At 37.8% G+C, this 288,358-nt stretch overlaps 2 protein-coding genes, 3 non-coding genes and 2 pseudogenes across 7 annotated transcripts; 3 read left to right on the top strand and 4 right to left on the bottom strand.

The window, feature by feature from the left end:
* Window positions 1-31,341: 31,341 nt before the first annotated feature.
* LOC126002948 (uncharacterized) lies at window positions 31,342-31,424 on the top strand (annotated as a pseudogene).
* Window positions 31,425-46,186: 14,762 nt separating this feature from the next.
* On the top strand, window positions 46,187-47,653 carry INSM2 (INSM transcriptional repressor 2). The gene has a single exon (XM_049766606.1). The coding sequence runs from the start codon at window positions 46,187-46,189 to the stop codon at window positions 47,651-47,653; it is 1,467 nt and encodes a 488-aa protein (XP_049622563.1).
* A 1,941-nt stretch (window positions 47,654-49,594) lies between these two features.
* Window positions 49,595-274,850, bottom strand: RALGAPA1 (Ral GTPase activating protein catalytic subunit alpha 1). Of its 3 annotated transcripts, none has more exons than XM_049766570.1 (41): window positions 274,745-274,850; window positions 248,386-248,496; window positions 246,945-246,994; window positions 237,094-237,151; window positions 228,743-228,786; window positions 228,171-228,348; window positions 226,539-226,654; window positions 217,807-217,945; window positions 216,143-216,351; window positions 215,090-215,329; window positions 209,072-209,263; window positions 206,750-206,887; window positions 205,001-205,149; window positions 201,124-201,253; window positions 199,214-199,451; window positions 195,321-195,482; window positions 187,061-187,201; window positions 177,482-179,035; window positions 175,643-175,767; window positions 173,647-173,863; window positions 172,424-172,600; window positions 167,551-167,703; window positions 162,394-162,587; window positions 161,807-161,905; window positions 161,086-161,241; window positions 156,286-156,414; window positions 153,225-153,350; window positions 149,239-149,297; window positions 144,952-145,060; window positions 144,404-144,514; window positions 143,711-143,779; window positions 132,123-132,257; window positions 131,014-131,197; window positions 122,381-123,242; window positions 119,900-119,971; window positions 108,382-108,505; window positions 106,575-106,730; window positions 84,280-84,438; window positions 82,534-82,661; window positions 61,942-62,066; window positions 49,595-50,900 (listed from the first exon to the last, which is right to left on the bottom strand). In XM_049766570.1, the coding sequence occupies exons 1-41, from the start codon at window positions 274,848-274,850 to the stop codon at window positions 50,752-50,754; spliced, it is 7,773 nt and encodes a 2,590-aa protein (XP_049622527.1). In that variant the 3' UTR covers window positions 49,595-50,751. The 3 variants fall into 3 exon arrangements, with proteins under 3 accessions (XP_049622527.1, XP_049622528.1, XP_049622529.1); XM_049766571.1 differs by having other exon boundaries at window positions 178,868-179,035; XM_049766572.1 differs by lacking the exon at window positions 187,061-187,201 and having other exon boundaries at window positions 178,868-179,035.
* Window positions 150,508-150,641, bottom strand: LOC126002589 (small nucleolar RNA SNORA51). Its single transcript, XR_007493274.1, has one exon. It is a non-coding gene; the product is annotated as a small nucleolar RNA SNORA51 (small nucleolar RNA).
* Window positions 155,920-156,044, bottom strand: LOC126002439 (uncharacterized; annotated as a pseudogene).
* On the bottom strand, window positions 192,411-192,517 carry LOC126003052 (U6 spliceosomal RNA). The gene has a single exon (XR_007493596.1). It is a non-coding gene; the product is annotated as a U6 spliceosomal RNA (small nuclear RNA).
* On the top strand, window positions 197,131-197,263 carry LOC126002518 (small nucleolar RNA SNORA51). The gene has a single exon (XR_007493208.1). It is a non-coding gene; the product is annotated as a small nucleolar RNA SNORA51 (small nucleolar RNA).
* Window positions 274,851-288,358: the final 13,508 nt, after the last annotated feature.

The raw sequence follows: 288,358 nt of genomic DNA, 5'->3' as shown, positions 1-288,358 counted from the left end.
GCTCAATATATATCTTCATCAAAAGAATTTAATTTTTATGCATTTTAATATGGCACTGCTTTACTGTGATTATAGTTAATATAATATGGTTTCAAAACATTTATTTGTTTCTGGCTTCTGGGCCACTCCCAGTGGTGCTCAGTGACTAATCCTGGTTTTTGTGCTCAGGGATCACTGCAGGCCAGGTTCAGGGGACCACAGAATCCAATTGAGATTGGCCATAACAAAGGAAGTACTGTAACCTCAGGACTATCTTTTTGGCCAAACTTAAATATTTTACAGGTTTGTACTTTATTTTTTGTTTGTTTTTTTGGGCCACACCCAGTGGCACTCAGGGGTTACTCCTGGTTATGTGCTCAGAAATTGCTCCTGGCTCGGGGGACCATCTGGGATGCTGGGAATCAAATCCAGTCTGTCCTGGGTCAGCCTTGTGCAAGGCAAATGCCCTACCACTGTGCTATTGCTCTGACCCCACAGGTTTGTACTTTAAGGTCTACATTTGATCAAGGCCAATATGAAAACTAGTAATCATTTTGCTTTACAAAATTTTCTGTCCTCCAAAATGTTGCTGAACAAAATATGGTCAAAGTAGATTGTTTATTCACATCCAGGTTTTGAATTCTGTTGGCATCATTTTATTAGTTTGAAATGAGACTAGTCATGTAATCCTGAAAGAGGCCATCTCCCTGTTACTATCATTTCACCAACTCATAATTAAACTACTAAGTTTATGATGAACACTTTTTTAAAAAATCCTAGTAAGTAGAAAGTATTAATAAAGAAGTTAACTTAAGCAAAACGTAAAATTTCAAAATCCAGGGGCTGAATATTAGTACGGGGTGGGGGAGGCACTTACTTTGTATGCACCTGATTCCTGGTTCAATCCCCAGGACTGTACATGGTTCCCTGAGCTCCACTAGGAGTGATCTCTGAGCACAAAGCCAGAGCACTGTAGTCCTGAGCACTGCCTGGAGTAGCCACTAAAATTCAAAGTCCAGAGTTTGGGGAGATAATATGAGGCTAGGGTTCACACTTTGCATTGTATCATCTGATGTGACCCTGGAGGCTCCCAAGTCCTGCCAAATTGGGCCTGATGGTTCTCTGTTGCTCAGGGACTGAACAGTACCATATCCTCAATAGGCTGAAATCCCAGGATTCCTAATCACTATTTGGTCACATGTCAAAGTTCAATTATTTTATTTTATTTTTATTTATTTTTACTTTTTGGTTTTTGGGTCACACCTGGCAGCGCTCAGGGATTACTCCTGGCTCTACACTCAGAAATTGCTTCTGGCAGGCTTGGGGGACCATATGGGATGCCGGGATTTGAACCATTATCTTTCTGTATGCAAGGAAAATGCCCTACCTCCACGCTATCTCTCCAGTCCCCAGTTCAATTATTTTAAACACACACACACACACACACACACACACGACAGCATGTATCTTTTATTATGAAAATTACTTTTTAGCCTTTCTAAGATTACACAATTAGTATAAAGAAAGGATAAAAGCCAAATTGTCTTAAAATTCAAACATATCTTTATGGTGGATATAATAGTTATGGAGTAATTATTTTATAAAGTTATAGGTGAAGAATTTTCAGCTTTTATTGTGAATGCATATGTGGATTATTCTAAAAGAGGCACAACACATTTTTTGTGGAGTTTAAATTTAAGATAAATATTTGTGGTAGAGAATATCATTCCTTTTATCACCAATAATATCTTCTAATACTGGCTTAATATGAAACTTACCTTTTTTTTCAATTATTAGTTTCAATCCCACATGATTGGTAGGTAGCATTTATTAAATGGTAAATGACTAGGTAGGTTGATCTCAGATTATCCAAGGGAGCTGCTCAAGATTAAAGTGAAAACAAAACAGCAATTCCAAAGAATAATATAAGCCAACCAGCAAGAACAGCATTGGTCATTAGAAATCCACAAGTTTAAAAATATCTAGACAATCAAGCCATTTTAACTAAAATAAGTCTCTTGTCATTTTATTTATTAATTAATTTTATTTATTTATTTTTTGTCACACTTGGAGGTGCTTGGGATTATTCTTGGTGGTGCTTGAGGAACCTTTTTTTTTTCTTTTTTTGTTTTTGTTTTGTTTTGTTTTGTTTTGATTTTGGGTCACACCCGGCAGTGCTCAGGGGTTACTTCTGGCTCTCTGCTCAGAAATCGCTCCTGGCAGGCTTGGGGGACCATATGGTATGCCTGGATTCGAACCACCAACCTTCTGCATGCAAGGCAAAGGCTTTACCTCCATGCTATCTCTCCGGCACCTTGAGGAACCATTTTTAGTGTGGGGATTGAATTACATTCAAGGCAAGTGCCTTATCTTTTATATTATTTCTCTAGCTTCTCTATTGTCATTTTAATATTTTTATTTCTGTTGTGATCCAAGACATGGTTTAAGGTCTATTTCAAACAGGTGTCTGTGTATTTTTTTTTTTTTGCTTTGGATTTATATAAACTTAAATCGAGCTGTTTTGTCAATCAACATCAGCTAAATCCTGGACTGACATAATATCAGTAAATGTGGTTCTTTTTAACTCTCTATTTACAGTCATAGGAGAGATAAACATATGAAATAAATGCATCTCAATGCATAGCTGTGTAGAAGTACAGATGTTTTATTAATGAAAATGAATCTAGCTTTTTGTAAGTCATGGCAGCAATATAACATTTCATTGTTTGGTTCTGTGCTAGACAGTCCCTGCTGTTTCTACATAGAAATTCCTGTAATGCTTAATGGACATCTGGAAGAATTCAGCCAATTAATCGAATTCACGTAGGAGCTAGGCTAATGGCTGTCTGAAAGGCAGATTACATTAAATCAAACTTGCAATATGAATGAAAGCACTTAATCATACATGCAACATTCATTAGATGCGACACAGCAAGTGTTTTGATTACTTTAATGAAAGATCAGGTAAAGTGCATCAGCTGAGCAGATTGAAAAGACAGCATGCTTACAAATGTTTGATTATGCTGAATATCAACAGAAACAGTGCCAGTAATTTATAGCAAAACATATTTGTAGGTGTCTAAAGCTGGTGAAATTTGGGGCTTTTGCTTAAAACAATAATTAATATATCATAAAACTTTAATCGGATATCAGAAAAAAATTGCTAGAGGCTTAATGATTTATAGCCACTGGGTTTCTTCCTATTTTGAGTGACTTGAAGTTTTTTCAAATCTCAGATTCATTTAATTCAAGGGACACTCTTCTTTTTCATCCCAGTTTTAAAGAGGTATAATTGACAAAACATAGTGTAGGCTTAAAGGGTACAAAACCATGCAAAAATAATTTATCTATGTTTACATTGTGAATGATACCACAAGAAGATTCACTAACATATCTTTCATTCTTCATTTTATGTAACTACAGAACAGAGTTTAAGGCACTTGTCCTGGATGCAGTTGATCCAGGTTTGAGTCCCTGGAACCAGGAGCAAGCCCTGAGCACTGCTGCATGTGGCTACAATCAATCAACAAAACAAGGGGTAATTTGTATTAAATGAGACACTAAGGGTGGGGAGAGATGGCTTAAAAGGCTGGAGCTACCAGGGTAGGTTTATAAGACATCCTAACGATGAGGAAACAGCAACAACTTGTTCTAAGGGAAGGTCACTCTACCTCACCATCTAATGGTGAGATGAAATCAGAAGATGCTCTGTTTTAGGATCTGTGCAAAAACCAAGACCACTACAGAAGACTGACTACAATAATCATGACTGAGAAGAACTTTTCCTAGAACCATAAAGAAAGACTTTATCCTAGGCTTTGTCCTAGGATCTGTGCAAAAACCAAGATTTCTAATTACGGAAGACTGATTTTGACAGCTGCAACTGAGCAGAACTTTTTCTGGCACCTTGGAGTTTGACAACCATCATGCCTGTAGTCAGTCTTATGACAATATGCTTCAAGAGTAGAGATACCCTGTATCTCTTAGGCCAAAGGAATTTCCTTTCTAATTTCCCCAATGTTTATTGCACTTATGCAAAAAAAAAAAAAAAAAGCCACATCTGTTCCCCTTTCTTCTTCTTTTTTTCTTTACCGTATTTGCCGGCGTATAAGACAACTGAGCATATAAGACGATTCCCTAATTTTGCAGTTAAAACATAGGTTTAGGCCTATATTTGCTGTATCAGACAGAACGTTCCTGTACTGCATGTGCTGCATGTGTTCCTGTGCTCATGTACCACAGTGAGCCAATCACAACAAGCAAAGGTTCAAAGATTATACTGTAATAAACGTCCTCTCTGACTCTGGCCAATCTGAGCAGGCTTTTTACAGTGTAGATTCGGGTACAGAACACTGTATAATTTGCATGCATAAAAAGCCTGCTTGGATTGGCTGAGTTAAAGAGGTGGTTCGAGCAGTCTTGCAGTGATTGGTGCAGGATCAAGTTGGAAAATTCGTTTTGTGGTAATATTCAGACAATTTTTGTTTAGCAGCATATTTAAACATTTTTCGAGATATACTCGGCATATAAGATGACCCCCGATTTTCGGTTGACTTTTTTTTGTTTCAAAAGTCATCTTATACACCGGAAAATACAGTATATCTTTAAATATAATTTAATTCTATTATTGCTTTACTTTTAATTTTATTTATAGATAGGGGCTTCTGCCTTTTTTTTTTACAGAACCATAGAACATGAATCATCTTGTTTTATCTCATATTTTTATGTCCTCCTACAAATTGAGAAAAGAAAAAAAATGTGGATGAGACCCAAGGCCAAGCAATCCTAGGAGCATTGAGTGGAAATAAAAAATGTTCAGATCTAAATACCCATGCCAAAGTCAAAGAAAATAGAATCAAGAAACCCAAACAACAACAAGCTAAACACAAAATGGACCTGTTACACTAGTAGTCCAGAGGGCTAAGAGTGAAGGTATGGGATGCATGCTGAGAACTATGGTGAAAGAAGGTCAACACTGGTGATGTGTATGGCCCTAATTCACTGTCACTTTGTGCCTGAAATACAACTTTGAAAGACTTATAATTCACATTGGTTTCAATACAAATATTTACCAAAAAATGAATTAAAAAGGCTGCAGCTCGTACAAAGTATGCTAGAGTCCTGGGTTTGGTCCCTGACACTGAGTGGTCCCTTACCACCCTTCTGAAAGCAACCCCTTACCCAAGCTCTGCTGGGTGTAGCAAATCCCCCCCCCCCCGCCTAAAATAAAATAAATAAAAGAGGAATTGACCTCATATATTGGACTATAAAATCTCATGCTATATAAACTAAAATGCTATTTTTTGTATGTCCTTCTCTTTCTCTATTGTTGTTGCCACAACAACAATGATGACACAGGTTGAGGTGTGTGTATACTCGCCTGTTCTCACTGAGGCTGCCCCTCAGGTCACTGACTTATCCACTTACCATAGAACTCACCAAGAGTTGCACTTCATTGGTTGTGGCACTTGCACTTGTGCTCACCCAGGGCCACAATTTCTGGCCATGGTGCTCACACATGATTAGTTGCCAAGGGTGGTATCCTGTCAGTAGTGGGGCTCACAAATACCTACCTGCAGCATAGCTCAAAATCACCAATAGTGTTTAGATCACAGACCCTGAGCCACTGTCTCTGACGGCTCACAAATACCTACCTGCAGCATAGCTCAAAATCACCAATAGTGTTTAGATCACAGACCCTGAGTCACTGTCTCTGACAGCCAGCTTGTGTTTGGTGTATGTGCAGGCAGTGGAAATCAAACTTGCGATGTTACACTCATACAGGGGTCCTCAAACTATTTAAACAGGGGGCCAGTTCACTGTCCCTCAGACCATTGGAGGGTCTGACTATAGTAAAAACAAAACTTATGAACGAATTCTTATGCACACTGCATATATCTTATTTTGCAATGAAGAAACAAAACAGATACAAATACAATATGTGGCCCACGGGCCATAGTTTGAGGACCACTGATAGGTGCTCTAAGCCACTGTGCTCTTGCCCAGGCCCCTAAAATACTCTTTTTTTTCTGTTCTGAGAATCAAGCATAGGGCCTCCACACATGCAAATTTTGTATAAAATGCTGATCTTATTATCTTGGGGGTCTCACTTGGCCATATTTAGGGGCTACTCCTGGTATAATGCTCTGGGCAGTACTGAAGAGGGCTGCTGTATGCCGTACATATGATCCTGTTCTTTGAATAGCCTTCTGGATCTAAAATGCTGTCCCGGGCCCGGAGAGATAGCACAGCGGCGTTTGCCTTGCAAGCAGCCGATCCAGGACCAAAGGTGGTTGGTTCGAATCCCGGTGTCCCATATGGTCCCCCGTGCCTCCCAGGAGCTATTTCTGAGCAGCCAGCCAGGAGTAACCCCTGAGCATCGCCAGGTGTGGCCCAAAAACAAAACAAAACAAAAAAAATGTTGTCCCTTATGTGTTTGTGTATCTGTGTATCTGTGTGTGTTTTTGTGATTTTTGGGTCACCCAGGCGCCCAAGGCTTACTCCTGTCTTCGAACTCAGAGATCACTGCTGGCAGACTCGGGGGACCATAAGGAATTCTGGGGATTGAACCTGGGTCAATTGCATACAGGACACACAGTATCTACTGTACTATCATTCTGGCCCTATACTGCTACTTTTAATATTTCTTTTTTTCTTTACATTTTTTTAAAAATAAAAACCACCATGAAATACAGAGTTTAAAAGTTGTTGATAGTCGAGTTTCAGTCATGCATGGTTCCAACACACATCCCACCACCAGTGTTCATTACCTGCCACCAATTTCCCTCGTCACCTCTTAATCTCCCATGCCACCCTTAGTCTGCCTCAATGGCAGACACCTCTTTCTTTTTCCTTCTTCCCCCTCTCCCCCTTTTCCCTTTTAAGCACCATGGTTTTCAATCCTGTTACTGAAGGAATATCATGCATATCACTTTACTTCCTTTTAGTTCCCGGTTCTTGTCCAGAGTGACCATTTCTAACTATTACTGTTTCTGTTTTCTAGACTCATGAATACTTTTCCTCTTCTCACTAATTAGTTCATTGATATTTTCCTTGATAATTTACAGACAGAAACCTTAGAAATCATATTTCCTATGCACTAATAATGCTGTAAATGTCATTTGCAGCTTTGGGAATTGAACAAAGAATTTTCTTTGTACTCTTCCTTCTTTCCTCCTCTATTTGTCTCTCCTTCACTTCATCTCTTTCTTCCTCTACATATATATTTTTTTCTTTCGAACTTCTATTTTTGTTTTGTGGGCCAAACCTGTTGACTGACACTCAGTGCTTACTCCTAGATTTGCACTCAGGGATCACGTTAAGTGGTGCTTTGGGGACTGCGCGAGGTGCCAGGGATCAAATCCCGGTTAGACATGTGTAAAGCAAGTGCCTTCTCTGTTGTAATATATATCTCACTTCTTTTAGTACTTTTAAGGTTAGATGCCTCTGGAGATACTAAAAACTACCTTTTCGGGGTTTTCCCCACCCCCAGGCCGGGCCGGGACACTGGCCTAGGGTGGGGCGCAAATCCCTGAACTTCGGGCTTGGGATGGTCTCTCTCCCTTCCCGGAGCAGGATTTTTAGCCGGCATGGACAGGCAGCTGGCAGGCCCCCCCATGTGCCAGCGGCCTCGTGGTCCGGCCTAGGGTAGGGGGGCTCGGATCTGGGTCACCCGACCCCCCTCTCCCCCATTCCTCCAGATCTCCAGGTGGGTTCCTGGGAGGAGTTGACGGGGCACTCTGGGTTTTCCCCACTCCCAGGCCGGGCCGGGACACTGACCTAGGGTGGGGCACAAATCCCTGAACTTCGGGCTTGGGAGGGTCTCTCTCCCTTCCCGGAGCAGGATTTTTAGCCAGCATGGACAGGCAGCTGGCAGGCCCCCCCATGTGCCAGTGGCCTCGTGGTCCGGCCTAGGGTAGGAGGGCTCGGATCTGGGTCACCCGACCCCCCTCTCCCCCATTCCTCCGGATCTCCAGGTGGGTTCCTGGGAGGAGTTGACGGGGCACTCTGGGTTTTCCCCACTCCCAGGCCGGCCGGGACACTGGCCTAGGGTGGGGCTTAGGGGGTGGAGTTTGATCTGGTGGGTGGCAGATAGCTGCTTAGCTATACTCAGTCTGTCACTGGTAATTTCATACCTGTCTACATTTTGCAAACCGCGCGGGGGCACTAGCCCCCGCGCGAACATTTGCTCCTTCCAATCATCAGTATCCCAGATTTACCCTTCTTAACTTCAGTAACACATAGTTCTAATCTCTGACCTAAGACATACAGTATATCTAACAAATCCCAGAACTATTTAGAAGGACACAAATTGAACACATATATCTTTTGAATATTTTATGGGTATTTTCTTTAACTGATGTAACTCTATATATATTCTTCTACCATGATGTTTCTATTCACTTTTCATCTTGTCTTTTCTTTGTAAGCTGTTCAGTAAGGATTGTTGGTGGAACTGTCCCTCAGTTTGATGCCTATGATTGAACTATGTCATGGAAATTGCTGGTCTTGTTCCTATTGCCTCCAGATGCACCAATACGCCCCATGGCATTGATTCTTGTTTGCATAGACACATTAAAATGGGAAAACACCATACATACAGATAAGTTCTTATCTAATAAATCTCAGTACAATGTACCTTACACCCTGAACAGTGATATAATGACCTGGCACAGGCCTCAGAAGAATGGGTATCCTCCATTCACGCCGGAACCAGGCAAGCTATCTACGAAACATCCAAGGTCTTTTACAGCAACAGCTGGAAGCAGTCCTCTACCAGGAAAGACACTACCAAGGGTCTGACATTGACCTCTTAAAAAGAGACTTCCGTTTACACTGAGAAGACTTGACAGCAACAATGACCTGCTCTACAGGACATGGTTCTCTCTAGTGCCCCTTAAGTGTGAGATGAAACGAGAGGATGCTCTGCACCATCCTGACTGCAATATGGGATATGCAGACTCCAGGATCTTTAATACAGAAGCATGATACCAACAACAGAGACTATGTGAGGAATGGAGGTGTATTGCCACTACAGACGATGACTTGAATTGGACAAACTAATTTGCCTGGAGCCTAGAGTCAGTCCTGTGCCAGGAAACTTCAGGGGTAAGGTCTCCTTGTATTTAGACCATAATTTGTCTTTCCATGTCCCTTATGTTTTGGTGGGCCTATGCAAACAAATGCCACTTTAATACCATTTTTTACTATGTTCCCTTGACTCCAATCCTTAAGATAAACAAGCCACTAAAACTTTTGAGGTTAACTTAAACTAGTTAGCATGTGCATGGAACTAGAGAAATGTACTTTGCCCTCAATGTTTAAGGAGTTACATAAGTCTGATGTCTTTAGATTATATTGTGTGCTGCTAAGAAATAGTATGTACTACAACTGGGGATTTGAGGGACAAAGTAATTGTATTGTACAGGGGTTCAGTTTTGTTTCTATTAATGTTCTTTGGCTGAAAGTTCAAGGCTGGGATATCATCGATGGGACTACCGAGAATTCTGTTTATGGGTGATTGGGCTTCCACTGTAACTTTACCCTGTCCTCTTTCTTTGCATCTTTGTTGTCATAATTAAAATAAAAAAAAATTAAAAAAAAAACAACTACCTTTTCCTCAAGCTTTAACGAAAGACCTAATTTTATCTCTCTAGATTGAGAAAAGGACACAGGATCCTTTAAAGTCCCTTTTTAGTCATTTTATTCATTCAAGTTAATGAATATGTAGTAAGTACTCAACACTTCTAGGTACTATGGATGATAATAAGATATGGATTTTCTAGGATAAGGAGTTTCTAATAGTCTATTAGGCAGAACACACAAAAAATTAAAGCAAGAGAACAATAAAATTCACAATTTATTTAACTGGCATATGGTAAAGTCTAGATTCATAACTTTTGTAGAAAATCAGAGAATACAGGCAGGGAAGTTGATTAAAGGGTTAACCTGAATGCTTTGCATGTGGAGCCCTGGGATCCAGTGGTGTGTCCTCTCCACAAAGAAAATCAGGGATAGGAAAGAAAACTCAATAGGCTGGAGCACATTGCTTCAAGCAGGAGACCCAGTTCAATGTCTGTACTGATTGATGGTCCCTAAGCTCTGCCTAGAGAGAACTCCAGATAACAAACTGGGAGTAACCATTGAGCCCCATGGATGTCAAATGTAGCTCTAAGAGAAAAAGAAAAGAGAGTAAAAAAGTGAAGAACTAATATAACAGAGAAGTTTTGTATCTGACTTGCATGAGTCACTTGATAACTCTAGATTAAAAATTAGTTTCATTATTTTAGAACTAAACATTACAAAAATTATGAATACAGTTTTGATTTTTCACAAGGATTGAAAAAATGGTCTATCTCCAAGTGTTTTTTGTTTGTTTGTTTAGGGGTTACACCAGACAGCGCTCAGGGGTTCCTCCTGGTTCTTCAGCCAGAAGTCGCTCCTGGCAGGCTTGGGGGACCATGTGGAGGTCGGGATTCAAACCGAGGTCTGTCTGGGGCCAGCCATGTACAAGGCAGGCGCCCTACCCATTAACCCATAGTCACTCTTCCAAGTGCTTTTCAAATATCAAATTGCAACAACTAGTTAGGCTAAATGAGTTGATATTTTTTTTTACAACAGGCTAGAAATTCAATTTATTAATTCCCCTCTAACACACACAAAAGGAAAGGAAAAATAAGCTAGCCCAGAGTATGATCTTTATTTATAATTTGACCATCAAATAGCTCAGTTCCTAGTTCTGACCTCTTAAGCCCTCACAATAAGCCACAAGCGAAGTTTCAGGCCATGCTACTGACTTAGGATCTTCTCAAACATGTAGCTCTGTCACAGTGGCATCAAAATGTCTCTATTGTCACGTAGTCTGCAGGTACTAAGAGTAGCACTACAGTGTTGACTTAAATTTTGCTCTATCCCATTTGTATTTGTCCAGTCTTTTGTTATAAAGAGTTATATGATCATAGACTTCAAAATTGTCAATGCTTCTGTATGAAAAAAGTAATAATTATCATATTGCCTCAGGTTGACGTGGCAAACCAAAAGATATTATTTCTCTCCACTGGCAAATAGGTGATAACCTATTTGTGGATTGATCAGGAATTCAAATATATATTTTAAATCCTGTCTGCAACATTAATTTTGATGCCCTTTTTCGAGGACTCCTCCTATGATGGGATGTACTAATAATTTCTATATATCAACCTATACTACCTACCTATCCAGCTATTTATCTGTATTGCAAATTCTTCTAAAGACACTTTCTCTTATCAATTAGTTTTTGAGACAGATAAGAGGGAAAATGCAGCTACTCTATCTTTATTGTGATTTGTGGTATTTTATAGAAGTTGTGATCAGATGTCCCTCAGATGCCTCAAAAACTATTGGCATCTTGACTATTTTTGCTATTCTTTTTCTTATTTATTCTTATTTATTTTGGGAATGCATTCAGTGGTGTTCAGGGGTTCCTTTTCTTATTTTCAGATAAAAGTTGGGGAGACAGATTTGCTATGCATTTATATCTGTTTCTGAGAAACAACACTTTTTGAGAATTTTGGAAAAAAATAAATGTCCAGTACTTAATACTAATTACTACATAGAGTTTAAGGGTATAATATGTGGGAATTTTTAATTATAACACATTTGTCTTATTACACTTTTTTCCTGTTTTATTGAAGATGGCTAGGTAATCGATGGATGGCTACTTCTGGTAATAAATTGCTACTTCCTAGGGGAATATTCTTTGAGTATTTGTTTAAATTCGGTGGTTTTATGTTAGCAATTGGTTATTCTTATTTGTTTGGGAATGCTAGACCACACTTAACTGTTCTAAGGGCTTTATCCTGGCTCTGTGCTCAGGGATTACACTTGGTGAGGAATCAGATGAGAGGCCGAGATGAAACCTGAGATAATCACAGCCATGTATTGTCTTTCTAGCCTGACTGTAATTCTTCTACCAAAGGCTTTATTCTCTAAAATTCAGTGAAAGTAGAACAAAAGAAAAAGTTGTGATTTTGTGCCTTATCAGTAAAACAACTGTTTTAGGACTCATAGGTCTTTTTTGTTTTTGTTTTCGTTTATTTTGGGTCACACCCGGCAGCACTCAGGAGTTACTCCTGGCTCCATGCTCAGAAATCACCCCTGGCAGGCATAGGGGACCATATGGGATGCCGAGATTCGAACCACTGTTCTGCATGAAAGGCAAGCGCCCTTTTTAGTACTATTTTCAGTAGTTAAGCTTTCATTTATTTTGATTAAGTTTCATTTTCTCATTTTCATATTTCCATACTCATAATTTCCAATGCTGTGTTTTCTAATAATGATAATGCAGTTTATCCATGCTCTATATTAGATCAGACACTCATAATTTATAGTAAAACTATCTTCATAACTCTTCCAGAAAATTATAATTTTAAGAATGAAGGAATAGGGGGCCGGTGAGGTGGCGCTAGAGGTAAGGTGTCTGCCTTGCAAGCGCTAGCCAAGGAAGGACCGCGGTTCGATCCCCCGGCATCCCATATGGTCCCCCCAAGCCAGAGGCAATTTCTGAGTGCTTAGCCAGGAGTAACCTCTGAGCATCAAACGGGTGTGGCCTGAAAAACCAAAACAACAACAACAACAACAACAAAAAGAATAAAGGAATAGGAGTTCAGAGAGGTGAAATCAGTCATTCAATGTAACAAAGATGCATACTCAGGAAACAAAACAAAACAAATGAAAATAAAATTAAGCTTTGCACTGCAGAAAAAATGATGTCCAGAATAAAAGACACCAACAGACTGGGAGAATATATTTTTCCATTGTTCATCTTACAAAAGCTCAGATATACAAGATAGACAAAGCACTAGTAAAACTTAAGAAAAAAATTCATGAAAAAAATGGTAAGAAGATTGCAGGAGAGTGGTAAAGAACTTGCTTTGCATGAAGCCAAGCTGGGATTAATCCCCAGCACTGTAGGTGGTCTCCCAAGCACCTCCAGTAGTAACTCCTGAACCCTTCCTTACCCAGAGTAAGCCCTAAGTAGTCAGATTGAGCCCCACTCAAATGTGGAGAAAAGATGAACAAAAACTTCCTCAAAGAAGATATAAATACATGAAAATAATGTTCTGCATCACATACAAGTAAAACAACCCTAAGAAATACATGACAAAATGTTTAGCATCACATCATCAGGGAAATACAAATCAAACAACCATACCAGCGAGACTGACACACATCACAAGAACAAAAACAACTGAAATTGGCATGACCAAGGAAAAAAGAATCCTTGTCTACTGCTAGTGGGAATGTTGAGTCACTAAACCTTTTGGGAAAACAACATGAAATATCTTTTGAATATTTACCCTAAAAGCCAAAAGTCTATTCAGAAAACACATCTTCACTCCTATATTCATTGCAGTACCGTTCATACTAACCCAAATCTGGAAAAAGCATGACAAAATAAAAAATATATAGTATATATGTTATACATAATACAATGCTAGTTGGTTATATGACAAAGTTACGCAACTTGCCCATTTGTGGATGGAACTGGTAGGTGTCATGCTGAGGGAAATCAATCAGAAGAAGATGGAGAGATACAGGATGATCTCTCTCATACATGGGATACAAAGAAGCATAGTAAGGAAATAACAACTGGCAAAAGACAACAGAACCTGAGGATTGGTCTATAGAACTGAGTTATTATGGCAGGAATATTATTAGGGAAGGGGAACCCTGAGACAATGGTAGAGGGAATTAATCTGGTGAGGAGGTATTGAAATGTTATATGTATCAATGATGTTATTGTTAATCACAGTGACTCAAATTAATGACAAAAATTGCTCAGCTAGGATAACAACTTGTGTCTATCAAAAATTCAAGACTTTCTAGGTAGTTAACTTACTCCAATCTCCTTTACTTCTTTTTTTTTTTTGGTTTTTGGGCCACACCCGTTTGACACTCAGGGTCTACTCCTGAGCTATGCGTTCAGAAATCGCTCCTGGCTTGGGGGGAACCATATGGGATGCTGAGGGATCGAACCGCAGTCCATCCTATGCTAGTGCTTGCAAGGCAGACACCTTACCTCTAGCGCCACCTTCCCGGCCCCTCCTTTGTTTACTTCTAATATCAAACTGTTCACTTTTCATTATGAAACTTCATCACTTACTTTAATGCATTCCAAAGTATATTTCTGAAGAAATGTTTGTATACAGATAGGAAAGGGGCTCTAGAGTTGATTCATGTCTCTAGTAATTCCAAAGAGAATATTCAGTCAGTGCTGGACTTGAAATCACAAAAAATCATTAAGATTGATTCTAGAGTCTTGTCAAGCAATTCTCAATATCTCAATTACCTTGAATTTAGAAACAATTGACAGCAGCATCTCTAGACTCAGATTTGAATCCAAATATTTATGAGGTACAGCTACTTCAGGAAACAAAATTAATTTTTTACTTAATTACTTAAAGTAATTTATTATGTAATTATGTAGCTAGAACACTGTGCTAGAAATTCTGTAGATAGACTATCTACAAAATTTATATTTCACTTCCTGATAATTCACTATAAGATACTCTTTTCATGTAATACAAACTAAGTACTATATTACAAGACCATATAGAGACTATGATTATCAGTCATAAAGCAGTATGCAATGAAAATAGTGCCCAGCAATGTATCTTGAAAGATGAAGTTATACTTTGTCATTTGTGAGAATTCCTGGTTGTAGGATTATGCTTTAGTGATGAATCAGATCATTTTGAATTAGCTCTGCATGGGTTTTTGAAAGTAAACTATGATTTTATAGCAGTGAACCCATAAACCATATAGGGTCACAAAGAAAAATAAGTGGAAAGATGTTTCTATAGTATCTTTATTTAAGCACTATGATCGCAAACATATTTGTAGTTGGATTTCAGATATAAAAAAGAACACCCCTCTTCACCAGTGCAATCTCACCACTAATGCCCCCTATCTCCCTCCTCCCCAACCCCCTGACTGTATTCGAGATAGGCATTTTATTTTTCTCACTCACTACCATTGTTACGATAGTTGTTAGTGTAGTTATTTCTCTAGCTGCACTACCACTCTAAGTGAAAAGGAATTGAAGGAAGTAAAATTAATTAAGCTTCAATATTCAATGACAAAAACAATATGTCTTCTTAAAATACAAACAAAAATTAAACAAAAAAGAAAATGGCCAATTTAAGAGGAAATGGGACAGATGACAGTATTGTTTTTTACTTCCATTAGCCCTATATTTAAAGTTTTTAAAGTGCTATAAAAATATTATGTCTCACACTGTCTTTGAGAGGCAAGTGTTATTATCTCCATAAAAAAGGTGGGGAAAAGAAGGCACAGAGATCTGCTTCTTTTATACAAAGGGATGCCAAATATTGTGTGGAGTATGTGAAGTGAAATTTGAAAATAGATAAGTGAGGAAAGAAAAGGCTATAAGAATTCGTAATTGAGGGACATAATTTCACACCACCTAAGTGTCCAGAACATTAATGTAGTGAATCTTCATTTCCAGTGAAGTGGAATGAAAGCCTTGAATTGCTTCAAGGTACCATATCGTGCAAATAGCAATTTCCGTGTCAGAAAACCTTCTACTTGTACAGTTGTTCAGAAAGAATAAGATAAGGTTTTCACACATAATCATCCAAAGTATGTTCACAGTTGTACTATATTATCTGTATCTATGACTAGATCTGTGCACACTTTGCTTGGAATATTAAATATTCCTGTGCATTGTATAGACTCTAAAAAAATTCTAGTATGTTTTGACTCTGTGTTATTCATTTCTTTTTCTCTCTTTTTCTTTTTCTTTTGCTATGTCAGTGATTGAACCTAGAGCCTCACACATTCAAGGCATTTGTTCCCCGCACTGAGTCACATCTCTGACCCTATTCACATAGTTCTGATCCTTTCTCAACTTGCCTTTTTATATCTGACAACATTTTTTGTGTTCCTTATACTCTGAAAATATCTTGAAGATGCTCTGACTAGGGAAGATGGATGTAACTGCTTGATAAAAATTTTGCAAAGAAACCCCAAAAATGTTTAGTTTTCTTTATGTAATGACTGTCTCAATGTTCCCACGAGAAGGTGATGATTTCCTGTTAATATTTTCATTTTTTTCAATGATATTTATTTAAGTCATGGTGAAATTATAAAGTTATTCATGACTGCATTTTAGACATACAATGTTTCAACACCAATTCCTTCACCAGTGTCCATTTCCTTCCACCAATGTGCACCCCATCCCATTTGCCCACCCCCACCAGTCTGCTTCTATAAGAGATACAGTATTTTTTTTCTTTTTGGGCCACACCCAGTGACGCTCAGGAGTTACTCCAGGCTATGCACTCAGAAATTGCTCCTGGCTTGGGGGACCATATGGAATGCTGGGGGATCGAACCGCAGTCCGTCCTAGGTTAGTGCATGCAAGGCAAACGTCCTACTGTTTGCGCCACCGCTCCAGCCCCAAGTGGTACTTTTTAAAAATATATATAAGCTTTTGCACTATAGTTTACAATATTATTGCTGATAGGGTTTTATTCATAACACTTTACCACCTTTCAGCACCACCTCTTCCTCCTGGTCCAGTGCTTCCCTCTACCATACACATTGCCTCTTTTCTGACCTATTCCCCAGGCCTCTCGAATGGTGTTGCTTTTTACTGATGTTCTTTTTTTTTTTGGTTTTTGGGCCACACCCGTTTGACACTCAGGGGTTACTCCTGGCTATGTGCTCAGAAATCACCCCTGGCTTGGGGGAACCATATGGGACACCGGGGGAATCGAACCGCGGTCCATCTGCTTGCAAGGCAGACACCTAACCTGTAGCGCTACCTTCCCGGCCCCTTTTACTGATGTTCTAATGTTGTCTTTGGGTATTCATTATTCCACCATTATATTTCTTTCTTTCTTTTTTTTTTGGCCACACCCATTTGATGCTCAGGAGTTAGTCTGGCTATGCATTCAGAAATCGCTCCTGACTTGGTGGGGACCATATGGAACCTCGGGGGGTCGAACCATGGTCTGTCCTAGGCTAGCACTTGCAAGATGCCTTTTCTCTAGTGCCACTGCTCTGGCCCTGCCATCATGTTTCCTAATATCTCTCATATGAGAGCAAACATTCTGTGTTGCTCTCTCTTCTTCTGACTAACTTCACTCAGCATGATATTCTGTATGTTATTCTATGTAGCAGAAAATTGCATGACTATCTTTTATTCTGGTTGAGTAGTTCAATGGAATATTTAAAATTAGAAACATTGAGAAAGTTAGGTTGTCTGTTAATAAGTTTTCTCTCTTTTTTGGGAGGGGGCACTCAGCAATACTCAGAACGTACTCCTTTGTAAGAACTTACAGACTCTCAGGCTTTTCATTCAGAGATCATTCTTATTATACTCAGAGACCCAGTAGGTTTCTGAGGATCAAACCTGGATTGACCACATGCAAGGTAAGCACCTTACCCACTGCACTCTCTCTGGACTCTGCTAATAAGTTTTCCACTAAGCTAAGGATAAAACCTAGTGATCTGAATACCTTGCTGGAATTTTGCAAACAGTGCTCTTGTTTTAATTAACTAGCATCCAATTCCTTGTTCCATAATATATTTGCGGTAATAAGGTTGCTTTCATAGTTAAACTAATTTCAATGAATTTAGTAATAACCCATTTGGGGAACAAATCAATCTTTTTGTTCTTTATAGATTTATTAATTTTTTGGGGGGCCACACTGGGTGACACTCAGGGGTTACTCCTGGCTATGAGCTCAGAAATCTCTCTTGGCTTGGGGGACCACATGGGACACTGGGGGATCGAACCACAGTCGGTCCTAGGTTAGCCGCATGCAAGGCAAACACCCTACCACTGCGCCACTGCTCCGGCTCCTTCTTTATAGATTTAAATGATTAAAGTTGCCCAGATTTAATTAGGATTTATTTTAAAGTTACTATGTAAAAAATGTTACTATGTATATAAGTTACTATATATGTATACACACATATATATTTATATGTTTTGGGTCACACCCAGTGATGCTCAGGAGTTACTCCTGGTTCTGACTCAGGAACCAGATCTGGCGGTACTAGGGGGGGGGTGTTATATAATCCCATAGATACTGGGGACTGAACCTAATTAGCCGTGAGCAAGGCAAGTGTTTTCTTCAACTTATTTAGAAAGAGAATTAAGTTCTAAAGCCTTTAAGGCAGTAATTATATGTGACAAATGAAAATTTTCCCCGTGTATATAGAATAGCATTAACTATGTTCCCATTTTTAGGAGCACTGAGAAAATAGTCAAATAATTTTCTATGTACTATAGTCCAAATAAGGATTTTTGATAGAGAATCTAAAACTTCTCTTGGCTTAGTCTATTTTGCATTTTCTTCCTTTCTTAACAACATCCTCTAAGCAGAAAATATTATAAGTAAACCTCTAGATGAACACTACCTTATTGAAAAACATAACACTCCTTATAGATTAGTACTGTAGTTACAAGGGAAAGACAGGTAAAGGTTTTTATTAATGACAGGTAACTCTATTTGACAATAGCAACCAGACCAACAGTTTAATTATCTCTATGTAAGGTCCCTGGGGAAATATAAAGGGGGAAAAATATATGTATTCAACACTGAGACAATGTATCCTGTTTTTTTACAATAATGCTGTCTTCATTTGCCTTGCACATGTCTGATCCAGGACGGACTGCGGTTTGATCCCCATTGCCCCATATAGTCCTCCAAGCCCATAGTCCCCTAAGCCAGGAGCTATTTCTGAGCTCATAGCCAGGTGTAACCCCTGAGCATCATCAGGTGTGGTCCCCCAAAACAAAACAAAACAAATAATAATAATCACCCCCCACAAGATATATCATGTTCTACACAAAATACACATGGTTGATTATTTTGTTTTTGTTTTTGGGCCACACACGGTGACACTCAGGGATTACTCCTGGCTATGCACTCAAAAATGGCTCCTGACTGGGGGGACCATATTTGAAGACAGGGGATTGAACCACGGTCCTTCCTGAGTCAGCTGCATGCAAGTCAAAAATCCTACCACTGCACCACTGCTTCGGCCCCACATGGTTGATTATTTAAGCAACCTAAAGTAAAATTATGAGAAGGATGTTACAATAATCTCACAATCTAGAGATTAAAAAAATGAACTAATAAGAACATTGAAGATTATATATTACAATAATTTTATTTTATACATATTTACTCATTACTAATGTTTCTTCATGGGTTTGATTGATTCCTCAATGAACAGGGAAACCAAAATATTCTATTAGTAAAGTAGATACTTTCAATGAGTAAACAAGGCAATTTTCTATCCTATCTATTTTGTATGCTCCCTGTGTCTTCTTTCAAATAACTAACTATTTGATGCAACAAATGCTAACTGAAATGACTCCCAAACAAAAAACTATAAAAAAACCTTCTTCCAGTGGGAGATTTATTCCTGAAAATTATGGCTGAATGTAGGAATGTGAATTCATTTATTCAATAAACAATAGGGAACCTGTGCAGGTTAGTTAAAGCTGAGTCTTCTAGAAATTCAAATATAGGAATACCAAAGGGAAATGGAAGGTTGTAAGGTTGTTTCTTTTTCCTTCTGGACATGAACATTTGCAAATTCATTAAATAAGTTATTTAGCTTAGTTCCTCTATTGATGGTTCCAAATAATAAGAGTTTAGGTGACTATCACCTAAATGAAGGTGAACCACAGATTTCAGAGTATCATATAAAAGCTAGAGGACTAGCTTTAACAAATTTAAAATTTTTATGTAACCATTGGTAGGTCATTAAGTATAAAGTTTACAAATTTGAAATGTTTGAAACCGTAAAATGTTGTTGACTTACCATTTTGCCTTAGTGTATTACAGGAAATAACAGGTTTTCCAATGAAATAATCTCAAATCCAGTATATCTCAGTATTAACTTCTGATAGAAACCTCAATTTCAACTAACTCTAATTATGTAGCAAGAAATATAGTATGTACTATAAATGCATATGAAAGGAAGACATCCTTTATTTTGTCTATATTTCCTATGAATATAACACAAACTATTATGACACCTCACATAATGATTTAGGTGATAATGTCACCAGTTAAAGCTATGACATGGCTATAATACATAGCTTCAGTTAGCCTATCAGGCACAAATATTGAGGAAACTAGGCTTTATTGGTTCAGAAACTTGCCTGCTTGCTTTACAGAACACTTTGTTAGTGAGAGGAAGAATAATGTCTCCAATTGAAAAACAAAGCGAGTTTGGGGCTGGCAGAATGCAATTGCCCAAGTTAGAGTGAACAAAATTGATCTAAAATCATTTAGATAACAATGTGATGGGCAGCGGACAGCATTTGTTTATGAAGACAGAGTATGCCAGGCAAATTTGATTTATTTGGTCTTATAAAATTACTCAACAAGTTTGTGGATAAAGAAAACTCCACAGACAAACAATATATCTAAATGTTTGTAAAAGCTTTTGATGTGGGTCTGCATGAGATTAAGATAATTGAAATGCTGGGAAGATGTTGCTTCGATAAAAATGCAATGGTGTGGTTATCAAATTTAAAATAGAGTAATCATAAAAAATAGATCATTATATCTAATTGATATATCTGACAGAAGACTATAAAAGAGCAAGTAGGCATAATAGATCAATATTGTAAGCAAGTATGAAAATAATTTAGTTTTAGCAGAAATTAGTTTGTTCTTCAGTAGATAACATAGCATAAGTAAAAATTAACTTAAATACTTTACTATTTGTCCAATTTACTATTTTTTACATTTACAGATATTTATTTACAGATACAAATACTTATTTGTATTACATAATACATTTTGAAAGTATCAACATTTGGGGTATGTGGTCTCAGTTAAAGGAACTGAACTATTTAATGCTTGATAGATTTCCAAAGCAATGAAAATATTTGGAGGCACATGTGTGTATATATATATATATGTACATACATACATACATACATACAGTGGTGCTCAGATGCTACTCCTGGTTTAGTGTGTAGGGAAATATGTGGTGGCAGGGATTGAATCCAGGTGTCCTGAATGCACTTTGGCCCACTGAGGTTTTTCTCTGTCCCTCCAATGAAAATCTTGTGTAGGCTTGTGTAAAATATCTGTTGTAGACTTTTAAAAGCTGATAAATCATTTACAAAGAGCTAGTTATAGTACTGATAGTAAAATTAAGAGAAATAACAATTAATTATAAATATACATTTAAGAAGCAGATGTGGAAAGGAAAAGGAATACAGTATAATCTATTTTTTACTTTATTTAAAGAAAATGTTTCACATAGTTCATCATAATAATTTGTTTCCAGATAAGTGGAAGCAAAGTTATTAAAAAATAGAAAGAAAAATAAAAGAAAAAAGAAGAAATGGAAGTGTAAAAAAAGAAAGAAAAAAGCATAGTCAGTAGCAAGCATATTTGTGAAAATTATTATATCTCCAATGAAGTCATTAATACAATGGAAAAGGTTTAGTAAGCTCTTGTTAACTGTCCACTCTGTTAAATTGGTGTATTCCTATAGAGATGACAGCCTCAAACAAATAAAGTTGTCCAAAATTCAAAGTACTATTACTGATATTATGACTCTTAGGGGCATATACTCAGCTGCCAGGCCTCCTAGAAAAAGGAAAAAATGAAGGGAGGGTGTTGGTATTTGCTCTTTTTGCCCTCGTGATAACTACCCACAAACCTTCAGACCCAAATTTTGGTCAGATTGGTGTCCCTAGAGGGAATTTTAGAGGGGTGATGAGGTAGGGCTATCTGGAGAACAGTAAATCTGGGTGATGGAAGCAACAGGCATGACTTCAGCAGGGCTAGGATTTAGTCCACTGTCCTGAGATGGCTAGCTTTCTGCAGTGTGGGCCGGTATACCCATGATCTTTCACAGCTTGGTTTACATCTCGTTTGAGAAAAGAGTGAATCTATGGAGATGACTCCATGCAAACATAGCAATTGCATTTGTGGGCATGGTTATGGTTGCCAGGCTTCTCAGAAGAAGGAAGAAAAAATTCCAAAAATCCCTGATAATATCTTGTTTGAGAAGAGTCTATGGATCTGGCCTGATTCAAACTTGGCTTAATGTAATCTATTTTTTAAAATTTATTCAAAGAAAATACATTGCATAGTTGACACAATTGATCATAATACATTTGTTTCTGGAAGAACAAAGGCAAAATTATTTTAAAAAAATAGAAAAACTAAAGAGATGGAAGATAAAGAAAAAGTTCAGTAGCAAGTATATTTTTGAAAATATTGAATCACCAAATAACTCATTAAAGGCCTTCAGGGGTCTCAAACTCAATTTACCTGGGGGCTGCAGGAGGCCAAGTCAGGGTGATCCTTGAGTGCAAAGTCAGTAGTAAGCCTTGAACATTGGGGGGTGGTGGTGACCCAAACAACTAAAACAAAACAAATCAAAAAAAAGATTCCTCTAGGGCATGGCCACAAAATGTTGTACGGAGGGCCGCAAACGGCCCGCGGGCCGCGAGTTTGAGACCCCTGGTAGCAGAAGGCTTAGTAAACTTTTCTTTGCCTCCTCCTCCTCCTCCTCTTCCTCCTCCTCCTCCTTCTTCTCCTCCTCCTTCTTCTTCCTTCTTTTCTTCTTCTTTCTTCTTCCTTCTTCTTCATCTTCTCCTCCTCCTCCTCCTTCTCTTTCTTCTCCTTCTCCTTCCTTCTTTTCTTCTTTCTTCTTCCTTCTTCTTCATCTTCTCCTCCTTCTTCTCTTTCTTCTCCTTCTTCTCCTTCTCCTCCTCCTCCTCCTCCTCCTCCTCCTCCTTCTTCTTCTTCTTCTTCTTCTTCTTCTTCTCCTTCTTCTTCTTCTCCTCCTCCTCCTCCTCCTCCTCCTCCTCCTCCTCCTCCTCCTCCTTCTTCTTCTTCTTCTTCTTCTTCTTCTTCTTCTTCTTCTTCTTCTTCTTCTTCTTCTCCTTCTTCTCCTTCTTCTCCTCCTCCTCCTCCTCTCTTTCTCTCGCTCGCTCTTTTAAAGGATAAGAGTTAAAGAAATACAGTAAAAACAGTCTTAGAATGGTAATTGTAGTTTGCATAGGCCCAGCAAAATATGGGGGGGGGGGCATGGAAAGTAAAAACCTTGGCCTAAATACAAGGAGACCTTACCCCTAAAGTTTTCTGGCATAAGACCAACTCTGAAATCCAGGCATACTAGGTTGTCCAACCCAAGTCATTATCTGTGTTGCCAATAAACTTTTTTCGCACAGTTGCTGTTGTTGGTGTCAGGTTTCTGTAGTTAAAGATCCTGGATTCTATTCATATCCTACATAGAAGTCAGGATGATGTGGATCGTCCTCTAGTTTCACCTCACAATTAGAAGGCAATGCAGAGAGCCCTTCCCTGAAAGCAGGTTGTTGTTGTTGTCGTTGTTGTTGTTGTTGTTGTTAAGTCTTCTGGGTGATAAGGGAACCCACTTTGGATTAGGTCAATTTCAGGGCATCTGTACGGTCTTCCCTGGTAGATTGTTCCAGGTGATTCCAGGTGAAACAACTGAGATTGTTTCGTAGATGGTATCTCTGGTTCAGGGGTGAATGGGCAATGCCCGTTCTCTGAGGCCTGAGCCAGCTCATTATGACAATGTTCAGGGTGTAAGGTCCCACTGCATTACAAGATTTGTGTGTTCCTATCTCTATTAGATAAGAATTTGTTTGTATGTATAGTATTTTCCCATTTTAATGTGCCTATGCAAAAGAGGATCAATGCCATATGGTTTTATTGGTGCAAATGGGGGTCACTGGAACAAGTCCAACAATCCCCATAACTTGGTCCTAACATAAACTCTAAGCCGAGGGACTCTTCTACCAGAATTTCTTATTGAACAGATGTGATCTATTTTTAACTTTTATTGTCAAATGGGAAAATGTTTTAAACTTAGAGGCACATAGGTGATACTAATATATTTAACAATATTATGAAATGGCTACTAAGCAATCAGAAGTAACACTGACCATTTTATTGGAATAAAACCTTAAAGAGTCCTTGGCCTGTTGGACATCAACTCTGATGCATATTGAAATGAGAAGTGGTTGTGTTTATAAGTTGCTTAAGTAACTGGGGGACAGGGGAGTTAAGGGAGAGTATTTGGAAGGTGATGGTTATCTGAAAATTAATAGTTTAAAACCTGATACTGTTTTTTTTGGTGGGTGCTATCCTTTATCAAATGATCCAAAAATAATACAAAATTTTACTAGACCAAGTTAATAAAGTTAAAATACAATTAATATAAACATATTACTAGAGTCAGAGAGATAAAGAGGTAAGCTGCTTGTATTACAAGTGGCTAAGCCTAATTTGACCACAGGTACCACATATGGTCCTCTGAGAAATGCCAGGTGTCTTCCGGAGCACAGATTCAGGAGTGGCTTCCTTGAGCACTTGAGAACTGTGAGGTGTGGCCATAACACCCTCTCCTTAAACCAAAACAGGTTACTAATACATTTTGTTCATAATTAAAATACAAATATATTTGAAAAAATATAGCTTTCACTTATATACCAGGGAAATATTATAAATAACAGAACACAGTCAAGTTGAGGCAAAGTAGAATTTTTTTTTTTTTTTTTTGGTTTTTGGGCCACACCTGGTGATGCTCAGGGATTACTCCTGGCTATGAGCTCAGATATTGTTCCTGGCTTGGGGGACCATCTGGGATGCCGGGGGATCGAACTGTGGTCCTTCCTAGGTAGCACACACAAGGCAGATGCCTTACTGTTTGCACCACTGCTCCAGCCCCCAAAGTAGCATTTTTGTAAGTGTGAAGACAAAAGTATGAATAGTTAGTTTTTAAACAAGTTTCAACTTCTTATAAAAATGTTTAGAATATAACTGACTTAATGGTCCAGGTAGTATTTGATTAATTTAGATCTATCCTCCAGTGAAAATATCTAAAAGATTAGGATTTAAGGCAGGTGGTTTCCAAGCAGTCCTCTGGGGTTCAGGGGGCTACTGTGAGCAATTCCTGACCAACTGAGCTGATGGTCCCAGGGTGGAACCAAATAATGCTGCAGTTCTGCTTGGACTGTGAGGTCCAGGGCCACTGAGCCACCCCAATTGTGCTCAGGGGCCTGCAGGATTATATTCTGGGAGAAAGAGATCAGATTGTTCTGCAGACAGAACATGAGCCAGTCATGTATTATCATATAAAAAGATAGTATAAAACTGTCATACTAGGGGAAATTTGTTGATATAGGAATCCAAACCTGAAAGATGTTCTTCTCTGTGTGAATTTTCTTTTTGTTGTTGCTAATGGTGTTTTGGTTTGTTTTACTATTTTATACCAAATTTTAAAACTATACTGCAGGGGCCAAAGTGATAGTATGGTGGTTAGGCATTTGCCTTGCACACGGCTGACCCAGGACAAACCTGAGTTCGGTCCCCAGAGTCCCATATGGTCCTCCAAGCCAGGAGTAATTTCTGAGTGCATAGATAGGAGTAACCCTTGAGTGTTATCGGGTGTGGCCCAAAAAACAAACAAACAAAAACAAAACAAAAAACTGTACTGCAGATATCTGAAGAAACATATATTTAATTTGGAGAATAAGTTTATGATTTTAAAAAGATATCTAGGGGCCAGAGTGCTGGCGTAAGTGGTAGGGCATTTATTTGCCTTGCACACGACAGACCGTGGTTTGGTCCCATATGGTCCTCCAAGCCAGGAGCAATTTCTGAGCACATAGCCAGGAGTAACCCCTGAGCATCACTGGGTGTGGCCCAAAAACCAAAACCAAAACAAAACAAAAAGATAGCTAAAATGTCATCATTTGTGTAATAGAAGCTAAATAATGAAAAAGGGTGAATTAAAGTTATAAATACATAGAAAAATTTTTTTTTGTTTTTGGGTCATACCTGGCTGTGCTCAGGAGTTGCTCATGGCTCTGTGCTCAGAGTCGCTCTTGGCAGACTCAGGAGACCAAACGGGATGCTGGGATTCGAGCTAGGTCTGTCCTGTATTGGGATCTGTCTTGTGTTGGCTGCATGCAAGGCAAATGCTATCGCTCTGGCCCCAGAAAATTATTTAATTTTTTTAATGAATTGTGTATTGATTCTTAAGACAATGTCCAGAAGATTACTTGCTTCTTTCAACAGACTCAACAGATATTGAAAGCCAACTGAGCTGGAGAAATAGTATAGATGGTAAGGCACTTGCCTTGCATGTGGCAGGCTCTAACTCAATCCCAGGCACCACCTATGGTCCTTTAAAATCAAGAGGAATGATCCCTGAGTGCAGAGTCAGAATTAAATCCTACACACAAATAAATTATAAACAAATAAAATATTTTCCCAAATAAACAAAAAAATCAATTGAGAGGAGAATATAGATGTAGCTCATTGAGAACTTGCCTTGCAAGTCCCTAGGTTTGGCCTTAATACTGCGATTTTTTTTATCTTATTAGTCATCATTTTATATGAGTGAAACCAGTTTAATATTTGTCTAATGTTACAGAATGGATCTGTTTTTGATAAAAATTAAAATAAAATCTTCATTTGGAAAAACCTTACAGTCAATGGGAGATAGATAGTAATCTCAGTTCTTGTACCTGGCAGGAAGTCTAACAAGAGCTCCTCTTATGCCACAAGCTGCTGAGACTCCTAAGCCAGGTAGTATATATGGCTTATATGCAAACTACCAGAATCAGTGACTCTTGAGATATGAATGTGTCAGAATAATTCTGGATTGTTAGTGTTTCTAGGTGCTTGACAGAAAACAAATAACATACTCTCTTCATCATAGGCCTAAATAATTTCTATAAATAATTTTTTGCAAAACATTTTTCAGCACATTCTATAAGATAAGTAGGTCTGCAATGTACTTTTCTCAAAGATAAGCAGGTTTACAACATAGAAAATAGCAACAAAATCAGACTCATGAAGACTTTAAATACTTGAGGCATGAGGTAAACTATAAAACAAAACCAAACAATATGATGATTATAATTAAAGACAAAAGCAGTTTTGTAATACCTACAGAGAAAAGGATCATATAAAGTCTGAATGTACAAAAATTACTAGAAAGAATTATATTATGGTTTTAAATATTGTAATTTGTATTGTTATTTTAAATAAAATTTATAAGTGACATTTATTTTGCAAATAAAAACAGTGTATAAGTAAAATTGATAAGTAAACTATAAAATCCAGCAATAATATATATAATGTAAATTTAGCCAAAGTTCCAGAAAGAAAAGAAAGAGGGAATGAGATAAATAATTATCTGAAGAGTTTCCAACTAATTTTTCTGTTTCTAGTTTCCAAACTGGAATTTTCAAAATGACAAAAGACTTCAAGGTGATGATTTTTTTAATTATAATATAATTTTATTTTGATCATAGTGACTTACATATTGCTGACAATAATATTTTAGGTATATATTCACATAAAATCAGGAGGGATTCCCATCCATCACCAAATTGTTCTCCCTACCCGTCAGTTTTTGTCTTCCCTCCCATTTCTTCTTCCCTCACCCCCAGGGCGGCTAGAATATGTGGTCCCCTCTGTATCCAACCTATTACTTAGTACTCTTGCACCTGTTTGGTCTTGAGGCCTCCCTTATTTCCCCCTCTAACTGGAGGCAAGACCAGCTATTTCAAGTTACGTGGTTTTGCCTGAAAAAGAAAAAAGTAATAAATTGGGGTAAGAGTCTAATACCCCGAAAATGGGCGGAATCCTTCTAGTGGCTCTCATCATCGATTTGGGAGGTGAAAAGAAAGAGAAGGTGAAACACTCCACCAGTACCAAAAGAAGTGTTAAATATCCATTGAGGACTCCAGCTATATTGATAAGCACCACAAAAAACAAACAAAAAAACAAAAAAAACACAAACAAAAAACCAACAAAAACAAGCACACAAACAAAAAAACACACCTTGGTCTTGAAATAAGAAACATGGCATAGCACATAACGAAAGAAAAGAGAGGAAGAGAAAAAATAAGTATAACTGGGGACAACAATTTCAATAATCACACCCAAAGAGAGAAATCGACCAAAATAGATAGGTAAATGAAAATAATAATAATAATAAATGAAGGTAAAAAATATATATATATATAAATAACCAAGGTTTTGTGCTTTTTGTATTTTTGTTTTTTCCCTCCTGCCCTGGCACAGTAAATATTGGGGTCATTTGAAAAGAAATTCACTTGGCCTAAAAAATATGGGGTTTCTCCGTCCTTGGAGTATACTGTCATGGGGATCAACTCTAGACTTTGCTCAGGATCATTTACTCTCCCGGTGGCGTTTTTGTGGTTGGTAGACTTCTGCTCTGTCCAGGGTGATACAATCAGAGCTCTGTGTTTAGAGGTCTCAGTATCTGCACAGATCCTGAGATGGGATTTATGATGAAGTCAGTCTTCGTGATTCTAGAGGTTCTGTTACCTCAGTGTCATTTTAATCCATCTTCTGTGGTTGGTGATCTTGGGCTTTGCACTGAGCCTAGGATGGCACCTAGGTTAGCATCTTTCTTTGTGCTTCCAGAAGCTCCATTCCGTTACAATTGTCTCTGCAGGACCTTTGGGGCTGGGGATCATGCTTATTGTGCAGGTCATAGTTCAAACCCTAAACTAGGGCTTTTTTATTGGTCCCAAGATGTGTACAGTCTGGTCGTGGTTCTATCAGCCAGTCATCTGTAAATCGCAATCTTGGCTTTTGGACCTACCAAAGGGTGCCAAGTCTTCTGGTTTTGTCTTGTCGTTAGCTGGTAAGGTAGGCTAATCTGCTCTAAGGTCAAGTTGTTCACATTTTCCTCGTTGTCAGGATATCATGTTAGAGCTGGCCCTTGTTGTTGACCCCGCAGTATTAAGGCTGCCCTGGATGGGATTTGTTTCCTGCAGCTGATGTGAAGAGCTGTGCCGTTTCTATGTCTGGGATCCAGGGTTCAAGGCTGGATGAATGGTATCTAATCACCTGAGGTCTAAGTTGATTCCACATGACATATTTTCCAGGTAGGAGATATCCCTGTATTATTAACAACTGTGAGTTCCTATCTCTATTAGATAAGAGCTCTTTTCTATAAGTAAGATTTCCCCTTTATTTAGTGTGCCTTTGCAGGGAGAAATGGTGCTACATTATATTGTCGGTGTATTTGGGGGTGGACAGAGGGGATAACAGAAACAGGTCACATCCCCAAAAACGATAAAAAATTAAAAAAATAAAAAATGAAATGAAATAAAATAAAATAAAATAAAAATAAAATAAATAAAAAAAGAAAGAGAATGACAATGTATATGCTCACAAATGTATATGTAGGACAGGCATTTGAAAAAATAAATTAAAAAAATAAATAAATAAAAGAAAAAGAAATAAAATGAGTTAGCGAAGCTTTTAAAGGACCGAAGTGGTGCAAAAAACTACCTTACATTTTGGGGAAAGCCGGTAAAGATGTGGTGTATTACAGGTCTTATGCCTATGTTGGAAGTACAGTTTTTCCCATTGCCTTTTGGGTTTTTCTTGTGGTGTGTGGGTTCCCAGGCATCTTTCTATCCCACCCCCTGGCCTTCTTCAGTTTGGTAAAAATTTGTGGTAGGGAGGTCTTGGAAGAATTCTTGTATTGGGGATACTTTTGGACCTAGGCCCGGTTTCAAGAAACAGTCCACGTTAGGGGGAGTTGGTAGGGAGGGCCACGCAGCATGAGTCCGCAGGGGAGTTGGCTGTCTTTTCTTGCAGGAGACTAGGTGTGGGTTTGACTGGGTGTCCCCTCGCCTGGGTGCTGGGTACTGGTTCGTTGGGTAGGAGGTCGATCTTGATGCCTAATAGATTAAGGACTGAGGATGAAGAGTTTTAATATGGTGGGAGATCTGGATGGGATTGAGGGTGAAGGGATAGTTAGATTTCCGGAGGGAGAAAGGGGAAGGTATATGAGAGGGGTATGAAGGGAGAGAAAAAAAAAATACCTTATAAAGAAAGGGAGAAGAGAAAGGGGAAAAAAATAAAGAGAAGAATAGAAAAGAGAGAAATGAAGAAAGAAAAAAAAGAAAAGAAAAAAGAAGAAAGTAGTGAGAAGAGAGGAGAGAATAGCAAGGGAATGCTGGATTGGTTGATTGTGTTCGATGAATAGAGCCTGTATCAAGGTGATGATTTAAAAAACATTTCATGAACTAAAAATTATAAATAAAAAGAAAACCATAACTAAGCACATGAAAGTAAAACTTCTTAAATATAAGGAATAAAATTAGTACTAAGAACAACCAGAGAAAATTACTTTTTAATGATTATAATTTTGCAGTGCTATATTTCAATCAGACTTCACACAGGCAAATCAAGTATTCAACTGCTGAGCTACTTCTCACCCCAACTCTAACACCACCCCTACTACAGCAACAATGTATTGAGAGACAGTTGAGTTTTCACTAGTAAAAAAAGGGAAACAAGAGACAGCAAAATGCTGTCTAAAATTATCTGAAAGAAAATTATGGCCAACTTATAATGTTACAGGTAGATTCAATAAAGATATTTCAAACACAATAAAGCTAAGAGAAAGGTCATCTCCAGCAAATCTTCATTGAAGGCAATTTTCAAGCATGAATTTTAGGCAGGATGAAAATGATTTCACAGGAAACTTTAAGATATGAGAAAGAATTAAGAGCAAAATAAAGTAGAAAACACGAGTAATCTAATGACTATTAACTGTGGGAAGATAATGTCTTGTAAATTTTATAAATTAAAATACGTTGTATTTTACAAAATAAAAAAACTGAATATATGTCAGTAAAGAGTAGTGCAATAAAAGTGTTCTAATCAGTTATAAAAATGACAAAAATTAGTCAATAAAAGAACACAAAGGATATACTTTTTTTGTTTGTTTCTTTGTTGTGGGGCCACATCTGGTGATACTTAGGGGTTACTCCTGTCTCTGCACTCAGGAATTACTTCTGATTGAGCTAGGGGTACCAAACATTTAAACTGGTGAGGAAGAAAAAAATTTATCCAAGGACAATCTTTAGTTTTGTTTTGTTTTGGGGCTACACCCAATAATGCTCAGAATTTGGCTGTGATCGGCTCTACACTGTGTTCACTCCTGGTGGCACTCAGGTGAACCATATGTGGTGCTGGGATTCAAACCAGAGTGGCTGCCTGCAAAGAAATCCCTTGACCCCTGGATAATCTCTCCAGGTTCAAAGGGGGACAATTTTGTGTGTTTGGGAATGGAGGAAGGATGAAAACATGGACAAGAATCAAATCCAGTGACTCACAAATGCAAATCAAGTGCTCTATTGTCAACGCACCTCCAGGCTAAGGAGGACTTTATACATAAAATATGAATAAATATAAAACAAAATTTAAAAGAAATGTAACATATTAGACTGAAGAAAATTTAAAGAACACAGATATAATTCCAAGTACAATTGCTTCTCAGCCTTTTGGCTAAGATCAAGTGTAGTACCAAGTATAGCAGCAATTATACAAATATAAAAGGACTTAACTTCAGTTAAAAGTTAAGAATTGTGAGCTGGAGTGATAGCACAGTGGTAAGGCATTTGTCTTGCCTGCCGCCGATCTGGGACAATCCTGGGTTCACGCCGGCATCCCATATGGTCCCTCAAACCTTCTAGGAGCCATTTCTGAGTGCAGAGCCAGGAGTGGTTAAATAACTAAACTGTTTTAGGTATGTATCTTTTGAAATAACTTTTATTTCTTTCAAAAGCACTGGCTTGATCAACATGACATAATTAATCAAAGATCCAACATAAGAGACTGGCTGTGGCTCAGTGGCAGAGCTCATGACTTGCATGAAGGAGACTCTGGATTTCATCCCACCTTGCACATTCACACACAAACACACACACATGTATATGTAACTGTAAAAAATCTTCTAACATATATTTAATATTTATATCATACATATATTCATATCAAATATTCAATGCCAAAATATGAATAGTAGGTCTAAGTACCTTTAATAGGACACATATTTTAAACATAATAATACAGAATGAAATTCAGAAATATATTTCTTGCAAATATCAACCAAAAGATAGCTGATGTGGGGACTGCAGAGAGTATAGTAGGTAAGGCACTTTCCTTTTTTTAAAAAAATAATACATTTTTATTTAGCATCATGGTTTCAAACATGTTTGTAGTTGAGTTTCAGTCATAAAATGTACATCCTCCTTCACCAGTGCAATTTCCACCACCAATGCACCCCATTTCCCTCCTCTCTCACCCCTGCCTGTCTTCAAGACAAGGATTCAATTTCTTTCACTCACCACTATTGTCATGATAATTATTGGAGTAGTTATTTCTCTAACTGCACTCACCAATCATTGTGGTAAGCTTCATAGCATGGGCTGGTCCTTCCAGCCCTCATCTTTATTGTCTATGAGTATTATAGTGTTTTTTATTTTTCTTAAATCCCACAGATGAATCAGACTATTCTGTATCTCTCTCCCTCTGATTCATTTCACTCAGCATAATTGTTTCCATATCCATCCATATATTTGGTGACTTCATTTTTTTCTAACAGTATTCTAACAGCATAGTATTCCATTGTATAGATATACCAGTTTTTTTAGCCACTCATCTGTTGCTGGGTGTCTGGGTTGTTTCCAGATTCTGGCTATTGTAAGTAGAGTTGCAATGAACATAGGCAAGGCATTTTCTTTGATTTGGCCAATCTCAGTTGGTTCAATTCCTGTCTCTACATCTGATCCTCGAATCTACCAGAAGTGATCTCTGAGCACAGCACCAGGAGTATCCCCTGAGCACTTCTGAGTGTGGTCCACTCCCACAGAAACAAAATGAAGATAACTGTTGTGTTTGGAGAAGAATTACTAGTCAAAGCCTTGATGATGGTTTAGTAGTAGAAAGAATACTTTGCAGTGAGACTGTGTATTCAATTCCCAACACTCCCCACATGCTCAGTGGATCTGCTTTTGGGAACTCTGGCACCACTATAGCAATGTGTGTGATTCACAGAAACACAGCAGCTAAGTGTGTGACCTTGGATGTATGGGCACTGCAACCACAGTGTATGCCAGCAGCATGACTAAAGTGGGCAACCTGGTTATTTCAGAGACTCAACAAAGGGAGGGAAAGTGGTCAGAATACATGTGAAAACAGAAGTATTAGAACTTAAATCGGTATTTTGTATTAGTAAGCTGTTCAAATAACCAAATAGGTAATGCTTTTAATTTATACATACTTATGACAGTCTCAAAACAAATAGGGCAAAAAAGGATAAATGACAGAAAAATAATTTACCAGATACCTTGGGGAAATTTTTTTATATATAGGTGTAATATATACATTCCTTCCAAGCATATGAATAAAATTTACTTATCAAATCTAAAAAGATAAAGTTTGATATATCTTTTCCCTTCCATGGAACACATATGAGTATGATTCTGAGTAATTAAATGATGGTTAGAAAGTTAATCTGTAACCTTTGGATTTTATAAGCAATCCTAAGGACAGAGACACAGATAATTGAATGCAAATATGAACTAGCACTAGAGAGGATATTAGCTTCTTCTTCAGTTTATTTCTCACTCTATGATGGCAGATACTGTGATGCTCAATTTAGAGATTAAATAATTGAACCTCAGAGATTAAGAATATTTCTAAGATCATCTCTTTAGTGTTAGAATTCAAATCTAATATTTTTTGAGCACTGAACCAGTTCCAGAAAATGCGTAATCCTTTGAAACTGAAAGTGAGAAGGTAAGTATTCTTACAGAAGAATCTCTGTAAAATTATAACGATGTCTTTGTGCAGCACTGAGAAAGGTTTAAGTGTCTGCTGCATAGGAGAGTTATATATTGAGGCAAAGAAGTGGCTGAAATGGTTTGAGAAGAGAGTGCTATTCTAGAAGTCCAAAGATAGTGCTAGTGATTTGGAATGTGACAGAAATTAAAATGCCTCTCCATTATGGCTTCCTATGTGATTGAGAATCCTTTTCTTGCAGCTCAAGTTCACTTTTTTCCCAATTACTTATGGTTTCTGAAGTGAATCCCAATTTCAGAAGGCAGTCTCTCATGGCCAAGTGAAAGTAAGCTGTAAATTTCCAGTACTTTCAAGTTTCTAGAATGTCTAAGTTATCTATTTTACTGCTTAATACAAAGAGAAAAACACTCTAGAAATAGTAAAATGATCTAGTTTTCAACACAATTCAATATTTTAACAACTAGATTCACTCAACTATTAGCTATGCTAATCTTCCCTAGTTGAAGTCCCTCCATCAAGTTTCAGCACAGTGATCTCACCCCTGACCTTTTCCAATCCCAGAACTAAAAGTTTCAACCCCAGAATCTATAACTGTTACACTAACACAGACCTTAGAGTTATCTTTTCAAACAAACATTTGATTGTATCATCTAAATACTTAGGGAATAAAAAGTACTGCTACCTGAATAAGATCCATGTTCAATTCCACAATATATGTAATGTTGTTTGTAACTGGCCATATTATCTGCCCAGCATTAACCCCTTCATTTCTTTTTTTTTGGGGGGGGGGAGGGAGTGTCACACCCGCTGGCGTGCAGAGGTTACTCTTGGCTCTGTGCTCAGAAATCGCTCCTGGCAAGCTCGGGGAACAATATGGGATGCTGGGATTCAAACCAGATCCATTTTGTATGTTGGCTGCATGCAAGACAAAGGCCCTACCGCTGTGCTATTGCCCCAGCCCCAACTCCTTTATTTCTAATTCTATTTCCTACTCCAATAAATAACAAACTGGAGACTGGAGAATAACGTGTTGTTTGCCAGTATGTAAGAAACTAAGGTTAGAAAGGTTAAGTGTCCAGGTTAAGTCCTAAAACAAGTAAATGTCAGAGTCGGGATTCAAATTTAGGTCTCCAAATTATTAATTTTGTAAAAATGTCTTTTGTCTCATATGTTTGGGGAATATTTTTAATCATGTATGATAAAATAATTATCATACTAAATATCATGCATAATCAATGATGTCTTGCAGTAGATAAAATAATACCCAGTCCTGAAATAATTAATTCTATCTGTAAATTCTGTAAAAAAAATTGTGCTATTGTCATTGGTTTTCTATCACTTTCAGCTACTTTAGTGATAATAATAATAACGTCAGACATTGGGGCCGAAGCACTGGTGCAATTGGTAGGGCGTTTGCCTTGTGCATGCTGACTTAGGATGAACTGCAGTTCCATCTCCCAGCATCCTATTTGGACTCCCATGCCAGGAGTGATTTCTGAGCACAAAGCCAGGAGTAACCCCTGAGTGTCACCGGGTGTGACCTCCCCCCCAAAAAAAGTCTGACATTCATTTAGGGCTTGGGATGTGCTAAGCAGTTTATAGGCATGACAATATTTGACAATCAAAGCACATTTAGAGATCATTGCTGCTGTTTTTATTTTGTAATGAGAAAACTGAAGCTACCAAAGTAAATTGCTTAAGATCAAACTATCATTGGCCAAAGCAATACTGTAGCAAATCAGGTGCTTGCCTTGCATATAGCCAACTCAGTTTCATCCCTGGCACCCCATAAGGTCCCCTGAACACTGCTAGCAATGACTCCCAAGTGCAGAGCCAGGAGTAAGCCCTGAACACTGCTAGGTATAGCCCCAAAACACACAAAACAAACAAATTGATCATCAGCTGGTGGAGAGATGAACTCATTTTCGTCTCGATTCACAGCTGCTGATTATAGGTGTGGTCTTCCCTGGTATCTCTAGTCTGAAATTCTCAATAAAATGTATCCTACCCCTCAAACCATATGCCTGAAATTCCTTATTTTCTTCACATGAAAACACCTCTTGCTAGTTTTGCCTTGCCATCTAAATATCAGACTAGCCTCTTTCTGCTCCCATTTTCCTGGTTTTCTGGGTGCTGAACTGCTTGAGAGAGTTGGGAATGAGCTGGGTTTATGTTTATGTTCCCTATTAGGGAATGGCTTCAGAAAAGGGAATGGGTGAGAGTGACCTCTCAGTGGAAAGGGTTTCCAGGGATACAGAACACAGAATAGTCTTATCTGTGGCTCTTATTTTTCTGCATCATTGTTTCCAAACCTTTAGTCTAGCGATCCTTGACACAGACTTCTCTTTTCTGTGCTAAGAGTAGGATCTACATGTGTAGGCTGTAGAAATAAAAGACAGATTTTTTTACTCTGGTAGATCATTATTTGAGTCACTAACCTTTGTGCTAGGTATTGTTCTACATCAGGGCTATATATCTGTCCTTGTGCACCTTCAAGTTTTCTAGGGCATAACAATGAAAAATATGCAATATAATGATAGGTGTGATTTAGAAGAGGAGACCTGAAACAGATAACAAGGATAAAGGATAAAGGGCAGGGGGCAGGGCTGCTGATTTTAGTTAGAGAAAAGTCAAGAAAGGCCTTCTTATTGGTATTCTGTTTGGTTTTGGTTTTTGGGCCACACTTGATGGTGCTTAGACTTACTGCCAGTGGCATGAGGGGGACTATGCATGGTGCCATGGATTAAACTCTGGTTGTCATTGCAAGGCAAATGCCTAACTCACTAAACTATTTACTCCTAGAGATGATATTTTCTGAGTAAATACAAGGATAAAGTAAGGAAACAAAGTCCTGCATATGTAAATAAAGAACATTATGGTTGACTCTCCAAGCAAGTGAAAGCAGAGAAATATATTAAGCTGAGAAGCTTCTGCACCTCAAAGGAAATAGTGCCCAGGATACAAGAGCTCCCCACTGAGTGGGAGAAACTATTCACCCAATACCCATCAGATAAGGGGCTAATCTCCAAGGCACTGACAGAACTTTACAAGAAAAAAACATCTAATCCCATCAAAAAATGGGGAGAAGAAATGGATAGACACTTTGACAAAGAAGAAATACAAATGGCCAAAAGACATGAAAAAATGCTCTGCATCACTAGTCATCAAGGAGATGTAAATCAAAACAACTATGAGGTACCACCTCACACCACAGAGATTGGCACACATCACAAAGAATGAGAACAAACACTGTTGGCGGGGATGTGGAGAGAAAGGAACTCTTTTTCACTGCTGGTGGGAATGCCGTCTAGTTCAACCTTTATGGAAAGTGATATGGAGATTCCTCCAAAAACTGGAAATCGAACTCCCATATGACCCAGCTATACCACTCCTAGGAATATACCCTAGGAACACAAAAATACAATACAAAAATCCCTTCCTTACACCTATATTCATTGCAGCACTATTTACCATAGCAAAACTCTGGAAACAACCAAGATGCCCTTCAACAGATGAATGGCTAAAGAAACTGTGGTACATATACACAATGGAATATTATGCAGCTGTCAGGAGAGATGAAGTCATGAAATTTTCCTATACATGGATGTACATGGAGTCTATTATGCTGAGTGAAATAAGTCAGAGAGAGAGAGACAGAGAGAGAGAAATGCAGAATGGTCTCACACATCTATGGGTTTTAAGAAAAATGAAAGACATTCTTGCAATAATAATTTTCAGAGACAAAAGAGTTAAGGGCTGGAAGTTACAGCTCACCTCATGAAGCTCACCACAAAAAGGGATGAGTTTAGTTAGAGAAATAACTTCATTTTGAACTATCCTAATAATGAGAACATATGAGGTATAGAAAGCCTGTCTAGAGTACAGGCGGGGGTGGGGTAGGGAGGAGGGAGATTTGGAACATTGGTGATGGGAATGTTGCACTGGTGATGGGTGGTGTTCTTTACATGATTGAAACCCAAATACAATCATGTATGCAATCAAGGTGTTTAAATAAAATATATATATAAAAAGAAATAAACAAAAAAAGAACATTATGGTTGAATAAATAGGATGTCATGCTTGAGGAAAAAAGGAGATCTACATATATGAAACAGTCTTGAGGGAGAGTGTGGAAAGGAAATGTCATTAGCCACCATTTAAGCAATACACATAGAAAGATGGACAAAAATATAAAAAGTTCACCAAGAATCCAAAGTTCTGCAGCTGAGGCAATAGCACAGCAGTAGGGCATTTGCCTTGAATGCAGCTGACACAGGACGAACCTGGGTTTGATCTCTAGTGTCCTATATGGTCCCTAAGCCAGGAGCGATTTCTGAGTGCATAGCCAGGTGTAATCCCTGAGTGTCACCGGGTGTGGCCCAAAAACCATTAAAAAAAAGGAATCCAAAGTTCTTTTCAATAATGCCTTAGCAGCATACTCTTACCCAGGTAGGGGCAGTTTGGGAGAAACTCTACTATAAATCGAACTATGAGGAAATTGTTTTCCACTCTGGAGATTGGCGCCATTTTTTCAATGTGATGTGTGCTCTCTTTACTTTCCCCTTTCCTCCCCTAAAAGTTCAAGTTCTCTTTTTGCACACCCCTTTCATCTCTTCACATTTCTCTAAGTAAATTTCTTTAAGTAAAACTATTTTACTTTAATAATAAAGAGTATCAGGATTTGGGGCTAAAGTACAGGGTTACCAACTTTTTTTTGTGTGTGTGGTTTTTGGGTCACACCCGGCAGTGCTCAGGGGTTACTCCTGGCTTCATGCTCAGAAATTGCTCCTGGCAGGCACGGGGGACCATATGGGATGCCGGGATTCGAACCGATGACCTTCTGCATGAAAGGCAAATGCCTTACCTCCATGCTATCTCTCTGGCCCCAGGGTTACCAACTTTAAACTGTATTACAAAGCTATAGTCATTAAAACAGCATGGTATTGGAATAGACAGACCCTCAGATCAGTGGAATAGACTTGAGTATTCAGAGAATGTTTCCCAGACAGAAAACCAACTAATCTTTGATAAAGAGGCAATGAATGCAAAAATGGAACAAGGAAAGCCTCTCAACAAGTGCTGGTGGGACAACTGTTCAACCACTTGCAAAAAAATGAACTCAGATCTCCATCTAACATCATGCACAAAGGTCAAATGCAAATGAATTAAAGACCTTAATATCAGACCCGAAACCATAAGATATATAGAACAACACATAGGTAAAACACTCTAAGACAGTGAGTCTAAAGGAATCTTCAAGGAGGAAACAGCACTCTACAAACAAGTGAAATCAGAGATTAACAGATGAAATTATATTAAGCTGAGAAGCTTCTGCACCTCAAAAGAAATAATGCCTAGATACAAAAGCCACCAACAGAATGGGAGAAGCTATTCACCTAATACCCATCAGATAAAGGACTAATATCTAAGATACAATGTACTGACAGAACTTAAGGAAAAAAAATCTAACCCCATCAAAAAATGGGGAGAAGAAATGGACAGAAAATTTCTCAAAGAAGAAATACAAAGAGCCGGAACAGTGGTGCCTTACTTGCGCCTGACCCCCTGTTCGACCCCCTGGTGTCCCACTGGTCCCCCAAGTAAGGAGCGATTTCTGAGCACATAGCCAGGAGTAACCCCTAAGCGGCACCGGATGTGGTCCAAAATTAAAAGAAAAAAAAAAAGAAATACAAATGGCCAAAAGACATTTTCTCCACATCACTAATCATCAGGGAGATGCAAATCAAAACAACTATGAGCTACCATCTCATGCCACAGAGTCTGGCACACATCACAAAGAACAAGATGTGGGATGTGGGGAGAAAGGAACTCTCATTCACTGCTGGTGGGAATGCTGTCTAGTCCAGCCCTTGTGGAAAACAATATGGAGATTCCTCAAAAACTGGAAATTGAGCTCCCATATGATCCAGCTATACCATTCCTAAGGATATTCCCTAGGAACTCAAAAATGCAATACAAAAATGCCTTCCTCACACCTATATTCATTGCAGCACTATTTACAATAGCCAGACTCTGGAAACAACCAAGATGCCCTTCAACAGATGAATGGCTAAAGACACTGTGCTTCACTCCAGTATTCTTTTTTTTTTTACCTTTTAAGTTTATAACTCTGTGTGTATATACATGTGCATATATGTCAATACTACTCACATCAGAAAGTATTTAAGGCATTTTGGATATTTGTTTTCATGATGAGTACAGTGATAATATGCTCATTGGGAGAAATTTAAATTCAAAGGTTAATTTAAAGAATACCTAAAGGTTAAATTTTCTAACACTTGTGATGGATCTGGTGTTAGAATAATGTTCATTAGAAATCATCATTAACATAATCTCAGTCAATTTTAAAAAGTCTGAATTTCAATAACCTTTTGATGTATTTCCTTTTAGTGTTGAATTTATTTATTATTAGCACAGTGTTTTACAAAGTTATTCATAATTGAGTTTTAGACTTATATTCCAGCACCAATCCCACATCCAGTGTCAACCTCCCTCTATCAATATTCTCAAGTGTCTTCCTAGCCTGTCATCTTGATAGACAAAATGAGTTCATTTTGTTTTATCATAACTGAACTTGCTACTGTACATGCTCTCTGCATCCAACTATTTGTGCTTAATGTTATGGCACGTGTATATTTTTGTGTTGCTGCTTTTTGTTGTTGTGTCAGGCACAAAACCCAGGGTCTTACATAGTGTTACATAACCATTTAAACTGGAGGTTTACAAACTGATTTGGCCTATTGCTTCCTTTTCAGAAAAACAAACACTCCGTGACCTACTGGAAATCTACTTTTTTAAAAGAAAACAAATAGAAAGTGCTTCCCAAGTGCACCCAAGGACATTACTCCCTCCCACCATCATTATAGCACCCCAGGGGGAGGTACCACCCACTTTGGAAAACACTCATCCAATGCACCATAACTTACACTCAACGTGGTTTGATTAGTTATGAATAAGATAGGACAGATAGCCTTTGATTTAGGAATTCATGAACCTCTTTTGGATGATTTGCAAAAATAATTTTGGTGAATTAAAACAGATACTTTTTTTGTTTTGTCTTGTTTTTGTTTTCTGGGCCACTCGATGACGCTCAGGGATTACTCCTGGTTATATGCTCAGAAATCGCTCCTGGCTTGGGGACCGACCGTATGGTATGCCCGGGGATTGAACCACAGTCTGTCGTAGGTTTGTGCACGCAAGGCAAACATACTACTGCTTGCACCACTGCTTCAGCCCCTGAATACATATTTTTTAAAGGCTCTTACTATTGGGCTCAGAGAGATAGCACAGCGGTGTTTGCCTTGCAAGCAGCTGATCCAAGGTTGGTTTGAATCCCAGTGTCCCATATGGTCCCCCGTGCCTGCCAGGAGCTATTTCTGAGCAGACAGCCAGGAGTAACCTCTGAGCACCGCCGGGTGTGACCCAAAAACAAACAAAAAAACAAAACAAAACAAAACAAAAAAAGCTCTTACTATCAATCACTACCCTGGTTTCTAAAACATTTGTTCTTCAATCACACCAGGGGAAAAGTCAAAAAAAGAAATGTTGAAACCAATGGTTCTCTTAAAATGTTTTTTGTATAGAAATTCCTCTTACAACATTATACTGCTTTTTATATAGAATACTTACAGAAGACATAGTGGTATCATAGTACTAATTCATTATTAGATAAGTATCAATTTATTGAGATGGCTACTACAAAACCTACAAAGTATGGAGCTGACAGCGTAGCTATGTAGAGCATCTTGGGAAAATCTTTCTCTGATACATGATGTTCTCATCAAGGGATGAGGGAGATGGATGGCAAGGGGAGAACAGGGAAGGCATTTCCAAGAGATGGGAAGAAAATGCAGCTCTGAGGAATGGGAGCTTCACAGGACAGTACCCTGATGTTCTGTGTGTCTTGCATAGGAGGGTTGAAGAGTGAGTTTAAAGGTAGGACAGAAACAAACATTCTCGCAGTTGGGGTGTTGCCTTTGAACTAACCAGAGATTTTAGGGTAAATTTCTGTAAAATTATAAGAAGTAAAAATAGCTCCACTTGGGCCAGAGAGATAGTACAGTGTTGAGGGCACTTACCTTGCAACTGGTTGACCCAGCTTTAAGCCCTAGCACCCTATATGGTTCACTAAACCCCACCAAGAGTGATTCCTAAGCACAGAGTAAGGAGCAGGACCCTGAGCACAATTGGGTGTGATCTTCACATGAACTAATCCCTTTTCTACACAAAATAGATGTACTGAAACTAATATAGGGTAAATATTCTCTGCATAATTTTTCTAAACTGAAAATTGTTTGAAAAGTGACCAATTACATGTGTGATTGGAAGGCAGGGATAGCTGGCATTATGGTTTAATAAGTTAAAGGGTGGGCCCGGAGAGATAGCACATCGGCTTTTGCCTTGCAAGCAGCCGATCCAGGACCAAAGGTGGTTGGTTCGAATCCCGGTGTCCCATATGGTCCCCCGTGCCTGCCAGGAGCTCTTTCTGAGCAGACAGCCAGGAGTAACCCCTGAGCACCGCTGGGTGTGGCTCAAAAGCCAAAAAAAAAAAAAGTTAAAGGGTAAATTATTACCATATATTAATCACAATATTTATTAAAGTATGCATTAAATATAAGCTGTCAAATCAGTTTATTAAGTATTCCTACATTACAACTATTATCCTGAAATTTTTAGGCTTCTAAAGACTCAGAGGAAGGTCCCAAGAGACCTGTATTCTTTTTGCTATTTCCAGTATAAAGTTTACCCACTGAATGTTTTATTTCATGTTATATCAAAAGAAATGTCATTCCTTCATTCTAAAATTTAGAATGGCAGTGTATGTCCTATGTAGTAATGTCTTAATGACATGATCTGGCTTCTTACAACCTTTTCATAATGTGATAGTCTAGGATTTTGCTCCCACTTGTTTGAGGGTAAAATTTTAAAACCATGAATAAAATATATATGAATAAAAATCTCCATTTTTAAACATAAATGTACAATTCCATATTCACAATGCATAATCACTTTCATGATGTTATCTATTTACTTCACTGTTCAAAAGCCACTTTCACCCCTCTAAAAAGAAATTCTGTAACTATTAAGCTCTAAGTTCCTATTTCTCTAAACCAACAAACAATAATATACCTTATATCTGCATATGAAATTACTTTTTTTAGATGATGGATATAAATGAAACTTAAACAGTATTTGTTTTTCTGGGGGCTGGAGTGATAGTATATTGGGTAGGCTTCTTGCATGGATCACACTCAATCTAGGTTCCATTCCTGGCATCCCAAATGATTCCCTTAATCCTGTCAGGAGTGATCCCTGAATGCAGAGCCAGGGGTAAGCCCTGAACATCATTGGATGTGGCTGTTCCCCACCCCCAATTAAATTTTTTTCTCAGCTTATTTCACTAAGCATAGTATTTTAGAATTTAAACCATGTTGAGTATGCATTATTGTTAAATATTTTGCACTGTATGTACCACATTGTGATATACATTTATTGATTGATGGTCACGAGATTGGTTCCATCTTCCCTACATAATAAATAATAATGCTTCAATGGACATTGCTTTATAAGAATATATTTTACTTTGTGTTTTTAGTCCTTTGAAAACATGATTGATGACAATTCCTATACAGTACCACCTACTTGTGAAAAAGTCCCTCTGAAAAAAGGACAACTTAAGTATTAAAGTGTACACATCAGATTTTTTTTTTACATAAAACAATATATGTGGTTCGTTAGAGAAAAGACAACATAGGAAGAAGTTGAGCTAGAAGTCATGTGTATACTGATTTCAGAAATGATCAATTTGGGAAAATATATTTGCTAATAATTTTTTTTAAGGACTCAAATATATATTTGGTTTTTGGGCCACACTCGGCGGTGCTCAGGAGTTACTCATGGCTGTCTGCTCAGAAATAGCTCCTGGCAGGCACGGGGAACCATATGGGACACCGGGATTCAAACCAACTACCTTAGGTCCTGGATCGGCTGCTTGCAAGGCAAACGCCGCTGTGCTATCTCTCCGGGCCCAGGACTCAAATATTTTAAGTAGTGATTCAAGTAATTAATTTTTATTAAAAGCTGTCTGAGTTTTTATATTTTAATTTTATCTGATAAAATAAAATAGTATTTAATACTATAATAGTGTTGTTTTCAAGCTGTAGTTCCAAATTGATTATTAAGTTATGAAATAAAACCTGTTACCAGTATATTATATATATACTTATATTAGTTTTGGGTCTGCATTTGGCAGTACATTGGGAAGTACTCTTGGATCTGTGCTAAGGGATCATTGGCTGGAGGTGCCCTGGGGGGACCATGTGGGGTACTACTGGGTAATCAAACTGGCTAGGCAGAAGGCAAGTGCCATGTCTGTAGGTACTATCTATCTTATGGTCTCCTGTTATTAGCCGAGTAAGAAAATTAGAAAAATGCATTTCACTTACGGGCAATATTAGTTTGTGAAACTTTTGTTTCAACTATACTTGGTAACTTTAAAATCTATTTTTTTTTTTTTTTTGGCCACACCAGGTGACGCTCAGGGGGTTACACCTGGCTATGCGCTCAGAAATCGCCCATGTCTTGGGGGACCATATGGGACGCTGGGAGATTGAACCACAAGCCTTCCTAGGCATAGCGCTGACAAGGAAGACGCTTTACTGCTCCAGGCCACGGGTCTAGCCCCAGTAAAATCTATTTCTTATTGAGGGATGTGGTCAGAAAGAATAGGCTGGAGCCACTGTGTAGTCGAGAGGGTGTACTTTGAATTAATCATAATTTGATTTAAATCTGTTCATTGAATGACGTTTGTCATTTGCAACTTGTCTATGGTTTAATACTCTCACCCACAAAGAAGAATAATGTTTCTTTGTGTTGCGTTGCGTGTGCATACTCGCGCAAAGAAAAATTGACTTAACTAGGTATGCCTAAACAATCTATATAATTACTTCCCAACTCTGCTTTTTCTTGTAGAAGAAAGTATGTCATATGTATCACTGTTTGATGACTAAATCTGTTATCATCTACTTTAAAACTCAGCTCACACCTCGGTTTCCTCTAATTTGAGTATGGAGATTCGACAGACTTCCTTCCTCTTTCCTTCTTTTCAGAATGTACTTAATATATGATATGACATAACATAATAATATGTGTATAATCATATAATATCTATGAGCACTAGATCATGGGCTTTTAAAGATTGATGCCATAGATTTTTCTATTTCCTAACTCAGCCGAAGCGATTAACTTCCAAATCTCCTTTTAGGGTTTATGTCAGGACCCGGCTCAACTTTTGCAAGCAGAGTGCTGCTTGAAAAAGCTACTGAGCTCGATCTAGAGCCCCACAATTTTTTTTTTTTTTTTTTTTTTTTTTGCAAAGTATCACTTGAGTAAGGGCAGCAGCTGTAATCTTGATTCCACCAGTATTTCTCAACCAAATCTATTCGTTGCTAAACAGGTCCGTTGGGCACTAAGTCATGCCTGGGGAAGGACAAGTGGAAGGTTGTGAAAACCGAGCAGCCACTTAATCTGAGGACGGTTGGAAATGAGATCCTACCTCTGCCTGCCCACTCCTCTTCCCATCGGAGAGGGGCCACACAGAGCCCTGGAGGACCAAAGACCCCAGAGCCTGGAGAGTGGGGGGCGGCGTCCGGGCTCAAGAGGCGTGCGGGCACGCACCATCTCGAGCCCTGAGAGCCCTTCTTGGCAGATGAATCGGAGCGCCGCCGCCGCGCAGCCTCGATCGATACTGGATGGCAGACGTGCTCGCCCAGCGAGTGGAGGCAGCGCGCGGGGAATGGGCCGCCCGCCGCTCCGCTCGCAGCAGCTTCTCAGCTCCTCAGGGTCGGGACGTGTGTGTGTGTGTGTGTGTGTGTGTGTGTGTGTGTGTGTGTGTGTGTGTGTGTGTGTGGTGTGACAGGGATCTTACTGCTTGCAATGATTAAAAGTGAGACTCTGGGGGTTGCAGTGTGTGTGTGTTGTGTGTGTTGTGTGTGTGCGTGTGCGTGCGTGCAATCTCGCGCCTCCTCCCGCAAACACTCACCTCTTGTCCCCTCACCCCGTCGCTCCTCCCGGGCCGGCCAAACCCTGCAGTCGCCGCTCGGGGCCCCGGGGGACTCTTTGCCCCTCCAAACCCGAAGCTTCGGGGTCTGGCCTCGAGGGGGTGGCGGATCCTTGGCGTGGACGCCTGACCCACCGGAGGGAGAGAGGGCGCCAGGGTGGGACTTCCCCACGCAGCACCTTCCCTTCTCGCGCCTCTGCCGGGTGACCCGGCTACAGGAGTTGGGGGGCCCTGAGGCCGTGTGGCGGCGGGGCAGGGTCCCCGGGAGCTCCGGGGCCGGCTCCAGCCGCGCCCCCCGCGCCCGCTGCCACTCCTGATTGGCCGAGCCGGCCCGCGCGCCGCCGCACGTCGCAGCTATAAGAGCCGCGGCCGCATGAGCGCGAGGCGAAGCTGTCCACGGCACGGGCCCTCCAGCCCCCGCGCGCCCCGGCCGCTCCCCCGCGCCACCATGCCCAGGGGCTTCCTGGTGAAGCGCATCAAGCGGACCGGCGGCTCCTACCGAGCGCGCCACGCCGAGCGCCTCTTCCCGCTGCCGCGGCCCTTCCCCGAGGAGACTTCCGGGGGGGCGCCCCGGCCCCCGGCGGAGCAGGAGGCGCCCCCCGCCGCCCGAGAGGAGCCCGGGAAAGGGGCCGAGGATGCAGTGGCAGCGGCCCGCGAATGGCCAGGCTCGCCCTGTCGGGCGGCGGGGGCGAGCCCCGGGCCCGGCGCGGAGTGGAGGGGCGACGGCTCTGAGGGGGCGCCCAGCCACCACAGCCCGGCGAAGCCGGCGGGCGCCGAGCCGCGCCGCGCCTTCCTGGAGCGCTGCCTCAGCTCGCCCGTCTCCGCCGAGTCCTTCCCCGGGGGCGGCCCGGCGCTCGCCCCCTTCTCCGGCTCGGGCTCGGCGGCCCCGACCTCCGCCGGGGAGCCCTTCCCGCCGCCGCCCCCGCGCCCCGAGCCCGTCCCCGCCCTGCCCGGCCTGCCGCCGCGGGCCCCCGGCGGCGTCAAGAGACCCAAGGCCGCGCGGAGGCTGAGCTTCGCCGACGAGGTGACCACGTCGCCCGTCCTGGGCCTGCGGATCAAGGCGGAGGAGCCCGGCGCGGCTGCCGCGGCGGCGGCGGCGGCGTTGGGGTCCCGGGCCCGAGGGTGCAGCCGGGCGCCGCTGGGCGCCTTCATCTGCCAGCTGTGCAAGGAGCAGTACGCCGACCCCCTGGCGCTGGCGCAGCACCGCTGCTCCCGCATCGTGCGCGTCGAGTACCGCTGCCCCGAGTGCGACAAGGTCTTCAGCTGCCCCGCCAACCTCGCCTCGCACCGCCGCTGGCACAAGCCGCGGCCCCCGCCGCCCGCCGCCCCGCCGCGCCCCGCCGACGGCAAGGAGAACGGGCGCCTGGAGCACGCCGCCGATCAGCACCCGCGGCCCAGGGACAGCTCCGCCGCCGCCGCCGCCGCCGCCGCGCGCCCCGGCCCCGGCCTCCAGCTGCCGTCGCTCCCCGAGCCTCCGCGGCCGCGGGCCCCCTACCCCGACGGGGTGCTGGGGCGCCCGGCCGGGCCCGCCGAGATCTTCGTGTGCCCCTACTGCCGCAAGAGCTTCCGCCGCCAGGCCTACCTGCGCAAGCACCTGGGCACGCACGAGCCCGGCGCGCCCCGCGCGCTGCCCCCCGGCCTGGCCCGGCCGCCGTGCGGGACGCACCTGCCGTCGGCGGACGGCACGGATCCGCACCGGCTGTGGCTGGCGGTCCGCGACGAGCTGCTCCTGCCCGCCAGGCCGCCGAGCCCCGCGGCGGCCCCCGACGGGGCGGTCCCGCAGACCTTCTGCTGCAAGCACTGCCCGTCCACCTTCTTCAGCTCGCCCGGGCTCACCCGCCACATCAACAAGTGCCACCCCTCCGAGAGCCGGCAGGTGCTGCTCCTGCAGCTGCCCCTGCGGCCCGGCTGCTGAGAGGCCGGCCAGACTGGCCCCAGGGAAAACGCACCCTGGAAATCTGGGGGCCTCCTTTCAGCGGCGGGCTGATCTCGTTCCGACTCGTATATAGTTTCTCCTAAGACTTCCCTTGGAGTCTTAACCCCACTGTAGAGCAGGTATGTATTCGTTGCGAGCGTCTGTGCTCCAGGGCTCTCCTCTCCCGCCCCCAGGAAAATAGGATTGCCCCTGCAAGATTTGGAGACCCTAACGAATCCTATCCGACTCGTAATTCCTATGGAAAAGTCCCAGTGAATGCGTGCATGTCTCCGTGTCTACGAAGGATTCCAGCTGCCCAAAGTGGCAGTCATCGACGTCCCCTTTCCTCTCTTTCGCATCGCAGGCACCTAAGTCGTTTCTGTCTCCCAAGGGTCAGATATCTCGCATTGTATATTCTGTGAATTAAAAGTTTATGTGATTGGTGCCAAACTTAAAAGGGTGGGGGGAGGGATTCAAGATCCGCGTCTGTGGACAGGAAATGTTAAGAGGATGGATGCTTGTACTTTGGGGAGATACGGGAATCTCCCTTTCTTAGAGTATTAACCCATTCTTTAGTGTTTGGAGGTAAGGACGGTGCTGCTTCACCGGCGGTTGAGACACCCTCAACTTCTCATCTTTAGCTATTTTGTGTGAGGCATTCGGGAAGCGCTATTTTAAAGGCTTTATTAAATAGCTTTTTGAAAATACAGGACTCATGTTCTGAAGTTTTAGTTTCACCAAAATTGTTTAAGCTTGTTTTAAACATGCCATGTATTATATACAAAACTGTTTAAAGATGTTAATTTATAATCCATTATATCCAAGTGGTGATTCACCTATACTTTCCATTTTGTAAACAATATCTAGCGTATTTCTGTACCCCTGCCCTGACAGTTGGGGATTTGGATACTGGCTGAATATTGCTCAGCAGATAGCCCATATTTGTAAGATGCTTACCACCAAATAAATGTACATAGCTTGTACTGTGTGATGTTTTGCTTGTCTTAAAGAATCTTGTTGAATACAGTATTTTTTTTTCAGTCATTTATCTACCCAAAGCCAGTATCTACTTTAGAATCTTAGTTACCCTACTGAGGCAGCATACAAATGAGAAATTATATTTTGAAAATAAATATAATGGTGCAGAATGCAATGGAATAATCTACTTTGAAATATGACTGTAGAGACTGAGCTCCAATGACAACTCTTCCAAAAATCTAAACAAGTCCCTTTGCCAACAAAAATGTCAACCGAAAAGATTTTGAAAATTTATTTAAAAAGAGAAAAAGTGAATAGAATTATGTGAAGTCATGTTAACTGTGCTGATTCATTACTTCAAGTTGGTATTTTCACTTCATTTTGTTACATATAATTTAACCCATTAAAATTATTAAAGTACTTTAGAAATGTGCAAGTGTTGTTTTGAGTTCCCTATTAGTAACCTTTACCTTGGTCTTGTCTATACTGATTGATTTTGTTCCAAGGAACTCATCTTTAAACATTTATTCTTTTCCATGAAAACTTTCATAAGAATTTTATTTTCTACAGTTTTAGAGAAAATCTTTTTTGCTTATATAAAATTAATATATAAGTGTATAGGAACTGTATGATGTTTGTTCCTAAAAGTAAATTATAAAATGAAGCAAAATTTAAGAAACCAAAGAAGGGGTTAGGATAAGTTGAAGTTTTAACCAAATGCTTGAGAGTGGTTTCTGATCAGTCATTATGAAAGTGTAAAATTTCTTGTGTTTTTCATAACTGAGCAAGGGTCCCTGAAAAATAATCTGGGGAAAAAAGTATAATCTGAGAAAGGAATCCAAATTTGAATCTTTTCTGATTAGTTAAAATAACTTGGATTTGTTATTTATTTATTTCTCCACTAATAATATATTCCTGCTTAAGTTTGAAAATATGTAATATATCAGTCAATACTCATGGCAATAAAGTGATAAAGAATATTTTTATTGTATTTTTAAATACCATATCATTTTCCACTGTAACAAATTTGTAGGTACTACATGAACGATGATACATAATTTATAGTTTATGGTTTGCTGGTATCATATATTTACACATGCAGTCAGTACTGATGTCATGCTACATTTCCGTAGATGTCCATTCCAAACAAGTGGTGTGCAAAACATGAACAGCTTATCTACCACAGGAAAATACTTCTGGAAGGTGGAATGTATACCAACCTGCACTTGCAAGCTCAGTATTAACCATATTTAGATTTGATTTATACTCCCGGGTCCTGCTTCCTTTAATTAAAAAAATAATACACATAATTTAAACAATGAATTTATATCAGAAAAGTTTTCTCTTTTCTCCCCTCCATTTCTTTCTTTTTGGTACTTTATAAAGAAAACAGATGCACCAGGATCCAACAGCCAATAATAGGGCTGTAGTCTCAGAACAGAGAAGGCATTTAACAGTGATACCACATTTACAAAGCAAAACCTTAGAAAAATATCTGGGAGTGAAACATAAATCAGCACAGTGATTTTTTCTGGTCATTAAGTATGTCATGGCATCACCTGTAAAAGCAAGAAATGAGACAATGCTTTGGGAAGAAAAAGTGACCACTAAAATCATATCGGTTGTAATTTGAAGTGCTACAAGACCACTTATTTAGTTTTATTCTCATAAGCAATCCAGATACATCCTTTCTAGTAACAGATTTGCAATTTTTGTTATACCTTTACAGATGCTTAAATAAAAATTTCACTTGTAAAAAATTAAATATTGTCATAAAGTCGCAGTGTTGTACAATAAATAAGATTATTTGTCCAATTAATTTTGGTTCAGAGTTAATTGTGAAATTAAAAGTTAGACATAATTTTCTAGGAGGAGAAAGAAATATAATAAGGTCCACCCCTTCTCAAATAATGTGGCAGCTTAAGAGTGTGAAGAAATAAACCTAACTGAAAAACAGCCCAAATCTAAACTTAAAGTTATAAATTATTTAAATCCAGTGTCTTTTAAAATAAAAGTTTGGGAAAGAACATGCATGCTGGGCTAACATGAAGCCTGAAAGAGTTAACGTTATGTTCATGCTAAGGTGGGGAGTGCTGATGGCAAATGGACTGCTTGTCTCCTTAGGATTTATTGGCTGAGCCAGAGGAACGACGCAGCTTCATGGACATGCGACTTTTGCTAGTTCGAGGAGACATTGGAGAGGCTAGGTCAGCCCCATCTACCTGCGCTGCTGTGGGAGTTTCACTGGGTAGAATCTCTGGATAGGAGCCTGTTGGGAAATAGCAAGAGCATTAGTGCAAGTCATCTGGCCTCTCATTGCCTTAAAAAAAAAAAAGAAGAAACCTTTTTGCCACCAACTAACTGGTAGCAAGGGGCAATCGTTAATGAGGTCCTCTAGAGAGAAAAAAGCAAACCCCAAATTTGCTTTTATGATGGCCTACTACTATTTTGTTTAAAGACCAGTGATCTGATGACATTTTATTAGCAAGAAACTGCCAATCACCATTTCTAGAGTCAGAATCAACCAGAATAGTTCTTGAAAAAAGCAATAGAAGCGAAATATATTTGGAAGGGTAGAAATTCAAAGCATCATGAGCATGCAGGGAAGGATGTAGGAAGCAGGTGAGAAGAACCAATTCCTATCACTAGATTAACAGGGAATAACCAAGAAAAAGGCCTTCACTGATTAGACTTGAAAAATGACAGCACCAAAGGGTGCAAAGGGTTCACATAGCACTGTAAATCCAAGCTATGCAGCTTGCTTTTAAGGAGCAAACTAAATTCCTGAGGGAAGAAGGAAGATAAGAATTCTTATTCAGAAATAGCTGAAAATAAGATAAACTAATCCTCTTAAAAGTTTCAATCTGTAAGAAAGAAGCAAGATTTCCTACTTCCAAGTTTTGCAGTTTCATTATCCAGTCAAGCAAACAGGAAATCAAGGAAATTTGCACATACAAAATTTCAAAAGAAGCAAAACAATTCAAATAGAAAAATTCCTTGATCATTTATAATAGATCTTTACCTCTGTACTTTTTCCTATGAATTGTTTTCCTAATATGTAGTAATACATCTCCCACAGGAGATGGCACACTGAAGGTTCTCAAGTATTTTCTGAAAAATTACATTAAGAACCTCCTAAAATTAAAGAAAATTGCAGGCATGACAGAACCAAATTTAAAAAATCTGTATATTTTAAGGTATTTTAATCCATTTTTTTTCTCTTTGGTGTATATAAATTTTCTAAGTGTGACAGACACATACAAACACATAAATACAATCACACAGGTTGCAGGATTCCATTTATACACCTCCTTACTCCATAGGAAGACTTCAGGCATATTTGTTAGTCAATACAACAGAACCTTACTGAAACAACTATGCTCGCACTTCCAGGTAATGAAAAATGCCTGAATTGATCTTCTGAATATTTTTTGTTTGTTTGTTTGTTTGTTTGTTTTGGGTCATACCCAGCAGCGCTCAGGGGTTACTCCTGGCTCTACACTCAGAAATCCCTCCTGGCAGGCTCCGAGGACCATATGGGATGCCGGGATTCGAACCACTGTCCTTCTGCATGCAAGGTAAATACCTTACTTCCATGCTATCTCTCCGGCCCCGATGTTCTGAATATTTGTAAGAAAATACAAAACTGTTCAGTAAGGGGTGTAGAATCTACTGAAACGTCTTACAAGTTAAGAATCTGTGTCAGTAGAATACTTGAAGGTATCTTAAAGGCCAAATATTGGGATTAGATTTAAGAAGCAACATACAATGCCGAAGAAAAATTTTTTATCACTACTCATAATCCAGATTATCTGCTCTCCTTTTCAAATTCTCTTAACTTGTCCCACATCCTTTCTTTGCTAACTGAAAAATGAGGTTGGCCTTCACAAATACAAGGAAATAGATTTCTGTTCACCTTTACTCTTCAAATCTGAAGTGGTTCAAACCGGACCCACACTGGAAAGCCTAGAGAAGACTATAAAACCATGGCCCCTTCTAGGGGAATACTGCAGATGAATGGCAGAAGGAAGGTGAAGAGAAGGAGCTCATGCTTTTCTGGCAATGCATTTTATTCCCGACCAATCAGAAGAGGCCTGCCCAGGGCTGTTTACCTTGAGATGGCCAATGCTTTCTAGCGGAGGTTTTGGGAGGAAGAGAACTATCACTGCATTGCTTTCTTTGTTGTGAATGAAGAAATGGAGTAGCGAGCAGAAGTGAGAAAACAAAAGAGAAGATAGATAACAGATATGAGAGACACAGTGCAGAATTTTATAAGTGTTAACCAAGGAGCAGAAAAACAGTAATCAGGTTTTTTTAATTATGAAATACATTTGGACATGCAATGCATTTAGAATGATGATGTTTCAAATGAACAATGCTTTGTAGATTCAAATGTTATACTTACCGACTAACAAAACAAGTTCAAATAGGAAAAAAGAAGAAAAAAAAAAAGTCTATGAGAGATTTGAAAATATCTACTGTTAAAGGTGTTTGTTGCATCTGTTAATATGTTATTCTAATCATTTGGTATGAAACACCAGAAGCTATACTGTCCAACATACTAACTACAGATGCATTGAAATTAAATTAAAAACTGGTTCCTTGATACATTAGCCATATTTCAAATAGCCAGAATATTCCAAACTGCCAGTTAGTGGCAATATACTGGACAGTGCAAATATAGACCATGTCCATCATCATGAGGCATTTTAATGGGGAACATTGTGTGTGTGGTTTTTGGGGTGTGTGTGTGTGTGTGTGTGTGTGTGTGTGTGTGTGTGGTTTTTTGGGTCACACCCGGCAGTGCTCAGGGGTTATTCCATGCTCAGAAATTGCTCCTGGCAGGCACAGGGGACCATATGGGATGCCGGGATTCAAATCGATGACCTCCTGCATGAAAGGCAAATGCCTTACCTCCATACTCTCTCTCCAGCCCCAGAACATTATATTTTAAGAGGATGCCAAATTTAAGAAACATCTTCCTCAAAAATCAAAATAAAATTCCTTCATGTCTTCCTTATTGCCTGATTTTAGGCAAAATCCCCTTGCAGTTATTTAGTTGGGAGACAAATCATACTTTTCGATGTGTATGACATATAGCTATCAGTAATGATATTAGAGGTACATATTCCACAAATAATGGACAAATAAAAAAAATTTTTTTTGGTGCTTGGGATCAAACTGAAGTCTGCATGCAAGGCTTTTACCCCAAGGTACATCCCTTGACTCACAAACTCAATTTTAGATATAAAAATTCTATTACAATTCTAATATTTGATACCTCCTATTTTCTGCTTGCTAATAGGTGGGATTATGTTAAAAACTTCTAAGATTACTGGGTTAATTCAGTCTAAAAATATTGTAAATTTTGTTTTATTTTGGGGCCACACCCAGCGACACTCAGAGGTTACTCGGGGCTTTGCATTCAGAAATACTGTCAGACTTGGGGCACCATATAGGATGGCAGGGATTGAACCCAGGTTAGTTGTGTACAAGGCAAATGCCCTACCCATATCTATTGCTCTGGTCCTGATAATACTGTAAATTTGATAGCAATTCTAATACATACTAAGCTAAGAGACAATGTGATATGCTAGAAAGATCACGGCATGGATTAGACAAAGCTAGTGTAAAATGCCACGTCTGTCATGTTACTAGTAGTGGCATCTCAGGCAAAGTGATCTGAGTTTTCTTATTTGTAAATTAGTAATTCTGCAAATTTACAAGTAGGGATGGACACAACTACATAAGTGTCCTGGGACACAGTAAATGCAGAGTCAGTGTACAAAGCTCCTAATTAATTAGTGAAGAGTTTAATGGACTTTGAATTAGGACACAGGATTGGATTATGAAATGTAACTGTTGAAATTTAAAGAATACATAAAATACTAGTATTTAAAAGAAAATGTAGCCACGGACCGGAGCGGTGGCACAAGTGATAGGGCATCTGACTTGCACATGCTAGACTAGGACGAACTACAGTTTAATCACCCGGAATCCCACATGGTCCCCCTAGACAGGAGCAATTTCTGAGTACATAGTCAGGAGTAGCCCCTGAGCATCTCTGGGTGTGTTCCCCAAAAATGTATCCACTTTTATGATGATACATATACATGTTTTTGTGGTCACATACGGCATGTTCATAGAACCATGTAGTGCTGAGGATCAAACCTGGGATACTGTTGGCAAAACATGTGTTCTAATCCTTTGAGCCATCTATCTAGCTTCTCTTATGCAGACTGCCTTATAAAATAGAGTAACTGTACATTAATGGTATAATGCCCAAATAACCTGATTTCTTTAATATTGTTAATGGAGTGTCAGGTGATTAAGATTAGTGTAGCTGCCTCACTAAATGAAATAGAATTTAAAATAATTTAAAATAAAACAGTACAGAAATATAGGCAAACATATAGTATCATTTTCAGATTTTTAAGAACTAACATCATTGCAGACTTATATCAATCAAAATTCATCCTATTTCCTTAAGATGGGAAAATGAATTTTAGGATAGATAAAGTTCATGTAAATAATGGCACAGTTACAACTTATTCTAGATGATCTTTTATGGATTCGATACTTTTCTTAAGATAACCTTAAAATGATTAAAAAAATGATTTAAAAATCTTTTTCAGGACCAGGGAAATAGCTTAAGGGGCTGGGCCATAGCATATGCTTTGCATGCAGAAGGTTCAGATTCAATCCCTAGCACCAGATGGTCCCGAAAACACCACCATGAATGACCCCTGAGCATGGAGTGGGGAGCAGACCTGGAGCTATGAGCACTGCTAAGTTTGGCCCCCACACAAAAGACTTCTCAATAGAAAAGAACCCCATAGAAACACAAATGTTTAACATTTCCAATGTAAAAATATGGCAGGTGACTGCAATTTTTCTATTTCTTCTCTTCAAGAGCAAGGAGTTGAATTTACTAGCTAGACCGCTAGACAATTATAAGGGTTTTTGTTATCATGGGCACTAACATGGGCATTGAAGTGAAAATAATAGCTTAATCAACTATAAAGGAACTTCTTTGGGTAAACTATTTTTTCTTCTTGGTTTTTGAGGGCACACCTAGTGACACTCAGGGGGGAGTTATAGCAGCACACCAATTAATTGCACAATTATTACTTTCAATACAAATTAATATCTCGATGTAAAGTCGTATGTGGAACTATAATCTAATAATTATCACTAAGGTCAAAGACTTTATTTAAAAGTGACAATATTTACCTCTTTTTCAAAAACAAACAAATAAGTCAAACTGAAAAGAGAAATATTTGGTGGCTAACAATTTCAGGTTAACCTAGTAATAATATATAGAATTAAAATATATATAGTTTGGAAATAGCTCAAAGGGTTGAAGTGCATACTTGGCCAAGTACTAGTAGGCCTTTCAATCCCTCACACTGACACTCCAACCCCCACAACATAGGGTATGGGCTGAGGGCTCCCAAGGATAGCATTGCCTGACATGGCCCCATGTCCCAATGAACAATACTCAAATGGGAGCCCCTTCCCCCACTAAAATTTATAGCTTATATATCTTAGAAAACTGATTTCCCTAACAAATCTTATAGTGAAGAATATATATGTAAAATAGCTGCTGTGGAGCTAATTTTTTCAAATAACTTCAATGCTGGGGGAAAGGGAGAGAACTTTAAAATAGCTTATTTTAAAGGAGGGAAGCTAAAATTACTGTGCTAAAGTTAAGAGAAAATTTTGATGATTTTTCCTATTCAAAGATTCTAAGAGATGGATCTGACCATATAATGACCATTATATGACTCATCTACATATGATGATACCAATTTTGCAAATAGCAAAATGGGAGGTTAGAATGAATAATAAGACTCTAAGTCTTGGGCCCAAATGTTAGTAGAGTAGCCATGACAGCCAACCTGGGTTTGATGCCCAATATCTAATATGGACCACCTAGCACTGCCACAGTAATTCTTGAGTACACAATCAGGGATAATTCCACAGCATTGCCAAGTGTGGAAAAGATAAAAACAAAGGAAAGAATCTAAGTCTATATAATTATTCTAGTCTCTTACTTTTTGGCACAAAAATATTTGAATCCTATTAGTTATTAAATAAGAATTTGTTTTCTAAAGATAGCATAAAACCTATGTATGTATAGATAAACGTAAGTGTATGTATATATGCACAGAGCCAAACACTGATTAACTTTTTAATTTTAATTTTTTATTTTGGGGCCACACCCAGGAATGCTCAGGGGTCAGTTCTGGCTTTGCACTCAAAAATTACGCCTGGCAGGGGCCAAAGAGAAGCACAGTGGTAAGGCTTTTGTCTTGCATGTGACTGACCTGGGACGGACTTGGGTTCGATTCCTGGCAACCCATATGGTCACCAAAGCCTGCCAGAAGTGATTTTTGAGCGCAGAGCCAGGAGTAAGCCCTGAGCACTGTTGGGTGTAGCACAAAACAAAACGAAACAAAAAAAATAAAAGAAGAAAAAAAAAGAAATTACTCCTGGCAGTGCTTGGGGGACCAAAGGAGATAGGAGATTGAACCTGGGTCAGCCACATGCAAGGCAAATAAATGCCCTACCCCTGTGCTGTTTTACTGGCCCACAGTTTTTTAATTTTTAAAACACTAAATTCTAACTTTGTAGAAAAACAACCAAAAGGGAGATATCCAGTAACTCAATTAAAACAAGTGCATGAGTTAATTCTATAGACATGAATGCATGACGTAATAGATACTAAAAAAATTTATGGTTGATGGGATAATACAGGGGTTAAAGCTTTTGCTTTGCATACAGTCATCTCAGTTCAATCCCCAACACTGCATATGGCTGCCTGTGAACCTGAAGCACAGAATCAGGAGTAAGCCCTGAGTTCAGCTGGGTGTGGCCCAATAAACAAACAAACAAAAAATATTTATGACTGCTAACAGTAAAAAGACAATTCTGGGAAAATTATGGGCACACAGTTTGAATGCTGAAATCTAGAACAATAATTTAATATATATTTTCAGCAAAACAGGGTATTATTTTTGATTGCTGGCATTCTAGAGTTTTTTTTTTTTTTAACAAAAAATACTTTTTTCCCCACCCCCCAAAAATAGACTTTCTTGATTTGAAAAGGCAATTTAATGATAGGGGAAAATATCCAGATTTTGAACTACTAATAAATCTGGCTAAAAAGTTATTTTATTTTAAAGTTTATAGTGTTAAAGAAGTGTTCGGAAATATGAAAAAAGTTAAAAAAGAAAATGACTGTAAAACTTTTGATGTTTTCCACACATATGCCTGACAAAGATAAAGGGATATTTTTTCCTGTAATTTTTTTTAAAAATAAAGGACAAGAAAAATCTAATAATGTTTTAATATAGTTATGGCAGATCAACTAAGTGTGACATCACAATATCTCCCTCAATGACCTCAGGGATAAAATTAATTTCCCTTAAGTATCAATCTGCTGTCAGAGACAGAATCCATTTTGAGAAAATACAGTTATGAAATTCAGGATCATTTCTGATACATAAAAAGTGTTTTTTTTTCTATTTAAGTACTAGTAAAACTATATGGAAGTTGTTTTTTTTTAAATTTCAAGATCATCACAATAGACAGATTAATGTTAATAATGAAGTTAAACATTAAAATTTTTATTATTTTTCCTAAATTGAAAGAGTAGATAATATTCTCATATGATTAATAGTATTTTATTTACATATTTATAGTTATTCACATATTCTAATGTATAATAAATTTTATTTATCTGTATTACCATGTATAAAACAAAACTGAGATTTATATTCCTATTTTCCCCCCCCTTTTTGGGCCACACCCTGTGACACTTAGGGGTTACTCCTGGCTATGTGCTCAGAAATTGCTCCTGGGTCGGGGGACCATATGAGACCCTGGAGATCGAACCAAGGTCTATGCTGGATCGTATGTCCTACCACTATGCTATCTCGCTCTGGTCCCAGATTTATATTCCTATTACCTGGCTTATTTTATGTCTTCTCTCTCTCCCCTTAACTTTGAATTTTATTATTTTTTATGTTTGAACTTCATTATTTTGGGGGGAGGGGCCACACTTGGCGATGCTCAGGGCTTACTCTTGGCTCTAAACTTAGGAATTACTTCTGGTAATACTCAGGAACCATAAGGGATTCCAGGGATCAAACCCGAGTTGGGTTGCAAACTTGACTTTCTTTCCAGTCTTGCATTATCTCTAGCCCATAACTTTGAACTTTAAGTAGAGTTCTATATAGATGAGATGGCTTATGATATTAAATAAAATTTGTAATGGTTGGAAGAAACAATACATAATTCTATAGATACCAAAATGTTTTTGTTACTATACGCATAGTCAATATTTCATTTTATTGTTCAACTGACAACTATTCTGATAAAGTATCTCACTTGAACTTTTTTTTTTTTTTTTTTTTTGTTTTTTGTTTTTTGGGTCACACCCAGCGGTGCTCAGGGGTTACTCCTGGCTGTCTGCTCAGAAATAGCTCCTGGCAGGCACAGGGGACCATATGGGACACTGGGATTTGAACCAACCACCTTACGTCCTGGATCGGCTGCTTGCAAGGCAAACGCCACTGTGCTATCTCTCCAGGCCCCCACTTGAACTTTTAAGTTTGCAGAAACACATCAGATGTATCTAGTAATACTAGATTATATGTTTTTTACAGGTGAATTTTTTTTCTTTTTTCTTTTGGCTTTTGGGTCACACCCAGCAGCGCTTAGGGGTTATTCCTGGCTATATGCTCAGAAACCACTACTGGCAGGCTCAGGGGACCATAATGGATGCCGGAATTTGAACCACCATCCTTCTGCATGCAAGACAAACACCTTACCTCCACGCTATCTCTCTAACCCAGGTGAAATTTTTTTTGAAATTCTTGTGCTTATGGCTTGTGTAGGATGGTAGGTAACTCACATGGTAGAGCACCTGTATCAAGAACAAGGTATTCCACCCCTGGCACTGTAGAGCTATCCAGCTAGAACTGTGTGTAGTCCTATTAAAATAATCCGAGTGTATATTTCTAATGTTTCTAACAGTAAAAACAATTTAGAAAATAAACTGAAATTAGCCTATGGCACAGTATTATGTATATGTAAAATTCATTTTTTCAAAAAATCATTTAGGTAACCACTGACTTTGTTAGAGTTACAGAAAAAAAACTTATAAAAATGAAACCAACAGAGCTTTGACTTGGTTGATATTACAACCTTGATTTAGGATCTTTTTTTTTTTTTTGATTTAGGGACTTAACGGTGAGAAAACTTCTTATTCCTCATATTATACATCTAGTTAAATGGCAGGAAAATGCCAAATGTGAAGACATTAAAGGAGGAAATGAAGGATTCCAACTGGTAAACAATGAAATGTGAGAGTTGACAAAATTGATAACTTTAAGGGAAAAGGTTAGACCTATTATGATCGTATTGTCAGTACTTTTTAGTTGTGAAATTTATGGTTAATTATGTCATACAAAGTGTCATTTATATCTGATAGCTGATATTCTGTCAGCATTCTCTACTGAAATTAAATTTCCAGTTATACTTAATTAGTTTTAAATTTTTTCATTAGTTTTCAATCTTAATTTTAAACTTCTGTTTCCTTACCAAACTGAGTAATTTTAGGCAGTGCTAGTACACTAAAATGCATCTAAGACTTATAAGCCTCACTTTTAAAGATACAACTTAGTATTTAAAGTTAGTAGAATTAACTCTTAAACTCTTTTGTTTTAATTAAGCCAGTAGATCTCTCCCTTTTGGTTTATTGTTTTTCTACAAAGTTAAAATTTAGAATTTAATAGTATTGCCTTTTTGCTATGTCTTTTACATTACTTGAAAGATTCTAAGTTTTTAAAATAAAGTTGTCTTTTATAATAGTTAACTAAATAGTAGGTCTAATAAAATTAATTGGGTGTTTTAATTTCATTGACCAAACCTTGATGAGCATATTTTTTCAAACAGCACAGAAAAGAGTATGTGCTTTAAAAACTTCACTTTAACATAAAGAAAACATTTAATAGAAAGAGCATCTGAAGACTTATTAAGATGAACTTCAAGTGTTTTTTTTTTTTTCAGCTTTCCTTGGACAATATCACAACAATCATCTTTGTATCTCAGGTGCCTAGTACAGCGCAAGGTATAAAACAAAACAACCATTTAATAAACTAAGATACCAAATACTAATGCAACATATCACAAAATACAAATACACAAAAATTTAGTTCAGTAGTAAGACTTTTCATGCCAGGAAACTAAAAAGCCCAGGGCAAAAGGGCATAACTAGTTTCAACCAAGGGTTCTAAATTAGTTATTTTTATTCCATAACCAATGTTAGTGTTTCATGCAGACCTGGGTTAGTAAGTATAATTCTGGAAATTTAGTGACAATATCTGAAATGTTTAGTATGAACCAGGGCAGTGTTAAGTTTGTTGTGTTTGAGTTACAAGCTTAGTGCTTGCTAAATTTTAAAAAGAAAATAGAGGAAGAACAAAGGGTGTTTTGGTTGACACTTGTCTTACCTTCAGATAAACAGAACTGATATTTAATGATCTAAAGAGGGAAAATAAAATAAATGAAACAATCATAAGGAGTGCAAAGTAGTACAGAAAAGGAAGGCCATGAGTCATTTACTTTCTGATTTCTTCAAAATTAGTCATAAAAATGCAGTACCCTCTCAAAGCATTTAAAATATCATAATCTACTAAGTTTCCTGTATTTCTAGACCAGTTACTGTAGCTTTATTAGTAAAATTAGAGATGATAAAGGTGATAATCTGGCTGTATAACAGGATCCCGTAAAGTTGAGGAGTAGCAGCTTTTTCTTTTGCAAATACTTCAATAATGAAGCCATGAAACAAAGTCGCTACCTATCAGTTCAGATAAAATGTGGCAAATATACTTTTAAAAGATGCTGATTTTTAAAGGAATGATTTTCGGTAACAGTATAAATAAATTTATAGATAGGCTAAGCTCAAATAAGAAAATGATAAAAAATTATATTTCAATGACTTAAATTTTATTCAAGCAAGTTTTCTTTTAATATAAAGTGATTTCAGAAGAAAAGGGTATTGCATTTCAAGTTTCAAGAATGACAAGTATCTGATACCTGCTTTTAATATTTTTTCTTTTTTGTTTTTTGGGCCACACCTGGCAGTGGTCAGGGGTTACTCCTGGCTCTGCACTCAGGAATTACTCCTGGCGGTGCTCAGGGGACAATATGGAATGTTGGGGATTGAACCCGGCGGCCGTGTGCAAAGCAAACGCTCTCTCTGCTGGACTATCACTCTGGCCCCCTGCTTTTAATCTTACCAGCATCAGATGGTAGATGGTGGTAGGGCGCTGGAGAAAAAACCTGTGTTGCAAAATCTTCAAACGTCGTTGGTTCTAAATGGTGCTGGACGATTGTTTGCAAGTATCGTGCTCTTTCCTCATAGCTTGATTTCCTTCAGTTAAGGACTAACTTAAATGCAAATGCAGGTTACATTAGAAAAGAAAAGATCTCATAAAAAGACTATTCTGCACAACATAAAAAAGTATTTTATAAAAGTAAAGAATAAAAAGTTTTTAAAGCTAGTATAATTAATATAGCTAATATAAGTTGACTCTGCAGAAGTCATTATAACCAACAGCCTTGACAATAGAGATACTAGGAAATACTACTATTACTAAACTGTTAAAGTTAAGTCATTTTTCTGAGAAAGGTGGTCAGCATAGGCTCTTATCTTGTTAATCAGTTCAACCAGCAGATTTACTTTGAAAAGCAATAACAGTACCATAAAACTACTTAAAATACTGTCTGAGATTTTTCACTTGTAAAGGCCTATTGTGAAAAATTCCTGTATGTCTTTTTCTTGTCCGTAAAAATCCCTCTATTTCCATGACAAATTGTTCTCATTTTGAATGGAAGAGTACTGCCACTGTAATCCCGAACAATTCCATGCAGTTAAGATAAATACATAGTTGAATCTGCATGTCAGGAAAAAAAATTTCATCAATTGCAACACTGAAACAAGCAGGAATATTTGCAAAGTCCACAGGACTCCTAAATAGTGACTAACAAAGCATCTACAGGGCACTGACACTGACAGAAAAATACTGTACTTCCCTTTCACCACATTTTCTTCTTTGATATTATTGACAAGCAACCAGTACCTGACGTGTTGTTGCTTTTGAACAACCCACTCCAGGCTTCCTGTTTCAGCAGGCCTGATTGTGCTGTTAGCACAGAGAGGGCGAGAAAGGAAGAGAATATTTCTGTTGTTCACGAAAACAACTATGGAAATGGCTGTCAAAATGTAGAGCAGCAGGCAGCAACATACAATTATCAGGAAAACCTCACATGCTGACTTCATGTCGTATAGTTCCCGAACTGAGAAATCAGTTAACCTTTCCTCTACAACTTTTCAAAGTTTTCCCACTGTACTCAGTGTGCCATGTTGCTAGGCTTTAGGTAAGACATTTAAATAATCATAAAAGATAATAAAATATGGCCTTTTGGATCAACTTTACTAATTATTTTCTAAAATCCATTTATATATCTTCACCTCCAAAGTCTGTATTGTGCTTTCTAAAACTGAAGTCCAATGACTGTTGCACTGCAATTCTAGAAACCACAGACTGAGTCTATAATCTATAAAAAAAAAATGAGGAATATAATGTAAAATAATTCAGAAGCAGAGATCATAGCCAGTTACATTCATAAAAGGCTACTGATTATGAAAAGAAAGGAATCCTAAAAGTTAAAGGTTAAGATTATATCCATTAGCTACTTGACTTTGAATGCTAAGTCTTTTGCTCTCTCAATGGCTTAAGTATCCTTCCTTGTATTACAATTTATTTCATAAATCAAATATTGGTAATATTCTGAATTCCAATTCCTTGCAATCCTTTACTTTCAATTCTGGGGTTGAACTTTAAAAGAATTCTACTTCTGAAATGGGTAGCAACAGGACAATATGCTTTATTAAAATGATTAATGGTAAGGGTTTTTATAAGAATATTTTAGACATTTTTAGTATTAACATAGGAAAGTAATATGACACACTTTTAAAAGAGATACGGTTATAAACGGAAGAGGATGAAACTGATGGTTCAATCTAAATAATAGCACATATCTCACAACTAGTTGGAAAGTACTTTTTTTCACTGGGGGAGATTCACAGCTGCCGAATTTTCTGCAGTTAATAGAGTCCTTTGATTCACAGCAGTGCCCCTTGTACAAAAAATACTGGCCTTTGTGTATTACCAGAAACTAATTTTCTATTTGGCTGAAAAGGGAAAAATGGGGTTATTGCTTCTCCCTCCTACAGAGCTTTTCATTATGCCTGATGCACTCAACTTCTAAGCTCTTCTGAGAAAAAAAATAACTGAAGAGGCAAGAGGTAGAAAAATGAGCTTGTTAGCACATTAGAAGTGAAGTATCTTGGTGGGCCCTAGAAATTCCCAGTGGTGTGTTAACTTATCACTCTATGCATGCTGGCACTGATAGTCTCCCAATTGATCACTCTCTTTTCGCACCAAAGGTGCTGCCAGGAAGCAAAGGCTGAAGGCCCACAGGAGAACAGTCTGCTATCAAAACAAGCTGTTTTTAAAAGTCTGCTTGAATGGGTAAAAATGCTTCATGAAAAGTAGGGTGGAGACACCTACCTGCTTTTAAAATGCTCTACTTTCAGAGAGCCTATAAATGAAATATTTTACTTTATCTTATTATACTTAAGAGTTTACATGGAAAGAAAGCAAATGTTAATATTTTTAAAGTAGAGAGTATTTCCAACGTAATACAATTTATTAAATAAAATGAATATGTAGATAAAAATACATTGAGTGTGATTTCATTCTACTATACAAAAATGATAAAACTTGAAGTATCCCTACTATAAATTTATATAAAACAAAAATTATCCAGATGTTACACATGTTTTTTCATAAAAACACATATATACTTAATAAAATTATTTTTAAAATCTCCATGACTGAAAATCATGCTTTAAAAAAATGAAACAGAAATATTCAAGTCTAGATAGAAGCAGGGAGGAAAATCAAATCAAAGTTAATTTTGAATAAAAAATGCAATACATTATATTTTAAGGAAAGTTAACATCTAAAGTTTCTTTTGGAGTTTTTATAAATTAATTAGATAATTAAAATCTAAAGTAATTCAACTTACAAAATGACATACTCTGATTTTTCAAGTCTAAGGTAGCCAAATAAAAAAAAGGAAACCATCCTAATCTACAGTACTCACATCTCCCTCCCCTTTATTTACCTTGGAAAACATATATTAAAGATATAATGAACTCTTAAGTGCTTAACACATAGATAGTCCTGAGTCACGAACAAGGTGAACTTGTGATTGAGATGATTATAAAGTTTCCAACAGGGTTTTAGAATCTGGAATGGTAACCATAAACTAGAGCAGTTAATTCCTATATCCCTATTATAGGTCAGACATTTATTCCTTAAAAAGGCAGCTCTCTAGGGAAGAGTTATTAGTAACTATAAATTGAGTGGCATACACAAACATGATGACTAGCAACAAGACAGCTCAAGCCATATTCCTACTGTGAGTGCATACAGCTATTGAAATAAAAAAAAAACCCACATTGAAATAGGTGATTAAAGAAAACTAAACAAAATTCAGAAGAGAATTTAAAGTCTAAATTGAATTAACTGAATTAAGGAGACTTATGTTGTAAATTTAAAACAACCCAAACCAAAACCGACTAGTAAAAAACATTTGGTATGAGAGACTTTTAGCTGGTAGTAATCTTTAATACACAGCTAGCCAATCAAAAGAAATAACACACAGGTGCTGTAATCACAGCAATATAATTACCCACTAATCCTCCCCCCTACTTTCTGCAATAGCAGAAAAAGGAGTTGACTATTCAAAAAATAATAGAGAACTAAACATTTTCTATAGTTTATAAAAATAGTTTGTACCTACCTAATTTATGTTTCAAGAATACCAAGTTTAACATTATTTATTTTACAGTTGATTTTAAGCTTACACAATTAGTGATGGCACTTTGGGTCAAAATCAGCTGTCAAAATGGACTTCAATTTTAGCTTGATACTAGAAAAATATAGATGCAATTTCTGTGCAATAATTATCTATATGGGAAATGTGGACACATATCTCTATTTGCTATATGGATATTGAGATAAAGAAGATAAATATAAGGTAACCAAAAAATCTTACATCTCTACTGGCAATAAAGACTGTCTTTATAAGACAAATTTTGATGTTAGCTTGAAGAATATATTTATAGTCAAAGGCAAATACTTCTGATGGCATTTCTTAGGTACATATGTATGTACGGATTAACTTCTGACTTACTCTAATGCAAGAAAACTTGATTTCTCATGGGAGAAAAAAAGACATAATATGAAGATACTGTAGAAGGTTTATTAGTATCTAGGTTTTCAGTGTCACAAAGAAAAAAAGTCTATGATTTTAAAGAATAACCCCTTATTCACAATAATTTTCTTAATAAAATATAATGTTGAACTGCTTTTATGATCACAAAAGGCAAAGCTTGCAGTCTTGTGATCAGATTCCCTGGCATACAAGTAGGGTGGGTAAAAATCAACTATCTGTGAATATCTCAAAGAAATGAAAATGTACACTATATGTAGCAAGAATAAGTATAAAATATATCTTTCCAAAAGGGGAGTTATGATTATTGCACACAAACACCACATACTACATTGCTTAATTTCAGCTAAAATTCAGGATTGCTGTTACATTTTCTAAACAAACAAAAAAATCTGTTGGGTTTCTTAAGACAAAGTATGCAATGAGTATATCTATGTTGAGTATCGTTCAGGATGTATGGTCCATTCAGAATTTCTGATTTAATAAATATCTGCCAGTACTCATATTCCTGTACATTTTTGAAATTTTAGCACTTAATAATTTCATCTCTAGTCTCTTTATTGATGGTTCCAAAAACAATAGGAGGGAAAGTCCTAGCTGATTTAAACTTTCTTTGGGGGGGGGGGCACACCTGGTGATGCTCAGAGGCACCTCTTGGCTATGCACTCTCAGAAATCACTCTTGCCTCTGGGGACCATATGGGATGCCAGGAAAGAATCCATGTCTGGCCTGGGTCAGTCACGTGCAATGCAAATGCCCTACCACTGTACTATTGCTCTGGCCCCAAACTTTTCCTTTTAAAAAAAAATATTGGGGAGAGTCACATCCGCAGTGCTCAAGGTTTACTCTGGCTCTGCACTCAGGAATAACTACTGGCAAGCTTGGGGGAATCATATGGGATGCTGGGGATTGAACCTGGATCAACCATGCCCCAGATAAGCACCCTACCTACTGTAATCTCACTCTGGACCAGATTTAGACTTTTCTTTAGTACTAAAAACACTGATAAGAGCAGTGTGAAAGTGTAGTATGTAGAGTGGCTACATTGTACATGGATTATCAGATTAATCTCCAACACTGCATATAGTCCTCTGGGTCCTGCCAGGAGTGAGCCATGAGCACAGAATCAGGAGCAACCCCTAAGAAGTACTGTGTGTGCCCCCAAAACAAGCATACAAATCAAAAGCAACCTTTCCAAAACAATAAACCCCTCACTCCAATGACAGTGCTGCAATTTGTGTGTGCAATTCGTTCATCTCCAGGTGTGAGCCATCAGTAGTATTTGACATATCAAAGTGTTAAACTATGCAGATTACAGTTGTTCACACAATAGTTAATAATTTTATAGATATTTTATAGTAAGAGTCACAAAGTTTGTGAGAGCTAATAATTGTAGTAATTGAGTACAGTGGGAGTTCTCACATCATACAACTACCAACTGTCAGAAACTGGCTACCCCTTGCTTTCAGACAGCCAGTCATTACACACCAGTTGTGCCTTTTTCCTGTTTGTTCTCCTGATAAACTAACGTTCATAAAATCATGAAATAAAATCATGGAAGAGACTACTGCCAGCATCTAACACAGGGAACAGTGTACTCAATGACTGCTGATCATAATTGAAAGATCAACAAAGTTGGTGTGATTAGGAAACTAGATACAGACAGTCCCCATCCTCTCAGTCCTAACTAGACTCTGAAGACGTAGAGTTAGGGCTTTTACAAGGTGGAATTTCGAGTTTGGTTCAAACCCCTACCATTGACTTAATTTGCCTTCTTCGAAGAAAAAGTGAAATAAAGCATCGTGTAGACATCTTTATTAATACATAGCAAGGTATTAGAAGAATAGAAATTTTTGTCTAAAAAATTATATTACCTTCTAAAAGAAGTTCTAGAGTGAGCATATGGATAGTTCCAGGTTTGTGCTTGGTCTGGTTCCATCCCTGGCATTAGCAATCCTGAATCCTTGGGTCCTAGCACTAAACTGCTAACCTGTTGGCTCAGTACTGACAGGAATATTCTCACAACTGTTCTGTTCAAATTAAGAATAAAGATAATAAAGGACTAAATAGAGTCCAGGCCTTGTGTATGAAAGGACTTGAATTTCATCCTCAGCGCTGTACCATACTGCAGATCCAGAACTACCAGAAGCACTCTCCTCAGTCCTCCACTCTCAACTCCCACACATTGCTGGATGAGGTATCTATTCTACTAGAGCACAAACTCCTGAAAATCTAAACATTTAGGCTTAAAAACTTTTATCTGGGGGCAGCATGCAGTATTGATGTGGTGTTAAGGCTTGACCCAGGGAGCTAACAAGTGAGGTGAGTACTGCTGAGATACATCCTTATCCCTATTCTATTTTATTTATTTATTTTTGGAGCGGGTACACCTAGCCATGCTCCGGGGGTTTTCCTGGCTCTGTGCTCAGGAATTACTCCTAACAAATGTAGGTGACCATAGGAGATATTGGGGATAGAACTCAGGTCAGCAGCAGACAAGGCAAATGCCCTTCCCACTGTGCTATCACTCTGGCCCCAGTATTTTAGGTTTTTTTTAAAAGCACTTTCCTCAAGGCAACATTTACTAAGAATATATATATATATTTTTTTTTTTTTTGGTTTTTGGGCCACACCCGGTAACGCTCAGGGGTTACTCCTGGCTATGCGCTCAGAAGTCGCTCCTGGCTTGGGGGACCATATGGGACGCCGGGGGATCGAACCGCGGTCCGTCTCCTAGGCTAGCGCAGGTAAGGCAGGCACCTTACCTCCAGCGCCACCGCCCGGCCCCTACTAAGAATATTTTTGAACTAGAACAAGTTTGAACTAGAAAAAGGATGTATCTACCAATATCATTTTCAGCATACTGAGAAAATCAGTAAAATGTTACTCAGCAATAAGCCTTGCCTTGATGAAGACTATAGACAGCTATTTTCTGGGAAAAACAAAGGTGAAGATAGGTTTAGTTAGGACCAGAATCATGGTCATTTACCAGAACAGGGCTAGGAAAGATCTGCTCCTTCTAAAACTAGTCAGTCTTACTAATCTGTGTTTTGTATGGAACAAAAGAGAAGGTTTAAAGAGTTTCTTAGTTTAAGTATGGTCAATATAACGAATACGAGTTTAAATTCTAAGACCAATAATTTTTCAAAATGTATTTCAGAGTCTCCAATTCAGTTAGACTCCTTGGCATGCTCTAAAATGAGAAAATAAGCCACATTTGGCTAGTTTGTTCCCAAGGCCTTCAGACATTGAGGTGATCTGATCACATTGAATCAGGGTGAAAAGCAGATTTTTATTGAGATATGTAGGATTTAGGGAGATAGATTTTTTCCCAGAACATCTCATTATCCTGGAATATAAAGGAATCGTGCATTTTCCTGGAATATAAAAGATAACGGTCATGGCTCATTTATAAGATAAAACTAAAAACGATTCTTACCTGGTAAGAATAAGACTTGGTAAATGAATACAGTACTTATTATAGTAGCCATTCAAGAAATGTGCAGTCTAGCTCTTATGCAGAAAAAATTATCCTATATATTAGAATCTTGGTATTAACATTATTTGATTATATTAATAGAAATTCTTGTGAGTGTGCAACAGGTTATGAAAAACAATTTTCTATTACTTTTATGATGCTGTATATTAATGAAATTCTTTAGTAGTTGATACTATCTACATCACGAAAGAAAAGCTGTGATTTGTCAGAGTAGACAAAGCTGGGCTTTAATCCATCCTTTTAACCATACTGCCAAGTCTATATTGTTTTCACTGCGTCTCAATTAGGAGACAGGCAGGACACCTGGTACTTCTTTATCTAAGTCCCATGGGCTGCCAGATGACTCAAAATCCATAACAGGTGCTAAGGCAGTGTGAGGATAGTCTTATTATCGAAAGATGAAGTTGAATAAATTTGGACCCTATATAATTGTTCATAAATCAGTCAATTACAAAATAAAAACATTAAAAAGTTAATAAGACCAATTCTACCTAAGCTCATAAAGATGCAGTTAAAAAGATTAACTGTATGTCAAAAGGATTAAACATTTAAACCTACATATAGATTCTGAAAATCCTTGATTTAATAATAGGATAATTAGAGTAGGTTCCGAAAATCACTAAGATGATTGCCAAAAGAAAGAATATATATAAATATATATATACATATGATGTATACACACAAATGTATAATTATTTTCATTTGAGAAAAATGTGAAGCAAAACACCTAAACTACATTATCTGGACTTAAGACTTAATAAAAGTAAAATTAAAATTTCATATTGCTGCTATTGAAAATAGAATCATTAATATTATAAGAAGATAAAAAAATACCAAGGAAGGCTAGAAACAATCACCTTGTATTCTTTTTGGGGAACAAAAATTTCAATGCATTAATAGTGAGGACCTGAATTTGTACTTGAACTAAATTCTAAACTTAGACCTTGTCAGAATGATTTTAAAAAGAAAAAAAACTAAATAAGTAAAATTTTACAGTGCACAATTACTTAAGTTTTATCTCTACCTAAATGTGCACTAACTTAATTAAAATTTTGTTTAAATGCTGTAATTATTAGGAGTACAAAAAAGTGATTTTATTATCATGGTTGGGAGTAACAAAGTACAGCAAACTGTCATTTAAGACAGTGTCATAGAATCTATGATAAGCCATATATTCGCTTAAACTAATGCACTATATGCCCCTAGGGAAAGATAGACTTAGAGACTGGACTTTAACATCAAAATCTGCCCATTAATCTTGACTTAAATATAATCTATTCTGCAGTAAAAAACATTCAATGAATTACTGTTTTTGAAATACTGCACTGGTGCCCATTATACTAAAATCATTTAAAGGAACAAGAGGAGATACAATACTAGTAAATTTTACAGGCTTACTAATTTTGTATAATTACGTTTTTCTGCAATTAGGCAAGAGTGTTCCATTAAAAAATGTATAGATTAAAATGTTTCTTAAAATATTTCTTCTTACTCTCTATAAAGGACATGCTGAATAATTTACAATATGGCATTATTATTTAGGCAATTTAAGTACAATGAAAAAAAGATCACCTACAGGAATAGTCTTTGGATCAGGATCCTGGTGACTTATGATAAACTTTCATTTTAATTTTTAGGATTATAGATGATAGTTTATTTACACTAGAATGACCAACTACTTGATTTAGAATCAGGGGTCTCAAACTCAATTTACCTGGGGCCGCAGGAGGCAAAGTCGCGGTGATCCTTGAGTGCAAAGTCAGTAGTAAGCCTTGAACATTGGGGAGTGTGACCCAAACAACTAAACCAAAACAAAACAAGATTCCTCTGGGGCAGGGCCACAAAATGTTGTACAGAGGGCCGCAAACGGCCGGCAGGCCGCGAGTTTGAGACCCCTGATTTAGATGGACTAGAAGTAAAATGGAAAGGCCCAGAGCAGTGTTGATATAAATATCATGGTATATAATAATTCATGAAAAGAAATCCTCATATTTTAAAAGATAGCCAAACTATAAGTCTGCAAGAGAGGTAACATGAAATTATATCTACCAGTTACTCATTTAAATGAGAAAGCTGGTATATATTCTTAGGACATTCTAGTTTATCTCTAATGAAACATTTGCAAATGCTACATCTAAAATCAACTCATATTTCTATATTAATTAACTGTATATGAAATTTGGGGATTCTAACAAGAACAATATAAAGGGAATTAACCTTATCTGACTTAAGAAATTGGCAGTTTATCTTAATTTCCTTTACACTGGACTTGTTAGAATCCCCAAATTTCATCTGAATAGATACAGGCTATATTAATATAGAAATGTAAGTTGATTTTAGATGTGACAATTACAAGTGATCCATGAAAGATAAATCAGAATATTCTAAGATTATACACCAGCTTGAATCTACTTTTTAATATGTGACTTTTTTTAAATGAAGTCGAAAAATACAAATACAAAATATCATAAAGCCAAACCGACTTTTGCTCTGCTGTAATTTGGTGGTCTGAAAAACCAATAATGGTACGCTAACAAGAATCACTACAGGTGGCTACATAAATATATTTATTTGCTTTCTTTTTGATAGTAGGTATGTGCTAAATAGAAAGTCAACACTCCTATCAAGAGAGTAAGTAAATGTAGAAACATCAGTTCTACAACAGCTATTTTTGCTCCTTCTCTTTTCTGAACAGCAATTAATAAAGCCACCCTTCCCCTCCTCCCCAGTGCTGTCAAGCTGTTCAGAGCAGTTTGCAACTCGACAATGGTACCATTGTGAATGCTCTCTGGGCTTCCTTCCCACAGAGAGTTAAATGGGCAGTTCCTGCTGCCCATGATTGGTGTCCAGTGAAATAATACTCAAGAGCCAGGTTTTATCAGCTTCACGCCAAAGAAGTGAAGCCAGGGAACCCAAGCCTTCATATCATACTGGACCATATGCCAACCCTGATGGCCCCAAAGGTTTATCACTAAGAATCAGGATCCATCATCTCCCTTGTGAAATTTCACTTCACATACCTTATGTGAAATGCAAAGCTTCACTAAAAACCAAACCTTCTTTACAATTGGCATGAACAGATGGACAGTAACAGTGGTTTGGCAAGCAAAAGTTAAGATTTCAATAGGCTGCATTCTAGTGTTTAAGAGGAAAAACAGAAGAATATGAGGGAGATTTGTGACCCGGGGTTTAATTTTAATTTCATGATCGAGTTATTAAAACTCAATAGTAAAACCCCTTATATTCAGAGTAAAGGAAAAGAACAGATTAAAAGTACTTTAATTCTGATATCAAACAAGCTTAAAGAACAAATTTAGCTTTACATCATTCTTCGCTGTCTAAAATCCCCATAGAATCTGAATCCCTGTCTGATTCTACAGTTGTATTTGTACTTAAGCAGAAATAACTTGCATATTATGTGATAAATGCAGTGCACAAAAAAGTACCATACCAATATATCCTAATTACAAAGAACAACATATGGTTTTAGTAAGAGATATAAAAAAAAGAAACTATTATAGCCCAGTTGAGAAGTTAAAACAGATAAAATAGAAATATTCCAAGTTTTGTGATTCTATTTTTCCTTTTAAGGGAACAGTTCATCCAACTTGAACAGAGTTCTCTATCTTCCTTCTGGTGTAACTATAATATGACCCAACTGTTGGGATTGGCATATGGACCATATTACCTGTCACACTAGATTTGACAAAACAGATAAGAGGGTGGAAGTGTTTTCTTCTATTTTTCTATCTTCGACATGAAGCTAATGTACAAGTACTTTATCAATAGCAATATGAAGTACAAAAATGTATACAGTATGATTAGTTACAGCACCAAGAAGGAGTGTTAAAAACAACAAATATATTAAACAAGAATTATGAATATTTCAAATGCCTTTCCACATCATATCCAGTAAGTAGTATTGAACTCCTTGTACTTCTTGGTTATGTCAAACTTTCTACTCATTTCCTACCCCCCAGAAAAGTTCTCTCTTTTTTGGGGGGGGGTCATAACTGGTGGCACTGAGGGGTTACTCCTGGCTCTGCAATCAGGAGTTACAATTCGAAGACTCAGAGGACCATATAGGATGCTGGGAACTGAACCGGGTTGCATGCAAGGCAAACACCCTACCTGCTGTACTATCACTGGGTCCAGAAAAGTTCTTTCTTTTTTTCTTTTTCTTTTTCTTTTTGGTTTTTGGGCCACACCCAGCGGTGCTCAGGGGTTACTCTGGCTGTCTGCTCAAAAATAGCTCCTGGCAGGCACGGGGGACCATATGGGACACCGGGATTCGAACCAACCACCTTTGGTCCTGAATCGGCTGCTTGCAAGGCAAATGCAGCTGTGCTATCTCTCCGGGCCCGAAAAGTTCTTTCTTGACCTTGAGTGCCCACCAAAGTCCCGTGTCTTTTAAGTAAGAAGAATCAGCTTTCCCCAGTAAAGCCATCACCAGTATTTCCCTCTCCCCTTACCTTTTCTCATTTTAAGTAACCATCACAGTCACTCTTTTTTTAGTTGTCATGATTGCTGAACTCTAACAGACTGCATGTTCTCCTTTCCTCCTGTCTTCACCTCCTCCCTCCAAGAGTCCTCCCTCTCCTGCACAAGAGGAAGCTCTTTGAAATCACAGACTCCCATTTCAACTCCAAGCTTTTCTCTCATAATGCCTCCATCCCATAGAGCAGGTTGTCAACAAACAGATGGTAAATAGGGTTAGAGATAATTCAAAGGTTAAATAGGGAATGGCCTAGCATTTGTGTGGTGTGGATTCAATACTGGTTCAAGTCCTGAAACAGTAAATGCTCCATAGAACATGTAACATGGAAAGACAAAACAGGTAAATATGAAAACAAACCAAAACAACGATTTTAATATTAACAAAAGGCTTATATTTTTGGAAGTAAAGGTTGCCATTTCTATTATTTAAACTTGCCATTAGTCCATTAAGTTTTTGGCTGTAAGAGTAAAAATGTTACATACAGAATCAGTAAAATTTTAACATAAGGAGTTGGTCATATGCTGGAGTCATTTTTATGAGTTCTCAGAGTTCAAATATGGTAAAAGTCATTATTATTTGACCATATATGAGAAAAACCTAAAGAAGACTGTGTCTCTAGAGAACACTGACAGTACTGTTTCAGACATACCAACTCAGTTCCAAAGAATAACTTTTGAGGTCCTAAAAACAAAAACAAAAACAAAAACAAAAACACCTTATGTTGCCTGGGTGCCTGAGCATATGCTTCCTGCATCTCCTCTCCACTTTAGAGAAGTTCATTTCTAAAGTACTTTTCTTTTTATTTCTTTCTTTTGTTTCTCTGCCTCTCTCTCTTCTTTCCTCCCTTTATTTTCCCTCTCCCTTCCTCAGAACTTCCAAATAAAATGTTTTTACTTAATAATTATATATGAATGAAATTTATTGTTTTTATATATTTCTAAAAGAACACAGGCAGATCCTATAGACCAAAAGTAACTTCTTTGAAATTTGCAAAAATATTTCACATTAGAGAAATTCTCAAAATACCAGTAACATGATCAATAAGTAGAGATTGCTATTCCCCCAAAAGAATTGTTGAACAAATTAAAACTGATGTGATAAAGAATAAATTGTTATAAGAGAATCAGACATATCCAAGGTCCTTGCTTGTGTATTTACTGTGCTGTATAAACTGACCATAGTGTTTGGCAGCAAAATCTAGGCCAAGGTGGTATTTAATTATATGCTTTTTAGCAAAAACTTTATCAGTAGCAATGCTTGTATCTTTATTATAGTAGCTGTGAATATTCCTAACAGAGAGATTATTAGGCAAAAATATTTTGGAGAGGTCCTACTGGATGAACTGATAATAGAAGGCACAAAGGTGGTAAACAGTTCAAAGGCTAGAAAACCTGTCTCATTGGTGAGATAATTATTTTATGTAGAAGCACAGATCGCCATAACTATAGATTTGCAACTAACAAATGAGGTTTAAGATCTTCATTTAGAAAGTAGAAAGGACAAATGGCATTTAATGGCTAGGAATGGCATAACAATTGCAGGAAGTACAAAGATTCAAACAGTAAAACTAAGGATCTTAGGTCCAGCTGTCCCTTACTGTCTTCTTTGGTGGCTATCAGATTTCTTGCCACAAATAAGAAATGTAAGCTTTTGAGCAGTTCCTTAGTCAGGTGGAACTCCCAATTCTCTCCCTATCATGGAAATGGAAGGAAAGAAAAAAACCCTGCTGATCTCTGACAATTATCTTCATTAAAACTATAATACTCCAAAATAAAATATACCAATTAATCAGTAAAAATTAAAAAACTAGTTTATGTGCTATTATGTATCAGAGGCAATTTTTACTGCTCTTAGGTTTCTTTCTTCCTGCCTAGACATCACGCTCTTACGGTTGCAATGCAGTGTAGTACAAAATCACAAACTACAACAAAACCAATTGATTCTTAAAAATGTGTAATAAGAGGCCGGTGAAGTGACGCTAGAGGTAAGGTGTCTGCCTTGCAAGCGCTAGCCAAGGAAGGACCGCAGTTCGATCCCCCGGCATCCCATACGGTCCCCCCAAGCCAGGGCGATTTCTGAGCGCTTAGCCAGGAGTAACCCCTGAGCATCAAACGGGTGTGGCTGAAAAAATGTGTAATAAACTTAAATAAATATGCAAGCAAATAAAATAGCTACTGTCCTTTTAAGAGAAAAAGTGGTTAGGAATCCATCCATGCATGAATTCTTTCATACAAGAAGTCACTTGCCATGTATCACTGTGTTGGAGTCTAGTAAATAAAAGGATATGTAATGTGCATACAGAAAGTAATCTTATGGTGAAATGAACAATTGTTTTCAAAATTATTTTATTTGAGTCATAAAGAATAAATGTATTAGGTAAGAAAAGTAGCGCGTTTTTGACAGATAAAAAAAGCAATAGGGTCAGAAAGTTAAGGTGCTTGCCTTGCATTCAGCTGACATGGGTCTGATCTCCTGCGATTACTGCTTATCCTGCATATCCAGGAGTGATTGCTGAGTGCAGACCCAGGAGTAACTCATGCATATCCAGGAGCAACCCCTAAGCATTACCAGGTGTGGTCCAAAAACAAAACAAACAAAAAAAAGAATATATAGATTTCTGTCTTAGAAGAAGACTGTTTCTAGTATCAATGTGGAGAACTGTGATAATGACAACATCATCAATTACCAAGTGACAATCATTTTCTGAGCTCTTGTTACATGACAGACTGGAGCTTCATGTAGATAATCTCATATAATCCTGAGAACAATTCTGTGTTTGGTTGTCTTTTTAAAGCTAAAGAAGTTCTGGCTTTTTTAGTTTATAGTTCTGACTGTGAGACCCCTAATGATTTTCAAAGAATCAGCTTCCATTTTTGAAATGTAGTTAAGGAATAAATTAAGTGTAGTTCTTCTTTACCAATATTACCTTTTAAAGACATTATGTACAAAAGATAGTCTTTACATAAAATTATGTAGTTTCTCAATAAACTCACTGTCTTCAAGCACGATATGGTAGCAATATTGACGAGTCTCCCTGAGAGGTTTTATAATGTTCTACCATAATGAAAGGCAAACTGCATTAGTGGAGTCAATCAATTGCATTTCATTTTGTTTTGGCTCTCATACTTTTGTAATAGATTCTTTACATCTGAGTAGTAGAACTGCAGGGATTACAAACTGTGACTAATTGAAGAATGATCATTGACTTGTGGTAATTTGTCTGATAAAGTTAAACAGAAACCCGATTCTGGCATTTAAGAAAAAGTCAAATCTAAACAGATTAGAAGAAATCAAATAATATTGGTTTGGTAGGAAAGAATATTAAACTAAGCAACAAAGTATTTTTAAAAAGATGCCACTTAATTTTATAAGAAGCTCCATGATAATATTTCAGAATGATTTACATACACATGAAGCCCCAAAACATTTATGAATTATATATTGCAGTCCACTTATTCATAAGTAACTTCTTTGAAGCTCAGATATCCTATATATTCTGATTTTCAGACTCCAGAACACCTTTGTCCCTAGAACTCATTATTTTATCTTTAATTTTTAATTTTGTCTTTAATCTAAGTCATTTTATCATTTTAATACACTAAAATATTAATTTCAATATTACACTAATCTCATAACGTTATAAGGGTACTGTGGTACTAAAAACATCTGAGTTCTTGCATTTCTTAAAGTTTTTACCACTACCAGGTGAGTGATCAGTAATCAGTCTGATTAAAAAAATAGTACAGTTCTCAACCCAGCAGATTTTAAATGCTACTATTCACTTTAGAAACATATTTAGATTTGGGGGCCGGGCGGTGGCGCTGGAGGTAAGGTGCCTGCCTTGCCTGCGCTAGCCTAGGACGGACCGCGGTTCGATCCCCTGGCGTCCCATATGGTCCCCCAAGAAGCCAGGAGCAACTTCTGAGCGCATAGCCAGGAGTAACCCCTGAGCGTCACAGGGTGTGGCCCAAAAAAAAAAAAAAGAAATATATTTAGATTTATATAGCTATTCTCAATTATTTTATAAGGATAAAAGAAAAAAATAAGAAAAATAGGACATGTGAGATGTCATGAATTAATGACGCTTTGTTTGGCCATGGTACTCAATTTCTGATCAAACTGTAGTCTTTTTTGGGAGGTGAGAGTACACCTACCTGACTGTGTTCAGGACTTTCTCCTGGCTCTGTACTCAGGGATCATTTCTGGTATTCAGGGGGTCATATGTGATTCTGGGAATCAAACTTGAGTTGGATGCATGCCAGACATACTTGCAATGCATGCTGTTCTAGATCTCTGGTCTCTTAAATGTTAATTATTTAAATACTTAAATGTTAAATAAATATTATTTGCTATTCACATTAGAAGACTTTTTTTGTTTGTTTTTGTTTTTGCTTTTGCTTTGAACCACAGCTGGAGATACTCAGGGATTACTCCTGGCTATGTGCTCAGAAGTCACTCATGGCTTGGGGGATCATATGGGACGCCGGGGGATCGAACCACAGTCCATCCTAGGCTAGCGCCGGCTCCCACATTAGAAGATTTAAATAAGGGCCCGGAGAGATAGCACAGTGGCGTTTGCCTTGCAAGCAGCCGATCCAGGACCAAAGGTGGTTGGTTCGAATCCCGGTGTCCCATATGGTCCCCCGTGCCTGCCAGGAGCTATTTCTGAGCAGACAGCCAGAAGTGACCCCTGAGCACCGCCGGGTGTGGCCCAAAAACCAAAAAAAAAAAAAAAAAAAAAAAAAAAGAAGATTTAAATAAAACAAATTACCCTCTAAAACGTGGTGGGACTCATCTAAGCAATGAAGCTTCCAAAGACTGAAAGAAGAAATGCTACCTCCAGTACCTTTAAACTTATATTTCAACATAAAATATACCACGATTCTCCTGCAAATTTCAGACGTACCAGTTCCCACAATTATCTCCACAATTCCTTAAAATCAATCTTTATGAATATATATACACATAACCTATTACCACTAGTACATTATTATACTGTAAATTCTGAAAATTTCTAGGTATAGATCTCATACACACACACACACACACATACACAAGTACATAAATGACAACATACTTTTCTTACAGTCAAAATGTCCTCAGGATCAGAGAAGAGAATTGTTTAAAATACTTTATTTAAGGGCAGGAGCATTTGCCTTACACGGTGGACCCAGGTTCAGTCCCTGGCAACCTGTTTGGTCCTCCGAGTCTGCCAGGAGTGATTTCTGAGTGCAAAGCCAGGATAACTCCTGACTGCCAACCAGGTGTGGCCCAAAAACAAACAAAGAAAAAACAAACAAAAACATTTATTTGAAGAATAGAGTCACAATAGCTATGATTAAGTTTAATTTACCCATCCCTCCTTATTTTTGGTGATGCCAGTGATTGAAGTCAAGGCTTCACACAGTATGACTAGTTCTTTAGAATTAAACTACATCCTTGGTCCCAGGAATTCATGTTTTAAAATTATATTACATTATTCTCTTTTGCAAAAAAAGAAAAAGAATCAGAGTAATAGCACAGAAGATAGGGCCTTGCATGCTGCTGATCTGGGTTTGACCCCCAGCATCCCATGTGATTGCCTGAGCTTGCCAGGAGTGATTACTGAGCACAGAACCAGGAGTAACCCCTGAGCGACTCTGGGTGTAGCCCCCAAACAAACAAAAAACAAACAAAAAAAGCTCCTCAAAACCAAGGACAAAACAAAACTAAAACAACAAAAACTTAAAATATCACAAAAGCCCAAATCAAAAAGCCCCCATCAAACTCAAAAGCCTCAAGCTAAGAACAAAAGCAATTCTCCCCAACATAGTCTTTTCAACAGGTACTAATAATATAGCTAATACAAAACTGAAAGACTTCTCAGGTCCAACTGCTTACTTAGAATCTGTGTAGTTTTACTAGTGTTGTATTTTAAATGTAATTGTGTGATCAAACCAGCAAACTGAAAGTGCGACAAGAAAAAGTAGCTAGTTGACAAAATCAGAGGCTGCAAGAAAATGCTTTTCAAGTACAAGTAATGCAAGAAATGACAAGTGAAGTGAGGGAGAGGTTTCAAAGCTTGAAAGACAGTCATCAATACTGACAGATTACTGTAATTCTGGCTGCCAGCATGATCGATTTGGGCGGCATATGACAATCAATATTGTCCTCATTTAGTGAACAACATTAGATTCATAGTTACAGAAAATGTTCCAAGGATAAAATTTAAACTGTATTTAATGATCATAAATAGCACAATTTATGCTGTGGAATCTTAGTGGGTACTTTTACTGGTCAAAAAATAACTGACACAGCAGTACAATTATCCAAATACAATTGAGTTTATTACATATTCTTTTACCTCTCATTTCTTTTATAAGGATTAAAGTGTTAGCTGTGGAGGTTTTTAAAGACCACTTCTATTTCAATTTCTTTGTAATTTTGGTTAAGTTTAATTGATCTGCTGTTAAATGCATGCTTTTTTCCTTAATGGGAACTTTTCTAGATTGGTCAAAACCATACATTTCAAGACTTAAGATTTTTTGAAATATATATGCTATTTATAATTAAAAGATACACCTAATTTCAGTAGATCAAAATCAAGCAATCTGCCTGTATGAAGTAATTTTTCCCAACACTTGAAATATAAAACTTTGTAACTCTTTCCTAATGATATGTTTCTAATAAGCAGAGCATAGAAATATCTTTTATTTGAATAGTATGGGAAAATAATCTATACACACTACTTCAAGCTTCCACATCAAGAAAAATTGGTCTATCTGATTTAAAAATTTTATTTTGAGTTTTCAAAGTAAATTTATAGACAGAAATTGCTCATATTTGTGAGGAAAGGGGAAAAAGGGTGAAATAGATTAGATTGTACCTATAAACTTCCAACCATGAAGGAAGTGTATTGGTGACATAATGCATAGCATAGGAAATACAATCAATAATATGTATCTCATTTAAGATTGTGTTGATGGGGATAGAACGATAGCACATAGTGCTTCTGAGCAGTGCTAAGGAGCCACCAGTGCTACACCTGATGGTGCTAAGGGGTCAAGTCGTGCTGAGATCATATTCTAGGCCTAATGAATCCAAGTCTAGACTTCACCGCTTTAAAACTATCTTCCTGGCCCAAGGTTGAAAATATTTCTACAAGATATTAAGGATATAAAAATCTAAATTCCTGGGGCCGAAGTGATAGCACAGTGGTAGAGAGTTTGCCTTGCATGCAACCGACCCGGGACCAACCCAGGTTTGATCCCTGGCATCCCATATGGTCCCCCAAAGCCTGCTAGGAGCGATTTCTGAGTGCATTGCCAGGAGTAACCCCTGTGCACTGTTGGGTGTGGCCCAAAACAAAACAAAAATCTGAATTCCTTACATTTTACAACCACTTAAAATATCTGATGGGCTTCCTTCATTGCCTCTCCTGACTCCTCTCCCTGGCCTCCTATACTAGAGAGCAAATATAAGGTCTCTGATGTATGAGCTCTACTACTGAGCTATGTTCTGACCCTCAAATATGAAGGCAATGTCCTTTGAGGGGGGGCACACTTAGCAAATATTTAAGGAACTATGAGGTGATAGGAATCTAGCATGTAAAACAAGTTCTCCAAATTCTCCAGCCCTTTGAGCCCTCCAGGGCCCAATGAATCCAAGTAAAGTGAAGATATAAATGCTAAAAATAATGCTTCATTGGCTGGAGAGCTAGCAGACTTTGCACATGTTAACTTCTGAGTTTTGTTTCTTGCAATTAAATGGTTCTATCAGCAATGCCAAGTATAGCTTTGGTATCCTTATCAGCAACCAGAGTACTGACTGTCAGGCCTGCACAGCTAGGGTGTGTATTTTGAGGAGTGGTCCCACTTCAGTTTAGGCAAGATGGTTCTAGAGTCATGCTCTGAAACTTTTTTTTTCCTTTTCTGATTTTCTTTTGGTGGTGGTAGATGGGGGAGAAGCCACACCCAGTGGTGCTCAGTGTTTACTCCTGGCTGACCACTCTGGTATAACTCAGTGGAACCACATATAGTGCCAAGGACTGAACCCAGGTTAGCACATGCAAGGAATGTGTCACTTATGGCTCTAGTGCCACTTGCAATGCTTTTTTTGGATGTCATCCGCCTAATTCTATTGTATTAACCTTTAAGACTGATTCAGTCCTCACATTTCTCAGAACTATTTTCTGATACTATGAGCTAAATGAGGGACCCTTCTTATTAAATGAGGGACCCTTCTTATTATACTTACCTCTGTGCATAACCTTATTATGGAACAGCCACTGATACCAGTATGCTTCCTCAGCTAACAGAGTATTACAATAAGTATTTCCAGAGTTACATACTGCCTAGAACATACATTGGTTTCTAACCATACATAATGGTTAAAAGTTTATGAGAAAAGATATCATTTAAGTATTATAAATTGCTCAAATACTAAAGATAAACTATCAATGAACAAATCAATAAACAATAAAATCTTCACATGCAAAAAAAACATTTACCAATGAAAGTAGACCTTGTGCACATTTAAAAAGGATACAAGTTTTGATATAATGGAATCAGTGATTTCAGAGCACGGCTTGCATTTATAGCAGTTGCTCGAACCATAATGGGTAGGACCTTTCCATTCACAATAGCACCATCAAAAAGTGGACCAAAGAAGGGAACCTGCCAGAAAAATGAAAATATAATTTTATACTAACATTGGAGAATGGGTATAAATAAGAATAGTCAAGATACTGTTTGCAAATGTAGGTATTTACACTTCCTTTTTAGCTCTTCTTTCAGTAGTGATACTATTTCTTTTCTTTGATGGGTCATTCATATTACGATAATGAACAAAAGGACCAAAGGTGATGTCCATTCAAAAGAGCCATGTGATTTATGTAACTTATGCCTTGCCAATTAAAACACCCACTAGTGCTCAGGGATTACTTCCAGTGGGGAAAGGGGAAGATGAGGGGCCTAGAAGAGAAGGGGTGGGACAGATACTGCTCCTAGAAGTGCTAGGGAGACACAGACCAACATCTTGATAACTGCGTCCTCTGGCACCTAAGTTCTGAGTTTTCTGTTGATCCAATTAAATATAGATACCAGTACTAGAAATAATTTATTTTCTTTCATTCACTGAGGAATATTTACATATTTTAAAGGCAAGAAGTTAGGTAGTTTTTAAAAATTATGATTTTAGTTTGATAAAAACTTTATGATAAAATTTGATGAATATACAAAAAAAGAATACCTGTTTAGAAACTGTCATTTTAACTAGTTTCCAAGTTTGGCTATCTGACTAAGGTTGGCATAAATGGCAACTGAAAGCAAAGACATAGTGTGTGGCCAGAACAGAATTATAAAGTTAGGCCCTAACTTCACTAGAAAAAATCCAATATATCTATATCTATATCTATATATATTTTTTTTTTAGCTTATAAGCTGAACAAAATATGAAGTGGGCAACAGTTTGCTGACCTCTAGCTTAGAGACCCTTAAAAACTCTGGCCATAAGCTCAAATTCAACATATGGGAAACAATCCATTAAGGAAATTCTAGAGATTCATGATCAACCATCAAAAATGAAAAGTAGTGACAAACAAAAGACACAAAAAAGTTACCAATTTATTATTTTGAAAGAAACTACTTCAACAGTGTTTCGACCCAAGACATCCAATGAAAAACTATTTAGTTTTTATTTTAAACATAGGCTTTTATTACATGACCTGACTAAATAATCATGCAATCTTAATAAGACATAGCAAATAAAAATATAGGAATCATAGGGTCTGATGAATGATTACTTCTTATCATGCTTTAGGAAATTGTAAACCTCTTAATAAAGAGGTAAGCACTTTTAAAACTTATGCATAAGAAGCGTCTACTCCTGGAGAGATAGCACAGCAGCGTTTGCCTTGCAAGTAGCCGATCCAGGACCAAAGGTGGTTGGTTCGAATCCCGGTGTCCCATATGGTCCCCCATGCCTGCCAGGAGCTATTTCTGAGCACTGCCGGGTGTGGCAAAAAAAAAAAAAAAAAAAAAAAAGAAGCATCTACTGTGGCACACTCCCTGGCCTTCTACCACTTGAACATCATTTCTTCTTATTTTCCAGTTTCAGCAATACTTGAACAGGCTCCTTAGATAATTATGTAGTTACCATAACTGTACATTAAATTCAATTCCCTCCCCTATTTTATTCTTTTACACAACTTGATAATTTGATCTTTCTAAATGAAGAAACTCAAAACCCTATATATAACTCAAAATATATCAATAAAATATAAATAGTTCTTACCTCTGGCTTTTTCATTATCTGGATACTGAACATATGATTTTTCATTGGATAGATTACAATAAGAACATCACCAAATTCTGTAGGGATAATTCCTCTTCTGTAGTCTCTAGTATGCTCTGACCAAACAATGTGTACTTCGTCATTTCCTAAATGTCTCAACTAGAAGAAAACCAAGAAAAAAAGTTCATAGTAATTTAGAAACAGGCATGCATGATTCAATAAATAAAAATCCAGACTTACATCTTAATTGATTATAGTACTCCAAGTATGAAACTTAAAAACACTAGAAGAGCCAGTGAGATGCTCAATGAGCTGCAAAGTATGTCTTTTGCACAGAGGCGACTGGTTTTGTCCCTGGCACCACAGGGTTCACCCAACCCACCTCCCCAGTCAGCACTGGGAGTTTCCAGACTTAGTGTGGCCCCCAAACTAAAAACAACAACATAAATTAGGAGACAGGATAGACCAGCTCATATTTCAACTGAGAAGTCAATTGGAAACAGAACTTAGATAAAAAGAGGTTCATATACAAGTAAATGCTCTTCTTCCTAGCAACTACACTGAATATTCATGCCTTGAAACCATTTAAAGATTCTATGAGTATTTTTTAAAAAGTTGACCAAGTTAAGTCTTTTTTCCTCCTTTTGATTATTACCCTCTGAATCAACCTAAAGGAAACAAAACAGACAATTCATAGAAATTGGTAATCCCTAATGGTACAAGAAAGTTCAGTATACTTGTTTTAACTTTATTTTTGGATTCTTTCCATTATAAACTTAAAAGAAATACTTCCAAATAAACTTGAGACTTGTTATAGTCTTTTGTTATTTAAATACTTATATTATTTATCACATAGGTGTTGCTGACAATTAACACTGATGGTTAGAATAATTTTTTCAAAAGTATCCAGAATTGAATTATAATAATTAGAAAAATGAGCAAAATAGCCACTAGTTTTCAATTTTTTAAATGTGCTAAGATAAATTTTCTGTAAAAATACATGTTCCTATGATTCTATTATGGCAAATATTTGAATCTAACGTTGTCATATAGTTAGGGGTTTTATTACTTGCAAAAAATCATATGTGGAGGGGAAGATTTAAAGAGAAAACTAGCAGTGCATCATTATTTTCAATATGAGAACATATATAGTTAACTTTTGTTGAAATATGCATCTGACTTTTGCTTAAAGATCAAAGATAGGGAAAAGATTTAATGCATATTTAAATTTAAAAAGGAGCTAAATCTAATTAAAGGTTTTATTCTTTTACCTGTTAATGTGGAATTCTTAAGCTGGGTTCATTGGAGGTTCTTTGTGAAAACTTACCTGTGTATTTTTCTGAGAAGACAGTCTATCAAGTAGGAATATGAATGCAGTTGTGTATGTATGTAGGGGAAGCTAAGATATGGTGCTCTAATTGCTCTCAAGGACCCCAATACCATTTTATCAAGAAAACCTTAATCACTAGGAATGTCATTAGGTATTTGAGAATACAAAATAATTCTCAAATTTTAAAAATTGTGATTCCTATACAAGAAATGCCCTCCTAGGTACCTGGACAGAATATGAAATATACTAATGAAGTGTAAAGTACTACTAAAATAGTGACCAGGTACATCAATAGACCAGAATCTCTTATTTTTAAATATATAGTATAAAGGTTTATCTTTTTTTTTTGTTTTGTTTTGTTTATTTGTTTTTAGGTCATACCCGGCAGCGCTCAGGGGTTACTCTTGGCTCTATGCTCAGAAATAGCCCCTGGCAGGCTTTAGGGACCAAACGGGATTCGAACCACTGTCCTTGTGCATGCAAGGCAAACATGCTACCTCCATGCTATCTCTCCGGCCTCAGGTTTATCATTTTTAAAAGAATTATCATACATGTGCTTACTGCTTTAAATGATGATGGGTTTCAAACATACAACCATATTTTAAATTGTAACTCTCATTATTTAAATTCTCTACCTGCAACATATACACATCCATTTAAGGACACAAATACAGGGTTGAGTTTTGTGACATTTTTAAAAACCAAAAATGATTACACAACTCAGAAAAGCCATGGCTCTATAATTTCATTTTTTAATCAAAATACTTTAAAAATATCCTTCCTATACAGCCATCCCCATGTGTCAGCTTCCCTAATAGGCTTATGTTAACTGAATACAAAAGAAATGTGAAATAAATTTAACCAGGAGGGATGATCCAATCTAATTTTGATACATTAATGTCATATGCTGTACATGTTACAATAGCAGCCAGATCTAATACTAAGCTCCAGGCTATACTGAGATTTCCAAATGGCAGATTGTACTAAGTGATATCAAGTATAATTGAAGTAATAAACGATAGTAAAAGCTGAGCACACTGTCAGGAAGAATTTAAGTATTTACTTTTTAAAATTAAATGAGTTAAGTTAGGAAAGACAAGACAACTGAAATAATGCAGGTCTCAATTTACAGAAAATTCCTTTTATTTATCTGCTACATTAACCCTTGAACTCTTGCCAAAGCTATCTATAATTTCTAGTGCCCACTTATCTAAAGAAAGAAGAGGAGTAACTAGTTTTATCCAAAAACCAAAGTATGTCAGGGGCCAGAGCAACAGTATAGTGGGTTGTGCATTTGTCTTGCATTTGGCTGAGCAGGGTTTGATCACCAGTATTCCATATGGTCCCATAAGGTAAGCAATGCTAGGAGTAATTACTGAGTACAGAGCAGGACTAATCCCTGAGTATTTTCCAGGTGTGGCCCCAAAGCAAACAAATAAATAAACAAAAATAATCTTAACTTTGAGCATCTACCACAAAGTATTAAAAATCATTCATATACATTCGATGAAAATTAACCAAAATGCTGTGATGAACATAATTTGTGACCCAGAACCATGCATTTCACAAAATCATTCTAAGTACATTAAAGTATTCTAAAGGAAAAGCCTAAATTTATTGTTATCACTTATATTAAATTTGTTATTAAAGAAGAAAAGAGTGCTGTTATTTATACTTTCATGATGAGACATATTCTTATATAATTTATATTTAAAACTTACTATGAAATAATTAAATAAAAATTGATAAACTGCTAACCATTCCAAACATGGAACATGGAAAGTATGTGTGTGTTTGTATGTGCAAGCGCTTACATGTGTGTATTTGGTATTTTTGACCACACCTTGCTTTGCTCATGGCTTCTTTGCTCTGCACTCAGGGATCACTCCTGGCAGGACTGAAGGGGATGAGATGTGGTGTAGGGCATTGAATTATAGTTCAATCTTGCAAAGTGCAAGGAAGGAAGTTAACCCCTGCACTATCTCTCTAATCCCCTTTACTTTTCTTTTACATGTTTTCTATAGGATGGCTCTTCTTCTCTTTAAACATTCTACTCCCTCCAAACATAACCTTTCCTCTGTGCTTTTAAATTCTTTCTCAGCATTTAATCTGTCACTCTTCTCTCTCTCTCTCTCTCTCTCTCTCTCTCTCTCTCTCTCTCTCTCTCTCTCTCTCTCTCTCTCTCTCACACACACACACACACACACACACACAATGAACTTTGCTTTTTTAGGTTAAAACATAGTTTTCTTCTCTAACAGTTTTCCCCAACTTTTCATAATCTTCATGAAAGTTTGCAATGGGAAAATGGGGGAAAGCTGGGCACTTTCTATTTAGAGGTCATTTTATATTTGAATCTTCTGTTCTGTTGTAACACTGATCTCTACAGCCCAGTGTTTGGAAGAATAAATTTTGAGCAAATCTAAAGGTTAATATAAATTGCTGGAGTGTTGACATTTATTCAAATAAATCCTTTATATGCTATTTTATTTATTTTATGTATTCTCTATTTCCTGTGGACTTGTAAACTTTTGGTCTTTATATATTCGTAGCAGGGATTTCTACCATCTGAGCACTCTCAAAGAAGATTCTACTTGCTTTTATGCCAAGATACTAGTTAACTCTGAAATACAGTGCAAGATTTCCTTTTTTATTTTTTTTAAACCATACCTGCTAATGCTCAAGGTTTATGCTCTGCTCTGAACTCACATACTACTTCTGGTGGTGCTTAGGGTACCATATGAGTTGCCAGATATGGAACCAAGGTCAGCTGTGTGTAAGGCAAATGCCCTATCCGCTGTACTATTACTTGGGCCCCAGTGCAAGATTTCTGTATGTTGGGAACATCTGTTAAAATGATTAGCAACCAAGAGACCAATCGCTAACTAGCTTTCCCTCAGCATCCACCTGGGAGCTCGCTCACTGTGCAGGTAAGCATGACCCCGCCCAGAGGGAGGGAAAAAACAACAGCTAACCACTTTCCTCATAACATCTGACTGGGACACTGCTCACCATACAGGTGAGTGTTGCCAAACCCAGAGGGAGAGAGGAACAGCTAACAAAACCAGCAAGCCTCTGCTCCACTCCACTTACCGGCACTTCTCTTAGCCAATGAGCCCCAGCACATAGAAGCTACCACACTGAAAGTGTGATAATGGAAAAACAACATCTACCTCCACTATGCTAAGAGAATGAAGATGGAACTGCAGGCCTGACAATTACCAACTACCTATATAGCCTCCCAGAGAAGGACTTTAGAGAATATGGAAAATACTCAACAAACTCAAAGAAACAATGGTATGAGCAGAACAAACCTCAACTGAGAATCAAGAAGATATGAAAATAGAAATGAGAAAACTTCAAGCTGAAATAACAGGTCTAAAAACCTGGTAGGCAAAATAAACCTCACTGGAAAGCCTCAACAGCAGAGTAACAGTGGCTAAGGACAGAATCAGTAAGCTGGAAGATGAGCTGCATAACAACATCAATAATAGAAGTTGAAAAAGAGCCTTAAAATAAATGACCAGATGATAGAAAATATCTTCAAAGAATGTGAACAGATTAAAATAGATGTCTGGGATAAATTCAATAAAAACAACATAAGAACCACTGGAGTCTCAAAGGCAGAGAGAAAGCCCCCATGAAAAATCAACAGTCAAGGATATCATTGCAGGGAAGTTCCCAGAACTAGAGTGTATGCAACCACATACCAGCTAAAGTGATCCAAAGAAAAACATCCTAAGGCACATCTTAGTCACAATGATGAATACTACAGATAAGGGCAGAATACTCAAAGCAGCAAGATCAAAATAAGAAATTATATACAAAGAGGCATCCTTAAGAATTACAGAGGATTAAAAAAAAATAAAACAGGGGCCGGAGAGATAGCATGGAGGTAAGGCGTTTGCCTTTCATGCAGGAGGTCATCGGTTCGAATCCCGGCGCCCCATATGGTCCCCCGTGCCTGCCAGGAGCAATTTCTGAGCCTGGAGCCAGGAATAACCCCTGAGCACTGCCAGGTGTGACCCAAAAAAAACCAAAAAAAAAAAAAATAATAAAAAAAAATAAAATAAAACAAAGAAAAAGAATTACAGAGGATTTATCATAAGAAATCCTCAAGGTGTGAGACAGTGGTGGGATATAGTGACAGAACTCAATGAAATGAATGCTTCGCCAGTATTTATAAATTCATAAAAGGATATTTTACTCAGCCAAATTTACATTCAGATTTGAAGAAAGAATGCAGAACTTCACAGATAAGATAACATCTAATCCCATGACAATAATCTCTCTCAATATCAATGGACTAAATGCACCAGATAAGAGACACAGATTGGCAAAATGGATCAAAAACTTGAATTCAACATTTTGCTGCCTGCAAGAAACACATGTGAATAGTTAAAACAACATAAATTCAAAGTCAAAGGCTGGAAAACAATCATTTAAGCAAACAACTCCATTAAAAGGCTGATACTCATATCAGATGACACAGACTTTAGGCTTAAAAAGATTAGAGAAGGCAGTTTTTACTAATCAAGAGATGTGAACATTAAGAAGAAATCACACTTCTAAACATTTATGCACACAATGATGGGCCAGCAAAATACTTAAAACAACTTCTGAAAAACTTGAAGACATCAATAGCAACACAATAATAGTGGGAGACTTCAACACTGCCTAATCACTCCTTTATAGGTCAACCTGGCTAAAACTTAACAAAGACATGCTGGCTCTGCAGGAAGAAATAGAAGAGAGTGGCTTAGTATATAAATATAGAGCTCATCATCTACAAAAATCTAAATACACTTTCATCTTCAATGCACCTGGGACATTCTCTAGGACAGACCACATGCTGGGCCAAAAAACAAACCCCCATAAAATCAAGAGGATAAAAATTGTTCCAGCTACCTTCTCAGACCATAATGCACTGAAATAGAGGTGAATTACAAGCCAACAAGGAGAAATTACTTTAAAACCTGAAAATTAAACACTCACTATTGAACAACCAGTGAGTCAGAGACGGAATCAAAGAATAAATCAAATGATTCCTGGAAACAAATGAGAATGAAGACACAGATTATCAGAATCTGTGGGACACAGCAAAAAGCGTTATTTTATTGGAGGGGGGTATACCCAGTGACACTCAGGGGTTACTCGTGGCTATGTGCTCAGAAATTGCTCCTGGCTTGAAGGACATATGGGACAGTGGGGGATCAAACCGCGGTCTGTGCAAGGTAAACACCCTATCACTGCTCCGGCCCCAAAAGTGGCATTAAGAGGGTAATGTATAGCTATAAAAGAATTCATCTGCATGAAAGAAAAAGCCTACATAAATAACTTAATGGTACAGCTTAAGAAAGTAGAGAAAGAACAACAAAGAGAGCTGAAAGTAAGCAGATGGAAGAAAACAATATAATTTAAGACCAAAAATTATTGAACGGGACACCCCTCCCCAATAAAAACAATCCAAAAGGTCAATGAAAGCAAGAGTTGCTTCCTAGAAAAAATAAACAAGATTGATAACCATGAGCAAGACTCATAGAACAAGGGAGAGACACACTTAATTAGCAAAATCAGAAATAAAAAAGAGGGTGTCACTACAGATACTACAAAAATTCAAAGGGTAATCAGAAATTACTTTAAGAATAACAAGAGAACCTGAAAGAAATAGATCAATTTTTGGACTCCTAAAGTCTCCCAAGGTTGAGCCAAGATAATCAGGAATACCTGAACAAATATATGACTATTGAGGAAATTGTTGAGTAATCAAAAGGCATTCCCACAAAGCCCATGATGGATTCAACAGTAAATTCTTTCAAACCTTTAAAGAGAATATATTGTTAATCCTCTTCAAACTCTTCCAGGAAATTGAAACATTCCCAAATAGTTTCTATAAAACTAACATCACCCTGATATCAAAAGCAGACAAAGATACCACAGAAAAGGTGAATTAGGGGTCAGAGTGGTGATGCGAGTGGTGAGGCGTTTGTCTTGTGCGAGCTAGCCTAGGACGGACCACAGTTCGATTCTCCGGCGTCCCATATGGTCCCCCAAGCCAGGAGCGATTTCTGAGCACATAGCCAGGAGTAACCCCTGAGCGTCACTGGGTGTGGCCAAAAAACAAACAAACAAACAAAAAAGGTGAATTATAGGCCCATATACTTGATGAACATGAATGCAAAGATCCTCAACAAAATATTAGAAAGTAGCATCCAATAACTCATCAAGAAGATTATAAACCATGACCAAGTAGAATTTATTCCAGGGATGCAAGGATGATTTAACATACACAAGTCAATCAATATAATGCACAATATCAAAAAAGAAAAAAACAAAAAGTATATGATCATATAAATAGATGCCGAGAAAGCGACTGACAAGGTCCAACACCCATTCACAATAAAAATTCTCAACAAGATGGGAACTGAAGGAACTATCCTCAGTATTGTCAAATCCGTTTATCACAAACCCATTGCAAAGATCATACTCAATGGGGAAAAACTAAACGCCTTCCTTTAAGATATGGCACAAGGCATATCTTGCCACTTCTATTCAATATAGTACTGGAAGTACTTGCATTAGCAATTAGCCAAGAAAAAGACATCAAGGGCATCCACATTGGAAAGGAAGAAGCAAAGCACTCAGTGAAGTGCTCATTGTTCAGAGGTGATATGATACTGTATCTAGAATATCATAAAGACTTTACAAAAAGCTTCAGGAAACAGTAGACTTGTATAGGAAAGTGGTAGCATACAAAGTTAGTAATCAAAAATCCATGGCTTTTCTATTCACACATAATGAAAGAGGAAAAAGAATATTAAAGAACAATCCCTTCACAATTATGCCTCAGAAAATCAAGTCCTTGGGGTCAAGTTAACTAAAGAGATGAACCTATACAATGAAAATCAACAAATACTGCTTCAAGAAGTAAAAGAGAACACAGGAAATACCCTGCTCATAGATTGGGAGAATTAACATCATTAAATGGCAATACTCCTGAAAGCACTGTACAAATTGAATGCAATCCCTCTAAGGATACCCATCACATATTTCAAAGAAGTGAATCAAAAACTCCTGAAATCCATATAAAGAAACAATCATCCATATATTGCTAAAGCAATCCTTGAGGGAAAATATGGGCGGAATAACTTTCCCCAACTTTAGACTGTACTATAAAGCAATAGTCATTAAAACAGCATGGTATTAGAACAAAGACAGACCATTAGATCAATGGAATAGGTTTGAATAACCTGAAATGGACCCATAGGTTTATGAACAATTAATTTTTGATAAAGGAACAAGAAATACAAAGTGGAGCTAGAAAAGCCTCTTCAACAAATGGTGTGAAAACTGGTCAACAACATACAAAAGCTATACACTCTTAACACTAGGCACAAAAGTCAGATAAAATGAATTAAAAACCTTGATATCAGACCTGAAAACTTAAGGTACATAGAGAAAAACGTAGGCAGAACACTCCATGACATTGAAGCTAAAGGAATTTTCAAGGATAATCACTACTGGCCAAGCAAGTGGAAGCAAAGCTTCAGCACTTCAAAAGAAATAGTGACTAGGATGCTAAGACCACGCATGGAATGGGAGAAATTATTCACCAAATAACCATTAGACAAGGGGTAATAAGATATACAAGGAACTGATTAAACTTTACAATAAAAAATCTAACCCCATCTGAAAATGGGGAGAAGAATTGAACACACTTTTACTCAAAGAAGAAATACAAATGGCCAAAAGGCTCATGAAATATTCTCCTCCATATCACTAATCATCAGGGAGATGCAAATCAAAACAATAATGAGATAACATCTCATCACAGAGAATGGCACATCATAAAAACAAAAACAACCAGTTCTGACATGGATATGGGGATAAAGGGACTCTCCTTTTCACTGCTAGTGAGAATCGAGCCTTTCAGAAAATAACATGGTCATTCCTCAAAAAGCTAGATACTGAGCTCCCATATGATCCTATACCCCAGGGACACAAAAGCATAATACAAAAATGCCCTCTGCACTTCTATGTTTAGCACAGCACTATTTACAATTACCAGAATCTGAAAACAACCCAGACTGCCCAACACAGATGAGTGGCTAAAGAAACAATGGCACATCTACACAATAGAATACTATGCAGCAGACAGGAAAAATGAAGTCATGAAATCTGATTATAAATGAATGAACCTGGAGACTATTATGCTGAGTTAAATTAGTAGAGGGAAAAAATAGACGTAGAATAATCTCACTCATTTGTGGGATAAAAGAAATATAAAAGACAATATGGTAACAATATCCAGAGACAATAAAATTAAGGGTCAGGAAGTCCATCCCAATGTAGGAAGCTCACCACAAAAAACACTGACCGTTAGAGAAGGGTCTACTAAGACAATGATAGCTGGAACTGATTGCTCTGGACAAAATCTTGGTGCGGAAAGGGGAAAAAGTGAAATGCAGGTACCCCTCCATTGACAATAGTGCAGACCACTGTGCCAAAAAAAGAAGAGATAATAGGTAGAGAGACAGACAGAGAAGTAAATTGCCTGCTACAGAGACAAGCAAGGGAAGGTGGAAGGGAAACAGGGACATTGGTGGTAGAAAGGGTGCACTCATGAAGAATGGTGTACATTGTATGACTGAAACCCAACTATAAACAATTTTGTAACCACAGTGTTTAAATAAAGCAATTAAAAAGGAAAAAATAAAGTACTTGAAATAAATGATAAATGAAATAAAATGATTAGCAAATTACTATTCTAGATTTATGTAAACTGCTGCTGAAGTCACTTTGCAAATATAACATAGCTAGAGACTGTCCTCATTAGTTTATGAAAATAAAGCAGTTAGATGAGATTCAACATATGTACACTTGAAGTCCCCTTACAGAACTTAAACATTAGCACTAGAAAACATCTTAAAGATCTACTTTGTCACCCAATACAGGATCTCCCATGTAATTAACATTTTTGACAAGTAGTTCTGCCTCTGCTTGAATATTTTCAAGTTGGGAATTGAAAACCTAAAATAGTTTGTTCAAGAAAGCAACAATTCCTAATATTTTTGTTTGGTTTTGGTTTTTGAGCCACACCCAATGATGCTCGCTCAGAGGTTACTCTTGGCTATAACCTCAGAAATCACTCCTGGCTTGGGAAACCATATTGGACACCAGGGATCAAACCCATATCCGTCCTGGTCAACCGCATGCAAGACAAAGGCTCTACCACTGTGTTATTTATTGCTCTGGCCCCAAGTCCTGAGGGTTTTTTCTTTGTTTTTGGGCCACACCCGATGACACTGGAGTTACTCCTAGCTTTTTTTTGTTTGTTTGTTTTTGAGTCACACCCAGCAGTGCTCAGGGATTACTCCTGGCTCTACACTCAGAAATCGCTCCTGGCAAGCTCGAGGGACCATATGGGCTGCCGGATTCGAACCAACATCCTTCCACATGCAAGGCAAATGCCTTACCTCCATGCTATCTCTCCGGCCCATACTCCTAAAATTTTTTTATGCTAAACAAAACTTGCTTTCCTGAAGCTAGTCCTTCCAAATTAAGATTTACTAATATATAGTCTAAATATTATCTTTTTAGATGTTTGAAGATTAGTGCAATATATATATTCTTCATCCATCCATTAGTACTTCTACAAATTTGTCCATTATCCTAGTCAGAGATCTCAAACTCCGCAGACCACAAATGGCCCTCAGTATATCATTTTGTGGCCCTGCCCTAGAGGAATCTTTTTTTGTTTCGTTTTGTTTTAGTTGTTGGGTCACACACCCCCAATGTTCAAGGCTTACAACTGACTTTGCACTCAAGGATCACTCTGACTTTGCTTCCTGCGGCCCACAGGTAAATTGAGTTTGAGACCCCTGTGATTAAGTCAGTTTACTGATGTTTCTATTAAATTGTGTTTATAAAACAATTAGCATATCAAAATATATGCTCTAATCACCAAGGACAGACTGATCTACTTTTCCTTTGCTCTGGGTCACTAATCTATTTTCTGCAATTTTTACGATACAGAAGAGAAAATAAAGCTGAAGGAGAGAAGTAACTTGCTCAAATACATATAACTAGTAAGGGGCAGATACTCTGAACTGAAAACCAAAAATGAACTTAATCATCTCTCTGTATTGTTTCTCATTAAATAATTATGTGTTCCAGATAGGATTATACAAACAGGCATTAATATACTAACTGAACTATTATTAAGACTTGCATTTCTTCAACTTGTCTATGACAAATGACTTAGTTAAAAGCATTATATTATCAAAAGCTTTCCCTAGTGATCTAACAATTGTATTAAAACAATAAGGTTATTTTAATGTGATTGTGTTTTTGGTGAATACATAGTGGATTCTTGTGATCACTATTCCATTACTCAAGTGCTCACAGCCATCTGTTTAACATCTTATTTTGCCAAAAGATCTTTTGATATGGAGATCATGAATGTTAATAATTTTGCCTTTTAATAAAAATTTTATATCTGCCTATCTTATGGAAGTGTTCTCATTTTTCCTAATTATCAGATTACAGAGTTAAATCTAGATTTTTCTCAGGGCTACAAAATATTCATCTGTACATTATATTACAATATAGCATCATCACAGTATCATAACTATATTGTTTTCATAAAATCAGCTTACCCCCCGACAGCCCCATTTTGTTAAGAGTACTAAGCAGTAAGCCTTGCTCATGCTAGCCTAGGACGAACCAAGGTTTGATCCCCTGGTGTCCCATATGGTCCTCCAAGCCAGGAGCGATTTCTGAGTGCATAGCCAGGAGTAACCCCTGAGCATCACCGAAAAAAAAAAAAAAAAGAGTACTAACAACTAATTTTAACTACTTAGGTCAAAATGAGGAAACATAAGACTTGTATTTTTTACTGCATCACTAACCAAGTTTTATTTAATAAAAAAAAAAAAGGAAAAAGCAGCATTACTTTTTTGTATTTTGCTTCCTATTCCTTCTTTTGTCACAGTAAATTATATTTAATTTATATAAATATATAAATACTTACCTAAATGCAAACAATAAAAAAACTGATCAATGACACCTGAACTATGGCTGGAGAATATGCAGATGATAATTGAGTTAGGCATTTACTTCAGAGAATATATATGTGTATATATGTGTATATATATGTAGAAACTGACAATAATACTCACTAGCTGAACTCTAAATTCATTTCTCTATCCCCTAGGATCAGTGGTCAGCAACCTTTTTTTTCAACTGAGCCAAATCTCACCAAAACCACGATTGAAATTTATTTTGAGAGCCACACAGGGCGCGCACTGACAGAGGCTAGGAGCAGAGTCCTGACTCCTGGAGTGGCTGCCTGGCATACAGAAGAGACAAATTAAAAGTGTAAAGAGCCACATGTGACTCGCGAGCCGCAGGTTGCCTACCACTGCCCTAGATATTCAGACATAGCAAAATATAAGTATTACTTCAATTATGTAAAAAAAAAAATAAGCCTATTTTCACACTATCACATAGATTTTCATGCATTCATTCACTTGTCTGCATCATTCACTTTTAGTAATGAAATAAATAATAAAACTGGGGGGGTTGGATCATATTCAGGGGTTACTCTTGGCTCTGAGCTCAGAAATCGCTCCTGGCAGGCTCAGAGGACCATATGGGATGATGGGTTGGCCACATGCAAGGCAAACACCCTACTGCTGTGCTACCGCTCCAGCCCCTAAAATAAGATTCTTGAAGCACTAAGCATCAACTGATATAGCGTCTAGTACAAATACTTTAACATAGTGGGCACACTTTAAATACTGTTGAGATGATACTATTCACAGTATTTGGCAAAATTTTTTCCTAATCATAACACGATACATGGAACAACAAAATCACACAATTATGGCATTTATTGATTTATGCCACTTTGATAATGTTTAAGGGGTTTTTATTAGAAATTTTGTTTTGTGTCTGTGGAACTATAATACTCCAAAATCCAACAAACATCTATTAAGCAACAAAGGATAAAAGAGTCCTTGTCCTTATAAGCTTTATATTCTAGGAAGTGATTAAAAAAAAGGGTGAGCAAGGAATGAAAGGGTGATTAAAAAATAAGACAATGTGATAGTATTTGGTAGGCACCTTTGACTTAACATATTAAATTTAAATAGAATTTGAATTCTAGTCAAATTTACTTTGTGTATGTATGGTGTGAGTCTGAAAAAAACAATGAGAATGAAGATGACAGGTGATATACTAAAGAACATTTCAGATGAAAAGTATGAGACTGAGCAAAACAGAACAAAATAATGGACAGTATAGTAAATAAAGTGACAGAGGATGGATCAAAGGGGCAGGCAGGTAGATCAATATACAGGTTATTGAAAGCCAAAAGGAATGAGTTCGGATTTTATTAGTGTGTGTGAAGAGATGTCAGATACCATTCACAATAGTTGGGTAAATTCACTTTGAGCCATTTCTATTTCCAGTTCTTCTATCCTCTATTTTTGTCATTAAGAGGGTTACGGTTAGGGTCTGATATTAAAATATAGTAATCATTTTGTATATGCTTACTTATTTATACTTGACAGATACAATTCCAAAGTATGTATTATTCAACAAGTTATACTAAAATAGTGTACATTTTCAAAATTTGTTTAGGGGCTGGAGAGAGAGAGCACAGTGGTAGTGCATTTGCCTTGTACGAGGCTGACCCAGGATGGACCTGAGTTCGATTCCCAGCATCCCATAAGGTCCCATGAGCATGCCAGGAGCAATTTCTGAGCATAGAGCCAGGAGGAAGCCATGAGCACTGCTGGGTGTGGCCCAAAATAAAAATTTATTTAAACAATTCACTTTCCAAGCTTTATTCAGCATACCACTTTTTGGAAAATAATATTTTTATATTAAAAAAAAACTTACTTTAATATTTTGGGTTTGGGAGCCATATCCAGCAGTGATCAGGTCTTACTTCTGGTTCTGTAATCAATGATTACTCCTAGTAAGCTTAGGGGAACATATAGGATGCTAGAAGTTGTCCGTATGCATGGTAGTACCCTACCTACCATACTATCACTCCAGCCCCATTAATTTTATTTTTAGATAATAAAATAAGTTAAAATTAAAGTTTATCCACACATGTCTATATAAAGTTTATCTGTGAAACTTTTACCCACAAATATCAAAACAGAAAATGACTGTTGTCTATTGTCACAACAGTGTTTCAAAGAAAACTGACTTAATATACAATGGTTCTTTCTCCTCTTGTGGTGATGGTCAAGGAAATGAAAAACTAGATTCTAACTAAGAATGTTACAATTCCCTCAAAAATTGATCTTTATCAAACTTCATAAAAGAATGATTCAACTACCTATGAAGCAGAGTGTGAGCAAGTGGCTAGAATAAGGGTACAGAAAATGAAAGAAGCTCCTGTGAACACTTGATACCAATTCTTGCAGCACTCGGTTTTTAGGGGGTGAATAAACTCAGTTAAGTGGAAATGATTTTTAACCATTTTCCATCAGTCCACCTCTGATAGAGATAATTTATAGAACAGATGGCTTGGGCTGGGGTTATGTCAAGATTTTTAGATGATTCTATAATATTTCTTAGAGTACTTTTTTTTTAAAATGAATGTTTGGTTATGGGTTAAAAATCATAGCCTCTATTACAAAAATTCTGTTGCTAATGTTTTTAAGCTTTGTTGTTAAGTTTAATGTTGTTAAGCTTTTAAAAAGCTTTTCTTTGCAAAAACTGAAACATCATACTTTAATAGGTTCAAAGATATTTAGCTCTCATTCTGAGAAAATAAAATGCTTAAAAATAATTTACCAAATCACGTATTTTAAATAAAAAAGCAACAACTAAAATTAGTTTCTATATGGCAGACATAAAGGATGTTCTACTATCAAGTTTAAAACAAAGAACCAGAGTCATAAATAATTCTAGCTAGCCAGAGGCATGGCTATTTCTTTATACTGACTGTTGACTATCTAATTTAATTAGAGGTATTAAACTCCCATGCTGAGGTCAACAAGCCTTACTTCCTCCAATATTACACTTCAACTAGTGCTCATTAATGTGTCTACTGAATGGATTAACACACCTAAAGATATATGTACAAAGGAAAGGGGGACAACCTAATGATATCTACTTGTTCATTTGTAACAGGACACATGTTCTAGGCCTCAACTTATTACCACTAATGTGGAATTTATTAAATTCAGAAGAAAAAATACCAATACAGAAAGTGATTTTTTATTAAAAAGTGGTAGAAGGCGATGTTTCTATGATTAAGTTTAAATATTTAACCTCTTATTAAAAATAAATTGATACTATAACAGAGCTAAAAAATAAGCCTGTTATTTAAAAAAAATCTTATATATTAGGTCTCTGGGAGCAGATTAAGGGCAAAAGTCAGACAAGAGAGTAAAAAGAAAACTAAGAATACCTGAAAATAAATCTAAAATGAATGAGCTCAGGTAATTATTTCCCTTCTACCTAATTAAGTGATATATCACCCAATTTAGTATTACTCTTGATACACAGCTAAAAAATTTATTGAGAAAATAACTTTATCTTCTGAAATATTGCTTTGTTATTTGTCAACCACTCTGATGGGCTTCACTTTTACATGGTAAGCTCTAAAATAAAGAAAGCGGTGAGATTTACAATTTTCTTCAACAAACCCTGTAAATTGCTTTAAGTAAAGAAAGTCCACATAATGGGGCCGGGAAGGTGGCGCTAGAGGTAAGGTGTCTGCCTTGCAAGTGCTAGCATAGGACGGACCACGGTTCCATCCCCCGGCGTCCCATATGGTCCCCCCAAGCCAGGGGCGATTTCTGAGCGCATAGCCAGGAGTAACCCCTGAGCGTCAAACGGGTGTGGCCCAAAAACCAAAAAAAAAAAAAAAAAAAGTCCACATAATGACCAGAGCAACAGTACAGTGGATACAGTGGATATAGATCTTGCCTTTCACACTTGAGTTTGATCCCTGGCATTCCACATGATCCCTTAAGCACTACCAGGAATGTTTTCTGAGTAGCAGAGCGAGGCCAGATGTGATCCAAAACACAAACAAAAAAAGTATATAATATAGGGGTGGGGTGGTGGCTCAATTACCTGTATGTGTGAGACCACTGGGTTTGACTCCTTTAAAACTAGATAATTTTCCTCATTAATAAGCAGGTATGATAATTTTAACAAGTGACATAAAACACATGAATGTCTTAAAAATCTAAAACATTATAAACATCTAACTGTAACTGAAAATATGGTTAACACTTCTAGCATATTATGCCATGAGACTTGTCCAAGTGGTTTCTCTACTGAGTAATTGGAGAGATCATTTTTCTTCCAGGAATATTTCCAAATAATTAAAAAATTTAGAATCAGTTAACTGATTAAAAAAAACTTTTTCTAGGCATTACAATAGCAAAATGGTGGGCTAGAAGAGAATGATGTGGTGGTGGTGGTGAGGGTGGTGAGAGTGGTGGTGGCGGCGGCGGCGGTGGTGGTGGTGGGTGTCAGGGAGGGGGAGAAAGTGAAAAGGGAGGGGCAAGCTTTTGTTTCCTAACAGAAGCACTGATTAACAAGATGTCATGTAGAAGACAACATTAGAAGCTCCTTGCTTCACTTCCAAGAACAACTAGCAATGACCCAGAAAATGATGCCACGAGAGGGCTCCACAGCTGTGGAGACAGAAACACTTCACTCACTAAGAAAAGCAGCACAGTGGAGTGATAGAAGACTTGTGTTTCATCTAACAAAAGTGGTTGGAGAAAAATGCCTAGAAGCTGTAGTTTGCGGTGGGATGTTAACCAAGCCAGCAGTTATAGCAGAAACAGAAAAGCAGAATGGAGGCACATATTCTTTCATAGATGAAACACATATGAAGGTGTGAGGGCTCTGATAAGCAGAATTCAAGCATATTAAATGATGATCCATTAGACTACACTCCTCCAACCTCACTCCTTAGGACTGCCACCGACCTCATTTGAAAGTACAATGACAGTGAATAGACTATTGGATCTGGGATTCCCCAAAAAAGAAAGACACAAACACAGTCACGATGTCTGCAGACGGCCAACTCCAGACTCACTTTGTTCATGAAAGAGAGGTTAAAAAATGCTGTGAAAAATTATGGGTACACCAGCCTCCCGGCTGAAAGATGCCAATCTCAGGAGGAGAAGGTGGGCTAAGTCCCCACCCTACCAAAGCCATACTTGATTCACCCACATTTGTACTTTCACCAATAGTTGAGTTGTACAACTCATCTAGGTTCTCAGCAGAGGCACCAATCTGACCAAACTCTAGGTATGCTGGTATTTGGTTGACATCACTAGGACTTTTTTGGAGGAACTGTAGTCATCTCCTCAACCCCACCACCTTTTCTTACTTCTAGAAGGCCTGGAACCTTCTAAGCAGAAACCACGATCCACAAAAGCCTAACTATTAGCAATAGTGCTTGAAATTCCTGGACTATGTGACATCACCAAAAATTTAAATACGGTATTCCCACAGGCACACACCTAATTAGACATCAATGTGTATCTAAAAGCTACCTAATGTTCAGAAACAAAATAACAGAATGACAAGGACTTAATGACTTCATTGTGAGATACAGTAATTTTCACAAATTTTCTTGTTACTGTACTTTTTTTAAAAAATAATTTTGCTCCCACTTACCTGGAACATATATATTATGATCAACTATGTCAACAATGTGATAAAAGTGGCCTTTAAATTATGTAATTTATATTAAAAACAACTCAAAATAGTAAAAACACTGATGAAGTGGCCAAAAGATATATTAAAAAATGCTCTGTATCATTTATTATCAGGGAAATGCAAATCAAAACATCTATGAAGTAGCTCTTTATACCAATGAGATTGGCACATATCACACACAAAAACCAACCTGTGTTGGCATGGGTGTAGGGGAAACGGGACCCTCATTCACTGCTAGTGGGAAAATCAACTGGTCTAGCCTTTTTGGAAAACAATATGGACTCTTCTCAAAAAGGTGGAATTGAGCTCCTATATATATATATATATATATATATATATATATATATATATATATATATATATATATTTTTTTTTATTTAAGTACCATGATTACATACATGATTGTAGTTGGGTTTGGTCATAAAAAGAACACCCCCCCTTCACCAGTGCAACCTTTCCACCACCAATGCCCCCCATCTCTCTCCTTCTCACCCCTGCCTGTATTCAAGACAGGCATTCTATTTCTCTCACTCATTAACATTGTTATGATAGTTAGTGTAGTTATCTCTCCAACTACACTCACCACTCTTTGAGAATGGTCCTTCTAGCCCTCAGCTCTGTTGTCTCTGGGCATTATTACAATAATGTCTTTTGTTTTTCTTAAAACCCATAGATGAGTGAGACTACTCTGTGTGTCTCTCTCTCCCTCTGACTTATTTTACTCAACATAATAGATTCCATATATATCCATGTGTAGGAAAATTTCATGATTTAATCTCTCCTGACTGTTGCATAATATTCCATTGTATACATGTACCAGTTTCTTTGGCCATTCATCTGTTGAAGAACATCTTGGTTATTTGAGCTTCCATATATTATCCAGCAATTTTACTTCTTAACATCTATCCCATGGAACCAAAAATTTTATTCAGATAGCTACATCTTATGTTTATTGCAACACTGTTCATAATAGCTATAATCTGAAAACAAACAAAAACAAAGTACCCAAGAACAGATAACTATGAATAAACTATAGAACTTAATCACAGTGAAATATAATTCAGACAAAAATCATACAATTGCTGCTTCTTGGATGGCTCTGGAGAATATCAGGCTGAGGGACATTAGAGAGGAGAGAGACAGATGCAGAATCTCTTTCAAAGGTGGTATATAAAAGAAACAGAGAAACTTCCCAGTGTTCAATGGGAAGCTTTGGGTCGTGATTGGTGGAAGGAATATTGGGACAACAGTAGGGGGAAGAAGACACTCTGGAAGTGGAGTTTTATACATGAGACCCTCCCATTTGTTTATGCATGAGACCCTCCCATTTGTAGTATTATAAACCATGGTGCCCAAAATAAAATAAAATAAATGCTGACAAATGAAAGGAACTAAATATATTTGATTCCCTTATGTCAAACTATGTTACAAAACAAGAAAAATAAAAATAGCAAGGTATGGAGGAATATAAATCCTGATAGTACTAATAAAACTGAAGTGGAATAATTGTGTTACTCTTAGAGCAGATTGTAGAGCCAGGACAGTTAGAGAGATAAAGAGGATACTACTTTTATCCCTTATATATAATAAGGAGTCAATATTTTAAGTACATATGTATAGATCTAAAACATTGTCAAAATATAGATATAACTTCAGGGAGAAAATAAGATAACCCATTACTATAATTGGAAACTTTAATATCCTTCGATTAAAATTGAGAGATTCAGCAAAAAGTTGGTAAAATATAGTTAACTCAGCAGTTCGATCCATCAACTATCTATAATTTACATTATAAATCACTTCAACAGCAGATTACACATTTCTTCAAAATGTATAAAGTACAGTCACTATATTACATCTGGTTTATAAAGATTCTTGCATTAATTATTCCAGCATTGGGGCCAGAGAGGTGGCACAAGCGGTAAGGCATCTGTCTTGCCCGCGCTAACCTAGGATGGACCTCGGTTCAATCCCCCAGTGTCCCATATGGTCCCCCAAGCCAGGACCGATTTCTGAGCACATAGCCAGGAGTAACCCCTGAGGTCACCAAGTGTGATCCAAAAACAAACAAAAACCCCCAGCATCACACTCTCTACCACTGTCTCAGTGTCTGTCCCTCTCCTATCCAAGTGCCCACTTCCTGTTAAAGAGCAGTACTTAGTTTCTGCTTATCTGAGTATTTTTTATTCCATAAAGTCATTTTTATATCAGTCCTTTTCCTTCTGGCTAACTTCATTCTTCAAACCCATCTGTATAGCAGCAAACTGCACGATTCATTTTTCTGATAGTTATTACATTCTAAACCTTTTCTCTTTTAGATCTTTTTCTGCCTCATTATTTCTCATCCTAACTCTTTACTTACAAAGTTGTTTCTTTACTCTTTCATTTTATATATCACAAAATTTAAAAAGCAACAAAAATGTAATATGTTTTCTTACATTTGTAATCAAATATACTGTTAATTTTTAGACTTTGATCTGGAATTTAAAAGTCCTATCCATGAAGATAAAAATGGTAATGATAAATATGAGCCACTCATAAATACAAGTTTTAAATAACTGAAAATTATATTTTTCACTATGTTCATGACTATCTTAATTTGAAAAATATAAGCGTTTGAAATAAGCTGATAAAAAAATGTGCTAAGAGTTACTCTAATCCAGTTCTTCACTATTTTCAGGTTAGAAGGCATGGCTTCTTTTGAATTTCTGAAAACTCAAAAAGAAATTCTACAGCAAATCTACTACTAAATATATTTTCCTAGATTTATCATTTATTTCCACCTTTACTGCTTATTTCAACTCTGTAGTCATATTGCTTTTACTAATCGTTACTCCTTTAGTATGCAACAATTTCATTGCCCCTAAATTGCTCGTGTTCAATATTTTATCATGTAAACTAAATCAGCCAAGGGCAAATCAATTTTACTAAGTATTTGATAGGCATTCTGAAATTCACTTTGTTCTGTTCTGGTGCCACACCCAGTAGTGTTCACAAGTTGTTCTGGTGGTGCTCAAGAGGATAGGTCATGGGGGTGGGATGGGAAGGAGGGAGATTTGGGACACTGGTGATGGGAATGTTGCACTGGTGATGGGGGGTGTTCTTTTAAAAAAAAAAAAAAAGTATAGATCATGTGGTGCTGCAGACTGAGCCTGGGCTTCTTGCAAGCAAAGTATGTAGCTAACTGAACTAGATCTCCAGCCCTAACAAAGAACTTTGACATTAGACAACTGAGTATCAAGTAAAAATAATCAGTGAGTAAATTGGAAGCATTGAGCCATGTTTCTGAATAAGCTTACGAGCAGAAAGAATAGAGGAGGAAGAAAAATGAAGATAAATATTGGGAAAATTTTTCTCACAAAATCAATTATCTAGCTGGAGAGAAAGCTCAGGGGTTAAAGTGCTTGCTGTGCATGGAGCTGAGCCTGATTCAATCCCTGATACCACATATCTTCCAAGAAATGCCAGGAACTAACAACTTCGAATAGAATCAGAAGGAAACGCTGAACAGTGCAGGTGTGGTCCAATCCCCTTCTCCACACCAAACAAATCAAAAGTCAACAGGATACATTAAAATGTACTCTGAGGTATCTCTGTGACCCCTTGGATCACTTGGGGGAGAGGAGGAGACACACCTGGTGACACTCAGGTGCTCCTGGCTATGTGCTCAGAAATTGCTCCTGGCTTGTAGGACCATATGGGGGATCAAACCAAGTTCCATCATAGGCTAGCATGGCAAGGCAGATGCCTGACCGCTTGTGCCACTGCTCCGGCCCCCACATGGATCATTTTTAAATAATGTGACAGTTCTAGCAAAGTAAAGATATAGGTTTTTATAAAATGGAGGCCATTAAAATCATTCTATTATATCTTATAAATTATAGCATAGATTATAGGATATCAAATGATTAGATTTATCTAAGTTAGATTTATCTAACTTTGTAATAAGTTACATTTTATATTTTTACTCTTCATTTATCAGTACAAACATTAAATCTATACATGTGATAAGAAAATTAAAATATAATTTAACCAATCTGAGCATAAACAAGTTTTCTAATTTGTTATATCTTTATCTTCTTAAAGGTAAAGCCTTTTAATCATACCATGAAGAAAAATAAGTTTGTAAATTTATTTCTAAAAATAGTAGGTAGGGCACCCAAATAGTGCTAGATCAGTTAGTTTAAGTATTTTATGCCTCGATTTTCTTCATTACCAGGATTACATAATTATTTTTTCTATTAGCACTTACTTTTTTTGTCAAAGAGTCATCAGAATCAGAAGGCATTCTTGTTGATACATGAAATATCACTTCTACTGTAGAAGTAGCAAAATATGGTGTTGTCAACCCAGTGCTCTTGTTTTTTTGTAGTCCTCCCATGAAACCACAATGATTTGTAAGATTTACCTAAAAGAAATCAAACGTCACATTTATTAACTAAACAAAATTTAAAATGCCACTGAAATGTTTCATATATCTCACTTTACAAAAAGTCTTTTCAAATTATATATCAATTAGTATTTGATCTAAAATTCTTAGCTAGAGTTGCTCCATTGATACATGTTTTTGCTACATAGTGGAGCATTCCTAAAGAGCAGCTGTTAATCAGTAAAGAGATCAACTGCTGTGCATCAGGCATGTTTTATATGACTCCTTGGTGCTGATGGAAAACCATCAAAGCTGCTGGGAAACCCATCGTATCTGTGTCAAAGGGATTTCAGGAGAGAACCAAAACTGTGCTTGGTGCATGTAGGATGCACTGGAGAACTCTTGACTTTGTTCTAATCAGGGAGTTATTCCCTCAGACCCAAAAGGAACTAGTATTTAAAAAGAAAAATTAGTGAGTCAAAATATCTGTCCACTCCAAGAGTTTTGCAATTCAGAAGAGACACCTTCAATAATATTATTGTCTATAAATAAAGTTTTGAAAAATCTATGCATCAAATAGATAAATATAATATAAACTTTTGTTATGTTTGAACTGTTGCAAAACACACAATCCAATACAGTATATTTTCATGAAACTATTTGGGCCAGAGAGAGCTCAAAGGCTGCAGTAGATGGTATGAATGCAGGAGGCCTGAGTTCAATTCCCAGCATCATGTGGGTCATTCAGCAGCATCAGGTATAGCCCCCCAAACCAAAAGATAAAAGAAAAATATCTTAAAAGTTATAGATTTGACTGGTAATATATGTCTATTAACATTAAAAAAAGTCAGCTCAAAATTCAGTTCCTGTAGATACAACCTCAGTTTTTAATGTCAATGTATTAACACAAATCCAATGACAAATTTCTCCCATTTTGACTTATAACTTATAACATGCAAATTTCATAGAGGAATTTTTACAAAAACTGGGTTGCCAGGGTGACATAAAGTCCTGCATCTTTCAATATCCCTTATAGGGCTGGTGTAAGTGGACATGCTAGGTTGAATGAATAATATTTTTTAGAATGTTGGAGCAATACAGAAACTGAATAAATTAATGGTATGCTTTTCTTTTAGAGAGCTGAATAAGAAAGAGAATACATGAAAGTTCTCAAGGCACTAAAAATATTTATATCTTAGGGGGCCGAAGAGATAGCACAGCAGTAGGGCGTTTGCTTTGCAAGCAGCTGACCCAGGACCAACGATGATTTGAATCCTAGTATCACATATGGTCCCCCGTGCCTGCCAGAGTGATTTCTGAGCACAGAGCCAGGGGTAACCCCTGAGCGCCACCAGGTATGGCCCAAAAACCAAAAAAAAAAAAAAACCAAAAAAAAAAAAAAAAAAAAAAAAAAGAAAATATATCATAGTTTAAAGAGCGGTAGTTCAAATGATGCCACCTTTTTGAAAAACAAAATAGCATATTATCTGTTAGAATTAAGATATTATACTATCTTATAAAACCATTTTTAGGGCCCAAATTTTATCTTCATAGATCAGAGGCATGGCAATAATTGTAACAACCCTGATGTTAAATTGTTGTTTCCAACAATGCATCTTAAGGAAGTTAAAAAAGAAAAACTGTTTGCAAACTGAAATATAAGGTTATTTGATATGATTTACAAACATACCTCCCAACCAAGACCAGCTACAAAGTCCTCATATGCTTGACTTCCTCCGATATTGGTGAGAATGGAATGCTTGTCTTCCTGTCCTTCAGCAACATAAAATACTGCAATCTTGTGTGTCTCTCGACTTTAAAACAAAAATGATACAATTCAATTCAACCATTTGTTCATCCAATAACTAAACTCTATGCACAATGTGAAAATTAAAAAATATTATCTATAGTAAAAGATAGAGGGCCAGGAGAAGGGTCAATGGTTGCAGTGACTGCCGGGCAAATGTAAGGCCCTGGGAATTCAATACCCGTGACTGTACACAAGAATAATTCTGTACCCAAAAGTTCTGTTGTCTATAATGCCCTCACTGCAAGTGATTCCTGCCTGCATTGCAGGTCCTGGCAAGCACCCCGCTAAGCGTATAAGGACCATAACCAAGTATATGTGCCACCCCTGTTCATCACAACCTCAAGAGAGAGAAGAAAGTATTTTATTTTCCTAGCTCATTTTCTCTTATTTCTAAAGTTCTCCTATTACCACACTAGAATGCCTAATTCACAACATAGTAATAAGAATCTGAATACAAAGCTCAAAGGCAAGAGAAACTGAGAATAGGGCTTTAGTAAGAAGCATATTACGGGAGGGGTGTGTGTGAAGTAGGGGTGAGATTGAGACAGTGGTGGAAGGAAGCTGACCTCTTCTATAGTGTGTAGTTTTATGTTTTATACATGAAAGCCTGTCAATATCATGGTATTAGTATTGTAAATCAAGGATCTAAAATACAACTTGAAAATTCTAATAGATGAACAAAAATCTAATGTAAGTATGCTGCTGATTATGTTACATCTCCTTCCACATGAACTTGTCTAACACTATAAGAGCCTTCAGGCTGTAATTATTTTATTTTTGCTACTATGCCACTGTATGGTCATGTCAATGTTTGTTTTACCAATTTAAACTGTTCTAGTTATTCATTATTTTAAACAAAGCTGCTATAATAAAGAAGTGATCCCTAAACACAGAGCCAGGAGTAAGTCTTGAGCACCACCTGGTGTGGTCCAAGACCAAAATAAAACAACAAATAACCTTTAGTCAGAAATCCATATTCTCTTGTGCATTTAAGGAAATTGGCAAGTCATGACAGTTAAAAATTAGAAAAAAGGGCCCAGAGAAAAAGCACAGCGGTGTTTGCCTTGCAAGCAGCCGATCCAGGACCTAAGGTGGTTGGTTCGAATCCCGGTGTCCCATATGGTCCCCTGTACCTGCCAACAGCTATTTCTAAGCATACAGCCAGGAGTAACCCCTGAGCAACAACGCCAGGTGTGGCCCAAAAACCAAAAAAAAAAAAAAAAAAAGAAAGAAAAAAGCTACTTTCAATAATACCTATATTCTTTTTTAGAGGTAAACACCTACACCAATTTTTGTTGTATTTGATAAAGTATAAGTAAAATACAGTTTTACTTTTAAGAAGTGAAATATACTCTGTTGAGAGGAATGTCTCAACAGAGCAATTATGTTCTATGCTCTCTTCCAAACAAAGTAACAAGATAAAAATGATTTTAAAACTTCAGTTAGAGGCTCTGATTATTGTACTAAGAATAGATAGCAAATGGAGACACTTTCACTTAAGAAAATCTACTACAATAGGTTAAGAAGTCTTAGAAACTTGAGTCATGTGCTCAAACAAATGAAAGCAGAAATCAAAATTTGTAGCCTCTTAATTGGAAAACTATAATACTCCCCTTTTAATAATAAGAAAACCTAAGAAAAATTCAGGGAATAGAATATTTATGTATCAGTATGAACCAACTAGACTTAATAGACATCCCTAGGACACTACACCCAACATAGTAGAAATATATTATTCTTAAGACACCTGAATCATCTTTCAGACTAAACTATGTTGACTGACCATAAAATAAGGCTCAAACACTTTAAAAGATAGAAAGTACATTTTCTAAAAATAATGGAATAAAACTAGAAAAAAATAGAAGAAAATCACAAACACCACAGTATGCATAACTTATGGATCAAAGAAATATCAACAGAAAATAGAAAATAGAAGCCGGGAGGGTGGCTTAAGATATTTAACACAGGGGCCGGGGTAGTGGCACAAGAAGTAAGGCGTCTTCCTTGCTGGCGCTAGCCTAAGAGAGACTTCGGTTTAATCCCCCGGTGTCCCATATTGTCCCCCAAGCCAGGAGTGATTTCTGAGCACATAGCCAGGAGTAACCCCTGAGCGTCACCCGGTATGCCCCTCCAATAAAAGAGAGATATTTGGGGCCAGGCGGTGGCGCTAAAGGTAAGGTGCGCCTGCCTTGCCTGCGCCAGCCTTGGACGAACTGCGGTTCGATCCCCCGGTGTCCCATATGGTCCCCCAAGCCAGGAGCAACTTCTGAGCGCATAGCCAGGAGTAACCCCTGAGCGTTACCGGGTGTGGCCCAAAAACCAAAAAAAAAAAAAAAAAAAAGAGAGAGAGATATTTAACAGATGCCTTGCATATATGAGATCTTGGGAGAAGAAAGAAAAGGGGTAAAAAGGAAGAAGGGAAGGAAGAGGAGATTGAGAAAGAAGTGGAGAAAGAGGAGGAGAGACAGAGGAGGGAAGAAGAAAAAGGATAAGGAAGTGGAAAAGGAGGAGGAAATGCTAACAACAACAACAACTTGGAGATCAATGGAAATAAAAATATAAAGAAGTAGAAATGGAGTTCAGGTGGTAGAGCAATATGTGAGCTTGACTAATATGTGAGGTATTGGATTTGCACTTGGGTACCAATGATAACACTTGGCATAACAATCGTAATAAAAAGATAGGAGTGAGGGAGGGAAGAAAGGGTGAAAGAGAGAAAGTGAGGATATGGGGAGGGAAGGGAAGAGAAAGGAAAGTAAGGGAAACGTAAGAAAATTAATAGAATCCTAGGTACAGCAGTAGTCACTGAAAAATTAATAGAAATAAATGCCATAATGAAAAAGAACAAAATAATCTCACTGATAACTAAAATTTTCTCCTTAGGAAATTAGAAAAAGAATCACAATCAAGTAGAGTTGTCTAAATACTGCAGGGTTGGCTCAGTATTTTAAATCCTGTTTTGTAATTTATAAGAGAATAAAGAAGGGGGCCGGGCGGTGGCGCTGGAGGTAAGGTGCCTGCGCTAGCCTAGGACGGACCACGGTTCGATCCCCCGGCGTCCCATATGGTCCCCCAAGAAGCCAGGAGCAACTTCTGAGCGCATAGCCAGGAGTAACCCCTGAGCATCACAGGGTGTGGCCCAAAAACCAAAAAAAAAAAAAAAAAAAAAAAAAAAAAAAAAAGAGAATAAAGAGGAAATTAGAAACATCCCTATACTCAGCGGGAGAAAGACATAGAATAGTCTCACTCATTTATGGGTTTTAAGAAAAATTAAGGATATTGTTATAATAATGCCCAGAGACTAATAGAGATGAGGGCCAGAAGGACCAGCTCACAATATGAAGCTCACCACGAAGAGTAGTGAGTGCATTTAGGCAAATAACTACACTAATAACTATCATGACTATCTTAATGCATGAGAGAAGTAAAATGCTTGTTTCGAATACAGGCAGGGGTTGGAAAGGAGAGAAGGGTGACATTGACATTGGTGGGGGAATGTTGAACTGGTGAAGGGGGATGTTCAGTTTATGACTGAAATCCAACTACAATCATGTTTGTAATCATAGTGCTTAAATAAAGATTTTATACATTAAAAAAAAAAAGACCCAGAGACAACAGAGATGAGGGCTGGAAGGACCGGCTCACGATATGAAGCTTACCACAGAGTGGTGAATGCAGTTAGAGAAATAACTACTTTAACAACTATCATGACAATGGTAATGAGTAAGAGAAATATAATGTCTGTTGAATATAGACAGGGTGGGGGGAGGAAGATGATGAGGGGCATTGGTGGTGGGAAGGTTGTACTGGTGAAGGGAATGTTCTTCTTTATAACGGAAACCCAATTGTAAACATGTTTGAATCATGGTGCTTAAATAAAAACAAAATAAAAAAGAAACACCCCTACAAAATCCCAGAAATTATAAAATGACTAATTTAACTCAACATAAGCAGAAGAAAGCTAATTACAAAGACTAGAATGGAAACAAAAAAAATAGAAAAGCAAACCATAGAAAAATCAATGAAAATATATTCCTTTAGATTAAAAAAAATTCAATAGGAAGGCTAAGCATGAAAAGAAGACTCAAAGTATTAAAATCAGGAATAAAAGAAATAGTATCACAATCATGGTAATAGAAATAAAAAGGATTATAAGGAAATAATAGGAACAATTGTAAATCTACAAAGAAAAAAATTCTTAGAACATCTGAGTTGATCGATTACAATATGAGATGAAATTAGATGTTTAATTTGGAAGTAAAATTGTGCTCACTAGCAGTAAAGTGATTTTATACACTGAAAATACCAAGACTGGGTCCGGAGAACAGTGGGTATAGGGCATTTGCCTTGTACTGGTCAAGCTGGGTTCGATCTCTGGTATCCCATATGATCTCCCAAGCCTGCCAGGTGTAACCCCTGAATATTGCTAGGTGTGGCCAAAACACAAAATAAACAAAATACAACAACAACAAAAAAAAACCCAGCAACCAAACAAAAAACCAAGGTATCTACTAAAAATCTATTAGACAACAAACAAGTTCAGTAACAAATAAATCCACTGTATATCTATACAATTAGAGAATACTATTTAAAAACAAAATTAAGGGCCGGAGAGATAGCATGGAGGTAAGGCATTTGACTTGCATGCAGAAGGTCAGTGGTTCGAATCCCGGCATCCCATATGGTCCCCTGAGTCTGCCAGGAGTGATTTCTGAGCATAGAGCCAGGAGTAACCCCTGAGCGCTGCCAGGTGTGACCCAAAGACAAAACAAACCAAACAAAAAACTAAAAACAAAATTAAGATAAAGGTTCCTTTACCCATTATCGTTGGAGTGATAGCACAGAAGGTAGGGCATTTGCCTTGCATGCAGACGACTTGGGTTTCATCCCCGGCATCCTATTTGGTCCCCCAAACATACCAAGAGTGTCCCCTAAGCACTGCCAGTTGTGGACCCCCCACCAAAATGTTTAGATGCTGTTGGGTTTTTTTTCTCAAGATTAGTTGTGGAGCTAGGTAATTTCTATGCAGGAGGGTGGATGTGGATTAGGGCTGGCTGTTGTACCTTCAGGCAGAAAGGGGCAACTGCCCAGACTATTTTGAGAAGGCCCCTGAATTTTCATCCCAGATTTGACCTGGGAGATATAGCTTAAACTGGGGAGATTCAGCAGCATCAAATAATCTCATAAAGAACATGATGCACCCCATAGAGTTCCCCAAGTCCCATCAGTAGTGATCCCAGAGTACAGAGCAGAGAGTAAAACCTGAGCACTGCTGAATGTGGCCACAAAGTGAAATTCCTACTTGCAAAAAAAAACCCTTATTTTTTAAGTCAAAGATATACCAAGATATACTACAATATGGATGACTTTTTAAAACATTGTGCTTTATTTATAAAGCCTGTCAGATCATGTCAGACTAAGCAAATATACTGACACAAAGAAATTGAGTGTTTTTTAAAGCTAGGAAGAAGTGGGCAATGTTTGAGGTAATAGAGAGTGATTGGTAATGGGTAAAGGTGGCTTTTTTGAATGGTCGAAATATTCTAAAATTAGATTGTTGTGATAATAATTACATAATCCTGAGTAAATTAAAGATATTTACTCTTTAAAAGAGTGAAATGTATGTGGTAAATGTGAATTAACATCTCAGTAGAGTTGTTAGGAATTTAATTTGGGATTGAAGAGACAGTACAGTATTTGGGCACATATCTGGCATATGTCTGACCCCAATTAAAACCCAAGGACCACATAACCTCCATGTCCACTCCAGTATTGCCAAGTGCAGCACCTTAGTTGGCATATAATAACAAGGGTGGCCCCAACCTTCTGAATAGTCCCAAAGGAAATAAAACTCCATGTTCTTGCATTGGGGCTCAAGAAATATCAATTAGAATTGATAAAGCAAAACTTATAAAATTGAGAAGAGTTGAACAGAAATGTTCAACCTAATCTTAGATAAATCTAAAAGTTGAGAAGTTGATATGTGTATCATCTAGGGAAATTTTTAATATCAAACTGCAAAAGATAGAAAATCTTTAAATTATCTGCTTCTGATTTTTAGAAGAGTTCAGCTTTAATATTAAATTGGCCCTTATATGTCAATTAAAAATCTCACTTTATATTTAACCACTTCTGCTGCATGTCTGTTTGTAATACTTCTATTAGAGTAATATGTACTACAATTGAATAAATGAGGAAAAGGTATTAGAAAAAAACAAACAGGTGAACTTGCAGCCACAAATATTCTTTAAAAGTAATATGTGCACTGCTGCTAAATGTCAGGCTAATATTGGAAAACATCTAAATCCCTTTATAATGATGATGATGATAATGATATAATCTATTATTCAATAGAAATAACACAAAAAACTTGAGATTTAAAAGTTTAAAATTTGATGGTTCAAAGATCCTGCAGACAGCTTCGTGGTAGCATGCATGCTTTCTAAGCAGAAGGTCGTTATTTGATCCCCAGTACCATCCTAATGGCTTTTCATGTGGCAATGCTGTTTGAGATCTGTGGAGCTGCCACAAAGTATGTGATCTCCAGTATGCTATAATCCAGTGTGTGCAAGCACTGTAACTAAAAAATATGGGATTCCTGGTGAGCACCACAACCAAAAGGCTTGCAAACAGTGCAACCAACTACACACACACACACACACACACACACACACACACACACACACACACACACAACCAAAAGGCTTGCAAACAGTGCAACCAACTACACACACACATACCCACACACACACCTTACCTTGGTGACTTGACACACACCCCTTGGTGACTTTGCACACACACATATTTTTTACTTCATACACACACTCATACACACATATTTTGGTGACTTAATCAAATTGAAAAGGAATCAGTAAATATGAGTCCAAAAATGAAGAAGAATCTATAAATGGCCTAGGCTTAGAGATAAGGTAAATAAGTCCATTTTTCTCCTTTCTCCTATAGGCAAGTAAATCAGCTTTGTTTTCAGGTTTTATGGCTCCAGAGTCTTACTGTCATATAATTATATCAAGCTTGTATTTGGATCTAATATATTAAAAAAAGGAAATTCTTTTATTAAAAATACCTTTGTGGGGCCAGACTGATGATGCAAGCGGTAGGGCCTTTGTCTTGCCCATGCTAGCCTAGGAGGAACAGTGGTTTGATCCCCCAGCATCCTATATGGTCCCCCAAGCCAGGGGCAATTTCTGAGCGCATAGCCAGGAGTAACCCGAGTGTCACTGGGTATGGCCCCAAAACAAACAAATATATATATGTATATGTATGTTGTGTATGTAAATATTTTGGGGGATTACTATGTTGCTCACCCTAATCTGATTAGGTGATTGTGCCCTACCCTAGGGTGTGACCTGGCATTCTGCCTCCACCCTAGGGTAGGACCTGATTCTGCTTCCACCATTGGTTGGTATCTGATCCCACCATGGGGTGGGACCTGACTCTGGAGTATAAGAACAAGGGTCTGTGGAAGGCGGGGGCCTTTTGCTGGCTGGAACTGAATCTGAGTCTTTGGACTTCAGTTTTGTCCATCCGAATAAAGCAAATATTTCCACGAGCCTGATTGTCTGCGAGCTGTTTACCCGCTGTTTCACCTCAGAACCGTGGGCTAGACAGGGTGGCAGACGCGTGCTCCGAGCTGGAAGAAAAGGGCCTCATTCTCCATCCCACCATCAGTCAACCTCTTCAGGGGCTGACCTGCTACATATGTATATATATAAATTCCTTTGAAAAGTTAACAAGAATCATGAGCTCATTTGCTGTCATACACAAAAATCTATACTTTCTCAAGGAAGACATACTTCATGTGTTCAAGTATAGAAGAGAATGGGTTTAGTTTAGTTGGAATCAAGAAGTAGATAGAATAATATAAAGTAATATAAAGAAACTATGAACAGACAAGATTAGCTGGTCTGGCCTGTAGACTAAAGAGGCTGATTTGGGAGAGCTATGAGAGAACAAAATAACATGCAGGAGCATGTTAAATTCATGCATAAGCTGAAAGTAGCTGCACCAGAATACCTGGGTATGGCCAAAACATAACATAGAAAAAACTTGTGTGTTAAAAAACCTGAAGTACTTAACTGACATCCAAATAAATGCGAGTGCTATCAGAAATAGTATAAAATTAGTCCTTAACATCATACATAGGTAAACTCCAAAAACCGTATAGCATTCCTACATAGAAAATGACACTAAGAGAATCTAAAAAGACGTTAACATTTTACAAACATATGAACAGTGAGGCAGCAGGAACAACCAAAGGCAGTGGCCAGAATTTGGATTTAAAAAGCACCAGTTTGAATTGAACTTGAGGTATGTGAACCCAGATGCAGCAGACTGCAGCTTGTGGGTAGTGTTTGGGGAAAAAAAAAGTTTGAATCGAGCTGAGGTGCATGTTTTCTGGTCATAGAACTGTACCGCAACACAATAACAGTACCATACAACAAAATTCACAACAGGAAAACTATGCAGAACCCACAACCCCTTGTGACTGAAGATGCTAGTTCTGGGGACCCAATCAACACCAGCCACCTACATAACATCTCTATTTAGTACCTTAGAGAGGAAATGTTAAGTATGTTCAAAGAACTTAAAGAAACAATGGAATGGATAGCCATAAGACTCACGAGGATATGAGACTTGAAATGAGGAAACTTCAAACAAAATATCAGAACTGAAAAATATTGTAAGTAAAATGAAACTTCACTGGAAAGCCTCACCAGCAGAGTAACAGCATTGAGAAAAGAATCAGAGAACTAGAAGAGGCTAGAAAAAGTCCTGAAAGTAAGTGAACAGATGACAATAAAACATTGGGAGAAACTCAATAGAAACAATAGAAGAATTATTGGGGTCCAGATACAGGAAGAAACTTCCCATGAGAAAACAACAGATAAGGACATCATTGCTGAGAAGTCCCCAGAACTAAAGAGTACATGCTACCACATCCTGGATACCCAAAGAGTATCAACTAAGAGAGATCCAAAGAAAAGCACCTCAAGGCAAATACTAATCACAATGATGAAAGCCATGGACAGGGATAGAATATTTGAAATAGCAAGATCAAAAGGGAAAGAGGCACCCTTAAATGTTACAGCTGATTTATCACAAGCAATTCTCATGGCCCAAAGGCAGTGGTGTGATATAGTGACAAGATTCAATGAAATGAATGCTATGCTAAGGATAATTCACCCAACCAAACTTTCATTCAGGTTTGAAGGAAAGATGCACAACTTCATGGATAAACAACAGCTCAGAAACTTTACAGATTAACAACCAACTTTAAAAGAAGAACTAAAGGGGCCGGGTAGGTGGCGCTGGAGGTAAGGTGTCTGCCTTGCAAGCGCTAGCCAAGGAAGGACCGTGGCGGTTCGATCCCCCGGCGTCCCATATGGTCCCCCCAAGCCAGGGGCGATTTCTGAGCACATAGCCAGGAGTAACCCTTGAGCGTCAAATGGGTGTGGCCCAAAAAAAAAAAAAAAAAAAAAAAAAAAGAAGAACTAAAGGGTATATTTTAAGGCAAGGGAGACCCAACAAAATAACTTCTATGAAGCTAATATCACCCTGCTACAAAAAGCAGGCAGATACCATGAGAGTGAGAAAGAGAGACAGAGACAGAGAGAACATATTACAAATTATAGGCCAATATTTTTGATGAACACAGATGCAATGATCATCAACAAAATTCTAGCAAATAGAATCCAATAGCTCATCAAGAAGGTCAGACACCCCAAGTAGGATTCATCCAGACATAAAAGGATGGTCTAACACATGTAAATCAATCAACATAATACACATATCAACCAAAAGAAAAATAAAAAATCATCTGATCATGTCAATAGATGCAGAGACGTTTGACAAGGTCCAACACCCATTCACAGTAAAAACTCAACAAGATGGGAATTCAAAGAACTTTCCTCAATATTGTCAAATCTATTTATCACAAACCCATTGCAAACATCATACTCAATGGCGAAAAACTAAAAGCCTTCCACTAAGATATGGCACAAGGCAAAGTTGCCCTCTCTCGCCACTTCTATTCAATATAGTATTGGAAGTACTAATTGCCATAACAATTAGGCAAGAAAAAGACATTAAGGGAAGACATTGGAAAGGAAGAAGTGAAGCGCTCATTGTTTACAGGTGACATGATACAGTATCTAGAAAATCCTAAGGACTCCACAAAAAAGCTTCTGAAACAATAAACTTGTCTAGTAACGTGGCAAGCTACAAAGTTAGTAAGCAAAAAAACCATGGCTTTTTAATACACAAATAAAGAAAGAGAGAAAAAGATATTAAAAATCAATCCCTTCACAATTATGCCTCAGATAATCAAGTCCTTGGAGGTCAAGTAAACTTAAGAGGTGAAGAAACTATACAAAGAAAACTAACAAACACTGATTCAAGAAATACAAGAGAACATATGGAAATGGAAACATATACGTGGATTGGGAGGATTAACATCATTAAAATGGCAATACTCCCCCCAAACCATTGTACAGATTGAATGCAATCCCTCTAAGGATGCCCATGACATATTTCCAAGAAGTGGATCACAAATTCCTGAAATTCATTTGGAACAATAAACATCCTTGAATAGCAAGAGCAATCCTTGGTAAAAAGAAAAGGGAAGGCATCACTTTTCTCAACTTTAAATTGTACTATAAAGCAATAGTCATTAAAACAGCATGGTACTGGAACAAAGACAGACCCTGACTTCTACTCAGCCATATATTTTTAAAAAATGAAATCCTGCTATTAGCAACAATCTGAAAAGATCTAGAGAAATCCACTCAGTCTGAGAAAGATAAAGATCATTATCATTTTCCTCATGTCATATACAGTGAAAATCAATAAAAATAAACTTTTAAGATCAATTAGGGGTTAGTAAAAGAAAGGGAGAAATATGGGGTAGTTAATTGGAAAAAATTATCAATTTGCATATCAAATTACAGAACTGAACTTTTAATGGTTGAGAGTTCATTTTTAGTGCTGCAGGCTGAAATTTATATTAACATTATAAATGCAATATTACTTCAATTTAACACAAAACCAAGTACAAGGAATTTATCAGTATGGGAAATCCAAATAACATTTTATGAGTTCAATTAGATTTCTCTAATTTCTATCATTCAAAACAATCTAATTTAATAAAATTCTCTAATTTCTCTAATTCTGAAATGTATAAAAATATACACAATTCAAATATACTGAACATTTTAAGAAATTCTCCTTTTCTTAAAAATGTTTATTATTTCTAAGATATAATAAATAAATGAGAATTTCTGCTCAGAAAGTTATGGCTCAATAATAAAACATTTTCCCCTTAGAAACAGAGAACTTGATAGTTGCTAGCTATAAACTTGAAGATTTTTCAACAACTTACCACTGTCTTGAGTCCAAGTTCCTAAGTTCTCTAAGTAGCTTTTCATTTTTCTTCAGGAGATGAAAGCTCCTCCTAAACAGAGAGATTTATAAACATTTTCATCACCTTTGCAGAGAATGACATGACAGTCCCGGAAATACTTTCCACTCTATGCATGCAACTCTTACACTTTTCTTGCCTTTTCATACTTCTAATACAAAGGAGAACAGACCCTAAAAAAAAAATGTAAAAAATAGACGTCATTATACCCAGGCCCTGCTGTATTTTTGCTGGTGGAATATTGTCTATTGGCCAGGTCAGATTTTCCTTGCAGATGTTATTAGCTTCCCAAATTCATATCCAGAAAACGGGTAAAATTATTTGTTAGTTTCTTAGTGGTCTTCTCAAATTTGATCCTCTTGAGAAATAAAATATTTGCAAAACCCAAATGAATGCCAAAAAGCATAGATAATCTAGGTGAAAAATTGTTTTCTACTTTGTTTTATATTTTTGTTTTTATTATAGTTACCACACTATGATGCAATGTGTAAATTGCATGCTTCTACAGGTGCTAAGTATGTACAGATAAGAAACAATGTTTGCTGTATTCAAATGCAATCTCTGATCTTTAAGTAAATATGTATCACTGCACAAGAAAGAGAGCAGAACACATATCTGAGTAGCAAAGCCTGTCTAGGGCACAGCATACAGCAACTGTTCCTTATTCAACTGGCCTTCCAGTGAAGTAGAGGACACTTCTAATAAATGTGAGGGTTTATCAAGAAAGATTATAAAAACAAGATAGGCAAGCAAAACCCCATTTCAATACTTCAGATGCAAATCTGAGTTACCAGTTACTTGCCCACTGATATCTGAGCACCCCTACTGCTATAAACTGAACAAAATTAGTAAATTTTTGTTCACTAATTATATTTTCTTTATTAATCACAAAAAAGTGAATGCTTGTTTTATTTCCTGACAACCTTCAGTCTTAGAAACTTATACAATAAATGTATATAATACTTTACGTTGGGATGAAAATTTAGTATTTTATGCATTATCTAATTCTGACCGATACTGCATTAGGAATTATTTCTTAGGTTGGCAGACAATCAACTCGAAGTGATTTTAACCTAAGTGCACTTAGGTAAGCCTAATATCTTTTTCATTTAACTCCTACATTTCTAGAATACCTGTGTTTAATGTTCTGAATAATAGGGGTGACAGGAACATCTTACATAGAATTCCTAAATCCCCTGGAAAACAGGATGTTTTTCATTCTAAGGATACACTATTGGTGGTTTCCTGGATGCTAAGGAATTGAGATAGGGCTGTTCACCCAAAAAAGCAAGCTATGAATAGAAACTTAGAACTATTAGTCCAACATCCATCCTCAGGGAAGGGAAGAAGGTTGAAGATTAGGTTCATCATCTATCATGCTGCCATGATAAAGTTTCCACAAATCTCAAATATAAATTAAGAGAGCTTCCAGGTTGATGAACACCTTCAGCCTGCTAGGAAGGTTGGATGCCCCAATTCCATAGGGACAGGAACTACACCGCTCAGTCAACACCTTTTCATTTGGCTATTTAACTTAATGGTATCCTTTACACCATAACTATCCTTTATATTGAAATAGCAAAAGTTAATTAATGCTTTTAGTGAGCATATAAATATCAAACCCAAGGACAGGGTGCGGGAACCCCCTGCTGACCAAAATATGAATGGTTTGTACTTGCAACTGGGGTTGGATGCTGGAGACAGTCTGATGAGAAAGTGAGCCTTTAACATATGTGCACAAACTACAGATAGTGTTAAGTTACTACGTAGAAAACCCACATATTTGGTGTCATAAGAGTAATAAGAATGGTCTTTGCTATTTGTTTATGATACGTTGGGGGGGAAAGGATTTTTTCAAGTACAGAACTAATTTAAAAGTTTTACTAGTCATTCTGAAAATGTCAATCATTATTTTTTTTTATTTGCCAAAATCCTAAATGATTTAGTGGTCTGTATAAACAAACACAAAATATACACATACACACACACACACACACACACACACACACACACACACACACACACACAAACCTGCTCAGTAATCAAAAAACTTGTACATAAAACTAATGAGAAAATAGAGATGAAAACATTTCATCAGAAGATGAGTAAACCCTTAGGGTTAGGAGATAGCACAAACTTTGTACATACCTGACCCCACTTTGATACCGGACTGTACAACCCTCCCAACCTTACCTACGTGTAATCTAGTAGGCCTAACACTGCCAGAGGTAAGTGACAATGTCCAGCATCATAGAGCTGGAGCAGCACCACACGCTCAAGTCCTATCTGTGAGCCGACTTGTTAAATTGGCTGACTATTTCTAGAAGTGGCCCCAGAACACACAAACACAGCTTGAAAGTCAGTGCACTGTCCCCACCTCACCTTACCATAACCCCCACATAAAGATGAGTAACACTAATATTGTTTTTCCTTTCCTCTTACCTTTTATCCCAGGAATTCATTCCCAATATACTAAGCAGCAATCTGCAATAATAAAATGCTGATTGGGGCTTTTGAGGTGTTGGTTCATCCTGTTCCACAGCTTTCATGTTTAAGTCATTAAAATGTTTCTCAACAAATTCTTTTTCCTCTGTATGTTGCTTAAGAATAGCATTAATAACATCATTTTCCTGTTTTTCTGATATGCACACAGGTTGTGGGGCAGGAATATTAAGTGATATACCAGTTCTCTGTAAGCATTCAGGGCTAGTTATACCTAAATACTGCAAAAGCTCATCAAGAACATCTTCTTCATCTCTTATTGTATCCCAAGTTGGTACAGTTTCTCTAAATCGTCTTTTAAACTGGAGGGGAATTCCATCTTTTACTGCTATATCTTCTAAGCATTCATTAGATGTTGGTGGCTCTTCAGGCTTCTCTTGGCAGGCCAATGAAAGTATGAAAGATGTAGGTTCTGACAAGCCACTTACAGGTGGTCCATACAAGATGGCAGAATCCCATGAATATTTTCCAGACAGATCACGAACTATGATTCTGACATTTGAATTGGCTGATGTTAGACCAGCAGATAATCCTCCTCCAGGCATATTATCTTCTGATCTAATCTGGATACAGGACACTAAGGTGGTATTGTTCAACACAAAAAATTGGATATTTGGACTCTCAAAGAGTTCAGGAGAAAGTTCATTACTTTCACTGTAATGATTGTCATGATTTTCACACACCTGACTGGTCAACATAGCAGGACCACCACTCATTGGATAATGGCCCAAGTGATTTACTAGATGTGTAATAACAGTGCGGGCAGCTATAGAGATCAATCCTTGTTGCATCTGAGTTTTCACTAGAAATAAAAAGTACAAGTGAACAGGAATGTGTCAGCTTTCTCAAAAGTCACATAACAATGAAAGAGACAACAAATGATGATTCATTACATTATCAAAACCACTCTCAAATATTTTAGCAAGTACTCATACTTCTAATTTAGATTCTGTACTATAGGAGTGAGGAATAACAAAGGAGAACAGTTCATAAAGGTTTTATTTTATATAAAGATCTTTTTGAAAATGTGATTTATGAATTCAAAATTTAAAGTAAAGCCTGTAAATATAGATCATGGATTAAAAGAACATGAAACAAAAAAACATAAGCCATTCATTTGAAAGTTCTGAACATACAGAATTACATGAAATCCAAATGATAAATTTATCTTTTGGGAAGATTCAAAAAAACTTTAATGCAATATAATTCTCATTTTTACAATAATATAAATGAATCCAAGAGCATGATCTTTCTCTAAATGTACAGTTAAGGTTGACTTGAACAGCACAGCCAGTGTATGTTACGGAAACATTATTTTAAATGAAAAATATTTTACAGGCCTGCTTAATTTTTTAATTTTCTAAGGTATTCTAAGGTAAGACCATGAGTCAACATGGTCTAGTGTAAATTTTATCTAAGAACTTTTACATTCTTAAGCACAAAATAGAAAGTAAATAAATAATATAAGCATATGTTTAACTTATAAAACACTCATAAAAAATAAAAACACTCAAAGGTGGGCTGAGGAGTGAGTATAGTGCATACTATAGGAGATGTGATGTGATTTCCGGCATCTCCTAGTCTCCTAAAGATGAAGAAGTAGACCCCTGAATACCAAAGCTGGGAGTAGCTTTTGAGCACTGTGAGGAATGACACAAAAGCCAAACCAAACCAAACAAACACAATTCAAAATAAAGAGTCAGAAGAAAGAACTCAAAGAACACAGTAGTAAAAAGAACTAGAAAGGCAAAGTGCCTAATGTAAGGATCTGAAGGAGGGAAAGAGAAGAGGTGAGAAGACAATGGGGAAACACAGAACAATGAGGGAAAGTGTGGAAACAAGAACTGTTGATCCCTCTGACCAAAGACTGCTAGGGAGAGTCTATGTAGGGCAGATATAGAAACCAGTGCTAGAATACATGGCCCCTGGAAGTGGGGCAATCTGGTGACAGCTTGATATATTTTATCTAGAAGGTAGGACAGTTGACAATTGACATGGGCAAAGAAAATCCATATTTAGATACATGTGTATGTTTATAGTTTCTTAATTATAGACACAATTACAGAGTGGCTATGCTGCAATACTATATCACAAGCATAAAGTGATCTTACCTGAATATCAGTCATATTCTAAAATGCAATCACTTGGGAATATTATAACATACATGCCAGAACAGATTTTAAAATGTTCTGGTGATCAAAATATTATCGACATGAAATAAATTCTCTAATTTTAAGTGGACAGTATGTTATAAATTTTGACAATTCTATAGAACTGTGTGACCATTAACAACCAATATCTACTAAGATTACCACATCAAAAAAGCATAAATTGTATTCTTTAACCCAATAATTCAACTTCAAGAAATAAGTCTAGTAGGAAACTTTACATTCATGCATTGAGGGTATGAGAATATAACTTAATTCTAAGGGGGAAAAAGTACCCATTTGAGAAGATACATGCAAAACTATGTTTACCATAGAGCTATTTACTATAATAATCATGATCTGGTAGAACTCAATTGTCCAGCAACAGATAAGTAGATTTAAAAAAAATTAAAGAGGGGCAGGAGTAATAGCACAGCAGGTAGGGCATTCACCTTGTGGCTGACACGGGTTCTATCCTTGGCAGCCATAGAGTCTCCCGAGACTGCCAAGAATGATTCCTGAGCGCAGAGCCATAAGTAACCCCTGAGCGCTAACAACAACATCAGCAACAACAAGTTAAAGAAATTCTTTTCATTTCTGTTCAGAAAGTGAAGGTTCAAGTAGGAGTTAAAGGTTTGTCTACAGAAGATGATTTCACACCAGGACTGGTCCTTCGCTTCCTAGATCAGTGCTATTTTTGTCATTACCACAAGTTTAATGTCCAAATCGATCCCTCTTGTTCAGCGTGCAATTCTTTTGGCAAATCACCATAACAAAAGAAATACTGAATTTAAAAAATGTTTCTGTGTATAGTAACTTTAAGTATCATTTAGCAAGCATTACTAAATAAGTGACCAAGATCAATGAAAAAAACTCATTAAGACTAAGTCCATTTTTAAAAATTGGGGGGGGGGGCATACCCGTTTGACGTTGAAAGGTTACTCCTGACTATGTGCTCAGAAATCATTCCTGGCATGTGGGAACAATACGGGACACCAGGGGATAGAACTTCAGTCCATCCTAGGCTAGTGCTTGCAAGATAGTCTTACCTCTAGCACCGGCCCCAAGACTAAGTCCATTTTAAACTATAATAAAATTATAATGGAAGATTAAAGAAAATCTGATATTAAAAATATCTTGTTTTGTATTTGTTCCCCGTCTTGGGAGGAGAGGAGCTTTTTGAAGGCCAGGTGCACAGTCTGGCCAAAGTGATCCAGAATGGGATGGTTAGGTATGTCGCCACATGCTTGGGGCTCAATGGTCCCTTGAGCACTAGGGTGACCTAGTAGTGCTGGAGGGACCATGAAGTACCAGGGATGCAAGGCATGTGATCTATTACTTTGGGCTATCCTCTTAACTGCTCCCCACTCTTCTCCTTTCTTCCTTTTAGGTGACAAACTGAAGTAGGTAACTCATTTTAAGCAGTAAAAAAATTTTCTTTTCTTTTGCAGAACGTGTTTGAAGAGGATAAAAGTGTAATTGATCTCTGTTTCTAAACAGACAAAAAAGTTCTTTGTTTTTTGGCTTATTCTATAGTTATGGACAAATCACTGAAAATTTCTTAAACTCCATTTGTTTTCTAAGAGGCTTTTTGTAAAGAAAAATTGAAAATTCAGATATAACTGGATATCAGATAAACAATATAAGTCATTCCACTTTGAGAGAAATGTAGGTTTTATGAGGTCCTTTTTCAACTCGATTCAAATAATTGCAAAAATAAGTTATATTTCTTCCTAAGTTCAGATACCAGTTTATCTCTTACTAAAGGGAGTAGAAATGCAGTTCATATAAGCTTGTTCACAATCTGCTATTAACAATATAATTTAAGTATAAATGCTGAGAATATATAAAAAAATTCAGATTGCATGTTTAGTTAAAATAAATTTTTCCTAAACTGATTCTCTAAATTCAGAATATTAGGAAAGTATAAAAATATTGTTAATTGTGCAGTTAAGTTTATTTTTAGCTATAACCTAAAGAAGAATGTATTCTCTTCTCTAGAGCTCCTTAAATATAAAGAAAATATAGAAAATTCTCTAATTTGAAAATTCAAAATTAAATTAGAAAGAAAGCTTTATGAGAAAACATAAAATGAAGATATCAATGCTTCTAAGGCTTTGTGTAACTAGCATTCATTTAAATAAGTCTATTCAAGGTTGTCTTTTCAGGTTGTCAGATTAAACAAACCCTACAGCATTTGCAGCAAACCCATAATTACAGATTATTATGTCATACAAAAGAGCAAGACATTAAAAAGCTGCTGCAATTCATTGCACTGTAATAGAACATGCAAAGGAAGTTAATTTTGGCAAATGCTTTAAATATTAGCTTTGCATAATATGTATAGGTGAAACTATAATTAGGACAGAATGAATCCTTTGGAGACTCCTTTCACTCTGACCCTGCAAATGATGACTTTTTGCTAATAAGACTACTGCCATTTGACAAAAAGCCAACTTCACTACCTTGCTTTATTCTTTAGCAAATTTAATAATTATAGTTACTCCTGCCAATAGTTCTCAAATCAGACTTGTTCAATTCAATACTGAGCTTATTAGAGACAATCTATGTTTAGAAATCTTTGGCCAAAAAAGTACTTGAAGATGATGAAGCATGCCTGAGACAAGGGCACAATGATTAGCCATTTTTATTACACTGAAAAACAAAAACAAAAACAAAAACAGAGCATGTAGTCACTACAAACCACAAAATCACCTGCTGTCATCTCACATCTGTTCAAATAAGGTTCTGCATTAATATGGTCCTTAATACTTTGAAGAATGTCCAAAAGGAACAACTTAATATGTTTAGAGAACAGTATCAATAAGAAAGCTCATCAATTTAGATAAAATCTCACCTATTATCTTCTGCTTTGCTTCTTTCACAGTAACTGATAATGGTTCAATGAATTTTGCATGTATTAGAACTTTACCTAGTTAGTTAGTACTTTATTGAATCAAACTATATCCTTTATACTTTAAAAAATACAAAAAGAAAACTTTTTATTTATCTTTGTTTTTAAGTAAACAAACAGGATTTTACTATGCCAAAGATAAAAATCATAAGTCACACTGGGAGTGATCACAGAACAGACCCATTTCTCAATATAGTTACCTATGGCACAGCATACTATATTCCCTTACATATTTCTGACCTAAAACTTACCTTGTATATTTCTATTCACTTGATGTTTTTGGTCTAGAAAAATTATTACCACTTTGTAGCTAACTCAAGTTCCTAGTCCTATTTCCTTGATGTAACTATATTTTTTCACTTGTATATTATATGTCATCAACTCATTATTATGAACACATCCCAAGCATTTTATTAATTTTTAACATTTCAACCTTTAAAAAAATACAAACTGTACTTAATAGTTTACTCTTTGACCACACCTCCCTAGTAAAGTGTTCTGCTCATTTTCTCTTGTAAAACTCTTAGAAAGATTTAGGGGGGCAGAGTAATAGCACAGTAGTAGGGTGTTTGCCTTGCATGCAGTTGACCAGGGATGGACCCAGGTTTGATCCTCTGACATCCCATATGGTCCCCGAGCCTGCCAAGAACAATTTCTAAGTGCAGAGTCAGGAGTAACCCCGGAACACCATCAGGTGTGGTCCAAAAACCAAAAACAAAAACCTCTTAAGACAGATTTTGTATAGGAGAGAAGTAGATTGATTCCAGGTATGGGGCTGGAGTCAAAGTACAGAGGGTAAAGATCATACCATATGAGTCCTTTGTACTCCACCAAGAGGGATTCTTAAGTGCAGAATCAGGAGTAACCTTGAGCATCACTGGGTCCATCTATCTTCCCCTCCACTGTCTCCCCCGAAAAGATCCCAGGCTCTTACCTTGTTATAGTTCTTTTAGAAATATCGAATATGTTTGGTCTCTTCATAAAAATTTTAAAGTGCATTTTTATTTAATTAAAGCACAATGATTCACAGTTACTAATAGTTGATTTTAGACATATCATATTTCACAACCAATCCCACCACCTCTGTCAACTCCCTCCACCAGTCTTTATACTCCATCATTCCCCAGGCCGCCTCCAAACACCCATCTTCATAAAATTTAAGTGAAGAGTTTTATCACTGAAATACTTGTTTTAAAAACCACTGGTGGGCAAAACATTTGCCTGTCACACAGTAAAGTTGGGTTGGATTCCTAGCACCACAGATAGTCCCCTAAGCCCACCAGGAATAAATCCTGAGCACAGAGCTAGGAGTATGCCCTGAGCATTGCTGGGTGTAGCCCAACAACAACAAAACAAAACCCCAAAAACAAAACCATTGTTCTTAACAGAGTGATGCTCAAAGTGGATCTCAACCTTGACTGCAAACTAAACACTTTTTAAGACCAGCAATGTCAAATCAATGTATATGGATGGAACCAGAATGCCAACTTTATAAAAAAAATTATCAATAAGCAATTCAGGTACCAACTACATCTCTTTCTGACTCACCATATCACTATGCTTTCTTCTTATTTATTAACCACAACCTACCACAACCTTGCCAAACCCAGGGAAAACTTAACAAGCTAACCTGTACACCTAAGAGTCTGACAGCCATAGATCACTTGTACTTCTTCCACTCCTGACTTACTAATGCTGTTGTTGACTGGTATAACCAAAGCTGGCAATTCCATGTTCAATAACTTGTCAATTCTCTTAATTTAAATTCATCGAACTCTCCTGTTTGGTCTTCTTAGAAAAGGGATAATATTAGCAACTATACCTTCCAGCTCATCTTCTCAGGCACTTTAGTCTATTAATGATTCCCTTCCTACCTTCATTCTCAGCTAATTAGGTTCAATTCACTTCACATTTAAAACTGCTTTGCCCAGAATAATCCTTTGCCCTGCTTTACCACTCTATTAGTTTAGTTTAGTACTTTTGCTTTGTTTTGGGGACACACCTGGCAGGGCTCAGAGGCTACTCCTGGCTCTGTGCTCAGAAATTAATCCTCGCAGGCTTAAGGGAACCATACAGAATGCCAGGGATCGAACCTGCGTTGGCACATGCAAAAGCAAACACCCTATCAGTGGTGCTCTGACCTGTTAGCATTTTTAAACAATTCAATCTTCTTTAAAGAGAACTTTCCACAGAAGCCTCTAATTCCTTAACTCCTATTTGTTCTTCAACATACAGTCATCTACTTGGTCTCCTGCTTTTCTGCTGAAACTAACAGGTACATACATGTTGGTCTTACTGAATTTGATCTCCCTAGCACTTAATACTGTTGGCCAGTTTTTTTTTTTTTACTTCTCTTTTCTGAGAAATTATTCTTTCCTGTTTCCACTGTCTTTGCTATTTTTTCTTCATAAAACACAAACATATTCTTGTGTACAAAAGTATAATTCCTAAAAAATGGTGTCTCTGGTAAGATTTAGAGCTATATACACACAACATACATTGGATGTTTTTGAGTGAATATTCAGTAGGTATCCCAATTAAACCACTTCCAACTATTGCCCTACTCATTTCACACTTTTGAGTTTGGGAAAACATAATTTCAGCAACTTTGTGTTGTCAGAGTCTCACAATTCCTCTCCTCTATTGAGCAAACTTTTTCTGTATTAGGACAGATGAAAAAAATACAATCAGCATAATGGGCCACAAGTCTGTATTACAGCTATTCAAATATTACTACTGTAAAAGTAGCAATTTATGACAAATAAACATAGATAAAAATGTATAACAACGGGTGATAAGCACAAGTCATAATTGTCATCTCCTGTATTTTTGCCAAAAAGCTCTTAATACCAAACTTTTTATGCATATGATGTATATGTATACATAAAAGGTTTTCCTTAAAACCCTTCAAATTAAATGTTAGGTTCTTATTAGCTACCTATAAGTATCAAATGATTCACCTAAGAAATATTCACAATATATTAAAGGTTATTTGTCTATTTTTTTTACCTCATATCAGGTAGTAAATTCTCTGAATATAAAAATAATGTAGTTGAAAATGTTATTAAATTCACTATATAATAACAAGTGTGTAAAGAGCTTATACACACTATCTTAGAGCGCAAAACAGTTGTTTGAGAAAATTATTGTTCTATTTACACATAAGGAAAGACAAAATCACTAAGCTAATAATGAAAGTTAAAATTCAATGCATAATCCCTCAGATTCCAAAGTTATGTGTTTTACTCAATTATATAATTCAATGGTACATAGAGTAGCAAAAAACCATAAAAATAGTGACAAGATATTATGAAGAAATATCATCATATATAATATTAATAATGTATAATTAGAAATTACTTCTTAACCCATAACTAATCTTTGCTATAATATAAAAATGAGTTAAAAACATATTTTACAAAGTAATATAGTCTCTATATGTCCACCTATAACCTCACGTTATACCTTAAGAGTATCTAAGCAATAAAACTACTTAAAAATTTTTGTTCTACCTTCTGTTACTGGCTGAAGTTTGGAAGACCGTTCTGAATCAGGTGAATGCAACGGTTCAGGCTCTTTAAGGCTTTCCAAGTGCATAAAAGGATCATAATCCACAGATGCCAAATCAGAGAGGCTTATTGGAAAATACCGTGGGTTACTGAAACACTGAGCTCCATAAACACATCCATGTAATACCTGAAAAATGCAGAGGAAAAAATACTTTCTTTATAGTGAAAATAAAGATAGAAGAAAAACTTAATGAGTACTACAAAAGCTTGACAATTTTAAAAGTCTATTAAAACTTTGTTCTTTAAGGTAAAATTGAAAACCTCTAAAAAAAGGCAGGGTTGGAGTACAGCACTTGACTTGTATGTGGCCAATCCAGTTTCGATCCCTGGCATCCTATATGGTTCTCTAAGCACTATTCTTAAGTGCAGAGCCAGGAGTAATATCTAAGCATCACTGGGTGTGGTGCCCCCACCCACATCAAAAAGAAAAAAGATTAAGAAACACTAATATAATGAAACTTAAATTCAATGAAGATTGAATCCTTTCACATTATCTGCAATAAAATAGGATCTTGTAGGAAGTACTTTACAAATAAAAATCCTTGGGGACTATAAGATTAATCTATGTTCTTTAAAAACAAAAAGTATTTAGGGCAGGAGTGTACTTAGGGTACCTAAGCAGAAAAACTTAGGGTAGGGAGCTTCCCTTGCACATGGTTAACTTGTTTTCGATCCCTGAGACACCATAAGATCTTGGAGCAATCCCTGAGTGTAAAGCCAAGAGTAAGCCCTGAGCATCTCTTACATATCTCCCACCCCTTGCTTCCTGGAAGGTCCACCAAGAAAAGTACTAAGAATACATACTGAAAGTAATGAAAATTTAATAGTAAAAATATTATTTTTATTTTTTAAAAACCTTTATATTATTTGAATTTTTGGCAACATGTGGCGGTGCCCAGGGACCATGTGGTATACAGTGGATAAAATTGAGCCTCTACAGGCAAACCACACATACCACAATTTGTAGGAAGGCACAATTTGTCTGTGGAACTATCTCTCCAGCCCGATTTATTATTAATTTACAAGATAAGTAATAAAATAAAGTTGTTTACCTTATAAGTGCAATTGAGGACAGATTTCTCTATCCTATCATTTTCTGTTCCTGTAGCATGGATTGGCTGCAGCAATGTTTTTAGTGGTAAAGCCATGATCCAGTCCAGAAGGCATAGAAGTAAAGATACTACCAACTAAAACAACAATGAAGGATCATTATAATCCTAAAGCCATTAGGGAGAACTTTAGTGTTAACAGATAATTTCCAACTTCTATCTTATTTTCAAAGATGTACTCTAAGAACTGAAATAACCCTATGTTTTTATCATTTATACTTACTTAGATTAAACTTATAAGACGTCACATATAAAAAGCATTTCAAATTTTCTCCCTTAATTTTTGGGAAACAATGTAACAAATACAAAAATAAGTAATGTTAAAATTTTTTTAAATAAAAAAATACTTGAGTGTAAAAGAAAAAAAAAAGATACTTTTGGGGCCAGAGCAATGGCACAGAACAGGGTGTTTTCCTTGTACACAGCCAACCAGGTTTGATCCTTGGTATCCTATGTAGTGTCGAGTCTGTCAGGAGTGACTCGAGTGCAAAGCCAAGAAGTAACCTCTGAGCCCTGACAGGTATGACCCAAAACACAAATAAATAATAAGACACCAAAGTTATAGTTTCCCCACCAAAGTTATAGATTGGCCTCTAAGCTTAAAGTCAGAAATAAGACCTGTGCATACCTGGGTGTGGCCCCCAAAAAAGCAAAAAAGAAAATGCAGGGTTCTATAAAATTCATAAAATCTTCTATATAATAAATCTTTAGACTACAACTCTCCTCCTTACAAATCATCATCCAATATCTTAATGAACATAAATTTCTCTTTATTTTTTTTAAATTTAAACACCATGGTTACAAGGTTGTTCATAATATAGTTGTTTTATTTTTTTCAAAGATAAAGTTGTTCATGATTTACAGTCATCCAACAACCCACACCAGTGTACAATAAGCTCTTCTTTAAACTGCTTCATGTGGCACCAGAGCAATAGCAGAGCAGGTAGGGCTTTTGCCTTGCAGTGGTTAACCAGGGTTTGATCCGTGGTACCCCATATGGTCCTTCAAACCCGCCAAAAGTAATTCCTGAGAGCAGAGCCAGAAGTAATCCCTGAGCACTGCTGGGTGTGCCCAACCCAAAAAATAAATGAAAGCATTGTGTAATATACATTTGTACTTCCTTAAAATGCTAAGAGTTAAACTATTAAAACTTAAAATTATAAAATCGGGTGCCTGAGTGATAGCATAGCATTTGACATTTGCCTTTGCACACTGCCAACCCAGGACGGACATGGGTTCAACCCCTGGCATCCCATTTGGTCCTCTGAGCCTGCCAGGGGCTATTTCTAAGCACAGAGCCAGGATTGACCCCCTGAGCATTGCTGGGTGTGCCCCCACCCCAAATCTAAACTCAGTTAAAAGTACTTAAAGGAAGAACCCATAAACTACCTAAAACTACCTAAAGCCACCAACCAATGCTACCCACAGATATAAGTCATGTTCATATGTACCACAGACTCCCAGAATATTGAGCTACTCCTCATTTCTGAAATAGAATTGCTCAGTGTTCTCATCTTTTTACTTCAAGTTTAAAAAAATGAAAACAAAAACACTCCCAGTTTGCAGTGGCCATTACTGCCACCACCCTGCTCCTACTCCAGGACTGGTAACTTTGGGAAAACACCGATTTACACAAAATTTCTATCAAAAGAAACAAAAAAATGAAAAAAAAAACAAAAAAAAAAAACAAAAAGAAAAACCAGGCAATTAGGCTGGTGACAATCTTCGCTTTTTCTCTACCCCCACTCTCCTCCACCTCCAAAACCACCTTAATGAGGAAACAGAAAAAGGGAAGAAACAGCTGATTTGGTCAAGCTCCAGCCTAGCAAGAGTGAAATGAATAATTTAATATCTGTTACCATCACAACTAAGTTTATGATATCTGGAAACCACAACCAAGTGTGTGCTGGCAATGAATTAAAAGTGTCAGGGAGAGGCTGGAATGGTGGGCGCAGTGGTAGGGCCATCTGCCTTGCGTGCAGCTGACTTAGGACGGACTTCGGTTCTATCCCCCAGTGTCCAATATGGTTCCCAAAGCCAGGAGTGATTTCTTAGCGCAAGAGCCAGGAGTAATCCATGAGCATCACCAGGTGTGGCCCAAAAACAAAACAAAACAAAGAAAGTGTCAGGGATAACACAATCCTAGCAAGCATTGCAATTAAGTGTGCAATCCTGAGGCTGGAGAAAGAGCACAGCAGTAGGGCATTTATCGACCCAGGACCAAAGGTGGTTCGAATCCCAGCATCCCATATGGTGCAACTTCTGAGCACAGAGTTAGGAGTAACCCCTGAATGCCGCTGGGTGTGACCAAAAAACCAACCAAACAAACAAAAAAAAGTGTGCAATCCTTGGTCATAGCATTATTACTGCCATATGAAAGGAAAAACCAGACCAAAATAAAATGTCAATCCAACTGAAAAACAAAATAAAACTATAACTATAATTCTGAACTAAATTAGATATTTTCAAATATTGAGATATGTGGGACACAGACAATTACATCTTGTTTGTTTGTTTCGTTTTTTGTTTTTGGGTCACACCCAGCAGCGCTCAGGGCTTACTCCTGAGTCTATGCTCAGAAATCGCTCCTGGCAGGCTCGGGGACCATATGGGATGCCGGGATTCGAACCACCGTCCTTCCGCGTGCAAGGCAAATGAAAAATAAGGATAGGGCCTATGGCTCAAACAGCAGTTTTACTGCATATTCGAGACTGGCTTCCAGTACCAAACAATACTTAAGTTCCAGTGGTGTAGCTCTGGTCATCTCAGTACCATTGAGTGTGACCCTCTCAGTATACATCAATAAAAAATTAAGGATAGGGCTGGAACAAACATACAGCAGGTAAGTGCGTACCCTGCACACAGCACACCTGTGTTCTAACACCGGCAAATCATATGGTTCCTCAAGTACTGGCGGGGGTGATTCCTGAATGCAGTATCAGGAGTAACCCCTGAGCATGGCAGAGTGTGGCCCTAAAACAAATAACCCCCCCAAAACCCAAAACTAACGACATACCAAGAACTGACTTAAGTCTAAAAGAGAAATGAAAGGACAAAGCTACACTAGAAATGATTTAAACTATAAGCTGAATTATGCTGAAAGAATACATTTTGAAAACAAAATTAAACTCAATTTAGTAAGGGATATTTAAGAATAGCAGAAAAACAGGGGCCCAGAGATAGTACAGCCGCAAAGCACTTGCTTTGTACACAGTTGATCTGGGTTCAGTATCTGGTGCCCCACGCAGTCCTCAGAGCACCACCAGGAGTGATCTCTGAGCAAAGAGCCAGAAATAAGCTCTGAGCACTACTGGGTAGCCCCACCCTTCCAAATACAACAAACAGAAACTCAAGTGAACAAGTGAATACTAAAGAAATTTAAAAAAAAATTTAAATGTAAGAGACAAAGTGATTGAAAGAGAGATTTACAAGAAAAAGAATACCTAATTTATATATAAGTGGTTCCTGAAAACTATTTATTGCAAAGACCATAAGGCGACAAGACAAACTGATCTATAATAAATTATTCTTATACACATCTTCTTTAAACTTCACAAGAAGCCCAAGGTATATATAGTATAGGGGTTAAAGTGCTTGTCTTGCGTGAGTTTGACCCCAGCCAGGAGTGATCCCTGAGCAGAGCCAGGAGTAAGCCTAGAGCTCTGCTGAATGTGGGTCAGAAACAAATGAGACCCCTTCTTGATTTATTGGAAATCAAGGCAGCTCCCTCTCCAGGATCTGATACCAAGGACAATTAACATCTGTGGCTGGGCCTAAAGAAAGGTCTGATGAGGTTAGCAGAGAATGGGCCTGCTTTTAACAGAGGCAAGAACAGCACAAGATTTCATATTCATACTGGTCCGCTAACCACTGGGGAAATTTCCACTGAGAAAACCCCTGATAAGTGACAGCTCTAACCACATACACCTGGGCTCCTCATATGCAAACCCCACAGATTATTAAACTAAGTGCCACAGTGACTTCTAGTGACAAATCAAAACAAATGCCATAAAAAGGTTAAATCCAGCAACAGATGTATGAGAGAAATTTCTTTAGAAATCAAACTGAATGTAATGAAAGCGAACAGTCTAACAGCCAATGGATTTAAAATAATGAAATAATTGTGAGAAAGTCAATGAAAGACATCAAATCCACGATATCACAGAATGAGATATTAATGAAATGAAAGTTCTGAACTAAAAAGATTGAAGCTATTAAGAAATCTCAACAAAAATAATGGATATGAAAAACAATAAATTAAATAAAAACCAATGTGGAAAGTACAATAAACAGAGTAAGTCTTCCAGGGAAATAATAGGTGAAACCGATAAACCTGTAAGTACCAACTCAAATGAAAGAAAAAAATAATAAAATCTTACAGAGACCATGGCTTTGAATTAATGGCAGTGTTTAAGCCCTACATGTGTGAATTCCTCAGTTCAATCCACCACCCTCTCGCCAATACATTTTTATGGAAAAGGAAGACACCCCTCAGGAAATATCAGAGTTATTCTTAGAATAACAAACTATCAGAAAGTAAAGAGAGAATAAATAATGTTTGTTTATAATATTTATCAAAGAAATAACAGTTGCAAACACCCTAAACTTAAGTAAAGAACAAATCACAGTAATCCATGAAATTGAGAGCATCCACATTCTAACAGCAAAGGGAAGCATATGAAGAAATATCTCTGTTAAATAGTGCCTAGGATACAAAAGCCACCCACAGAATGGGAGAAACTATTCACCCAATATCAATCAGACAAGGGGCTAATATCTAAGATATACAAGGTACTGACAGAACTTAATAAAACAAACAAACAAAAACCCATCTAACCCCATCAAAAAATCGGGAGAAGAAATGAACAGACATTTCCTCAAAGAAGAAATACAAATAGCCGAAAGGCACATAAAAGTTCCATATCACGGGCCCGGAGAGATAGCATAGCGGTGTTTGCCTTGCAAGCAGCCGATCCAGGACCAAAGGGGGTTGGTTCGAATCCCGGTGTCCCATATGGTCCCCCGTGCCTGCCAGGAGCTATTTCTGAGCAGACAGCCAGGAGTAACCCCTGAGCACCGCGGGGTGTGGCCCAAAAAAAAAAAAAAAAAGTTCCATATCACTAATTATCAGGCAGATGCGAATCAAAACAACTATAAGGTACCATCTCAACAGAGTCTAGCAACATCACAAAGAACAAAAACAATAAGTGCTGACAGGGATGTAGGGAGAAAAGAACTCTCATTCACTGCTGGTGGGAATGCCGTCTAGGCCAGCCTTTATGGAAAACAATATGGAGATTCCTCAAAAAACTGAAAAATGAGCTCCTATATGATCCAGCTATACCACTCCTAGGGATATACCCTAGGAACACACAAATGCAATACAAAAATACCTTCCTCACACCTATATTCATCGCAGTGCTATTTACAACAATCAAGATGCCCTTCAACAGATGAATGACTAAAGAAACTATGGTACATATACACAATGGAATATTATGCAGCCATCAAGAGAGATGAAGTCATGAAATTTTCCTATACGAGGATGAATAGTTTCCATAAACTATTATGCTGAGTGAAATAAGTCAGAAGGAGAGAGAGACACACACACAGAATAGTCTCACTTATCTATGGGTTTTAAGAAAAATAAAAGACATTATTGTAATAATGCCCAGAGATGAGGGCCGGAAGGACCGGCTCATGATATGAAGCTCTCCATAAAGAGTGGTGGTAGGGGCCGGGCGGTGGCGCTAAAGGTAAGGTGCCTGCCTTGCCTGCGCTAACCTTGGACGGACCGCGGTTCGATCCCCCGGTGTCCCATATGGTCCCCCAAGCCAGGAGCAACTTCTGAGCACATAGCCAGGAGTAACCCCTGAGCGTTACTGGGTGTGGCCCAAAAACCAAAAAAAAAAAAAAAAAGAGTGGTGGTATGTGCAGTTAGAGAAATAATACACTAACAACTACCATGACAATGTTAATGAGTGGGAGAAGTATAATGCCTGTTTCAAATACAGGAAGGGGATATGGGAGGAGGGAGATGGGGGATTTGGTGGTGGGAATGTTGCACTGGTGAAGGGGGGGGTGTTCTTTTAGTGACTGAAGCCCAACTACAGTCATGTTTGTAATCACAGTGTTTAAATAAAGATACTATTAAAAATAATTTAAAAAAGAATAAAAATAAAAACATTACTGTTAGATAATCAAAAATTAACTGTAAAGAAAAAATAGTACAGGCTGTTAAGAAAAAACTAAAAGTAATATACAAAAGGCACCCTATCAAGCTCTTATCAGATTTCTTAGCAGAAACTCTATAAGCTAGGAAAGAGCACAGTGACAGTCACAATTCTAAAGATAAAATCTTTCCATCAAGAATACGCTGCCCTACAAAATTATCATTCAAATATGATGGAGAAATAAAATCTTTCCCAGATACATAAAAGCTAATGGAGTTTACCACCACCAGGCCTGCATTACAAGAAATGCTGAAAGGAATAAACACATGTACAGGAAAATAAAAAGAACATTAAAGTTTGAGCGTAGTGATAAACTGTAAAACAGAATCATAGACAAGAATAAGGCAATCGCAAATCAACATAAAGGATAAAATATTGGACATAATCTGACCAATCCATTATCAGCACTGATAATAGTCTGATAGATTCTCAGAGACTGACAGAGCTCTCACGATTATTTATAAAACAAAAATATAAAATAGACTCAGAAGAAAAAAAGACTGTAAAGAGAATCATCAGAAAAAGCCACCAAAATAAAAAGGAGAATAGACAAAAATAAGAAAAAAACCGAAGTATATAATAACCATACACAAAAATAGTAAGTCTCATATATCAATGATCAATTAAAATGCAAATTGTCAAACTCACCAATCAAAAGAGATATAACAGCAAGATGAAAATCTGGATCCATCAATAATATGCATTACACATCAGCCATAAAAACAAGCAAAGGCTAAGGATGAAAGTCTAGAGCAAGATGTTTGACCCAATAATGTAGGGAATAGGGCAGAGTGCTATTCACATATCTGGCAAAATATACTTTCTACTAAAAAGGGAATATATAGATATTATGCAAAATTAAGGGATCAAATTACTGAGAAGATTTAATTGTCATGATTATTAAAGTACCTAAATATACAAAAGGGCAGCTAAAGATACAAAATAATTATAAAGAGACCCGAAAGAATACACTGACAGCAATATCTTAATTTATAGTGATATACATATAATTCAGACTAAGACTTAACAAGGAAAAATGATAAAAAAAATTAAATAATTAATGAGATGGTATTTAAAATGTCTCAACATGTAGGTCAAATTATCAAGTGTCTTAATATAATGAGGCTAAAATAAAAATATGGATAAAAACCTCAAGTTTGATGAGATCAAAGGATGTGATTGAAGGATGTGCTTCTTAAAGAAAAAAAGAAAGAAATGAAAAGAAATAAAGAGAGGAAGGAAGGAGGGAAGGAAAGAAGGAGGGAAGGAAAGGAGGGAGGGAGGGAAGGAAGGAAGGAAGGAAGGAAGGAAGGAAGGAAGGAAGGAAGGAAGGAAGGAAGGAAGGAAGGAAGGAAGGAAGGAAGGAGGGAAGGAGGGAAGGAAGGAAGGAAGGAAGAACGGAAGGAAGGAAGGAAGGAAGGAAGGGAGGGAGGGAGGGAGGGAGGGAGGGAGGGAGGGAGGGAGGGAGGGAGGGAGGGAGGGAAGGGAGGGAAGGAGGGAAGGAGGGATGGAGGGAGGGAGGGAGGGAGGGAGGGAAGGAGGGATGGAGGGATGGAGGGAAGAGGGAGGGAGGGAGGAGGGAGGGTGGGAGGAGGGAGGGAGGAAGGGAGGAGGAAGGGAGGGAGGGAGGAACGAAGGAAGGAACGAAGGAGAGGGGGAGAAAATAGGGATGTGGGAACAATGAAAACAAATCTCATGGGATTCAGCAAGAGCAGTTTCTTGTTTTGTTTTCATTTATTTTTTAAGCAATATTTGGTGATGCTCATGGGTTACTCCAGATTCTGAACTCTGAAATTGTCAGTGCTTAATGCTGGGATCAAACCAAGGTAGGCCTTTTGCAAGGCAAGCACCTATCCGCTGTATTCTCTTTTGAACCCCCAAAAGCAGTTTTATAAGGGAAAAATCAGCAAGACAGCTCACATCAATAAAAACGAGAAGTCTTGAGTCCTTATAACTATGTTATGTCAATGTCAATGCAATAACTTTTAAAAGCATCTAAAAATGCAGGGTCTAATTGCCAAGAAATCAACCAAATGATTGAGCTTTGGGACCCTCAGATCTTGAGAGTAGGTAGGGAGCAAATAAGAAACACTGAACTGCCAATAATCAATCAATTAATCAATTGTTCCCAAGTAATAAAGCCTTTAAAGGCTCAAAAGTATGAGGTTCCATTGCTTCTATGTTGGCAAAAAAAAAAAAAAGAATTGTAAAGAGTGACGCGTAGCCTGAAAAATTTTCACCATACCTTACTCTATACATCTGAGTCACTACTGTTCCTCATATCCTTAGAAATAAATCAGTGATATGATTTGAGCATAATTTCTGGATGATATGTGCCATTCCAAGAACTAAACCAAACCTGAGAAGGGGTTCACTCTGATTTGTACCATTAATCAAAAGCAAATTATCAGCTTAAGTTTATGAATGGCATCTGAAGTAAACTGTAGTTGAGAGAATAAACAATACTTTTGTGATATCTTATGCAGTCTCTAAGTGATACTGTCTAAATTAAGTTAGTTCTATGAAACTTTGCTGTGTTCAAACTTATACACATATGTATGTATGCATAGATACATAGATACACACACACACACACACACACACACACACACACACACACACACACACAAATTGTATCCAGGAGCTAGAGTCAGGCATGAACAGGTAGAAGGTTTATGCAAAAAATTGCATTGTATTCTGAATGCTGATACAGGTAGAGAAATTGCCCACCAAAAACCTTAGGATGTAGGAGAAAAAGCTAAAACAAAAAAACCTAACCAAACAAAAAATCCTAACACCTCCCCCATGCCCAAATCCTCAGAAACACCTACTGGATTCTTATAGCTAGTGCTTCCTAAGGGCTGGAGGGTTCTACTTGCCCTGGTCTTTCTGAAGAGGTAAGACCAGTTGGTACCAGGACTTTCCTGCTTTGGAAGCAATAGAAAAGGATGAAATTGGAGGAACAATCCAAAGTAAGAAACAAAGGAAAATAGATAAAAACCCATGTAGCTCATTTGGTAGGGCTACTATGGGCAGGCTGCAATTAATTTCTTCTATCAACCCACTCCAATATCTTCCTGAGTGTCCATTTTCCTTCCCCTCTTTTTGGGAGGGGGTTAGTTGGGTCATACCCAGGGGTGCTTGGGGCTTACTCTTGGTTTTGTACTCAGAAATTTCTCCTGGCATTGCTCAGGGGAGCATAGTGGTGCTGTGGATCAAATGTGCAAAGATAAACACCTTAACCTCTCTCATCTTAATCTCTCTAGTTCTCCTCCTTTTCTTAATAAAAGCTATCACCAACCTGCTTTGAGTATTCTGATTGAACTCTTAACGAGAAAAAGACAGACATGTAACACAATCACTTTCCCCAGTAACACAAAGACCCTACTCAGTTTTCCAAGTACATACTACAATTTGGAATGTGATAAATACATAATCATGGAATTAAAATGTGAACGTAAACATTTTAAGTTACTTTTTTTTCTACAAAAATACCACATGCTGGGGCTGGAGAGATAGCATGGAGGTAGGGCATTTGCCTTGCATGCAGAAGGTCAATGGTTCAAATGGCATCCCATATGGTCCCCTGAGCTTGCCAGGAGCGATTTCTGAACATAGAGCCAGGAGTAACTCCTGAGCGCTGCGGGTGTGACCCAAAAACCAGGAAAAAATAAATACATGCCTCCGTTATGTATTTATCACTGAAAAAACAACATCTGGCAAAAGCATTAAATTATCCACTACAAGTTAAGTTCCATCCATCAATGTACAATTTAACTTTATTAAACCTAAAGTCATATGTGGTCAATAGCTACCATGCAGGGCCAAGACTCTATAACTTGTTACTGAGCAATACCTAGCACAAATTGAAAAATTAAACATCCACATGAGCTATCAGGGAAATGACATCCATAGTCAAGGTAGCATTTCCCAAAGTATTGATACTACCCCTGGAGAAGCTGGGATGATGTAGATAGGTGGGAGTGGTAGTATTAGTGTCCAATGCAATGGGACTAGGTGCTTTCTGATTGATCCCTTTAAGAAGGTAAATTTCCAGAGGAACAATGAGTGATTTTTTTTTCTAAAAAGAAGATGGGATGCTAACTAAATTTGAGAGACTCCAAAGAATAAAACTTAATAGACACAACATAGTAGTGATCCAGATACAATAACTTATATACTTACCTAGAAATTGAGTTTCCATATGACCCAGTAATGTCATTCACAAGAATATGCAATAGAGATGAGATCTGGAAAGACTGGCTCATGATATGAAGCTCACCACAAAGAGTGGTGATGAGTGCAGTTAGAGAAATAACTACACTAACAACTATCATGATTACGTTGAGTAAGAAAACTAGAATGCCTGTCTTGAATACAGGCAGGGGGTATGGAGGAGGGAGATGGGGGCATTGGTAGTGGGAATGTTGCACTGGTGAAGGGGTGTGTTCTTTTAGTGACTGAAACCCAACTACAATCATGTTTGTAATCATGGTGCTTCTTAATATTTTATTTAAAAAAAAGATTACCATTTTAGTACTAATAAGTGATAAAGAAATACAGCCTTTCAGAAAAAAATGATCAAAGTATAAAAAAAACAAATACTGTTTTGAAAATTATAGTATTTAAATAATTAAAAATAATTAAAATAAAATAAAATAAAAATAATTAAAAAATAATTAAAAGCATCTCATAGTGAAGTCACAAGATAAAAGATCTTGTACAACTTTTTGGTGGCAAGATACTCTTTCAAATGGCAAATCTTTGTATTGTAAGTACTCTTCTAAAGAGAAATCACTGTAAGAGTATCTGCAATATAATGATGAATCATATGTTGGTAGAATAAAACAATTCAAATGGACAAAATGTCCTCTGACATTCCTTTCAATCATGAGATTTAGATTTTATCAAAAGACCATAAATAAAGTTTGAACTAAAATATAATTTAGCTACATTTAATGAAATGACATAGGTGGTTTTCTTTCTTTCTTGATTTTTTTTTTCTTTTTGGCTTTTGGATACACCTGGCAGCATTCAGGGATTACTACTGGCTCTGTGGTCAGAAATCGCTCCTGGCAGGCTAGGATCCATATGGGATGCTGGGAATCAAAGTGCGGTCTGTCTGGGATTGGATGTGTGCAAGACATTTGCCCTTCTGCTGTGCTATCGTTCCAGCCCCCATACGTGATTTTTAAATACAAGATTAATGTTGAAAATGTAAAAACCTCTATCATTTGAAAAAATATATATTTAGTGATATAATCATATATCATCAAATATAAAAAAAAGTTAAATTACCCTCTTATCCATTTCATAGGATGAAGCCTCAGTACTCGGCAAAAGATAGGTAATAGTAGCTATAAGGATCTGTAGAAAGAAAAAAAATAGTAAAAAATATGTCAAACATTTTAAAGGTTAATTCAAAATTTAAAACGTAATGCTAAAGTGCTAAAACATTCATTTCAGTACAAAGTTTATCTTAAATACATTAACACTATTACTTTGAGTGTTATTTAACAGGAAACCTAACCTAATCTAACCTAATCTTCTCTTCTTCCTTTCTTCTCCTCTTCCCTCCCCATTCTACTCCCCCTTTTTTGAGCCACAGCTGGAGGTACTCAGGGTTTACTTTTGGTTCTGTACTTATGTGCTAACTGGAAAGGAAAAAAAAATAAAAAGAATGTTTAGGTTTTGATAACTGGAAGGATAGTGTGTTTTCTACCTGGAGAGGGAATAAAACCAAGCACATATTTTAAAGACAATGAAAATTATAATTTGCACATAGCATTTAAAACCCAAAGAAATAATCTCTTAATGTAAAATAAAAAGACTGTCAGTAACAGAAGATACCTCAAAAATTTTTTTCTGAACTTTCATTATTTCACTAGGTGAATTTAATGAAAACTATCACATAATTGTATGTTTCTAAGTATCCAAACGAAGGGATCATTTAAAAAGTGCATAGAAAAAAATACATAAGAAATTACTTACTTGAATAATTTTCAAGGGAGAATCAGGCTGATAAATCTGAAGTCTAGGTACATAATGAACCAGCATGTGAAGCATGTTGCAAGCTACATGGGCTACTGTTTTATTAGTAAACTGCAACGATAACAACAACAACAAAAATAATAATAAAAAAAAACTTAAAATAAATAAAACTTAAAAATTTCCCCTAAACCATCATTCATAAATGCATTCACTACTGAAGAAAGTTTAATTTCACACATTTCCTTTTGTCATTTCGATATTTATACTGTATTTAAACTATTATTAGTAAGATAAACACCCATAAAGCATCCTCCCAAACCCTATATGATTTATTTTCTTTGTAACGTTTAATTTTTCTCATGTAAATTTTGTTATGGTTTCTTTGATCTGAATTATTCCAGCAGACTATTAATCTTGTTATCAATCTTTACTTATCACAGTCTACTACTATACAGATTATTCTATAAAGAGCACACAATCCAGATAACATTTGAAAAAATAATCATGCATTCTATACTGTCTTCATATGACCTACTAGATTTCTTTACCTTTAATGAAACACAAATTACATTCAGAGCTTCCTTAATTTGAGGATGATGAGATTCATTAACCAACTCTTCACAAATCCAAATACCTAAACTGCAAAGTGCTACACACCTGCATGAAAGGTAATAAACAATGATTAAAAATTAAAATGTATGAACTTTAAAAAAGGAATCATCAGTCAAACCAAAACATCCACAACCAATACAAAATGTACATGCATTGTTTTATTGAATCAATCAACTTACTACTCTGAACACTGGCTCTTTTTTTTAAGAGGGGGTCTGTTAAGCAACACCAGCAAGCAATACTCGTGGTTGTACTTCCTAGCTCTGTGCTCAGTAATCGTTTCCAGACAGGCTCACAACCATAAAGAGTGATGGGGAAAAAATCTAGTTGAGCATCTGTAAGTGCATCAAGAAGCATCAAGTGCCTTACCTTTGTACTGGCTCTCTAGCCCCCAAACCAGTGGTCGTCAAACTATGGCCCGCGGGCCACATATTGTATTTGTATCTGTTTTGTTTCTTCATTGCAAAATAAGATATATGCAGTGTGCATAAGAATTCGTTCATAAGTTTTGTTTTTACTATAGTCAGACCCTCCAATGGTCTGAGGGACAGTGAACTGGCCCCCTGTTTAAAAAGTTTGAGGACCCCTGCCCCAAACACTTATTATCCTTCAGAGAGAATTGTAGAAAAACATATCTACACAACTCTATACTAATTTTCTATTATAATTTGCTACCATTATCACAGGTGGGGATAATATACAGAAGAGAATCCTTATACTGAATCATTATTAACAAAGTGATATTGCAATAAAAATTTCCCAATTTCAAAGACAGGTGTAAAATTTTACTGAGAAAAAAAGTTGAACCAAATATTTAAGTTGCTAATGTCAGTTAAATATTACCTCATTAAAGTTAATGTAAGATTTTTTTAAAATAGTAAACAAAAAAACTAAAGCATTTAGAAAGGATTTTTATTTTAGTTTTTTGTTTTGGAGTTACAGTACTCAGGCTTACTCCTAATTCTATGCTCAGAAAACTGGTGATGTTTGAAGTGCTGAACCAAGGTCAGCCCCATGCAAGCACCTTATTTCTTCAAGGCCAGAGATTCCAACAGAAACAAAACTTTAGAAACTTTAGAATTTTGTTCTCCAAAATGTCATAAAACATTATTTCCTTACCAACATTCTTCAGTTAGTTTTTAATTTGTATTAAGTTATTTGATGATCAGAATTGGTAAGAATTCTTTATTAGTGTGTTCTAGTGTTTTGGTTTTTTGTTTTTGGGTCACACTTTGCGGTGTTCAGGGATTACTCCTGGCTCTACACTCAGAAGTCACTTCTTGCAGGCTCGGGGGACCATATGAGATGCTGGGAACAGAACTGGGGTCCATCCTGTGTTGGCCACATGCAAATGCCCTACAGCTATAATATTGCTTGGCCCCCTAACAGAAACTTCTGATGAACTATATGATCACTGTGCTTTGAAGAATTAAAAAAGTAAACTACTTTCAAATCTGTATGTCCCAATACTGTTAGTCTTACAAACAAAACAAAAGCTAAATTTTGAAACTGCTTATTCAAAAATTCTAAAGCCCTCCCCTTTTCAGTCTGGAACAGTGTAAATTCTACTAAATTGTTCATTATCAAAACTACCAGAAAGTCTTCAAAGTTCACTGCTTTATTTCTTTACTACTTTTGCTAATTCATTAATCCTGGATTAGATCAGTGTGTGTATGCATATGTGTGTCTGTCTGTCTCTCTATTTGTGTGCATACAGTTTTTGACATTCCTCAGGTTATAAAAAATAATTTAAATTCCTTCCAGTAGAATTCAAATCTCTGGTTTCAGTCATATTTTAAAATATGCTTTCATTTCTAGAAGGTATAAGAAAACAAATTTAAAATGTGTAATTTCTGGGATTTTTCTACGCTCATAAACAAGCTGTTGTCCTTACGATTCCCAAAACTATTTTAGACCTCAATGTTGTTTTACATAAGAGAAAATTTCAGTTAAAAAGATGGGACCCAAGGGTAGGGAAAGAAGATCTGAATTTCTAGATTGAAATCTAGTTCTGACATTAATACTTGCATATCTAAAAAGGTTTGCAGTTAAATGTCATAGCTTTAATCATGGCTCTGTCATTTAAGTTTCTGAGCTACCATCTATAAAAAGGAGGGTAAAAGGCCACCATACATCCCAAAGGCTTTTAGAGAGGCTAAAAGCATTTGCCTAACAGTCCTGACACCATGGGCTTGATCCCCACCACTGTCCACAAATAAGCACAGTTGTAGCAGCTATTCTGCCTGGGATCTCCCATGTCACAATGCAGCCTAGCTTATGTGGCATGGTCAGGTATGTGCAAGCATCATGTCTGTGCAAGGTCATCAATAGTGCAACTTCTAGTGACCACAACTAAAAAGATGTGCTAGCACTGTGTACATCCCAGCAGTGAGTACCACAGCAACCCCTGGTGAACAAAACAGCCAACTGCTGAAGCTTGTACAGGTACCCAAAACAAGCCTGTGCAAGAGCAGCAACAAAGAAGGAAGCCTAGGGCGGGGTAAGAGGTGGAGGGGAGGAAGAGCTGGCAAATGATACCTAATTTCTAGATTAAAGATCAAATGGGGTAAAGTTTAGAACCTTACCTAGCACATAAAGAGGGTATAACCAAAACTAGTTTATCAACCCATCAGTTTCTTATTATCACAATTAGAAAAAATAATTATGATCGGAATAATCTCAGAACAGTCATGAAAATTAAATGAAACAATAATATAGAAAAATTCTTGAGGTGTTGTCATTACTAATACAGAAAGTCGCAGGGAAATTACCTTGAAAAAAATTATCAAACGTGGAGCTAAACTTACCAGAAATTATAATAGGAAACAACAGATCATTTTCTGGTATATCTTTTCTATATTAAAATGGAATACTGTTTAAAAAAGAATTTGCTCATACTTGTTTATATTTAGCTTGGATATTAACAAAGGAAATATGTAAATGAATCTTAAATCTGTAGATATGTCTCACTTAAAGAAACAACTCATTTTACATTAGAAAAAAAAAGACATTTAGGTTAAAATTGGAATTCCAATGGGTCAACACCAATGTCATGAAACCTTTATCCTGAATCAATTATGAGTAGGTGCTTAGGAAAAAAAAATATGCAGAAATATGCAGGTTAGAATATTCCATATAGTAACAGCTAATGACACAGTATTGGAACTCACTTTAAGAAACTAGAAACACAGAGGTGGAAATATAGTATGGGCTCCAGGTACTCAACCCAGGTTCTATCTATCTCCTGCACCCTGTCTGAGTGATCCATAAATGTAGAGTTAGGAGTGAGCCTTGAGTACTACTAACTGTATCCCCGAAACAAGAAACACATTGTTTAGAAAAACAAACTCAAATGATACCTTTAGAAAAAAAAGTAATGCTATTATGAACAATCTGCTGATTGAATAGGAACTGCTTTAGGAAAGGTTTAGTAAAACAGAAAACACCCTATCACTTCTAATAAAACATTTAAAAGAAAAATATTGAATTTTTTTTTAAGAGAGTGTATGTTTAGCAGTGCTGGTGGAGAGTGGAACATGGGCAGGAGACCTGATGGATTGGTGCATGGCCTCGAGGAGTTTGGAAGGGTAGAGGGTGCCTGATGCAGGAGCTCTAACTAGAACCTCACATGTGCCAGGCACATGATTTCCATGTACCATCTCTAGGAAACCTTTTAAAATCTTATGATTTTAATTTTTTTAAATACCCTAATCAAATACTTCTAAACACTTAACATATACTATTTTCTTAAATATATTATTTTCTACAATGAAAATAGTTTAGTTTAATTCAACCAAACTTTCATTGGTACTAAAACTACTTTTTAAATTCCTGCAACTAAACCTGAAGGAAAATTGATAGTATTGTTTTTAGAGTGAAAAGTATTGGAAAAAGGTAGTGATGGTTTGATTTGATTTTGGACAAGGCCTCTCAAGTAGACCTACCAAGGGCCAAACAATGTGTTTGCACTCAGAGGCCTCCAAGGCTCAAGTCGGGTCCCATTACATGACAGGTATGTGCCTCTGATTTTTTTTTAGTGAAGAAAGGTTGTCGTTTACATCATGGGGGAGGGAGGATAAAAAGGTATTTGCTTGCTTGCCTCCAAACTTGAAAAATCTGCAATTCAAAATACTTTTGCCTAACTCCAACAATCTGTACTGCTAAATCAAGCTTCAAAATAAGATTAAAATGGTTATGTCAAGTTAGAATAGTATTTGACCTACCGTGCAGGACCAGAGGGCTCATCTCTTGCAGAGCTTAACACAGTTTTGATTATAAGTTCCTAAAACAGAGGAAATAGCATAGTTAGTGACAATGACAAAATTTTATTAATTGGCTCAACATGTATTTGTAAATAGATAGTGTGGGCTCAGGCACAGGGCCAGGTAGTCAGGCTGTAACACTGAAATAAATGTCTAACAGACTCCAATATCACTATATATAATAAGAGTCCAATATCATTCATTGAAGTAACTAAATAAAATAATGATCTGGGGGCTGGAGAGACAGTATGGAGGTAGGACATTTGCCTTGCATGCAGAAGGATGGTGGTTCAAATCCCGGCACCCCATTTGGTCCCCTGAACCTGCCAGGAGTGATTTCTGAGCATAGAGCCAGAAGTAACCTTGAGCGCTGCTGGGTGTGACCCCCAAAAAACAAACAAACAAACAAACAAAAAGATTTGGTCTGAATACATCCCTTCAAAATTCCTATGTTGCAATGCTAATCCCCAAAAATAATAGTATTTGGTATTTGGAGATACTTAGATCACAAGGGTGGTACATTCATGGATGACATTAAATGTTTTTTTGTAATTGAGATGCTTTTAGAACCTCATCCCCTTTGCTCCTTCCAGTGTCCCTAGGTTCCCTCCTGTCTTCCAACCTGCTTTCTTGACAGGCACATATTTAAGAATAGTTAGTATTGTTATAGTGTTGACACCATGGGTTAGATATTACACATACATACCTGTTTACCACCGGTGTACCCCAAGCCCTCAAGACACCTTACATATCTTTTAAAACAGCATAAAGTCCAGTTACTGGACTTTGAAGTACTGTATAAGCCTTAGAATTTCCTTTATAACAGGACTATTCTAGATGCTGGAAATCTTCTAGATACTGGAAATAAATAGTACCGATCACAAACTGTCTAGTACCTTCTAGACAGTTTATGGTTTAAAGGGTAGGCATATTTATAAGCAAATTAAACACCAAATAATGTGTAAAATGTTCTGTGTGAGCAAACAGCTCAACTTGGGAAAGATAGAAAACTACACAACGGGGTCTTAAGCAATAGATTTTCTTTTGGTTTTTGGTTTTGGGTCGCACCGGCAACGCTCAGGGTTACTCCTGACTTTACGCTCAAAAATCGCTCCTGGCAGACTCGGGGGACCATATGGGATGCCGGGATTCGAACCACCATCCTTCTGCATGCAAGGCAAATGCCTTACCTCCATGCTATCTCTCCAGCCTCCTTAAGCAATAGATTTTTTTTAATCCCTCAATTCACAATACAGACCAGGCAAAGGGCCTGGATTGAGGTGTATATGGGGTGCATTTACTGTACCTCCTCTTTCTATACAGTCAGTGTAAAGAACACAGCTTGTGGTAAGAATTGGGAGGTCTTCTCTTTTCTTTTTTTTTAATTTTAAATATATATAAAATCCTTCACCAGTGCAACATTCCCATGACCAATATCCCAAGTGTCCTTCCTCCCCACTCCACACCGGCCTGTACTCTAGACAGGCTTTCTACTTCCCTCCTTCAGTCACATTTTGTTATGATAGTTCTCAGAGTAATTATTTGTGACTGCACTAAACGATCCCTGTGGTGAGCTTCATGTCAGGAGCTGGACCCTCCAGTCCTCCTCTATTTTGTCTCTGAGAATCATTACACAAATGTTTTTCATTTTTCTCAAAACCCATAGATGAATGAGACCATTCTGTGTTTATCTCTCTCCCTCTGACTTATTTCACTCATCATAATAGATTCCATATACATCTATGTATAGGAAAATTTCATGACTTCATCTCTTCTGATAGCTGCATAATATTCCATTGTGTATATGTACAATAGTTTCTTTAACCATCATTTATTGAGGAGCATCTAGGTTGTTTCCAGAGTCTGGCTATTGTAAACAATGCTGCAATGAATATAGGTGTGAGAAAGAAATTTTTCTATTGTATTTTTGTGTTCCTAATAGATTTTAACAATCAAGGTCAAGAACTAGGATTATGTTCCTAAATTTTCAAAAACATACAGGAGAAAAACTGCATGGCAGGTTCAATATAGGTAAGAGTATACTGGAAGATCATAACATACTAGAAGCTGGTTTCAGTGAAAATTTGGAAATGAAATGATCACTATAGCATTTAATTTTCCCCTTGGATCTATACATTTTTTCTAAGAGAAATCATCACTTTCTTAGATTTGCTTTTCATCATCATTAACTATTTTTGTTTTTGTTAATGGCAGTACTTAAGGATTACTCCTGGTTCAGCACTCAGCAATCACTCCTGTATGGTGCTTGGAGGAGCATAAGGGATGCTGGAATTTAACTGTGGTTGGTTGAATATAAGACAAGCAAGCACCCTATCCCCCTGTGCTATAGCTCTGGCCCTGAAAATAACCTCTTTATTTTGGAGATTTCTTCAATCACCACAAATGAAGAGTTGATTTTGTTTCCTAAATAACTTTAGTCATTATTGTATTCACAAAGGTCAGTGAATAAGGCACTCAAATATAGATCTTACACTATAGTCTTGGTTATCCCCTAATAAACTAAAATTGTTTAATAAAAATAGAAACTACTACCTATCATTGAGCTTCAGAAGCAATTCTGAAAATAAAGAAACCTACTAGATATGAGCTATCATACCTATTATATTATATCCCTGAAGAGCAGACATCAATTTATATATTTTATAATTGTAAGCTTGCTCTAATCTACATGATTTTATGTGTTTCATCTACTTCCTTAATAAATGCTTTCTAAGACTGTAACATTTACCAAATAGCATATTAAGCTGGGGGTATACCAGTAACTGAAACCTTTTGGTATCTATTTGTCTAAGGTAAAAAATCAGATACTAAATATGTAATCTGAAGTATGATGAATATTAAAAAGACAAATGATGGTTATATTAAAAAGTATATTCAACCTACCTGATGAAAATAATTCTTAAAAAATGTCAGAGTCAGATAGATAGTATAGAGGATAAGGCAAGCCTTATTTGCAGCTGGTCCTCCAAGTACCACCAGCAACAGCCCTGGAGACCCTTAAAACTCTAAGAATGACTATGCAATTCTAGAAACTGACTGGGAGCCCTCACTTCTTCAATAAATATAGGTAAATCAAATATAGGTAAATAAAAAAACTACTCTCAGAGAAAGTAAATTATTTCTTTGTGTATATCAGATGACTTATGAAGAGCCATAATTTTACTCTCTCCCAATTCCAAGGATAGAATATCTGTCAAATACAGTAACAAGCACAATTCCTTGGGACTATGAAACCCTTGGGTATTTATAATACCCAGAGCTAAAACAGTCCTGACTTAGTGATGAAATTATTCACCACATGGCATATTACTAGGCACAGAGCACTAACTGCCTTTATTCTAACTTAGAAACATTATCCCACTGTTTTTCTTCACATTAGTCTAGAAAGTTTAGTCACTTAAACTCAGAGAACTGAGGATGTCAATCATGTCACAACATTACGTAGTTTAGTCACTGTTTAATTTTATACCATCTCCTGTTCAAATCTGTTCATGATTCAGATATCTGGGATCTCCACCCCAATTTTGTATTTTTTTTTACAATGAAAAGGAATATTCTGTCACACTGTATGATTCATAGGGAGAAGAAGAGTCATACAGATTCAATGTCATCAAAATCATGGAAACCTTACATTAGTAGTACATATTGGCTCCTAAGATGTTTCTATAAATGCTCAGAGAATGAATGAACAAACTCTGGGAGAAATAAGTGGGTTCCATCAGGAGCAAGTTTTTCTAAAATGGTTATAAGCAGACAAAAAAGTATGTGCCTGTAGTACATCCTAGGTTCTGTGTATAAGGTAGAGTTGATCAATGTGTTTTAACGACTGAGTAATTTCTAAAGGAAAATAATGAAAACAAATTTTTGAAATAAACATGATTATAAAATCACATAAATACACAGAATTAGCATGAGCCCCTTCTTACCTTAACATCTGTGAATTGAGACACAGCAATATCAGGAATGTTGGGATGAAGAGCAGGTAATTCACAATATAAATTGGGAAAACAAACCAAGGATCCCAGAAGAACTTGCGCTTCTACTCTAGGTGCCTGTGCATTAAAATGATTACACATGGAAATGAAATAAGAGACAAAATTCCAAAAAGAAGAAACATAAAGGTTTCCTTTACACATTGCATATAAAGTACTGTTATTCTCAAGAAACTCAATGGTTTTAAGAGCAATTAATAAGCAAAAACTAGCAATTAATGGAGTGAGCTTAACTCAATACTTTCATTTTAAAGCAATTCACACATTTTAATATATTCTAATAATTCAATGTCACTTTTTTGTTATAATTATTATAATGATGAATAAAGTTACTTAGAATGAAAATAACTATCTTTAAGAAAACAGGTCTAGATGGTTTTAATATTATTCACATTATGGGACCAAAGCAATAGTACTGTGGATAAGCTGACTGACAAGCAAAAGACTGACCCAGGTTTGATCCCCAGCATCCCATATGGGCCCCTGAGCACCACCAAGAGTGAGTGATTCCTGAATACAGAACCAGAGTAAGCCTTGAGAATTGCTGGATGTGGTCGCCAAACCAAAAACTAAAACAATTATTCACATATAGCTACACTATAAATACAAAATCAGAATTTATAATTGAACTCCTCAAAGGTGAGTAGCAACATTAGACATGTTCCCTATACTAATAACTTCTATGAAGTTTCAATTTACAAGTATAAGGCAGTGGCATAAAGGATCAAGGTAAGTTTCTAGTCATTAAAAATAAGTTGATCTCCTTTGTTGGATTAAGTGTAGGCAGCCTTCCCCCTTACACCCCCAACTCCCCACCTTTCCATACATACAGAAGTCTTGGCAGCCAAAACCACAGATCAGAGCTTTGGCCATGTCCACTTATCAGCCAGTTTGATAGACTCATTTTATTCTCACACCATAAAAATCATGGGTATAACAGCTTTGCAGCTAAAAGCTGGGGACCTTCGGGAAGAGGTGTAAGTCATGTCCCCTCCCTGTTGAAGTCATGACAGTTGTACCTGTAACCCACAATTGCCACCAGGCCAATGGTCCAACTTCATCTCTTTACCAATGATATCTATAGATTCTAACTGAACAAAATTTCTAGTATGCTAGTTTGTGGCAGAGATATCCAGGACTTTCTAAGAGTGACTAAGAGTGACTTCCCTCACTGTCTCCTCTGTCTCCTTTATGTACTATCAGCCCTGGTAGCCATAGTCATGGCTCACAGCCTCAGACCTATCAGCCACAGAACTTGGAATTCCTAGGCTGTGTGGCTCCATCTGTGACTGTGCAACACCTTCAGTATTTTTCAATACTGACATCCCAGTAGGAATACACCAAGTTAGTTGCATGGAAGCCACCTATGGCTAACAAACAGGTTAACAAAACCAGTAACAGAATGATCAACTAGCAACAGCTTAGTAAACTTTTAGAAAATGGGGGCCGGGAAGGTGGCGCTGGAGGTAAGGTGTCTGCCTTGAAAGCGCTAGCGTAGGATGGACCGCGGTTCGATCCCCCGGCGTCCCATATGGTCCCCCCAAGCCAGGAGCGACTTCTGAGCGCATAGCCAGGAGTAACCCCTGAGCATCAAACGGGTGTGACCCAAAAACAAAAAAACAAAACAAAACAAAAAAAAAACTTTTAGAAAATGACTTAATTGATCCCACTGCGAGGCATGATTTCAACAAATTTTCTTTTGTTGTACTTTTTTTTTTTGGTTTTTGGGGCCACACCCGTTTGATGCTCAGGGGTTACTCCTGGCTAAGCGCTCAGAAATTGCCCCTGGCTTGGGGGGACCATATGGGACGCCGGGGGATTGAACCACGGTCCTTCCTTGGCTAGCGCTTACAAGGCAGACACCTTACCTCTAGCGCCACCTCACCGGCCCCTGTTGTACTTTTTTTTTTAATAATGCCATTACCACATACTTGTTAACAAGCAATATAAAGTAAATTATTTCATGCCTGCCAAGTGGGCATGTCTGGGAGAGTTGAGAATCCAGAGACAATGGTGAAAAGAATTTTCCGCTGTTAGTATTAGAACATGGATTTGCAGAAACAATTGAATTGCGAGCAATGTAAGCCACTGTGTTTTATGGAAATATTCTTTTTAATTGCTTTTTTCTATCTTCAAAGAAATGTCTGGTGGTTCTCCTTTGTTATCTATCATTGAATATTTTACAGTTAGGAAGAACTACTTGGTATCTTCCCATTGCTATAGAAAAGTTTAAAGAGCATATTTGAGAATATTTCTGAGTTACCTACTTCCTTCTTCTCTTTTATTCTTGACCATTACCTTTTTTTTTTTGCTCCCTCTCTTATATTTTCTCACTTTCAAACTGTTTTTGCTTTTAAAAGTTTTTTTTTACTTTTTTTAAATAAAATCTTTATTTAAGTACCATGATTACAGTAGTTGGGTTTTAGTTATAAAAAGAACACCCCCCCCATTCACCAGTGCAAATTCCCACCACCTATGCCCCATCTCTCTCTTCCCCCACACCCTGTCTATATTTGAGACAGGCATTCTATTTCTTTCACTACCATTGTCATGATAGTTGTTAATGTAGTAATTTCTCTAACTGCACTCACCACTCTTTATGGTAAGCTCCTTTCTTTTTTTAAACTTGATTTATAACTAGCATTTCTAAGACCAGGACTAAGTAGGTTTGGGGACGCATGCATGGTCATCTTACAGTGAATGTTCAGCTTGTCCTGATTATTACAAAATCATCAACATTCAGAATATTTGCAAATATAAAGTATAAATCATTTGTAGAGTTCTTGGATATATTCATATCTATGTCCTATACTTCAGAATTTATTCTTTACAGGTTTTTAATGTAGGGAAGCAATCAATGAGATTTAAAGTATGAATCTCCCCAAACATTAATTTGCTACTTTTTATTAAGGTTCTCCCTTTATAGCCTTTTTAGTTGTGCAGTGATTTGGTAAACTACAACTTATATTAGGAAAAACAGGAAATAAACACTTACATTGAGAAAAGCTGAAGAAGCCACTCTTCCAGCTGCTACAATAAAATCCATAATAAGCATAGTGGCACCAGGCAAACCAAGTGAAAAAAATTGAGGTGAGCAATGCTTGATGATTGTATTGACAATATCCTTAGGAATAAGGAAAGGGGAAAAGAAGATATCAAAGGTAATCTGGCTTATCAGCTGATCAATATCCTTTAAAACAGGTATAACATAATCAAACAAGTATTAGATACTGATTAATTTGAAAAGACTTATTTTACCAGTGTATGTTAGTATGACATCTATGAAAGGAAAGTAAAACTTACAACACATCTATCTAACTGACATCAATAAAGTACTTTCACAGGAAGCAAAGTGGAAAGCTCTTTGATTCAGACTTAAAAACATAAGGCCCATGTGTTGTTCAAACAATTCAGGCCATTTCCTCCTGACACCTACCTGCATCCATGCATCAAGTCTGATCACTGAAGCTGCACAATCTGCTGTCATATCTCAATGAGAGATTCTCTTTGTTTGAAAAATGTTAAGTTCATTTGTGAGACAGAGTGAAGCTCAAAGATCTAAGTCATCTAAAGGTATGCACTGTTTTGTACATAAAGTCTTACTAAGGCTTCACTTCTTATTTTTTGTGGTGTTTGGGAGCAAACCCATGTCTGAGCATGCAAGGCACTTTCTTTTCATCTGAACCACAAGACTGAAGCAGTTTTGAGGAAACATTCTCTTTAAGTGCTTCAAAAAAAATGTCTGATGGTTCGGTGCTCAGCTCTGACAATACAGTGCTGTTCAGACCTCCAGGGTCACAGCCAATGGCTATTTGGAGGATTGTGGGTAGAGGAAAGGTTGAGGAAGGTAAAGGAGAATGTGTGATGCCAGGGATCAAGTTCAGTACTTGTAGTTAGGAACTTTGTAGTTTCTGAAGTACCTAGCCCTTTAAGCTATCTCTTCTATCACTAAGAGAGTATTTTTTTCTCTTTTCTTTTTTTGGAGTTTTCTCAAAAGGTGGTTAGGAGCCTGGGGACCACTCCTGGAAATTCTCAACCAGGATGATGTTTAGTGCAAGGTCCAACCATGCAATGTTGCTTGGATTCTGTGGTATTGAGAATTATCCATACTATACTAGTAATGTTTAGGGGACCTTCAGGGAGACCCAGGCAGTACACAAGGTCTTCCATGGCGATAACCAGAGATTCTTGGCATGTGGTACCAAGAATCAAAATTGGTCAGCCACATGCAAGATATGTGCATTAGTCTCTGTATTATCTCTCTATCCCTGAGTAATATTCTTCTTTGGGGGGGTGGGGGTGGGGTTTTGGCCACACCTGATAATGCTCAGGCGTTACTCCTAGCTATGCGCTCAAAAATCGTTCCTGTCTTGGGGGACCATATGGGATGCCGGGGGATTGAACCTTGCTCCATCCTAGACTAGTGTGGGCAAGGCAGACCCCTTACCGTTCTGCACCACTGCTCCAGCCCAAGTAATATTCTTAAATAGCTACTGATTCACTATGCTTCAGAAATTTATGATTATATGGTGTATTAACTCAAAATAATTTACCTTAAATGAAGGTTCCTTTTGCTTTTCCTTCCTCTCATTCTTATTTTTGGGCCAAACGCAGGGGTACACAAGAGTTTACTCTAGCTCTGTGCTTACTCTTGGGATTGACCAAGGGTCCACACAATGCAAGGCAGGTTTAATAATCCTTGTGCTATCTCTCCAATTCTGTTCTTTTTTTCTAGTCATTAATAATTAATTTTGTTCTGAAATTTTGGTGGTAGCTATGATGTTATATATAGAGTTGTAATCATCTGAAATTCTACAGTGCTTATAAACCAATAATAAATCAATAATAATATTAATAATAATTTTTTGAAGGGCCAGATAAGATAGCTCAAAGGACTGGAGAGTTTCAGGTCTATATATGGGAGCCCAGTTTGATCCCTAAAACCACAATGCCCAGAGCAATATAGGAGCCTGAGAACTTCCAGGAATGGGGCCAGGCGGTGGCGCTAAAGGTAAGGTGCCTGCCTTGCCTGCGCTAGCCTTGGACGGACCACGGTTCGATCCCCCGGTGTCCCATATGGTCCCCCAAGCCAGGAGCAACTTCTGAGCACATAGCCAGGAGTAACCCCTGAGTGTTACCGGGTGTGGCCCAAAAACCAAAAAAAAAAAAGAACTTCCAGGAATAATGCTTAAACAGTGAACAAGGAATAGCCTCTAAGTGTGCCAAGTGTACCTGCCTCAAAATAAACAAGGAAAAAGTCATAGAAAATAAAGTAAGACAAATCAATGATCATTTAGATAGTGATAAGGAATTGACCCCAGTGTCTCATGAATGGAGGGCAAGTGCTCTTCCACTGACTTTTTTTTAAAAACAATTGTACTCAACAATCCACAAATATCCCATCATTTTCAAGGGGATTTAAAAATGCTGATTTGCAATCAGGTACATATAAAATATTATATATTATAAGTATAAATATATATTTATATATAATATATAAACAAAAGGTCAGGTTAAAGCAAATTTCTAAGAAGCATACTTTATTTTAAATTAATGTAATGTTTCTTTTTTAAGAAAACATATCTTCTAACATTAATTTAATGCTCTCTAAATGAACTGCAAGCAAAATCTAACCACATTATGAAGAAAATGCTTACATTATTTTGATATGCAATCTCCCACACTTTTTAGTTTTATGGACAGGATTCTAGACCTCTAAAGTACTATTTTAGAATATAGCTGTCACTATGCTACTAAAATGTATTAAGAAAATGTAACAAGTTAACTCAGAAAAAAATTTTGATGCCGCATGACTAGATGAAAAATATGCATGTTCCAAGTGTAAACTGTCAAGTAATGATTATAAAATCTTTAAAATTAGAATATTAAGACATTACAGGAAGAACCTCTCATCCTAAGCAAAGGCCAATTCAATCTCTTAAAAAATGAACCAGAAGGTATAAGGAAAAGAAATTTCATTTAATATTGGGAACAACTTGACCTAAGAGCAGGTTACCCTACCTCACCAGCTAACGATCAGACAAAATCAAAAGACTTGTCACCCGTTGGTCTGTGCAAAAGCCAAGATCGTGATCTACAGATGACTGGCTGATAGAACCATGACCAGGCAGTATGTATCCTGGGACCAAGAAAAAAACCCTAGTGTAGGGTTTGACCTACAACCTGCATAACCACCATGATCTCTAATTCCAGAGGTATGACTGAGACAGTAAGTAGCAACTGAACGGGTCTTCTGGTAACATAACGAAAGACACTATTCCAAGCTCCAACCTAGGATCAACGCAAGGACCAAGACCACCAACCACAGAAGACGGACTATAATGACACTAAGGGAACTGAATTTCTAGAACCACAAAGAAAGACTTCACCATAAGTTCCATCCTTGACATGTGCAGAGACGGAGCTTTCTAGATACAGAGACCTGATTTTACCACCCAGGATGGAGTAGAAGTCTCCCAGATACCACAAAAGCACCAACGGGAGAGTAAATGAACTAGAAAGAGTCTATAGTTAATCCCAATACAATATACTTCAAGGGTGGAGAAACCCTGTATATCTTAGACCAAGGGAATTCTTTTTCAAATGACTCTAACCCAATGTTTACTATGCCTATGCAGGAGGGGGGAAAAAGAGAGGAGGGAGAGGGAGAGGGAGGGAGGGGGGGAGAGAGAGAGAGAGAGAAATGAGAAAAGAGAAGAGAGAGAGAGGGAAGGGAGGAGAGAGAGAGAGAAAGAGAGAGAGAGAGAGAAAGCACAAAATAATTTTTTTTATCTAGTTTTTGTCGATTTCTTTGATTTGGTGTGGATATTGAACTGGTTGTCTCCATTTTTATTTATTTTTTCTTTCTTCTTTTCTCTTCTTTCATTTTGTGCTCTGTCATGTTTTTTATCTCAAGTCCATGGTAAGTATGCGATGCCTATTCTTATTGCTGTAGCGCTCATTGGATATTTTATTTGGTACTTCTTTATATACTGATGTGGAGTTCCACATTCTTTTTCCCCTTCGTCTCTCAAACCGAGGATGAGAGCCTCTAACAGGGGTCCTCAAACTTTTTAAACAGGGGGCCAGTTCACTGACCCTCAGACCATTGGAGGGTCTGACTATAGTAAAAACAAAACTTATGAACGAATTCTTATGCACACTGCATATATCTTATTTTGCAATGAAGAAACAAAACAGATACAAATACAATATGTGGCCCGCGGGCCATAGTTTGAAGACCACTGCGACTCCAGCCATGTTCGCCATATTTGATTTTTACCCCATTTTATTACTTTTCTCTTCTTCAAACAAAACCAATTACCTTAACTATCTAGTCCTGCCTCCCAATTAGAGGGGGAAATAATGGAGGTACCATGACCAAACAGTTGAAAGATCACTAAATAGTAAGCTAGGCATGGAGGGGACTACTCATTCTAGCAGTCCCAGGGTGGAGGGTGGAGGCTATGGGAGGCAAGACAGGAGCTGAGGTGGAGGGAGGACAATTCGGTGGTGGAAATTCTCCTGATTCAATGTTAATATGTACCTAAAATATTGCTGTGAATGATATGTAAGCCACATGACTTAAAATAAAAATTATAAAAAAGAAAAAATGAAAAAGAAATTTCATTTAATAATCAAGTGAATCACCAAACTACAAGTTTGATTTTTAACTGTTTTGAGAATAAATGGGGTCACAAATTGGATGATATTTTAAATCTATGTCTTAAAAATTCAAGAGTTCAAAAAGAATTGGGAATCAAAGGTAAAAACTTATTAGAAAGTATATATGTACCTGATCAATATGTAGTAATCCACAGTGCATTATATTGTAGAAATGTGTTAGAAAATCTCTATTTGGAGAAACATCTTGTCTTCTTTTCATTGTATTACAAATAAGTTTATAAGCATGTAATTTACCTTGTTTATATTTATCAGTCAACATGGTAGCCTGTAATGAAAAGATCTTTGTTTTAGTGCCATAGAGATATTTGTAAATACTTCTATTTGTCTGGTAAAGTCTTTGTTTTATATTTCTATGTTTGCCCAATTTCTTTATGAAATAAATATGAAGATTAGTAGAACTTTATCATAAAACTGATAACAGTAGTAGACAAGTTAGCTCAGTTGATTTGATCAAGTTATTGATAAATCAACACAAAGTAACTATGAATTACCAGTTTCACTTAAGAAGATAGCCATATATGCCAAATAACACCTAAAAGACCTCGCTCTAAGTACATAGCATATTGTGTGATATAAATTTAACCTTTTTCAATGACATAAATCAGAAAGATAATTTTCACTTTTGTTTTATAAAAATGCTAAAATATGCAGCCTATATATTAATTTTCTATGCTACTCTCTTCTCTATATCACTCTCAAAAACTACTTAAACAGCTAAGTACTCTAGAAGATTTCTTGGTACCTAAAATTCTCTCCAGTAGTTAAGATTGATCATCCATTATTTTTATTCAATTAAACTTTTCAGTTAATACTTTATATAGTAAGCGTACCTTGAAAAGCCAAGGTGTAAGAATTCTCAGTGGAGGAATCAAAACTGGTGGAGAAGGGGAGGTCAGGTTATCAGTTGAAATGCCAAGGTTATCTCTAATCTGCAATTTTCAAATAAAATACAACATATGTTTTAAAAACTACAATGAAAGCAAAATAATTTAAATTTCCAAGTCCAATTTCTAGCACTTATTATGTATTTGAATACTGCTGAATTACCTCATACTAGGCATGGCTTATAGTAAGAGGAAGCCATGGCAGTGTTCTCCAAAACATTATCAAACTGGGTATCCTAAGCAGAGTTCAGGAGACGGGGGACCCCTCCCACTGATTTCAGGATATAATGCTATTAGCCCTGTGATATGGGATATAATTAGGGTCCTCCACAGTGGTGCTTGGGGACCTCTAGGGAAACACCAAGAGATACCTGGGAATTAGGTATTTGGGGGATCCAACCAGTGTCAGCCATAGGCAAAGCATGTGCCTTAACTCCTGTACTGTCACTCTAGTCCCTTCTTCATTCTTAATACTTGCTTTCCTTTTCTCTCTTTCTCCCATTATACCTCTCTTTTTTGTCTCTGTTTTGTACCTTGGCTAGATTCTGCCAAAGTTCACAGAGGTAATCAAAAACTTGAGCATGTATTTCAGGATCCATAATAGTGTTGACATCTCCCAAAATGCCTAGCATTCTTCGCCACATTACAGTAGCAACATCAGCATGCCATCCTGTGAGAGTTCCGCCTGCCATTACACTACAACATTCAGATGGAAATTCACTGATTTCTATAGAAAAACAGAACATAATGCATTGCATCAGTAATTTTTCTGGGGACTAGAACACAAAACACATGCAAAAAAAGAGCCTAATAACCTTAATATCTACAAGTGAATTTTTTAAAAGTTAAAAATGCATTAGTTTAAGTTTTTCTTAAGTTTAAAACCTTACTAGTTTAAATTCCTCTCTGGCAAATATTATTTAATAAAACTTTATCTAGATTTACCAAAGTAGTATACAGATATCAGAAGGAAAAATTATTTTTCACCTATAAAAAGGCATATTTCTAAGTACATTCTCTCTTTCATCTAGTAACTACTAAAAGCTATATATTCAAGTAAATATTGTATCTCAGGGAGCTGGAACTACATATGATTCCCTAGTACCAATAAGCATGATCCCTAAGGAGAAAGATAGTAGCAAATCCTGAGCACTGCTAGATGAGACCCTAAAACAAAAGAAAATATCAAGAAAGGCAGACAGATACTAGAAAAACTTTCCTATGCTTGTTTGTAGTCTTCCAAGGAAATGTATTTATATATTTTATAATTAAGATTCACTATTTTAAAGAATATCACAATGGTACTAAAAATAGCTTTTATTAAAATTTAAAAAAAAATTAAAATCTCCACTAGTATGTATATTCTGCTTATTACTACTGGCAAAACAAAAAGTAACAAATATAAATAACAATGGATACTATTTATATTTCTGTGATTATGTGATATTGGATAAGTTATTTAATAAATTCTTTAATAGCACTTTCTCAAACACATGGTCATATTAGATATATATACCTATATATCTTTCATTTAAAAAATATTAAATTTTCTATTCAGTATATATAAAGAAAAACATAACTATTTCTCATGATGAATATCTTCTTTTTCTGACAACTTAGTTTATTCCTAATATTATGTACATATTAGTATTTCTTTAATGGCATATAATGTGTATGATAACTGTTATTAACAAGTTACTAGTGTTTCGAAATAAAAATATAGACTTTTGGTATAAACCTACTAGATAAAACAAAAATATGGAAATGTGTTACTATCTTTTGTTACTGAGAAAATGCATATTAACATCACTAAGGTATCACCTCATATTTGTTAGACTACCTACTGTTCAAAACAAGATACAACAGTGCTGGAGAGGATAAGGAAAGATGAGAATCTTCTACACTGTTGGTGGAAATGTCAATGTGTGCAGTCATTATACATAGTAATATGTAGATTTCTCCAAAAAGTAAACCAAATACATAAATTAAATCAAATAAAACACACACAAAAATACCATTAATTGAAGGGCCTTTATGAATCATTGTGTTTATAGCAACATTTTGCAATTAGTCAAGAGCTGAAAACAACCTAAGTGCCCAATGACAGCTACTGGATAAGAAGATATTCTATATGTACACAACAACATAGATGAACCTAGAAGGTATGTATTTATGATTATTTAAAATGTCAAGAAAGAAATTTTAATCTTGGAGCCACACCTGGTGGTACTTGGGGGTTACTTCTGGCTCTGTACTCAGGAATTATTTCTAGCAGTATTCAGATAACCATATAGGATCCTAGGAATTGAACCTAGATTGGCTGCATGCAAGGCAAGCACTCTAGCTGCTGTACTATCCCTCCAATACCAATTTTTCCCCTTGTATTTAAACACCATAGTTACAAAGTGTTCATGATTGAGTTTCAGTCTTACAATGTACACCACCCTTCACCCATAGGCATTTCCCATCATCCATGTCCCCAGGTACGTATGTACGTGTACACACACACACACACACACACATATGCTGGGGCCGACATTTTATTCTGTTCCTCTCACCTACCCACATTCCCTTCTCTCTCTCTCTCTCTCTCTCTCTCTTCTTTTCTCTTCTCTCTCTCTCTCTCTCTCTCTCTCTCTCTCTCTCTCTCTCTCTCTCTCTCTCTCTCTCTCTCTCTCTCTCTCTCTCTCTCTCTCTCTCTCACACACACACACACACACACACTGGAGCTGGCATTTTACTCTGTTCCTCTCAACTTCCCACATTCCCTTCCTCTCTCCAGAGTAATTAAAACTAACTTTGTCAAAGTAGTCCCTTCACTTCCATAACTGTAGTTCACCACATTGGGTTCGAACCCCAGCATCCCATATGGTCACCCAAGCCTGCCATGAGTGATTTCTGAGCACAGAATCTGGAGTTACTCCTGAGTGCCACTGGGTGTGGCCCCAAAACAAAACAAAACAAAACAAGCAAAGCACTTTGTAATATTGACTTCAGTAATGTCTTTGGGGACTCAACTTTTCTGTGAAACAAAAAGTAAAAGAACAGTAAAATGAAAAGACGGTAACAGTGGAAATGATCACTCTGGACAAGAACTGGATACTAAAAGGTGAAGTGATATGCATGAGAACTTTTCAGTAACAGTATTGCAAACTACAGTCCCTAAAAGGAAAAAAGACAAGGTGGGGATGGGAGGAACCAAATGTATTATGAACAACATTTTATCCCTGGTGTTTAAATAAAGTAATTAAAAGTAAAAGTGTCTTCTTTAGTGGCAGGTGGGGGGCTGGGGGACAGGAAAGAAACTATATTAGGGGCTGGGGACAGGATGGAAACTGGGAAATAAATAGAGGGAAATGGACACTGGTGAAGAGATAAATACTCGAGCACTGTACCAGTGTATTTCATGGTGATTATTTATTTTCTCTTTTTTTTTTGCCACACCCAGTGGAGCTCAGGGGTTACTCCTGGTTCTGAGCTCAGAAATTGCTCCTAGCAGGCTTGGGGGATCATATGGGATGCTGGAGATCGGACATAGGTAAGTCCTGGTCAGCTGCATGCAAGGCAAATGCTCTACCTACTGTACTATTGCTCCAGTACCAACAATTTTTTTAAAAAGAATCCCTCTAAATGGGAAAAACACCTGCACAAAATAAATTTGTCAAGGGACTAATATTCAAGTATAAAGAACTTATGAAACTAACACACGCAAACACATAGAAATTAAAAGATGGACAGAAGAGATGAATACACTCTAAAATAAAGTCAGAATGATCAACAAGCAAAAGAAAAATAATTTATTATAGAGCAATGAAAATCAAAACCACAATTATATTTTTACTTCAACTGTGAGAACATACTGTACTATAAACATTCAAAACAAGTATGGTGAAAATGTGTGTGTGTGGGGCCGGGCGGTGGCGCTAGAGGTAGGTGCCTGCCTTGCCTGCACTAGCCTTGGACAGACCGCGGTTCAATCCTCCGGTGTCCCATATGGTCCCCCAAGCCAGGAGCGACTTCTGAGTGCATAGCCAGGAGTAACCCCTGAGCATCACCCGGTGTGGCCCAAAAACCAAAAAAAAAAAAAAAAAAAAAAAGAAAGAAAGAAAATGTGTGTGTGTGGGGGGGAGATTCTTATATGCTGATGGTGGGAATGTAAACTAGTGCAGCCTTTAGGAACTAAGTCTAGTGGCTCTTCAAGATACTAAAAGTACTTAGCAACACACAGCAATCCCACCCACAAGGTATCTAGCTAGAGTATATCAAAGCACTAACAATATTATACTCCTATGTTCGCTGCAGTTGTTTACAACAGCCAAGATACAGAAACAACCCAAATGTCCAATGACAAATGAGTGAACAGAGAAGGTGCAGCAGCATACATACACAGAGAAGCACTACTCAGCTATGAGAAAAGATGAAATTTTACCATCTGTAACAACCTGGATGAGTAGGAAGAATTATGGTAAGTGAATTAAGACAGAATATGAAAGATAAATCCTGGATGTGCTCACTCATATTAGATTATTAAACAAAAAAAAAAGCCAAAACCAATCCCAAACTAAGCCTTGAAGGGGTCGCAGAACTGATGTTGACAGAGGGGTACAATATAGGGTTCAACATGGGTGTGGATGAGGAGCCCCTGTATAGTGGAGTGAGACCTATGAGCACTTTGGTAGGAGAGATGGTATGACAGGTTTTTTTTTTTTTAAAGGACTGCAAAAAAAAAGAATAAAAATTGTTAAATAATAATTTTAATTCTGAATTATTAAATTATTCTGAATTATTAAATTCAATGTAAGTGAATTTAAAAACACCACATGGACAATTTTAAAATAAATTTAGGAGGGAGGAGAAAGAGAATAAAACTTCAGTTTATATACTTGCTAAATAAAAATGAATAAAAATTAATGATTAACTTTTCTACTGATAGCTTCATTAGTAAATGATAAAGCTACTTTTCTCAAGCTTTAGATACTATTAGTATGATATCAAATTAAATAATGCCTATTTAAAAAAAACATACTAACGAATGATAATAAAACATAGAAAAAATATGGAACCATTAATGCCAGATGTAATTAGCTACAATCAAGTAGTAATCTCCATAGTATACTATTCCTTAAAAGCATAAAAAATGCTACAGGACTTTCCAAAAGATTAAATACCACAATCTATCATATATCTTTTTATCTATCAAAAAATACCTAATGATAACTATAAATCCTGGACACTAGAGTACAAAACGAGAGCACCAGTGTGGAGGATGCTGGGGAGCAAATTGGCTGGAGGTAGCTCAGGGGAATGGCTGAGGGTCATGGACACTCTGAGGGTAGTGAGGTGAGGTGATTGTGACATCAAGACAACAAATGTCAACATTACTGCAAATAATCTAAACTATTATAACAGTTTAAAAAATAATTAAAATGAATTAATATAAAAATACATAATTAAACCTAAAATGCCTTATCTTTTTGTGGGGGAACTGCACCCTCAGTGCTCCAGATTTACTCATACTTCTGTGTTCAGAGATCACTACTGGTGACCTTGGGGAACCAGATGGAGTACCATGAAAGGAACCAGGTCTACTGTGTGCAAGGCAAGTGACCTATCTGCTCTAGCATTACTAATGATCTTCCGATGTTAACATCCTGAAAGAAAAGATGGTGAACTTCAATTCCAAATATTACCTAGGTCATCTGGTGTCTGAAGAACAGAGTGGTGGAGCTTCTCATCCAGCTGTAGGTCTCTTTGTTCCATGTGATCTACATTTAGTGTGGAAGGAGATGGTGTTTGTGATCTGGATCCCAGAGCAGAATGGACTGGAGATGTACTTTCTGAACCTGTAAACACAAGTTCATGCTATTACTATATACATACTTTTCCAAAGATGCAATGAATGCTTACAATACCAATAAAAAGATAAATTAAAACCTTTTATATACCAGGTTATAAACTGGACATGGCAACAAGTTGACAAAATTGTAGAACACGTGGCTATCGGGGTACTATGGTGAAATCAGAATTAACGTAACAGTTGACAGGAGCCATTAGTGACAAGAATGCCTAAATTCATTAATAGTCCTAGTGATAGAGAAACTCTGGCACCCACTGCTACACTATATCACTTAATCCAGGTTTGCAGAATTGCAGCTCTGCCAGTATCTGCCACTGGTATTCTGGATTCTACTGGGATATTCAAACTCCCATTAGATCTCATTAGAAATCTCCCATTAGAATAAGAGTCTTCAAAATTTCCAGCCCAGACTTATTTCCAAACGATTCATCATAAAGCAGCAGAAAAATCTAAAAAAAAAAATCTTTTGATCATGTCACTGATTCATTTTATGTCTTGTTGGGCTAAATATAAGCTCAACCCTCTTAATGTGGTATTCTTCTCTTTCTGAAACTTTCTTACTACCCATGGTACTTTCAAGTTTAGACACAGAAAGAAAAGTATTGACATTAATAAAAATATATCGTATCTCGGAACTTTTTCCCATGTTTATTTTTGCATGAAACCCTAATCATATTCCTATTTGACTTCAGTTTAATTCCATTTATTTCTTACATGGCAGTTTAGACACTTGTTGCTTAAGAAACCTAATTCTGCCCCTGCCCTGTATGAACAGACTCTATGCTCTTATACCTCCAATTACTGTATGTCACATTAACTAAACAACCTGGCTTGTTGCAAATTATCCTCAGCAGAGCTTATATATTCCTTAAGAAAAAAATCATTATTTCCATTGTGATTATGCCATTGTCAGTGCTTAGCACAGTGTCTGGAACCTAAATTATTTGTGGTATAAATTAACTCTTTATTGAACAAGTAGTGGTGATCATAGTATAGTGCTGGTAGTATCACATATGCAAATCAAAAGATTGACTGCATTTCAAGCTTTTTTTTAGCAGAAAATTTCAATATTCTGAATTTCATAATAAAATTCTGCACTCATTTGGTCTTTTATTTAGTTCAACAAAACCAAAGTAAATGAAATACACATTTGTATCATTTTAATTGCACAACTGTGTCTTCCCATGCGATTTATACAAAATTTAGAGCCAGAGTGATAGCACATACATTGTTTGCAGGAGGCCCAGGTTCAATCCCTAATGTCCCACAATCCTCCAAATACTACCAAGAACTTCAAGCACTGAACTATGAGTAATTCCTGAGCACCACCAGGTGTGTTCTCTCCAAAGAATGTATATAGAGAGCTAAGAACACCTTACTAATGATGGTCAGTACTCCATCTAAATTCAATTATAAAATACTGTAGGGGATCTATTATACTTCAATTGAGACTTGGTATACATTTAAGACATAAAAATTATTTAAAAGACTGAAAAGAAGAATTCTATAATCTAGAAGAAACAAAATGGTTGAAATATCATGAAAATTTCATCAATTATTAATAACTACGTTTATAATAAGATTTTAGTCTTTTATTCAAATGCTTGGCAGTAACAAATCTATTTTCCTAACTCTACTGTATTTTCTTCAATCAGCCATAAATATCTGATTAACAGGGCCAGAGAAAAATATACTACTATAAAGCACATGTCTTACATGTGCTAACTGTAATACTATAAAGCACATGTCTTACATAGGGTCATAGTTCAATCTCTGACATCGTACTGTATGGTTCCTGGGCATTATCAGGTGCAAACTGCTGGGTTGGCTCAGCCCTACAAAACCTGAGCAGCACCACATCCTTGGACCTCTGCACTGACCTGCTGACCCAGTTAGCCAAGAACCAAGGGGAAAGGTGCTGGGTCTCCTGAGCACTAACTGGAAGATTCATATCTTCAGTAGAAAAAAAAAAGATTCATTTTCAAAAAATAAGGCTTTGAGGGACCAAAGCGGAGCAGTAACATAGTGGTAGGGCGTTTGCTTTGCACGCGTCTGACCTAGGACAGACCTGAGTTTGATCCCCTGAGCAACCGATAAAGGGGGAAGGGGCTTTGAGAAATTTATTAAGATAGGTTAAAGTTATTCCTTTCAGTTTTATTAAAAGCAATATATACAAATAACTAAAATGGACTTTTTAAAAAAATAATTTAAGTAATAAAGTATAGCTAGTATTTATGCTTTGAAATGAGGCTATCTTTGGTTCTTACTATCATTATATTTTGTAGTTTCTAAATATATTATAGAAAATTAGAATTACTGATACTCCTTTGATAGAATACAATTATTCACTTTTAGTTTGCTCATTTTGGACTTGGTTTTTGGGCTACACAGTATGTTCAGGGCTTACTCCTGGCTCTGTGCTTAAGACAGTTCCTGGTGGGGTCTGGGGACCATATGCAGTGCTGGGGATCAAACAGAAGTCAATATATACTAGGCAACTGCCTAAACCTGTGTACTATCTCTTCAGCCCTACAATTACTGTACTGAACAGTTTGCATGTTGAATATGTGAAGTTTTACTCAGCTGAATTAATGCATCATGAAAGTCTTATATACTAGAAGTTCTCAGAAATTAAATTATCCAAAAATCTTGAGACAAAAAGACCTAAAAATATTTTTCTAGAATTAGCAAACTGTATTTTTTGAAAATTTTATGTGGAACTCTATTTTTGATAAAGGAAAGCATGAAAACAAGTAGTTTCATTTCTCTTGTATACTGCAATCTTTTTAAAAACACAACGGTTTGCTAAGTAATTTTTTTTTACAAAACTAGAATAAACATTTTATGGGAAATCCCTTCAATTCACATAGAGTATATTTAGAAATTCTTCCCATTTCCTCAAAAGAACAGCTCTTCTCCACATTAAGACGACTGTTTATGGTAGATTATCAAGTGAATCTCGTTTACGGTGAAAAAATATTCAGGTATTATATTTTTACTTGGAAATTCAAGTCTTTCAAATCTGAATGATCTCTTTAGATTATCCTAAATTTTAGTTTCAAAGTAGTAAAACTTGTGACAGTAGCTTATAAAGTCAAACATCTATTATTTTATTTGCCCACTTGAAGTTTACAATTACATGCTCTAGCAACTGTGTCCAATTCTATAATTATAAACATGACCTCAGTACAATAATCCATTACATGGAAAGCTTTCCAGTGCCAACTTGCAGCTGATGTCCCCTGCAGACCCTCAGCCCCAAATAATCATCACTGATATGCTTTGTCACCATGGAATTTTCTATGTGTTTAGTAATAAAAGCATGTTCTTGAGTGTGATATAATAACAACAGGAATATCCTTTTAGTGCTGAGATTTATTCCAATAAATACTCAAGAAATGAAAATGTATAATTCTTTTATTTGCTGTTAAACATTTAGGTTGTTTACAATTTATTTATATTTGGGGCCCATCCAGATCTACTTGGGCACCCAAGACTAACAGTAAGTACTCGGCTTGGCACTGCAGTGCTACTGGGTGCCACTGGGGTCACATCTGAGTGTGGTTGGGGACTACAGCCTATACTAACTAGTATTCAGTGGTCATGTTGTACTTGAATCTAACTCAGGACTTTGGTCATGCAAGACAAATGCTTGCCCTTTTATCTTTCTCCATATACCTAATTTATTTAGTTTTTTTTTAAATTAATTTTGTTTTGCTTTTGCTTATTGCTAACTGTTAGCTTTAATATACTCATCTTATAATCATCCCTAGGCATTTACTTCAGACAAGTATATGTGAAAATGAGTGACAGTATTACAATAATAAAAAATGGCCACTGTAAAAAAAAATGCAGATCTGCAGATTAAAGTGAGTGAGACATTTGTCTTGTATGTGGCCAACATGAGTCTGATGGCCAGCACCACACATAGATCCCCCAAACAGCAGCAAATCTGATCCCTGAATACGGAGTCAGGTATGGCCCCTAAATATGATTTTCTGAAAAATAATTATAAAATACAGACTATTTGCATATCAACAGGCTTTCTTTTTTTGGCAGGGAGAGGGAGCCACACCCAGCAGAACTCAGGGGTTTTTCCTGGTTCTGCACCAGAAATCACTCCTGGCAGGATTGGGGGACCATATAGGATGCTAGAGATCAAAATTGGATCCATCCTGGACCAGCAGCATGAAAGGCAAATGAGGGAGCTTCGCTCCAGCCGCCTCAAAAGGCTTTCTGTTTGATTATCTGTTTCCAATTTTTTGCATACCATTCAGGAGTTAATAAGAGAATCCTGACGCTTATTCTTATGAATTTTAAGTCAATAAACTTAGATTAATGACAGTTTTCCTTCTTCCCCTCACTTGTGGTTGTGAAAATGCATAACAGTTAGCTGTGGGGCCTGTCCACACTTGGTTACAGTGAACCAGTGAGTATACACTTGTGAGACCATGGATCTCAATAGCAGTGCCCCAGGGATCATTCCCAGTGATGTGAGACACTACAAGATGAAACCTACCATCTTATGACTTAAATACCTGTAATATAATGCCTACCACAAAATCAGGTTTTGGGTCGATTTTCCAAGTTATTACATAATGATAAGGAAAAAATATCAATATTGAAAATTTCTTAAAATAATATTCTAAACTTTTAATTTGGTGACACAAAACAATATATGAACACATTTCCTTAAGAAACTTTACCAGTAACTGTAGCAACTTCGGCAGAGAAAGCTTGTTGATTTAGACTGCTGGTTTCAGAATCAATATGAAGGGTAGTGAGACTAGCCACTTCTTGTTCTTCGGCACTCTGATAAAAACCGGAACCTGAATCAACATCAGCAGAGGATGCAATCCCAGTATCAGCTCCAAAGCCAAAATCTATAGAAAGAAACGTTTGTCTCAATTACAAAACAAGGTTTACCAAAGGAGGGGCTGGAGCAATAACACAGGGAGTAGGACACAAGCTAGGCTTAAGAATGTTTACCAGACACAGCTACATCAGCATATATACTACTCCCTCAAGTGTATACAATGTTAACATTTTTAAAAAATAAAAATTTCCGTATTCTCATAATTTTACCATTAATAATGATAAAAACATGTAACATCATTATTCTTATCCATATTTCCTGATAATTGGTAACACATTGCTCTCTCAAATATGTCCATTTCTGGTATAGGTATATGCCCTTAAAAAGTAGAAACAATTTTCTCTTGAATCATATTTCCATTCTGATATCAAAGCATTTTATTCATTTATTTGGGAACCACATGTGCTGAAGACTTACTTATCACTTTGTGATAAAGGATCCTTTTTGGCAGAGCTCAGAGGATCATTTGAGGGTCCAGGAATTAAATTCAGTTTGGCTGTGTGCAAAGCAAGCACCCTACCCATTGTATCCTGTCTCCAGCCCCTGTCAGAAAATTTTAAAGCATCTCCCAACTGTACAAATCAGATCCCAAAGTTTTAGCTTTTTCTTCATTTGGAACCCAGGTCTACCAAGAGTAATTCCAACATAGGTAGGATGACACAACAATAATTCATCACAAGATCCATCTTTTATCCCAATATCAAGTTCATCCTAACTTCTTCCACATTTTTGGACTAAGTTTTGCTTTTTAAAAAAAAAAAAAAGACAAACAAAAAACTACAAAGTCCTTCAGACATTTCTGTGTGCAGCCCTGGCACTCCTTCCTCCCTGAGCACCACACCATGATAACGGGTAACCAACAGCACCAGAGAATCTCAGAAGCACAACTGTTTTAAGCCTTCGTATTGAACTGCAGACCCAGTTGTCAAAAGAATCTTAGGGAGGGGCCCCAGTAGCCCCTGAACACAACTTGTCAAATCTCTCCCAAATAAAAATCAGCAAAAAAATAAACAAACAATAAAGTAGACTGCTTAAATAGAAAAAGATACTTGCTGTCAAATTTTCGGCCATCATATTGGAAAGCGCTGAAAGAATCAGAATGGCTATCAGAGCTTATAAGATCACTGCTCCCTGCACTGGCAGGAGAAGTCCATTCGGAGGGAACACCTGGGTCATCAATAGGACGCATCTGGTTCTGCTTGTTTAGAATATCAGGAAGATCTTTGGGAATTTCAAGGCTACCAGGACTACTTCCTCTTCTTGTCATAGTCTAAAAATTAAAAAAATATTTACTTTTAAAGTACTTTTTTTTTAAACCATTTTTATTCTCATTAGGTGTGAAACTTTTTCCCAAGGCAATTATCATAATAAATGCTTATTTAGATTTAAGCCCTGCAGAGAGGAAACACGCAGTAATCAATTACATAATTACAAGGCACTAGTGCCTAAATTCCCATTGTTTGCTTAAAACAGACTGAAAAAAAAAACAAAGGGTGCTTATCCTGAAATGCTTAGGTCTCCAAAGGATACACGGAATGGTTATAAATTAACACCGCAGGGGGAAAAAGGCATTTACAGGGAACAAGAAGAAAATAGAAGACATAGTAAAGGGAATAAAGGATGATGGTAAAGACATCATAATAATCCCACAGATTTTTTTACCCACTCAAGAAAAGCAAACTGAAAATAAAAATGATAATACTAATAATAATGGTAATAATGATAATAACCAGCATGATGGGTATAGTTCAAAAACAAAAATAAAATTTGTCATGGAGCTGGTGAATTTCAGAAAAGAAAAGCTAAAACCCAAATTTCATGCCATTTAAAAAGTATTATTTTCTTAACAATGACACATTCTATGGGACAAAATAGGTTTTATTTTCATTTTGATATAAGCTTGCTACTTAAGATTAAGAGCTTTAAAATTGGGGCTGGAGCAACAGTACAATGAGTAGGGCCCTTGCCTTACATGCAGCCAACCCAGGTTCAATCCTTGCTACTCCATATAGTCCCCCAAGCACTGCCAGAAGTACTTTCTGAGTGAAGAGCCAGAAGCAACTTCTGGGCATCGTTGAGTGTGATACCACCACCAACATCCCCACAAGAAAATAAAAACAAAACAATCTTTAAAACAGATTTCTAAATCAGTATTTCTGCTATCAAATCATGGAGGAAGGCCAGAAATTTATATTGCTATCTTTCCTGCTGAGGATTGACAGTAAGCATCAGGGTAAGCTATGATGAAGGGGAAAAGTGAGGAAGACTAAAAAGGTAGTGGTTTATATCCACAAATCTGAGAAAACGAGCACTGCAATCTTTCACCTTCATCAAAAGTCTTGTAATTGCACGTGGCTAACCCAGTTTTGATCCTCAACATCCCATATGTTCCCCGGAGCACCGCTAGGAATAATTTCTGAGTGCAGAGCCAGTAGTAACCCCTGGCAATGCCAGGTATGACACAAAAAGCAAAATTTATTTTTTAAAAAAGGATATAAACAATGTTTTTCAAAAAGCAATTAAATTTGAGGAAAGGCTATTTTATAATATCCGTATTAATTTTATTATTTTCTCATTGGGGGTCACACTCAGCTATGCTCAGCGATCACTCCTGGAAGAACTTGGGGATCCATCTAGGTCACCAGGAACTGAACTTGCAAGGCAAGTGCCTTATCCACTATACTATCTCTCAGGTTCCTGTTAGTTTTTGTGGTTGTTGTTGTTGGGGATTTTGGAGGGTTTTTTGGATATGGAATCACACCTAGTGATGCTCAAGGTTTATTCCTGACTCTGCACACCGATATCACTCCTGGCAGGCTCAGGGGACTATATGGAATGCTGGAGATCAAACCTAGGTTAGCCATATGCAAGGAAAATGTCCTACCTACTCTGGCCCCAATACCCTATTATTTTTAAATCAAATTTTATTTACTAGTCAGGAACACTGTTCTAATAATACTTTCCACCATGATATGTACAAATATATAGACAATTACATATCTTTCAGTGTCTCTACCTTTCTAAGCCCCAGTAAACAATTAACACTTACTGAGGCATTACCACTTCGAAGTCTTTCTGCAATAAACTCATCCATCAGGTCAGGAACATTAGCACTGCTGCTGCCAATATCACTATTAAGAGGAGGTAGTTTGGGATTCATGTCCTCTTTATTGGCTGAAAATAAACAAATAACTATAGTAAAGAAGACAATTTTATTTTCTAAATCTGAAACAAATAAAACAAGCCCAAACAAAAGACCTCTGCCATGTCAATTATTTGCCAAACATGCAATTACGAATAATTTTTATCCTTTTAGATTTAATTTTAGAATTAGTAAATTGATGTTTATTCTATTTAACTAAGCAGATGTTAGTCAATCTTCAGTTTAACTTTAAACAGCAAGAAAGCTTATAGATAAGCACTAGTTGAAGTCAGGTTAATATTGCCTATAAAGAAATTGGTATATTTATCTAAATTCCTCCCTCTATTCTTCTATGTAGAGCACTTTCATTTATAGTTCCATTTTTCCCCTAAAGAATATTTTCAAGGAATATATTTTTGAATATGCAAATTTCAATGCGTTTAAATGCACAAGTTTAGATAGTTAGAAATGAAAATGTTGTGATTTTTTTTTACCAAATTAACTACAAAATTTAATTTTACTGCTTTAAGAAAAACATTATTTTCATACAGGGTTTTTATTTTAAAAAACCCTTTTAGTTATTCTGATTTCTGTGACTACACTATAATTTATACTAGCTAGAAAGTTTTAAACTTGGAAAGATTATAGAAAATGAGCTGTTCAGTTCACCACTATAGAATTGATTTTTCTGTAATTAAAGTCAGCACATTTGTATTCCTAATGAAGTATAAAGCACTTCAGATTATGAAAAAGTTGGTCAGAAGCTCAATGCAAAATACCATTGTCTTTATTTTACTTGCCAGGCTTTGCTAAGCTGTCAAATACTGCCCTCAAGTGGCATTAATGGCTCAATGCAAGACGCATTATCAAGCATTCTGTTAATCATGCTAACAAAATCATGTTTAAAAACAAAAACAAAAACCTACCTTCCTGCTGAAAGTTAAATTTTTACATCTGCAAAGTCACTTTAAATAATAAAGATGAGTCGGCATAATTTTTGTTTCAGTAATCTGCCCATAGGGAATCCATATTTAAATTATACTTGGCTATCATGAAAACTTTATAAACAACTAAAATCTCATGAGGAAAAAAGTAATTCGTGTTTCAAGAACGTAACTTACATTTTATGTAAAACTAAAGCCTACAGAGTGTTTTTAAGTAACTGTAACAGAATGAAAAGTAAATCTGATTTTAAAAAAATAATTCCTTCATTGATAAGTAAAAAATATCACAGTGCTGGTTGTAGAACTTTATTTCCATTGTGCAATAAGTCAAAATAATTTTCTATCAAAAAAAGTTTTACTTCAAGTAAATTAGCAATATAAATAAATGAACTGTATTCCATCTAGTTGATGTCCTTTTAAATATAAACTATTGGGGGCAGGGGACAAAGTATTTCAACTTTTCAGTACAATAAATTTCAAGGCTCATAAAATACAGAGAAAAATATATGATGTAGGTATCATTTGAAAGATCATTAAAATTTTCCTGTATCTTCCTCTTTTCTATCTTGTTCAGCAGCAAAGAGGTTTAACTGAATGACTTACAATAAGGGAAATTAGTAATTTAAATAAATATTTTATGCTGGGAAAAATACAGCTAGGGAAAAGGCGCATGCAAAACCAAACAGAGAGAAAGCAGTGACCATCCCAAAGCTTTTTGATTGCGTTTAGCTTGCTTCAGTTGCATTAAGCCAAACTGGTGCTGTCTTTCTCCTTTTGCGCTCTGCACACTTTAAGTGCTCACCTGCAGCTTTCCTTCCAAAATAGCCCATTACATGACTGTACAGATCCCTCAGTGGAGCCTCTGGTGGCATTCTGCTCTGCCTCTGTGGGGAAACATTTGCCTTCGGCTTCGAAAGAGCATGTACAACAGTTTTATAAACGCCCCCCAGGGAGCCCTGCTGTAGTCCTGCCTCATGACTTGATGGCCTCAGAGTGCTCCGACTACCTAACTGGTAGCTAGCAATTCTTTCTTTCTGTAACACAGCGGTGGCAATTTCTGCAGATTCCTTAATTGTTTTACTACTTACTGCTGTGGTACTAATTGTATCCAGAGGCCTGTACACACCAGGTTTTACGAGCTCTGCGATATTATTTGAGCAGGTATGGGCGTTGCTGGCGCTACTATTGCTGCTGCTGCTGCTGCTACTACTACTAAAGCCACTGAGCTTTCGAAGTCTCGTCTTCCATGGAGCTTCTTTGTTTTCCAGGGGGTTATAAAACTGAACAGACTCAGTAGATGGCCTAAAAGTAACATGAACACTGTTTCGTTTCTTAGTAGCAATTTTCATGATTTTGGCTCTATGTGTTACTGTCTCAGACAAGCTCCTTTTAGTTGGAGAAAGCTTGCTAGAGTTTGTAACATGAGGCAACCTACGGTTAACAGGTGCTTTTAGTGCACTTTTCTTGGCATGCATAACATGAGGAAGAGTGATCTTTTCATTTAGTTGCACGCCCCTAACCTTTTCAACTAGTGTTATATCTACACAGGCATCTAATTCTGTAGCGGTCTGCCTATAGAGATGTTTCCTCTTTTCTTTATCACAAGAACTACCTGAACTGGGTTCCGATGACAGCTTATCACTGTTCAGTTGCTTTACTTTTTCAGAAGCTTTTGTTCTAAAACTCTCTAACTGATTAGGTGCAACATTACTCATGAAGACAGCTGAGCTTGGTTCTTTCTGAAACTGCATGCTTTCAGGAGTTCCAACAAAATGAGTGATGTTTTCTGATTCACTGTCCTGGTCCATGTATTCTAATTTATCTATGGAGAATCCTTCATCCCTATTTACTGCAATGATCATTTCCTGAGAAACTGCATCTTTACCTATCTCATTATTACTATGACTTTCCTGGTTTTCCTTAAAATATTCTTTCAGGGAGGAAAGAAGATCGTCATCTCCTTCAAGGTCAATGTACTGGATTTGCTCAAAGGCTGAATCTGGAAGTTCTACTGGATCTATTAAATGACAAAGATGGTCATATATGCTATCACCGACTTCCAGAGAAGACTCTCTGCTGTGAGTGTCAGTGATGTGGCTTTCAGTGGATCTAGTGATTGATGAAGCCTCTGTGGAACTCTGCAAACTTGGCGCAGGACGGGATGGACTGTCAAAGACAGGAACTGCACCTTTGGCTCGCTCAACAGTGAATGGTTCCAAGATGTCAGAAGTGCTGCTGCTTCGAGGCAAGGGCTGCTCCTCATTCAAAGCACCAAACACTTCATTTCCAGTATCTTCACTTTGTGAAAAATGTCTGACTCTAGATGGACGAGGAAGTATTTGAGCATCATCAATATCTGCAAAAAAGAAATTCATGTAGAGTAGAAACTATATCAATACTTTAAGGTGCGTTAATTTTAACTGTATCCTGAACATGTTTTTAAAACTATCTGGACATTTTTGTAAGCTCAATGAAAGGAAAGCTACTAAAAATAAAAATGTGTTTTTAAATAATTTATGGGCACAAGCCAACAAATACAGTATATAGTGTCAATAATTAGAAAGCTATCAGAATACATATTTAAATGTTAACATGCATAAAAACAAACAGTGAGGTAATGAAACATTTGGAAGTGCAGTTAAAGATAGAGCTGTGCCAATAAATCAAGCAATTCAAACAATTTTGCTTACCAAAGTGAAATTTAAATTGCAAGCAGAAAACAATGTTAATACAGAAAGCTGATCTCAACATCCCATTCATAACTTTATAGGCTCTCATAGTTCCTATTTCCTTCTTTACCAGGCAAGAGTCATATTTTCCTAAAATCTTGCCTGTTTGATATTATAAATGGCAGTCTCTACTACTTTCTTCCTAAAGCTCTTTTTCAGGAAATTATTCTACTTTTACTTTATTTCATTAGGATATGAAAAATTATCCTATCAAACTAACATTATTAATTTAATTCTTAAACATCATTTAGCCTCCAAAAATAAAACTTTCTCATTGGTCTCTTTCCTTAAACAACTTCTAATTGATAAGAAATGCTATGTCTTTTAATTCTCTTTATAGATTTTTAGAGTCAAAGTGGATACTGCAGATCACCTAATTCAACTCTTTTACTAAAAACTGAGCCCCAAAGAGACAAACAGAGGTCAAAAGAGGTAAAGCCACTTTCTCAAATTTAAAATTAGGAAGTTTTAGGTGTAGTTTAGTATTTCATATCATTGCACTGTTTTCATCATCAGAAGTGTTAAAGTCTGGTAAAGCAGAATATTTATAAAATTGAAAATTATAAGAAGAGCCAGAGCAATGGTGCAGCAGTAGGGCGTTTGCCTTGCACACAGCTGACACAGGATGAACCATGGTTCAATCCCCTAGCATCCCATATGGTCCCCCAAGCCAGGTGAGAATTCTGAGCGCATAGCCAGGAGTAACCCTTGAGTGTCACCAGATGTGGCACAAAATTAAAAAAAAAAATTATAAGATAAAAATACTATACTTTGCTACACACACATATTAGGAATTTTAAATAGAAAAACCAGTGCCTATGAATCCATTATTTCCTTTAAGCTACTTAAAAAGAAAATACTGTATTTAAAAGTCAGAAAAATCTAATGATAAAGAACAGTGTGGGCAGGTGTTAAGGGGGCCAGGGAGAAGGTTCAATGGGCTGAATGTATGCTTTGCTTGTAAGAACCCCAGATCTGATACCTAGCATTTCTTGGATGCAACTCCTGAGCAGCAATGGGAGAAATCCCCCAAGCACTGGCATGGGAATACCCCTGAAAAGGAACCAGGGTGTCAGGTGACCCTCAATAAAACATCAAATATTGGGGCCAAGGAGATAATTCAAGGTTCACTGGAAAATGCATCCTATCAGGCCCCAAGTTTGATTGTGGTACCACCTGTTACTGGGTATAGCTACAGAGTGTGCTGACACTACCAATGAGATTCTGGTTTCTCCCAGTCTGCTGGATCCAAGGAGCAAGTCATCATAGGCCTTAGCAATTGAGCTGTTTGGTCTGATCGACCAGTACTGTGGAAGTGGCCCTGGATCTCCTGAGCACTACCTAGAAGTCCACTCCCTTCCACCCCAAGTCTGGTGTTGCTACCTATTAGATCTGTAATGCAATGATTGTATGACTAAAAAATATTTTTTGGGGGGGACACACCTGGTGGCATTCAAGGGTTACTCCTGGCTCTGCACTCAAAAATCTCCCTGGCCGGTTTGGGGGACCATGTGGGATGCCGGGATTCAAACCACCATCTGTCCTGGGTCGGATGAGTGCAAAGCAAACGACCCACCACTGTGCCATCGCTCCGGGCCCTGTATGACTAAAATTTAACTGAAAGATATTTGATCTAGAGCAAAGCTCTAACTTGTCCACATTCACAAGTAATTTATTGGTGATGGTGCTAAATCAAGAGATTATGTTTTGTGATTCTAGAATCTTAGTCCAGCTTCCTCACTGATAAAATAGGAAGAGTTAATTCAAATATTTTTGGGCTCTAAGCTGGTTGGTACTTCTACTGCTTTAGTCATACCACCCCCTTCATATGAAATCCTAAAAGGGAGACTGCTAAATTTAGATGAAGAGATCTATTATGCCAATATTCTACTGAATTACTGAAGATATATATTTTATTTTATACAAAGGTCAAATATATAATTTATCTATAATTAAAACAAATTTTTCATTAAGCTGAGAAAAATGTGATGCTTTTAAAAATGACATTGGCTTTCTTCTTTATACTTAGAAACTTTTCAAGTGAAATAGATGTTTCCTCTGGCTTTTTTTGCTCATTATTGTTTTTATGCTCATTTGTTACTGCAGCATATAACTAATGCATATTTGTATTTCTCATAATTGATCATAAAAAACTTTCTAGAGTATTGTATTTATATGTATACCAAGTTTCTTTCTATAAAGCTTTTATAGTTTTGTTTTGATTTTGGTTTGGGGATCACACCCAGCAATGCTCAGGGGTTACAGGTAGCTCTGCACTCAGGTATTACTCTTGGTGATGCTCAGGGAATCATGTAGGATACTGGAGAACAATCTGGATTGGCTAGGTGCAAAGAAAATGCCTACCCACTGTACTATCACTCTGACCCTTTCTATAAAATATTCTAATGAGACTAAACAAAGAATAAAGTCTATGTAACTTTCCCAAAAAAATTCCCAAGAATACCTCAATAATAGAAATTTATCTTATTCAGGTCCAAATTGAGGATTTAGAAACTTATTAAAATCTAATGTTGAAAGTAGCAAATAAATGTCTAGAGACAGTACAGCGATAGTACATTTTACTTTCATGCAAAGGATCCTAGTTGGATTCTTGGAACCACGGATAGTCCCAAGCATGGTCAGGAGTAATCCCTAAATACAGAGTCAGGAGTAAGTCCTGAGCATTACTGAATGTGGCCCCAAAAACCCAAAATACTAAAAACATAAACAACAAAACCCAAACCAAAAGTTAATAAATATATGAACTTCAGTAAAAAGTAAAATATATATTCTAATTTTGCCTTATTATTTATTAATTCCATTTCTCATATAAACTATTTAAATGGCTTGCCTTATGTTACCATGACTAAAAAATAAAGTTACCATAACTAAATTATGGAGAGCTAAGACTTGAAATAAGGCATATATATATATATCCATATTAAACTCTTTAAATATTTAATTGTTATATACACTATTATTTTGTATTTATTTTATACTAAACTATAAAGAAGCAGCACAAGAATTCATCATTAAAAAGTTCAGAATGGGGGCCGGCGAGATAGCATGGAGGTAAGGCGTTTGCCTTCCATGCAGAAGGACAGTGGTTCGAATCCCGGCATCCCATATGGTCCCCCGTGCCTGCCAGGGGCTATTTCTGAGCATAGAGCCAGGAGGAACCCCTGAGCGTGCCGAGTGTGACCCAAAAACAAAAAAACAAAAAAAAAAGTTCAGAATGTTAAAATTCAAAGCTTAGGCAAATATACAAATATTTAAATATTTCAAGGAAAAACTGAGAAAGCTGAATTGAATTGCTTAACCAAGAATCAATGTCAAAGCAATTTAATTATGCTAATTTACTACTAAAAAGCACTCTAACTTAAACTGCTTTAAAGTATTTGTAACAATTGAGCAAACATAACAAGAAAAAAAGATTTTAAGTTGAAATAAGACTTTTGGACATTGAGAGAATGCTCCCATAGAGCCTACAATGTATTTGAAGTATATGGTTTTGTCTCAAAGTTTCCTCTAAAATGTTTAGTGTTACAATATTTTGGGTTGACTTTTTCCTCTAAATATACTGTGTCAAACACAAATTTTCTTTGCTATTTTGAAAGATGAGTTATAAATTAAAGTGTAATATGGTGGGGCTAGAGCAATAGCACAGTGGGAAGTGCATATGCTCTGAACATGGCAGACCCAGATTCAATCCCAGGCATCCCATACAGCGCCCCAACCCTACCGGGAGTGCTAAATCAGGAGTAGCCCGTGAGATTTGACAGGTGTGCACCCTATCAAAAAACCAAATACATACCAAAAAAGTATCATATAGATTGAACATAAAAATTTTTTTATTTCTACTGGAATTTATGCCTCTTCAAGAGTATTGTCTTTTGTCACATAGTAGAGGCTTAATATTGGTAGAAGAAAAGATTTAGTCTATATTAAAAATTATTACCTACTAATTAATATTGAACTAGTTCCCCAGGAAAAAGTTATTTTAAATTACAATATATGACTATTTCTAAAATGAGGTTCAAAATCAAATGACAAAATCCTTTTTACTGAAGTTAAATTTTTTTCTGAATTTATAAAATAATTTGTGCATTTATATAAAAATTGATACCATTTTGAAACTTAAATTTTTTCCAAAAATACCTATAGGTTAGGAAAAACTACGTATTATAAAGAGTAAGCACACAATTTGTAGGAAATTTCTTTTTTGTTTGAACTGGTTTGGTTTTGGTTTTGGGACACACCAGAGGTGCCAAGGATTACAGCTGGCTCTTCACTCATAAATTACTCCTGGCAGGCTCGAAGGACCATGTGGGATACTAGGGATCAAACCCGGTAGACTGCATACAAAGTTACCATCTTATCGACTGTACTATAGCAATTCTGACTATCAGGCTAGCAGCTCTATCCAAGACCCTGAGGATGCAATGCTACTCAGGCTCTACAATGCCAGGAACTATCCAGACCACCCTGGAGGTGCCTAAGGAGTTCCAGGTTCTAGAGGTACCTTGAGAGATGCAAAAGGGGCTCCCAGACTGCACTTGGGGAAGAACAGGGATGCCCAGCATCAAACCAAGATCAGCTGTAATCAAGACAAGCGCCTTAAACAGCTGGGACTATCTCTCCAGTCCTTTGAGCTATATTTTTTTTAATAAATTAATTTATTTTAGAAAAAAATAATCATAAAACTTAGAATTCTACTATAAGCAGTAGATAAAAGTTCTATTGTCATTATATACTGATGACTAGAAAAGTATTTCTTGGCTTTATAAAAGGGACTGACTGACTTGTTTGACAGGAAAATCTTCCTCCTGATTAAACAGAATTTAGAAATAGGGTTTAGCATGAGGGATATGCTCTTTTTTTTTTTCCCCAACCCCAGTGGCTCTGGTATTACTCCCATCAAGGTACTAGAGGGGTCACACATCATCACTTTCGAGATCAGGCAGTACCAGGGATGGAATCTGGGGCTCCTGCATGTAAAAAATGGAGTCTACCTTCTACCTTAGAGCTGCCTTCCCAGCACTAAGATACTATTTTCTTTCTTATATTGAGAAAATATAAATGGAAAAATAAAAACATTTTGCTTTACAGAGCTCAACAATATAGAAAAAATGTTTATTCAAACAAAGATCATAAAGGGAAAAAAGTTGGGTGCTCTGAGGACAAGTGAGTTGGGTCAATGGGTTGGCACACATACTTTTTCAAACCGTGTTTGGTTCCTGGCATTACAAAGTCCTCCACACCCAATGCTGCCAGGAGAGATCCCTGTGAATTGCTAGGTGTGACAACAAAACATTTTAAAATCAAAGATGATATTAAGTTTCTTTAACCTACAACATTCCCAAGGTATACAAGCCAAAAAGTATCTCCTTCAATCAGAGAAATCTCTGGTTTAAATGAGAAAGAGGATGGTCAAAGAATTATCACTATTACAAATACAAAAATCTTTCCCATCACCTATATGCTCCAAAGTGTATGGCAGATTAAAAAAAAAATCTATACCGTAGAAGTAGTTAAATATGGGCCTTCCAAATCTGAACTACCATAAATATATTTATGTGTATTTTGTTAAATCTTGAGAAAAACATTCTCAAGATTTTTGAAAATGTTTTTTAAAAAGCTGCAACATTAACTGATATAAAGTAAAGCAGAATTGGTTTCAAAGGTAAATCTTCTTGTAGGGGAGATTTAGACCTCAACTAGCAGTACTTAGGGCTTACTCCTGGATCACCCCTGGCCATGATAGGGGCTCATATGTGGTCCTGGAAATTAAAACAAGGTGCTTGCATGATAGGTAAGTACCTTCCCTACTGTCTATCTCTCCAGACCCTCAAATCTAATTTTTATCTTGGAAAAAATCTGTAATCGGGTCAGAGAGATAGTACAGAGGCTAAATGATATACATCTGTAATCATGACACAGTTCAGTTTTGGCACTGTATGTGGTCTTCTGACCACCACCATGTGTGGTCCATAAAACAGAGCCAGGTATGCCAAATCCTAAAGAATCTCTAACCACATTCCAAAGTGGCAATGTGAAAACCTTCCTGGGACATTAACAGAAAAGTACCTAAGACTGTACATTTAGGTATCTTTGAGTAGGCTTTATACTATCTATATTTAACACAAGCTTGTACATACCTAAAATTTACGACACTATAAATTTATTCATACAAAACTAAAAACAATCAAATCATATTAATATATAAGATCAGAAGTCAAACTGTATAGGGAAGAGGTAATAACCTGAAAGTGCCACTAGGGAATGAAATTTAGAGAGTAAAGAAGCCATTTGGGGCCCAGAGAGATAGCACAGCGGCGTTTGCCTTGCAAGCAGCCTATCCAGGACCAAAGGTGTTTGGTTCGAATCCCCGTGTCCCATATGGTCCCCCGTGCCTGCCAGGAGCTATTTCTGAGCAGACAGCCAGGAGTAACCCCTGAGCAACGCCGGGTATGGCCCAAAAACCAAAAAAAAAAAAAAAAAAAAAAAGAAGCCATTCGATGTTTTATTTGGGGTGATGATTAATAGAGAAAAGTGTACATCTCAAAATTCACTGAACTGAAAGTGGATCAATGTATTTTACTACAAGCTGATTAAACTATACTAAAAAGAAAACTTTCCAAAAACTAGTAATCAAGAATATGAAACAGTTTTTGAGTGGGTTTTTTTTTTTTTTTTTTTTTGGTTTTTGGGCCACACCCGGTAACGCTCAGGGGTTACTCCTGGCTATGCGCTCAGAAGTCGCTCCTGGCTTGGGGGACCATATGGGACGCTGGGGGATCGAACCGCGGTCCGTCTCCTAGGCTAGCGCAGGTAAGGCAGGCACCTTACCTCCAGCGCCACCGCCCGGCCCCTTTTGAGTGGGTTTTAAGGCTCATTAGAAACTGGATTATCAAAAAATTCTCCCTTTGGAGCTGGAGCGATAGCACAGCCAGTATGACATCTACCTTGCACGTGGCCAATCTGAGTTCAATCCCCAGCATCCTATATGCTCCCCAAGCCTGCCAGGAGTAATTTTTGAGTGCAAAGCTAAAGGTAATCCCTGAGTGCACTGGGTGGGCTACCCCCCGTCAAAAAATTTTTTTATTTGATTCTAAATGAACATGCTCTCACAAATCTATATACTATATAGCCAATACAATCGATTAATTCCAAAACAACTTTTAAATATCTACTTTTCTTGATTATTCATTCCTATTACTTAGTTCTATTACTAGAGATGATGAAGAATGTATTATTCAAGATTTACCATCTTGTCAAAACAATAGGAAATTAAGTCTCTGAATCTTATCTTCCAAGTCATCTTTTAGTGAGACCTTTATAATTATAAAAATACGCATTACTACTTCTTTTAACCACCTGAGAAGAAAACAAAAATCAAAGAGAAACAGAAAAATAATCGGTCAATAAATGTTGGACATTGGCACAGCACTAAACTTAGCACTTCCAGAATGAACTGCAAGGATAGCATTAGAGTTCAAATAACTCAAAATGTTGATTTCTCAACCATTTCCCCAATTTCCCACATCCCCCAAAGAAATTTACTTTGAAGAGTTTATTTGATTAAGCAAAATTTGAAAGCAAAGGACTACAAAGTGAAAAGATGGTGCAGAAATTAGCAGAGGTGGCACTACCTGAAAGCTCATCAGAAAGGGGAGTGAGAACAATATCAGGCAAGAAGGGTTTGGAAGTATGGATCAGAACAGGAGCACTTTTAGCGCTGCGAATATAGGCCGATGGCAGAGCACATTCACCAATGGATCGGCTTCTCATGGCTTCAAAAAAGGAAAAGAAAGAAGTGGGGAAGGAAAAAAAGAAGAGTGACTATAATGAAAGGCTGTGTCACAGAAAAAGCAGCAACAGAGAAAACTGAAAGATATAAAGGAAGGAAACTTTAAATTAAAACATTTCAGCACAGCAAATTCTGGCAAGCTGTAAAAAAGGAAAACACATACAACTTTTCTGAATGTAAAATTTTTTGGTGTAAAACAGAAAAATGTTCTTATTACTAGCAGATACAATGATACAGATATAGTGATACAGGTTTGAAAAACAGCAGAAAGCATAATTAGCACCATGTTCACAAAAACACAGGTTAAAAAGGTCAAGGAATAAAAACATTAAAATAAACTCAACTATTATTACCAAAAAATTTGGAATTACTTCATCATTTCACTAGGCAATTCTGAGTTCTTCTTAATGAAGCTAAATTCTAGAATAATCACCATCTCAAACTACTTTTTATTAAAGTTTCAAAGTCATTCCTATATCTTTCTTTAGAAAAATCTCATGTAATTCATATCCTAAGGATTAAATTTCAATATTTGTTCCTGTTAGAGGATCCTTAAATTTTGTATTCCTTAACTGATATTAATTATAGTAATACTTTTGAAAATTTAAGTTGAAACACCTACAAAAATATAATTTGTCATCACAGCATAATCAAGTTTTTGTATTCAAACTTTAGGCAGATTGTGTTAATTTTAATGAGACATTTTAAAAAGTGTACTTATAGACATATCTAGGTCATTTCTCAAAAAAAAGAACTTCCAGTTCACAAAATTAAAGACAACAAAATTTAGTCCACTTAGAAATAAATAAGTTGGGGAGCTAGAGCAATAGCACAGCGGATAGGGCACTTATCTTGCATGTGGCAGACCCAGGTTTGATCCCTGGCAGTCTGGGAATATGGTCCTCCAAGCTGACCAAAAGTAATTCTCAAGTGCAGAGGAATTTATTTATAAAAATATAAAAATATAGCAGCAGGGCACTTTTGCCTTGCATGCAGCTGACCCAGGACAGACCCTGGTTTGATTCCTGGCATCCCATATGGTCCCCGAGCTTGCCAGGAGCAATTTCTGATCACAGAGCCAGGAGTAACCCCTGAGAGCTGCTAGGTGTGGCCCAAAAATCAACCACCCAAAAAAAAAAAAAAAAAAACCTAGGTTTGTATGTCCCAAACCCTTTTTTAATGTTTGGGTTCAGAATTCTTGAACTGGTGAACTTATGTGTATTGCATGAAGAATATATATTTAAAAAATATAATACCACGGATTATCCAACATAGAAGTGTTATTGTATTTTTTTAAGAAAAAGCTCTGTTAATATGTTAACATAAATTCAAAAGTCTTGACTTCTCCTGATTACTGAAAACAGCTGGCTCCCTACATGCCAAAATTCTTAACTCTCACTCCAGACTTAGAGGCCTAACTGCAATGAACCATTCACTAAGACTTCCTCCCCTCTACTATCACCACACACTGCTGTTACACAAAATTTTATTCTTTTCCTCCAGAATCTTTATGATTTTTCACAAGAGTGTGACTTTGCAAATTCATAATATAGTTGGTCTCTTGTTCTTCCTGAAAATTTCTCTCATATTCAAAATGTCATCTCACTGTGAAGTTTTTCTGATTCTCAAATACTGAATCAATACTGTTAGGAACAAAACAAGAATTACTGCTTTTGCATAACTTACATTCTATTATTAGATAACCAGCTTATGATGAGTTGCTCTGTATTTTGCTGTACCAAGAATCAAACTCTGGGCTCCACATATGCAAGACAAATACTCTACCATTGAGCTATATCCTTGGTGCAAGACTGTACTGTATGTTTTTAATGAAAACTTTCCAAGTTGCTAAACAAGAATCACACACTATCTATTTTTCTATGTCTGATACATGTGAGATAAATAATCTTCATTGAATGATATCTATATTTGAGGGTCTAACATAATCAACTAAAAAATAAAAGCTTTAGATGTAAACATAAAAATAAGAACGTATAAAAGAAAAAATATAGTATGTCATAGTTTAAAACTGAAGAAAAAAAAGATTTTTTTCCTAAATTTTTTGTCAGGATGATCAAAATGAAGAATAATCTCAGAGTAAGTTTAAGTAAATTTCTGTGTGGTAAGTCACAGAATATTTGAACATATTAAAGTAATCTCTCAGTACCTGACTTGGTATATTTTATAAAAATAAGTATATTTTGGGCCAGACAATGGCGTAGCAGTAGGGCATGTGCCTTGCAAGTGGCTGATCCAAGACAAACCGTGGGTTGATATCCCATTTGGTCCCCCAAGTCAGGAGCAATTTCTGAGTGCATAGCCAGGAGTAACCCCTGAGTGTCACTGGGTGTGGCCCAGAAATCCGAAAAGAAAAAGAAATACATTTTATAATAAAAATTCAAATACAAAATTCAGAATATAGCTCTCCTACTAATTGCTTCTCCTTGTAAAAGTTACTGACAATTTTATAATACAATTTGAAAGCAAAGTTATGTTGACTTCAAGATAATCACCTACTAAAATTAGTCACCAAAAGACACAAATTCAAAACAAAACTTGAAGTTCTGCTGATTAATACAAATAAGTGGTAACAGACCATTTACAGTTCTAACAAAGGCACTCTTAGGTATTTCTATTAAAACTAAATTTAATTAAATTTTTCATTACAAATGAAAGTTTTCTTCTTTTTTTGTTTTCTTTTACCTTGGGTTAGATAATTCCTTGGAGAAACCATTCCATCTGTTCATTCTTTCTCACCAACGTAAAAGAGGAGCATAGGCATTTCTCTTGGAACTTTTTCCATAGTTGCAGTGGAATAAATTTTTTTATGATCCTTATGAATTCTTCAAAAACACACCCCTCCATTTGTTTCCATAATATAGACCTTTATAAACACTTGAAAATCTGCCAAGTACTTCACTGCTGTATAATTCTTCTCACAGAAAGTTTACTGCAGTTAATTTTCAGGACTAATTCATCTAAAGCTTAAGTCAATAGAATCTCTTTAAAGTCACTGATATCCCTATTGTTGCTTATTAAGTTACATACAATAGTGATCTTTCTAACTCCGTTTATGTTAATTAATTTTATGTTAATGCAAGGTAAAGAAAAAAATACAATATCAAAAAGCTACTTTTTTAAGGACGCCTTTTTACCCTCTCAAAAAAATGTAGGTGTACTCCAAACATCTTGTACCATAAGATATGCGTACGTACTATATTAAAAACTGTAACCTTCATCCCAGAGTTCACACATACCATAAAAGAGCATGGAGTACAAAAGAGGTCTAAAAAAAAAGAAAGTAAACAGCAACAAAGTAACTCTGGTCTTATTTTCAAGCTGCTATATATTTCTCCCTATTTATAATTAAGTAAATTAAAAGCAGAAGTGTTGAGTGACTATCAGGACCTTAATCATAACTGTAATTAAGTCACAAGTTTCTGAAAAAAAATTCTTAAGCAAGTCCTAAATTAATTGTACTCTCCTTTAATATTTGTTGGAATAACAGTATCTTAAGACTGTCCAGAGAAAGTTTTCATTTTTAAAAAAGTTAAATAGTAATAAAAATTTCTTTTTTTTTTTTTGGTTTTGGTTTTTCTGGCCACGCCCATTTGATGCTCAGGGGTTACTCCTGGCTAATCACTCAGAAATTGCCCCTGGCTTGGGGGGACCATATGGGACACCGGGGGATCCAACCGCGTCGCGATCTTTCCTTGGCTAGTGTTTGCATGGCAGATACCTTACCTCTAGTGCCACCTCGCCGGCCCCTAATAAAAATTTCTTACGTGAAGTCAACCTAGATGATGTGAAAGTGAAAGAACTATGCTATAATATTTCTAAAGGCAAGAAATTGGATTGGTTTGGGGTGGTTTTTTCCTTCTGGTTTTTGGGCCATACCAGAATATGCTCAAAGCTTACTCTGACTTTATATTTAGAGATCATTTCCTGCAAGAATCAGGAACTCCTACATAGTGCTGCAAATCAAACATGGGAGGGCTGCATGCATGGCAGATGCTTTACCTACTACACTATCTCTGGCCCCAGATAAGTTGCCTCTTGGTGAAAAATAAGTGACAAATTCTCTTGGCAGAATTCTAGAAAGCAACCAATAAAATACATATTTAAACAACATGTAATGAAACAATTTTACTGCATCTCCTCATTTCCACAAATACTAACATTCTGTATCAGGTGCTCTGTTACAATTGATAAACCAATAGTCTTGATACACTCTTGTTAACAAATATCTAATAATGCACCACTGTATATAACTGCTTCAATGCTCTACAAGTCCTCTGTGCTATCTCCCTTATTACTGACTAGTTCTAAAATGTTCTAAAATGTTCACCTGATGAAAGCCATCCTTGTTGCTTACAAATTTTCTGTTATGAATAAGGCTGCTACAAATATTTGTGTACAGGTATTGATGTGGATATGTGTTTTCACTTTACCTGGTTAAATACCAAGAATGACTCCAGCCTATATTAAGAGTACTTAATTTTGTAAGGAAGTACCAAACTGTCGTCTAACTCTCTTGGACAAAACTTCTGCATTCCCATCAATAATGAAAGTGATAATACCTTCATATACTTGTAAGCATTTGTTACTGTCATTGTTTTGAATTTTAATCATTCTAGTAGGTGTGTAGTGGTATGCATGTATTAAGATAATTTAATTTCAAAACCTATAAATTTACTTGAATGTATCTATAAATCTAGGAAAGTATATTCTGCATTATATTTAATAAAACCAAGTTGGGATACAAATCAGTGACAGTATTTCTATGTAATAAAATCTGATGAATAGATTTCAATATTTTGTTTTGTTTTTGTTTTTGGACCATGGCAATGCTCAGGAGTTATTCCTGGCTATGCACTAAGGAATCACTCCTGGCAGTGCTGGATGGACTATGGGATGCTGAGCATCGAAACATTTAAAAGCATATACCCTACCACCCTGTACTATTGCTCTGGTCCCTAAATTTCAATCTTTTTTGTTGTTTTTGTTGTTTTTTGTTTTTTTGGGCCACAAAAAATGCTCAGGGGTTACTCCTGCCTATGCGCCCCTGGCTTGGGGTGACCATATGGGATGCCAGGGGATCGAACCGCGGTCTGTTCCTTGGCTAGCGCTTGCAAGGCAGACACCTTACCTCTAGTGCCACCTCACCGGCCCCAAATGTTTTCTTTTTTTTTTTAAATATGGAACGCTTCACGAATTTGCGTGTCATCCTTGCGCAGGGGCCATGCTAATCTTCTCTGTATCGTTCCAATTTTAGTATATGTGCTGCCGAAGCGAGCACCCCAAATGTTTTCTAATACATAATATGATCAAATAGAATGTCACTGACATCCCTATCCAAAACAATTCTGTTTCCCCATTTTTATGTTCTATAGTTCCCACCACTGCTTTACTTTTTCCCGTCCAGAGTTTACTATCTCCGGGCATTTTAATGGTTTACTCATTTATTTGTCTCTCCAAGATCAATAAGACAGATTCAGTGGCTTTTACTGGCTTTGTTCACACCTGTACTCTTAATGCCTAAAACACAGTTTCCATAATGTACTTAAAATATTTTTATTAAAATATGTAAAAGTCATCACAAGGTTCACAAATGTGTGTACATTATTCTATCTGCCTGTACAGGCATCCAACATTTCAGAAGAATAATCATGAAACTGATAACAGGATTTATTTTTAATGACAGAGAAAGGCAGAGAATAGTAAGGAATAAAAAACTAGAACATAAGCCATATCTTAAATTTGAGGAATATGGGGCTGGAGCAATAGTATAGTAAGTGAGGCACTTGCCTTGCACATAGCCAAAGCAATGATTCCTACGTCTGATCCCTGGTACTCCACATGATCCCGAGTATCTAGGAGTGATCTCTGAGCACAGAGCCAGGAGTTCCTGAGCACTGTCAGGTGTAGTCCCAAAAATCGAAAACAAACAAAAAAATTGGGAGTGTGGGTTCTGAGGGTTCAACCCAGAATCATATACAGATACAAGGCATGTGCTTTACTACTGAACCACAATCCTGACCAAAAACTTGAATTAACTATGCACATTTACTGGAAGAGAGTAAATTTAAAAATTTTAAATTACAAAATAAAAAATGTTATGCTGGTATCTTTCCTCAAAAATTTTAACTTTTTATTGAGAGGTTAACTTTTTTACTGAGGCTACCTTTTTATTGAGAGGTTATTTCATTGAACATGCCACACAAGATTGCTTTGATAAAGAAATGAGAGAGTAATTACAGCCATGCATGAATCTGAAGATCAGTACTTGCTTATACTTTTTTAAAAAGATTAAAGAGAGGGTCTAGGGAGCAAGCATGAAGGAGTGCATATACACAAGATCACAAGTTTATATACAGCATTACATGCCTCCCAAGCACCACTAGATATAATAGCCTTGGTGGACCCAAGGCATGTACCTATGGCCCAACACTGTATCACCAGGCTAAACATTGAACCAATAGGCCTGCAAAAATGGGCTCAGAACCACCATGAATGACCACAGGTTCCCTGAGCACAGCTGGAAAGGCCTTATATACAGAGAGACAGATTAAAAAGAAATATGCCAACAAATTAACAATGATTACTTCTCAATAGATATCTTTGTTCCCTCAAAATTAAATTTATCCACTATGCATAAATTCCTTCTAAAGCAGAATAAAAGGAACTTATATTAAATTTTTATGTAAAACAAAGTAAAATTCTTAAACTTTAAAGAAAAATTCCTTCAAATATTCACTTATGTTTTTGGTGACAAAAAATAAATAATAAAGATATCCACTTCATAGACAAGCAACTTTTTATAAGAACAAATAATTTCATACCAACATACATTAACTTTATCCTATCAATACCCTTTTACCTGTATCATATTTTTTCTATACCACATAAAATCAGTATAATTTTATAGGTGACACAATTATGAAACTGTGGTTCTTCTGAAAAATAATCATCTTTCAAGCAATAGCGCAGCAGTAGGGCATTTGCCTTGCACGCAGCTGATGCAGGACAGACCTGGGTTCAATCCCCGGCATCCCATACGGTCCCCCAAGTCAGGAGCGATTTCTGAGCGCATAGCCAGGAGTAACCCCTGAGCGTCACTGGGGTGGCCCAAAAACAAAAGAAAAAAAAAAAACCAAAATAATAATCGTCTTTCTTTTAAAATCATTAATTCTCGTATTCTCCTTATTTGTGCTACTTCCTTTGGAAGTCTGAGTCCTAACATTAAGAACCAACATTTTTACAAAAGATATATTCTTTATAAAAGAAGTCTTTAAAGTATTTCAAATTAGTATTTTTCACCGATTCGCATTAAGTATAGCTATACTGCCAAAGAAAATTATTATTCCACTTGCTTATACATGATGAAGCTTGAAATGAATTCAAATGACTGTGTTTCAGGTCTTTTAATTCTAACTACACAAGAGATACAAATGAAGTCTAGAATATTCAGTAAAATTGTCAAGTCTGTATAGCTATTTAATGAAAGAAGAAAGCCCTCTTGTTTTTTCATTCCTGCACTTTCTCCAAAATGCAGATCAAGTTCTAAATCACTGAGATGAATAATAAAGTGGTTGCTAGATTCATAAAGTGCTGAATGGTGATTCCAAACAATTTTCCCATCTTTACTCTCTTGCTACTTCCATGATTACACAAATTCTTTCATATCCGTTCAATGGAGCAAGGACTTAGCAAGATTCTGTCTTGGCCTCAGCTGTCTTCAGTAGAAAGGATGAGTTTCTCACTGGAGTTTAATGGAGTAATTTAATATTGCAAACTACTACCCTTGCTTATGAGTATATTCACTGATACAATTTAATGTTTGCATTCTATATGCAAACTAGCCATTTTTCTTTGGTTCTGTAAAATAATTTTAAATTTAATGACTATAGTAAAACAACTTACATTTAAAACAATTAATAATTTTTCTCATAAAAATAAACAGAGCATATTATCAGTCTCTACTACTGAAAAAGTTTTGCATTTGACAACAAAAAGTTTTAAAAACTGCATATATGCTAGTATTACTAAGAAGCAGAAACTTATTACCGTGTGCAATTCTCATGTCTCCCAGGGGTACATACCAACAGTTTTCTGCCGGACTATACTCCTGGCCTTTTCAGTCCCTGGAGAACCTGTGGTTGTTGCACTTCTCTGTCGCATGGGGGCTTGGCCAGGCTGATCACGACTCCAGCCTCTAGAAAATGACTTGTCAACTGAAACTTTCTGAAATTCGTGTCCAACACCTAGAAATCCAAAGTTTTCAATATCAGTATGCTGTCATCTAATCATCTCAAATTTTATGTGATACCTCGCTTCAGACTCTAGGCTTATTCATAATGAATTATAAAGTAATGAGACAAAATAGTTCTCTACTAGAAGGCATTTTAAACTTTTTAATGTCAAAATCATATTCCAAAGATGATGCAGAATTTAAAAACTATAATCATTGAGCGGAGCAATAATACAGCATGTAGGGAACTTGCCTTGCACATGACCCACTGGGTTTTGAACATAGGTACCCCAAATAGTTCCCCAATTACCATGAAAGTAATTTCTGTGTGCAGAGCCAGAATTAACCTTTGAGAATTACCAGGTGTGGCCAAAACCAAAATAAATAAGACTATATCATCAATCACCTATTATAGATTGTTACCCATTTGTTTTGCAGTAAAAAAATAAACCAAACATGAAAACAAAGAAAAGGAACTGAGCTAGACAAAATCAGTCTGATGTAAGTGCAAGTTACAAAATCTCTACTTGCCAGAATGAGCCACTTGAGAAATAAGGCAGGAAAAAGCAGTTTGGTCACATACTTATTGCCGTGGACAATAGATTAAGTAAGAAGAAATGTGACTCAGATGTAACCTCTAGCTAATAATTAAGTACTGATTATTAATTACAAAATACAATAATAAACAATATAATAATCAAAATTATAAAAATGTATTGAATGGAAATTCCTCAAAGAACTGGAAATTTAGCTCCCATATGGTCCAAGAACACAAAAACAATACAAAAATACCTTTTGCACACCTATATTCATTGCAGTACTATTTACAATAGCCAGACTCTGGAAACAACCAAGATACCCTTCAACAGATGAATGGCTAAAGAAACTGTGATCCATATATACAATGGAATATTATGCAGCTGTCAGGAGAGATACATGGACAGACATGGAAACTATTATGCTGAGTAAAATAAGTCAAAGAGAAAGAGACACAAAATAGTCTCACTCATCTATGGGTTTTAAGAAAAATAAAAGACATTATTGTAGTAATACCCAGAAACAATAGACCTGGAAAGACCAGCTCATTATATGAAGCTCACCACAAAGAGTGTTGGTATGTGTAGTTAAAGATCATGACAATGTTGGGGCCGGGCGGTGGCGCTGGAGGTAAGGTGCCTGCCTTACCTGCGCTAGCCTAGGAGACGGACCGCGGTTCGATCCCCCGGCGTCCCATATGGTCCCCCAAGCCAGGAGCGACTTCTGAGCGCATAGCCAGGAGTAACCCCTGAGCGTTACCGGGTGTGGCCCAAAAACCAAAAAAAAAAAAAAAAAAGATCATGACAATGTTAATGAGAGAGAAATAGAATGTCTGTCTCGAATACAGGCAGGGGTTGGGGGAGGAGAAAGACATGAGGCATTGGTGGTGGGAATATTGAACTGCTGAGGGGAGTGTTCTTTTTATGACTGAAATCCAACTACTAACATGTTTGTAATCATGGTGCTTAAAGATATTATTAAAAAAATTTTAAAAAAATGTTGCACTGGTGAAGGATTATATATATATACATATATGTATGTATGTATGTATGTATGTATGTGTATATATATATATATATATATATATATATATATATATATATATATATAAAAGGAAAAGATAAGGCCTCCCAATTCTTACCACAGGCTGTGTTCTTTACACTGACTGTATAGAAAGAGGAGGTACAGTAAATGCACCCCGTATACACCTCAACCCAGGCCCTTTGCCTGGTCTGTATTGTGAATTGGGGGACAAAAAGAAACAAAAAAAGTTTTTTAAAAATGTATTGATATAATCACAATGCCACTGTTTCTCCCCCCCCCCATTTTAATAACTGACAGATACATAGCTCACATCTAAGGAAACTAAAAAAATACTTTCAAAAAGATTTTGGGGCTAGGGAGATAGCTATAAAACTAGAGTGCATGCTTTTGAGGCCTGAAGCCTTGAATTGAATATCTGGCAAGTACCCAAACATGAGCACTACTGGGGCAACCTGAAGGCACCCAGCACTAAGTCAAAGTACTGAACCATCCAGCCTAGTTAGCAAAGTACCATCAAGAATTGTACCCCATGGGGCCGGAACGACAGCACAGCAGTAGAGCATTTGCCTTGCACACGGCCACCAGGGATGGATCTGGGTTCGATTCCCAATTTCCAGCATCCCATATGGTCTTCTGAGCCTGCCAGGAGCGATTTCTGAGCGCAGAGCCTATAGGTGTGGCCCAAAAACAAACAAACAAACAAAAAGAATGGCACCCTCCAACTCCTGTGTATTACTTGGAAGACTTTCCAGGAAAAGAATTTTTTTTCCAATTGAGCTCCCATATGATCCAGCAATACCAATCCTAGGATATACCCTAGGAACACAAAAATACAATATATAATGCCCTCTGTATGCCTATGCTCTATTTACAATAGCCAGAATCTGGAAACAACCTAGACCAGGAGTCTCAAACTCAATTTACCTAAGGGCCGCAGGAAACAAAGTCCAGGTGATCCTTGAGTGCAAAGTCAGTAGTAAGCCTTGAACATTGGGGGGTGTGACCCAAACAACTAAAACAAAACAAAACAAAACAAAAAAAGATTCCTCTAGGGCAGGGCCACAAAATGTTGTACGGAGGGCTGTTTGCATCCCGTGGGCCACGAGTTTGAGACCCCTGATAGACACTCAACAGATGAATGGCTAAAACTGTCACATATACACAGTGGAATACCATGCAGCTGTCAGGAAAAATGAAGTCATAAAATTTGCCTATACATGTATGGACATGGAAACTATTATGCTGAGTGAAATGAGTCAGAGGAAGAGAGATAGACACAGCATAGTCTGACTCATCTGTGGGATTTAAGAATAAAAGATAGTATGGTAATAATATCCAGAGACAATAGAAATAAGATATGAAAGGACCAGCTCATTATATTGAGCTTACCACAAAGATTGGTGAGTGCAGTTAAGAGAAATAACTACACCAACTATCATGACAATGGTAATGAATTAAAGAAATAGAATGCCTGTCTCAAAGACAGACAGGTGGTGGGGTGAAGGGAGATGGAAGGCATTGGTGGCGGGAAGGTTACACTGGTGAAGGGGGGTACTTTTTATGACTGAAATTCAACTACAAACGTGTTTGTGCCCATGGTGCTTAAATAGATATTACAAAAAAAATGAAAGAATTTTTTTCCAAATAATTTTGTTTGTTTGGGGACCACATTCAGAGGCACTCAGGAGTTTCTCCTGGATCTGCATTCAGAAATTACTACTGGCAGGCTCGGGATATCATATAGGATGCTGGGATCGAACATGGGTTGGCTATCTGCAAGACAAACACTCTACCTGCTGTGCTACTTGCTCTGGCCCCCACAAATAATTAATTTAAATAAATTAACAGAAAACCACCTTCTACCTCTTAACAAACATATATGATAGGTATAAAAATATTTCATAATTTTCATTAAAATTATTGAGGTATTGAATTTGTTTTATATAAAACATTTTATCTTTCATTAAAATTATTGATTTAAAGATACTTCTTTAAAAAAAAACATGTTGCCTACATCTTACTACTAAAAATATGTAAATTTAGGATAAATGGAAGGAATGATTAAGAGAAAGCAAGCTTTTTGCCCTTTCTTTCTCCCCAAAATGATTTTCTCAGACCTTATTGTTGAAACAAATGTTTATTAGCTCTGTGAATGACTCTTACCTTTCCCTTTGTGCTTTTTTTGCTTCTGTTCACTCAGCTTATCCAATGGTAAATCACTGAGATCCAAACTATACAAATTTCTAGCCAAAACTTTTGTTAATGTCTCCATAGTCAGCGACCATTCAGTGGCTAACTCTTCCCAATAGGTCAATGACGACAACACGGACAGTAAATCATCCCAAAGTTCTCGGGAGATATATACATTTAGATTGGCTTTGATCCAGGCAACTATAAGAGTCTATGAAGACATAATAAGAAGTGACAATAAAATTTGTTCAGATACTCATTTAAAAAACAATTACATAAAAGCAAACTTGAGGGATAGTTCTTTACAAAGTTACTCATAAAATTACTATTATTTTACTGCAAATTTTATTTAGCCAACATTCCAGAAATTGTTATCAAAGTTTAAAAGAAATCTCCCCCTAATGTTTTAACTGTATTTTATTCTGTATTCTATGAATGTTAAATAAAATGCTATTTAAAAAAATCTGAGATACTACAAAGGAGAACATGCCTTGCATGTAGTTGACCCTAGTTAGATCACTGGCACCATATGGTCATCCAGCATTGCTGACACAGTCCAGAGGCTTTGAAGCAACTTAGATTCCCAGCACCACAGGGCTGAAGCAGAACCACATATTTGAACTCTGATGAGCCTGATTAATTGAGAATCCCTAGGAGGAGTTCTCAGCCTCCTCAGCAAGATTTTGGAAATCATTTCCCAGGAAAAATTATTTTTAAAAGACTAGTTCAAGAGTTTATATCATGCAGGTGGGTTATGATCACATAAAATTTTAGATAAATAGCCTGCTTGAAAAAATATTTGTCTGGCTAAGAATGAGATTGGAGATAGCTTTAAACTTTAACATTAAGAACTTTTTTTATCTGGGGTTGGGGATATAGCACAGTGAATAAATAGGGTGCTTGCCTTGCACTCAACCAACCCAGATTCCATATTCATAATCACATGTAGGTAGTCCCCTGGTGCCCCACCAGGAGTGACCCCTGAGTATAGAGCCAGGAGTAAATCCTAAGAACCATTGTATGTGGTTTCAAAACCAAAAAAAAAATTTTTTTAATTTTTTTTTATTTTTAATTTTTTTATTTTTTTGGTTTTTGGGCCACACCCGGCAGTGCTCAGTGGTTACTCCTGGCTGTCTGCTCAGAAATAGCTCCTGGCAGGCATGGGGAACCATATGGGACACTGGGATTTGAACCAACCACCTTAGGTCCTGGATTGGCTGCTTGCAAGGCAAACACCGCTGTGCTATCTCTCTGGGCCCTTTTGATTTTTTTTTTTTTTTTTGTAAATAAAGAAGTATTTTGGAACCAGGGCAGTACAGTGGGTCAGGTATTTTTCTTGCATACTGTCAATCCAGGTTTGACCACTGTCAATATATAACCAGGAGTAATTCTTAAGTGCAAAGCCAAAAGTAATCACTGAGCATTGCTGGGTAAGGAAAAAAAAAAAAGAATTATCCATATATGTATATTTCATGTATCACAATAAAAAAAAAGGATATCTTGTTCTTGATTTACTAAATAATCTCAAATACATTTTAAGTTCTCTATCCTGAGCTTGTAAAACAATATATAATTCCTGTATTATCAAATACAATATATCCTATTTAAATTAAAAACTGAAAAAGAATTGTGGAACAACCTAATGAACTTCTTTAACTAATTTTCCATTACTACAGAAAAGCAAAACATTTCTTCCTAATAATTTTGGAAATTTGAAAATCCAAAACCATTTTCCACAGCAACTTTTAGTTAGCTCTACAAAAAACCTTTTAGATGAAACCACTCTGACACAAAAAATTTCCCCCAGGAAACAAGTTCAAGGCTCAATAAAACTAAAAAAGAAAGAAAAACAAAGGAAAATCCCATTCATCTATTTTTATTGCCTGAAAAAGTGGTCCTGCAAGTCGACCTGCCAAAGTCATGTTTTTCTTCCCCTGGAACTGTAGAAAAGCCTGTGATGTCATCTTCAATACAGACTCGGAGACTCTGAGCAACACAAGCAGCATCTGTTCCCTTGAAGTGAAAAGATTCATTAATATTTTCTTTCTCTGTATGCTTGCTTAAGTTAATGTTTAGCTTTCAAATTAAAATGTTATAAAAGTGCTATTATCTTCAGGTGAGAACAATAGAACAGTGGGTAGTGATTGTCTTGCATGCAGCTGACCCAGATTCTATCTCCATATAGAATCCCGAGTCTACTAGGAGTGATCTTGAGCTTAAAGCAAAGATTAAGCCCTGTGTACAAGAGGTATGGCTCTAAAACAAATTTTAATAAAGCTATTATCTTTCAAAAACTCTAGTATTAATTATTTTTCAAACTTTTAGAATATTTGAATATTTAATTTAACATTCTAATGTCTATTAGTCACTTTAAAATAATTTTAGCTATAATACAATTTTTAAATTGTTTTACTTTGAATCACGAGATAGAATTACAAAGCTGATCAGAATAAAGTTTCAGTTATACAATGTCCAACACTCATCCCTTCACTAGTGCACATTTCCTGTCTCCAATGTCCTCATTTTGCTTCCCGCCATTCTCCTGAGTCCCCCATCTGCTGCTATGGCAGGCATTTTTCCTCTTTTTCTCTCTTTCTCTCTCTCTCTCTCTCTCTCTCTCTCTCTCTCTCTCTCTCTCTCTCTCTCCTCTCTCTCCTCTCTCTCTCTCTCTCTCTCTCTCTCTCTCTCTCCTTGTTCTTCTTTGCTCTTCTCTTTACAACCATTTTAACACTAGCTTGCAAAATGAAGGGGTATCATGCACATCACTTTTTGTCCAATTCAGTTCTTTTCCAGAGTGATTATTATCATTATTATTTGTCACAGTGGTACCTCAGCTAAAATACTCTCTCATAAAATAAATATTTATACATGAGACATGTGAAAGTAAAGCATGTAAGGCATCTGCTTTGCCCTGAGAACTGCTGGGGTGGCACAACCAGCTCCCTTCAAAAAAGGTGTTATGTAAGAGTTGATCAATTGTGGGGTGAGAACAGAGACAGCTTCAAATTCTCACATCACAATCCAAATAGAAACTTCAGGCACTCTCTGGAAATTACGCATCTATTCATATAATATAGTCCTGCGTTGATGCTTGTCCATCTAATTTTTTTTTTCTTTTTTGGTTTTTGGGCCGCACCTGGCTGCGCTCAGAAATCACTCCTGGCAGGCTCAGGAGACCATATGGGATGCTGGCTTTGAACCATCGTCTTTCTGTATGCAAGGCAAATGGGATGCTGGCTTTGAACCATCGTCTTTCTGTATGCAAGGCAAACACCCTACCTCCATGCTATCTCTCCAGCCCCTGATCCATTTTTTTTTGTTGTTTTTAAATCTTTGAGTTTTTTTTTTTGGGGGGGGGGTCACACACAGCAGTGCTTAGGGCTTACTCTTGGCTCTGTGCTCAGGAGATGAGCTAGTGGGCTCAGGAGATCATATGAGATTCTGGGGATTGACCCAGGTCAGATACATGCAAGGCAAGCACCCTACTCACTGTTGTATTACTCTGACCCCTTAATCCATCTTTACAATATGAAAAACGACTGAACATCTAGGGTTTTACCGAGCTCCATTTCTTAAATTAAGCAGTAATTTCAATATTAAGCTGATTATAATGATCCTGACAATCAAGAATCATCTTGTTTTTCCCCCATTTATTTTAGTTTGGTTACTTTAGACCAGTGGGGCGCGCCATAAAGGGGCTCCGTAAAAAGGGGTGTGTTTGACCTCGGCAAACACTTTCATAACAACTTAAGCCCTGTGTTTATGTCTCTGTATGTCTTGGAGCTGAGAGATGCTGTGTCCTATTATAAACCCCGCTTCGAAAAGCTATGCTCTGCAAGATGTTCTTATTGTAGCCATTAATCCAGACATCACCTTTGATTAAAAAAATCAGCTCAAATTATTTTATATATTTTTGTTTTGCAGATTAAAGTATTCTTTAATAAAGATACTATTTACAGTCATGCAGGGGGTGTGAAAAATGTTTTCTTCTTCCTAGGGGGGCATGACAGAAAATAATTGAGAAGCACTGCTTTAGACTGATTAAGAAAATTTCACTTGCACATACAGCAAGGCCAACAACCAAAGGGAAAATATGAATAATCTCTCCAAAATTTTCCAAATCTTTTTAAATGTAAAATTTTTATATACATAGTATTTAAATCTTTGACTTATCATTAAATACTGAATCTAATTAGACCAAAATTAAATATCAAACCTTTAAAGGATATTAAAAAGGTAAAGAGAGAAAAACTATAAGAGAGCAAAAAGTGGCATCTTTACTGATTAGTAATAACAAGTTCTGAGTCAGAGCAACACAAACTGCAGCTCTGTGAACAAGTGACTTAATATAAAAATGTATGTAGGGGCCGGTGAGGTGGAGCTAGAGGTAAGGTGTTTGCCTTGCAAGTGCTACCCAAGGAAGGACATCGGTTCGATCCCCCGGCGCCCCATATGGTTCCCCCAAGCCAGGGGCAATTTTGAGCGCTTAACCAGGAGTAACCCCTGAGCATCAAATGTTGTGGCCCAAAACAAAAAACAAAACAAAAAAAGAATGTAAAGTATTTTAATATAAATCTGGCACAGGAAAATAACTCCAAATAAGCTATTAACAATATCTATTATTAAATTGAACTGTATTAACACTATTAACATTTTTAATAAAGTCCTATTTCTAACTATAGCAATACATAGTGGACATATCCTGTGAGTAAACATTTCAACATTTTAAGAATGAGTCTATGAAGAAATTATGTATAAGGATATCCATTGCCTTCCCTTTCCTCTAGTAACTAAAGGATACATCATATCCATTCATAAGGATTTGCTACAAAAATTGAGATTTATACACATATACTATAGACTATGTATGCAGCAGAATGAATCAGATGTTCATCAAAAGACAAAAATTACCCCTTTTGAGCAACCTTTTAAAACCTATTTTGCATAAATTTTAGAAAGAACATGATCAATTTGACAAAAACTTATGAATTGCCCTTCCAATCTTCACAAAAGGGTGTTGTGCTTCTCCTAACAGTTCTTTCAAGTGACCAGTAAGATAAATCATGTACTATACTAAGAAATATGAAGATAATCATTGTTATTTTATACTTAGAAAGAAAATACCTCTGATGGCTTTGGATTAGAGTTAAAAAGATACTAAAATATCTTTGAGCAGAACTCTAAGAGGGATTCAAATACACAAAGAAAGCAAGCTAGTGGGAAAATAGGAGTAAGGGTTATGTGGAAAGAGGAAGGTAGAATCTAAAGGATAGTGACAATAAAAAAGGTGCAAGATTTAGATAGTCTAAAGAGAAATCCAGAATGGGCCAAAGAAAAACTGCTAAGCAACTTAATAAAGCTAGGAAGCAGGATCCTGTTGTATATAACATTAGGCTTGAGAGATGCTTAGAAAAGTAAATTGGGTGCTGATTTACATGATACTGAACGCCAAGATAAAGAATCAGTATTTATATATTATATATAAATTATTATTATATATATTAAATTTTCTAATTCACTCATCCATATGTGTATAGATTCATTTACTCAAAAAAACAAGCACACACTCAGGAATGCCTCAAGGCAGAAGAAAGAACTTCATATGCCCATATTAGAAAGATAATTCAAGAGATCTTGTGGAAGTCTGATCAATGATATTTAAAATAAAGCGGACTCTAAAGTAAGAAAACCTGTTCACAGACACTATTCCTCTAAAAACTAATCATGTATAAAACATTTACAATGATAAGTAATTTTTACCAAGTCTTTTTGTCCATTGATACTTGCACCACCATGAACCGGTAAATATTAAGAATGCGTTTACACATATCTGTGTGCTCATCCAGAAGATTTTTTATTTCATTTGCAGGTTCAAGAAGAAATATATTTGATGAGTTTATAATAAACACCTAAGATTTAAAAAAAATAACTATTCATTATAGATTGTCAATGGTGTAAATTCCTTATTTTCCCCCCAAACAAAAACCACTTAAATTTCACTCACTAAAATCTACTACCAACTTAAAAGTTTAAGACTATATGTTAATCTATCCTTATTTCTACCATTTGTTTGTTATCTAAAATTTTAAAGACATCACACCTATTTTTTTAACTTAATTTTAGGTATACTTGTAAAAATTACTTTAAGACATTCATAAATAAACAGACCAAATGAAAAATTACTGTTTTCATAACTAAAATAGTTTTGTTTTTTTGTTTTGGGGACAACACCTGATGGTGGTCAAGGCTTCCTTCTGGCTCTGTACTCAGGTATCACTCTTGGTGGAACTTGGGAAATGATATATGGGGTCAGGTTTCAAACATGGGACAGCTGCTTTCAAGGCATGTGTCTACCCCACTGTATTATAGCTCAAACCCTAATAACTAAAAAATTTAACATAATAACTTTAACAATCTCATAAAAAATAACTTAAGATGAAAGAGAATACCTAAATCTGTAAGAATATAGTGATATTCAAAAATCTTGTTTTTATGTTTATTGGTTGTATCAATATAATATAATTATATCAATATAATATAATAACAGGCTACAAAAACAAATTTATATCAATGCTACTACTAGTGAAGATCAACTAACACATATCCTCAGCTAAATCACTGTTAACTGGGACCAGAGCAGTAGTACAGCAGATAGGCCATAATCAGGTCTGATCCCTGATTATAAGATCCCCTGAGTATCAGAGTAATTCCTGCATGCAGTAAGGAATAATCCCTAAGCACTGCCAGGTATGGTCCCAAAACAAAAACAGTGGCAATAAAAAATCATTGTAACTAATCACTAGATATATTTTATTAAAGAAAATAAATTTATAATGGCAACTATGAAGAAAGTCCTTCAAAGACACTTGAAAAAAAGAAGTCACATTTATCGTGAACTTAGGGTATTTATACCTTCTATGCCCATCATTCTGACTAAAATCCCCTGCATGAGCTATATACAGTTGTAAAACACAGTTGTAAAAGTTGTAAAAGACAGTTGTAAAAATATGGGAGAAAGTAATATCAGGTTAACTTTAAAACAGTAGAAAAGGCTTAGTAAACCAAGCAGCAATAACCAAGAAAAGCAAGAAAGAGGCATAATTAATTTAGAAATAAATAGGATTCCCTACATATCCAGTAGAGAATTTTTAAATGTAACTCTCATTAATACATATATTAAAAGTAAAATGTAAGGGGAAAACAATATATAGCATAGTAACTATAGTGATAAATTTATTACATTTAAAAAGAGTATTCTAGGGAACACAGAGATAGCACAGCAGTAGAGTGTTTGCTTTGCACACAGCTGACCCAGGACAGACCCGGATTTGATTCCCGGCATCCTATATCGACCCCAAGCCTGCCATGAGTGATTTCTGAGTGCAGAGCCAGGAGTAACCCCTGAGCGCTGCCGGGTGTGGCTCAAAAACAAAAGAAAAAAAATTACTAAGCTATCTGAAATATTTAATGTTAATTTTCCCCCCAAGGGAGCAAAAAAAAGTGATCTACCTGCAAAACGGCCTGCATTCCAGCTCGAATATTCTGTTCAGTGGCTTCTTCAGAGACACTGTAGATAACATCTTGGTAGGATCCATTTTTAGCCCAAGCAGAATTTCGACCATGATCAGCAATATTGCTAGAATTTTCCTGAAACAAAGTAACAAGCTTTAATTAATTGAAAATGACTAGTGAACTGAAGATATAAACTTGCAATTTGTGGGTACTGCTGCTAACCATGTTCTCAAAATATAACATGTCTTATTTGATTATAAAAGCAATGTTAATTCACTGTTAAAAAGTTTCACATTGACTAGAGAAGGGTGGGGGTTGAAAAATCAGCAAAAGAACTTCCAGAGAGTAAATCTTTTCAGATAAATGTTTTTTCTACATATTTCATGTACAAACCTCTTAGATTACACATACACACCCAAGAATAGGATCTTTGTAAGAGATTGTTATAAATTCAAAAAATACACAAATAGGGGCTGAAGAGATAAATAACATGGAGGTAAAGTGTTTGCCTTTCATGCAGAAGGATGGTGGTTCGAATCCCGGCATTCCATAAGGTCCCCCGAGCCTGCCAGGTGCCATTTCTGAGCCTGGAGCCAGGAATGACCCCTGAGCACTGCTGTGTGCGATTGTCTACAACTAATGATAGTAATATTCAGAAGATTTAGTCTAATACAAACTATAGTATCATTCCAAGAAACAGAAATGAAAATCAGCTCTAAGTAGCTTACTCAATATATACACTGGTCTAAATCATTCCTTAAATTCCATACCAATAGGTCAAGGAAATAGCTAAATGGCTGGAGTGTATGTATGAATATCGTGCAGAAGACCCCAGGTCTGATCCCTGGCACTACATTTCACCCTTGCACTGATAGTCCCCTGGTGTTTCCAGAGTCTCATTGGATGTGGCCCTGATAAGACTCAGCATCACCAGGCCTATTGGACCAAACCATCAGGCCTGCTATGAGTGGCCTCATGCCTCTAAGAAGTGGTCTCTGCGTCCATAAACATCCTTTTAAGAGAGTAACATCCTTTCCACACAAAAAAATCTCATGTTTTTATGATCAAGTATTATCTGAATAATTCTTCCTTATGTCCCTTGGCACCTCAAACTCCAGATACTTATAAATATCTCCACTTCTCTCCTCTCACTCCTTTTCTATTTCTTTTTATTTTTTGGTTTTTGGTTTTTAGACCACACCCAGCAGAGCTCAGGATTCCTGCCTGGCTGTGCTCAGAAATTACTCCTGGCAGGCTTAGGAGTGATATATGATATATGAGATGCAGGGAATTGAATCCAAGTTAGCCACATGCAAGACAAATACCCTGTCCACTGTGCTATCGCTCCACCCCGTCCTTTTTCCTTCTATGTTAGTAACTCCAGATTTTACCACTTACCAAAGTGGTTTAGTTGGCAAATATTTACAAATTATTTGCAAAAATTTACAAAAAACAATAGCATTTTAGCTATGCTGTGTACTCACTCCTAGACTAAGACAGAGGAAACCGTAGTTAGAAAATTATCCTTCTAAGTATAAGAATGTGCAATTTGATTGCCACCAGTTTTAAGTACCACCCATCTTATAATAGCATTTAAATTTGACAATGACTTTAAGAATTAACATACAAAAACCTCAGTCTTTAGGGTTTTGTTTTGAGTTTTTTGTTTGTTCCTTTGTTGTTTTGGTTATTGGTTTTTCAGCCACACCCAGTGATGCTCAAGACTGACTCCTGGTTCTGCATTCAGGAATCACTCCTAGAGAGGCCTGGGTACCATATGGGGCACAAAGGATCAAATCTGGTTCTGCCTACTGTACTATCTCTCCAACTCATCATCATTAACTTTTAAATTTTGTAACATCAAAGTGTTTTGGGATAGGGTACTGAGATAACGGTTCTAATTATATATAATATATTGACGCTGGCACTGAAATTTGTGCTAAGCCACAACGAAGTATGAGACACCAGTAGTACAAGTTGACATCAACGTGTCAAATCTGTTAAATTAAAAAACATGTTGAAAGATAGTCTTCCCTTCCTGCATTTTAAGTATGAGCGTGTAGAGCCTGTGAGACAGTACAGCAAATAAAGCACTTGCCTTACACGTAGCCAATCTGGGTTATGTCCCTGGCATCCTGAGCACTGCTAGGAATGATCTTTGAGTATAGAGCCAGAAGTAAACAATAAGAATAGTCAGGTGTAACCCAAAAGCAAAACAAATAAAAGTGTATGCATATAATAATTACAATGTAATAACACATTATTACATTTTTGTGGAAATCTATTAAGATTTATACTAAAAGATCATTTTATTTTTACCTCATCTCTTTTTTCTCCTTCCATTGAAGCATTATGGTCTGTGACGTTGTCAATACAAGGTAATTCTGAAGAGATCATAATTTCTTCAGGTTCTTGCATAAATAAAGGTTTTTCCTCTTGCTGGATCCATTCCTGATATACTTTTACCACTTTTCTCATAGCTGCTGCTTCACAAATTGGTAACAAAAATGCCTAGTGAAAAAGAACAGAGATAATAAATTCCATACCATAAGTTTCTAATTTATAATGGCTAATTACTAATCTATCTTGTTATAAATATGAGATTATATGTTAATTTTTAAGTTAAACTCAATAAATTCATTATATAAACAGGCTTTCTATTTCCAAATAATTTGTAAATAAAGTGAAATTAAAATGCTTTGGTAAACACACTTTTGGGAGTGGGGGTGTTTGGGTCACACCCGGCAGTGCTCAAGGGGTTACTCCTGGCTCTGAGCTCAGAAGTCACTACTGGCTGGCTCGGGGGAACATGAGATGCCGGAACTTGAATCGGGATCTGTCCTGTGTTGGCCGCGTGCAAAGAAAACGCCTTAGTGCTGTGCTATCACTCTAGCCCCTAGTAGACACACTTTTTAAAAGTACGGAGAGTAAAAATCTGTTTCAATCTTGTAGTATTCATGTACAAATGAAAATATTTCTGATTCTTGGGACAGAGTGATAGCACGGCGGGGAGGACGTTTTCCTTGCACATAGCCAACCCAAGTTCAATCCCCGGCATCCCATAAGGTCCCTTGAACCAGCCAGGAGTAATTTCTGAGTGCAGAACTGAAGTAACCCCTGAGTACTGCTGGGTATGATCTAAAAACAAACAAAAATTCCTGATTCCATAAAATAACTGTACTTCAGGGAGGGTGGGGGAAACTGTACTTCTATAAATATCTAAGTAAATGCAACATTTTGACAAATAATATTTTACAATAAATATTTTGCTTACATTATTTTTAAAATTACCATTAAAATAAATTTTGAAAAATATTTTAATTAAAATATCTGACTTGTGATCAAAATTCCCTGTAACATGGTAATGTGACTTTCTTTTGCCTCCTGAAAAACATACAGAAAAAATAGTAAGAGGTGTCATTTCTGGGGCCAGAGAGATAACATGGAGGTAAGGCATTTGCCTTGCATGCAGACAGTCAGTGGTTTGAATCCCGGCATCCCATATGGTCCCCTGAGCCTGCCAGAGCGATTTCTGAGCATAGAGTCAGGAGTAACCCCTGAGCACTGCTGGGTGTGACCCAAAAACAAAACAAAATAAAACAAAAAAAGAGCTGTCATTTCTTTTTATCAGCATGATAAGAAGAAATGAACCACACTCAGTGAGATACTCAGAGCTTACTCCTGGTTTTGTGCTCAGGGCTCAGAGCTGTGTTCTGAGCCAGTGGATCATATGTGATATTTAGAATCAAACACGTACAACCAAGAGCAAAGCAAGCTCCTTAACACCATATTCTATCTCTCTAGCCCCAAAACTGTTTTCATTTTGATATAATATATATAAATTAAATATAAATAGCAAGGCAAATCCTTTGAAAATTGAAGGGTGAGGGGCTAGAGAGATAGCACAGCGGTAGGTTGTTTGCCTTAGACACAGCAGGACAGTGGTTCAGATCCTGGCATCCCATATGGTCCCACAAGCCTGCCAGGAGCAATAGGAGCAATTTCTGAGTGCAGAGCCAGGAGTAACCCCTGAGCATTGCCAGGTGTGACCCAAAAACCCAACCCCAAGTAAAGAAAAGGAAGGAAGGAAGGAAGGAAGGAAGGAAGGAAGGAAGGAAGGAAGGAAGGAAGGAAGGAAGGAAGGAAGGAAGGAAGGAAGGAAGGGAGGAAGGAAGGGAGGGAGGGAGGAAGGAAGGGGAGGGAAGGAAAGGGAGGAAGGGAAGGAAGGAAGGAAGGGAGGAAGGAAGGGAGGGAGGAAGGAAGGAAGGGAGGAAGGAAGGAAGGAAGGAAGGAAGGGAGGGAGGAAGGAAGGAAGGAAGGAAGGAAGGAAGGAAGGAAGGAAGGAAGGGAGGGAGGGAGGGAGGGAGGGGAAGGGAGGGGAGGGGAGGGGAGGGAGGAAGGGAAGGGAGGGAGGGGAAGGGAGGGGAGGGAGGAAGGGAAGGAAGGAAGGAAGGGAGGGAGGGAGGAAGGGAGGGAGGAAGGAAGGAAGGAAGGAAGGAAGGAAGGAAGGAAGGAAGGAAGGAAGGAAGGAAGGAAGGAAGGAAGGAAGGGGGGGAGGGAGGAAGGGAAGGAAGGAAGGAAGGGAGGGAGGGAGGAAGGGAGGGAGGAAGGAAGGAAGGAAGGAAGGAAGGAAGGAAGGGAGGGAGGGAGGGAGGGAGGGAGGGAGGAAGGAAGGAAGGAAGGAAGGAAGGAAGGAAGGAAGGAAGGAAGGAAGGAAGGAGGGGAGGGAGGGAGGAAGGGAAGGAAGGGAGGGAGGGAGGAAGGAAGGAAGGAAGGAAGGAAGGAAGGAAGGAAGGAAGGAAGGAAGGAAGGAAGGAAGGAGAGAAAAAGAGAGAGGGAAGGAGGGAGGGAGGGAGAGGGAGGGAGGAAGGAGGAAGGAGGAGGGAGGGAGTGAGTAAAAGACAATTGAAGGGTAAGAAAGAGTTCAACAAGTTCAACCATAAAACCAGGATTTATATGCTGGAAGTCCATGTCTGATTTGCAGAACTACATATTCCACTAAACACTGAACCAAAAGTAAACCCTAAGAATTATCTGATGTAGCCCATGCCTCCCCAACCTCCCCTTAAATAGCAATCTTAAAAAAAAGAAAGAATAATCTTAAAGTTATTCTTTTCTTCTGGTAATTTCTAGGTGATGTTAACTTTTTCAAAAAGTATGTATTTGGGGCTAGAGAAATGGTACATCAGGTATGGTACTTGCTTTGCATGAGACCAACCCAGATTCAATCGCCAACAATCCCTTTTGGCCCCCTATACACTGCCAGGAGTGATTCCAAACTCCAGAGCCAAGAATAACCCCTGAACACTACTAGTGTGGCAAAACAAACAAATAAATTACATATTTTCCTTATCAAAAAAATATTACATACACACAGTAAAACTATTTACAATTCAGATAAGCAACCAAAACTGCTATTGATTCTAAAAATCACTGCAGAAAATCCTTTCCTTAAAATTTTTGTTTGTAGTATGTGCAAATATAAATGAAATTAAATTACTTTAAAAAACAATCTAGCAGCACATACTCCACCAGAGTATTCACTTCTCACCAAAAAGTTAAGTTTATGTGTAATTTCAAAGGAGTATTTAATGTTGCCTGATAATTTTTTAATTTATATGCTATTAATTATCTAGAAAATTACATTACTGACACCTTTTGTTCCTAAACAAATGCACTTCCAAATTCTCTCATATTCAAGCAGTTTAAAGGTTTATAGCTTGATTCTGATCATCATTGCCTGTTGAAAGATTACTTGCTTAATAAAGTGCAGCAACAGTCTTTTATTGCTGTTTTGTTTTTTGGGTCACACCTGGCGGCGCTCAGGGTTACTCCTGGCAGGCTGGGGGACCATGTGGGATGCTGGGATTCGAACCACCATCCATCTTGGATCGGTTGTGTGAAAGGCAAACCCCCTACTACTGTGCTCTCTGGCCTCAGCAATTGTCTTTTAAGTCCAGTTACTTTTTAAGTTCAGTCTCCCTTAAAAGGGTGCAATGTAAGTAATAAAACAAACTTAAATGTTCACAAAGCAGTTTTAAGTCCAGAGAAATAGATAGCCCAATGAGCTGGAAAACATGCTTTTTCATGAAGTTGTGAGTGCATGTGTGCATGCATGCATGTGTTGTGTGTGTGTAAGAGAGGGAGAGAGGGAGGGAGGGAGGGAAGGAGGGAGGGAGGGAGGGAAGGAGGGAGGGAGAGAGGGAGAGAGGGAAGGGGGGAGAGAGAGAGAGAGAGAGAGAGAGAGAGAGAGAGAGAGAGAGAGAGAGAGAGAGAGAGAGAGAGAGAGAGAACTTCCAAGTAATCACAACAATGAAAGGGAATGGAAAAGAAGGGAGGGTACAGTTTTCTAACAAATGACTTCATTAACAGATGTCTGTTCATTAAAGGTAGCTAAGGCTCTCTCATGAATAAACTTTTTCAGTAAATTACACAATACTCTGGTTTCTGATCTTTTAATATACTTCCATTATCTATATCATGATGGATATTTTTTAAGACATACTAATCACATAAATTAGAACTTAATGTACCTTGAAATGTCGTCTTCCTAAAGCAATGTATCACTTTTTTGTTCTCAGACTCTTCCTAACTATATATTAAAAGAAATTAATATTTTCTGGGAAAAATTTTTATCTAAAAGGATAATATTGTTTTTACATTTTTATCCTGCTTAGTTTATTAAATAGTTGAATGTTCAAATTGCTGATATGTAGATTCTCATATGTACTTCTGTCTACAAATACAATGTCATAAACAACTTCACTGTACATTCATCTGCTAAAGAATGAGAATAAATAATATAAAGACTTCACTGTAAAGTAGCTTTCACTTCTCTCAGGAGACTCAGACTATACTTTGCAATCTACTACCTTAAGTGACTTTGTAAAAAAAAAAAAGATAAAGTCTTTGGTTGTATTGTACACATTTTCTGAGAAATGTGTCTTTAAAACTTTTTCAATATAGAGTTCCAAAACATCAAATACCTTAACATTAACTTAACAGAGAAGATTAAAAATGTATACAACAATGATAGTTATAACACTGCTGAAATAGAAGACACCAACATGGAAAATATTCTGTTCATACATTAGAAGAGTCAATGTTGACAAAATGACCTTCCTACCCACAGCATTAAACAGATTCAACATAATTCCCATTAAAATTCCAATAATGCTCCTTGAGGACGGGGAACAAACTCTTTACTAAAATTTGTATTGAACCATAAAACTCCCTGAATAGCCCAGCACTTCTGAGAGCAATCTCAAAGCACAGAAACAGCTAAAAGAGGTGTTAATCCAAAACCAACCAACCAAACAAACAAAAGCACCACGTTACCTATATTCTTTTAAATCACTCAATATTTACCTGTAATTGTTAAATGTAACTTGCTACTTAGAACAAATAAAATGTTTTCTTAAAGTTATTTTCCACAAATTTTCTATGTAACTGAGAACGTGCACCTAAAAACTTCCATCTTTATATAAAAGTTTTTTTCTTTTTCTTTTCCTATTTCATTTCCCATCACCATAAGCAATTTTGATTTCAAATGAAGAAAAGTGAACCTCTGAAGATAAAGGCAATCAAAATACCATTTTTTTTTTACTGATTTGAGTAAAAATAATTTCAGTACAATTTATAAACATTACTGTATGAAGAAAAGTTTCTAACCACAAAACCAAAATTTAGAAATAAGTAATATTAAAGAATTAGATGCAATAAAATTATAAAACATAAACTTTGCGGGGCTGGAGAGATGGCATGGAGGTAGGGTGTTTGCCTTGCATGCAGAAGGATGGTGGTTTGAATCTCGGCATCCCATATGGTCCCCAAAGCCTGCCTGGAGTGATTTCTGAGCGTAGAGCCAGGAGTGATCCCTGAGTGCTGCCAGGTGTGACCCAAAAACCAAACAAAAACAAAATTTAAAAAAAACATAAACTTTGCAATTGGGGTCACACCCAGCAATGCTCTAGGCTTACTAATTTTCCTGTACTCAGGAATAATGGCTTGTGTGAGTCAAGTGGATCAGATAAGGTGCCAGGGATACAACTAGCTGGTCATGTGCAAGAGAAGCACTCTTCTGGCTGTTCTATTGCTCAGACTCCTAAAAACAAGAGCTTATAAGTGGTCGAGAGAGATACGCAAACATTAAGTATTCAAGACACACATAAATCCACTCTCTAAAACAAGAACTTATAAGTAGTCAAGAGAGAAACACACACAGAGTAAGTGGTTAAGTCACACACACACACACCTCTAAAACAAGAACTTGTAAGTGGTTGAGAGATACACACATACCTCTATACTACAAAATTTAAAAATTGAGAGCTATTTTACCTGCCGAAATATCTCTGTAACAAAGTTTACATTACTTCTTTTAGAAGAAAAAACTCTGCGAACTATTTCTATGTCTGTGAGGTGTTCTTCATCAATACTGCAAAGACTAGATGAACTAGGTTCTCGCTCTGTAAGAGTGCTTGTATTAGAATGAGACTGTTCGGGTTCTGTAGTTCGATCTGTTTTATCAGTATTATCATTTTTGCTTTCTTCTCTGGATACCAAACTAGCAGCAGCTCTCTAAAATTTAATAAAAGAAAGAATCATAATCACTTAACTGGTTATTTGTCCTTGCAATAGCAAATATTAACAGAATTCACAGTAATTCTACAAATAATTTACAACACTGTTACAAATCAAGGCACAATTATTGTTTTGTTTTGATTTTTGGTTTTTGGCCCACACCCAGCAGCACTCAGGGGATACTCCTGGCTCTGTGCTCAGAAATCTCTCCTGGCAGGCTCGGGGGACCATACGGGATGCCAGGAATCCATCCAGGGTTGGCTGCATGCAAGCCAAACACCCTATCACTGTGCTATCTCTCTGGCCCCAAGGCAGAGTTATTTTTAGAATTCATTGTAAATAATTAAATAGCATGCAAGCAACTAAACATCAGTCAGTGGTGGTACTACCCCCAGCATCAGGAGTGGGAGGTGTACCAGAATGATTCAGGAATGATGGGGATTCTCGAAACATCCTGTAAATATACAGAAATCCAAAACTAACCATATAGTTCTACAACCATTTGATTGCAAATTCTTTTAAATGGTAAGAATTTTTATAATTTAGAATTATATTACTGTACAGTTAAAATTAAACACATATATGATGCTAAGAATCAACTCATAACTAAAGCAATCTATGACTTCCAAGTTCTATTAATGGTTAATTATATAAAGTGCTAAAACCTGGATTTATAAAATATAATTATATGAAGACAATATTAAAACAAAAGCTGTTTTAAATGCATTCTATACCTAAAGAACCTGTGATCAGTGAATTAAATCTTAAATCACCTTTACCATTAGCAAGTTTGCTCTATGTGTTTATTACCTGAATATTCTTTGGCAAGACTTCACCTTCCATCCCAGGAATATGAGGTCCTGTATGTGGCTTTGGTTCAAGCCAGAAAGAAACCAGCCAGCGAATGACAATAACTCGGGCCTTAATGAAAGGTTCCTTTGTACAATAGATTGCTTCGCTAGTTTCAGCATCCTTTCTTACCATAACATAATGTGGCTTTGGTCTCATCTGTGGGATATCTATGCAAAATAAAAGGAAAATAAAAATATCAGACAGAACTTATTCTTAGGTTAATATAAATATTTAAATATTTGAGAAAAAACTATTGATATTTAGAAGCAGACAGACTTACTAGGAAAATAGCACTGTGAGGTAATTTTCCATATTTCAGTATTTCTGGCAGTACTGAAGATTAAATGTGGTGAGGGGACAGAACCTAGATCAGCGACTTGCAAGGCAAGCACCTTAACTACTTGTACTATCCCTCTAATTCTAATTCAAGTCTTAAAGATTTTGTCTAAGCCTATTAGCTGCCTAAAGTTACAAAACCGTAAGAGTATCTTTGTGCAACAGATCATTTCTACCTGCAGATCGCCAATGCCCAAGTGCCCAGGGGAAGGTATAGTAGGATCCTGTGAGGGAGAGATTGATGTCATGGGGAAGGAGTGAGGTCGTCCTCTCCCTGGCCTCCGAGAGCTGAGCCTACTCGGAAAAGAGGCTTCAAACTTAAGAAAATTTTTAACACTAAAATCATGAAACCCGACTTTATTAATCAAAGTTTTAAAAGATACCCCTTTGGGGCTGAAGCAAAAAGACAGTGAGGAGGGCATCTGCTTTGCATGTGGCCAGCCAAGATTCGATATTATAGGGTCCCCTGAGCCTGCCAGGAGTGATGCCTGAGTGCAGAGCCCAGGAGTAACCCAAGAGCTTCTGTATTTGGCAAAAACAAAAACAAAAAATATATATCATCAATGTCCTACATAATAGTAGAGGTCTTCTCCCAATACACAATTTGTCAGAAGGCTCCAACTGATATCCTGGACGCATTATTACATTCCAGACATAATAAAAATGTAATCATTTGTTTGAATTTGAATAATACAGCTACTACACAGAATCCAAGAAGACCTTTAAAAATAACATTATGGTACTGAAGACATAATACAACAGGTAGGGAGATTACCTGGCACACAACCGACCCAGCACTAACTATGGTCATCGGCCTTGCCAAGAGTTAACCAGTGTAGAGCCAAGAGTTAGCCCTGAACATCATCACAGAGTGTAAACCAAAATAAAAACAGCAAAGTAAAAATATAGCTTAAAGGTCATAACAAATATCAGAATTGAGTTTAAGCTATAATTTAAACTATTTCTGGTGGGCTAACATCACTAGCAATACAAATATTAAGATTAATCAGCTTACTACATACAGGTAACAAAGGCAAATGTTATGCTATCATATGTTTCTTTTCTTTTCTTTTTGCTTGTTTATTTTGGGGGCCATATCTGGTGATGCTCAGGAGGTTACTCCAGGTGTGCACTCAGGTATTACTCCTGGTGGTATTTGCAGGATCATAGGGGATCAGGGTAATCTAGGCAAGCACCCGACCCATTGTACTATCTCTCCATTCCTTCACTAACACATGTTTTAGTCTCATATGTGATTTCCTAAAAAAATTTCAAAGATTACCTACCAAGTACAGGATGATACAAACTGTTCTCCTTGCAGATGTTTGGGAAAATATAAGGCAAATAATACTTCTTAAAATGTGAAAACAAAAATGAAAATCCTCTTTCTTGGTTTTCTTTGTTCTTCCATTCTAAACTTTTTACCTAAAAGACAAAATATTTAGAATCATGTCAGGAGACAAAATCTGGTAAAAACAACTATTATAAACAAGATCATAAAAGGTCATATAAACAACATGCAAAACAGTTAACATAATTAAGACATTGACCTAATGCCATGCAAATACATTCAAAATTTTCAGATGTTAAAACGGGCTCTAGAAAATTGTCAAAGTAGACTAAAAAGTTGACTCTCTTGGGGCCACAGACCTAGCATAGTGGCTAGTTGCCTTGCATGCAGCCAACCTGGATTCAGTCCTTGGTATTCCATGTGGTTCCCCAAACATCACCAGGAGTAATCCTGGAGCACTGAGCCAGGAATGACCCTTCAGTATCACTGCATGTGGCCCAAAATCAAAGGGAAAAGAAGCTGGCTCACCTGGCCAGGGATGAAACTCCCCAAAAGGATACATGAGGCCCCTGATTGGACCCCAGACAAAAAGCAACAAAATTAACTCTTGTGCTCCTTCCTGAATATCTCAGCCTAAAAATTTATATAAAATAGGTTCTATAAGGAGTGATGGGAATGAACAGAAGCAGCAGCCCTCCTATATATGTAGTCCTAGCACAGAGGCAGGGTATCTATCAGGACTGAAGAGGGACAGAGCAACCCAGGAGAAAGCAAGAACTTGAGAAAGAACAGGGTACAGGAAGTGGGAAGAATGTGGGTGGGGAGAACTACAGAAAATATGGGGGAGGATTTCAGTATGGTGAGGCTGTGACTATGTAAAGGGATAGCAAGACCAGAGTAAAGATTTTGAAATGAACTGAGGTGAGTGAGCCCAGACATAGCATGCCCAGGACAAAGAAAGGACTGTTGACCTACAGCGGTGAAAGTGGCTATAGATGGTTTGGACTAAAAAGCTCCATTTTGACTTGCTCTGCTTCACTCTGTGACTTACGTTTCATTTAGTGAAAGAGCCCTACAACACATACTAATTACCACTGCACTACAATGGTCTCAATAAGAAAACACAAAACCCCACCACACCGAGAGATTGAAGAGAGTAGTTCTAAAGACTCAACTAACATCAGCCTCTCTCATCAGGACTTTAGAAAGAAAATATTAAAACTACTTAAAAAACTAAGTGTATTCACATGATGGACAACAAAAGACTTAAGAGGATGTGAAAGTAAAAATGAGAAAACTTCAAACAGAAATATCCGGACTGAAAATCTTGGTAGGTAAAATTAAAAATTCACTGGAAAAATCTCACAGTAGAGTACCAGCTGCTGAGGACAAAATCAGTGAACTGGAGGAGAAGCTGTATAATACCTCCTTACGGAAGTAATTGAAAAAGAGTTAAAATAAACAAACAGAAGATGGAAAATATCCTCAAAATAAGTGAACAATAACAATAGACCTTTGAGATAAATTTAACAGTAACAACATAAGGATCACTGGGTCCAGAGGGCCAGGAAGAAAACCCCTGGAAGAAAACAAAGACATCAAAGAAACAAAACAAAGTCAAAGACATCATCGCTGAAAAATTCCCAAAGCTGAAGATTGCTTGCACCAACATTCTGGATACCCAAAGCTACCAGTAAAGAGATACAAATAAAAGAAATAAGAGAGAGGAAAAGAGAAAGAAAAAAAAAAAAAGAAAGGAAAGTGAAAGTGAGAAAGAGAGAGAGGAGAAAGAGCAGGTGGGGGGGTGGGTCAGAAACAGGAGACGTTGTGGGTGGGGAATGTGCACTGTTGAAGAGTGCTGTACATTCTATGACTGAAACTCAATCATGAACAATTTTATATCCACAGTGCTTAAATAAACTAATTATAATAAAAAAAGACTAGAGTGAAGTCTTTGCACCTGTGTGAATCAAGGAAAGTATCTGAAGAAGAGAGAAAATGGAGGAGGTAAAGAGCGATTGATTATATACAAGGGAATGGATTACATAAGTATTTATATTGAGGAAAATATAATTAAGGTTACTCATTGACAAGAGTTAGATATGTAAAGAAAAAAAAAACCAACCTAGAAATATTCCTTGTAGTATACAATAGTAATATGAGGTAGTTGTGAATTATGGTCTTCATGACAGGTGAATAGACAGATTAGAGAAAGAAAATGAGGGAAGGTGGAAGGAACAAAATTAAAAAGACATTGACTTGTGTATTTTCATGTTTGTATACATCTATTCCCCTAGTCCCTCACTCTGGTCAGACAATTTCTAAAGATATTTCTTCAAATAAATGAGAGCTTCTTGGAGAAACAGCTCATTTCCAAGTACACAAGAAGATACAAAATAATGTAAATCAATGGCAAATCAACAAAACTGTATTTTAAAAAAATCTTTAAAACATAATAAAAAACACGGGCTGGGCTTGAGAGATAGCACAGGCGGTAGGGCATTTGCCATGCAGGCTGCTGACCCAAGAGGGACGGTGGTTCAAATCCAGGTATCCCATATGGTCCCCTGAGCCATCCAGAAGTGATTTTAGAGTGCAAAGCTCTCTATAACCCCTGAGCATGCCGCTGGGTATGACCAAAAGCAAAAAACAAAACAAAAATAAATAAAAAAACACGGGGCCGGAGCAATAGCACAGCAGTAGAGCGTTTGCCTTGCACACAGCCGATCCAGGACAGATGGTTGTTCGAATCCCGGCATCCCATATGGCCCCCCAAGCCAGTAGCGATTTCTGAGCGCATAGCCAGGGGTAACCCCTGAGAGTCACCCGAGTGTGCCCCAAAAACCAAAATAATAATAATAATAATTACAAACATCTCTTTAAACTACTTTAAAAGTAGTATGCAAAGAATGATATGAACAAATCAAAAGGATACTGGATTGGCTTGAAGAAATTCCCACTGATTATGAGCATCAAAGTAAGTAACAGTGGTGATTCATAGGACTCTGTGTTATGTAAAGTTAAGCAAGTAATTAAATGAACGAGAACTTTTTTTTAAACTAGATGACTGCTGATTGTAGAATGGATATCAAAATTTAAAATATCATCAACTGGCTCAAGAATATAAAGAATAATGTTCAGAGGCTGGAGAGAGAGCATAGAGGTAGGGCGTTTGCCTTTCATGCAGAAGTTCATTGGTTCGAATCCCAGCATCCCATATGGTCCCCAAGCCTGCCAGGAGTGATATCTGAGCATAGAGGCACGAGTAGCCCCTGAGCACTGCTGGGTGTGACCCAAAAACCAAAAAAAGAATAATGTTCATCAACTGAGAAAAATATGAATATTCATATAATGCAGTATAAAAAGCAATAAAATTTTGATACATACTAGAACATATTAACCATGAAAATACCTTCTAAAAGAATCCAGTTACAAAAGATTGTTGTATGACTCTCTTTATATGTAATGTTCTAAATAAGGAAACCTTTACAGATAAAAATCAGATTGTGGAGACTGGAGCAATAGCACAGTGGTAGGAAGTTAGCCTTGCAAGCAGCCGACCCAGGACAGACCCTGGTTTAATTCCTGGCTTCCCCAGAGCCTGCCTAGAGCGATTTCTGAGCACACAGCCAGGAGTAACCCCTGTGCACCATGGTTGTGGCCCAAAAGTCTAAATAAATAAATTAAAATTAAAAATTTTTTAAATCAGATTGTTTACCAATGGCTAGGGGGAAGAAAAATTAGGTTAATTATATGCCTATAGCTAGGGAAAAATAAGTCAGGAGGCAAGAAGGAATGACTGATAATTAGTATAGGGTTCTTATGATAAAGGCTATAATGTTCAATATTAAATTATGGAGGTAGTGGCATATCTAAATACATGAACTGTATGGTGTGCATTATGCTCCAATAAAGCTGTTATTTAATATCACCAGACATGATAATCATAGTAATAATTTAGGCAAATCAATAAATTTTATACAGGTGAACGTCATTAGTACCAATCCACAAATATTTAATTGAAAAGAAAAAGTAAAGATAAAAGAAGTTTTTCAGTGGAAAAGACTGGAAGGTACTACTTTAAGAGATAAAGATATAGGGACCAGAGAGATAGCATAGAGGTAAGGCATTTGCCTTGCATGCAGAAGGAAGGTGGTTCGAATCCCGGTATCCCATATTGTCCCCCTGAGCCTGCCAGGAGCGATTTCTGAGGGTAGAGCCAGGAATAACACCTGAGCGCAGCCAGGTATGACCCAAAAATCAAAAAAAAAAAAAAAAAAAAAAAAAAAGAGAGATAAAGATATAAACACTGCTCATTCATGTACCAAATCACCACAGAACGTAATATAAAGCTAAAATCATAAAATTAATAATAAAACAAAAGCGCTCTTCAAAAGATCACAGTGAAAGTCAAAAGGCGGGCCGGAGAGATACCACAGTGGCATTTGCCTTGCAAGCAGCGGATCCAGGACCAAAGGTGGTTGGTTCAAATCCCGGTGTCCCATATGGTCCCCCGTGCCTGCCAGGAGCTATTTCTGAGCAGACAGCCAGGAGTAACCCCTGAGCACTGCCGGGTGTGGCCCAAATACCAAAAAAAAAAAAAAGGCAAAAGGCAAATTACTAGTTGGGGAAAAATATATGTAAAATACATATGTATCAGTAAGATATGTAACATATGTAAAATACATATGTTATCAGTAAGATAACAATTGACCAACTGCCCAAAGTAGTCAGTTCAGCTATGAAGACATTTGGATGGATAAAAAGCAGAATATTAAAGATAATGGCTTTATTAGCTGTTAAATAAATAGGAATTAAAACTACAATGAAATACCACTATATATTCACTTCAGAATAGCTAACATTATAGACTGGTTGTATGAGCTATCAGTGAGGATATGAAGCAGAACTGTCTCAGGATTTCTTGTTGGAATGTTAAAAGGCACAAGCAAAGGAAAAACATTCTGGCAGTGCCTGAAAGCCATTATGTAGCTGCTCTAAATATAACCATCCTACTGCCAGGTATTTACTCAAGAAAAAATAAAAGGAACCAGAGAGATTGTACAGCAGTTAAGGTGCTTGCCTAGTATGTGGCTGACCAGGGTTCAATCCCACCCCCTACGGTCTCAAGAGCATCACCAGGAGTATGACTGAAAATAAGCGATAAATAAACTTATTATACTCGAGTATATAGGCATTTTATATATTTATTATAGTGTATATAACACAATAAATATATTTATATATAACGTAAGTATAATATATAAATATATTTTTATTTTGATCATCTGAGTATTATATACTTATATTTATATAAGGATATAAAAATAAATATAAACTAAATAAATATACTATTTATACTATATAATATAAATATGATAAGTACATAATAAATATAAAATAAGAGTTACTTAAAATAGTAAAAATGCAAATACTCAATATGGAAAATTTTCAAAAATAATTATGTCAAAAAGTATGTTCCTGATAATTCTAATTATACAAAAATATATAAAAATATAGGGAAATGAGAACTATCGTGACAGTCAAATCTTTGGTTGCCTGAGGATGAAGTAGAGAGGGTACTAGGTACAGAAAAGAATATATGAGGCCGGTGAGGTGGCGCTAGAGGTAAGGTGTCTGCCTTGCAAGCGCTAGCCAAGGAAGGACTGCGGTTCAATCCCCCAGCGTCCAATATGGTCCCCCCAAGCCAGGGGCAATTTCTGAGCCCTTAGGCAGGAGTAACCCCTGAGCATCAAATGGGTGTGGCCGAAAAACAAAAACAAAAAAAAGAAAAGAATATATTGCAAAGGGATATGAGAAGTTCTAATAGTAATAGTTATATTCATTCTTTTTGTGATGACAGTTTAAATAGCCTACGCATGTAATCAAATTGCATAATTCAAGCACTGTTATTGCAACTTAACTATATATCACCAAGTCAGTAAAACATTTTTGAATAATGCATGAAATACAAAAATGTTTCCTATTGAAAAACTGGAATCAGGTAATAACTATAGTAACAAATGTATACACACACACACACACATTATGGCTTTTTGGTTGGGGGGTTCACACACAGCAGTGCTTGGGGAACCATGTGGTACCCAGTTTTGAACATAAGGCTCCTATAGACAAAGTATGTTGTTCAAGTCCTTTGAGCTCTCTCTCAGTCCAAAAGCTCCCACTATAGAATATTTGCTGTGTCCTGAACATTTTTTTTTCATAGCACCATACTAATTATTTGAGCTTTGAATAACAAAAATGGGAAAGGCATACTTTTTACACAATTAAGCCATTTGTTAAATGATTATACTATTTGTCAAAGATCACACCTGGTAAAAATGTGTAAGCAGGGGGCCGGGCGGTGGCGCTGGAGGTAAGGTGCCTGCCTTGCCTGCGCTAGCCTAGGACGGACCGCGGTTCGATCCCCCGGCGTCCCATATGGTCCCCCAAGAAGCCAGGAGCAACTTCTGAGCGCATAGCCAGGAGTAACTCCTGAGCGTCACCGGGTGTGGCCCAAAAACCAAAAAAAAAAAAAAAAATGTGTAAGCAGGATTCAACCTCTGCAATCTTGCCTACATCTAAATTATAAATTATGTCATATAGATTATAAACTGTTTATCTGAAGTATAAGGGTGATTTCTGTGTTCAGAATGATTATAAGACTTGTATATGCGCTAAAAGACGTTTCTTTTTGTTTTTATTGATTTTGGGGTTACACCCAGTGGCACTCAGGTTCCTGCACTCAGAAATCACCCCTAGCAGGCTCAGGGATCATATGGGATGTCAGGAATCGAACAGGCAACCCCCGTTCTGGTGCACTATCTCTCTGGCCAGTGCTGAGACTTTTTTGTCAATAAACATATGCACATTTTATTTCTCCTGAGAAATTGCCATACAAAATAAATGTAACCAGAAAATTTAAAGGTGGGCCTGGAGAGATAGCACAGCAGCGTTTGCCTTGCAAGCAGCCGATCCAGGACCAAAGGTGGTTGGTTCGAATCCCGGTGTCCCATATGGTCCCCCGTGCCTGCCAGGAGCTATTTCTGAGCAGCCAGCCAGGAGTAACCCCTGAGCAACGCCGGGTGTGGCCAAAAAAAAAAAAAAAAAAGAAAATTTAAAGGTAAAAATAGATTTAAAATTTAAATTACTGGCTGCCATCCCCATCTCATTCTCAGCCCATTCTTTTTACTACTGCTACCTTTAAAAAAAGAATACCCACGTCAGTTATTATTTTATCTTCTATTTTAAAAAGAATGACTGCTGTGGCTTATATGCACAAAATTCCTCTTTACTCCCAGGTACTTCATAGTCAATTCCCCTACCCTGAGCTCTAAGAATGACCATGAAGACAGCTGGGAATAGTTCCTGAAGGGGCTGGGTGTAGTTTCAATATAATTTTTTTTAATGAAATTATCTTTCCAAGAGCTGGAGAGATGGCTCATAAAGCACGTGCATTATATATAAGAGGCTCAGATTTTTTTTTTTTTTTTTTTGGTTTTTGGGTCACACCCGGCAGTGCTCAGGGGTTACTCCTGGCTCTATGCTTAGAAATCCCTCCTGGCAGGCTCAGGGGACCATATAGGATGCTGGGGACCTTCTGATTGCAAAGCAAATGCCTTACCTCCATGCTATCTCTCCAGCCCCAAGGTTCAGATTCTATCTGAGGCACTACATGGTCCTTTGAACTACTGTCCATAGTGATCCCCAAACACAAAGCTTGGAGTAGCCACAAAGCATCACTGGGCATAGACTGAAAACAAATTAAGTGCCATTACTGTTGATTATACATAAACTGACTAGTGGGGCCAGCAAGATGGCTCAGAGAGCTGGAGCACATGCTGTGTATGTAAGAGTCCTGAATTCAATACCAATACCACATGATATCTAAAACACTGCTGGGTACGGCTCCAAAACAAAAGCCATCAAGTGATTAGAAAGTGAATCCAAGGAAGACTCAGTTGAAAAAAAAAAGTGAACCCAACTAGCTCACAAAAGAATATATATTTTTGGGCCAGAGAGATAGCACAGAGGTAGGGCATTTGCCTTGCATGCAGAAGGATGGTGGTTCTAATCTTGGCATCCCATACGGTCCCCAGAGCCTGCCAGGAGCAATTTCTGAGTGTACAACCAGGAGTAATCCCTGAGCACTGCCGGGTGTGACCCAAAAACCAAAAACCGAAAAAAAAAAAAAAAGTGTATTTTGAAGCAGTCTCAATAGCTCAAAGAGCTGAAGCTTTGCATGCAAGAGACTGGGGGTTGATCCCTAAAACTACATATATCTGCAAGTATGGCTGAAAAGAATACTGCCAAAGAATTTACTAAAAAAGAATTTATTGGGGCCAGCGAGGTGGCGCTAGAGGTAAGGTGTCTGCCTTACAAGTGTTAGCCAAGGAAGGACCGCGGTTGGATCCCCTGGTGTCCCATATGGTCTCCCCAAACCAGGGGCAATTTCTGAGCGCTTAGTCAGGAGTAAACCCTGAGCATCAAACGGTGTGGCCCAAAAAAAAAAAAAAAACAAAAACAAAAAAAAAGAATTTATCTCAAATTCTTTAAAAGGTTCTCAAACTTTCTAATGATTTTATTTCAGAAAGGGTACACTAACATTTCAAAGTAATTTTTGTCGTTATTCCTTCAGAAAACTAAGTATTTACTATGACATATTAAGGGTAGGAAGAGGAGATTTATGGAATATCATGAGGTGATATTAAAAAAAAGTACACATACCTGAATTACTATATATTTTAAAAGTGCTTCAAGAAAGTAGCTTGTGAGATCTTCTTGCCCTTTATCCCCTGATTGTGGGGGAACAAGAGGAGTGATTTCCTCTATAGTAACTTGAGCTATTGAAACAAGAAAGCAAAGTTTAATACAATTAAAAATCAAATAGCTAAAACAATAATATGATCCAGGTAAAATTAACTGCAAACATACAATGATTACTGCTTAAAGAAGTTCTAATTCTTGAAACTTGAAATAAATCTAATATCATCATAATGGTCTATCACAACATCTATAAATTGAATCAGCTATTTCATTAAATCTTAACTGGAATGGAACACAGGGATAGTAAGACAGAAAAAGCAGTATTAAGAATGATCTCTTAAAAAATAAAAAAGAATGATCTCTTAAAAATTTATTATAAGAGTCAAGTAAACTTTTTCAGGAATTGAAGCAGTAATACAGCTGACAAGGCACTTGCTTTGCATACAGCCAATGCTAGTTTGATTTCTATCACATAAATGGTTCCCCATCAAGTCCTGCCAGATGTAATACTGAAGAGCAGAGCCATGAGTAAACCCAGAGCATAGCCAAGTATTGGTCCAAAAACAAACCAAAAAAAACGGGGAACTATTAAAAAATTCCACAATACGATAATAATCACTAATTAATTAAATTAATTAAAGGATACTTTGATTTCTCAAGGTCAATACCAGGAATTTACTTAATTATATAGCAAAATATTTTCCTCTCTATAGAGAAAAAAGTAGCTTTTTAGTGAATTCGTGATTAAAATATCATTTACAAATAAGAAACTTAATTTTTCTTTCATATATTCAAAAGATTCATAATAAATATAAATTCAAGATAATCAACCCACAGCGAGCTAAGTTTTTAGATTATTTCCAAGCAGCACAAACCATTATCTGGTTAACATAAGTGGGTACCTCAAACTGTCTACCACATAAGCCACAGACTTCTCAGTTCTCTTTGCATAAGGCAAATTACATTTGTGCTTAAATATATACCAAATTAAAGTAAGGTTACAAAGTAACACATGAGAAATGGAAATTGAAGAGAAATGTACAGTAGCCTAAGTGAGCTACATATTTCTGGTGATGGGCTGACACCAGAGACCTTGGTGACCTGGAGAGAATGGACTCTTCCAGGACTAATTTCTAGAAAATGTAAATAATTGCTATGAGAATACATCTTTCAGATACAAACCAACCAATTCAGGATCCACTCACATGTCCACTACTCCTTAATTGAGCCCTCAAATTTGGGGACACTATTCCTGGTCTAATCACCAATAGGAAGATCTCAAGGCCTTAGAACCCACTGAACAATCAGAACTTGACAATCCAAGCCTACTATCCCTGCCTTGCAAACTCTGCCCCATGAGCACAAACTCTCCCACCCCACCCTCTACTTTGCTCTGACCCTGGTTCTTCCCATTCACCCAGTGTGACATGCCCACTGAAAATTGTAAAACCTATTTTAAATCACCAATGTCTCCTGATTTACTATTCTCATCAAACTTGAATAACAAAACCTAATCTTAGATTTTAAAAGATATTAACAGGTTACACAGAAAAAATAAATATTGTTGAATAAGGAAGGTATCGTGAGTCTTACTTTCTTGAAGATTAAGCGGAGGATTAATGAGGTTATCTAAAGTCCGGGGTCCATATTCAGATTGTGGTGCTGAAAATCCAGGGATTAAACACGAAAACATCCAGAGCTGTTCTTTACTACAATTATTCTGAAGAGCTTGTAACCATAATAAGAAAAGACGAACACCTTCCCGCCTGATCTAAAATAAAATAAAGATAATAATTCTTAAAACTTATGATGAAAATGTTCTTCTTTAAAACAAAAGTTTCTAGAAGATGATTATTTGCAAAGACAGGAAAGCAAAGAAAGAAAAGAAAAAAGAAATGGAGGGAAATATCACCTCTATGGTAACTATGGAACCCTCAATTTTTGCAAAACTTAATCTAGTATTTTGAATAATAAACTAGGTGTTTAAGTCATACAATAATTTATTCTATAATTTCCACTTGTTTGCTTTTCTCTTCCCCATTATCAAAGAATTCAACATTCTTTAAGAAAAATATGATAAAAGAAAAAAATCAAACTGTTGGAAATATATATGTATGAATCAGTTGCCCCCAAAGATCTACAAAATAAACCTAATTATATCATACCTTTAAGGAGTTTCCTGTGTGGAGTAGCTTCTTTAAAATCAACCCTGAAAAGAAAAAATGATTCTAAATATTCACATCTAATAATTATTTTCTAAGTGTCAGAGTTCTCGGTCAGACTTGATAACACTTTAAAACAAGTCCTTGGCAACCTCTAAATTAATGTTGGTGACCTCGTTAACCTGCTGGCTATTACTGGAACCAGAGGAATAATGAACAGTCACCTTCTCAATACATGACAAGTGCAATGCATGAATCATTTTCTTGAATCAAATCCCCCAAATAGCATTTAATACAATAATCTACCATACAGGGGCCAAAGCACCGTAGCAATGCAGGTATTACTGATTACTGATTATTACTGATTACTAATTATTACTGATTACCAGATTTCCATGTAGCCAACCCAGGTTCAATCCCCAGAGTCCCATATTGTCTCCTGAGTCTACCAGGAGGGCAGAGCTAGGACAAACCTCTGAGCACCATCAGGTGTGGCTCAAAAGCCAAATCATCATCATCATCATCATCATCATCATCAATCATCATCTATCATATAGCTTTTAAGCTAAAAATATCATTATTAATGCACATCATCATGAATACAAATAAAAATATTACATGTAGTTAACAACATGAACATCAATATAATCCAATATAATTCATCAATATACCCAAGATAATTCACATGAAATTACTACTTTAATTTTATTAAATATTGGAAAGTTTCCTCCATAGTAGATGAGTAGTTGAGAAATTTAACAGTACAATTAACAGTATATAAGACTGCTATGGTGCTATAATTCCTGGCACATGAAATACTATAATATTTACCATAAAATAAATACTGTTGTTTTTATTTTTCCTAATATTACTAAACAAAAGATCTTTTTATTCTGGACATTCAAAAGTTTCCTACCATGTCCTCTGTATACTTTTTTAACCAGTTTACTTTATTTATGTTTTACATATGAATTCTGAAGTAGAGCATTCCTTCCCCATACTCACATGCACTGAACATGAATCTTGTAGCTTTTCTAATTAGGATCCTTAGAACCAAAGCAATGTGTGACTTGGCTGCACAAACAGGTGTGTATGAGTACCACAACTAAATGAATGTGTGCAAGTTTGGCAAATAGCATAATAGTGTGATTATCACACCCATACAATCACTGGTAAGTACTGCAATAAAGTATATATGTACAACCAGTTATGTATATGAGCCAGATCAATGCAACACAGAAAAGGGAGATCGTATAAAAATGAGTTGTTTACATGTTTACATATGTGATACATACATATGCACACTACTCTTAATTCTGTCTCCAGTCTATCTCACATTCAGACAGATAGACACACGCATACCTCTTAATTCTGTCTCCAGTCTATAAATAGAAAATGTGTGCTCCCAAACAACTAAGACATGGTTTTACTGAGACCAGTAGCACTGTCTAATACACAATATATTTTAACTGAATATCTTCCCCTCTCCCATTCACCTTGATTATCCATATAATAATTATCTAAATTTCAGGACAAGGGGCCTGAGAAATAGCATGGAGGTAAGGCTTGCCTTGCATGCAGAAGGACGGTGGTACGAATCACAGCATCCCATATGGTCCCCCGTGCCTGTCAGGAGCTATTTCTGAGCAGACAGCCAGGAGTAACCCCTGAGAACCGCCTGGTGTGGCCCAAAAACAAAACAAAAAAAAAAAAAACAGAAGTCACTTAATAGAGGAACATGGTAGGTGAACTTTTAAAACCTCAATCAAGAGAGCTGGAGCAATAATACAGAGCAGCCAGGCCAGGTTCTATCCCCAGCATCCCATATGGTCTCTTGAGCACTGCCACAAGTACTTCCTGAGCTCAGAGCCAAAAGTGACCTCTGAGCATTGCCAGGTTTGGGCCTCACATCCCCCCCACCAAAAAAAAAAAATTGAATGTGGTAGCAGAATGACAGAAGTCAAAGAAAAAAATAGTATGCTCAAAGATTTGCTGCAGAAAATTACAATAAATAATAAGAAATGGAAAAACAATTGAAAAGAAATGAAGAAAACATCAGAGAATTATGGGATAAGTTAACAGAGGACAATAATTTATAGGATACCCCAAGAAACAGGAAAGAGACTGATGATGAACTCTTGGTAGTGGTAGAAGTTTTTTAATGTTTGCTCTTTGGAGGTCGGGGAGATCATACCCAGCAATACTTGGGTGTTATTCCTGATTGAGTGTTGAGTAATCACTCCTCGGGATACCCAGGGGGGGTCTTATGAGATGCCAGGGAATCAAGCCCAAGTCAGCACCTTGTAAGGCAAGTGTCTTACCCATTGTATTATTGCTTTAGTCCCTACTAATAGAAAAATTCACTGACCTGGAAGTTCTAAGAGTACCAATTAAGATAAACAAAAAAACTAAGACACACTATAACATGGCAAAAGCTAAAGGCAGAATCCTAAGTGCAGCAAGATCTTAGAAGAAAATTATATAAGGAAAGGGCCACACCCAGAGTGGTCAGATTACCCCTGACTCTGCTGCACTCAGAAATCATTCCTGGCAGGGTTGGGGAACTATATGAATACCAGGGTTCGAATCTGGGTCAGCTGCCTGCAAGGCAAATGTCCTCTCTGCTGTGCGACTACTCTGGCCCAAATAACAAAATCTTAATAAAAATTAAAAGAAATAAAAAGACTGTAGGGACAGTGATTAAAGACTATACTCATAAATGTGAAACTAAATCACGAATCTAAACACACAATCTAAACTCACGAAACAGATCAGAAATAAAAGGGGAGAAATTACAATAAATAGAAAAGACACTCAGAAGATCATCTGACATTATTATGAAAACATTATGTTTGAAGATCTAGAGAAAGCAATAAATTCTTTGAATCTATAATCTGCCAAGACTGGGTCAGGAGAAAGCAAAACATTTGAACAACAATTACTAAAATGGAAATCAAAGTGATAGTTTAAAAAAATCTCCCAAAACAAAAACCCAGACTAAGATTCATTTACAAGTGAATTCTTCCAAATAGAAGAACTTATTTCCTGTCCTCCTCACACTCTTCCAGAAAGTCTAAAAGACAGGAAACACCCTAGTTTCTCAAAGGCCAATAAATACCCTGATATTTAAAGCATACAAAGACATCACTAAAAAATAAAACTACAGAACAATATCCACGATGGACATAGATGCAAAGATTATCAACAAATTCTTTGATAGCCATATACAATAATACACTAAGAGAATCTGGGACCGGAGAGATAGCATGGAGGTAAGGCGTTTTTTTGCCTTTCATGCAGAAGGTCATTGGTTCAAATCTCCCCAGAGTCTGCCAAGAGCGATTTCTGAGCATAGAGCCCAGAGTAACCCCTGAGCACTGCTGGGTGTGACCCAAAAACAAAAAGAGGAGAGAGAGGAGAGAGAGGAGAGAGGGAGAGGGAGAGGGAGAGGGAGAGGGAGAGGGAGAGGGAGAGGGAGAGGGAGAGGGAGAGGGACAGGGAGAGGGACAGGGAGAGGGAGAGGGAGAGGGAGAGGGAGAGGGAGAGGGAGAGGGAGAGGGAGAGGGAGAGGAAGAGGGAGAGGGAGAGGGAGAGGTAGGGGAGAGAGAGGGGGGGGAGAGGAAGAGGGAGAGAGAGAGGGGGAGAGAGAGAGAGAGAGAGAGAGAGAGAGAGAATCATACATAATCAAGTGGGATTTCTCTCACTGGATGCAAGGAGGGTTTAAGATACAACAATTAACTAATATAATGTGCCATTAGAGATGTAGTAAAACATTTGATCAAACATCTATTTGTAATAGAAATTCTCAATACAATAGAACTCTCCTCAATATAGAAAAAGTCATTTACTACAAACTCACAGCTGACATCCTCTCGAAGATGGAAAACTCAAAGATTAGACACAAGGCAAGTATGTCCATTTCATCACTACTATTCAATATAGTATTAGAAGTCCCTGTTATAGTCATTAGGCAAGAAAAACTATTATGTTGATTCAGTCTGGAAAAGAAGTTAAACTATCATTATTTGCAGACAACACAATATTATACTTTTAAAAAGCCCTAAAGACTAATAAAATAAGAAAACTTTTCCAGGAAAAATAAGCCTATAAAATATTAGGATACAAGACAAACATACAGAAATTGATGTATTTCTGTGTGAAAACAATGACAGAGAGAAGTTTTTTCCAAATCTTATTTCATACTTGTCACCTCAAAAATTCAAGATCTTGCTTGGGGTGCAGATTATGGGAGAGGACATGGGAAAACTGGTAAAAAAAAAAAATGCTGGTACTCCGGTTTATGGAGTTGGAACCTTGTATGTGTGAAATACTATTATTGACAGTACTATCAATCCAAGTACCTAAATTCAAAAAATAAAAAACAAAAACACAAGAGTGTTACATTACTAAAAATCAAATTGTAGGGCCAGAGGAATAGTAAGATGATTTGTTTTGGATGCAATTAACCCAGGTTATTGCCCAGCACTGCATACTGTATCCTGAGTATTGAGCCAGAATAGTTCCCACGCACCACACCGTATGTGGCCCAAATGAATTATAGCAACTAGAAACAATCTAATGACCCACTAATAACTAATAAGTACATGTAAAAAAATTAAATATAGATAAAACAAGATTCTATGCAGCAATAAAAATATTCTGACATATACTATTAAACACACACACACACACACACACACACATCTCCCATCAGTATTCCTCCTACAAGTTCAGTATTACTTGTTTCTGTATGTGCAAATAGGAATACTTCCAGATTCAAAAAAACATAGAGAAGGTCTCATTTGCAATTCCTGATGAATAAACAAAAGGTAAGGCTAAGGAAATATATCAAAGTGTTCCTGGCAACATATGTTCCTGCACCACTGGGTATAGCTCTTTTTTTTTTTTTTTTTTTTTTTTTTTTTTTTTTTTTTTTTAATTATGAGAACAAGGGTGCAAAGTAAGAGGACAAGGTAAAGTTACAGTGGAAGGACAATCACCCATAACATAATTCTCAGAAGTCCCCTTGCTGATATATTAACTTTGAAATTTCAGCCAAAGAACATTAAGATAAATAACACAGAATCCATGTACAATTACTTTGTCCCTCAAGTCCCCAGATTGTAATACATTATAATATTTCTTAACAGTACACAAGGCAATCTAAAGCCATAAAACTTACGTAACTCCTTAAACATTACAGGCATAGTATTTTCTTACATTTCCATATACATGCATATTAGCTTAAGTTAACCTCAAATTTTAAGTGAGTTCTTTTTAAGGATTAGAGTTAAAGGAGCACAGTAAGAATGGTGTTAGAGTGGCAATTGTTGTTTGCATAGGCTCACCAAAATATGAGGAACATGGAAAGAAATAACCTTGGCCTAAGTACAAAGAGACCAGACCCCTGAAGTTTCCTGGCACAAGACCAAGTCTAGGCTCCAAGCAAGCTAGATCGTCCAATCCAATACATTGTCTGTAGTGCCAACACACTTTTATTTTTCACACAGTCTCTGTTGTTGGTATCATGTTTCTGTATTAAAGATCCTGGAATCTGCATATCTTACATTGAAGTCAGGACGTGGAGCATCCTCTCCTTTCACCTCACAATCAAAGGGCAATGCAGGGAGCCCTGTCCTGTAAGCCGGTCGTTGTTGTTGTTAAGTCTTCTCAGTGTTAAGGGAAGTCTCTTTTGAGCAGGTCGAAGTCTGAGCAGTGTAGGTCTTCCATGGTAGAGGATTGCTTCCAAGTGATGTTATAGACCAGCCTGGATGTTTCGTGGATGGCTTTCCTGGTTCAGGGGAGAATGGAATATGCCCTTTCTTCTGACGTCTGTGCCAGGTCGTTATGTCAATGTTCAGGGTGTAAGGTCCCTTTGCACTAAAAGGTTTGTGTGTTCTAATCTCTATTAGATAGGATCTTATTTGTATTTATACTATTTTCCCATTTTAATGTGCCTATGCAAATAAGAAGCAATGCCACATGGTGTTATTGGCGCGTATGGGGGCCATAAGAACAATTACAGTGATTCCATTGACATGATTCAATCATAAGCATTAAACTGGGGGACTCTTCCACCAAAATTCCTTGTTAAACAGCTCAAAAAGAGAACATAAAAAGTGGTTAGAATCATCACTATATAAGACAACATTTAGTAAGAATTATAGCTGTCAGAGAAAAAACACAAAATATTCTAAAGAAATACGTGTCCATTTTATGTATCTTGAAACAGTTTGGGGTTGTCATACACAATGCACAGCTTTGGACTGTGATTACGATTCTACACTACTGAAGTTAAAAAGAGAAAACTAGATTAGTGATGTTTGAGAAGGGGTTAGAGAGTTAAGGAGTGAAAAAGAGCTTTGTAGGGGTGTGGGAAAGGGGAGAATACAAAATAAACATTCTGTGTACGGAAAACATAACATAAGAATAAGGGATATTCTGAATACATGAAATACATGAAGTACGCGCGGGGGCGTAAGCCCCCGCGCGGTTCTGTAGTTTTTGGATGCCTAGGGAGGAATTTCTCACCCCCTCCCCCCAAGGCCCCGATTAACCAGGCGTGGCCCTGAAGACCCGCCTGGTGTAGGGGGAATCATGCTCTCCTGGACAAAGTGGTCAGCCCAGGGTCCTATGGCTAGCTGTCCTGCCCAGAGCCCCCATCATACCAGTCAAAAAGCCCACGAAATCCTGGCATGTGGAGTGTTCTGGTCCCAGCCGAGCCTCTGTGGTTTTTGGATGCCTAGGAAGGATTTCTCACCCCCGCCCCCCAGGGCCCCGATTAACCAGGCGTGGCCCTGAAGACCCGCCTGGTGTGGGGGAATCTTGTTCCCCTGGACTAAGTGGTCAGCCCAGGGGTCCTATGGCTAGCTGTCCCTGCCCAGAGCCCCCAACAAACCAGGCAAACACACCAAGAAATCCTGGCATTCGGAGTGTTCTGGGCCCAGCCAAGGCTCTGCAGTTTTTGGATGCCTAGGGAGGAATTTCTCACCCCCTCCCCCCAAGGCCCGATTAACCAGGCGTGGCCCTGAAGACCCGCCTGGTGTGGGGGGAATCATGCTCTCCTGGACAAAGTGGTCAGCCCAGGGTCCTATGGCTAGCTGTCCTGCCCAGAGCCCCCATCATACCAGTCAAAAGCCCACGAAATCCTGGCATGTGGAGTGTTTTGGTCCCCAGCCGAGCCTCTGTGGTTTTTGGATGCCTAGGAAGGATTTCTCACCCCCTCCCCCCAGGGATCCGATTAACCAGGCGTGGCCCTGAAGACCCGCCTGGTGTGGGGGGAATCTTGTTCCCCTGGACTAAGTGGTCAGCCCAGGGGTCCTATGGCTAGCTGTCCTGCCCAGAGCCCCCAACATACCAGGCAAACACACCAAGAAATCCTGGCATTCGGAGTGTTCTGGGCCCAGCCAAGGCTCTGCAGTTTTTGGATGCCTAGGGAGGAATTTCTCACCCCCTCCCCCCAAGGCCCGATTAACCAGGCGTGGCCCTGAAGACCCGCCTGGTGTGGGGGGAATCATGCTCTCCTGGACAAAGTGGTCAGCCCAGGGTCCTATGGCTAGCTGTCCTGCCCAGAGCCCCCATCATACCAGTCAAAAGCCCACGAAATCCTGGCATGTGGAGTGTTCTGGTCCCAGCCGAGCCTCTGTGGTTTTTGGATGCCTAGGAAGGATTTCTCACCCCCTCCCCCCAGGGCCCGATTAACCAGGCGTGGCCCTGAAGACCCGCCTGGTGTGGGGGAATCTTGTTCCCCTGGACTAAGTGGTCAGCCCAGGGCTGGGTATAGCTCTTATGAGCTTTGGTTTGGCTCTGGTGACCCCCACATTCACTGGAAGAAGAAGCAATGCTGCATAGCAAGTCAGTCTTCTAAGTGGCTCTAGGCTTCTTGAGCACTGCTTAATAGGCTCCCTGCCTGCCCCCAAAATAAATAGAAAATCATAAGACTTCTTAGAACAAATATAATTTTTACATACACGTAAAAGGCTTACAACATTTTATCTAAACGAAATAGTAGATCTTAATGGCTCTATATATTCCCAGTGAGAGAGTAGGAATCATTACACTTAAGCCAACAATTGCTTACTGGCAGATTCTTTTGTTTTTCTTTTTAATGGGGGTGGGTGGGCAGGAGGCAGGAAGAGGTCTTGAAATGAGAATTCCAGAACCCTGTAGTGAAACTACAATTGTTATTGTTTAATAACTGAGCTCGGAAAGAGCAAGCCTTTCTGAGCAAGCCTCTTTCTGAGCTGAGTTCCTAACAGTAGCAACCTGTCTTTTAACAGAATTTCAGTCATATTTCATTTTAATTCTTTTCAGCTTCGTTTTCTGAAGATAAAATACATATTTAAATTACTTACCAATACTATGAAACTGCCATCGTTGATGAATTCTTTCTGGAAGAAGTTGTAAAATTTTCTGAAAATCAACATAGATAAAATAAAGAATTAAAAAAAAATGAGTTCATATGCTATGAAATAAAAAAAGTCAACAAAGAACTTTACAGTAAGTTTTTAAAAGTAAGATAGCGGGCCCAGAGAGATAGCACAGTGGCGTTTGCCTTGCAAGCAGCCGATCCAGGACCAAAGGTGGTTGGTTCGAATCCCGGTGTCCCATATTCTCTCCCCCCCCCCCCACCCCACCCCCGTGCCTGCCAGGAGCTATTTCTGAGCAGACAGCCAGGAGTAACCCCTGAGCACCGCTGGGTGTGGTCCAAAAACCAATAAATAAATAAATTAAATAAATAAATGTAAGATAGCACTAGAAATACAAAATAATTTTGAGCTAATTATTTGTATTGGCATTTTTTTAATTCTCTAATTGAATCACCATGAGATACACACTAACAAAGTTTTTCATGATTGAATTTCAGATGGACATTATACAACACCTTTCACCAGTGCACATACCATCTCCAATGTCCTATTTTTCTCCTGCTTCCCCACTGCTGGCCACTCTGGCAGACATTTCTCTTCTTTCTCTCTATTCTTTTTTTTTTCTTTTAGACATTGTGATTTGCAGTATCCTTTCTGAATGGGATATGAAGCCTATTTCTTTATCTCCTCTCAGCACCCAGCTCTTGTGCAGTGATCATTACCAACTATCATTGTCAGAGTGGTCCCTTCTCTATCCTAAATGCACTCTCCCACTATTTGTGTAAAGTTTCCTACCTTAAACAGGTTCTTCTAGCCCTTGTCTCTATTATCTTTGGACAATACCAACAAAATTCTTTTTTTTTAATGCTACAAATGAATGTAAACATTCTATGTCTATCCCTCTCCTTCTCACTCATTTTACTCGGCAAAATACTCTTCATATCCATTCATGTGTAAACAAATTTCATGACTTCATTTTTCCTGACAGCTGTGAAATATTCCTTTATGCAGATGTACCACTGGTCATCAGTTCTCCAGCACTTAGATGGTTTCCAGGTTCTGACTATTATGAATAGTGCTGCAATAAATAGCAATGCAAATGCCTTTTCTGTATTTTATTTTTGGGCCCCTCAGGTAGATTCCTAGGAGCAGTATTGCAGGGGCATAAAAGCTCAATTTCTAGTTTTTTTGAGAAATGTCCATATTGTTTTACAAAAAGGCTAGACCAGTTGAAATTCCCACCAACAGTGAGTGAATCCCTTTCTCCCTGTAGCATCCTCACCAACACTGGCTGTTCCTGTTCTTTTTATTTAATTTTATTTGCTCTGTTTTGGAGCCATACCGAACAGTGATCAGGGGTTACTTCCTGGCTCTGAACTCTGGAATCACTCTTGGAAGACTCTGGGGGATGGGGGTCATATGAGATGCTGGGGATCAAACCCAGGTCGTTTGCATGCAAGGCAAACACCTACCCATTGTACTACCACTCCAGGTCCTATTCTTGTTCTTTTTTGATGTGTGCCAGTTTCTGTGGTGTATCTCATTTTTGATTTGCATTTCCCTGATGATTAATAATGTGGAGCATTTTTTCAAGTGTCTTTTGGTATACTAGCACTGTTTTAATAATGGCATATGATGATCAATATATGAAAACTCCTAAACACAACAAGCAATACTAACAAAGACTTGGAATTCCAAACTGAATTTACTTTTATATAGAGTATAACTATAACTATAGGGGCTTGAATTATAATTATATTTTATAATACATAAATAAATATATTTATTTTTATTTTATATAAGTATATAAATAAAATATATAGTTATAATTATAACTATAGGGGCTTGAAAGATAGCATGGAGGCAAGGCGTTTGCCTTGCATGCAGAGGATGGTGGTTCAAATCCCAGCATCCCATATGGTCCCCAGAACCAGCCAGGAGCGATTTCTGAACGTAGAGCCAGGAGTAACCCCTGAGCACTGCGGGTGTGACCCAAAAACCAAAAAAAAAGAAGTATATAATTAAAATACAAAGTATAAGTAAATATACTTTGACATAGGTATTTCTCCTTATATGTTAAATATTAATATTGATATATTTAAAAATATTTATTTACTATTCTTAAATCCATGCATGTGGCTATAGTTGATACAGTCTGAATTCTTCTATAGGTTAGTATTTATATCATTTCCTTTGAGTACTTCTTTTTTTTTTTTTCCGTTTTCTTTTTTTTTGGGGGGGGGCCACACCCGGCGATACTCAGGGGTTACTCCTGGCTGTCTGCTCAAAAATAGCTCCTGGCAGGCACGGGGGACCATATGGGACACCGGGATTCAAACCAACCACCTTTGGTCCTGGATCGGCTGCTTGCAAGGCAAATGCTGCTGTGCTATCTCTCCGGGCCCCTTTGAGTACTTCTTTTCCCCATTTTGATAAGTCTAGGGAAACATTTTTTAGTCACTATAAATTCTATCACTATTTGAGTTGAGTTCATTCATGAAACCCAAAGGCAATGACTGCTTACAGGCATGAAAGAAAAATTGAAGAATTCCAAAACTATAGTTGATTTAGTATAGGTTTTTATACATATATTACTTTCCATATCTTCCCTTTAGTTTCCTAACAAGTTACACCAGTTTGGCTTATAGTGCCTAGCTGCCTTACTGGACTGTTGAACTATTCTCTTGGTAGTCTTTTGCTTATTGTTTGTGTTTCGCTTCTTTTTTTTTTGGGCCACACCCGGCGGTGCTCAGGGGTTACTCCTGGCTGTCTGCTCAGAAATAGCTCCTGGCAGGCACGGGGGACCATATGGGATGCCGGGATTTGAACCAACCACCTTTGGTCCTGGATCGGCTGCTTGCAAGGCAAAAGCCGCTACACTATCTCTCTGGGCCCTGTTTCGCTTCTTTTTACTGCTATGCCTTACTATTATTTAAAAACACCTTAAGTGGCAAAACACTAGACACTTTATATAATGGTATTGCAATAATTCTTGCAGCCATTCAAATTTATTCATTTCAAACAACAAAATAAACAGGTTAGGTAGGTACTCAAATCAGAAAGAACAAAAAAAAAAGTAGAAGGGGGAATTGAGCACAGAACGAGGAGTAAGTCCTGAGCACTTGCAGATGTGGCCCAGAAACAAATAACAAATAAAAGTAGAATATATTCCAACTTCATTATGCCTATTTCTACAACTTGAATTTCAAGTTATGAGTTTAAACTTGAGTTCAAAGTTTACACATATTTTATTTTTCCATCTTCCAATAATATAATCTAAACTCCACCCCATACCAGAGAGTGAGGGAAAAAATACAAAGTTCTTCACAGAGAAATGCTGATCCTGGGACAGTCATAGCACAATGGGCATAGGTGCTTACCTAGCAAGCAGTCAACCTAGAGTTGATTCTTGACACTCCACAAAATCCCTTTAACCCACCAGAAGTGATCCCGAATTGCTGGGTGAGACCCCCACAAAACCAAAAAAAAAAAAAAAAAAAAAGAAAATTTGGTTCTACATAACACAAATGTATTTATCAGTAAGTATGCACCCCATATTTCTCCTTTTAGCTAGCCAACAATGGTTTCATTATATTTGCTTTGGTGTGAAAAAAAATAAAATTATAAAAGTTGAAAAGATGATTTTATGAACTAGTCAAACACATCCTGAGTTATCATTACTAAACCATACTTTATATTTAACTACTATATGAACAAAATGCACAGACCTATTTTATTTTTATAAAATTATATATGTTTAACTACACAGAAAAATGTATTTTTTAAAGTTTTAAAAATTGGGGTCGGAGAGACAGCATAGTGGTAGGACATAGTGCATGCTAAAGGACCATGGTTCTAATTCCAGAATCCATATGGTCCCCCGAGCCTGCTGGGGGCAATTTCTGAGCATAGAGCCAGGAGTAGCCCCTGAGCGTTGCCGGGTATGACCCAAAAAAAAAGTTTTAAAAATTATTTTCTAGGGTCCGAAGAGATAGCATGGAGGTAGGACGTTTGCCTTTCATGCTGAAGGAAGGTGGTTCGAATCCTGGCATCCCATATGGTCTGGTTCGAATCCCGGCATCACATATGGTCCCCTGAGCCTGCCAGGAGTGATTTCTGAGCATAGAGCCAGGAGTGGCCCCTGAGTGCTGCCAGGTGTGACCCAAAAACCAAAAAAAAAAAGTATTTTCTATAAAGAATCAAGAATAAATCCAAGAAACTTTTTTGTTTGTTTGTTTTTTTGTTTTTGGGCCACACCCGGCGATGCTCAGGGGTTACTCCTGGCTGTCTGCTCAGAAATAGCTCCTGGCAGGCACGGGGAACCATATGGGACACCGGGATTCGAACCAACCACCTTTGGTCCTGGATCGGCTGCTTGCAAGGCAAACACGGCTGTGCTCTCTGGGCCCTAAGAAACTTTTATTAGATGAAAAACTTGGGGTCAGAAAGAGATAGTACAGGGGCCAGAGAGATAGCACAGTAGCAGGGTGTTTGTCTTGCATGTGGCCAACCCAGGATAGATGGTGGTTCGATTCCCGGCATCCCGTAAGGTACCCAGAGCCTGCAAGCAGCGATTTCTGAGCGCAAAGGCGGCAGGAGTAGCCCCTTTGCGTCACAGATGTGCCCCCCCCCCAAAGAGAAAAAGACAGTACAGAGGGTAGAGTGTTTGCCTTGCATAAGGCCCACCCAAGTTTTATCTCCAGCACTTCCCAAGTCCAACAGGAGTGATCCTTGAGCACAAAGCCATAAATAAATAAACCCTGAGCATGGCTGGGTATGGCCCAAAAACCAAAAAAGAAAAGAAAATCTTTTTTTTTTTTTTTTTTGGTTTTTGGGCCACACCCAGTAAGGCTCAGGGGTTACTCCTGACTATGCGCTCAGAAGTTGCTCCTGGCTTGGGGGACCATATGGGACACCGGGGGATCGAACCGTGGTCCGTCCAAGGCTAGCGCAGGCAAGGCAGGCACCTTACCTCTAGTGCCACCGCCCGGCCCCAGAAAAGAAAATCTTAATTCTTTTATTATATACTGCAGTGCTCCATTAATGGCTAAGGCACTTCTTTCTGTTCAGAGCTAGGGTGCCAACTGTGACAGAGCAAATGCTACATAGGTCAGAAAGACTGAGTTCAATTACTAGCATCAAAAAAAAAGAAGTTCTTTAAGACTAAATAAAAATAGAATATAGAAAAAAAAGTAGGAGAAAAATATTTTAATAGAAGGAATACTCTGAAAGGACTTCTATTAACTAATAAAAAATCCTTGGTTTCTAGTAATAAAGCAAGTCTGAAGAAATATTTTTAGAAATTATTTTGCTTTCGCTTTGAATTTTTTGGGGGGTTTTGGGTCATACCTGGCAGCGCTCAGGAGTTACTCTTAGCTCAGGAGTTACTCAGAATGGCTCTGCATTCAGAAATCGCTCCTGGCAGGCTCAGGGACTATATGGGATACCGAGAATTCAACCACCATCCATCCTAGGTTGGCTGTGTGCAAGGCAAACGCCCTATTGCTGTGCTATCTCTCCGGCCCCTCTCTGTGAATATTTTATTCTTTCTCAAAGCATCTGTGTATTAATAAACTTCTTGAAAATCAGCTATGCAAATGATTGAGGAGGTAAAGATAAACACATTCCTTAGGGTTAATGATTAATATTAAGTGCAATTGGTTACAAAAATAGTAAATGGGTAAAGCCTTTCATGTGGCCAACCCAGGTTTAACTGCCAGCACCATAGATGAAACCCAAAACCCCAACCAGGAGTAATCCCTGAGCACAGAGGGAGGACTAAAACCTGAGCATTCCCAGGTATGACCCTAAATAAAAAACGAACAAAAGAATGAACTGCAAAACCATCTGTAACTCTTTGGTTTCTGGTCCAAACCCAGAATTGCTGAGAGGCAACTCAGTCCCATGCTTGGGAGTCATTCCCAGCAGTGCTCAGTGCACCAGGTTGTACCGAGAACTGATCATAGGCTTCTTGCATGCAAAGTATGTGCTCAGTTCATCCACAACCCTTCTGAAACTCTTAAAAATATTCATAATAGGGGCCAGAGAGATTGCACAGCAGTAGGGCATTTGTCTTGCATGTAGCTGATCCAGAAAAGACGGTGGCTCAAATCCAGGCATCCCATAAGGTCCCCGGGCTTGCCAGGAGCTATTTCTGAGAACAGAGTCAGGAGTAATCCCTGAGTGCTGCCAGGTGTGACCCAAAAACCAAACAAACAAATAAAAACTCATGATAGGGGCCGGAGCAATAGCACAGCGGCAAGATGTTTGCCTTGCACATGGCCAGCCCCAGACAGACCCCAGTTCAATTCCTGGCATACCATATGGTCCCCCAAGCCTGCCAGGAGTAATTTGTGAGTGCAGAGCCAGGAGTAACCCCTGAGCACTGCTGGGTGTGACCCCAAAAAGAAAAACAAAAATACTAATAATAATTTTTTATATTTTTTAGGGCCAAGGAGATAATTCAAACAGCAGAAGCTCATGCTTTGCATAGGAGAGAGACCTTCAGGTTTAATACCCTGCACAAAAAATATTTTTAGCTATAACTATAGCTTACAGATGTCAAATTGTCTAAACACTCAAGACACAAATCAATGAGTTATCTTTAACAATTCAATTTTTAGAAACCAATTTCCAAATTTTTTTTTTTTTTTTGGTTTTTGGGCCACACCCGGTGATGCTCAGGGGTTACTCCTGGCTATGCGCTCAGAAGTCGCTCCTGGCTTGGGGGACCATATGGGACGCCGGGGGATCAAATGGTCCGTCCTAGGCTAGCGCAGGCAAGGCAGGCACTTTACCTCTAGCGCCACTACCCGGCCCCTTATTTCCAAATTTTTAATATGTTTTTCCAAATATGGACACAAGCTCTAATCCTGGCTTTCTCTAGATCTCTAAATTTTATTAATGATCAGAGTACCATTAGTGTTAGTTAGAAAGAATAAAGCACAAGAGATTCTTTAAAAGGATGAATATGGGGCCAGGGAGTTAGTAGGGAGGTTAAGGGATATACCTTACATGCAGTCAACTCCAGTTTGCAGGCGTGGACCTGGAGGCCAGTAAACATCTCTGAGATAGTCTGAGGAGACCATATTGCCCAAGAAGTACTGCATTCTTGTACTTTTGCATTCTTGCCAGATTGTCCCAGAATCAGAGAACGTGGACAACCAGAGTATACAGCTGGGATTAACCCACCCCACCACCACCCACTAAAAAAAGTTTTAGATTTGAAGAGATGAATTTTAGCGTTCATGAACATGCAAAAAAAAAAAAAATCAGTCTTGGGAGGGAGGGGAGAGGGAAGGGAGAGGGAGTGAAGGGAGAAGGAGGGAAGGGAGAGAAAAGGGGAGAGAGGGGGGGGACACAGGGAGGGTGCTGGAAGGGCATTGAGAAGAGGCTGCAAGAAAGTCTTAGCTGAGAAGCCATGTGGAGAAATCACAATGGCAGTTAGGGCCTTGAAATAAAGCTGGGTTCCACACCCAGTGATGCTCAGGGTTTACTCCTAGCTCTGCACTCAGGAATCACTCCTAGCAGTGTTTGGGAGACCATATGGGATGCTAGGGATCCAATGTGGCTCAGCTGCATACAAAGCAAATACCCTCCCCACTATACTCTGATCCCTCACTTTTTTTTTAGTATAAGGTAAATATATTCCCACCCTTCCATTATCTTTTTGTTTTGTTTTGTTTGTTTTGTGGTTTATGGGTCACACACGGCAGTGCTCAGGGGTTATTCTTGGCTCCAGGCTCAGAAACTGCTCCTGGCAGGCACGGGGGACCATATGGGACACCAGGATTCAAACCAATGACCTCCTGCATGAAAGGCAAATGCCTTACCTCCATGCTATCTCTCCGGCCCCCCATTATCTTTTTTTAAATATCTTTATTTAAACACCTTAATTACAAATATGATTGTAGTTGGGTTTCTGTCACGTAAAGAAAACCCCCCCTTCATCAGTGCAATATTGCCATCACCAATGTCCCAAATCTCCCTTCTCCCCACCCCACCTGCACTCAAGACAGGCTTTCTTCTTCCCTCATTCATTCACACTGTAATGATAGTTCTCTTTGTAGTAATTTCTCTAACTGAACTCATCACTCTTTTTGGTGAGCTTCATGTTGTGAGCTGGACCTTCCAGCCCTCCTCTCTTTTGTCTCTGGGAATTATTGTAAAATACAACATCAACAACAACAAAAAATAAATAAAAATCACATGATCATATCAATAGACACAGAGAAAGCATTTGATAAGGTCCAACACCCATTCTTGATCAAAACTCTCAGCAAGATGGGAATGAAAGAACCTTTCTCAATATAGTTAAGGCCATCTACCACAAGCCAATGGCAAATATTATCCTCAATGGTAAAAAACTAAAAGCCTTTGCTCTAAATTCTGGTACAAGACAAAGCTGTCCTCTCTCACCACTCCTATTCAACATAGCACTGGAAGTACTTACTATAGCGATTAGGCAAGAAAAAGATATCAAGGGAACCCAGATAGGAAAGGAAGAAGTCAAGCTCTCACTGTTTGCAGATGACATGATACTCTACTTAGAAAACCCTAAAGACTCTACCAAAAAGCTTCTAGAAATAATAAATTCACATAGCAATGTGGCAGGCTACAAAATTAACACACAGGGGCCCGGAGAGATAGCACAGCGGCGTTTGCCTTGCAAGCAGCTGATCCAGGACCAAAGGTGGTTGGTTCAAATCCCGGTGTCCCATATGGTCCCCCATGCATGCCAGGAGCTATTTTTGAGCAGACAGCCAGGAGTAACCCCTGAGCACCGCCGGGTGTGGCCCAAAAACCAAAAAAAAAAAAAAAAAAATTAACACACAAAAATCAATGGCCTTTTTATACACCAATAATGATAGGGAAGAAATGAACACTAAGAAAACAACCCCATTCACATTAGTGCCACACAAACTCACTTTTTTTTAACATAATAACAACTGCTGGCATATTTCTATTTATTAAAAATTAAAGACTTGCCCACTCCAATCCAAAGTAATATAACAATTTTTATTTCATACATTTAAATATGCAATGAAAAGCAATTCAAACACAAATTATAAGTTCCTCAGGTACATACTAACATACTGATGCCAGCACTTTGTATTGCTCACAAAAAGTCACAAAACGTGACTTCATTAGTAGTGCACCACCTTGTCCCATGAGCCTGATCTAAAGTGTAATATGAAAGTTTGGTAATATTCACAATTCTCTTGGTAAGTGTCCAAAGTGACATACATGTTTGAGCAACTGGTGGCACACACCAGTATCAACATATTAATAAAATAAATTTACTTTCTTAGTTAAGACTGTTTTGGAGTTGTTTTTATTTTTAAACTATGCATTAAAGACTTCCCATAAATTCAACTTTTCTTTGTTTGCAAATACATTTTCAAAAACACATTTGAAAACAATATTAATTTTAATGTTAAATGTACAAAACAAAATTCCATCTATAACTCACTCCAAGAAAAATATAAAAAACAAAGTCAGAACTACTATTAAATATGAAAAACACAACCAAATTCTTTATTTTGGGTTTAGGGACCATACCAGGCAGTGCTTAGGGCTTACTCTTGGCTCTGCACTCAAAGTTCACTCCTGGTGGTATTTAGGGGATCACATGCAGTACCAGGGATCCAATTCAATTGGCCACATAAAATGAAAGTCCTATACCTGCTTGCTATACTATATCTCTCTGGCCCCTTACAGTTCAGCTTTTGAAAGGACGGAAGATTCACGGTAGCTTATTATGTGCTTCATAATTTTAATATAATCTTTGTATGCGTCAAGATTATCTAAGTGGGCATAGAATGGCAAGTACTTACCTCAAAAATAAAAAGAATAGCATCCAATTCCTCCCTTTGAGACTTGTGACCTAAAATAATTTGAGAAAAATATTTTAAATATACATTGTCCTTAATGTTTAGAACACATTTAAAAACACTTCATTATTTCATACAATGAAGATTTTTCTATAAATTATTCTCTAGCAAAATGTAAACAGTTGGGCCGCAGAGATAGCATGGAGGTAAGCCATTTGCCTTTCATGCAGAAGGACGGTGGTTCAAATCCCGGCATCCCATATGGTCCCCTGTGTCTGCCAGGGGCGATTTCTGAGCAGAGCCAGGAGTATCCCTTGAGCACTGCCGGGTGTGACTCAAAAACCCCAACAACAACAAAAATGTAAACAGTTTAAAATATACCTTCATTATAGATAATTATAGATAAAAGATGATTCTCTAAATTTTTTCCCAAAATATTAGACTTTACTTTTTTTGTTTCTTTTTGTGGGGGCAACAACCAGTACCACTCAGGTTTACTCCTGCCTCTGAGCTCAGAATGATTACAGGCAGGTTCGGGGGATCCTATGGGATGATGGGAATCAAACCCAAGTTGGTGGTGTGCAAGACAAACGCACTACCTGCTGTGCTACTGCTCTGGTCCCTAAACTCTATATCTAAAACTAATCATAATGTGTCTTGGAACTCTTTAATGAACACAGACAATGAAAATATGCAAATCACTGCTCAAATCTGATACCTGCTCCTCAAACTCAGCAAAATGGCTATGAAACAATAACCTAGCCAGAAAAAGAAAGCAAATTTTCTAAGCCTTCTAAATAATACTTATATAACTACTGACTCTTTTTTTTTTTTTGTGGTTTTTGGGTCACACCCGGCAGTGCTCAGGGGTTACTCCTGGCTCCAGGCTCAGAAATTGCTCCTGGCAAGCACGGGGGACCATATGGGACGCCGGGATTCCAACCGATGACCTTCTGCATGAAAGGCAAATGCTTTACCTCCATGCTATCTCTCCGGCCCCATAACTACTGACTCTTAGTGTGAGTAGCAGAGTCTAAAAGTTGTCTGGCAAAAGTAGTAAATATAAAAAAAAAAAAAAAAAAAGAAAAGAAAATAGTAAATATTCCAATGTTTATGAATTTTGTTAATATGTAAGGAGATTAATAAAGTAAGTCAGACAAAAATAGAAGACTTGTAGGTAGGGAGTAAAGAAACAGTAAGGAAATAAGAAATAACCAAAGGCAATCAAAAATGCCTACTGGTCTACAAAACTGAGCTTAACCAAAGTGGGGAACAAGAGGAGAGAGTGTAGATTGAGAGGGGAACTCTCAGAGGGAGCAGTGTTGGAATATTTATGTATGCAACTCTATTATTAACAGTATTGTAAATCATGATGCCTAAAATAAAAATAAATATTTGACAATTTCAGATACACTAGCAACAGAATTGATAAAAAACATCTTACCTTTCTGTTTAAGACTAGCTTCAATAGTCACAAAATTCTCAAAGAACACATAGTATATATGTGAAAAATGTTGATCAAAAAACTGTTTAAGTTCAATAGACTCTGCATTCTCTGAAAAAGAAAAAAATTTGAAGTGGTTACTTTTTGCACATTAAATCCTGTTCAAAGTCACATATTTCCTTTTATTTATTTTTGTTTTAATTTGGTTTTGGGGTCACACCCCCAGCAGCGCTCTGTACTCAGAAACTACTTCTACCAGGTACAGGGGATTATATGGGATGCCGGGATCAAACCTGAGTCAGCCATGTGCAAGGAAAACATATGTGCAAAGCTGTGCTATTATTCTGACTCCTACAATTTCCTTTTATGTAAGGTCAAAGAAGGGGCTGGAGAGGTGGCTCAAGCGGTAGGGTGTTTGCCTTGCACGTGCTAACCTAGGACGAACCACTGTTCAACCCCACGGCATCCCATATGGTCCCCCAAGGCAGGAGCGATTTCTGAGCGCATAGCCAGGACTAACCCCTGAAAATCACCAGGTGTGGCCGAAAAAGCAAAAAAAAAAAAGGGGGGGGTGAGGTGGCGCTAGAGTTGTCTGCCTTGCAAGCGCTAGCCAAAGAAAGACCATTGTTGGATCCCCCGGCGTCCCATATGGTCCCCCCAAGCCAGGGGCAATTTCTGAGCACTTATCCAGGAGTAACCCCTGAGCATCAAATAGGTGTGGCCCCAAAAACAAAACAAAAACAAAAACAAAAGTCAAAGAAGGGGCACAGTGGTAGGGCATTTGCCTTGCATGCAGCCAATACAGCATAGATCGTGGTTCAAATCCTGGCATTCCATATGATTCCCTATCTCCCCCACCAGCCCCGTGCCTGCCAGGGACGATGTCTGAGTACAAAGCCAGAAGTAATCCCTGAGCATCGCAGGGTGTGACCCAAAAGCCAAAAAAGAAATAGGCTGTTATAAATACTCCCATAGTTCCGGAAATTAATGTTCCAAGAAGCAAGAAGAAAATGAGTACAACAAAGCAATAACAACAAAAGAAAAACAAATATGAATCAACTCAAGATTTTACCACATTATTAAGAAGCCAAGAAATCCTTCATGAATTTCCTTCCCAATGTTAACAAAACCTGGAAATTAATTTTTGCTACTATGAAATAGTGTATAAAAATTAGGCTACTTTGATTTTGTTCTACTTATAAAGTGAAAATAAGTCTATTGTAAAATATTTAAATCACAAATTCACAAAATTGACTCTCTAGAGAAAAGAGAGAAAAACAGTAAAAGACTGATAAAATATTATGAAGATTCACTATGAGATAATAAATGAAAAAAGATGAAAAAAGAAATCTATAAGAAAGATTATGAATAGGCTGGAGAAATAGTACAGCAGGTAGAGAGGTTTGCATTGCACATAGGCAGCCAACCTTGGTTTGACACCCAGCACCTCATGTGAAACTTACCAGGATTGATTTCTGATAACAGAAACAGTAAAGTCCTGAGCACATCAGGGGTGCGGCCAAAAAAAAAGATGGGTCTGAAAAGATAGTACAGCTGCGTTTGCCTTGCAAGCAGCCGATCCAGGACCAAAGGTGGTTGGTTCGAATCCCGGTGTCCCATATGGTCCCCATTGCCTGACAGGAGCTATTTCTGAGCAGACAACCAGGAGTAACCCCTGAGCACCGCCAAAAAGGAAAAGTCTACTGATTTTCAACTCCAATGCAAATTCTCCATTGTCCTTTCTAAGGAGATCACCCTCAATCCACTGCTGTTTTGTAAATGCCTTAAATACTTTTGTCCAGTATAATTCCTAAATATTTATTAACTAGTATTTTCTTTCAGATTTAGATTGAAGGGAGGCGGAGATAGCAGGGAGGGCTTTATGCCAAAATGGGCAAGGCTTATTCCTGACTTTCTGCTTCCTAGGATCACTTCTGGAAGTGCTCAAAGATCCATACTGGTTCTGAGATTCAAATCAGGGGGTCAGCCATATGTAAAACACGCACCTTAAACCCTCTGATCTCTCTCTCTCTAGCCCAGTGCTTCTCAAATAGTGGGGCTCGCCCTTCAGGGAAACACTGTCATAACAAGCTAAGCCCCGTGTTTATGTCTCTGTATGTCTCTGGAGCTGAAAATTGCTGTGTCCTGCTTCAAATTCGCTTTGAAAAGCTATGCATTGCAAAATGTGCTCATTGTAGCCATTAATCCAGACATCACCTCTGATTAAAAAATCAGCTCAAATTATTTTATGTATTTTTGTTTTTCAGGTTAAAGGTTTTTTTATTTTTTTTTGTTTTGGGGCCACACCCAGCGATGCTCAGGGGTTACTCCTGGCTGTCTGCTCAGAAATAGCTCCTGGCAGGCACGAGGGACCATATGGGACACCGGGATTCGAACCAACCACCTTTGGTCCTGGATCAGCTGCTTGCAAGGCAAACGCCGCTGTGCTATCTCTCCGGGCCCCAAATTTTTTTTTAATAAAGATACTATTTGCAGTTGCACAGGGGGTGCAAAAAAATGTTTTCTTCTTCCTTGTGGGGCATGACAGAAAATAATTGAGAAGCACTACTCTAGCCCAAGATTTGAATCTTTCTCAGTAGTAGAAAGTATGTCTTTAGAGCTTTAGTGCTTTGTATAGTCCTGAACTGACAATGAAAAAAGTAAAAGACCATCAGATAAGAGGTTAATATCCAAAATATACAAGGCAGTGACAGAACTTTACAAGAAAAAAACATCTAATCCCATCAAATAATGGGAAGAAGAAATGGACAGACAATTTGACAAAAAAGAAATACAAATGGCCAAAAGGCACATGAAAAAATGCTCCACATCACTAATCATCAGGGAGATGCAAATCAAAACAACTATAAGGTACCACCTCACACCACAGAGACTGGCACACATCACAAAGAATGAGAACAAGCAGTGTTGGCGAGGGTGTGGAGAGAAAGGAACTCTTAACCACTGCTAGCGGGAATGCCGTCTAGTCCAACCTTTATAGAAAGTGATATGAAGATTCCTTCAAAAACTAGAAATTGAGTTCCCATATGATCCAGCTATACCACTTCTAGGAATATACCCTAGGAACACAAAAATACAATACAAAAATCCCTTCCTTACACCTATATTCATTGCAGCACTATTTACCATAGCAAGACTCTGGAAGCAAGGGCCGGAGAGATAACATGGAGGTAAGGCGTTTGCCTTTCATGCAGAAGGATGGTGGTTCGAATCCCGGCATCCCATATGGTCCCCTATGCCTGCCAGGGGCAATTTCTGAGTATAGAGCCAGGAGTAGCCCCTGAGCGTTGCTGGGTGTGACCCAAAAAACAAAACAAAACAAAACAAAAAACAAAAAAAAAAGACTCTGGAAATGGAAACAACCAAGATGCCCTTCAACAGATGAATGGCTAAAGAAACTGTGGTACATATACACAATGGAATATTATGCAGCCATCGGGAGAGATGAAGTCATGAAATTTTCCTATACATGGATGTACATGGAATCTATTATGCTGAGTGAAATCAGAGAGAGAGAGAGAAAGATGCAGAATGGTCTCACTCATCTATGGGTTTTAAGAAAAATGAAAGGCATTCTTCCAATAATTAACAGAGACAAAAGAGAGCTGGAAGTTCCAGCTCACCTCATGAAGCTCACCACAAAAGAGTGATGAGTTTAGTTAGAGAAATAACTACATTGAGAACTATCCTAACAATGAGAATGTATGAGGAAAATGGAAAGCCTGTCTAGAGTACAGGCAGGGGTTGGGTGAGGAGGAGGGAGATTTGGGACATTGGTGATGGGAATGTTGCACTGATGATGGGGGATGTTCTTTACATGACAGAAACCCAACCACAATCATGTTTGCAATCAAGGTATTTAAATAAAATATTATAAAAATATAAAAGAAAAAAAAAAGTAAAAGAACCCAAAATTTTCTCCTATTTTCAAAAATTGTTTGATTTGTGGTATATGTGAAGTTCCATTTGCTTCAGTAAATTATGTTCTATTTCAACCACAAATTCAGTTTTTTATATCTCTAAGATACAAAAACTTATTCAGGCTTAGGAATGCCTTGGAAACCTTTTGGGAACACTAACTTTAAGTAGCAAAAAAATTCCATACTTCCTTTAGTTTTCATAAATAAAATTCCTCAATATTTTTATTTTTATTTTTATAAGTGTTATAGCCTAATGTAGGAATCAGGATATTTTGTGCAAGTGTTAGGAACATGTACTAGACCCAGGTTCTATCCCTAGCATTATATGGCCTCCTGAGCACTGCCAAGTATATCTCTGAGGTCCCAAACATCAATCTGGGTTTGGCCAGAGAGCACTCAAGCACACTATATGTGGCCCCAGGAATGCCCAGCATCGAAGGGCCCAACTAGTACCACATGCTCAGGCTCTAGCATGAAACCACTGTCTGGCTGACCTAGTATCTCCTGGGTCCTCTGAGCACCACTTGGGAGAATTCTCAAATACCCAAATACCTAAAATACCCAATTGCCATAAATGCATTTATTTACCTAGAGGTGTTCAGAGGTGCAAAGTCAAACCTACATCAGCAAGCCCTTCCTCACTGAACTATTCTTCAGCTCCAATTTATTTTTAAATCATTTAAGTGTTAGACTAATATATAATGAAAAACTTCAAACCCCACTTCCTTACTTATTTGATGGGAAAATAAATTAGAACAATTTCTATGTATAACACAAAGCTTTCTCAAAAAATGAAAAACAGGGCCCGGAGAGATAGCACAGCGGCGTTTGCCTTGCAAGCAGCCGATCCAGGACCAAAGGTGGTTGGTTCAAATCCCGGTGTCCCATATGGTCCCCCGTGCCTGCCAGGAGCTATTTCTGAGCAGACAGCCAGGAGTAACCCCTGAGCACCGCCGGGTGTGGCCCAAAAACCAAAAACCAAAAAAAAAAAAAAATTAAAAACAGAACTGCCATATGATCTAACAAGAGATTAATTTGAAAAGATATATAAGGTGTATCTTCTGAAAAGATATGCAGCATTATCAAGAAATGAAGTACATATACACAACAGACTACTTAGATTATCAGAAAAGATGAAACTTTGTCTTTTACTATAACATGGATCTAACTGAAAGTGGCCATGCTAATTGATGAAGTCAGGGGAAAAACAAAAATCAGACAATCTCACTCATATGTGACATACAGGAATAAAGCATGGGATAATAAAAAAAAAAAGTGCACAGAAAACAAACCTTTTAATTCTGAACAGAAAGGAGATTTCAAATGAGCTGAATAGATCCGAAAGCCTTTGGTGGAGGAATACATTGCATGTGGTGTGCACAGTGTTGTAAGGTTGCCTCCCATACATAAATTTGCATTTTTGAAACTAACACTACCTCAATAAGAAAAACTTCTAAAATAGTATTTAAAGTTCAAAAGCCCATTTTCCTGGTCTTAAATTTCAAACATTAGTACTTTCCTATAAAAGTTCTCTGATAGGGGCAGGAGAGAGTGCAGCGGGAAGGATTCTTGACCCGCATTCCCATGTTAGTCCCACAAGCCCAGCCACGAAGGATCCCTGAGCATAGAGCCAAAAGTAAGTCCTGAGCACCACCAATATGACCCCAAACAAACAAACAAACTAAAAGCTCTCAAAAACTCTAGTTGAAAGACCAAAAACTGCTTAATTTGCAGTATCATAATTCTTCTTCTCTGCCCATGAAAAAAACAAATCGGTTTAGAAATTCTAAAAGGAAATTCACCTCCTTTCCACTGATACAATAACATATACATACACACACCCCAGTTTTTTGCAGATGTACAGCTATAAAGATCCTCCTTCCCACTGACACAATAATACACACATCTAGTTTTTTGCAGCTGTACAGTTACAGAGATCCTAGCCACCCAATGGTGTTGGTTTTGGTTCTTCCTTTGAAGACCCCAAAAGATAAATGATTTGCTCACCCTCCAAAATATAGATATTATAACCCATTGTCTTCAAGATACTGATCCTTTGAAATGATTATATTTAAATATATTTCACATTTGTATATATTTATATTTACATTTACAAACATGCACATACACATATAAACAAGTCATGAGAAATAAAGAACTAGAGAGTCAAATGAATATAAGAAATAAGAACAAACTAGATGGAATTATCAACAGATGATATATCAATGTCACTATTGGCCTAAAATTTTACTGTGAATGATTTGTAATTCACTTTGGTCAAAATAAAAGTATTTATTTAAAAAGGTAAATGTATTTGAAATGCAATAGAAACTATCAAAAAATAACATGCAGAGAAAAATTTCAAAATATTATAAAGAACATAAGAAAATAAAATTTTAAGTATAGATTTGATGACCTCTTGACCTGAGTCAAATTATTGAAAAAGTCATTGCAGCTAGTTTGAGTATGCTCAAGAATGACTCCTAAATCCCTGAGCACTACTTGAAATGCTTCCTCACCTCTTACTAGTTATTTTACATTAGTTCTGGATAGGTAAGGCTAGATAGCTATTAAGTGACAAAATCTAAGGATTTCCTTGTATTTGTTTTAATAAAAAGACTAATATATTTTACTTCCTTTCAATTATCCTTTATTAAACCAAAGTGTAACTTTTTGTGTTTTATATGATAGATCAAAAAGTTAAATACCTGGCCATCCAAAGGTACTTTTATCATTTTACTTTTAACAGTTTGTCTAGGATAGAGACCGAGAATAATAAAGTATGCCTGCCCACTGTTAAGATCACTCATGTGGATTCCTATCCTTTTATTTTTTTCTTTTATGGTTTTTTTTTTTGTTTTTTGGTTTTTTTTTTTTTTTGGTTTTTGGGCCACACCCGGCGGTGCTCAGGGGTTACTCCTGGCTGTCTGCTCAGAAATAGCTCCTGGTAGGCACGGGTGACCATATGAGACACCGGGATTCGAACCAACCACCTTAGGTCCTGGATCAGCTGCTTGCAAGGCAAACGCCGCTGTGCTATCTCTCCGGGCCCTCTTTTATGGTTTTTAAGACACAACTAGCAGTGCTCTGGGCATACTCTTGTCTCTGTGCTCAGAAATCACTCCTGTCAGACATGGGAGACCATACAAGATACTAGGATCAAACCCAGTCAGCTGCTTTCAAGGCAAATGTCCCATGGTACTATCGCTCCAGCTTCTCTATCCTATTTGGGGGCAGGGGGGGGGGGAGGCTCCCAAGCTGTGCACAGCTCATTGAGCCACAGATGTTTTTCAGCCAAATGGGCCATTGGTTCAATGAAACTGCCAATGAAAATGAAGTTCTGCCAGTGAGGTGGCGCTAGAGGTAAGGTGTCTGCCTTGCAAGCGCTAGCCAAGGAAGGACCCCAGTTCAATCCCCTGGCATCCCATATGGTCCCCCGAAGCCAGGGGCAATTTCTGAGCACTTAGCCAGGAGTAACCCCTGAACAACAAACGGGTGTGGTCCCAAACCAAAAAAAAAAAAAAAAAAAAGAAAGAAAAGAAAGTTCTGTTTAGGCCCCGTGATTACAGAGATAACTTAGGAAAAATCCTAGTCATGTTCAAGAGGATCTCAAAGCTGCACTGGAAATGCTCAGGGTATCATAGGGCAGTAGGAACTGAACCAGGTCCACAACATGCTAGGCATGCATCCTAATCATCATATGAACCCTCAGCTACCAGTCAGAAAAATTTTTACTTAATTTTGAGCACTGCTGGGTGTGACCCACAAAAACTTGTACTAGACAGGAATAATCAACCCTTGGTTAACAATTAAATAGAGTGCTCCCTTTGATAGCTCAGCTGGTAGAGCAGAGGACTGTAGTTTGCAAATAATTAAATAGAGAAACAGTTAAATAAAACCTGAGCCTGCCAGGAGTGATTCTGGGCGCAGAACCAGACGTAACCCCTGAGCACCGCTGGTTGTGACCCAAAAACCAAAAACAATCTGAAAGATCAACCAAAACAAAAGTTGGTTCTTTGAAAAAATATGGTATAACAATTTGCTTTGCACAGTGCCAACCCAGGTTCTGATCCCCAGCATCCCATATGGTCCCCCAGCCTGCCAGTAACAATTTCTGAGTGCAAAGCAAGAAGTAACCCCAGAGCGCTGCTGGGTATGGCCCAAAATCCAAACAAACAAACAAATAAAAAAGTATTTTGTGTCTGCCAAAGGAAGGATGGGATGGAAACCGGGTACAATGGTAGCAAAAACTGTGCACTGGTGAAGGGTAACGAATCTCAATCAAGAACTACTTTGAAAATTTGTATCTCATGGTGTCTCAAATAATTTATTTCAAAAAATTAAAATAAAATATCTTAAGTATTTTGTGTTCATTTGAAAAAAATCAGTCTATTCAGTAGTAATTAGAATTCTACCATGTTGAATTATCACAGTATTTAAAAATATAGAATACATCTAAAAAAAAGAAAAAAAAAGGATGCATCTAAATTCTAAAACCAACCTATATAAAATCTTAGACTGGATCCAATTTTTCAGTTTTTTAAACAATACAGTGCCCAGGATTCCAACTGAGCTGGCAATTCAATGTCCGACCCAAAGATGCATCACTGCTCAGACTAGTAATACTGGAGACCACCAAGGATATACACTCTGCAGTACATAGGGGACTCCAGATCTATATTTGGCAATGAGGGGGTAGGGAGTTTAGTACATATGCACCTTTGAACCCTGAGCTGTGCTATCTCTATGGCCCCTCAGACTGTTGTTTTTTTTTTTTTTTTTTTTTTTTTAGATTTTAAGCTTTGTTATTTCCTTCTGCCTACCTATTTTTGGTTCTTTTTTTTTTTTTTTTTTTTGGTTTTTGGGCCACACCCGGTAACGCTCAGGGGTTACTCCTGGCTATGTGCTCAGAAGTTGCTCCTGGCTTGGGGGACCATATGGGACACCCGGGGATCGAACTGCGGTCCGTCCAAGGCTAGCGCAGGCAAGGCAGGCACCTTACCTTTAGCGCCACCGCCCGGCCCCTATTTTTGATTCTTTATGTTGAGCATTTTCTAATTTTATAAGCTGAGTCATTAAGCTATTTATGTAGGCCTCTTCTTCCTTCCTGATGTGTGCTTGCAAAGCTATAAATTTTCCTCTTAGTACCGCTTTTGCTGTCCCACAAATTCTGATAATTTGTGTCTTCTTTTGTATTTGTTTCCAGAAATCTTTTGATTTCCTCTTTGATTTCATCTCTGACCCACTGGTCAGTAGTGAGTTGTTTAATTTCCAGGTTTTAAATTTTTCTTCTGTGTCCCTTTATAGCTCACTTTCTTTTTGTTTGTTTTGGGTCAGACCAAGTGACGTGCAGGGTTATTCCTGGCTATGCACTCAGAAATCGATCCTGGCGAGTGGAATCTTATGGGACACCAGAGATCAAACCCAGGTCCGTACATGCCATCTCTTAAATGGATGGACATGGAAACTATTATGCTGAGTGAAATTAGTCAGAAAGAGGAAGAAAGACACAGAATAGTCTCACTCATCAATGGGATTTAAGAAAAATAAAAGACATTATTGTAATAATACCCAGAGGATCAAGATGATGATTAGAAGGACCAGCCCAAAGAGTGGTGAGTTCAGTTAGAGAAATAACTACACTGACAACTATCATGACAATGGCAGTGAATGAGAGAAATAGAATGCCTATCTCAAAGATAGGCAGGGAGTGTGGAAGGAGGAAGAGGGAGAGCATTGGTGGTGGGAATGTCACACTGGTGAAGGGGTGTTCTTTTTTATAACTGAAACCCAACTACAAATAAGTTTGTAATCAGGTGCTTAAACATATTAATTTTAAAAATAAAATTTTGGACCAGAGCAACAGCACAGTGCCAGGGCATTTGTTCTGCAAGCAGCAGAGCTGGAACAGATCCCTGGCATCTCATATGGTTCCCCAAGCCTCCTAGGAGCAATTTCTGAGCACAGAGCCAGGTTAAACCCTGAGTGTCGCCAGATGTGGCCCAAGTACAAAAAAAAAAAATTAAATAATAAAAATAATAAATTTTCTTAAAAGGGTGATATAGGCAATGCCTAACTTTCAAATATTTCATATCCTCGTCCAGTGAGATGGGTCATCTTGTGTTAAGGCACATCTTAATTACGTGGATCACAGATCCTATTTTGTAGCAAATGTCACATTATTTCCTTTAAGTTTAACATCTTTTTTGTTTTTTAGTTAGAGGAATCAAACCCAAGTTCTTCTATATGCAAGGCATGTGCTCCATCAAACTATATACCAGAAGCTATTTTACATCTACTTTTAATGTAAATATTCCAAACAACTAAAAAAAATAATAGTTGGAGATATGGTATAGGAATAAGAAAATATCTTGCACAATATTGACCCTTTGTTCAATCTCCTGCAACACAAATGATTCCAAGCATCACCAGGATTAATCCCTGAGCCAAATAAGCCCTGAACACTGTGTGGGTGGCCCAATACCCTTTCTCACCAAAGTGAAAACTTCCTACAGAAAAAATAGAAATATTTTATAAACAGTAAGGAAGGTATAAACATAGAAGAAGAATTAAGCTCTGAGTACCACTGGAGAGGACTCCAAACCGAAAACCAAATAATAAGATTAATAATAACAATTTCAACTCTATAGATTTGACTTTAGAAAGAACAGATTTAATAAGCAAACTAATCACCTATTAATCTATTTTCAAAGTTTATTCCTATCATATGGATTCTTCAAGAGAAGTGATATTAAATCATGAAAATGTGTACATACACAAATTGTGACTGAGAATCAAGGAAAGAAAAAATGTTTCTACCAACACCCCCCAGCCAAGAGAAGTAAGCTTCCTTTTCTAAAACAAAACTTGTAACCCAACAAGTGAATTTGTATGCCAACAAGTTTCTCTTTTCACTTTAGCTGTCAGGAAATCCAAGAACTAAATTCAATCCCTTTTAGCTGTAATCAGCCCATCTTTGTAACCTGAAAATGCTCCTTGTTTACCAATAACTGTCCTATCACACATTTTTATTCAGTCTTATAAAACATGTCCTTTAAGGTGCAATAAAATTCTCAATAAAAGATCCCTTTTAGTAATTAACAGTACAATATTATAAAATCAAAAATTAAATATAGCATCGGTCTGGCACAAGAATAAAGATACCAGTGCTGTGGAGACTGGAAGACCACCTTGTTAGACATTGTTGGTTTTGTTGGACCGTCTTGTTCTTGGAGCTGAAGAAACCAAGTTGGCTTTAAATATGGCTTTAAATATGGGTGCCATAATAAACCTGTATTTATTAAAAAATTATTTCTAACTCCCCCCAAAAATTCTTAATAAAATAAATGTTAATGCAAAGGTGGCAAGCAGTACTTGAGACAACTGATTTTAACAGGCAAGCTTAACACTATTTATGTCAATAAAATGATCAGTGAATTCTTCAGAAACACAAAGATAACATTTAATAAAGTCAAATTAATTTTCAACTCAGTAAAATTCAAAATAAAAAACATATGGCTATAAAATTAAAAGAATAAAAATGTATAAAATTAAGACAAATTCTAATATGATACATGAGACTAAAATGCTTTAAAAATAACAAGACAGCTTATTTTTATCATCAATTTACAATTCAGACTCCTACACATTTCCAGCTAAATCTGTACCAAGTTAATTTACGCCATTTAACATTATTTTTCTGACATGTTACTTTTTTTTAACTGATAGTATAACATATTATTATACTAAGTATCCTAATTAAGATACTGCAGTTTTTCTTCATGAAAACAATATATTCACACTGGAAAAGACAAAACTGCAGTTTTTTTAACTAATCAATTAATAATAAATTTCCTCTATAAAAGTAAAAATACTAAAAACTGGAACTAAACTGCTTTATAAGAAGCTAATTTTGGGGCCAGAGAGATAGCATGGAGGTAAGGCATTTGCCTTTCATGCAGGAGGTCATCGGTTCGAATCCTGGCGCCCCATATGGTCCCCCATGCCTGCCAGGAGCAATTTCTGAGCCTGGAGCCAAGAATAACCCCTGAGCACTGCCCGGTGTGACACCAAAAAAAAAAAAAAAAAAAAAAAAGAAATTAATTTTCTGTTTCACCCATTTAAGAGGTTATCTTTTAATCAGCACATGATATACACTGCCATAAAAAATGTTCTATGTTGGGGCAGGCCTGGTGGCACAAGTAGTAGGGCCTTTGCCTTGCGCGCGCTAACCTAGGATGGACCACGGTTCGATCTCCCGGCGTTCCATATGGTCCCCCGAGCCAGGAGTGATTTCTGAGCACATAGCCAGGAGTAACCCTCAGCATCACCGGATGTGGCCCAAACCATCCCCCCCAAATAAAATGTTCTAAGTTTTAAAGGTTTTGTTTGTTTGTTTGACTCAAGCAGGTAGGGACATTAGGTTAAAAGAGTAATAAATGGCAAACAATTGAGGTGAATATCTGATTACTCAAGCCATGATAAGTGGAAAGTAAATCTAGGGAACCCATAGGAATCCATGAATTGAGAAAAAGAGCAGAGTCCATGTAAAATAGGTAATTTAGAAAACCAAAAAGAAGAGAGCTAAACCCTAAAAAATAAAGAGGATTCTCCCCACCCTCTTTCAGTAATTCAGTGCATACTTGTAAGAAAACTACCCAACACAAGTGAAAGATTTAGAGAATAGGGTACTATCTGCTTACACAGGACTAGAACAGTATCTGTTCCCCAGAGCTGAGCTATAAAATAAAAATGTGTCATACAGACACATACACCCCACCCCAAAAATGAACTATATAAACTGGATGGGATTGATTGCATGCATCAGAAAAAAAAATTACTGAACTTGAACATATACATATTACAAGTTATGCCAAAAAAAAAAAAAAAGTTCAGTTCAAATCATGAGGCCTTCCAATACACTAACAATATTTTCTAATAAACTAATGTATTAATACTTTTGATTAATAGAGGAGAAAAGGGGAGAGAAAAGGTTAAAAAAAAAATTCCATGGCCAGAGCATTAGCACAGCAGTTAGGGTGTCTGCCTTGCATGCAGCCAACCAGGTTCAATCACTAGCATCCCAGATGGTCCCCTGAGCCTACCAGGAGTAATTTCTGAATACAGAACCACTCAGTGCAGAGCCAATCTCTGAGTGCCATTGGGTGTGTCCCCAACACAAACAACTAATTCCAAAAAACCATCAGGCCCGGAGAGATAGCACACCAGTGTTTGCCTTGCAAGCAGCCAATCCAGGACCAAAGGTGGCTGGTTCGAATCCCGGTGTCCCATATGGTCCCCCACCCCCCCCCCCACCCTGTGCCTGCCAGGAGCTATTTCCGAGCAGACAGCCAGGAGTAACCCCTGAGCACCGCCGGGTGTGGCCCAAAAACCAAAAAAAAAAAAAAAATTATAAAACCACCAATTCAAGAAACTAAATTCCGAGAAAATAAGAAAACTATACCATAAAACACCATAATCAAAATGATCAAACCCAGTGATTAAAAATCTTAAAAACAGGGAGAGTGTAAAGATAGAATATTACAGAAAAACAAGGATAGCAAGTCATTTTCATGTTAATATTAAGAATTTTCCCTCCCTTCCTCTTTCCTTCCCTGCATCCCTCCTCCCCTCCCTTCCTTTCATCCTTCCTCAGAGCTTACTACTGGCTCTGAACTAGGAATCACTCCTGGAAGGGTCAGGAGACTATATGTGCTGCCAGGGGTAGAACCCACTGGGAACCAGGGTGGAGGAATGATAATCTATTGAACATAGGGACAGCATGTAAGCTCATTCATGTCTGCTTATCAAAATAAATAAGAGAAAAAAATATTAAGAATTTCTATTTAGGAGCCAGAGAGATGCACGGAGGTAAGATGTTTGCCTTGCATGCAGAAGGTCATTGGTTCGAATCCCGGCATCTCATACGGTCCGAGCCTGCCAGGAGCGATTTCTGATCATGGAGCCAGGAGTAACCCGAGCGCCGCCAGGTATGACCCAAAAACCCAAAACCAAAACAAAAAAAAAAAAAAAAAAAAAAAAAGAATTTCTATTTAAAAATTACTTAAAAGAATGGAAGGGTTGGCCAGAGTAACAGTATAGTGGATAGGGTTTTTGCCTTACTTACAGCCAACCTGAGTTTGATCCCCTCATCTCATATAGTCTTCCAAGGCCTTCAGGAATGAACCCTAGGCCTGCGCAGAACCAGGAGTAAACCTGAGTACCACTAAATACAGCCCAAAAACCAGTGACAGTAAAGGAAAGCCTTTAAAGAGTAAAGAACAAAACTAAAATTCTATACCGAGCAACAATATCTTTCAAAAAAAAATAAAAAAGAAGCAAGCATCAGGGCTAGAGCAAGGGTATAGCAGATAGGGCACTTGCTTTAGCACAAGCCAGGTTGAATCCCCAGTACGCAATAGGGTCCCACAAGCCCACCAGAGTAACCCAAGTTCCGCCAAGTGTGGTTCCAAGATACAACAACAACAACAGAAGTCAGTGTTGTAGCTCAGGGTTACAAAGCAAGCCTTATACATCGATCACCAGTACTACAGGAGCAGGCATGACAAAAACTAAGCCTATTTTACACACACAGCACATGAAAACACCGAAACTGCAGTAAATACAGTAAAGGGCTACAACGTGTGTGCATTTGTGGTAAGGCAGGGTGAAGTAGCAGAAGTTCACTCGTGTAAAGTTCTTATACAAGAGGAAAAGAAATACCACTAGAGGGGCCGGAGAGAGAGCATGGAGGGTAAGGCGTTTGCCTTTCATGCAGAATGTCATCGGTTTGAATCCCAGAGTCCCATATGGTCCCCGAGCCTGTCAGGAGCAATTTCTGAGCCTGGAGCCAGGAATAACCCCTGAGCACTGCCGGGTGTGACCCAAAACCACACACACACACACAAAAAAAAGAAATACCACTAGAGGTAAAATCAAACATGTGCTACAGGGGCTGGAGTGATAGTACAACGAGTGGGGCATTTACCTTGCATATAGCCAACTGGGTTTAATTCCTGGCATTCCATATGGTCTCCCAGGCCCACCAGGAGTGATTCCTGAGTGCAGAGCCAAGAGCAACCCCTGAGCACCGCTGGGTATGGTCCCCAAACAAAACAAAAATTACCAAACGTGTGCTATAAATCATAAGGCAATCATGAAAGTAATTAAGCAGAACGCTACACCTAACAACCTAGTAGAAGAACAGTATGTCATAAAGGAAAGAGGGAAAACTTAAACTTAACAATATCATAAATTATCATTAAATTAAACTTAGTAAACCATCTAGGGTCTGAGAGACTATTCAAAGAGCTAGAGCTCATGATTAACTTGTGATGGTTGAGTTTGAGCCAGGTCCTTCATGGTCCCCTAAGCACCAAGGCAGGAGTAGTCCCTAAGCATTGCAGAGTACAGCCAAAAATAACATCTAGTATATATACATTTGTTGTTGTTGAATACTTGAATTTGGTCTGAGGAAGCCCATCTGCCTTGTAAACTAGAGAGTCTAAATGTAATCCCCCTTGTGCCTCCCACATGCGCCAAGTGAATATACTGCTGTATGTGAACCCTCACCAATGCCACAAGTGCTATCTCTGGTTTAGGCTGACACATATTTGACAGGAGCACTGTATCTGAAGTGTGAGCTCCTACACTTCCAATGTGCACAGAACTAAAGTGTGCAAGCATCACAGCCAAGAGTGCAATCAGTGGAACACGTGTGCCAGCACTGCTGTAGAAACACGCAACTCAAAAAAGCACTACAATCAGAATGTTTGAGAGCATCACACTATGATGCATAAACCTTGGTAAGTACTATGGCTGGATGTGTAAGCACTTCAACTAGCAATGCAATTCTCCCAGCAAGTAAGTATAGCCAAGTGTACAAGTCCCACAACCAAATTTATATTTATATATATGCAACCCCCAATCACCATAAGCAGAAGGAAAAGGAGGTTAGATAATAAAACCAGTATCAAAGGAACAGAAAAAAAAAATTACAAAGTACAGGGCCAAAGCAATAGTACAGAGGATAGGGCACATTTTCCTCATCATCTCATAGGGTCCCCTTGAGCCAGGTAAAGAGTAAAAGAGTAATACTTGAGTATGGTCAGTAATAAACCCTGCACACAATGCCAGGTTTTTTGTTTTTTGTTTTTTGTGTGTGTGTGTGTGTGTGTGTGTGTGTGTGTGTGTGTGTGTGTATGAGAGAGAGAGAGAGAGAGGCAAACTCACACATTTGTAGTGGCTTAATGCATAACAAAGGATAATATACAAATATATACAATGGAGAATCTCTTCAATTAACTGTGTAGGAAGAACAGGAAAGTGGCCCACAATCCTGAAAAAGAATTAAATTGGGCTACACACAAAAATTAACTCGAAATGGATGAAAGACTACAATGTAAGACTGAAAACCATAAAACTCATTAAAGAAATCAAGACAGCATGCTCCTTGATACCAGTGTTGACAATGACTTCTAAGATTAAAACCAAAAACAATAGGGGGAAAGCATAATAAAGTGAGATGGTATAAAAATTCTGCACAGCAAGGAAACTGGAAATGAAATAAAAAGTAAGCTGACCAAATGGAAGAAAATATTAAATAAAATACATCTGATAAGCAGTAAACTCAAGATATAGAAAGAATCCATTACTCAACAGTGAAAAGAAAGAAACTTTAGGCAAAGTGAGTCCAGTAAAAGGATGAAATAATAAAAGAGCTAAGCTCATCTCCTCCAACAAATATATAAAGACCGCAAGAGTTCTTGGGGAAAAAAAATGACTAAAATATTGTTTTCATAGGTAAAAGCAAGAAAAAAAAATGATATAAGGTAGGAGTAATTGTAGCATGATTTGCTACCAGATACCATGGCCCAAAAGTAAGAGAAAGCCCTCTTCAGAAAGTGAGGGGCTTATCTTGCAACAGGTAAACACAATGTAGGGAAAAAACGCATATATCTATGAAAAGAAAATAAAAAACCCTTCCTCCAGCAAAAAGCAGACCCACACTAGCCAAGGTAAATGCAAAACTACTTGAGAGCACCCACAGAGCCAGGCAAGAGGGACCACTACATCACAGATTAAGTTAGGGATGCCTGAGGCCATCATGGTCCTTAAGATTACAAGTGCACTGTGTGCCCAAGCTAATAAGAGCTTCAGTAGAAATAACTGGAATTCAAAGCTTTGGGGAAGCTTAGTTAGAGAAACTAGTTGGGAGCTGAATGAGTTCCACCTGTGGCTCTCTACTGACCTGCACCTCTTCACAAGTGCTTCAGTGTTCTGAGAAAGACCTAACTGCTCCATTTCCATCAGGGGCCACTGCTGAGATTCCATACCTAAATGTTTCCTCCCTATAGTCCTAGTTGAAAAGCATCCAGAAACCAGCAGGTGAAGTGCAGTCATCTGGGAAAGCTCTGTTCCTAGAAGCGACTGCATTCATACCCCTGTTACAACCACTCGCCTCCCTAGGCCTCCCAAAAGAAGCTGTAAATGGAGGCCTTCTGAATGGAGGGCGCACAGTGAAAAAAATCCCACCCTTCAGTTCTGCTGACCGCTCCAATGTGTGAGCCAAGAGTACCCAGATTGCCTGGCTCTTGCCTGCACCTCTGGGAAAATTCAGGTTGCAAAACCTGCTGTGATCAGAGTTGAACTGCAGTTTAGGGGTAACTTTAGCTTGAGGCTGATAGAAAAACTAACTGAAGAACTGGACAGTTTGCAGAGTGTCTCAGCTCAGGCACTGACACCTTGATATTCTTTAGCAACAACATCTTAGCATCCCACTGGTCTGGTTCCTGCAGTATGCTGACATTGGAGATCCAAGCATCTAAGCCAGTACAGATTTAAGTGCATTAAGCAGACATCCCGGTAGTATTCTTGATAAACAACCTAAAATCATTCTACCACCTTTAATCTTAATATGAAAATCAAACATATCAAGAAAGCTGCTTAAAAAAAAAAAAAAAGGGGCCGGAGAGATAGCATGGAGGTAAGGCAGTCTGCCTTTCATGCAGAAGGATGGCAGTTCGATCCCGTCATCCCATATGGTCCCCAGAGCCTGCCAGGAGCGATTTCTGAGCACAGAGCCAGGAGTAACCCCTGAGCGCTGCTGGGTGTGACCAAAAAAAAAAAAGCTGTTTAGTTCAACACAAAAATTAGCAGTTTCTAACAAAATGAAGCAACCACAAAGGGTGGGGCAAAACCTGAGAAAAAAAAAACCTAAATGTGACAAATCTATAAAACTTAATTGAAGTAGGGCCGGAGCAGTGGCGCAGGCAATTTGCCTTGCATGCGCTAACCTAGGACAGACAGCGGTTCAATCCCCTGGTATCCCATATAGATCCCCAAGCCAGGGGTGATTTCTGAGTGCAGAGCCAGGAGTAATCCCTGAGCATCACCGGGTGTGGCCCAAAAACAAGCAAACAAAAAACTTAACTGAAGAAGTATCGGTTCTGAGGATGCTTACTAGAACTAGAATATCTGATGAACAAAATAAGAGCTACAAGAATAGAGGGTGAAAAACGTGAGAAAATATAAAATACAAAAAATAGAGCTAAAGATTAACACAGAATCTAAACTATACTATACAACAGGCTCAGGGGCTGGAGCAATAATACTGTAGAATGCTTGCCTAGCACACCTATGTCCCCAGTTCAATCCCAGGCATTCCCTATGGTCCTCAAAGCTCACCAAGAATTATTAGAGTGCAGAGACAAGAGGAATCCCTGATTACTGCTGAGTGTGGTCCAAAACCAAAACCACACAAAAACAGACTCAAAAAGCAGCAGCAGAGGATAGAAATACGCTGGAAGACCCGCAGGTAACAACAGACCAGCAAAACAGAAAAAAAGAATAAAAATTTATAAAAAAAAAAAATTATAGTCTATGAACCTTATGAAGTAACAATAACTAGAGCAAGATTTTTATATTTATTTGACCTACTGTCCCTTTTCAGAAAAAAAAAATTACTCACTATCCCCTCTGAAAACCTCATTTCTTTAAGTAAACAATGCATATCATAACTGTATCCATTGGTTATATTGATCCCTAGATCACCCAGCATTCTTGGGAGGTGGGGGAGACATTCCCTAATTTGGGGAACTGATCTAAAGGAATAATAACATTCACATAATTAAAGTCCCAGAAGAAGAGATTAAAAAATATAAAATTTCTTATTTGAGAGTCAAGTAAATAGTACAGCAATGCAGGTTGCTTGCCTAGCATGCAACTGACCATGATTTCAGTCCTAACATCCCCTAAGATCCCTCCCCAGGACTGATCCCTGAACAGTGAGTGAGCCAAAAGTAAGTCCTGAGCACTTCCAGGACAAAATAAAACACTATTAAATAGAAGCCTGGAATGTAGCTGAGTGACAAAGAGAATTCACTGCACCAGGTTTAATCATTAGTACCAAAACAAGTAAAAGCTTACAAAATACTGTTTAGAAAAAGTATAGTAGCCCCACTAAAACAGAAACAAACTTTGTTCGTGAGTTACAGAATGCAATATTATCAATTTTCCCAAATTTTACCTATAATTCATCTAATATAAAAACAATCCCAATTTATCTTAATTATGCTGACAAACTAATTTTGAGCATTATTTTTTAATGTAATGGGAGAGAGTGGTCACACGTGGTAGAGCTTGGGCGCTACTCTGAGTTTCAGTGTTGCTCCCAAGTGTTACTCTGGAACCAAGACTTTTCAACCGTCTCCCAAAACCCAACTTACTTACTTTGGAATTTATATTCTGATGTTAACATTGGTTTATAATTTTAGATCCAAGATTGTGAGTGTTTTTATGTTAAGGGTATAATATTATATCAAACCATCACCGAAGTACCCCCATCAAAGTCTACTAGCTCCTCACAACACACTTCCCTCACCAACCTTGGTAATCTCAACACTACAGTCACAGATCTAAAGGTTTTGGGGCCAGAGAGATAAAATAAGGGTTAGGGAGCATGCCTTAAATATAGCCTAATCCAATTTAATCCCTAGCACCACACAGTTCTCAGCATTGTTCATACAAAGACTTGTGGGGTCCTTGTGGGTCCCCAAAGGTATTCCAAGAAAGTCACAGGTGAAAAATCATATAAAAAGGAGTCACAGTGGAGGCTGGAGAGATAGCACAGCAGTAGGGCATTTGCCTTGCATGCGGCCAACCCAGGATGAATGGTGATTCAATTCCAGCATCCAATATGGTCCCCCAGCCTGGCAGAGTACAGAGCCAGGAGTAACCCCTGAGCACCACTGGGTTTGGCCCAAAAATCAATTAATCAATAAAGTTTAGGTTTCCTTTTCTTTGATTGATTTTTTAATCAATAAAGTTTAAAAAAAAAAAGGAGCCACAGAATGAAAGAAGGGGACAGCAGAGAGGAAATGAGGTTGGAAGGGGTGATCATATTCCATAAAGGTTAAGAAACAATGCCCTGGGGCCGTACAGATAGCATGGAGGTAAGGCATTTGCCTTGCATGTAGAAGGTCGGTGATTCAAATCCCAGCATCCCATATGGTCCCCTGAGCCTGCCAGGAGCAATTTCTGAGCATAGAGCCAGGAGTAACCCCTGAGCACTAGGTGTGACCCAAAACAAACAAAAGAAACAATGCCCTAAAACACCATCAGGTGTACAGGCACCAGGCCACCAGAGAGTCCAAGTGACAATATATTTCAGCCACATAGGCCAAAAGCAAGGTACTGGAAGTGCCTCTTGCACACTGCTTATGAGTTCAACAACAAAAAAGAGGCAGACTAAGGGCTTGTTTTCATGAATAACACCCACCCCCCCAATCACACACAAGGACACACCTTTGGGGAGAAAATTGGAAAAATACCACCACCCAATTTCAAGATTATCAAGTTGCAATAAAAATAAAACTACAGTACTGTCATTAACACAAATAGATCACTGGAACAAACCAGAGTCCAAAAATAGACACTACATAGACAGACAACTAAGTTTTGGCAAAAGGACAAAGGCAATTTAGCAGAGAAAGGGCACAACACTGTACTGCTACAACTGACTATAGCAAAAAAAAAAAGTACTTCAATTCGAACTTCAAACCATAATGACAAAGTTAACTCACAGTGGATAAGAGATATAAAAGCAGACCATAAAACTACAAAATTTCTAGGGCCAAAGAGACAGTATGGCAGGTAAGCCTTGCAATGTGGCTGACACCAGTTTGACCCCAGCACCTCATATGGTCTCCAGAGCCCCTTCAAGAAGTGATCCCTGGGCAAAGTCAGGAATAAGTAAGCCCTGAACACTGCCAAATATAGCACAAAAACTAAAAAATACAATAAAATTAAAAACATTTTTTCTAAAAGAATAGAAGAAAATCCTTATAATCTTGGTTCAGGAAAAACTTTAAGTACAATACTAAAACTATAAACCATGAGAAAGAAAAAGGAAAAATATGTGACACATGAAATTTATCAAAATTTAGACTTCCTATTCCTTCAAAGAAAAATATTAGGATAATGAAGACAAATCAGAATAGAGGGAAATTTTTGCAGATCACATATCTAATTAACATAGATATTTTCAGAACAAAGAACTTTCAAAACAAAATTTAAAAATTAACTCTAATTATTTTTAGCACATTACTCAAGGTTTTAAGTAGACAACGGCTAAAAAAAGGACAAAAAAGACAATTTTATAGTGGCTAAAATTTAGAATACTGGCCATACTATGTGATACTGTACAACTGTAAAGGAATCAAAGCTTTCATATATTACAGGTGAGAATGTAAATGGTGAAAAACATTTTGAAGGTTTCTTAAAATCAAACACAACCTCTATACTGTTCTACCATTCCACTAAGATATTTTCATCCAAAAGAAGTATGTCTCAGGGCCGGAGAGATAGCATGGAGGTATGGTGTTTGTCTTACATGCAGAAGGACGGTGGTTGGAATCACAGCATCCCATATGGTCCCCCGAGCATGCCAGGAGTGACTTCTGAGCGTAGAGCCAGGAGTAATCCCTAAGCGCTGCCACCAGGTGTGACCCAAAAACCAAAAACCAAAAAAAGAAAAAAGAAAAAAAGAAAAAGAAGTATGTCTATATAAGGAATGTACTTCACAACAGTTTATTTTAAATAACCCAAACCCACATATTCACCATCATGTGAATAGATATGCAGTCTGGAAAATACAGAAGATAAGGCCAATGCCATGTTTGTGGCTGCTTTTGGCTGTGACCCTAGTTCAATGCCTAGCACCCCAACATGATCCCTTGAATGGTGAATCAAGAAATCTCCCAGAGCACTGCCAAATGTGGTGCAAAATCAAACTGTGGCATAATTATACATGAAATACTACTTAGTAATAAAAATAATGTACTATCGCTACATACATAATTAGATAAATTTCAAATTAAGGCTAAGGAAAAGAAACCAAACCTCAAAAAAGTGAATCATTTCACTGTGTCTAGAAAATGCAAACTAGAATGACAGAAATTCAGAAGTTACTGCAAGAATGGAAGAAAACTACCACTTGATCAAACTCCACCATAGATATACAAAGCACTGTAATCAGTCACTTTGCACAAACTAACTAAATATCATTACCTTGAAGCTATACCTTGTAGAAGGAGTGGGAAGAAAATTACAAGGCTTTAGAAACTAGACAGAGCTTTATTTTTACTTAAAAAGAACTCTCATTGCTAGTTCCTACAAATCAAATATAGATCAATATCAATCAATACAACAGTTTTAAATTTAGGTCACAGTCAAGATTCAAAAATTCAGCTTAAATTATGCTATGTAGGAGTACAAGGCAGGAGATTTACAGAAGATGTTTAAATCATATTCTGTTTGGGGGGGAGGTACACTCAGTGCTGCTCAAGGCTTACTCTAGGGGATCTAAAGGACTCTATCAAGGGGCCTAGGAATGAAACCCACATCAGCTGCATGGAAGGCAAATGCTCTACCAACTGTACTATCTTTCTTCCCCCACCTTAAATCAGATTCTAATATATCTGGATGATATATATATATAATATATATAATATATCTATATTATATATATCTAATATATCTATATATATAATATATCTATAATATATATATAATATATCCAGTTTTTGGTTTGTTTCTTTTTTTTGTTTTTGTTTTTTGGGGGGGCCACACCCAGTGACACTCAGTGTCCTGGCTATGTGCTCAGAAATCGCTCCTGTCTCAGGGGACCATATGGGACGCCGGGGATCGAATCAAGGTTCGTCCTGGATTGGCCAAGTGCAAGGCAAAACGCCCTACCGCTATCGTGATTTCTCCTTTTAAAAGATAAGTTATATACCCTGAGTAAACAGCAATTCAAATAACATGTTAAAAATATAGTTCAGGAGCCGGAGAGATAGCACAGTGGATAGATAGCACAGTGGTAGAGTGTTTGCCTTGCAAGAGCCAACCAAGGACTGACAGTGGTTCAAATCCAAGCATCCCTTATACTGCCCCCCAGCCCCCCTCACCCCCCTTCAGTCACCCAGGAGCGATTTCTCAGCGCAGAGCCAGGAGTAAGTAATCCCAGAGCACCACCAGGTTTGACCCCACAAAAAATATATATATAGTTCAGATGGAATGAAGCAAAAATAAAAAACATAAGTGTAATTGGCAGTCCCTATTACTTTGCAAACTTTCCTCATGTGGTTAGCTAATGTGAAAGGTGTATCTACTTCTCAAAAGAATTTGAAATGGCTATGAGGCAGGATTTTGGGGCAGAATCACTCCCAGCTCTGAGTCAGGGATTGCTCCTAGCTGGGGGCATGGGAGGGGTTGGGTGGACACTACATCACTTAGTGGCAGGTATGATGAGATGGTTTAAGCATTTGCGAAATGACATTCTGATTCATGTATCTCTAAAACACCTCTCACCTTCCTCCCACCCAGTTTTAAGGCATTACACTGATTATATTACAAAGTAATGGTAACATTTTTAAGATGAAACATTTTCTCTAATTATAACTGGAAGTCACCTTTTAACAAACATCTTGACAAGGTTTCTAAACCTCACACCACTGACTTGGAACTAGAAGATTTGAGAGAGGACCCTGTGCATTTTAAAGGTTTAATGGTGGGGCCGGGCGGTGGCGCTAGAGGTAAGGTGCCTGCCTTGCCTGCGCTAGCCTAGGACGGACCGCGGTTCGATCCCCCGGCGTCCCATATGGTCCCCCAAGCCAGGAGCAACTTCTGAGCGCATAGCCAGGAGTAACCCCTGAGCATCACCGGGTGTGGCCCAAAAACCAAAAAAAAAAAAAAAAAAAAAAGGTTTAATGGTATTCCCGTTACTCACTAGATTCCCCTCCGCCTCCCCAAGTATCTTCAGGCCTTTCCAATTGGGGCTGGTGAGAGCAAATTACCCTGGCCCAGATGTCTAAAACTTCTGATGTGAAGTAATAGATTCAACAGAGAACAGAAATCCAGAAAGAACAATAGTGTCAATTTGAAAGTTGATAAAGGATATCTTAAGTGTCTATTATCCAGTCAGTCTATGTTCCATTTTTAGCTAAAACCACAAAGTATTAAAAAAGGAAAAAATATTTAATTGGTTTTTGGGCCGCACCTGGAGGCACTCAGGGGTTGCCCCTTGCTCTGTGTTCAGAAATTAGTCCTGGCAGGCTCGGGGAAACATATGGGATGCCAGAGATTAGACCTGAGTTTGCAGCATACAAGTCAAACACCATCCTGGCTGTGCTATCACTCTGTCCCCTTTCCCCCACTAATTTTAAGCACTGTTTTCAAGGCACAGAAGGTAGGCCCTAATAAAAACAAGTGGTCCCTAATTTCCCAAATGGAAAAAACTTCTAGGCCAAAGCTGTATGTACTTAATTTAGAAAATTCCAACATTCATTTCGAACTCAACTTTATAGCTCTGCATGTCCTGAACCTCGAGGTGTCAAATTCATTTAAGTCTCCAACTGCAAACTGCCTCTATCTATCATCTCCTTGACTCACACATTAGCCTTCTCTAGCTCACTCTCCCCGTCAAATCTTTTCTTCAACTCTCAAATAATAAAAACAGAAAGACCACAATCTCGACTCTACTTAGAAGATTTATACTTTCTTGAAAACTCCTATCACTAAGTTGGATTTAATTGCCTTCTTACTATTCTACAGGAATAAATTCGGCATTCTTGTGTTAAAGATTTGCTGTAACAGATGAAGAATGAAAACCACAAACTAGAACAAGAAATTTGGTCTTCAGTTTTGACTCTGCTCCCTGGCAACCAAATGGCCCACTTAACATTCCCATATTTCTATTTCTTCAGTCCCTAAAACTCCCTAAAGGAGCATACTAATATATGGAGTTTCTGTGACCCTTTAATTGCGATATATTACAATTCACACTGTGAACCCTGAAGCCCCATATAAGTGCTGGTTATTACTGAAGGTATGAGTAAACAAAGTAGAGAAACCTCAAAGAAACACTAAAACATCACTAGAAAGCTTGTGACAAACTCCCAAACAATCAGGAAATTTGGGTTCTACACAGTTTTGTCCTTAACTTTGCAACCAACACTAGTCAACTCGGCGTCCTTCCCACCTTAAAATTCCATCTCAAAAGTCCACCTACTGGACCCCTAAGTATAAGCACAGCTCTCTCTCTCACTCAGCAGCCAACAAAATGGCCCAAGGCCCAAAAGATTCCTTTGGAATCATATCCAAAACTCTAGAGCCTGGTTCAGCCAAAATAGCAGTAGCCAGAAACAGAAGATAGTTTAAAAAAAAAAAAATCTTGTCGTTCCATGAAGCACAAAAGTTTCTCGTGCAATGTTCTAGTTACCGAGGCAGCGACTTTATTTCCTACCATTGATCCGGATTCCAGCCTCAAAAAAGGAACCTAAAAAAAGAACAAGGTGCTCTCTCTCACATACACACACACCCAAGGGCGGGCGATCTTTCCCACACGCTTTTGGGGAACCACCCACTTCCCAAAGAGGTGTAGCTGCTTCCTCCTCGGCCTCCTTAGCCAAGAAACTTGAAAGACTGAGGTTAGGACTGTGTGCAAGGATTGTTTTGTATTTATTATTTTGGTCGTCCAACTTGGGTGGGAAGTCATTTGGCTAAACACGGCCCCCAAACAGCAACTTCCCCGAAAGTCGCCCCCTACAAAAAAAGATCAATCAATCCATCAAGATTTGAAAATACTCAGGGCCTTTAAGTGTGTGTGTTGAGTCGCCCCTTTGCCCATCCGGATGGATCCTGCGCTGCAAGCTGCACAGCCTGCTCGCTCTGCACACAGGGAGCGCGAGGCGTGCGCCTTTGCAACCGCCGAGTCTCCCCGGAGCCCGGGGCAGCGCCCTCGCCGCGCGTCCGTCCGGCCCCAAGTGAGCAGGGAGCGGCGCGACTCGCACGCCCACTCCCGCTCCCGCCGGCCCGGGGAGCCTCTCGGCGGGGAACCAGGCCCGGGGCTCGCTCCTCACCGATGACGACGCGCAGGTGCTTGAGGCGGGTGAGCGCGTCCTTCTTGGTGTCCAGCACCTTCTGCGTGGACTTCTTCACGTCCCCGTGCGGCTTCTTGGAGAACATCCTGCCGCCGCCGCCGCCGCCGCCCCTCGGACGCGGCCGCTCTCCGGCCCGATCCCGGCGGCAGGCGCGGCGCGAGTGGGCGGGTCCGAGGCTCAGCGCGAGCGGCTCCTCCACTCCCCCGCCCACCCGGCGCGGCGGGCCCGGGCGCCGCCGGCTGCTCCTCCCCGACGCCGGCTCCGCCGCGAGGGCCTCGGCCCGCCTCGCGCCGCGGCTCCAATATGGCGGACCGGAGGCTTCCCGCAGCCCCGCGGGGAAGGAGCCCCGAGAGCCGCTCGCCCGCCGCCGCCGCCGCCCGCTTCCTGCCGCCGGCCCGGCCCCGGCTCCACGGCCCCGAAGGTGGGGCTCCGAGCGGCGGCGGCTCGGCCCTCCTGGAGCCGCCTCCTCCTCCTCCCGGAGGCCCCCTGAAGGTGAAAGCTTCGCGAGCAGCCTCGGACTCTGCTGCAGAGGCCCGCGCGGAGCCCCAGCGTAGCGATGGGCTTCACGACGCTGCCGTCCGTGGCGCACGGTTCCCCCTGGCAACCGCCTTCTGGCGTCACGGGCCCGTGACGTCACGCCGCCCTGAGCTCATCGCCGAGTCGCGGCCCGCCCACCTGCGTTCTTCAGGGAGCAGGGAGCAGCCAGCCGGGGGAGGGAGGAAGAAAACCAAGGGACTCCTCCCGGCTCACTTCGGAGCAGCTTTGGGAGGAGTTTGTAAAAAGTTCTTCATCCTCACTGTTTTGGGTTCTATACTAGCTTAGGAGGATGGTTCCGAAAACATCACAACAGATGGATGGAATAGAGAGAGGCAGATGCCAATTTAGAAAAGGTTTTTGGTGACAAACTCCCCCATAATTTTCTCATTTTGAATTTTGTAGCAAGGATTTTTGTTTGTTTTTTTGTTTGTTTGTTTGTTTGTTTTGCAAGGCGATGATTAACGATTTTACTGTAGTTTGGAGATTTGTAGGGATCTAGCGCCTTCCCTCTTGGTTAAAATTTATCTTCCACAAATAAGAGAGCTCTCCCCCCAAAGCATGCTATCCCCAGAGACAAAAATTGCAAAGAAAACTAAATCAGGAGAACTTTAAGGATTATTTTCTTTGTTACTTAAAGTTAAATGTTTTTCAATACTTTGATAAATTCATAAACATCAACCTGGATTTGAACCAAATGTTGAATTCAGCAAAATGATATAAACACATTATAAGGACAATGATGGAACAAAAAAGTACAGCTAATACATGAATGTTTTTAAAAGAACTAAATATAAAATTTAGAATTGAAAAATTCGATATCTAAACTTTAAATTCTCTAAGCAGAATGGCAGTAACAAGGAAAGTATCATAAACTTGAAATAAGTAACGTCCCTATTATTATTCTCCTTTCCTCCCACATTTTAAGTACTTCTTGTGTATTTACAACATTTAAGTGGAGTACTTTCTCCTTTTATGTAAGTTCCTTATGGGATAACCAATTTATTGGAGTTGATTTTTTTTTCTAAGCAAGTCATATTGAGCAGTGGGGAGGTTATATACCAACTTTTGTGATACTAATGTTAGTTCTAATAAACCACTGCCATCGGACCAGCCAGAGTTGAATTGTTTTAACACTTTTGTTGATGTTGTTATTGTTTGTTATGTTTTGTTTTGGCCATACCCAACTGTGTTCAGGGCATACTCCTGTTTCTGTGCTCAGGGATTACTCCTGGTAGGTTTGGTGGACCAGATGGAATGCAGGGAATCAAACCCTTGTGGGCCCCATGTGAGACAAATAACCCTACTTACTATCCTATCACAAAAGTACCCTAAAATTCTTTAAAAAAAAAAAAAAAAAGCATTCTTCCTCCTTCAAATCTGAATGCTAACCTAATTGGACAGAGTATTCTTGGTTGGAGATCTTTTCTGTTCAACATTTTATTTTTTACTTTTTTAAAACACTGGTTTACAAAAGTGTACATAATATAGCTATTTCAAGCTCCCATTGTTCCAATACTGATCCCACCAGTGTGACTTTTCCTCCAACATTGTCCCCATTTTCTCATCCGCCCCCTAAACCTACTTCATTAGCAAGTACAGGTAGGTGAAGTCTACATGAGAATGCTCATCCCATATCTAGAAGACCCCAGAATTCTCAGCCTAAACTCCTGTCTATCTGCAATTTTTTGATCAACTTAGCATCTCTGCAGAGATTTGTCTTGAAGCAGTGAAATTGGACTACTTGCATGGTTTGCATAGTAATGGCTGTGGTGTGTAGGTATGGCTGCCAGAATGGCAGGGCAGAAACTTGGCTCTACGCCCTCCAGAAGGGTGCCCCAGAGTTTTCAGAGGACGACCCCATGTAACTGAGTTTTAAATGCTTGACTTACATCTCTTTTGAGACTAGGGTACAATTTGTTCAACTTTTTTGTTTTGGGTTTTTGTTGTTGTTGTTGTTTTTTGTTTTTTCGGCCACACCCATTTGATGCTCAGGGGTTACTCCTGGCTAAGCGCTCAGAAATTGCCCCTGGCTTAGGGGACCACATGGAACGCAGGGGGATCAAACGTGGTCCTTCCTTGGCTAGTGCTTGCAAGGCAGACACCTTACCTCTAGCGCCACCTCACCGGTCCCAACTTTTTTGTTTTTTAAATCATGCCAATATGCCATTCCCTTCTGTTCCATAGATCTGCCAATTCTATTTTGGGAATTATCTTATATGTAGCTTTTGCTTCTCTTTTGAAGTTTATAGGAATCTCTTTTGTCTTTGGTTTTGTCAATTTAATCAAACTGAGTCTTTGACTCTTTGACTTTATTTTATTTGGGATTCAGTGACCATTCTAGATTTATGCATCTAATACCAATCCCACTTAGCCTGAGAAAAACACCAAACTTCTGAGATTAGAAAATTTCTTGGCTATTTTTTCTTCCAAAAAGAAGTATGGATCCCTTTTACTCTTCTTCTTTTGGAATCCTTATGGTATATTTTTTTCTCTTTAATAAAATAAATTGGAGGGGCCGGCGAAGTGGTGCTGGAGGTAAGGTGTCTGCCTTGCAAGCGCTAGTCAAGGAAGGACCGTGGTTCGATCCCCCAGCATCCCATATGGTCCCCCCAAGCCAGGGGCAATTTCTGAGCATCAAACGGGTGTGGCCCAAAAAAAACCAAAAAAATAAAAATAAATAAAATAAAATAAAATAAATTGGAGACCATATATGACAGTGCTCAGGAGCAGCCCTTGCCTCAGTATTTTAGGGTTCACTACTGCAATGCTTGGGATTAAACCAGGGTCAGTGACTTGCAAGACAAGGGTCTTACTCCTGTACTTCTCTCTACAACCCTATTTTCTTCCCTTTCCTACCCCCATCATGTTCCTCTTTATTTTGTCCTATATTGCTCCTGCCTTATCCTCATTGATTCTAATTCTTTCTTCATGTTGCTGGTTTTTTGGTTGGTTCCCATTACTTTTGGGGGGTATCTGTTTTTGTTTGTTTTGTTGTTGTTGTTATTTTGGGGCCACACCTGGTGGCGCTCAGGGATTGATTACTCCTGGCTCTACCCTCAGATATTATTCCTACAGGCTTTGGGGCATATAAGATGCTAGGGATCGAACCTGGGTTGGCCCAAACATCCTATCCACTGTACTATCACTCCAGCCCCTCCATTACTTTAACTTTATAGTTTATGGATTTGATTTGCAGCTTCTTTCATTCTGTTGCTGAGACCCCTCTATTTTGTTTTTCAATTCAAATACTGTATTCTTTAGCGCTATGATTTTTCTTTGGACTTCTCTAATTCTGTTTTTTTTTGTTTGTTTGTTTGTTTGTTTTTGGGCCACACCCATTTGACGCTCAGGGGTTACTCCTGGCTATGAGCTCAGAAATCGCCCCTGGCTTGGGGAGACCATATGGGACGCCGGGGGATCGAACCGAGGTCCGTCCTACGCTAGCGCTTGTAAGGCTTACCTTACCTCTAGCGCCACCTTCCCGGCCCCAAGGACTTCTCTAATTATTTATCTTTGCAGAAGTTACTTTTTATTTAGCGCCTCATTTTATTCAGCTTCTGTAAGATTGTGGCACTGGGGTCTTTTTCAGGTAGTTGGTATAGCTCTGTTGTTCTAATAGTTCTTTCCAAGCTGTTGTTTTGAAGTTGATATGGGTGGGTTCTTTTATGTTACCATTATATCTAGTATTCTCTGCAGTCCTATGCATGAATCAGGAACTTAGTTCAGTTGGATCTGGAAAAACAGGATTTCTAGTGCACCAGTACATCACCAGGTTTCCAGGTTGTGCAGCCTCGGTGGTGGTTTAGGGACTCCTCTTTGGTAGGTTTAAGGAGAATCTGGAGCCTCAATCCCAACTGATGCAAAGTGCACACTCAGATATGGTAGGGAGCAGAATCTGGCATGCTATTTGCCATCAATGGAACATATCAGGCAGTAGGCTAATTTCCTATGCTTTGGAGTGTCTACAAAGTATTATCTGTTTGTAGGGATGGCTGTTATGAGAAATCGATAAGAACTGAAAGAACTGAAAGAATTAAATTTGTCTGCCAGGCAAAAGCTCTCTTGATCATTTTTGTCTGACCCAAACTAGCTCAGCAGTTTGCTGAGAGTGGGAGGAGCTCTCCTCAGGGGCCGTTGCTGTGGAGACTAAGATCCAGTACAATGCCCACTTCTCTGCCTTTGGCCTAGTGGTGAGAGGACACCACCATGGTTCCTGCCAGTAACTCTGATGCATTTGTGTCCTGTAACTTTCTTGCTTCTGTTGAGTAATGTAAACAGAGAACGTCAGTCAGCACAACCCCTCTTTGCCCATGAAGGTAGATTTCTGTACCTTTGAAATCTCTTCCTGGTAGTTGCTTATTGCCATGCTGTGGTGTTTTTTTTTTGGATTATAAAGTCTTCTCTAGCCTCTATATGCTGTCATTTTCTTCCCATTTTTTTAGAATCTTTGTCAGAAATTCAGGTAATTTTTCTGTTAAAATTAACCCAAATTTATGGTGAATATTTACTGTGACCATAAAGTAGGTTAAAAACAAAAGACCTTCTAATTTATTTGAAGTGTCACACCAGTCAGACTTTAGGGTTATTCCAGACAGCGGCAAGGAGATGATTACTCTACTTCATTAGTGCTCAAGGGACCACAAAGGGCCTGGTATTGCATGTAAAACAAATGCTCATTTCACTGAGCTAGATCTCTGACACATATCTATTTGGATATACTCATATAATAATTTTAGAATAAAAAACATATAACATTATTAATGACACCTAAATGAATGTCAAGCCTAAGAAAAGAAATACCATTGGAAACAAATTGGCATAAATGTTCATCTCTCTGCCTGATTTTCTGTTCCCATTGTCTTAAATACTAAATTTTTTTTTCTGGTTTTTAGGTCATACCTGGCAGTGCTCAGGGGTTACTCCTTGCTCAATGCTCAGAAATGGCTCCTGGCAGGCTTGGGGGACCATATGGGATGCTGGGATTCGAACCACCATCCTTCTGCATGCAAAGCAAATGCCTTACCTCCATGCTATCTCTCCAGCCCCTAAATACTAAATTCTTTAGAACTAAAAATTCTCCTAACTAAAGAAAGAGTTATTATTAAAAAAGAATCCAAGAAGACTCTTTGAAGGGCTGGAGAAATTATACAGCAAGTAAGGCACTAGCCTTGTACATCGCCAACCCAGGTTTGATCCCTAGCATTCCAACTGGTCCCCTGAGCATCACTGTGATTGATCCCTGAGCTCAGAACCAGCAATAAGCCATAAGCATAGCATATTTGGTTTGGGTGTGGGCCTTCAAACCTCCCTCCAAAAATGACTGGGCTAGCAACAGTCCTAAGGGCCAGAGCAAATGCCTTATACACTCAAGATCAACCTAGAATTGATCACAGGGCTCATCTAACACTGTAGAAATGCGGCAATGTTGAAGGGGCCCATGGGGCCCAGCTGCTGGACGGAGCCAATATCCCACCCAGTGACACCAACTTGTAGAAAGCCCTCTTGGGACTGAAAGGGGGGAAGGAAGGGAGGGAGGGAGAGAGAGAAGGAGAGAGAGAGAGAGAGAGAGAGAGAGAGAGAGAGAGAGAGAGAGAGAGAGAGAGAGAGAGAGAGAGAAGTGGAAATTCAAATTCACTAGCCATGGATGGTAGAGGGGAGGCCTATTGTTCCAGTTTCAATAGAGAGAGATAGAGAGATAGATACAAAGCAGGTAGCACCTCACTGATGCTTTATTTCTGGCCTCCCGAGGATTGGCAGGGCAGCTCTGGTCACTATCCTGAGAGCCCCCAGCAGTCTACGTTTTTCCCTTTTATACCTAGCATGACAAGGGGGCGTGTCAGAGAGGCATGTCCATGTCCTACTGTCATTACAGTGGAGATATCCAAGGGTTATGTCCAAGTCCAACTGCCATTACATCAACAGATAATACCAGCAGGTATGATTCTTGTGGTTCTAGCTTCGCTGGACCCAAGCAATGTGCAGTCCCACCTGCTAACTAAGTGTGACCAGGAAGACCTCCAGGCTCACAGAATATTGCTTGGGATCACTCTTCTCAACCCCACACAAAATGACTGATGCCCTCAACCCATTCCAAACAAATCTTCTACTCTTTCTGGAGCTAGCACCTAGGTACCTATACTGGAAAAATATATAATAAAATACCTTCCCGGTGTCCCATAAGGTCCCCCGTGCCTGCCATATTTCTGAGCAGACAGCCAGGAGTAACCCCTGAGCACCGCCGGGTGTGGCCCAAAAACAAAACAAAAAAAAACAAAAAACAAAATAAAATAAAATAAAATACCTAGCAATAAATTATATGAAGGAAATGGAAACAATAATTTGAAAGGATATGTGCCTAGCTCCTTTCCCCTTGTTCATTGCAGTATTAGTTCCTATAACTCAGTTATGGGAGCACTCTAAACACCCTAATTGTCCACTGATGTTTGAAAGGATAAAGAAGTTGCCTATTGTATATAACTTCAACTTACTTAGCAAAAGCTCTTTAAGGTCTTCAGTAATTTTGACCCTGAAACCAAAAGGCTTGAAAATTGTTGGTTTTTATTTTGGTCACTCCTTCAAATGACCAAATTTTAATTTCCTATTAGGATCTGATCTTAGGGTCATATTTGACAGTTCTCAGGGGCCACTAAGGTGGTGTTCCAGAAGCTAAGCAGTGCTGAAGATCAAAATAGCATCTTGCACATGCAAAACATGTATTTTATCACTAAATAAGGTTACCTTCATATAATCAATATAAATACCTTTTTGTTTGTTTTGGGCCAGTCCTGGCTATGCTCAAAACTTATGCTCAGGGGTCACTATTGGCAGACTCTGGGAACCACATGGGTGTCTGAGATCAAACCCAAGTTGGCTGTGTGAAAGGGAAATATTCCATCAACAAGGGCCCGGAGAGATAGCACAGCGGCGTTTGCCTTGCAAGCAGCCCATCCAGGACCAAAGGTGGTTGGTTCAAATCCCAGTGTCCCATATGGTCCCCCGTGCCTGCCAGGAGCTATTTCTGAGCAGACAGCCAGGAGTAACCCCTGAGCACTGCCGGGTGTGGCCCAAAAACCAAAAAAAAAAAAAAAAAAAAAATATTCCATCAACAGAACTAATGCTTCAGCACCCAAAATATAAATGTCTTTAAAATCCTTTATTGTACATCAGGCCAAGGATATAGCTTCACATTCATGTGACTCTGGGTTCTATCCCTGGCACCCAAACTAAAACTAAAACAACATAAATCAGTACATCGTTTAGAAATTGAGGAGTGATAGCACAGCAGTAGGGCATTTGTCTTGCATGTGGCTGTCCCAGGATGGACTTATGTTCGATTCCTGGCATCCCATATGGTCCCCCAAGCCAGGAGCAATTTCTGAGCACAGATCCAGGAGTAACCCTAGAGTGCCACTGGGTGTGGCCCAAAAATCAAAAAAGAAGAAAAAAAATTGGAAGGTCCTCATGCTCACTGTGGTAGACAAAAGTTTGCCTTATTTTATAGGCCAGAGCAATAGTACAGTGAATAGGGTGTCTGCCTTGGTCTCTTGAGCACCACCAGGAGGGTATCCTGAGTGCAGCAGGACCATTTGTAAATCTTGAGAATGACTGAAGGTGACCCTCCCTCAAAAATTTTTTTTGTTTGTTAGTTTTTGTTTTTGTTTTGCTTTTGGGCCACAGCTGATGATGCTAAGGGGTACTCCTGGTTATGTGCTCAGAAATTGCTGCAGGCTTGGGGGACCATATGGGACACGAGGGGATCGAACTGCGGTCCATCCTAGGTTAGCGCATCCAAGACAAATGCCCAATCGCTTGTGCCACTGCTCCAGCTACAAAAGTTTTTTTTGGGGGGTCACACCTGGCAATACTCAGGAGTTACTCCTGCCTCTATGCTCAGAAATCACCCCTAGCAGGTACAGGGGATCATATGGGATGCTGGATTCGAACCACCGTCCTTCTGCATGAAAGGCAAACGCCTTACCTCCATGCTATCTCTCTGGCCCTCCAAAAGTTTTTTTTTTGGTTTTGGGTCACACCTGGCAGTGATCAGGGTTATGCCTGGCTGTATGCTCAGAAATCACCCCTGGAAGGCACGGGGGACCATATGGGATGCTGGGATTTGAACTACCATTCTTCTGTATGCAAGGCTAACGCTCTACCTCCATGCTATCTCTCCAGCCCAACAGTTTTATTTTAAAATTTTATTTGGAATCTTGATTTTTCTTTGATATTAAATACTATTCAGTTTCCCTAAAAGAGATACAGCTTTACTTTATTTTCTGTGAAAATATTTGCTCATACCCTGGTCAAAATAACTAGATTGTCAGCTAATTCTTTCAAGTAGAAATGACTTTCCTTGAATAAAGTTATTATATCAGATGATAACTCAATTGCCCAAGTGTTTTCCCTGAAGATCATTACAGTATTGGCTTTGTGATACCACTTAGCTGCAGAAATTATTAAGAAGGGTCCTCATTGGACTGGAGCGATAGCATAGTGGTAGGGTGTTTGCCTTACATGCGGCCAACCCCAGACAGACTCCGTTTGATTCCCAGCATCCCATATGGCCCCCCTGAGCCTGCCAAGAACAACTTCTGAGCACAGATCCAAGAGTAACCCCTGAGCGCTGCTGGGTGTGACCCAAAAACAAAACGAAGGGGGGGTCCTCAGGATTTGCATGCATGAGCTCCAGGGTTTGATGAAGCTCTGGCTCCTGAGCACCACCCACCACAAGATGTGTACTGAATGGTTAGGATTCTGTGAAGAAACTTTTCTACCTCTTGATCAAGAATACTGTTTTGCTTTGTTACTGAAGGGAGTGCTGAGGAAATAGTGTATTATTGAAGTTTTTGTTTTGAGACATTCATTACACATGAGAAATGTATGCTCTGTCACTTATACAAGCTTGGACTCCATTAAGAAGATTCTTAAGTAAAACTGGAAGTGAAAAATACAATAAATATTAGTAGAGTTGGTTTCACTGAATTCATGCTGTTGGTACGTGCCAACTCTTCAACTTACCATTATTATTGCATAAGTATTTCCATGTCCGTATATATATTTTTTGGTTTTGGGTTTTTTTGGGGGGGCACACCCGGTGATGCTCAGGGGTAAATCCTGGCTATGCACTCAGAAATCACTCCTGGCTATGTGTTCAGAAATCACTCCTGGCTAAGGGGATTATATGGGACTCCGGGGATCAAAACTAGGTTGGTCCTGGGTCAGCCATGTGCAAGGCAAATAAACACCCTACAACTGTGCTCTCGCTCAATTCCCAGTTGAAAATCAATTCAATTTTAAAGATCATGATTTAACTTTAGAAAAAAAAAAGGGAAACAGTAGCACAAGTCAAGAAATATTAGGAGTCAAAGGGCTGGTGTACATGCTTTGTATGCAGAGGCCTCAAGTTTAGTTACTAGCACTGCATGAACTCTTCCAATCACCGTTGGGTATGAGCCTGATGATCACTGGGCCCTCCCCAGCCTACAGGGGAGCCTAGGTGCCTCTAGAATTGGAACCTGGTTACTCATAAGGTGATTAGGTGGAACACCCCTTCCTCAAAGCATTAGTTGATGTATTATGATTGGTTAAAGATAGAGCTGAAAATTATACATGATGAGTATAGAGCTTTGTAAATAGTATATGTATTTAAGAAGATTTATTGAAGCAAGGCTACTAACATTAGCATAAAGGAAATTAATCAAATTCAAGGAGAAAGGAGAGTAATGTTATATGCTATACCATTTCCCTCATGTCCAAAATTTAAGTCATTAATAATCTTATTTTATCTCTTAAACCTTAACTTTTCCATTTCTTTTTCTTTGTGTTGGGGACTTAACCTAGGACCTCCTACTTGGAAGACAGAGTGCTCTACCACTGTGTAACATCAATAGCACTCCTGTATTACTTGAGTTTCAACAGGAATACTCTCAAAACCAGCAATGAACACATCTCAGTTGCAGGGGTCTCAAACTCGCAGCCTGCGGGCCGTAAACGGTCCTTCGTACATTTTGTGGCCCTGTTTTGTTTTGTTTGGGTCACACCCCCCAATGTTCAAGGCTTACTGCTGACTTTGTCTCCACGGCCCCCAGGTAAATTGAGTTTGAGACCCCTGGACTTTACAGAGTTATAGTTAATGTTTTTCCTCCTTGCTTTTTCCTAAGTCCTATACCTGGAAAGGGAAAGGTATGTCTGTTTTTCATCAACAACCTTTGGAATCAACACTGCCTGAACTATAGTACATATTTAATAAACAATTCATGTAAAAGAATGTGAGGGGTGGACTTTTGTAAAAAATATATAAGAAATTACAATGGAAAAGTTTTAATATTTTATTCATTGTTTTCATTCAAACACATGTACTTTTTAAAGAAAAAACTCTAGCTGCCTATTATTTAATTGTATTTTTGGTTCTAACAATAATGATATGATTCATGGTATTGATATACAAAATTAGTGCATCCTCTACCATTTATGTGTCCATAGTGTTCCAAGGTCACTTCCAGTGTGGTCTTTCTTCTTCCTTCCCCCATTGTTTGTTTAGTTGCCTTTTTTAGTCAGGATTATTTCAACTGAAATCACAACCAAACACCTCTAATAAAAACAATCATTAATTCATGCAATCCATACTAGACAGGATTGACACTGAACACATAATATACATGGATCCAGGTACTTAGAGAATATTATCAGGAATGATGGTGGGCATTTGTGGGGGGTGGAATGTTACACTGGTGAAGGGAGGGTGACTGAAACTCAACTACAAACATGTTTGTAATCATGGTGCTTAAATAAAGATATTATTTCTAAAAAATATGTATATAAAAAAGGAACCTTTCACACTATTTAAGCACTGCTTCTCCTTTCCTAAAAGGAAAATAACCAAAAACCAAAATAACTATCTTCCTTCCTTCCTTCCTTCCTTCCTTCCTTCCTTCCTTCCTTCCTTCCTTCCTTCCTTCCTTCCTTCCTTCCTTCCTTCCTTCCTTCCTTCTTTCTTTCTCTTCCTTTCTTTCTTTTTCTTCTTCTTCTTCTTCTTCTTCTTCTTCTTCTTCTTCTTCTTCTTCTTCTTCTTCTTCTTCTTCTTCTTCTTCTTCTTCTTCTTCTTCTTTTTTTTTTTTTTTTTGGTTTTTAGGTCACACTCAGCAGCGCTCAGGAGCCACTCCTGGCTCTACACTCAGAAATCACTCCTGGCAGGCTCAGGGGACCATATGGGATACCAGTATTCCAACCAACCACCGACCTTCTGCACACAAGGCAAACACTCTACCTGCATGCTATCTCTCCGGCCCCGATCAAGATATTTCTGACCTGAATTCTTCTTTCTAGGTTTCCTTCCTTTTTTTCCTCCTGCTTACTAGCATCTGACCTGAGCCCATGAGGTGTGACAGTTTGTGGTATGCAGAGCTGATGTTTCAGCTCCACCATGTGGTGCCGATTGGAATCACCTTTGCTTTTTATTCGATCTGGACCTGTGTATTTAAATTTGTGAGCACAGTTAACACAATGGAAAATAGGATTAAAAAAAATTTCTTATGAGAAAGTTTTCTATAGTAATCTATCAACCTCAGTGAGCCTAAACAGTAACGCAAAGGTTCAACTAAGCACCAATCACAGTCCAGTAAATCCTTAAACACTGACTTTATAACACCATGGAGAGATACAACTATTATCTCAAATCGAGCCTTGTTGATCTAAGCTTTGATAATTCCATTTGCCTTTCTGTTGTAACAAACAATATGAAGTAAATTTGTGTGTGGCTGCAAGGAGAAAGATTATTATGGTGGATGGGAATTTGGGGACACTGGTGAAGGGAAGGCCATACTAGTAGTGGGATTGGCTTTTGAACAATTATGCCTGAAATGACAGTATCCTAGCAAACAACTTGGTATATCATGGTGTTATAATAAAATTTTTTATTTTGTTTTGTTTTATGCCCTAAATTTGTAATAAGTGTTAAGTGAATGTTACCGTGTGTGGCATTCAAAGAGAATGTGAAAGATCTTGACATAAATATAAAATGTAAATATAAAATATTGTTACTTTTGTTATTATTTAGCACACACTCTGTGAATTGCTCATAGACCAGAGATGAACAAAGGTTAGTGATTTCACCCATAGCTGGTTTGGTTTCGTCTGGAGTTGATGAAATAACAACCACAACACCAAAATTCGACATAAAACCCAACTTGAGAGATTGTTTATAATCAGGAAACATCTCAGAGTTGTAAATTTCCTTGAAAATTGGAAGGTCTGAATCTAAGTTGAGTTTGGATGCAGAAACAATCAACTGAAGCTCAAAAAGCAGGTTCTCCCTGGCCCACGTCACTTACAAAAGGATACACAGACTGTACCTTTCCAGTTTCCTAGTGCTAGAATAAACCCTGGGCCTTACATGTGCAAGACAAGAGCTACATTACCCAGTCTGTCAGTTTCCTTTTTTGTAGGGGACATACCTAGAGTGGTTCAGGGCATACACCTGACCTTATGTGGTGCTTGATATTCAACTGGGATTGGCTTTATGCAAGGCAAGTGTCCTACCTGCTTGCTGTAATAGCTCTCCAACCCTTAGTTTCCATCTATATTTTTTGTTTGTTTTTGGTTTTTGGTTTTTGGGTCACACCCAGCTGAGGCTCTCAGGGGTTACTCCTGGCTGTGCACTTAGAAATTGCACCTGGCAGGCTCCAAGGACCATTGGGATGCCGGGAATAGAACCAGGTCTGTCCTGGGTTGGCCTATTGCAAGGCAAATGTCCTACTGCTGTGCTATTGCTCCGGCCCCAGTTCCCATCTTTTAATGTTGCCTCTATGAATACTGCATACTTTAAAGTTGTATCCCAGACTCAAAATAATCATTCCACTGAAGGAATTCACACTTCGATATGTGATCTCAACAATACAGCATGATAAAATACAGGATAGAAACAAGTACAGGTTGCAATATACAAGCCATAGTAGAAGGAACATGAATGCACAATGAAAGGCTTAGGTGCTGCTCCTGGGTGTGAGAAGTGATTTTGAATAAAAGGTGGCAGAGAGAATAGGATGTGCAGTATGTATT

This window comes from Suncus etruscus, chromosome 2 (genome assembly GCF_024139225.1).
Source record: "Suncus etruscus isolate mSunEtr1 chromosome 2, mSunEtr1.pri.cur, whole genome shotgun sequence".
Classification (NCBI taxonomy): Eukaryota; Metazoa; Chordata; class Mammalia; order Eulipotyphla; family Soricidae; genus Suncus; species Suncus etruscus.
The sequence above is the reverse complement of the archived record's forward strand: the minus strand, read 5'-3'. Positions and strand labels throughout refer to the sequence as shown.

What these genes read in the sequence shown, in the direction of transcription:
- INSM2 (XM_049766606.1), top strand. Translation starts at nt 46,187, where the DNA reads ATGCCCAGGGGCTTCCTGGTGAAGCGCATCAAGCGGACCGGCGGCTCC.
- RALGAPA1 (XM_049766570.1), bottom strand. Translation starts at nt 274,850, where the DNA reads ATGTTCTCCAAGAAGCCGCACGGGGACGTGAAGAAGTCCACGCAGAAG. An exon ending in GCACCTGCGCGTCGTCATCG is followed by an intron (nt 248,497 to 274,744) that starts GTGAGGAGCGAG and finishes TTTCTTTTTCAG; the next exon opens with AGAATGCAGAGTCTATTGAA. An exon ending in ATGAATTCCTGGGATAAAAG is followed by an intron (nt 119,972 to 122,380) that starts GTAAGAGGAAAG and finishes CTCTCTGTTTAG; the next exon opens with GAGGAGCTTTCATCTCCTGA.